General features: G+C 50.6%; 4 protein-coding genes across 5 annotated transcripts; 2 read left to right on the top strand and 2 right to left on the bottom strand.

Annotated features, from left to right (window-relative positions):
* Positions 1 to 23,096: 23,096 nt before the first annotated feature.
* On the top strand, positions 23,097 to 44,382 carry VASH1 (vasohibin 1). Its single transcript, XM_079911664.1, has 8 exons — positions 23,097 to 23,169; positions 24,553 to 24,939; positions 31,454 to 31,542; positions 32,761 to 32,817; positions 34,381 to 34,455; positions 37,153 to 37,534; positions 39,305 to 39,417; positions 40,342 to 44,382. Exons 2-8 carry the CDS (start codon positions 24,637 to 24,639, stop codon positions 40,412 to 40,414), a joined length of 1,092 nt encoding a protein of 363 aa, XP_079767790.1. The 5' UTR covers positions 23,097 to 23,169; positions 24,553 to 24,636; the 3' UTR covers positions 40,415 to 44,382.
* Positions 44,383 to 48,007: 3,625 nt separating this feature from the next.
* On the bottom strand, positions 48,008 to 71,923 carry ANGEL1 (angel homolog 1). Of its 2 annotated transcripts, XM_079912862.1 has the most exons (10): positions 71,728 to 71,923; positions 68,351 to 68,926; positions 67,208 to 67,434; positions 66,681 to 66,750; positions 65,645 to 66,078; positions 63,203 to 63,329; positions 62,784 to 62,894; positions 51,693 to 51,762; positions 51,004 to 51,167; positions 48,008 to 50,047 (listed from the first exon to the last, which is right to left on the bottom strand). In XM_079912862.1, exons 1-10 carry the CDS (start codon positions 71,789 to 71,791, stop codon positions 49,887 to 49,889), a joined length of 2,004 nt encoding a protein of 667 aa, XP_079768988.1. In that variant the 5' UTR covers positions 71,792 to 71,923; the 3' UTR covers positions 48,008 to 49,886. The 2 variants fall into 2 exon arrangements, with proteins under 2 accessions (XP_079768988.1, XP_079768989.1); XM_079912863.1 differs by lacking the exon at positions 62,784 to 62,894.
* LRRC74A (leucine rich repeat containing 74A) lies at positions 71,790 to 162,539 on the top strand (the record flags this gene model as incomplete). The annotated part of the gene is given in 16 exon segments (XM_079913559.1): positions 71,790 to 71,936; positions 87,246 to 87,293; positions 87,297 to 87,348; positions 89,059 to 89,187; positions 91,959 to 92,131; positions 94,398 to 94,505; positions 95,519 to 95,615; positions 100,150 to 100,199; positions 100,550 to 100,631; positions 104,372 to 104,457; positions 104,825 to 105,019; positions 108,898 to 108,993; positions 109,367 to 109,513; positions 113,872 to 113,979; positions 114,898 to 114,980; positions 162,428 to 162,539. Coding segments are annotated over 16 exon segments (1,713 nt in total).
* A 74,137-nt stretch (positions 162,540 to 236,676) lies between these two features.
* On the bottom strand, positions 236,677 to 239,720 carry IRF2BPL (interferon regulatory factor 2 binding protein like). The gene has a single exon (XM_079914688.1). The coding sequence runs from the start codon at positions 239,575 to 239,577 to the stop codon at positions 237,244 to 237,246; it is 2,334 nt and encodes a 777-aa protein (XP_079770814.1). The 5' UTR covers positions 239,578 to 239,720; the 3' UTR covers positions 236,677 to 237,243.
* Between the last annotated feature and the right edge of the window lie 4,073 nt (positions 239,721 to 243,793).

Here is a 243,793-nt window from a genome sequence, read left to right as displayed (position 1 = left end):
TATTTTGAAAATTTTCTAATGTTATATCACAATTCTTACCAATCCTGATCAAATGTGTAACCTCCACATTGAAAGAGCCACCCAAAGCCAGTCTTCAAAGTCTCAGTAAATCCTCCAACTTGGCCCTCCCTCTATGGCTGTGGTTGTCCCCATCACCGTGAGCAATAAACTCAGCCTTTCCCTATCAACAGCTTGTTTCGGTGATTTTGGGGAGATGGCATTTGAGAGAAGGGAAAATATATGTGGAGGCAATTGTGTACTAGGCCTAAATCCCTCAGGAGGGCTTCTGCCCGGGCCAAGTTCAGTGGGATGGTGGCATTTGTTTTCCCATGTGGATACAAAATCTAGAGTTTAGGGGGCTGGAAGGAATCCAGGGGATGAGCTCATCCCTTCCTTCCTTCCTTTATGGATGAGGTCACTGGGACCCACAGAAATAGGTCAGCTAGGGGCTGGGATATGAATTCGACCCTGCAACTCCAGGCCAGGTGCCCTGCATTCATTTATTCTCTCACTCGTTCGTTTTTTCAACAACCATTTCCTGAAGGCTGGGCACTGTGCCATCTGATGAACGCTCGGAAGTGGGGTCCCATTTCTGAGATATCTGCCCCCGTGGCCCTCTGTCCCTTTTAGGCAAATCTTGGACTCCATGTTCTTTTTCTCAAGAAAGTAGTGAGAGGGGAGGAAGCTGAGAACTGCCTCTGTGAGAACATTCAGCTTCCAATCCCCGAAGTCTAAACACTTGGGAAGAACAGAGAAGCCTATAGGTAACGACTGAAAAGTCCAGTAAAGGTTTTCCCTGAGCTAGTATCAGAGGGGAGAAGAAAGGAGTGGCTGTGCCCTGGTCTGGGGCAAAGCCCCAGGGATGCCCACAGCAGAGCCGCAGGAGGGAGTGCCTGTGTGGACAGGGCCCCAAGGAGGGCTCCGAGTCTCTGCGACACAAAGCGGTGGAGAGCCCCACCCTCCCCAAGGCCATGCGGACAAGACTGAGGGACAGCTCAGGAGTGACCTGGGGAACCAATACCAGGACTGGATGACCTGGCACCATTAGGGTCTTGGCTCCATTAAGACTCTGAAATTTAAAAAAAAGGGGGGGAAGGGGGAGTTGGTGTTGCAGACAGAGGGATGGGCGCTCAGAGCCAAGGAGGCTCCAGGATTTCTCCCCAGATCCGGGTCAAGCGGACAGTGTTTCCTCACTCTCCGCCCAGACTAATCAAACTCCCAACCAGCACTGGGGGTGGCCACTCCCGAAGTGGGGGCCACCCACCCTCCAACCCACTCTGGTCATAGGAGAAAGAAAAAAATTCTTCCTGAGTTGAGGTTGTAAGGAACTCCTCAACAAAGAGAAATCCTGGGCAGAACGATGCTGGGATGGTGGACACTGTCAGTGCTTTTATGTCAGTGTTTGCTGACTGTTGCCACAGCCAGGAATTGGGACCAGAGGGGATCAGGGGGGAGGTGCAAGGAAGCACACACAGCCTCACTTCCTCTCTTCCCACGCAGCAGCGGATGGGACCCCGGTGTGACCCCCCCGGTGCTCCCCTCTCCCCTGCTGGCCTCCAGCCAGATCCCAGATTCCAGTCCTTTCCAGTGCCCAAGAGGACCCAACTTTCAAAAGGGGGAAGGAAGGAAGGAAAGAAGGGGAGGGGAAGAAGGGCTCATAAGAGAATGGAGGGTTTAGGCGAGGAGGAAAGCAGGCATTGGTGGGGAAGGGGAAATCAGACAGGAGGAAACAAAATGAGTAACTAATTGTGAAATGGTGGCACCTGAGGCCTTGGGCCCTTTTGGTCAACTCTCGCCCAGGGTCCTATCACAGGGAGCTCAGGAGGGCTGTTTCCGGTGTCGCTCATTCATGTAGTAGCTCAAATTTAGATTTACAAAGACCTCCAAATGAAATACTGAGAAGCACAGACCTGCGTTTTAAGAAGATGCTGCTCAACCTTCAGCTTGAAGCTTGTCTTCATCCTGGTCACCCCAGATGCCGTGTGCCATGAGTCAGTACTGCTAACCGATACAATGGTCCTCCTGTCCAGTTTCACTGCAATGTTTTCTTTGTATTTAATGGACTAATCTGTTGAAGGCAAACATTTAAAATAAATCGCAAATTTTATAATGCTGTTAGGGTTCTGCTCTTTGTTTTTTAATTTACAGGGAGCCTTTAAAACCAGAAGTGATCCAAGTCTCCCTCAGTCCCTGAGAGGCTGTGGTACCACCTCTCACAGCCTTAAGCCTCTATGGGGCCTGAGTTTCCCCTGGAGGTCGCCCACGAGAACAAGGACAGCCCCTCCAAATGCTCAGGAAGGAAGCAGTCAGGGCACCATAACTGTTGAAGAAAAAATTATTCTGACACCTGTTAAATGGGAAGGAGTGTTTTATTTAGGACTATCATAGTAGGTGTCAAGACTATTGCAAGAGGGAAGAGCGATTGGGCTCAACTCCTAATACAACAAGAACAAGTGGGGATTTATAGCCAAGGAGCCGGGAGGGGGAGGGGGTATCAGTGGATGGAGAATTACTAAGAGGAGACATGGGGTGCTGATCAGGAATTCTTGCTAAACCAACTTAAACAGGATTCTTGCTCAAGGCAGCCAGGGTGATAGGCCCTCAAGGGTGGCGGTATTCTCCCTAAACTGACTTAGCAGGATCCTTGCTACTGCAACTGGGCTCTGCAGGCCCAGCAAGGACAGGCTGAGGTCGAGGCATAGTTGTGAAGTGGGCTCAGAGGAGCCTGACTCAAGTTTGGTCAAGGAGTCTTTGTCAGTCACAGCCTCTTTATCCCAGAGGGTCCCACAGCTATTGTGACACCACGTGAATTAGTTCTTCATGAGAGACTAAGAGGAGGGGAGAAAAGACATTCTCTGGGATGCCAACTCAGAGAAGATTTGAGCCCTGACAAAGTGCCCCCATTTGTTGGTGACCCACACAACAGCCTTTCCCTGACTCCCTCCTCTCATAGGAGGAGTTGCAAACACCAAAGACTCACTTTCCCAGCCTCCTTGGTAGCTAGAAGGAGCCTTGCAACCCAGTTCTGGGCAAAAAGGGAGAAGGGAAATTCTCCTGAGTGGCTTTTAGGAAATATTTTCCTCTCTGAATGAGGGAGTGGGAAGATAACACGCCTGGTGCTGGGGCAAGCATCCCCCATGGCGAGATGCAAGCCCAAGGATGTAGTGTCCTTGGAGCGTGCTGAAGATGGAGGGAAAAAGGAGCCTGGGTCCTTGGTGACATTGCTGAGCTGTTGCACCAACCCCTACTTGTCTATGCCCAGACTTCTAATTATGGGAGATTTAACTAAGCAGCTTTTTGATTTAAGCTACTCTTATGCTGGTGTTCTATAACTTGCAGCCAAAAGTACTGCCAACCCCCAGGGCTGTGCTAGGATTTGTAAAGGTCACAGAGACATCCAAGCATCAGTCTCTTCCTTCTATTCTAGAAGTTTACGGTCAAGGTGGGGAAACTAGACATATGTACACATGTACCATGTCCTTAAAAATTAAACAATTTGAATATAATCAAGTTTTAAACTGAAGGCACAGCAATTCCACCCCCAGGAATTTTTCCCCCAAAGTATATTAAAAGATATCCACTGAACTTTAACATATAATAGAGAAAATATGGACATACCCTAAATGTTCAACAATAGAGGTTGAAATTACAGCCCATACATAATACATTAAAGATGATGATGTTGATCTATACTTAATGATAGGCATTCTCCAAACAAAAATTGGGTAAAAAAAAAACCAGGTTATTAACTGTGCATTAAATAAATCCACTCTTGTGCAGAAAAACATCTCTGAGTCTAGGTTAAATGTGAAGCTGTCAGCAGTGCTTATTGTTATATAGTGCAATTATGATTGAGCTTTATTTTCTTTATGCCTTTCTGTACCTTTTGCGTTCGTTGCAATAAACACATATTTATTTTATAATAAGTCCACTCAGAATGTTTAGAAATGCAACTGATTAGTAAGTCTCTATATACTAATAGAACACCATGGAGAGCTTTACAAAATCTACCAACTATTTGCAGAACAATATGGTATATGAGGAGGGAGGTTTAGAATAACAAAGATGATTCACAGACACAGTTCATGGCTTTAAAGAACCAGGTTCCAACTTGGGGGCACTAAGGACCCAACCTTGGGTTCACTCACCCATATGCAGTAAAGACAACCTACTGACACCAGGTGGTGGTAAAGAACAGTAGAGTATTTACTGCAGGGCTCCAAACAAGGAGAATGGGCAGCTCATGCTCAAAAGAGCAGAACTCCCCAATGGCTTTCAGGAAAAGGATTTGAAAGGCAGTGTGAGGGAGGGGTTGCAGGGTGTGGGATCAGCTCATGAACAATTCTCCGACTGGTTGGCATCAATGTGGTTCCAAGTATCATCAACCTTCTGGCTTCAGCTGGTCTAGGGTCTATGTGCTTGCAGTCAGCAGTTTTCATATGGTAGGGGTTGGCTTCCTGTAAAAACAACTTAGGAGTGTGGGTCAGGCCTGTACATCTATATCCTTCAGGGAACTGGGAGTTCAGTGATTCTGCTGTGTGGCAGATTTATTGTCTAAATACCAGTTTCCCAGCCCAGGAGCTATTCTTTGTTTCTACATCTTTACATTTCCTAATTATTAACCCTTGAGTCGCCCTTTTGAGACTCATGGGAGGCCTGGGAGACTAAAGCCTTTTACTTCAAAAGACAGGGACATGGGATTGTATATGGTTTCAGACAGTTTCTGAAATGGTTCTGTCCAGTTCTATGAGCTGTAGAATATTCATCACACATCTCACCCTCCCCAATGATAGGATATATACTGAAGCAAAACACTGAGTGGTAACTATTTGACATTGTGGAAAATAACTCTAAACAAAACTTTTTGTATTGTACGTGGTATAGACAGAGTATGTAATTCAGGCATTGTGAATAACTTCTAGGAAATGCTTTCAGGCTCTTTTCCAGGCTTTTGCCTGGGAATTGTTTGAAAAGTCTGATTTAACATTCCGTCTATAATATAGAAACCTAGTTCCCACCAAAACACTTTGTATTTCTCAGAGGCACAAATACATCAAAGGCTCTCTCGATATCTAAAATACTTTCAAATCATAGAAAGTGTTATCAGTTGAAACTCTGTGATATTCTGATTGGCTTATCGCTCACTTGGTGTGACTCTGATGCTGCCCGCGGCACAACTTAATTCCGGAGGTTGACCTTCTTTCCCTGTTTCCCAGTATATTCTAGCAACATAGGTAGCATTCCATCACTCCTTAGACAGCGTTAAAATAATTGTGATTGCATTTAACATTTGAGTACAGAAAAAGATGGTGAAAGGTGGCAGAATGTGTCACCTCAAAATACGCCACATTGTGGCACAGTGGTTGAGAGTCTGCCTGCCGATGCAGGAGACGTGGGTTCGTGCCCTGGTCCAGGAGGATCCCACATGCCGCGAAACGGCTGGGCCCGTGAGCCGTGGCCGCTGAGCCTGCGTGTCCGGAGCCTGTGCTCTGCAACGGGAGAGGCCACAACAGTGAGAGGCCTGCGTACCGCAAAAAAAAAAAAAAAAAAAAAAATGCCACCTTGGCATAAGGGCTATTTTGAGCTAAAGAACAGCAGATGCAAGAATGTCATTCTGACCTCCCTTTTTTCCCTGAAGGCAGGCGTTAATACTCCCATGTGAAAGATGCCCTCCTGTAACAGAGAAGAATAAACCTGCCTCCATATTGGATCTATTCCTTTAGCTCTAACCTTTGTGCTCTGTTGCCTATGCTTAGTCATGCTGGCTCTGCAGCTTTTGTAAAAGAATGTTGCCTATAGACGGAAATACACAGGATATACACAGGACAGCCCATTCTCAAGGCTCTGACCTTTAAATGTATAACACTCTTCCATTCACAGAGAGAGAAAAAGTTGCAGAACAGGGAATAATATTTGTCTTATTGGAGGTTTATAGGAACATTGTGACCAGACCTACATAGACAACTGCAAGAAAGAAGGATTCAGCACCAAGAAGTTTGCAACAGTCGGCCACACTCCTGCCCCTTTTAGTGTAAAAGAAGTCTGAATTCTAACTTGGGTAAGATAAATTGTTGGGACACTAGTCCACCATCTTCTCAGTCTGCTGGCTTTCTGAATAAAGTCACTATTCCTCACTCCACCAACTCATCTCTCAATTTATTGGCCTGTCTTGCAGCAAGCAGTATGAGTTTGGACTTGGTAACACTCTCTATACCAGGAGGAAAGAAATATTATCATCACCAGAGATGGGGAGTCAAAGCAGAGAGAAATCCATACAAACAGCCCTTGTTAGGATTACTCTTATCTCCTTTTAGTATCCTCATATATTGTAGTAAACTTTTCCACAATTGCTACTCTTTGTTCAACCTAGTATATGAGCACTTGGGCCTATCAGCTTTTTTGGGTCTTCCTTTTCCTCTGGCGGCTCCCATGTACGTGCAAAAATCTATATGCTTGTCTCCTCTTATTCTGTCTTATGTCAATTTAATTCTCAGGACCAGCAGAGACCCTAGAAGGGTAGAGATAAAGTTATGCCTCCCCTACAATGATCTACGTTTATTTACCAAACCGAGCCACCCAAGATTTGGGTGACATTCATCCATCCCACGTTCTTGTGGTCACTCGCCTCTGGGATGCTTCAGCTGCGTTACTTGACTTTTGGAATAATCTGGCTGTCCTGTTCATATTGCCATTGCCCTGCATACCACTGACCCAGGCACTGGACTTGCTGGGACTCATAACAGGCTGCCCCAAGACATGCCACATTGATTATTTTGAGTTAAAGTTACTTAAGAAACAGCCCGTGAGAAAAATGATATAAAAACACACAATGACACCCCCTCTTTCCCCTTGAAAGTAGGAAATAAATCTCCCATGTAAAAGTAACCTCCCTACATCAGGAGGGTAGAAAGTATCCTCACCACTCGAGTTAGGGAATTCAAGGCTGAGAAAACTGTATAAACAAACGTTGTTACTTCTTCATTAGTCTGCTATCCCAAGCACAAGGCCCTTTGTTAAATCTTCACACAAAAAATTGTTTCCTTGTCGAAAAATGATATAGAAACAGCCTGCTTTGGTCGCTTCAAGGGTCCTATTTCTATGAGACCTCCATGCATACAAATTAAATTGGTTTTGTTCTCCTGTTAATCTGTCTTATGTCCATTTAATTATATGACCAGGCCAAAGAACTGCAAGAGGGGTAAGGGAGAAATTTCCCCCTCCCACATACTCAAACTACTTTCCCAGTTTGGGGTGTGTGTGCGTGTGTTGAAGGCTCTACTAAAAATCAGTGCATGTGTCACATATATAATTCCTTTTTCATTTTGATTTGTAGAATAGCTTTACAGTAGAAACACCAGCAAACAACTTTTAGACTATTAAAAGGCTTTCTTCCCTTGCTAAATGTTTTAATTGTGCCAAGAAGCTTTTTATGGACCTTGCAACTTTGTTGCTAGCTTCAGGTTGATTATTGTGATTGTATTGTTCACTGTGCGTAGAAATAGTATGAATACGATTTACATAGATTGTTCAGTTTTTAATATTAGCCATAGAACTGGTTAGTATCTCAGTAGTTCAATGAAACGTTTCCTGTATTCTCATCTATTTTGAGAAATTCTGTGGGTTTTTTTTAAATTGTGTCTTATGGTTCAAGTTTGTAGATTTTAATAAGCAAAAATGTTTAAAGATGTGGTAATCTTCCAACTAATACTTATCTGTCTTTCATGACCGCACAAACTGCATCTTTAAATCCATAAATAAGTTTCCTTAAGTATCATACTTTTCTGGTCTTTCATGCTCAGTGATAAGGGGGAAGCACAAGAAAAATTTCAGTAGAATACAGTTTTTATTTTGTAAACATTAATGTATTAAACTTGCTATACATTGAAGCAAATAATATCTATTTTTATTTGAATCATATATATGAATTGGATGTTATAACTAGTTGATTTTTTTCATTGTGTTAGAGGTATTTTCACTGAGCAAGGTCAATTGGTTACCTCAGTATTACAACCAATATAGTCCAAGGGACCATTTCAAAATAAATAAATAAATAAATAAATAAATGAAAATAAATCAGTGCATGGCCTCTTGCTTCCTCTTTCCTCCCACCCCCCAGATACAGGAAGTGGTTTGTCTCTCTTTTGTTGCTTACTGGCCAGGGCCTTCAGCATCTCACCTTCTTTATTCAGTCAGTCAATAAATATTTATTGAAGGCCTGCTACGTGCCAGGCACTGTGCTAGGTGCTGGGGGAGAGGCAGTCACGTAGCTTAACTTCAGAGAGCTTACTGCCTCATGTCAAAGACAAACCTTATTCAAAGAATCACACAATCAAATATAGTTCCCTAAGTGCTTTTTTCTTAACTTCTTATTCTGAAATAATTTTAGATTCACCTAGAAATACTATAGAATTCCTGTGGACCCTTTGCTCAGCTTGCTTCAATGACAGTACCCTATGTAATCACAGTACAATGATCAAAACCAAGAAATTAACATGGATACAGTACTAAGCTACGGCCCTTATTGGATTTCTCTAAGGGCTTTTTATTACATTAATTCTTTAGTAATTATAACAATCTTGGGAAGTAAATATTGGGTTGGCCAAAAGGTTCATTTGGATTTTTCCCTAAGATGTTATGGAAAATCCCGAACTAACTTTTTGGCCAACCCAATACTACCATCACCCTCCATTTTATAGATGCAGAAACTGAGTTTCAGAACAATTACATAACTTGGGCAAGACTCCAGCTTGAAAGTGGCACAGTGAGGACTGCAGACCCAGGCAGCCTGGCTGTGAGGGGTCTGCTCCCCACCACTGAACTACACCTCCTCTTAACATCAGCCAAGCAAGTTTCCTTGTTCAAACTCAAAGAACCTTACTGTCACAGCACTACAATAAACGGCTGGGGAGGTATTAGAACGAGTTGTAACTGTTGGATGCCATCTTTAAAGTCAAAATATTTGCTTCCAAAATCAAAGTTTGTTTCAATGGCAAAGGCTTCCCAAAGGAAATTACTATTTCAATCACTATGGATGAAACAATGTTCTTTGGGCTAACAAAGGCTGAGCTCTCAAACATTTCCCTCTGGTTGAAAATAACTTTAGTTGAAACATTTTGACTCTCAAAAGGAAGTTTCTTTGTAAGAAACTGCAAGAAATCCAGGTGCAGTTAAGGCTCACCCCAAACTGAAGCCTTCGGAAAAGCCAGCTTCCTCTCAAAATCATACCGTTTCCAACTGTCTCACCCCTGCATGACTCAAAGCCAGAGGAAATCTGCAAGAATAGAGGTATGTTGATCTGCTTTGCATAGGAGGATATCAATCCCAAAATGGGAGCGAGGGGGAGATCAAAAAAAAACTGAACAAGGAAAAATACCTTTCTTGCTTAACTATGCATCTGTGGAATTTGTACTTGTTACCGAAATGCAGAAGTTACTTAAATGACCGCAGGGTTCCACTTCTCCCTTCTCCAGCGCTGAGATGCAGTACTACTGAGCATGTCCCAAAGGCAGTTCAGTTACTATAAAGAGGAGTCTCTTTTTTAAGATATCGCTGTTAACAGTAACATCTCGTGATTCCGTCTATAACAGATTATAGCTCAGGTTTGCTCTCCGCTATTTTGTCCTTCCTCTGATTTCGAGCCCGTCACCAGGCCCTTTGGAATGGCTTACTTTCTGGATTTTGCCGAGCAGAAAGCAAGGAAGCTGCAAATCAATGACTCCTTTACATTTTTGGGAGGTGGGGGGTTGGGGAGGGGAGAGACAAGAGCTACGGAAATGTAGTGAAGAGGTGTGTCCTCAGAGTGGAGTAAGAGTAGCAAGAGAGAATCTTCCAGCCTGCACTGGGGAGCCATGCATTGCTTTCCAGCAAGATCTGAAGGGATAGCCAGCTATCTGGTGCACCTAGGGGTGCTGAGCCCCAGACACCAAGGCTTCAAGTCTTCTCAAGAGTCCCTTGCCCCAAATGTGGCACAGACACAGCAAGGGCCTAAAGGAACATGCAACAGGGACATAGGGGTCCCAGAGTAGCCAGTGGGACTCAGGACAAGCAGAGTATTTCAGACGAGGCTTTAGAGCTTAAGGTTTCAAGGTCTTCGTGTAACCTGGAGAAGGTGGGACACTGTGGGGAAGACCCAGTTATCACTGAAACTTAACTTCCCACCAGTTCAACACGTGGGATAAACCCAAGATGACTTAATACAAAGAAGTTTAATATTTTTGAACATCTGAGTTTGTGAGCTGACATTCACACCAACTATACATTCATTTATACATCTATACATACATTCAACTATACATTTGTTCATCTGGAAAACACATCATACACTGAGATGGGACCTGAGGACATGGTGGTTCCCCAGGCTCCCGTGATCAACAGTCAGATGTGTCCATCCTAAAGCAAGGAGAGGCTGCTACACGGTCACTAACGGTAAGATAAAGTCCTGGGGTGACTTACAGGCGTCATTATAACCTTCCAGGGACTTGAAAGCATCCCCATTGGACACAGCCTGGCATCCACAGCACTGCTGGTCTAGCCCAGCAGGATGGCTTCCTGCTATAACCAACCAACAAGACAGAACCTCTGGTTTTCAGAAAACGTCACTCTCCTGCTTACCAAAGAGAATGGGTCCACGCCCTGTCCTTCACCCACAAAGATGACACCACCAATGCACACTGGCTTTATTTCTCCAGGGGTGGAGATAGTTAGCCATGTTCTAGCCACACTCTCTGACCCGGTCTGACAAGCATATAGGCAAAGAGGGCAGGCTTTGGTAACTCTGGAATGGCACTAACCAGCACTTTTAGAGTTTCACTCGTGGCACCAACGTGTCATAAACCGGTGATGTTTGCCCAACTGTGAAGTTTGTCAAGAGGTTCGATTTTACAAAGACAGCCTTTCGAGTATGGATTTAATTTATACGTTCACATATTTATTTTTGTGTTTGATATATATGGACTAAGCATCTCCTCAGTGCCAGGCACTGTTTTAGGAGCAGGAGACATGGTGGTGAACAAGACAGACACTGGCCCTGTTCTCATGTTGCTGGAAGGAGAGACACTGAACAAGGGTTCAGAGGGCTTTGAAGAGGGAGAAGTAATGGGTGCATTGTGTGTGTGACAAGGAGGCTGCACCCAGTCTAAGGAGGCAAGGATCCATGCTCCCCAAAGAGTCAGAGTTTAAACCCAAACATGGAAGGTAAGTAGGAGTGGGCCAAAAAGGGCGGGGGGTGGGGGGCGGATCAGGAGGAAGAAGAATGCGTCAGGCAGAAGGATGTGCTAATGGCCAGAACCTAGGACTGCAGTCTGTGCGTAGCTAAGGAACTGAAGGCGTCCGAAAGGGTTGGTGAGTATGGACGAAAGTCAAGCTGGAAAGGCAGGCAGGGGCCAGAATGTGAAGGGTTATTTTAAGTCCAGTTAAGAAACTGAGGCTGTCCTTACTCCAATGGGAAAGCATCACAGAGTTTTAAGCAAAGGGGTGCTTTGCTCCCAAGTGGAGAATGGATTGCCTGAATCTCCAGTAGTGGCCCTGAGTCATGAGTGATGGTGGTTGTGTAGCATAAACCCTATGGAAAGGCTTACTGCAGCCTGGTTTAGACAACTGAAAGGAAGCAGAGATGCCCACCGGGACTTCTATGCTTCCCACACTCCCCATCACAGCTTTCAGAACCATACAAACACGGACATCTTAAAACAAAATGGAGTAGAGGCAGGAATGCCACACTGTCCTAAGCACTACAGACTTATCATACCTCTGATCCTGCTGGCATACATCTTCCAGCTTTCTTTTTTTTTTGCTCCAGACACGCAGGCTCAGCGGCCACAGCTCACGGGCCCAGCCGCTCCACATGTGGGATCTTCCCGGACCGGGGCACGAACCCGTGTCCCCTGCATCGGCAGGCGGACTCTCAACCACTGCGCCACCAGGGAAGCCCTCCAGCTTTCTTTTTCTTCTTCAAGATTATCTTTACTCTTCTTGGCCATTTGAATTTCCATAAGAATTTTAGAATCAGCGTGTCTATTTCCACAATGTAAAACCTGCTAGTATATCGATTGGGATTGCATTGAATCTAAAGATGAATTTGGAAAGAACTGACGTCTTTGAAGTATTAAGCCTTCCAATCTATGAACATGGTCTAGCCCTCCATTTATTTAGGTTTTCTGTAATTTCTTTCAATAATGATATGATGTGTCCAGTGACGAGGTCTTGCATATGTTTTGTTAGATCTATTCCTAGATAGGCGACGTTTTAGGTGATTGTAATGGGCAAATATTAGAGATGCTAATTAAAGGAAGTAATGTCTGGGGAAAGTACTTTGCAAAATGTAAAACTTTATACAAATCCAAGATATTCTTTCTCACCAACACTACTGAGCACATCACTTTGGAAAGCCAGTCTACACACCCATAAGGCATCTTTCCCAGTAGCTATGGATTAACCAAGACGCTAAGGCTCTAGAACCAGGAACTGCCAAAAAGTGACATCAGAGGCCAAAGAAGAGAATTACTGGCCCGGAATAAACTCTTAGAAAAAAACAACTTCTCAGTCTGAGTCTGAATTTTACCCAACAGCCATCAGATGGCCTCAGGGGGGGAAAGAGCTCAAAAAGCACATCCTTCATTCAAAACTCAGGGACTTGATACAAGATCTTATTCAGTCTATGAGCTCCTGACACTGTTGCTGAAAATTAGCATAGACCAGCCCTCAGTGGGAGCTGAGGTCCTGCTTCAGCGTCTCATCTTCACAGGAATTCTGCGCAGAACCAACGAAGGGCAGATCTAGCTTCTTCCTGGGCACAGTCCCTGGCAATGCTGACGCTCTCACTTTCAGCTGCCTCTGAGTCTGAACTAGTGACTCACAGCCGCTTCTCTGAGCCCAGCCTCACAGGCACCCTCCCCCTCCTGCCAAGCGCTGCCTGCCACAGACACAGCTCGGGTTCTCACCTCCTTCCTCCTTCCCCCAGTCTGGAGGAGACAGTGGCCAAGCATGAAATCTTCAGGATATTAAGAGTACTTATAAAATACAAAAAGGAGACAGACTTTGCCGTTATTTACCCCCAAATCATTCCATTCCAGTTTCTCGGACTCCTCTCTCCATTCATCAGTGTAGCAATAATCATTATTCACTGAATCAACAAATATTTTTTGAGCATGTGCCACATGCCAGGCAGTATTTTAAGCACCCGAGATACAGTAGTGAACAGCACAACTAAAGTCCCTTCCTTCGTGCAGATTATACCACTGCGGGAAGGGGTGACCGCGTCCCCAGGGAAGGAGGAGAGGGGCAGGGAACAGGGCCATCAGTTGCAAATCGAAAGGATTTTAGAAGCCCGAGGTCTTAGTTTGGGTTCCCCCCAAAGCAGACGCTAAGATAAGGATTTGAGAGCAGGTTGCTTATTGAGGGAGTGATCCCAGGAAGTATAGGTGAGCAAATGGGGAAGTGACAGGAAAGAAGGAAAGCCATAGTTTGTTAATGAGGGGGGTAAAGCTGTGGGCGACTGAGGCCCAGTCCTGGGTGTCCCTCATAGAGATGATATAAAATGTGCCTCAAAAGTATCCCTCTGCAGGACAAGGAAGCTCAGGGGTTTATGCACCAACTCCCACCCTTGATTAGTCGAGGGTCACTCCTAGGATCTCAACTCCCTGGCATCTCAGGCAGAGAGAGGCTGGAGGCCACGAGCATGTACAGGAGCTGTCTGCAGGTCACCTCTGAGATGCGCTCCGGGGATGTGGGTGGCACCGTTGGCATCCGCTACTCCCAGTCATCTTGTTCCATGACATGCCCAGCACCTAGTGTGATTTCAGGTGCACGGCAGGCACTCAATAAACATATGTGGAGTAACTGGGTGTTTTATCACCTGAAGATGCCTTTAAAGCTGTCCCAGAGTCAGCAGGAGAAAGGGCCCTGAACGTGAACTTGTCAACAGTGGGCTCCAAGCACATTAAGCTAATGATCTTGGGCAAGTCCCTCACCCTTTCCAATCTCAATCTTCACAGCCATAAAAAGGAGACTCTAGCAACTTCCTTGCCTGCCTCATTGGACTGTGATGAGATGCCAATAAAAGAAATGCAGTGAAAGTGCTTTGGAACACCAGAACATGCTAGAACTATCTTTCTTGTGGAAAAAGCCTGGAATATGGAATGTGTTCTGAAAAAGTAGATTCTTGGTCAAGTCAATTGTGTGTGTGTTTCCTCAATTATAAAACAGGCACAATGATAATCAGGCCACGACACGTCTCAGAGTGCTGTGATGGGGCTCACGAGGCAAGATAATGGATGTAGCGTGCGCCACTTCCTTCTGAAACTCTACAAAAATGACAAAAAGGGATGTGGATTTTTAAAGGGGGGGGCATCATAAACCCATGATGACATGGCAACAGGAGAGGAAACGATAGCAACAAAACTCTGGAAGCCGGAAAGTAAATGGCCAATTAGCAAATGGCTTAGCCAGCAGAGCAAATTAAATACTAAAATAGTGCTAGGGAATGAAGGAACGTAGCTCGCCCCAAACTTTAGGCACAGACACCTCTGGCAGTGAGGGTGAAGGTGGGGCAAAGAACAGGAAGATTGGCTGAAAGTCTTTTTAAGAAGTCAGAGCTTCAAACCCCTCCTCAACCCTGGCAGAAACTCTGGGGGCGGCCCCCAGCCAGCTGTTTCTACAAGCCCTGCAAATGATCGAGGGGCTCGCTGGAGATTATCTAATCCCACAAGGGTGCACATTGCATTTACAGCTGTCTTTCTATGGCCTTGGCTAGTTTACAACCCTGTAAGGATAAAAGTTTACTTGTAGAAAAACTGAGAGCAATGCAAATGCTTCTTGGCCATAGAAATGCAAATTAATTTTTTCCAGTAGAGATACATTGGTTTTTAGAAAAAAATAACCCCATTCCAGTTCATTGCCCTATAGCATATTAACTAGATTTACATCCACTGGCAAATTCGTTTCAGTATTACTGATTATATAGTTCTGTTCAAATTTTCCCCTTAACTGGTTTTAACAACTTCCTAGTTCTCTCATTAATTAAATAAATAAATCTTTAACACAAATTCATTTTACACATGTATGAGAGCTACTTTCAGCTTTTTGAAAAGTATACTTTAGCACAGGGATTCTCAGAGTGAAGTCCTGGACCACCGGGGCGTCACCTGGGAACTCGATGCAGATTCTCAGACCTCACCCAGACCTGCTGAATCAGAAACTCTGGGGGTGGGGGCCAGCCACTTGTGCTGTTAGGAGCCCTCAGATTCTAATGCACACTCAAGTGTGAGAAGCACTGCTTTAGCACTTCCATCAAACGCTACCAAGATGCTACCTTAGTCCTGACTCAGTTGAAACCTTGGAACTTGACAGTCTACGTGGTCTCTAACATAGCTCTGCCCGTGACAGATGAGAACAGGCCAGGCCCTCCTTCTCTCTCATCTCCAGGGATGCCTCAGCTGTCCCGTCACTCACTCCCTGTCTCCTTGCAGCACCAAGAGATGGAACAAGGGTCCTTCGTGAGCTGGACAGAACATAAAATTCAAGATTCCTTGAGAGGATTCGTTTAGGGCCCGTTGGCACCTGCTGGTCTGACTCTGTGGGACTAAAACCCTCAAGCTTCGGAACTAATGGTCCCAAAGGGACCATTACCCCAAAGAGAAGGGATGAGCATGAAGGAAAAAACTACCTCAGAACCCAGCCCCAAATGTTGTGTTTATGTATTCTCTGCCTCCTGCAATAATAATAGAGTGTTATTTCATTGCTGACAGATGCAAAATAACAAGCCCGTTGTGTGCTGATCTGGAGCACATATGCCACCCATTTGTCTTGCAGCCTGACCGGGCGCTCTGCCCTGTTCACAGGCAGCCCTCCCTGACAGCCAAATGCCATACAAGCCCGATAATTGCCCTTCACTGGGGGGAGGATCCCCTTCATCTGCACAACTGATGCTAACGTGTAGCTGGGCTTGAGAACCATGGTTGTAATCTGGTCAGACCAGTGAAGTGAGCTGCTTGAGATAACCTGAAAACCTGAATCAGCATGGGTCTGACCTCCATTCTGGGCTTGTATGGGGAAGGGCATTCTAGCCACTCCTCACTACCACAGCCCCAACTCTGCCACTTAGCAGAGGGGTCAACTTGGACACGTTTTTTTCCCCTCTTCTAGCCTCTGTTCCCCTGGTAGAATGCAAATAATAGAAACATCTTCCTCTAGGGGTGCTGTGAGGACTAAATGAACTGAGGATTAGGATTATAACGCCCTTAACACAGAGCCACTCCCCAAATAAGTGTGGGTGTTTGTACTTGGTGCTGGGGTGTGATGATGAAATAGATTCCCTGACAGCCCCTTGGAAGGGGAGTAGGGGCCATAGGAAGAAAAGCAGGCTGAACTAACTGAGGCCAGGAAGGAGCTGGTTCTAGAGGACCCGCTCCATCAATGAGAAGCCCCCAGCCTGCACTGAGGTCCCTGCACTGACAGTCCCGTGACTGTCCTTTGCTTTGCATACGACAAGAGTGAGCCACAGGGCCAGTGGGAAGAGGGAAATCTGAGTGGACGCTCTTTGTCAAGCAGGAAAACACTAATTAAATGATTTTTTTCCTCCTTTCTTCATTGCCAAAATACTTGTCTTAACAAGATCCTCCTAGGTCCAGGTGGAAGGCCACTGCTTACCTAAAACCAGTGGTTCCCAACTGGCAGTGATTGTCACCAGTGGGAACTTGCTACTAGCTTCTAGCGGGTAGGGGCCTTGGATGTTGGTAAACATCCTACAGTGCACAGGACAGCTCTTCACAATAAAGAATGGTCTGGCCCCAAGCGCCAACAGTACCTAAACAAACATGGTTGCCCATATTAAGCGAATCTCTCCCTCCTCTATGCTCTTCAGACACCTCGTTTGAGCCTGTGCTGGGGCACTGGCCTGACTCTGCCAAGTGTGGTGGTTAGCTGGTGGCCTCCTGGAACAGCAGAAAGGGCAGAGGCTCTGAAACCTGGCTCAGCCACCCACTGGCTAGGACCCAGAAACAGTCATTTAGCTTCTCTGAGGCCATTTTCTCATCTGAAAATGGAACTTAGAATCCTAATTTGCAAGGTTATGGTCAAGATTAGATAAAATACTCTGTGTAGAGCACCTGGCACATGGTAAGTACTCAGTAAGTTATAGGGTCACATCTTCCTGGATACAACCCAGAGGGCCACAGTGATGTCTTGCGTATCTTTACATCGCCTACAGCATCTCAGGCTATGCCATGCACACAGTAGGTGCTCAGAAACTGTTGAACTAAAGTGAAGTCTTGCCTGGAAGCCAAGGCTCAAGAAATAAACCTAGCCCACCTCATGGACCTATAGTCCTGCCACTTGTAAATGGTTTTAATTCAGTCCTCAGGATGCACCCGTACCTCAGAACAGGATCTGTTTCTCCCTGTCACCAAGTCCTGGGTCCTTCCAGTGAGCAGGGACGCTGAGCTTGGCCTTTGATTCTTTCAGGGACAGCCAGAGCCTTGGCCACTGGGGAGCAACTACCACAGTCCAGCCATTCCCAGCTGACCAACTCGATAACCTGCCAGTAGCCAAATACCTGCCACAGTACCTGGAGAAATAAGTCCAAGGAAATGCCAGTTTCCTAGCAAAGGAGGGACGCAAGTCTGGATGAGTATGATTTGCTTGGAAAATGAGAGGGGCCATCACCCAGTCCTCCAGATTGAACAGAGCCTTCCTAAATACACACCCTGCCCACACCCACCCGCTGACACACACAGCTCGGCCAGAGCGGGAAGCAAATGTGAGAAGACCATCTCTATCCCTTTCCACTGAAAAGCTTTCAAGGGTTCATCTACCACCAGCTTCTCCCCTGCTAGAGAAGACATCAGGGAAGGCATATTGGACCAGGGGGGAGACCTGAATGCAGGTGTGATCCCTGCCAATAGCATGTTGTGTCATTTTGAACAAGTCCTGTCACCTCTCTGAGCCTCAGTTTCCCAACTATGAAATGAAACCTGGCCAAGAAGGGCCCTTCCGGCTGTGATATCCTATGCTCTTTCTACGGCCAGTCGTGGCTTCGCTCCCACATAGACCTGCTGAATGCCACGCAGACAAACGCTGATCCATTCCGAGTCCAGCCCTTGCTGCTCTCCAAGGCCTGGATCTCCTATTACTTTACCAGGTGGCCCCCAGCGAACGGCAGGGGAGCCCTATCTCCCCCTCTGTTAGAGTTCTTTGGAATGGACACAATAGTCCTGCCCCTCCTCAGCACCCCACCCCCACCCCGGAGGCCAGGCCAGGCTGCCCAGGAAGTATCAGGCAGGGACTCAGATTGCAAAGATACACGGTGACACAGACACTCTGCCAACCTCCAGGAATCCTGGCCAAGAACAGGTAATGCTGACACCAAGCAGGCACCGTAATTGCTAGGTGTCTAAGAGCTAACTGCTCCAGGTGTAACATCGCTCTAGGCTGCTTTCTCCAAATCCCTGGATAAAAGGACTCTAGGCACAACCATCAACAAAAATGAGAACTCCACTCCAAATCCCCTCTCCTGTGCTATTCCTGAATCTTCTTCCCTCCAGGCTTAGTACCCTCTCTGAGTACAGTGCCTAGGTCCCATTAGCTCAGGGGCTTCCCCTGACACACAAAGGACTGCATCTCACCTGCACAAAGCTTTCTTTCCTATGGGGATGCAGAGCAGTACACAACTGTCTGCCAGCTGCCCTGCACACTTGGTTACGGGGTAGGCTCAGGGTGGGGAAGCGGAAAGGACACCAACTCCGGAGTGGGAATCCCAGCTGTGCCAAGTAGGACAATTTATAATCCTCAGTCTTTTTGCATCTTAGTTTGCAGATCTGTAAACTGATATTAGCAAAACCTACCTTACAAGAGTGTCCTGGGGATTAAATGAACTGACCTACCCTAGGTGCTCGGGAAAGGGCGCTATTTTTATAAGGGGTTTCACCAACTTGGCTGAGCGATACAGTTCCAGGCACAAAACACTCAAAACAATTTGTAAAAGAAGCATTTGAAAACCAGAGTTCTATTGGCACTTTATTGGAAGTGAATCGGATTCCCTTTAGACTAAGGAAGAGCAGACTTCTTCTTCTCTAAGAATTGTTCATTCAATTCAGACAGATGCCAAATGCATGGAGAACTTTGATTCTGTTGTAAGAAGCCCAGAATGGAGGTCATGGGACCCATGCTGATTCAGGTTTTCAGGTTATCTCAAGCAGCTCACTTCACTGGTCTGACCAGATTACAATGGTTCTCAAGCCCAGCTACACGTTAGCATCAGCCCAGGAGCTGTTCCAACCTATGGGTGTGCAAGCCCCATCCCAAAGCAATTTCACCAGAATCTCTGCCAGGTAGGGTGAGGTATCAGTACTTTAAAGAGCTCCCTGGATGCTTCTCATGTGAGATCCACTGGACCAAGAGATCTCCATGATCCCTCCCAGGCATCCTGGTGTGTACAATAACGTATGATTCAGAGTAGACATTTAGTATACGTTTATTGAATAAATGGATGAAGATTCTGACTCATCTTTTTTGCTATTTCCATATTCACCAAAAAAAAAAGAAGAAAATAAAAAGAGCTGAATTCCAAGTAAGAATCCTAGAGCAGTACTGTCTAGTAGAAATTTCAGCAATGATGGAAATGTTCTATAATCTGTGCTGCTCAGTACAGTAGCCACAAACGGTCTGTGGCTACTGAGTACTTGAAATGTGGCTAGTGTGACTGAGGAACTGAACTTTAAATTTTATTTAATGCTGATTAAATTTAAATAGCCACATGACTTCTGGCTACCACACTGGACAGTGCAAACGAAGAGTATGTACCTTTCATGAACACATCTACAGCTGTGTGCTTCCACGTCCCTCTTTTACCAACAGCACCCCATTTTCATTTAGGGCAGCCCCCTGTCACCACCACCTGCAGTCTTTTGGGGACAGCTAATGAAGTTGCCCTGCCCTTCTCCAGCCAAGGGGTGAGCCCAGGACACAAGCTACATCAACCTCTCCAGAAATTTTACTCTAGCTTCAGTGTCACAAGAATAGTAAATGATGGGCTTCCCTGGTGGCGCAGTGGTTGAGAGTCCGCCTGCCGATGCAGGGGATACGGGTTCGTGCCCCGGTCTGGGAAGATCCCACATGCCGCAGAGCGGCTGGGCCCGTGAGCCATGGCCGCTGAGTCTGCGCGTCCGGAGCCTGTGCTCCACAATAGGAGAGGCCACAACAATGAGAGGCCCGCGTGCCGGAAAAAAAAAAAAAGAATAGAAAATGAGTTAGAGTAGATAAATACCAATGTTAGTAGTGGCATTAAGACACTGTGTATCGGTTTCCAGAACATTAGTCCAGAGTTTGACGATCACAACAGTGACATATGAGATGGGCTAGGCATTATCATCAGCATCCTTGTCATCATCAAAGTCCCTGGTACCTAGAAGATCTGATGTGCCAGCTTCTGAACTAAGTACTTAAGTTGCCTAGCTTCCCTGTGCATCATTTCTTCATCTGTAAATTGGGAATTAACTCCTCCTAACCTCTTCCAGCGTTTTTGTGAAGACAGATCAGGTCCATAAGAGCTTTGAGCCAAATAAGGAGTTACCCAAGGTTTCCCTCTCTGGGCATTAGTGTGGGGGAATCATGAGAGGATTTGATGCAGGACACAGTACCTAGGCCCAGTTTACAAGCTGTGTGACACCAGGCAAGACACTTGTCCTTTCTGGGCTTTCAGTTAAAATGAGATTGAGTTAGACAACTCCCTTTCCAGTTTCTCCATTTTCTAACTTATTTGCATGCCCCTCCCACCTGGACTGACACCTATCCCTTCCCACTTCTAAGAACACCCCCCAGAAAACTCTCTAGCCAAGACCATGCTGGCCTTTTGGCCAACTCATTTCTTCTTTCCCCGACACCCACCTGACCAGAAAGTTGCCCGGGGTAAGCACTCCCGTACCTTCCTGTACTAAGCGTCTGGCAAAGCACTTTACTGGAAACATGTTTAAACATCTCCTCTACTAGTAGACCATAGCCCTACTAGGGCAAAGACCATGTCCCTCTTATTCACCACTGTATCCCCAGTGCCTAGTACAGGGTCAGGCACATAAAAGGTGCTCAGTAAGTACTTACTTGAATGAATACCCCAAATCTATCTATTTCATTATTTATCATTGCAGGAAACCCACAGTATTCATTATCTAATGCTGTGTAACAAAGTATCTCAAAACCTACCGGCTTAAAAACAACAACGATCACTTCTTATCTCCCAATTTCTGTGGGAGAGAGATTCAGACAGGATACGGTGGGGTTGGCTTGTCTCTGCTCCTTATCTGGAACGTTGGCTGAAAGACTCAAAGGCTGGGGGCCGGAATTGTCTCAGTTCACCACCTAGCTGGTGGTTAAGGCAGGCTGTTGCCTGAGAGCCCAGCTGGAGATATCGGCCAGACCACTTCATGTCACCTCTCCCATGTGGCTTGGGCTTCCTCACAACATGGTGGCTGCGTTCCAAGGGTGGGTGTCCTGAGACAGTAAGAAAGAGACAGGAGGAATGTCTCCTTTTTATGATCTAGGTTTGAGAGGTACATCCTATCGCTTCCACCACCTTCTATTCATTAGAAGCCAGACACTAAATCCAGCCCACATTAAAAAGGAAGGGGAGGGCTTCCCTGGTGGCGCAGTGGTTGAGAGTCCGCCTGCCAATGCAGGGGACGCGGGTTTGTGCCCCGGTCCGGGAGGATCCCACATGCCGCGGAGCGGCTGGGCTCGTGAGCCATGGCCGCTGAGCCTGCGCGTCTGGAGCCTGTGCTCCGCAACGCGAGAGGCCACAGCGGTGAGAGGCCCGCGTACCGCAAAAAAAAAAAAAAAAAAAAAAAAAGGAAGGGGATTAGACTCCATCTTTTGAGAGAAGTGGTAAAGAACTTGCAAACATATTTTAAAACCATTACAACCATTTAGCTAGCACAAGAGGCAAAATGCATGGTGAAAGCTAAGTGTCTGAAGAAGCAGGAATTCAGGTCAAGTTATTAGCTGTGTGAACGTGAGGAAATGACTCTCTGAGACTGGGTTTCCCTATCTAAACAATCAGTAGGTTGCAGTTATTGGTCCCTGGTGGTATTTACATGCTTGGAGTCTTCTTGCCTCAGTCATCTTAAAAGGATTCCCTCGTAACTTTCTTGACATCCACTGACCCTTCCCATCATTGATCACCCTTGGTTTCTGACAGTGGAGGCAGCAAGAGTTTGCTACTGGAGCTAGGGGACCTAGGATTCAGACACCAGGGGCAACTTTAAGGAACAGATGTTGAACCATTGAGGACCTCGGGATTCCCCAAGGTCTTCTCAGTCCCAGCCCAGGAGAGGTGAGAAACGCAGCAGTCACAGACCTGAGGAATCTGAATCTGCCTGCCGGGGCCCAGGGATCTGCATTTACTTTTTCACACTAACTGCTGCTGGGGGGAGGGGAGGAGTCTTAAAGCACGTACGCCGGCTGTCTCACTTTAGTCAAGTTCCTTGCTTTTGCTCCCAGTTCGAGGCTTTTCCGCTCCACCACTCTGTGAAAGGGGGAAGGGGAGGGTGCCTTGAGTCTCCGCAGTCCTGGGCCCCGCATACAACAGTGAGCCGTACTTTCGCCTTTTTCTGGGCCGGCTGACCCTCCCCAGCCATCGCCTCGCGTGGGTCATGGTCCTAAGACTCGGGCGCAGCATCCCCCTGCCGTGTGCGCCCGGCGCCCAGAGCCGGGTCCTGGGCGGCCCACAGGGGCGAAGTCAGCACACCCCGCTATCACTGGTGCAGGTTATGGGGTGGAAATGGGTGACTTTTAACTCTTTCATTTTCAAGGGGTAGTGACCCTGACCCCTTGATAGCCTCCTTTAAGGAACACGCGCGCCGGGAGATCTCTGTGCTCACCCAGTGTGAAGACCTCGGCTGACAGATGGGGAAACCGAGGCCCATAGAAGGCAGTGATCTGTTGCATGTCCCACACGATCTAGAACCCTGGATTTTCAAACCATAGTCTGGTTTCTACACCCTGAGGGAAATTCAGTCAGGCAGTCCCCTTAGGAAATTCCCGACCGCGGGCCTTCCGAGCCCGGAATCTCCGTGGAGTTTGAGCTCAGTTTGGCACGTTGCGAACTTCGCCTGCAGCTCTGCACCGGCTTCGCGGCGTCCTGAGAGAGGGGTGAGAGGGGAGCGCAAGCCCACCGGCATCCTAGAGGTAACTGGGGGCAGAGGAATGGCTGAGGGAGACGGAGGCCCCGGCGGGAACGCACTGGCCCTTTAAGGGGGGGACGGAGCGCATGCGCGGCGCGGGCCGGAGTCGCGCCGGGTGGGCGGCGGGCCGGCAGTGGACCCCGCCGGCAGCTGCTGGGTCCTGAGGAGGCGGGGGTGGCGGTGGCCTGATCTTCGCCGAGCCGCGGAGAAGCGACCTGCGCGTGGACCCCGCGCTCGGCGGGCTGCTCTCCGGGGACTAGCGCAGCCCGCGCTCGCCGAGGCTTTGTCACTCGCCTCTAGCTTCATCCGCGGCCGTGGCTGCGCGAGCCTCCGGGCTTGCTCTCCCCGCCCAGCTGTCCTGCCTCCAGCCCTTAGCTGGGGGCGTGGGGTACGCAGCTGGAGCCCGAGCTAACAGCCGCGGAGCATCCTTCGCCCGTCCCGGCCGCGCCACCGCCCATGCTGCAGCCAGTCCAGGGCGGCGACCCTGTGGCCGCAGCCCGCCGCTCGGTGACCCTGCGCCCCGCCCGAGCCTTCCCCGCTGAGCCCCGGGCCCGGGAGCGGGACCCGCGCCCCGTGATGGCTCGGCTGGCGCAGGTTGGCGCCGGGTGCCCGCCATCCGCCCGCTGAGACGCGCCCGGCTGGGTACCGACGGGGCCTTGGCGCTCCCCGCTTCTCTTCCCCGCCGCGCCCTTCCCCCTTCTGGGGGCTCCGCCGCTCCTTCCCGGGGGCGAGGGCACAGGGGGCCGAGACAAAGCCCACTTTGTGCGGGGAGTTGGCTGCGGGCGTGGAATGTGCGCGTCGGCGCGCGCCCCCTCCCCGCGCCCCGCCAGCTGCGAGTCTTGGCTCCCAGACTCCTCTCGTCGGAGAAATCGCGCCCCCTCACCGCCCTCCGGTCCGGGGGTCCCGGCTCGGAGCTGACGCGGCCTGGAGTCGGGTCGGTCCCCCACCCCGGAGCGCGCGCAGGTGTGAGAGTGCGATATTTTGTAGTGGAATTTGCTTGCCTTCAAAACTGGGAGCTGGGGCGCCCAGTCGGCGTGGGCACCCGTGCCTTGACCCTTTCGTGGCCGCAGATCTGAGCTGCCGGGCCTCAGTTTCCGTCTGACTTTCCTCTGCCAGCCCAGACTGCTGTCCGTTATTGTTCTCGCCGTCAAATGGGGGTGCTTTGTGAAAGCTGCCAAGTTGGGAAGTATTCTCTAGATCCCGTTTTTCATAAAGAACAAGGCCTCTAAGGCTCATCCGGGACAACCAACCCCCTCTGCCCCGCACTTCATGTTGAGGCACTGATTTTTTTTTCCCCCCCATCAAGTAGTATTTTATTGTACGGGAGCCACGCCCTGGTTTCTTAAAGGCGCCTTGCACTCTGTTTGGCCATGTGTTATCTCTGCAGCTGGTGTGTGGGAGGCCTCCTGTGAACCACCTTTCTTACCCCTGTCCGCTGAGACCTCCTCCCACCCCCGTCAAGGATTTGGGGATGCCAGGGGGGAAGAAGGTGGTCGGGGGCGGCAGCAGCGGTGCTGCCCCCACTGCTGCTGCTGTCCCCTCTGGGGCCAGGCGTTTGGAGACCAGCGAAGGAGCCTCAGCCCAGAGAGATGATGAGCCAGAAGAAGAAGGGGAAGAGGACCTGCGAGATGGAGGCATCCCCTTCTTTATCAACCGGGGTGGGCTGCCTGTGGACGAGGCCACCTGGGAGAGGATGTGGAAGCACGTGGCTAAGATCCACCCCGATGGAGAGAAGGTGGCTCAGCGGATCCGTGGGGCCATGGACCTGCCCAAGGTGAGGGGTTTGTGTGTGGGAGGGGAGCGGAGAGCTAAGATCTTAGTGACCTTGGGGCTTCCAGAGCAAAGGGACACTTTCTGTGTTGGGGTGGGGAACTACTGGCATGGTAATATGTTAAAAATATAGGTAGGTTGAACCTGTCCAGAAGAATTTTCTCTCAGTTGCCATTGAGGTTGTTCTGTGAGGTCCACATGCCCTGTTTCCAGGAGGCCCTCCTCTGTCTCTTCTAAAAAGCCCATGTTTTGTGGGCAGAGCAGCAAATTAACTAACGAGTACACTAAAGTGGCCTGACATCTTATTTGCTAAGTCAGAGAACTGTGGGCAGAGAGAGAATGAATGACTAAGGAGGCTCCAGGGCTTAAGATGTTGAGAAAATATTTTCATGTGTTGTTTTGCTGAATTCTCCAACAGCCTTGTGCATTAAGTGCAGTTTGGGGACCCATTTTACAGACAAGAATGCTGAAAACTCAAGTAGGAACTAGGGGTCCCACAGCCAGTAAGTGGCAGAGCTTGGGTCTCACCCCCAGGTCTTCCGGTTCCAGGGCCTTTGCTTGGGGGGACACGAGGTTCAAGGGCAGTTAGAAGAGGGCCTGTGGAGAGGGGCAAAGTTCAGTCATTTATCTGTGTACGCCTGGAACTTCTCCATGACAGCTCTCCTTCAGTTGTGTCACCGTGGAGGCTGAGGCTGTCTCATTCATCTTTGTCTTTCCAAGACCTCCTGTGTGCTTGGTACAGAACAGGCACTTGTAAGTGTTTGCTGAATGAAAGGGTTCTTGAGACTTTCTGTGCCCTATAGTGCTAGGTGGAAAAACGTGCCTGATTTTTTTTTTTTCCCCAACGTTATGGTTAAGACTAAGAAAGCACTCTCCCAAATGCAGAGTCCTGAAATCCCCCAAGAAAAGCCAATTGGACAGAGGTCAGAGCCCCAGGCTCAGGTCCTGCCTGCTCAGGTGAGAAGGAGGGGGCCAGGGAGAGCAACAGTTAATGTGGATTAGACATGGAGACAGGTGGCCTATTTTGTTTTCTTTTTACCAAGTTATTGGTAGAACCATCAGAGACTATCTTCTGGGACAGGCTGAATTCAGAGGTTGAAGGCTGAGGACCTGCCATATATTTCCAGGGGAAATCAAATGTGGTTTGATTTTGAAGGCTACCTCATCGCCTTCTGTACTAATTTAGAATTTAGCTAATTCCCTGTGTCTGGACATTGTTTCCGATAATTTACTCTTAAAGTGAACACTGTGTTGCACATTCTAAAACATGAGTTTGGGTGTCCATCTCTGATTATTTCCTTGGGATAAATGCCTGGAAAAGGAAGTGTGACGTCAAAGGATATGGACATCTGTTCTGATCACCCACCTAGCTATGAACTCAAGCAGACCCCTTCAACCTGTTTGAGCCACAGTTTTCTCATCTGTAGAATGGGGTTGATTGTAGTGAAGCTTAAATGAGAGAATATGTTTTAAAGCATTTAAGAAACTGTAAAGCCTCAAACCAGTACTGGTTACTGGATGTTCATTACCTCTGTTCACATCCTTCATCAGGAGAGGAGGCTAGATCTCACTCAGCATTTGTTCCAGTGAAGCTAGAGCCACATGCTTCTCCCACGTGAGCAAGTTGGGGATTAGCAGATGGCTATCCAGCCATCCTGCTGATGTCTAAATCAGGCTACGAGAGAGTGTGAATGGACCCCTGCAGAACTGTCACAACTCCTGGGGGCTGAAAAAAAAAACTGACAACCTCATTAGCAACTGGTTTGGTAATGTCATCTTGTCATCTTCAAGCTTCGTGCATAGGAAAGATAATGATGAAGGAATGAAGCTATTGTCTGTCGGGGGGTGTCATGACTGACAGGCGTGTGCAGGTCCTGAAGGAATTTTGTGAGAGGATTGGGAAAATGGAAACTTCTCCTCCTCAAACCACAGGGAAAGTGTTCCTCCTCCAAAGGAGGGTTCCTCCTCCACCTCGGCCCAGAGTAGGAAGGAGCCCCAGAGTCTGGGCAGGGTGGAGGAGGCCGGGAGGCAGCAGGGTCAGGTCCCAGAGTGCCAGCAGTATGCACCCGGTGCTGGGCTGGCCCCTCCCTGAGTGGTCATGCCCTTGGAGTTGACACAGAGGCATTCACAGAAGAGATTACACTGTGGTGAGACTAAGAGTTTGGGGATGGCATAATGGTTTTTTTTTTTTTGGTTATTTTGTGTTGTTGGTTTTTTTTTTTGGCTGCGTTGGGTCTTCATTGCTGCGCACTGGCTTTCTCTAGTTGCGGCGAGCAGGAGCTACTCTTTGTTGCGGTGTGCGGGCTTCTCATCGCAGTGGCTTCTCTTGTTGCAGAGCATGGGCTCTAGGAGCGCGGGCTTCAGTAGTTGTGGCACGCAGGCTCAGTAGTTGTGGCTCGCAGGCTCTAAAGTGCAGGCTCAGTAGTTGTGGTGCACGGGCTTAGTTGCTCCGCGGCATGTGGGATCTTCCCGGACCAGGGATCAAACCCGTGTTCCCTGCATTGGCAGGCGGATTCTCAACCACTGTGCCACCAGGGAAGCCCTGGCATAATGTTTTAAAAGGCCACTTGAGCCAAAATTTAAAATAGGGAGATTTCACATTCAAGGTCCAGATTTTTGGCATCTTTTCAGAAAATGAGAAGATCTGGAAACAGAGAATCTGTGACCCCACATGGCAGCAGGCAGCTGGAGGTGAGGGCTGGTTCCACTCCCCCAGGTGGCCACGGTCCCCACCACTCACTCTCAGCCTGCTTTCCCTGTGGTTACCTGTACGGCCCCTGCAGGTGGTTGAGTCTGGGGCCCCTGCAGTGTAGTGTGATAAAACATCACATCCACCATGTTCAAATCCTGGTTCTTCCGTAACTACTTGTAGGTGGAAGGTATGCAAACTCCTTGTGCCTCAGTTTCCTCAGCTGTGAAATATAAAATGGGCATAATAGCAATACCCACTTTTGGGGGGTTATTGGGAGGAACTGATGAAGTAAAGCATGTGAAATGGGTGAGCATGTAATACGTACCCAGCAAATGGAGCAAGGAGGTGAGGGTGCAGCAGACCACCCCACAGGCGCTTTGGGGAAACGTCCTTTAAAAGGATGATGCCAGTATGTTAAAGGGCAGCAGTTTCTAAAAGGATCGCAGATCCAGGAGCAGTTTGTGCCCCTTTGTATGAATGTCTCCTTGATGTTTCAAGCTGCCACTGCCTTTTTTTTTTTAATAAATTTATTTATTTCATTTATTTATCTTTGGCTGCGTTGGGTCTTCATTGCCGCGTGTGGGCTTTCTGTGGTTGCAGTGAGCAGGGGCTACTCTTCATTGCGGTGCGCGGGCTTCTCATTGCCGTGGCTTCTCTTGTTGCGGATCACGGGCTCTAGGCACACGGGCTTCAGGAGTCGTGGCTCACGGGCTCTAGAGCGCAGGCTCAGTAGTTGTGGCGCACGGGCTTAGTTGCTCCGCGGCATGTGGGACCTTCCCGGACCAGGACTCAAACCCGTGTCCCCTGCGTTGGCAGGCTGATTCTTAACCACTGAGCCACCAGGGAAGCCCCTGCCACCACCTTTGTGAAAACTCAGTGGCCACTGGCGGGGCTCTGGACACCGAGCTCCTGCAAAATGCGAATTTGGACATCTCCCCCAAAAAAGCCAGCATTGCCAGGGTCCTCATGGGCTGGCACGCACAGGAATAACAGTGACCTTGGGCAGGACCCGAGCCTCTGCTGTGTACAGAGGACTGTGTGCAGGGCCTTAGGCCCTGTCCTGAGGCCTGGACATGCAGTGTCTCATCTAGGCTCTGAGGCTGGTTCTGTTATGGAACCCACTAGGATCCTGCTGCCAGGCAGTGAACGGCAGGCTTGGGATTTAGACAGAGATGGACCGGTTCCAGATCCAGCTCCATCAGCCTTTAGGCCATCGTACATCTTGTCCACACACTCAGCTGCAGGCTGCCCCACCTCCCCCAAGCCTCCTTTCTGTTCTAGTCTGAGATGGACTCCGCCGGGGGAGAAATGTCTTAACAGAACTCAGGACTTTAGGGGGTTCCTAGAGCAAAGGTAACCCTTGGCCTTGGTAGTGGAGGAGGAGTCATCCCTGAATTGATCTGGGCCAATATCACTTACCTCCACTGTGACCCCACTTAACCCCACAGCTCAACAGCGAGGGCGCATTTCCTGGCTTCTGGTTTGGGGTTGGGGGCTGTGGGCAAACCCAGGCTGCCAGCCCTCCACTAGGCCCGATCATTTGGATGTACAGAATCTTGCCTGTTTGCTTTGAATGAATGAGTGTATGCTTGTGTGAACATTCAGAAGAAAGGTGCCGGCCTGTTGGCAATGGTTAATGTGAGTTAATGTGTCACTGAGCCGCTGGACAGCTCCCTCCAGCTAAGCCTCAGTGATGGTGGCCTTTAAGCCCCTGCTCATGGATCCCAGGTCTTTTTTAACTTTTTCGGAGCCGTTTAGTTTTTGCAGAGCCGCCAGTTCCTGGGTCCTCTGTCTGGGTGGCAGGGGATGCCCTCGTGGGTACCGCCCGGCCCTGGCCCAGGGCTGGCTCCTGTGAGCTTAGTCTAAGGACTCTTGGACCACAGTGCCCTCCTTGTTTGGAGTGTCTCCCGGGAGGGTGTACTTACAGTCCCTACCCAGGCTCCTCGAAGTCACTGGATGCCCTCACGGGAAGTGGGAACGACGTGCCTGGGATCGATCTTCCACCTGAAGAAGCCACGTGCCATGCTGTTTATAGTAGATTGTGCAGTAATTCCTCTCCCACCCCATATCCTTGACACGGGGAGGCCAGCCAGGCCCTCGGAGAGTTCTGGAGCCCGTCTGGCACAGGGTGGTCAGGCAGGCAGGGGGAGAACCCACCGTCCGGGGCTTTTATCCCCCTGCTGATTGTAAGTGGTGGCGACAGTTTGGGCAGCAGGGGGTGGTGTGAAAGGGAAAGTAGCTTCCTCCAGATGAGGTGTCAGTGGCTTGGGACTGCCCAGACCGGAAGGAGGGGACTGCCCAGGCCGGAAGGAGCGGACGGGCACAGACCGGAAGGAGGGGACGGGCAGGGAAGGGGAGGAAGTTCACGCAGAGCTGCCTCCTGGACCTGGCCTTCCTTCTGTGCCTCGGCCCCTTGGGGCAAGTAGGTGTCTGTTAGAGGCTGTGCTGTGTCCCCCTGCCATCTGTGATCACTGGTGTCACTTCCCTTCATATCAGAGCCCCAGCCGCTGTAGCCACGTTATTTAAAAGGCTGTGCCTTCACCGCACCACGGGGAGCACCTCCCCCAGCCCAGCCCTACCTGTGGGCTCCTGCTTTGCCCTTTCCCTTCGCTACCTGTGCACACTGACACTCTCAGCAGCCCCTGCCTGCTGGGGGGCTGGGCAGAGGCCTGGGGGGAAGAGTGTGGGACCTTTTCGTGTGAGGAGCCTGAGGCTACCTCACAGCTGGCAGTGCTGGTAACCAAGGGGGACCCCAGAGGGGTGGGCCTTGGCCCTGGAAATCTGGTTCTTCTACCCAGTGAAGGCCGTTCTGTAACCCCGAGGACCCGGTTGATGCTTCCCTTGGCTTCTGAGGCCTCACTGACTTGTGGCAGCCAAACCGCCAGCCATCGGGCTCCCCTGGCCAGAGAGGGTGGCCTGGGGGTGCACACCTGGTGGTGGCCTCTTTCCTGGCAACGGCTTGGTTGCCGAGGGACAGCCCTGGGGGTCCACAGCTCCTAACCTGACTCCCAGCATCCAGGCAGCCCAGGCTGGCGGTTCCCAGCCCTCAGGAGGCCCCTGCCCGACACCCCACCTCTCCCCTTCCTGGGTCTGGCTCTGGAAAGTCTCTTCTGGTGAGGAGGACTGTACAGTTCCCTGGTTACCTGTGCTGGTTACAGGTGTGGAGCTGGTAGGACAGGGGGCTATTGAAGGGGAACCGGAGTTCCTGTGCTGCCGTGGAACCCCTTCAAAGTGGCTACTCCATGGCAAGACCTGTCCCAGACCACGTGCCCCCTGCACTTACTCCTGGACAGCTTAGCTTGGAGCTGGAAGGCCTGGTCGCTGTGCCGTAATATGGGGGGGGGGGGGGGTGCGTGACACCACCTGCCGAGGGTGTGTCCGCCTCCACGGAGCGCTCCCCCAGCCCAGGACAGGGACACCCGATAAACCGATTTTGATCCGGCCCTTGAACCAGAGTGAACACCACCCCAATACTGACATGCCTGTTAGGCCTTGAAGTTAATGAAATTTAAAATTCAAACACCTGTGAGTCAGGTGAGTCAACCTGTGTTTTTCTGAAATCATTAAAGAAGCATAAAATTGGCACATGGACGTAAGCTCCAAATTAGAAATGCTGTCCAGTGCCAGGAGGGAGAGGAAGGGCTGTGGTGGGGGCCTGACGGGAGCCTCTGGAAGGGGCTGCCGAGGAGAGAGGCTCGGCCGAGGAGAGAACCGGGGTGGCCCTCCGTGGGATGTGGCTTCTCTGGGGGCTAATCTGAGTGTTGGGTGGGCTGGAAGCTCCACGGTGAGCGTCCCTCTGTGACCAGAGCTCTTTCTCCGTCCCCAGATTCCCATACCGAGTGTGCCTACGTTCCAGCCCTCTACTCCTGTCCCTGAGCGCCTGGAAGCCGTGCAGCGCTACATCAGGGAGCTGCAGTATCCTCCCTGGTCAGGGTCATGGCCACCGTCCGGCTGGTCCAAAGGCCAAGTGGGGCTTGTTTTCGGACAGGGCCAGAGAGGGCCCGGCAGAGCAGCCTCACTCCACAACTCCAGGGGCGCCGTTCCCATGGCATCTCTGTGCCCCGGAGTCGTGTAAGCACAGCCTGTGTCCAGCCGGGTGTTGGAGGTAGTTTGATGAATGCCAGACGCACTCCAGCCTCTCTGCCACCTGCTTCCTCCTCTGTGTGATGGGGTAAATGTCTCCTGAGCGACCTGCTGGTGGAAGCCTAGTCCAGGTCCGCCAGGCCAGACCTCCTCTGCTGACCATGCAGCGCCAGCAGAGGGAGAGAGGGGAGTTTCCCTTGGGGGCTGTTTAAAAACTGGTCTAAAATGGGGATGTGGTGGGAGGGCGGCAGGTAGATGGAGAAAAAGGATTTTATGCTTCGGGAGGTAACTTCCCCATCTTGGAAGTTTCTCCCATTTCTTCACCTTTTTCTTCCCTGGCAGGAGGCCAGTTGCCCAGCATGGGAAGAGCCTCCCCTGAGCCCAGGATTCCCCAGTGTCCCTGAGTTGGGCCCCTCCACCCCTGTGCCCTGCCTGGAGCTATGCGACCTAGGCTCTCCCCCGCCCTCCTAGCTGCAGATTCGGTCAGAGATGGCAGGACCAGGCACCAGGCGCGGGTCCTGAGCAGAAGAAAAGCCAGGCTGGTGACTGAAAACTGGGTCCAGCCCTTCCTTTGCCGTGGGGGGTGGGGGGGGGGGGCGTTGGGGCCCAGAGAGGGAGGCGGTTGGCTTGGGAGCGGCACTCAGCAACGCAGTCGTGCAGGAATCCCACCCCAGCCTTCTCCCAGTTCGCGCTGCTTCTCCCTGGTTGGACTATGAAGTACTGCAGAGAGCTGTCCAGGGCTCAGCCTCTTTCCCAGCCCTGGCTGCCTGTCCCATGGCTCCCTCCCTAGGAGAGCAAGGGTGGCAGCAGAGGATGAGAGGGAAGGATGCAGAGGGGCCCTGTGGGGCAAGGAGAAGCAGCGTGCTGCGTCCCCTTCTCCCTTCCGACAGTCAGGTCTTGAGCATCCTCCCAGGTGCCTTACAGAAGCATTTTGTGGGGTCCTTACCCAGCCTGCACCCCTGGGAGTCCTGGACCCCCAGGTTCTGGATGAGGGCAGAGGGACACACCTCTTCCAGGTCAAGCCAGGAAGCCCTTAACCGGCACCCACAGGTACAATCACACAGGGACGCAGTTCTTTGAAATTAAGAAGAGCAGACCTCTGACAGGGTAAGTGTGGGGAGTGCCTCGTCCCCCTGCACCAAGGTAACAGCGCCTGGTCCAGTTGGAGCCCCTCGGGCACCTGTGGGTGGAAGCTTATGAGGCAGGCAGGGACTCTTCCCAGGGGAGCCCGCCAGCAGGACAAGTACCACCGTGGGGCCCTCCTTAGGACATCCTAAAGAGGGGACTCTGGCCAAGACGGGCAGCTGGGGCTCCCTTGAGGATAAGGAACCCTGACATCCACGCTGAGCCAGGAAGGTGATGGCAGCCCCCCAGCTTGGTGATGACAGAGGGCAGTCCCAGGTAGATGTCTGGGTGTGAGCCTCGCTTCTTTTTAAGAGAGGTGGGCCTCGTAGGAGAGAGCCCTCCGCCTCTCTCCATTCCCTGGAGCTGCCTGTGCACTCCCCACGGCAGGGACCTGCATGTCACCCCAGTGGCCTTACTGGACTCTCTTCTGGTCATTTAATACAAGGCCCAGTTTCTGAGCAACAGGGACCCCACTGGAGAGAACACTGCATCTCTCACTTCCCATTCTACACTCCAAGTGTTGACCCCTGACTGGATCCACCCCGAAGAAACCCTTAGGGCAGATCAGAATGGAGACTGAATGCCACAGCTGGGTCTGGGGGCCCAGCCCAACGCTGTCCAGGCGTCTAAAACCCTATGCTTTTAAAATTAATGTGAATTTTATGTCTTGCTCCACATATAATCTGTCCATGTTCACTGCCGTGTAAAAAATGCTTTAAATGGCCTATTAGCTAATTACTTAATTACCCCCTTTCCAAGCCCCCGGGTGGAATGCAGCCTTGCTCACCCCAAAGCTTTGCTCTTGTTGTCCTGTGGCCGCTGTGTGTGTGGGCCCAGCTCCAGCCTCATGGGATGGAGGAATCCAGCACCCTCCCCAGCAAAGCCAGTGGCCAGGCTGCATTCCGAGGCCCAGAGGGCAGCATTCGGTGATGAGGGAGGAACCAGGCTTCAGGGATAGTCTGTGTTAAAGTGGCCTGAATTCCAAGTTCAAGAAGCAGGCAGGGGAGTCACTGGGCAGCTAACTTCCTGAGATCCCATGTCCAGGCCCCAGGCAGCTGGCCAGCTGCGGGGCAGCAGTTACAATCAATTACAAACTCTTCAGAGAAGTCAGAGTTGGGTCAGGGGTGTCCACTGTGCTGTGAAGAGACAAGATCAAGATCAAGGCCAATGTCTCCAGCACCCTTGGCATGCTTTCCCATGGGCCCCCCAAACACCACCTTCACAGAGGGCCCCTAGCCCAGTGGCTGTCAAAGATCTGCCTACCACTGCATGCCCCCCATTCACCCTCCCCGCCAGAGGTCTTGGAGCAGAGCCTGAGGGGAGGGGGAAGAGGCCTCTTTCCTTAACTTCAGTGGTTGCCTCTTCTCCCATCCCCTTAGGCTCAGGAAGGATGTGAGGGGAAGGAGAGGGAGGTGCTGGGCCTGAGCTGAGGCAGCTTGGAAGGGAGGGGAGCCTCTGTCCATCTAGCATCTCTAGTCCACCTCGTGATACTCCTTCACTGGAAGGAGCCTCTGTCCTTATGACTCTTGCCTCCCTTCCCCCCAGGCTGATGGACCTGGCCAAGGAAATGACCAAAGAGGCTCTGCCAATCAAATGCCTGGAAGCCGTGATCCTGGGAATGTATCCTTCCTCTGAGAGGCCTGGGTGGGGGTAGGCACGTGCTCAGCACCTCTGGGCCAGCTTCGTCCTCTGGAAGAGGAGGGCTGAGTGAGCTCCAGGGCCCTCCCAGCTCCCTCTCCCAGCAGTCATGAACTTGGCCCAATGTGAACGAGCTTGACGGGGACTCAGTCCCTTGCATCTGTTGCTAACTTCCGAGGCTTACTGGGCAGCTTTTTTTGAGTCGTGGACGCGGTGACCCTGTTCTCAGAACCACAGATCAGGGCACATTGTTTCATAAGGCTGTTGTGCTATTTCCCAGAACCAGAGTCTGGAAGAAGCAGGTTGGATGCCCAGATGTTGGCATTTCCAGGACATGTTAATTTGTGGAGATAATGGATGGGATCTTTGATATAAAACTGCCTATTAAAAAAAAAGCAAACAGGGTTTCTCAGTCTCCCCCACCCAAAGGGTAGAACTGGGACCTATGGCTGGGTTACAAGAGTAGCTAAGTGGGACATATAAGCCCCCCAATATCCCCAGTTAGAGCAAAGTAAGGAGACAGGTGTTTATGGCCAGTCCTCTGTCATAAGTGGACCCTGCCTGAGCCCTACCCTGTTTTGTTTTTTTGCAGAAAATCTTAACCTTGTAGAAGCATAGATTAATATAATGGAACCCATGTGCCCATCACTCAGTTGTACCAATTGAAGGCCAATCTCGATCCATCTCTGCCCACCACCCCTCACATCACCCTCTTTCCTGCACCTACCAAGGCTTTTAAATATTCTGTTTGCCACCCCTGGTGCAGGCACCTGGCTCTGTGCTGAGCAGGGCAAGGTGGCAGGTGCCTAATGGGACGGAGGAGTCCACTCGCTAGGGCAGGTCCCGGAGGAGAAGACAACGGTCAAAGGCCAGGAGCACAGCTTCTTTGAGGAGGACTGTGATCTGAGGGGGACACTCCCCACCCCCGTAGGCATACCTGCCTTAAACTATGTGAAGACACTGAAGGGGTGCCCCCCGGTCCCCCTCCCTGAGGGGTCCTCAGAGCTAAGCCTACTGTGGCAGTCCTCTATGGACCAAAGAGCCCCACGAGCATGGCCCTGTCCAAAGGGTTCTTTGCTGGGACGAGTGTGAGGCCAGCCCAAGAACTCCAGGCTGCTGCCAGCAACCCCTTCAGAGCCACACACCAAAGTGGAGGTTCCCACCCCATCGTAAGAGGGAGACTCAGTTCCCCTTCCCCTGAGCACACAGAGAAGCTGGTCCAGACGGGATCACGTGGTCCTGCAGGCTTTTCAGGGGTTACCTGCTGGCTCGTATGTAGGCGGGAAGAAAACAGGAGCAGCCCTCATCTGGGGGGACCCCTCCCCACTGTCCCCACAGGACCACCACGGGTCCCTCCTACACACGTGGTGAGCACTGTATTGGGTTTGTCCCTGGGCCTCATCCTCGCTGCACACTGAGCCTGCGCCTTGCTCATCTGTGTCCCCAGTCACTCGCTTGCAAGGAGTCGGGCTCCGTAAGCATCGTGGTGACTGAGAGAACAGACTTCGGGGTCAGGCCAACCTGGACCTGAATCCTAGCTCTGCCGCGTCCTCACTGTGTGACGCCGAACAAGTTCCTTAACATCTCTGAGCCTCGGAGTCCTCCTCTGCAGAAGGGGACGATGGCAATCCCACCCTGCAAGTTTGTTAGGACAGTTGAATGAGCGGGTGCGTGTAGGACGCTGGATTCAGTGTCTCCGTGGTCTCTCCTCCAAGCTTTTATCCTGTTTATCTCATTCTACCCGTTTGTTCAAGAAGAGTTTTGAGTGACCATTATGTGCCCACCTCTGTGCTGGGCCCCAGAGATACAGCAAAGAACGTGACAGACAAGGTCCCCATTCTCAGAAGATTACATTCTAGTCGGGGAGACAAAAAATAAGCAAGTAAACCAAGAAGTAAGAAAAATAATTACAGATTGTGGTGATGTGCTGTGGGGAAAATACATAGCGCAGACTTGCTTTAGAAAGGGAGGTCAGCGGTGCTGGCCAAGCCTGAGGCCTGAGGACGAGCTGGCAGCTGCAGCGGGGGGTGGAGGGGCAGCTAGAGGAAAGAGCTGGCACAGAAGGTCCCCCGTGGAGGTTGCAGTGGGCCGCTGGACCAGGCTCTCGGCCTCCCAGGCCACGGGGGCAAGCTTGGTTTTATTTGAAGAGCAACAGGCAGTATGTCTGTGCGTAGGGGGTGGAGAGAGAGAGAGAGAACAGGATTGTCAGTGCATCTGTGAGGAAGTGTGTGTGAGAGAAAGACGGTGTGAGAGGCAAGGTAGAGGTGAGGAGGGCTGTGTGACTGACAGGAGGAGAGAGGGAGACGGGGTGGTGGGCAGAGGGCCCTCTTACCCTTCCTTCAGCCCAGGACTCTGGAGGGCCCTGTGGTTTGGAGTGCCGGCCTCACTCTTAAGGTGTTATTTGGTGAGCCCTGCTTGAGGTCATAGCAGCAGCTGGTAATCACTGAGTGCCCTGACCCATAGAGATTGAGTTTATTGAGCACCTACTTATGCCAGGCCCAACCCTGACGACAGGAAGTGGAGGTGAGCAAGACCTGCTGCCAGCACTCAGGAGCTGGGGTGCAGGGCCGCTCACTTAGCCTCTCCCAGGTTGGGGTGGAGGCCGTCCCCGTCCCGCCCCTGCGCGCTGGCCCTCGGGCCTCTCCCTGGCTGTTTCCTTAGCTGGGGCGGCGCGGCCAGTTACCTCACCAACAGCATGCCTACCCTGGAACGCTTCCCCATCAGCTTCAAGACCTACTTCTCAGGGAACTACTTCCGCCACATCGTGCTGGGGGTGAACTTCGGCGGCCGCTACGGGGCGCTGGGCATGAGCCGGCGCGAGGACCTGATGTACAAGCCGCCGGCCTTCCGCACCCTCAGCGAGCTCGTGCTGGACTACGAGGCCGCCTACAGCCGCTGCTGGCACGTGTTAAAGAAGGTGAAGCTGGGCCAGTGCGTGTCCCACGACCCGCACAGCGTGGAGCAGATCGAGTGGAAGCACTCGGTCCTGGACGTGGAGAGGCTGGGCCGCGAGGACTTCCGCAAGGAGCTGGAGCGGCACGCCCGCGACATGCGGCTCAAGGTCCGTGTGAGCGGCCGCCCTGCCCGCGAGCGTCCAGGGGTGTGAGCATCCAGGGGCCGACAGGGGTGGAGACGGAAGGGCTTCCGCTTCCTAGGGGGTCGCTCTTCCAGGGAAGCCCCCTCCCTCCTCCCCTGTCCCCCGCCCCCGCCCCAGCAGAGGTGGTGCCAGGATTAAGGGAGATGAGGGGGAGAAGTTTCCGGGCTTCGCTCAAAGGTCGTCATCCATGAGACAGTCCCCTCCGGTGAGCAGGCCAGGGGAGGCTCTGGAGGGGGCAGCAGACGAGCCGGGTCTGAGCACGTAGAGGAGGGCAGGGGTGCCACAGGCCAGGTGGAGGGGGCTGTGCGTAAGGACTGGAGGGAAATCATAGCCTGTCTGGAGGGAATGGTCGTGTGGGGTGGGCAGCAGCGGCCATGACCCCCCGTGTATCCTGACTCTTGACCCCTAGCCCCAGTGAAGGGCTAGGAGGAAGTCAGAAAAAGGAGGAGGTTCAGACTGTGGGGACACAGGCGGGGTGGTCCCTTCTCCCGCTTTCCCACACCCACTGAGCAGGGGTCTTGGAGGAGGGGGAGGGGCTGCTGGACCCAGAAGTAGTCGGGCTGAGCTGCTGAGGAGTTGGTCCCCAGAGCCTTACAGGTGAGCAAAATCTTGGCCTCTCCCTGGTTTCCCGTGGATGGGGGTGCCTCCTCTGGGGCCTGCCAGCCCCTCCCCATTGCCCAGTCATGCAGCCCTGTGCGCTGCCCCTCCGGGTAGCCTGGGGCCGCAGCCATGACTGTGGCACTTTTGCATCCACTGCTGCTCCCCAAAACGCCGGGAGGGCAGCGGGCAGCGGTGGGTGCTCCCTTTTCAGGGTAAGGAAGTGAGGTGCGGGCAGCCCAGAGACTTGCTCGCGGGCTGTGGGAGGCAGATGGGACTGGGGCTCAGTGTCCGGATGGCGAACCCAGGCACATCACAGGTGCTTTCAGGTGTCCCAGCGGGGATGCGGCAGAGCTAAGGCAGCCCTGCCCCGCCAGCCAGCCCCTAGGCCAAGACTGTGGGGCAACAGTGCCTTCCCCAGGGCAGAAGCGGGCTGTAGTTGACCCTGCCGCTTTCAGGGGCTGCCCTCTTCCCCTGCAGAGTTCTGGGTGCCCAGCTGCTGGAGTGTTACTGCGTCTTCAGGGGAGCAGGTTGGATCTAGAGTTGGAGGCACTATTACCTAGTTTTTCGTGCTGTGTTTCCCAATCTGTTTGGTGCTGTGCATTTCCCATGTTATTTGCCCCCTTCCAGTACCACTCCCGTATACCCCAAGTTTTGAAGATTCAGGTCAAACGGACAGTGCTGCATAAATTCACTTGCTTTTCTCATTTTTTTCCTTAATCAGAGATATAGCTGCTAGTCTGAACTTCTGATTGACTCGAGATAACCAGTGTCACCCTTGGGTCTGGTAGGATCCCAGCCCATAGCTCAGACATGGGCTGTTTCCCCAGCCGGCCCATCTACCTGGCATGGGTAAATGGCCCTTTTCTCAAGGGCCACCATGAACCCTCAGTAACTTCCACCCACATCCTTGCTATTTCAGGGGCCAACAGAGATTAGGCAGCCCTGCTGTGGAACCACTGCCCTGGCAGTTGTAGTGCCTGGGAAACAGGTTTGGGAAGACCCTGGGACGGCAGAGCATGGCTCGAGGCTTCCTGGGCCCTGCCCAGGGCAGCTTTGGGGCTTGTGGCTCCTGCCGGGCAGGACGGGCTCTGGGGCAGTCCTGGAATGAGTGTTTGTTTCTTCCTCCCCACCAAGATTGGCAAAGGGACCGGCCCTCCCTCCCCCACCAAGGACCGCAAGAAGGATGTGTCCTCCCCACAGCGGGGCCAGTCTAGCCCCCACCGCAGGAACAGCCGCAGTGAAAGGCGGTGAGAAAAGGGTTTCGCCTTGGGTGGGGGGCTGGGGAGACAGCAAAAGGCGTTTTCCTTCCCTCTCATCTTCCAGATCCCTCTGTTCTTCCCCCCACCTCTTCTCTTTCTCACCTTTCTCTTTTTTGCCTCTGCTGGAGGGAACTTAGGATGGTGTGTTTGTTTGTGTGTTGATATGGAGGCAATGCGATCCCATTTCTCGAGAGCAGACATTGCTGGCCCACTGGTCATCCTATGCGGGGCCCAGATGCCAAGCCGGAGACCCACAGGGAAGGCTGGAGGCCAGCTGCAGAATGGGCTCTGTGGGAGGGAGGGTAGAAGGGGCGGGGCCCTGCCTACAGTGAATCCTTCCAGGAATATCACTGGAGAAGGTTTGACGTCAGATGGCAGCTGGTGGCTGGCTTTGAAGGAAACTTTTGCTCCTGTGAGTCTGTGGTTTCTGCAGAAACATCCCGTTAAGACACCAGGCTTCCTTATCAGATTTGTCTCCTACACGTCGGCCTGGCTCTTGCTTTAAATGTCGTTGTCATTCTGGAAGCACCTCTCTGGTGTAAGGGCCGCCAAGCTGGCCTCCAATATCCAGCATCCTTCACTTTGACCTAGGAGGGTTTCAGAGAGAACAGATCCCCCTCACAGAGACGGACGCATTACACTATTACTTTCTTACTTAACTGCAGCCGGAATTGCTGACCTCCGTGAAAAGCAGTACCCTGCAAGGGAGTGCAGGGACCACACTCAGGACAGCAAGGCGTGTGGGCGCTCCAGGAGCACACTTCCACAGGGGCTCTACCGATTCCTTTGGGACACCTTGGAGACTGGGGAGGTGGGGAGCCAGCAGGGGCAGCCACCCCTTGCTCCCTGCTCCCGCACCTCCCTGACGGGCCACTCACCCCTTCCCCCTCCTCTGCTCTCTCCTCCCTGCAGGCCTTCTGGTGAGAAGAAGCCTTCGGAGCCCAAAGCCATGCCAGACCTCAATGGGTACCAGATCCGGGTGTGAGGCAGGCGGCAGTGCCCCAGCCGCACCCACTTCTGGGGGCCGGCATCTACCTGCCAGAACCGGCCTCGCTCCTGGGGAAGTTGGGGCTGATGGTGGGGCAGGGTGAGGGGCAGCGGGAAGAGCGTGTCCCAGCTCAGCCACCCAAGATGCTGCCCCTCCCGCTGGGCCAAGCCCCCTCACTTTGGACCACGAGGCAGTGAAGAGTTTAATTTTGAGTTTTTAACTCAACAACTGAAATTTAAGGTATTTGGGAAAAAACTTAAAACTAATGGATCTGCCAGTGGCTGGAAGGCCAGTGCTTAGAGGATCTAAGCGCCACAGGGCTGGGTGAGGAGGGGTTGCTGGCTCTGCTGGTACCCCTGCCCCAAGGTCTCTCTGGGATTTGGGTCCATTCCATCTATGGGAAACCTCCCAGCTCTGCTAGGCCTGTGGCAGGATGGAGGGAGGGGTGTTTCTCCAGTCCTGTCTGCCCTGGCAGATCTTCACCCAGGGAAAGGAACGCAGGGTAGGAACCACCCTGAGAAAGGGCTGTATGGCCCGTATCAGGAGCTCAGCACAGGCCACATCTGCCCCGAGAGCCAGAGCCTGTGGCTCAGAGGGTCCTCGGGCCCTTGCAGCCCCATGGACAGTGTTTTGTGGGCTGACATTGCCTCGTGGCAGGGCCCGTGCTGGGATGGGCTGGACGAGAGCCCAGGAGAGAACCACTGGGGGAAGGGTTCCCGGACCCCTACCTGGCCTCCTTGCTCAGCCCAGCTCTGCCTGTTGCTGAAGCCGGGGCCTCCCTGCACTGCAGAGGGGCTGGGCTGTGCCAAGGGCCCAGATATGCACTGGGCTCAGCATGACTGTGGGGACTGAATAGACCTGGTGGGTCCAGGAACCGTGGCTGGGGATGGGGTGGGCCACTCAGGCCTAGGTCTGTCCCCCTGGTAGGTAGTCCCCAGGGACTGCTCCCCCTTCCTGTTACCTTAGCCCTTGCTGGGGAAATGAAGACCAGATCAGGCTGCCTGTGTCCCAGCCCTACCTCCCCTCATTCAGCAGCCTGGGTAGGTGTGGAGGGCCCAGTGATGATCAGGCCTGTTGTGTGAGGCAGCTCATCAGGGAAGAAGCTGAGCTGCTGGCGTCTGCACAGCCTGCCTGGCAGGTGTGAGATACCTGGCGGGCAGGTGAGAGGTTGTGGAGAGAGGTTGGAGGGCCTGCGGGAAGGTTCTGGAGGCCCAAGTAACAAAGAGGTGTAGGTCAAGGGGGCAGTGCGGCCACTGAGGAGAGGCAGGGCCCGAGAACTGGGGAATGTAAGTGAGAAAAGAATGTGGGGGAGAGTTTAGAATCAGGCGGCTTTGGGGAGTAGTGAGTTCCCTATTGCTGGAGGTATTCAAGCAAAGACTAGATGGCTGCTTGTCATCTTGAAAGCTATAGAAAGGATTTAGGTTACGGAAGGATAACTGGATGAGATGACCATTAAGGTTTCTTAATACTGAGAGGCTAGGATTCAGCCAGGGGCAGCTGGCAGTAAGGCTGCAGCGGGGCTGGGGGCCTGGAAGAGGGAGGACCAGAGCCAGAGTTGTAAACTCAAATGCCTGCGGGGCCAGGCAGATGACTAAAAGGAGGGCTGCAGGGCTGGGTGGGGATTGTGGCCAATTAATGAAGACATATCCCATTAAAGCAGCCGCTGTTGCTCAGCCATTCTGAGCGCAGGCCCTGCAGTATCAGATTGCCTGATTTTTTTTGTTGTTGAGAGGCCAGAACTCTGAATTTTTATGTGAAATATGCTGATTTTTAAATGTTGGCAGTCAGTTCAGAAAATTGTAAAGCCCAACGTGAAAAAGAATGCTGGTTTGTGATCTCTGAAGTAGAGAGGGCTTGGGCTGGGGAGAGGTCCACCAAGGTACTTTGAGGTGGAAAGCGTGAAAAGTTGTAGGCCTCTCAGAGCAGGCCGGGCCAGGGCAGCGTCCTCGCTGCTGACGCTGCTCAGAGTGGGCAGCTACCCCACGTTCATGTTCGCTCTCCCTGCAGACCAGAGACATACCAGGAACTCCCTGTGGTTGCTGAGACACCAGAGGGGGTGGAGTGGAATTGAAATAGTGCAATTCTCAGCCTGCCAGGGAGATGGATTGTGCCTGAGAAGCAAAGAAAGGGAGAGGGGGAGACAGGATGTGTTTGCTGACGCAAGTGCCCGCCAGGGAAGGCACCAGGCTGGCAGCTCTTAACACCAGCAGCTCTTGGCCCAGAGCCAGGCCCAACAGGGAAGCCGGCTGCTCAGTCCCCTGGGTTTCTCATGGGTCACTGGGCCCTGGGGAGGTGCCTAACCTGTCCCCCGGACTACACCCCAGCCAGACCAATCCGAGGGCCACTGTGAGCTCTAACTCACCATCCCATCCCATCCCAGTTTTCAGGGAGAGGGGTGGTGGGTCCCCACGGTCACACATTCGCCTGAGGCAGAGATGGATCCGTTTGGGAGGCGTGAGGCTGAAAGTGAGGACTTTTGTGGGTCTGGATGTGGGTGCCTCGTGCAGGCTGCTCATCGGCAGACACCCCAGATGCCCCTGTGGACCACAGGGCTTGAGGGTGAGATGTGAGGGAGCCGCTCCTGGTAAGGGAGCCCAGCAGGGTGCTCTGACCCTCTGGCTCCTTCCTGAGCCCTTTGGGGAGAAGGAAGCAGGACGAAGCCCCAACCCCTACTGCTGTCTTCCAGGGAGGGAGCCGACCACCCACAGCTGATAACCCCCTAGCACTCCCCCTTCCTCGCTCAGACCTCGGGCCTGTGGACACCCACAGGATACAGCGGTGCTTTTTAATTTAACTGTTTCACAGATGTAGCAACCCCTCCTCCCCTCCTGGGCGTGTTTACACAGGCTCTGCTCCCCAGGGCTGGCCTGGCTGCAGAGTTTCTGGGGAGGCAGAGGCAGGGACTTCAGGGCCTTAGTCACCATCCTCAGTATCACCTCATCTCAATTCCTGTGAGGGACCAGGCCTCGCTCCTCCCGACTCAGGACTGCCTTCCAGCTCTCAGCGTGGGTTCCTCAGGGGTAGGGGCTGCTGGCTGGGGAGGGGTCAAGGGAAGGGCAGAGAAAGCTGCTTGATGAAGGGGGCTCGGCAAGGGCGGGCAGTGATTGCTCCCCAAGGCCTGGCTGCTCGTGCTCTGTGCTGGGTGCCGGGTCAGAACACTGGGACACTGGGTTTCAAGCCTTCCCACCCACCTACCTGCCAGTCCTCTCCCTCCCGTGGCCTCAGTACGGTCATGGTCCCCTCGCCCATCTCGCCAGCCAACCCATCCTTCCTGGGCGTGGCCAAGTGGGGAGAGCGGCGCCCCCGGCCCCCAGGTGCCATGATGAAGCCTAGGGCCAAGGTTCTGAGCAGCAGAAAGAGCCTGGAGGTTGGCCGTATCTGGTTTCTGGCCCACTCTGTCATCTTATGCCCCCCGCTTATGCCCCCATCTTATGCCAACGCTTCCAGCTCGGACTGGACTTCCCGGCCCAGGGACGGGGTCTAATTCTGGCTGGTGGCACCCAGAGGCCTGTGTGCCTGTGCGTGCCTCGGTCTCCTGCCTGGGTGGTTTCCAGCTTAGCTACAGTGGCTTCCCCAGGCACCGCCCCCCGGCCTCTGAGTATAGGGAGGTGTGAGCTGGGCCCAGCATATCGACCACGTTCTGTGTGCCAGAAGTGGGCTGTGTTGAAATCCCCACTTCCCTTGCTCCACTGAGAAACCAGTGGGAAGGGCAGGGAGATCCTCTGGGGGAGCGTGGGGTGGGAGGTGAGGTCTGCCCCCGGCCAGGCAGGGCTGCTGCGGTGCTAGCTCCAAGTCCATCAGTATTGACCCGCTCGCCCCATCTTGGTGCTCCAGAGTCCCAAGTTCCCCTTTTTCTTCAAGTCTGATGAGAGAAGAAATCGGGTGCGCTTGGCCTGGGGCCTAGTGATGGTGCACGGCCCCTCCCTCGAGCTCTGTGTTGGCTGCCATGTTGTACTGGACTTTGTTCCCCCTCTTCTCGTATCAGTGTTGGCCGTCCCCCTTTGACTTTTACACTTCGTCTCATTCCTGTTCTCACTTTTTCCTTGAAATGAATAAAGTCTCCCCAGCTCAGCTCTGTGGGCTGGGAGGAAGCCCCAGTTTGTAAACCTTGTCTTCTTCTCTCTGGGAGCTGAGGCTGGAGCTGCCCCACCCACCAGTGTCAGCCTCGGCAGCTCCGGAGAGAACCTTCCCCAGAGGTGAGGAGAGCCCCAAACAAGCCAACAGGACACCTCACAGCCCCTGCAGTCATGATAAAACTTCTGGGGTCCCAGGCTGTCACCCTCCGCCTGCTGAAGCCGCTCAGCTCTTGCTAATCCTAATCTGGGAGATCTTTCCTGCTGGCTGTAAATGAATGCATTCTCCCTCACACAGCCAGTTCAGCCCCCAGAGGCGCAGGATGCATTCCAGAGCCCTGCTCTTCCTGTCCTAGTCCCCAGCAGTCCATCAGGAACAGGAGAGGAAGGCTGTCCATCAGGAACAGCAGTCCATCAGGAACAGCAGTCCATCAGGAACAGGAGAGGAAGCCTCATCTCCTGGGACATGAGGCTATTTCAGGAAACCATAGCAACAGGGATCTGCAGTCCCTTCTCATCACAGTTGCCAGTGCAGAATCTATGGTGGTTAAAGCCACAGCTTTGGAAAACACCGCTGGTTCCACCCTTCTTCCTCTACACTGTCCCTCCAGCTCTGGACCTCTTCCCAATGCTTTAAGGCAAGTCCAAACAATTACAACCAGACCTGCACAGAAATATCTTTGAGACCCCACAGCATTTTTCACCTTTAACCCTTCCTCCCTGTTTCTCTGGTCTCCTTTCATTCAGCTTGGGAGTAAAACCTAGACTTACAAGAGGAGGGAGTATATTTCCTACTTCTTATCGCAGCCAATCCCCATGAGGTCCTAACTAGAAGTGTTGTTTAGCACAGCAAGAGTCCCTCACTTTCAGTAGCGTGGTGGTGAGGCATGGCCACTGGGAAGAGGAGGGGTGGGCCGGTGGAATCCATGAACATCTTAGACTGTACGCCATTAAAAAGAGGCAGTTATGTTAATTACAGGTTCATTTAAATCCAGCTTAAACGATAACGAAAAAGAGCCTTTCAATAAACCAGAGTTTGTGAATAACTCGGATTATACACCTTTACACAAAGGCAGTCTTGAAATTTACACATTCAAGTCCAGCTAAAGTACCAAGTAAAGGGCCTTGTGGGTGGACTGCAATGAGATGGGCTGATACACAGTAGGCCCCTGGAGTGCTCTCGTGGAAGGAGGGCTGGGTTAAGTGCGGTGAGTCTGTATGAGTCAACCAGGCTCACCGTGGACACTGCCTGGCCACTTTCTTAGAATTGACGCAGAGGTAAGTGCCAATTGTGGACTCCCAAGAGGACCAGAACGCAGCTTGCTGGGGGCATTACCGCACTTCCTTCTGCTCCCTTTCTTTCAAGCTCACGGCATGTGCCTGCCTAGTTTAGGCACATGACTAGAGTGGGTCGGGCCTTTAAACGCAGGTGGCACTTCTCAGAGCCCTGGACGCGAAGAGATTGAAGCTCTGCACCCACATCTGCCAGGATCTGACATCTTGACCACGACTGTGGAGGGCAGTGGTGACAGGAAGTGCTGGTCATACGAAAGACCAAGCCGACTGGGCCACGTGCAGGCTGCCTGGTAACCCTTACAGTGTTTGCCAAGGGGGTGAGGGGCCCGCTGAGGCCTGGCAGGTGGTTGGAGATGGGCCACCTCAGGTGGGCTGAGGGACAGCGCTCTGAGCAGCCCACGTGGGAATGTGCACTCCCTCCAACCCCCAGCCAGAAAGGACCTGGTCACGGGAAAGACAGAACCTCCAAGAATGTTAAATGTGGAGACTCCACTCTTCTTTCCGCAGCTGTGTGAGGCCTCTGGCCTTATGGGCACAGGAACTGACTAGGGATGGGGCAGAAGGCAGAGTTCCCAATTAAGGTCACGTTCTCCTAACCTGGGAGAGATCACCCTACCAGGTTCTCATCTGGCTGGCTGGCCCTTGCCTGGGATAGTTCTGTTTTGCTCTCTCTCCCCGGGGGGAAACTAGAGGAGGTGGGCCCCTGCTGCTCCCAGAAGACGGGAAGCCATGCTGTGCCTTATGTAACCAATCAGAAAACAATCCTCTAGTCCAGCAGCTACACCAGGGCAAGAACTGGGGAGAAAAACCAGGGTTTAAAAACAAGCCAGCAGAGGACTGGTTGGTCATTTCCCTTCTCCCAGCCCCAGCCCCACGTATCTGCCTTAGAAGACAACCTGTCTCCTCTACTCCCAAGAAAGGCTGTGTTCTGAGGAGTTGGGTGGCAAGAAATAAAGGAGGTTCTCAGTTTACCTCTTTGGGATCTCTGTTTCCTTGGATATAAAGGTAAGATATGCACACCTGAACTGCCACCTTGTAGTGCAACTGTCTACTGATCATGGAAGTGGAAGCACTCGAAACTGAATCAAAGTGCCGTGCAGATGCTACATGACTCACCTCAACCAGGGGGAAGCCCTCCAGGCCAGGAAAGGGGTCTCTGGGAACATACCTCAAAGCTTAGGAGCTATAAAATAATTCCAAGCCCCCAGGGCCAACTGTCCAGGCTGACTAGGGAGAATTACCCACCCTCAATTCCTATTGTAACCAGTAATTACCAATTATTGTAATTACCAATAATACTCTGGGATTTTTAGCATCCCTTCAAATAACGTAATTTCAGATCTGAAAATTCCTCACACGTGGAAAAGAATATTACTTTTAATTTCTCTTTCACCAAGATATGTGCAACATAGGGAGGGGTTAACTTACCCACAATCACCAAGTGACCAGGCCAAGACGACAAGTGGTGTTCCTAATCCCTGGCTAAATCCCAGCCCAGGCGGTTCAACTGGTACCCAGGTAGCTTTAAATAACCCAGCTTCTCAGGTACTGATTCAGAGGTGTGGGGTCTGGGATTCTGCTCAGGTAAGGCAGAAAACCACACCTGTCTCAGGGCTTCTTCCCACGGGCACAGGGGCTGGTGGACCTGCTGCACAGGAAGGCCGGAGGAAGAAGTCCCAGCACAGTGAGGCCCAGGAAAGATGAGAAACCTTGCCAGCAACAGGTGGCTCACAGCTCAGCCCTGGCTCCTGAACACAGAAGAGATGATCAAAAATAGAAGCGCGGCAAGAGGCATCTGCCACGTGCATCGTGCCTCACGCAGCTGCCATAGCTTTGACCAGGAAAACACTTCTCATCCTGCTTTCGCCACAGATCCTCCTCTGCTGGGACTAGGCGGAGGTATGGCAGGTACAGGGGCAGCAGATGGAATAAGAATGAGAGCAGCTGAAAGCAGTATTCTCCTCTAGCTTGGCGAGGATGGAGAAGAGAGCTGCACCCCACGAAAGTCCGGGCAGGAGGCTGCGCTCAAGCCGTTCCTCCCAGGAGAGTAGTGGGCATCTGCTCAGTTACCAGAGGGAGATGATAACCCTTTTCTCTGGTCTAGATCTCAGGTTTGAGGCCCCACCCCAGGATCAGTCTCTTCTTCTCTGCCCACCTCATTCCCCAGGCCTTCCCTCCCCCATGCCTTTCAGGATCCTAATAAAATAACCAACAGTAGGGGGGAAAGGTAAACCTTTATTTGGAAAAGAGAGTTCAAATGACCATTTAAAACCCCCTTTCATTTCCAAAACAGAAAATAAGAAAACAAGGAAAAGATCATCTATCAAGCTCCTGCCCTCTGCCATCTTTAGCCATTTTTAAACTACGTTTCCTGGCAGAAAAAAACAGTGATGGGCCCTAGTCCTACAAACCAATAGGGCACTGTCTTGAGACCATCTCAGGAGATGCCCAGGGAGAGACAAACAGAGTGGATGGTGGAGTGTGGACAGATAGGCCTGGGGCTCAGACAGGCACATGCCCAGTACCCAGGAAACAATGTTTAAAAATATACATGAATAGATAAATTCCCCAGAACCCAGGCATGGAAAGCTTATAACCATGAACGCAGCAGCAGAATTATTCAAGCTGGGTCTTCGGCTCTCAAAAAAAAGAAAGGAGAAAACATTAACCTCTAGCTAACTGTCCCGAACTCCAGCCTCTCAGCTATATCCTCCAGTCCCATTCTGGAGGCCAAGTGGGCCAACAGCAAGTCAAGTCTGCAGGGCCAGCAGCTACACCCAGCGATGCAGGATTCAGGCATGCAGGTGACTCATGTGGGCAAGGGAGCACCCCCTGGAGGCCCCAGGGTGCTCCTGCACCAGGAGAGGGAAAGCAGAGGCCATGAGCCGCCTTGCCGGAGGTGGGGCACCGCCACCTCCAGTTTGCCCAGGGCCACCTTTCTGCTGAGAAGGTCTGGCCTGAGCTAAATACCAGGCTTTTCTAGTGGAAAAAAGGAAGGGGATGGGGGAGGCAGCAAAGAGTAAAAAGCAGTGGGAGGAGAGGACCAGAGAGCTGCAGCTTAGCTGTGCAGAGGGAAGGGAACAAGTCCCTGAGGTCTTGCGTCCCAGCTGAGGCAGCTGCAGAACCTGCCGGCTCTCTCCCCGCTGGGACTCCCGCCCTCGCTGCAGTCCTCCAGTGAGATAGGAGCTCCCTGACAGTTCTTCCTCCTCATGCTTAAAGAGTTTGGCACCTCAGTCCACTACCCCTGCCCACCGACCCCACACAAGGGTTCAAACTTTGGCCTCCCACAGGGCAGCCTGGGGAAAGGGATGAGCCCTGGAGGAAGCATGCCAGGCCTGTGGGGAGCTCTGGGTCAAGGGCATCCCTGAATCCACTGCTCCAGCTCGTGGGGCCCACTTGTTACCAGAGCCCGGACGATGAGGATGCTCTGGTTGGCAGGATGGACACCTAACGAAACACAGATGATGAAAGGAGAGACGGGCCCACGCTCCTGCCGCTGGCAGCCAGGTGCCCATGTGCCTGGCAGCACACAGCTACCCGGTCACGCCCTCCACCTGCCCCTAGGCTGACAGCCCCAGTGTGGAAAGTGGGCTAGTCAGAGACAGGCATGACTACGCAGAGCAGTCCCACCCCGAGAGGATGCACACACAACACACATCTCACGCGTGTGTGTCTGGCAAGAGGGCTGGGCCCAGGGGTCTCAGGCAGGGAGAAGGTCAGGTCAGAAGGCACCCCACCAAGAAACGGCCTGAATACAAATAACCAATGAGATCAATAGCTCCCGCAACCCTGGTAATTAAAAATCAAGGGGGAGCGCTGGATACATGGAAGGAAGGGGAACCCCCCCTTCTGCCTCTCCCAGGGCCACCCAGTATGTGGCACAGGTTTAGGAAGAGGCTGGGGCGGGGCAGGGACCACAGGCAGAGAATGTGGACAGGCCTGGAGGAAATCTAGCCATGGGAGAAAGGGAACGAGGAGGGGAGGGGAGGGGAGGGGACGTAAGTTTCTTGGAGCTAAGTTTCCAGAAGCATGGGATATTTCCACAGTCTCTGATCCAGGTGGCTCTTCTGGAAGAGAAGCTCTCTTCCCCTGGGAGACCGTCATAGGGCGGTGACTTCCATCTCGAAGCTGGCCAGTAGGCAGAGGTGGTCTGAAGAGCAGAAGGGGTTGGGTAAGCCATTGGCAGCCCAGAGGATCTCTTCAGAGAGGAGCGAGAGCCGGCCCAGGAGCTTGAGAGTTCCATCGTGACCAAGCCTGCGATCTGGAGCACAAAGCGGAGGCCGGTGGGTAAGGCAGCCTCAGCCAAGCTGCATGGGGTGGGGGGCCCCGTGGGAGCCACACCTCAGGAGGCTGCGTCTCCTAGGCGGCCCTATCCTCCCTCACCTCCTGCCGCCTCTGGCGGAGGGCTCATTTTCTCAGATATGCCATGATATGTCAATGAAAGAAGCCAGGTGGCTTCGGTGGGACTGCAGCAAACTAGAGTGCACGTCCAAGCCCAGCATTACAAGATCTTCTGATTTTCCAAGAGAAGGCGAAGTCCAGATTTGCTATGTAAAATTTGATTTCTCAACAGAAAATCCAAACATTTTAAAAGACATGCTTTAAACAAAACAGGCATGGGGCTGATAGACTGCTATACTGTGACTATTGTGAGAGGTGAGAAGACAGGAAATAGGGTTTCTAACCTAACCAAGTCCCTTACTAACCAGCTGCCACTGAACAAATCCAATAGAGCACTTCCTGGTGCTCTATTTTCATCTTTAAAACGGAGGGACGGGGCTTCCCTGGTGGCGCAGTGGTTGAGAGTCCGCCTGCCGATGCAGGGGACATGGGTTCGTGCCCCGGTCCGGGAAGATCCCACATGCCGCGGAGCGGCTAGGCCCATGAGCCATGGCCGCTGAGCCTGCGCTCCGCAACGGGAGAGGCCACAACAGTGAGAGGCCCGTGTACCGCAAAAAACAAAAAACAAAAAACAAAAAACGGAGGGATGGCTTGTTCTGCCCACATCTCTCTAATGCTACAAGGATAAAAGAGAAGGCGGGCAAATGGCCTAAGGGAAGTATGATGAGGATGACCAGTGTCAGGTGGGTATGAGATCTGCTCCTTTGCTGGTCAGGTCCCAGCAGCCCAAGCCATGTGATCAAATGCCTGACCTACCATCAGTTCCCAGGGACTCTTGGGGGTGGCTTCTAGGAATCCAGGATCCACCAAGCTTACCAGTTCTGTTCCCATTCTTGCAGGACTCAGCTGAGAAGAAGATGTAATCTACTGTCATTCCAAGACCCAAGGGCATTGTGGTGACCTCTGGGCGGCCATGCTGGGGCAGGAAATGAGTATATACCGAGGTCAGGTGGAGGCAGTGCTGGATGGTGCCTACAGTCCTTCGGGGATGGAGGGGAAGATGTCAGTCAACAAACATTACTGAACTTTTCCCAAGGTCACTTCTCTGTGGGTTTTATCAAGTTTTTTAAGGGATGATCCCAAATAACTCAACCTCAGCAAATGCCTTCCCATGCTAATTAAGAAGCTGAGAGTCTTAGCTAAAATTAGCCTAGAAACAGACACATTTATATACAGTCCTGCTGACATTTCTCACCCCCCACTCTCCTCTTGCTAGCTGGTGAAGTATACCTAATGTACCCTTGTCCATGGGTCAGCAAGCTCTTCTGTGAGGCCTTACTCCCAAAGGAAAAGGGCAGGGGCTTTGCATCTGCAAGAACCTAGGTGGGTCACCTCTGGCCTCTGCACACCAGTATGTTCCTCCATAAACTTAGCACACACAAGGGGGAGAGAGAGCTCAGCAAAATGTGTTCGCCCAAATCAGCCCCAGGAAAGCCAACAGGAATCTCTCTAATACACCTCGATGGGGCTGGAATGCAAGCAGAAGGGAACTGGAAGAAGATTACCTGGGGAAGTCAGGCTCAGGCTCAGGTATGTCTTCCTCAATGACAGGCTCGGCCCAGCCAGCAGGTCGCTCTGTAGAAGACCGGAGACAAAGGGTTTTATCAATCACAGACAGTGAAGCAGGGTTAGAACCTTGCACCCTGAAATCCCACTCAGATCCTTGACTGGATTGTTCCAGAAGGGAAAAGGGAAAGACAAAAGTTGAGGAGAGGAAGAAAACAATGGACCAAAGTCAAGAACCTCAGGAAGCAGACAGACAGAGGTCTCTAACACAGACATCTCTTCCCTGGCTCAGCAACTTCTTAAAAAATTTAAATTCATTCTTTAGGTAACACAGTCACATGGTACAAAAATCAAAATGTAGAGAAAAATATCAGTGAAAAGGCTCCCTCCCACTCTGGGACCTTGCCACTCAATTCCTCTCTCCGGAGGCAACCAATGTTAACAAATTCCTGGTGTATTCCTCCAGAGGTTTTCTATCACCCACCATCCATTGTGTGCATATATGTATCTGTGTATGTATGCGTATACATATGTATGCACACACACGTATCCATACTTATACACACCTATACATGTACACACACAGACAAAGAAAAAAGACACACATTACCAATATCAGGAGAGAAAGAAGGAATATTATTACAGATCTTACTGACATTAATAGGTATTATGAACTGAATGTTTGTCTCTCCCCAAAAAATGTTGAAATCTTAACCCCCAGTGTGATGGCATTAGGAGGTGAGGCCTTTAGGAGGTAATTTGGCCTTGAGGGTGAAGCCCTCATGAACAGGATTAATGCCCTTATAAAAGGGATCCCAGAGAGCTGTCCTTTCTGCCATGTATGGATGCAACAGTAAGCTGGCAATCAGCAACCCAGAGGAGGGTCCTCACTGAAAATGCACCATGCTGGCACCCTGACCTTGAACTTCCAGCCTCCAGAACTGTGAGAAATAAATTTCTGTTGTTTATAAACTACTCAGGCTGTAGTGTTTTGGTATAACAATCCAAACTAAGAAAAGGATAACAAGGATCAACAAAATTGACAAACCCTTAGCTAGACTGACCAAGAAAAAAAGAAAAAACTCAAATTACTAAAACCAGGAGTGAAAGAGGGGGCCATCACAACCAACCTTAAGAAATAAAAAAATTATAGGGATACAATAAACAATTGTATACCAACAAATTAGATGACTTAGGTAAAATGGACAAATTCCTAAAAAGACAAAAACTACACAAACTGACTCAAGAAAAAGAAGAAAATCTGAATAGTTCTATAACAATTAAAGAGACTGAATTAGCAATTTAAAAATTCTCACAAAAAGCCCAGGCTCAGATAGCTTTACTAGTGAATTCTGCTAAGCATTAAAAAAGTAATATGAATCCTTCACAAATACTTCCAAAATATAAAAGAGGGAACACTTCCCAACTCATGCTATGAGGTATTATTCTGATATCAAAACTAGACAAAAACATCACAAAGAATGAAAACTATAGACTAATATCGCCTATGAATGTAGATGCAAAATGCCTCAACAATTACAGTTCTGTGATTTATAAGAAATGTATATTTGGTCATTCAGATGACCAAATATATATTTCTCATATATAGTCAGTCTTCATAAACAGTCTTAGTCCACAGTTGCTGGTTCAAAGCTCCCCAAACCCTTAGAATTTCCTGAGTGTTGAGAGTGAGCAAGGTGCCTTTTGTTATGTTCATGAGGCAATTTTGGAAAATAGCTAAGGTTGGGGGCTGGTTGCCAATGGAACCAACCATGTGATCAGAGGAACTTTCAGTCCCACCCTATGACCTCTAGGGAGCGGAGAGAGGTTGGAGGTGGAATCAATCACCAATGACTAAGGATTTAATAAATCATGCCCATGTAATGAAGCCTTCATAAAACCCAAAAAGGACAGGGTTTGGAAAGCTTCCAGGTTGGTGAACTTATGGAGATTCGAGGGAGAATGGTGCACCCAGAGAGGGCGTGGAAGCTCCACATCCCTTCCTACATACCTTGCCCTATGCATCTCTTCTGTACAGCTGTTCCTGAGTTATATCCTTTTATAATAAACCGATGATCTAGCAAGTGAAATGTTTCTCTAAGTTCTGTGAACCACTCTAGCAAATTAATCTAACCCAAGGAAGGAGGGGATAGTGGGAACCTCTGATTTATAGCCAGTCGGTCAGAAGAAGCACAGGGAACAACCTGGTCTTTTGACAGGCACCTGAAGTGTTGGAGGGGTGGGTCTTGTAGAACTGAGCCCTTAAGCTGTGGAATCGGATGCTATCGCTGGGGAGACAGTGTCAGAATTGAGTTGAATTATTTGTTGGCGTTGGGGGAAACTCCTCCTCTCCCATGTTGGAAAACGAGTCTCAGAACAATATACTGGCAAACTAAATCCAGCAAAATAGAAAAATGACTATATACTATGACCAAATACGAGTTATCCTAAAAATGTAAGGTTGGTTTAACATCTGAAAATCAATTAATATAATACATCATATTAACAGAATACTGAAGAACAAAAACCACGTGATTATCTGAATAGTCACAGAAAAAATATCTGACAAAATCCACTCCTTTATGACCAAAAAACAAACCCACAACACTTAAAAAACTAGGAATAAAAGAGAACTTCCTCAATCTGGTGAAGGGAATCCACAAAACACAAACAAATAAAAAGCAAACAAAAAAACCTCATGGCTAACATCATACTCAATGCTGAAAGACTGAAAACTTTACCCCTAAGATCAGAAATAAGACAAGAATATTTGCTGTCACCACTCAACACTGTAATGAGAGTTCTAGCCAGGACAATTATGGAAGAAATAAAATGCATCCAAATTGGAATGGAAAAAAGTAATACTATTTCTATTTGCAAGGTGACATGATCTTATATATAGAAAATCCTAAGAAATGCACTAAAAAAACTATTAGAACTAATAAATGAGTTTGAGGGACTTCCCTGGTGGTGCAGTGGTTAAGAATCTGCCTGCCAATGCAGGGGACACGGGTTCGAGCCCTGGTCGGGGAAGATCCCACATGCTGCGAAGCAACTAAGCCCATGTGCCACAACTACTGAGCCTGCGCTCTACAGCCCGAGAGCTGCAACTACGGAGCCCACGTGCCGCAACTACTGAGCCCACGTGCCACAGGTACTGAGCCCACGAGCCACAACTACTAAAGCCCGTGCGCCTAGAGCCCCTGCTCCACACAAGAGAAGCCACCGCAATGAGAAGCCTGTGCACCACAACGAAGAGTAATCCCTGCTCATCACAACTAGAGAAAGCCCACGTGCAGCAATGGAGACCCAACGCAGCCAAAAATAAATAAATTTATTCATTTAAAAAAAATTGAGTTTGAAAGATTGCAAGATACAAGACTGATATACAAAAATTGCATCTCTATACACTAGCAATGAACAATCCAAAAATGAAATTCAGAAAATATTTCCATTTATAAAAGTAACAAAAGGAATTTTAAGTAGTTACAAATAAATTTTACAAAAGAAGTATAAGACACACTGAAAGCTATAAAACATGGAAAGAAATTAAAGATCTAAATAAATGGGAAAACTTCCATGTTCACTGATCGTAAGATAATACTGTTAAAATGGCAACACTTCCCAAACTGATCTACAGATCTGTAAATCCCTACCAAAATCCCAACTAACTTTTTTGCACAAATTGACGTGGTGATCCTAAAATCCACATAGAAATGTATAAGAGACCCAGAATAGCCAAAATAATCTTGAAAAACAACAATGAAGTTACAAGATTTACACTTCTCTATTTCAAACTTATACAAAGCTAAAATAATCAAGGCAGAGTGGTACCGGCATAAGGCTAGGCATATAGATGAATGGAGTAGAACTGAGAGTCCAGAAACCCATAGGTCCACTGTTGATTTTTTACAAGGGGAGGGGTAAAGGGAAAATAACTGCTAATGAATATGGGATTCCTTTTGGGGGTGATGAAAATGTTGTAAAATTATATTGTGATGATGGTTCCACAACTCTGAATATACTAAAAGCCACTGATTTGCACACTTTAAATGGGTGAATTTTATGGTATGTGAATTCCACCTCAATAAAGTTATTTTTAAAAAAAGGTAAGAGAATGTTACGGACAACTTCATGCCAATAAATTTGTTAATTTATATGAAATGAAATATTCCTACATTTTCCCTGTTAAATTGTTTTCTTTTTGTTGCTATTATAAATAGGGTCTTCTTAAAATTACATCTTATAACAAATATATCATTATTTTATTATATGAATACTATTGATTTCTGTACATTAATATTCTGCCCAGATACTTTCCAGAATTAATGCTAATAATAGTTGTTAGGTGATTCTCTTGGATAACCAGTTATATAACCATATTAACAGCAAGTAATAGTTTACCCTCTCCTTTCCATTGTTTACTTCTATTTTCTTGTCTATATTTCTATGTTCTATTTCTAATTCTGTGGCTGGTGTCTCTCACAGTTGAATGACAGTAGTCATCCCTATCTTGTTCCCCACTTTGACAGGAATGCTACTAGACTGTCTTCTTTAAGCAAGATGCTCATTTTTGGATTGAGATGAATGCTTTTGTTTTTTTTTCTTTTTCAGGCATCTGGCGGCTCCACGCCCCTTCCTCCATGGTGCACCAAAGCGCTGACTGACCAAGATAAATGTATTTTAAGGGTATAAGGAATTATCTATTTTTTCCTTAAGAAGGTTCTTTTTAAAAGAATCCGGAATAGATGTTGAATTTTAACAAACGTCTCTGACATCTACAGGATGACATGCATTTCTATTTTTTAATAGATTTCATATATTTATTAGCATGATAAATACATTAATAGATTTCCCAATACTGAACTACCTTCATATTTCTGATAAACTCTATTTGGGCGTAGTATATTGCTCTTGAAATGTGATGTTAGATTCTGTTTCCTGATCTTCTATGTACATTTTTTGCATCAATATTCATAAGTGGAGAATATAAGGTCTGTAGTTTTCTTTTCCTGTGTAACTGTTGTCAGGTGTTGGTGTCAAATACTTCTTTTGTAAAAATAACTTGGCCCCCTTCTGCTGTGCTCTTTAACAATTTAAACAGTAATGGAATTACAAGTTCTTTAAAGGTTTGATGATGTTCTCCTATCAACATGAACATGGTGTTTTTGTGGGACTGTATCTCTGAGAACTTTCACTATTTTTTCACCCTGTGGTAATCTATTTATGTTATGTCTCTCTTTCACAATCAGTTTTAGTAAATTACATTTTCTAAAATTAACATAGGCCATCTAAGTTTCCAATTTCTTTTGCACTCAGTTGAGAAAAGAACCCCCTTATAATCCTCTAAATTCTTCTGCATCTGAATACTTTTACTTGCTCCTCCCCTGCCCCCTTAAATAGGTTAGCTAATCTGACAGCTGTTTTTCACCCAAAAAACCGATTTTTAGAGCTTATTAGTCCTACTGTTTTTCTGTTCTCTAAATTATTTTCATTTTCATCTTCTGCTTTCTTTCAGCTTGTTCTCTTTTCTAACTTGGGGGATACTTAATTTACTTACTTTAATCTTTTCTTACCAATATAATTCTCTGATTCAAGATATTCTATATAATTCTATGAATTTTTCACTGAACGCTATTTTAGCTATATACCACAAATATATGGTATTTTCATTATTGTTATTTTCTACACACTGTGCAGTTTGTTTAAATTTCATCTTTGACCCAAAAGTTGTTTGAAATTTTTTAAATGTCCAGATGATAGCATTCTTTTAACTTCTATTTTTAATGCATGTGTGATCACGGAAAGTTGGCTATACTATTTCTACTGTTTGAAATTTACTGATTTTTTTTGTGGTAGTCTAATATATGGCCAATTCTCAGGAATTTCCTGTGGATATTTTAAAAGATGTCTTTGCTCTGCTTTCAGTGCTCAGAGTTTGATATGTATCCATCAGATTTACCATACAACATGTTATTTAAGTCTTCTATAGTCTCAGTTATTTTTTATCTACTTGAACTATTGTGAACTGAGAAAGATGAATTAAAATCTTCAACCATTAGTTATTTACTGACTATTATTCCTGTTAAATACTGCAGTTTCACTTTGTGATGACTGATGTGATGTTATTTGGAACATAAATGTTCCTAACACTAATATCTTCATTTTGAATCAGAAAAATCACAGTGACCAGCAGGATATTGAAAATGGTTTTCTCTTCAGCAAGAGGCAAGCTAATTTAGGCTTCTGAATCATGTAAGAGGTCAGGAATCAGAGGTACCATTACTCCAGAAAAGAGGTGGGAGGTGAAAATCAAAACTGGCACAATGAACTCACCAGTCAATTAGAACCATCCCTTACACAGAGCCATTATGTTTTCATGTCTCATTCCTAAATGTGAATGGACACCTGATGGAATCTTTGGGAACAAACAGTGGGGTAGGAAGAAACTAACTCTTAATTAAAAGAACCTTGGGGAAAAAAAAAAAAAAAAAAGAACCTTGGAAGGAACAGATGGAATATTAAAAATTATCATCCTCAGTAGTAGAAAGGCAATATTGCATTCATTAAAAAAAAAAAAACAAAAAACAATGGTATAAAAAAAGAAGGAACTTTTAAAAGGAGATTTGGAAATTAAAAATATAATGGCAGGGCTTCCCTGGTGGCACAGTGGTTGAGAATCTGCCTGCCAATGCAGGGGACACGGGTTCGAGCCCTGGTCTGGGAAGGTCCCACATGCCACGGAGCAACTAGGCCCCTGAGCCACACTACTGAGCCTGCGCGTCTGGAGCTTGTGCTCTGCAACGAGAGGCCGCAACAGTGAGAGGCCCGCGCACCGCAACTAGAGAAAGCCCTCGCACAGAAATGAAGACCCAACACAGCCAAAAATAAATATATATATATATAAAATGGCAGAAATTTAAAATCACTAGAAAGAATGAACAAGCTGAGAGCATCTCACAGATGGTAGATTCTAATATCCAATTAACAGTAATTCCAAAAAGAGAAAGCAGAAGATAGGAAATTATTGAAGAAATATTACCAGCAAAATTATGTGATTCGAAATAATTAGTTTCCATTTGAAAGGGCCGTGGAGTATACAAAATAATGAATGAAACCAACACCCTGAGTAGGGTAAACCATCATGAGATTTCAGAAATCAAGGGATTAGAGATAAGAACCAGAAAGTCTCAGAGAGGCAACATACGTGATATACAAAGAAAGGATCAAGAATCAAAATGGCAGCAGACTTCTCATTAGCAATGCTGGAACCTGCAAGACAATGGACTGATTTCCAAACTAGACATTTACACTTGGCAAATTTTCATATTAGTGTGAGGATAAAAAAAATCAAGTCTTTTTTTAGTACATGAAAAGAAAAACAAAAAAGAAAGAAAGAAAACTGCTTCTCTCAACACCAGGTTCTACCCATGCAGCACTATGTACAAACGGCACTGCTCCAGCAGTTCCATGGGACTCAAGGCCTCTGCCTGTCCCACCAGGCCACATGAGCACATGGGCCACAACTGCCTCTACCTGAGCTGCAACATCTTCCTGGACCATTCAGCACTGGCAGCAGCCAAGCAAGTAAGTTCTTCTGCAAGTGTACTTGGGAAGAGGATAATAAGTTGTGCAGGGATGGGCCAGTGGAGGAGCTGGATTCAGAACTTTCCTGGTTCAAAAACTGATCAGACAGCCTTTCCTCTGTGGCCATCTGGTCAGTTTGTTAATAATAGTTTATGGAAGTCATTTATTAGCAACTGTTTTTTCCTAGAATGCACTTAATTGGGCACATGGTTTATTTTTACATGTTAAAAGACCTGAAGCTCTGGAGATAAATGGAAATGTGCAAGTGCTCATGAAAAAGAAAACAGAGTAACCCCTTTCAGTGTCTTTAAGAACCATACTGGAAAGAATAAACCACTAATAATTAAAAATATTTACAAGAGGGGGACTTAAAATTTAGATTCCCATCTTATGAATTATTCCTTCACAAAGGGAGTTGGGGAGAGTGAGAATCACAATTTTTTTTTATTATACAACTTGTGTGATGTAGAACACTCCAGCACAATGCAACGTCAACTTGTTGGAAAGTTAGACCATCACTCCCCAGCACTGTAGCTACTTTGGCAATTCAGATGCTTCCCATTAAAGTCAGTGTCACAGTCAACTTGGCAAGTTTGAATGTCTACAGTTGAGTTGGATGACTCTGGTATTGGACTGGAAATATTATTTGTTAGCACATCTAAACAAATCCTCTAGAAAAAAAGATCACACACTATGATCTCCTTGTACTGCACCTGAAGTCTTTCTACTCATGGTCTAAAACTGGTGGTAGGTTTTTAGATTTGGAGTCCTTAAAAGAGATTCATCAGGACCCTATTCGGCCCTGGGTGGGGATACTAAACAAACGGAAGGGTACGTTCACAGTATGTGGAGGATGGGTGTGTTTACCCAAATTTAATCTCAATTTTGAAAATACTGCTATTATTGGGTACTGTTAGTGAACTGGATATTTTCCCCCATATAATGATTCTACTTACAAAGTGATTGTCAGTGTATTTTAAAGGTTCTTATTTTGTTATTAAATTGAAATGCTTATTTTATGTTTCAAGTACAGTACTGATTTTTTTTAAATAACCTATTCTTAACATGGAATTACCTATGTGGGATCCTACTACCGTTTAACTTTAGGATTTTGTATTCTTTTTTTTTTTTTGGCGGTACGTGGGCCTGTCACTGTTGTGGCCTCTCCTGTTGCGGGACGCGCAGGCTCAGCGGCCATGGCTCACGGGCCCAGCCGCTCCGCAGCATGTGAGATCTTCCCAGACCAGGGCACGAACCCCTGTCCCCTGCATCAGCAGGCGGACTCTCAACCACTGTGCCACCAGGGAAGCCCAGGATTTTGTATTCTTAAAACATTGAGCTACTGCTTCCCTGCCTGAGCCCAAGTGATCCAAGCACTTATCCCAGTTCCTAGCACACGCCAGTCGCTCTATGCATGGTGGCCACCACTATTATTATTGCTATCACCACAGCTGTAATAATACACTAGCTTTGCAATTAAAAAAAAACAACAAAAATAAACCAAGCCATTGAAATGTTCACTGCTCTTTGCAAAATGCCAATTCAAGTTAAATTCCTTCAAGAAAAAAATGAATTCATTGCTTACCACCAGTCCTTTTACTATAGTTTTTTCAGTCATTGCTTGGTTGTCTTAAGTTTCTTGGTTGTCTAGCAGTTTCTTCATGAAAGGCTTTGGGTTGAGTATAAAATTTTTGACCATACCGTCTTTCTTTGAAACCTTGCTCTCCTGTGTTCCAGAGTCGAACGTTAATGTTAAGAAATCTGAAGCCTACCTGATTATTTTTACCTTTAAAAATAGCCCAATTTTTTTGGTTCTGCCCAAACGATTCTTTTATCTTTGACTTCTGTTAACTTCACTAAGATGTCTTACTGTTGACTCTCCTATGTCATTTTTTACTGAGACATGGTATATCCTTCTCAATGTGGAGTCAGATCTCTTGATTTTGGGAAAATCTTCCCTGAACCATACCTTTAAATATTCCCTTTGTGCTATTATACTGGATTTCTTCTTTGTGAACTCGAACTATGTGTATGTTGAATCTCTTTAACTTCCACTACTGTTATTTTCTTTCTAGTGCTTTTTATCCTTCCTGGCCTCTGCCTCTTGCCTTGTTTTCAGCAGTGCCTATTCTCTCTTGGACTGCTTCTAATTTTGTATTCATTATGTGATTCTTAAATTTTTTATTCCACTTTTTTCCTGAGCTCTGCAGTTTACATTTCATCTACTGATGTCTTGCCATGTGCTTGAACTTATTTTATAAAAGCAATTATTTTATTTTTGCACTCTTATGTTATAAAGACAATTGCTTAATTTTTTTTTATTCATGGGAAAATAATCATAATGTTTATATGCTCCATGGCAACAATTTTTATCTTCGAAGTATTCTTTATCTGCCTTTTACTTTTCCTGCTCTTCCACCTCTTTTTCTTATAGTATTTTAGTACAGATCTCACGCTGGCTCCTTTTGGGCAGCCCAGCTTGGAATTAGTTGAGGTTTTTATGTACAAGCTATTGGTACAAAGCTTATACAAGCGAAGACCTGGGTACGCATTCCAAGTAACAGGCATCTTTCCTTATGACGCAGGGTTGTGTGTGAGTCCTGTTCACCTTTACTTCCCCCTAGCCAAAAGAAATATGCAGTTTAAGTGTTACACCTCCCCCCACCACTTAAACAGACTGCTTCGTGCAAATTTGGCTTGATTCCTTGATCTGTCTTTCCTCTACTGCCTCTTTGGACCAAAAGAGGTTCAGACAATATCCTTTCACAACCTGTGCATCTTATTCTTGTTGATGAAACAAGGGATTTTGACTTCGTGCCTCGGGGTACGCTCCTCACCTTGGAGAAAGGCACACTGCTGGTTCTTCTGGAGATCCATATGGCCCCACAGACCAGTCTCTCCATACCTGCTCCAGCACCCCTGCATGACCTCCAGTGCTTCTTGCAACCATTCCACCTGTGCTGTGGTTCATGATTTCAAATATCTTCAGGTCTCCTAGCTTTCTCAAAGATGGAGTTTGCATTTCTCCTTTTCATTCTCCTTGTTGCTTTGGAGTGTTTTCAGAGACAAGCAGGGGAGAACATCAAGCATACTCTGCTACTTACAATCGGGAAGTTCTCAGTAGGAGTAACTTGTTGTCACACCCAGGAGTACTGTCACCTTATGATTTTCAAAGCCATCAAGTGTATTTTCTCTCTTAAACATGCTGTATACATGCTAGTTATTAGAAACTTAATACTAAAAAGCTTGTGGCTTACTCAAGGTCTCAGAGCTAGTTAGAACCCAGGTCTCTTGATTCCTGGTCCATGTTCTGAACACATTGCACATGGCCGGTGAACTCCACTGACCTTCCTCCTAAGCATACTTATTACCAGAAGCTGATCTCTAAGAATTATACCTAGAAAAGACTAAGAAACCACATAACTGACAAATATCAGAGGTGCAGAGGAAAGAGGGCCAAGCTTAGTTGGAACAAGTTAGGGAACAAGCTTAGTTCCCATTACCTGGCTTAGTATCTGTCACTCCTTCCATAAGAACCAGTCCTACAGGTCGCTGACAGGCGATGCTGCAGAAGCGGAAACGTAGCAGGAAGTCTCGGCTATACTTACGTTTCTCTGTAAACCAGGAAAAGCCATACAGTGAAAGACAGGAAGAGGAGCCACATGCTGAGACTTCCTTAATACCAAGAAGTTTACAAGTAGGGACACAGAGGAAGTCTGGCTCTGAAGACAAGGAGATTTTCCAATGGCTATGATTTAAAGTTGTCCATTTCACTGGGTGACCATGAGGAGGACAATGAAAAAAACAAAGGAACGTGCTAAGAGAATTGAGGGAATTACACTTTCTCTTGTCACTGAGGTGCCAGCTTTCTCCCAAAATGGGCATGGAGGGACAACCAACCAAGAATGTGGCATGTGCTCACCTGATCTCTTGGGGTGACAGGAGGTGACATACTGACAGCAATCAGTGATGCCCAGGGAGCTGGGCCATAGTGGGGCCTGCAGCTTCCTCTGATAAAGCTGATGGGAGAAGTCTTCCTGTCCAGATACCTACAAGGAAAGAGCAGATGGGAATAAGGAATCTGAGATGGAAAAAGGAAATAGCCCATGTTTTGGGACATGCAGACAAACATACACACACACACACACACACACACACACACACACACACACACACAGTCACATACTAGGTACGTAACACAAGCAAAACACATAAGTCTCAGGGGAAAGTTAAAAATAAGGAGCTATTTAAAACCATTATTTTATTTTTTTTACTAGAAACACTGAAATATCTATGAGACAGGAATAAGGGGTTAAGAGAGTGAGGTATGTGAGTCAAAGAGAACAGAACTATATGAACATATGGTCCCCTAAATTTCAGCTCAGAAAAATCTACACTACTCTGCCCAGGGAATGTCAACTTTCAGGGGCTTTAATTTGCAGTGGGAAAAGGTTTATCCTGATCTTTGGATCTTCTGGATCAAAGTCTAGCATCTTAAGCCTATTAGTGGGAAACCACGGGGTCAAACCAAATGGGAAATTCACCAAAGCACTTTACCGTATCTACGTCACCATCCTCGGTCAAAGCCAATGAGCAGCCTGGGAACGGACAGAACGTAGTAGGGGAAACATTCGGCAACATCAGTCATCTGCGTATCTCCAACGTGTGTAGCAAAACCCCCTTTATTTCATTTAACAACAACAAATATTTGAATGCCAACTATGTGCAAAACACTAGCTAAGTGCTGGGGAGAGAGCAGTGACAGACACAATCTCTCTGCCCCTCGAGGACACACATTTTCAGAATGCCATCAGAAGTAAAACACACCTTCAATTTAATGGCCATTTACTAACTGTGTGACTTTGGGCAAGTTAGTTAACTCTCTTGGGTTCAACATGCTCTACTATTGAATGGGATAATAATACCACATACAATTAAGAATCCTGGTAACCATAACTACTACCAGTTACGACTGCTTCCTTTGAAGCAGAAACTGGAAAACACTGTGTGCATTATTTTATGTAATCCACCAAAGAAAACCCTCTGAAGTAGGTCCCATTATATCCCCAGTGTATGACGAGGCAAATGGGGCTTACGGAAGTGAAGTAACTTGCCCAAGGTGGCAGAGCAGGCATCTGAACGCAGGACTATCTGGCTTCAAGATGGTGCTCTTAATCACTATGCTTAACGGCAGCTGTCACGTGGTAGGCACTTAGTAAATTCTTCTTCCCATGCCCTGAGCCCCTTGATAACAGCAGCTTCCTGGCAGGATAATGCCTTTCTCTGCGCATGTAGCAACCAGGACATCGCTGGCACTTGAGTAACCTCATTAAAATAAAAGCCCAAAGTGCTCAACAATAATTCAGTCATTTTATGTCTTTTCTCTCCTGTGCCTTGCCAAAAGTTAAGCAACAAATTGGATCAGCAGGGGCAAAAGAGAGGAACAAGGAGATTAAGTGACATGTAAAGAAATCAGCACAAGCTGAGTGCTCCTCAGTAGGGCTAAATAAACTACAATAAAACTATAAGATACTTAGGTTATAAACATTCAGCAGTTAAAAGGAATGAGACAGACACATATGTACATTGTTGAGTGAAAAAAAAACAAGCTACAAAATGAAATATACATAATATAGCCCATTTATAAACACACACAGTACATTATATACCAGCTGTTAGAAGCAATCACAGCATAGTATCGGAGGGCAAGAGCTCTGGGGCCAGACTACCTGGTTACAAATCCTGGCTCCACCACTCACTACCTGCAAAAACTAGAGTAAGCAAATTGCCTAACTTCTCTACACCTTAGCTTTTTCATTTATAAAATGGAAGGAATGACAGAAATTGTGAAAATTAATGAGTTAACACATGTAAAGTGCTTAAAATAGCACCTGGCACACAGTAAGTGCTTAATAAATGTAGATTATAATTACATCATCACAACAGCTTAGATACTACTGCAAATGCATAGAAAATGACCTGGAGGAACACCACCAAACACTGAACAGTTATTACTTGACTCTAAGTGGAGACGTGGGAAATGTAGGTAATAAAAGGGGCTTTGGTCTTATTTTAAAATGTCTGAATCCTTAAAGGGATGCACTTGTGTACTTACATGCACTTACATATATACTTATGTACTTGTAAATTAAACATAATGATAAAAACTGAAAGGATTCCAATATACCAAAGGCACTCACGAGCTCCTAACTTCCAGGCTTGGGTACCAGATATCAATAGAACAAGAAAAAGCCAGAGGAAGCCAGAACAGGTGTAACTGAGGTCCCTGCCACAGAAGCAACACCAGATGCCAACACCAAAATCTCTCCCTAAGCCAACCCCACAGCGGCCTCTCCCATTTCACCTTCCAGGCCGGCATCCCATGGTACTGGAGTTCTCCATCCCTGATGAAGTTGTAAAGAGGTGAATCAGGGACAGAATTCAGGTCCCCACACAAGATGATGGGGCAGTGGCTGCCATCTGACAACCTGGCCACCTTGTCCACTTCAGCCAAGAAAATGGCCATCTGGGCTAGCTTGACATCGCCCCGACGTGGGTTGTACAGGACGTGAGTATTTGCCACACATAAGGGGGCCACTGAGACTTGCCCCAGGCCTTCTGGGACTAGTGGCTGCAGCAGCAACACTAAGCCCACATTGTCCCGATTGAGGAGCTCCAAGCCAGGCCGAAAGTACTCCACAGGGCTGGCGCAGAGCAGACGGAATCGCGTGGGCTTGTAGCAGACAGCACAGCCATCTGTCTTACACCCGGTCCTCCTCTTGTAGAAACAGGTAAAGCCTGCAAGGAACACCCCACCAAGGAGATGGGTCAGAGTCCTTGAAGATGGGTTAGGGTCCCTCTACCCAGTGGCAGTAGCCCAGGCATGGGTGCCTAATGCACTGCTCCTGCAGTTCAATAAGGGGAGTCCTTGCCCTTGCCAATTCCTTGGTTCTGCAGAGGCTCCCTTACAGTTGTAACCACATGACTGAGTGGCTAGAAGGGGAAGAAGGGACAGAAGGGTATGAAGCAATAACCTGACAGGAAAAGCATGGACTCTAGGGTCAGACAAGCTGGAGTCCAGGCTCCACAACCTATGAGCTTCATATTTATAGCTTTGTGACCTTGAGCTAGTCACACAAATTTTCTGAACCTCAGTTTCCGCACTGTAAAATGGGGATAATGATATTCAGCCTCTCAGGGTTGGTTACTTCAAGGATTAAATGGAAATATATGTCAGAATTGCTTTAAAACTTCAGGACTCTCCTCACCCACACAAAGAAGCTAGCTCACAGATGAGACTGAGGGTTTACTGAGATGAAAGAAAGATACAGTGCATTCAGGAGAGAGCAGACAGGGCTGCAGGAAGAAAGACTGGCAAACGTGCCAGGGAGCGGCATTACCCATCATTCTCAGAGAGGGCTCCAGCTGCTGCCAGTAATGGTCTTCCTGGACTTCCTGGAGACACAAGATCTGGGAAATGACAAGGAATCCAATCACTCCAGAGTAATGGAGGGCCCTGGAGTACGACTCCCACCCCAGGAGCAGGCACTGAAGCCACATGGGAAGCTGCTGTGGGTCTCAGGCTGGGTCACACTGAAACTTCCCCTGGTGCTGACTCTTCCCTGATAGCCACTACCAGCAACAACAGGCCCAGAGTTAAGCTGAGATCAGATACATGCGCTGGATCTTCCTGCTCCTTGAATCCCTCACGTCTCCCTGCCTGCACAAAGGTGCTAGAAAGTGTGCACCCACGGACAGTCTTCTTAGCATCTGCCCCAAACTCATTACACCAGGCAGGCAAGCGCCAGTCCTAGGCAGGAGGCCAATCATATGAACAGCTGTGGGGTTCAATTCATTTTCTAAGAGCATTGGGACAGCCAGGGTCCAGGGCAAATGCAGGATGGCACATCTCCCCATCTTCACTCACATCGGGGTCCCAGTGCTGGAATTCCTGCATGAGGTTCGCAAAGCGGTAGTTCCAGCTGAGGATGTCTGGATGGCAATGCAGATAGAGCTCTGAGCTCTGCTGCATCAGGTCCTGAGCCAGGATGTTATAGGACATCAGAGTGAACTGGAACTGAGGGCCATCCCCCGCCTCCAGGCCCTGAGCATCTGGCTGAGTGGAGAAATCCTCCCATTCTCGCCACAAGATTTCTGCAAAGGTGTCGGGAAGAAGAGGTCCATGGTAAGTCCATGTTATTCACAGGGCCCACCATCTCCACTCCTGACTCCATGATACTGCGACGAGTTCCTTTTTTCATTTTCCCTGTCATTCATCCCTTTCTGTGGTGATTTGAACAACACTCTAAGGACATTCTCAGACGAGACAATAAACTCCACAAAGCCTAAGATAATCTTGGCCTGTTCATCACTGTATCCCTAGTACCTAGCATAATACCTGGCACCTAGTACAAGTTCACTAAATATGGCCAACAATTTCTCACTTCTGATAAATCCATGGGTCTCTGGGGAATCACTCAGATGAATGTGCTTAACAGTCATCTGAGATTAAAGACATTTCTAGAGTAATCTCAGCCTTGGGTGTTTTCTGACCTCTAAACCTGAAAATGCCTACAGAGCCAGAAACCATAATGTGTCTCCCATGTGCCCTCGAGCAGGGAGCTGCAGAGTGGAGTTCAAACCTATGTGAGCCACAGCACTCGCTCTCCAAAGTCTAATGGAAGCCTGACATATAACACAGATAAAAATGGAGTCATCCTGGTCGAGGCAGAGAGTGGAGCCCTGAGCGCTCTCCACCGCTACCCCAGGTCACCTCCAGAGAACCAATAATGTAGAGAATCAGAGCTATGGTCTGCTTTCAGTTCTGCCACTACCTAGCTATGTGACTTTAGGCATGTCCTGCTACCTCTCTGTGCCGTGATCACTTCATCTGAAAGGCCACGGGGCTGGATGAAATGCTCTCTAAGGCCCCTCTGGATCTGCCACTGCAGGAGTCTCAGAAAAACACAATGCAGCAGCAGAGCTCCACACAAGAGAACTTTAGCAGTGACTGTGTGCACATCCGAGACAACCTGCTGCCCCGGCTCACCCAGCCGGTTGTCAGACTCACCATGATATGGGATTTCCACTGGGGGAGGCTGCAACTGCCCCAGGCCCTCAAAGGACCAGATGGGAGCCTCTTCCTGGGGCACAGGCTCCGGTGCTATGCTCCAGGCCACAACTGCGGGGTCCTCCTCCCACTGCTCTGCAGCCAGGGCACCCACTGGGAGGACAGCACAGTCTGCATACTGGGGGCCAGTCTGCACCGGGACTTCTGCCCACATTGGGTCCTCGACCTCTGGCAGTGGCTCCTCTCCTAGCACCTCAGGGAAAGACTCCTCCAGGTTCTCTGCTGCCCACAGGTCACTCAGCTGCCTGCTGGACCACTTGTCTTCTGAAGCAGCATCCTGTTCTCCAGGATTATCCATCAGGTGCGCCAGGCTGCTCTCGGCTACTCCCTTATCTACAAGCAGACCCTCGCTCACAGTTGAGAGTGCCTGGCTTGACCCTTCTTCTTGCCACTGCTGCAGCAGGCCCTCACACTCCTCCTGGTCGGGGCCCCGAGGGGCCATGGCAAAGTCGCCGTCTACCTGGGGGGACGAGCTCTTCGCCAGGAAGGCATTTTTTCGACATGTGAAGAAAGCATCTAAGAAGAAAGCCAAGATACCATGTTATAAGATGACAGCATCACCCAACCCATGCTCTTCTCCCAACTTCTAGTAAGTCTCATACAAGCAAGAATCATGTTCACCTTGCTCATCACTGTACCATCACTGAGCCTGCCCATTTTAGTGCCTGGAACATCCTCATCATCAGAGCAAAGTGCTTACTATGTGCCAGGCACTGTTTTAAATGCTCTACAAGTATCAACTAATTCATATAGTAGGGATCTGATAAATATTCATGTGTGAATGAAAGAATGGCTATCCCGCATAATCTAGGACAGAGATGGTCACATACAACCACACTCCTTTTATCTGGAGGTTAAGATTCCTATTAACGTCAACTCTCTGGTTCTAAGAGCCGCATTACACTGGAACCAGCACTTGACCATGAGTCAGAACTGTGGGTTATGGCCTAGCACTGAAATTAACAAAGCTATGTGACCTTGGACAATGGCCCTAGTGAGATGGACTCACTCTTGACTGTAAAATGAGGACAAGGGAAGTTTGAACTAGATAATTCCCAAGAGCTTTTCTAGTTCTATAAATCCACTAATCTATGAATGCATTCTAAAAGAAAAAGGCCTAAAGTAGACAAAAAGGGTGTCTCAAAATCTGTACAATCTCTCTCTTAGCAAAGGCCCTGGGTCCTCTTCTCAAATCTATTTATTCTACTCATAAATCTTCACAGACTTCATTATCATCTTTCCCATTCCATAGTACTCTAGCGGCTGTAAATCGGAAGGTGCCAACAACTGACAGCAAGAGACAGCTGCCACCTCTCTGCTACGGCAGCCACCGTGACAGCCAACAGGCAAAAAGCAGGTGGGAAAAACTATAAAACTGGAGCCCCCAAAATCCAAGCACAGTATTTTGGTGCAAACAAAACCTCCGCCCACCAACACACACTAAGTCACTTATTTTTAGCATAGGACAAGTGACATGTATGATGATGACCCTCAATCACCAGAGATTTATTTTATCAGCTCTTTTTTTAAAAGGCAAGAAAAACTTCAAAATGGTTCAAACGTTGAAAGACACTATCTTATTTAGGGTCTATGTGGATTTACGTCCCTCAAACTCGTGGTTTTTCAACCAGGGGTGATTTTGCCCTCAGGGAACATTTCTGCATTGTCTGGAGACAGTGGTCGTCACAACTGTGGGGATGCTACACTGGCATCTAGTGGTTATAGGATGAAGATACTGCTGAATATCCTAACAGTGCAAGAGACACCTCCACAACGAACTACCCAGGCCCAGACGTCAACAGTACTGAGATTGGGAAACCCTGCTCTAAACCCATGGGCTGGGTTGCTGGCCTTAGACTCAGGAACTTATTAATTCCCTGCCCTTTGAAACATCCTCTATGTGTATCGCATGGCAGAAGTTCTTTGATTTATATGTGTGAGGTTATTAGTTTTCAAACTCAGCAGGTTTTGGTTGGTGGTGGTGGTTTGTTTTTCAGCAGCAGAATTCTTTTATTAAAAGAAAATCTGTAGAAACCAAATGTACAAATACAAATGGGACTACTTTAATAGCTGTGTGCAAGTGGGTGGGGGGAGGCGGCCCTTCCTCTGACATACCTAAAACTCTGACTACTGGTCTAGAAACCTCTGGACTAGTATATGTCACTATGGCTGCCATTATGGACACTGGCAGAGCTCCAGAAATGACAGCAACATGGTTAGAAGAATATGCCTTAGTTCTCTGAAAACAATGACTTCTGTGGAGTTCCTCATTTCTGAGAAGTATGTACACACAAGACATTCCCAAACTGAGTGCCTACTGCATTCTGGGCAGTATGCTAGCACTAGATACAGTGAGCAAAACAGACATGGCCCTGCCCTCCTGGAGCCCGCATTCTAGTGGCAGATACAAACATACACATACATACATTAAATGTTTTATATGAAATATATAGGAACAGAAATTACAAACACACACACACATATTGTGTAAAGTTCCAGAAAGGAAAAGCACAGAATGCACACAGTTGGACATCTTATTTCTAAAAGTCCTTCTTGGTCTGTCCTGCCCCCTAAAATGCCAGAGAAAAGTCTGGGGGTTCTGTGGGATCTCCCAGAGTAACTGATGGTCTCATAAGAGCCCAGGAGTGGGGAGCGCAGGCAGATCATGGCAAAGTTAAACAATAACTCTTCTCTAAGTACCCGCTGGGCACTGCCTCCACCCCACCACATCTCTAAACGCACGGGACATTGCTTCAAAGTCGAAGTTTCAATGTGCCTCTGGATTCTGAGCATCCGTTTTTTCAACCAGACTCCGCTGAGAGGCGGCTGGGAAACGTGAGTGTGGAGTTGACCCAGGGGAAAAACAGGTACGTCTAGGTCTTCAGTCCACAGATCCGCCCCCAGGGCCGACTGGCCCCTGTCCACAGAGAATTCGGACATTAGCCTAGGCCCCGAGCGGCCAACCCTCCCCGACCCCCAGGGCAGTGACTCAGCGGGACCGGAACCTCTCCGCAACCCCGGGGCCAGAGAAGGGCAGCTCTGGCCCCTCCCCAAGCCGCCTCACGTTAACTGTGGCCCGACACCTCCAGGTCACAGGGGTGAGGAGGGGCCCGCCCACGACGCTCGCCGGCCAGGCCCGGGCCTCGTTTAGTCCAGGACAGGCACGGCGGGGCCGAGGGCCGCCTCCCCACACCTTGGCACTGCCGGGGGAAAGTGGTCGTGAGGCCGCCCGCGACGCACGCCGCCCCAGGCCCCGCGGGGCCCCGCCGAGGCACGCCCGGGCCTGGCACCCGCCCGTCAGGACACAGGGCCGGTACCTGAGAGGGCGCGGAAAAGGCGCGCGGCCGGCAGCAGCAGGTAACACAGGCACGACGCGATCATGGCCGGCCGCCTGCGCCCGCTCCCGCGCCCGCTCCAGTGCCCGCCTCCCTTCCTCGCCGCCGCCCGCCAGGTCGCCCTCCGTTCGGCCCCGCCCCCGCCCCCGGCTCGCCCCACCCCCGGCTCCGCCCCCGGGACGGCTCACATGGTACCACTGAGCTTCAACAACAACTTTATTAGGAGCTCAGGGCCAAGCGGGCGCCCGCTGGGCGGGGAAGCCAGTTCCCAAGGCAACGGAGCATATGGGCCGGGCCTGGCTCTCAGCTGCGGCAGAAGCGCCGGGATTTGAAATTAAACCCCTCCTGGAGGCACCATAGTATTATTTAAAGTCCACCGTTTTATTCCCGCTTCTGCCGCCTCACTACGGCTCCACCTTGGGTCCACCACATAACGTCTCCGCCCCTCAGTTCCCTCATCTGTAAAATGAGGTGCTGGACCTTGTCTAAGGCCTCACCCAGCTCTGACTTCTATGATCTTGACCGGCTTAGCCCAGACTGGAGAGAGCCAGCTCTTTCCCATTTTTCTCCTTTTCCTAACTCTCTTCCCCAGCTCAGATTTAGGTCAAACATTGAGTCCACACCTTGCTTCAGCACATAAGATTTTATCTCCTCATCCTGTTCCAAATGGGCCCTTTTTCCCCTAATCTGGAAAAAAGGGGTGTCCCATTGATAAGGGGGCCAAGAAGGGGAGGGGGTGAACCCTCCACAAGGGCAACGGGACCAAGTCTGGTTGGTTGGTTGGCTTTCCTTGAGGTATCTCTTCTCTCCAGTGTCTATGACAGTGTCAGGCACATAGTAGAGACCAAATAAACCTTTGTTGACTGAACAAAATATATGTCACTAAAAGAAGGCCAGTTCTTCCATCAGCTCTGTGCTACCCAGACCTCTTTAATTCTCTCCTTCCCTTTCCCACTCTCAATCTTCTGCCGCTGTAAAGAAGGAGGGACCACTTAATACTCCCAGTTTCAGTACCCAGTGTATGAGCTGTGTGATTTCCAATTTGTGGCTGGAGCCTCGGTTGTTCGGGGAAGCCCTCTGTGGAGTCACCAGATCTGGGACCATCTGGATACATCATAACACTGAAAGGCGGAAAGGAGGAAGAAGGAGAGAGTCAGTATTGTGGCCTTCCCACTCTGTCCCCTTAGCTCTAGAGGCAGTGTATGCCTTCAGGCAACAGCGCTCTTGCCCTTGCCAGAGATGAGGCAGAGGCTCCAGGGGCAATCTGAAGGTTGGGAAGCCTCTTAGAAACTAGCACACAAATGTTAACTCTACCTAAGGAGGCTCCAAAGTCAGATCACTTCCTTGATATGGCTTAAATAAACCTTCCTTGTATGCCCTTCCATGTTGTCCCAATAAGTACCCAGAAGTCCAAGTTCCAAATCAGATCCTAAATCAAGGCACTTATCTAGAGACTAGGTTTTGTAAAATGATGGTTCCCTTAACACTTGCAAATGTTTTTACTTATTTTTTTAATTTATTTTTTTATACAGCAGGTTCTTATTAGTCATTCATTTTATACACATCAGTGTATACATGTCAATCCCAATTGCCCAATTCATCACACCACCACCACCACCCACCGCCGCTTTCCCCACTCGGTGTCCATACGTTTGTTCTCTACATCTGTGTCTCACTTTCTGCCCTGCAAACCGGTTCATCTGTACCATTTTTCTATGTTCCACATATATGTGTTAATATACGATATTTTTCTCTTTCTGACTTACTTCACTCTGTACGACAGTCTATAGATCCATCCACGTCTCCACAAATGACCCAATTTTGTTCCTTCTTGTGGCTGAGTAATACTCCATTGTATATATGTACCACATCTTCTTTATCTATTCATCTGTCGATGGGCATTTAGGTTGCTTCCGTCACCTGGCTATTGTAAATAGTGCTGCAATGAACATTGGGGTGCATGTGTCTTTTTGAATTATGGTTTTCTCTGGGTATATGCCCAGTAGTGGGATTGCTGGATCATATGGTAATTCTATTTTTAGTTTTTTAAGGAACCTCCATACTGTTCTCCATAGTGGCTGTATCAATTTACATTCCCACCAACAGTGCAAGAGGGTTCCCTTTTCTCCACACCCTCTCCAGCATTTGTTGTTTGTAGATTTTCTGATGATGCCCATTCTAACTGGTGTGAGGTGATACCTAATTGTAGTTTTGATTTGCATTTCTCTAATAATTAGTGATGTTGAGCAGCTTTTCATGTGCTTCTTGGCCATCTGTATGTCTTCTTCGGAGAAATGTCTATTTAGGTCTTCTGCCCATATTTGGATTGGGTTGTTTGTTTTTTTGATATTGAGTTGCATGAACTGTTTATATATTTTGGAGATTAATCCTTTGTCCGTTGATTCATTTGCAAATATTTTCTCCCATTCTGAGGGTTGTCTTTTCATCTTGTTTATGGTTTCCTTTGCTGTGCAAAAGCTTTTAAGTTTCATTAGGTCCCATTTGTTTATTTTTGTTTTTATTTCCATTATTCTAGGAGATGGATCAAAAAAGATCTTGCTGTGATTTATGTCAAAGAGTGTTCTTCCTATGTTTTCCCCTAACAGTTTTATAGTGTCCGGTCTTACATTTAGGTCTCTAATCCATTTTGAGATTTATTTTTGTGTATGTTGTTAGGGACTGTTCTAATTTCATTCTTTTACATGTAGCTGTCCAGTTTTCCCAGCACCACCTATTGAAGAGACTGTCTTTTCTCCATTGTATATCCTTGCCTCCTTTGTCATAGGTTAGTTGACCATAGGTGCATGGGTTTATCTCTGGGCTTTCTATCTTGTTCCATTGATCTTTATTTCTGTTTTTGTGCCAGTACCATATTGTCTTGATTACTGGAGCTTTGTAGTATAGTCTGAAGTCAGGGAGTCTGATTCCTCCAGCTCTGTATTTTTCCCTCAAGACTGCTTTGGCTATTCGGGGTCTTTTGTGTCTCCATACAAATTTTAAGATTTTTTGTTCTAGTTCTGTAAAAAATGCCATTGGTAATTTGATAGGGATTGCATTGGATCTGTAAATTGCTTTGGGTAGTATAGTCATATTCACAATATTGATTCTTCCAATCCAAGAACATGGTATATCTCTCCATCTGTTGGTATCATCTTTAATTTCTTTCATCAGTGTCTTATAGTTTTCTGCATACAGGTCTTTTGTCTCCCTAGGTAGGTTTATTCCTAGGTGTTTTATTATTTTTGTTGCAGTGGTAAATGGGAGTGTTTCTTTAATTTCTCTTTCAGATTTTTCATCATTAGGGTATAGGAATGCAAGAGATTTCTGTGCATTAATTTTGTATCCTGCAACTTTACCAAATTCATTGATTAGCTCTAGTAGTTTTCTGGTGGCATCTTTAGGATTCTCTATGTATAGTATCATGTCATCTGCAAACAGTGACAGTTTTACTTCTTCTTTTCCAATTTGTATTCCTTTTATTTCTTTTTCTTCTCTGATTGCTGTGGCTAGGACTTCCAAAACTGTGTTGAATAATAGTGGTGAGAGTGGACATCCTTGTCTTGTTCCTGATATTAGAGGAAATGCTTTCAGTTTTTCACCATTGAGAATGATGTTTGCTGTGGGTTTGTCGTATATGGCCCTTATTATGTTGAGATAGGTTCCTTCTGTGCCCACTTTCTGGAGAGTTTTTATCATAAATGGGTGTTGAATTTTGGCAAAAGTTTTTTCTGCATCTATTGAGATGATCATATGGTTTTTATTCTTCAGTTTGTTAATATGGTGTATCATATTGATTTGTGTATATTGAAGAATACTTGCATCCCTGGCATAAATCCCACTTGATCATGGTGTGTGATCCTTTTAATGTGTTGTTGGATTCTGTCTGCTAGTATTTTGTTGAGGATTTTTGCATCTATATTCATTGGTGATACTGGTCTGCAATTTTCTTTTTTTTGTAGTATCTTTGTCTGGTTTGGGTATCAAGGTGATGGTTGCCTCATAGAATGAGTTTGGGAGCATTCCTTCGTCTGCAATTTTTTGGAAGAGTTTGAGGAGGATGGGTGTTAGCTCTGCTCTAAATGTTTGATAGAATTCGCCTGTGAAGCCATCTGTCCTGGGTTTTTGTTTGTTGGAAGATTTTTTTTTTTTTTTTAAAGAAGATGTTAGGGGTAGGAGTTTATTAATTAATTAATTTATTTTTGCTGTGTTGGGTCTTCGTTTCTGTGTGAGGGCTTTCTCTAGTTGTGGCAAGTGGGGGCCACTCTTCATCGCGGTGCGCGGGCCTCTCACTATCGCGGCCTCTCTTGTTGTGTAGCACAGGCTCCAGACGCGCAGGCTCAGTAGTTGTGGCTCACGGGCCTAGTTGTTCCACGGCATGTGGGATCCTCCTAGACCAGGGCTCAAACCTGTGTCCCCTGCATTAGCAGGCAGATTCTCAACCACTGCGCCACCAGGGAAGCCCTGTTGGAAGATTTTTAATCACAGTTTCAATTTCATTACTTGTGACTGGTCTGTTCATATTTTCTATTTCTTCCTGGTTCAGTCTTGGAAGGTTATACCTTTCTAAGAATTTGTCCATTTCTTCCATGTTGTCCATTTTATTGGCATAGAGTTGCTTGTAGTAGTCTCTTAGGATGCTATGCATTTCTGTGGTGTCTGTTGTAACTTTTCATTTCTAATTTTATTGATTTGAATCCTCTCCCTCTTTTTCTTGATGAGTCTGGCTAATGGTTTATCAATTTTGTTTATCTTCTCAAAGAACCAGCTTTTAGTTTTATTGATCTTTGCTATTGTTTTCTTTGTTTCTATTTCATTTATTTCTGCTCTGATCTTTATGATTTCTTTCCTTCTGCTAACTTTGGGTTTTGTTTGTTCTTCTTTGTCTAGTTTCTTTAGGTGTAAGTTTAGATTGTTTATTTGAGATTTTTCTTGTTTCTTGAGGTAGGCTTGTATAGCTATAAACTTCCCTCTTAGACCTGCTTTTGCTGCATCCCATAGGTTTTGGATCATCGTGTTTTCATTGTCATTTGTCTCTAGGTATGTTTTGATTTCCTCTTTGATTTATTCAGTGATCTCTTGGTTATTTAGTATCATATTGTTTAGCCACCATGTGTTTGTGTTTTTTCCTTTTTTTTCCCCTGTAATTGATTTCTAATCTCATAGTGTTGTGGTCAGAAAAGATGCTTGATATGATTTCAATTTTCTTAAATTTACTGAGGCTTGATTTATGACCCAAGATGTGATCTATCCTGGAGAATGTTCCGTGCACACTTGAGAAGCAAGTGTAATCTGCTGGTTTTGGATGGAATGTCCTATAAATATCAATTAAATCTATCTGGTCTATTGTGTCATTTAAAGCTTGTGCTTCCTTATTAATTTTCTGTTTGGATGATCTGTCCATTGGTGTAAATGTGGTGTTAAATTCCCCCACTATTATTGTGTTACTGTCGATTTCCTCTTTTATAGCTGTTAGCAGTTGCCTTATGTATTGAGGTGGTCCTGTGTTGGGTGCATATATATTTATAATTGTTATATCTTCTTCTTGGATTGATCCCTTGATCATTATGTAGTGTCCTTCTTTGTCTCTTGTAATAGTCTTTGTTTTAAAGTTTATTTTGTCTGATATGAGAATTGCTACTCCAGCTTTCTTTTGATTTCCATTTGCATGGAACATCTTTTTCCATCCCCTCACTTTCAGTCTGTATGCGTCCCTAGGTCTGAAGTGGGTCTCTTGTAGACAGCATATATATGGGTCTTGTTTTTGTATCCATTCAGCCAATCTATGTCTTTTGGTTGGAGCATTTAATCCATTTACATTTAAGGTAATTATCGATATGTATGTTCCTATTACCATTTTGTTAATTGTTCTGGGTTTGTTTTTGTAGGTCCTTTTCTTCTCTTGTGTTTCCCACTTAGAGAAGTTCCTTTAGCATTTGTTGTAGAGCTGGTTTGGTGGTGCTGAATTCTCTTAGCTTTTGCTTGTCTGTAAAGTTTTTGATTTCTCTATCGAATCTGAATGAGATCCTTGCCGGGTACAGTAATCTTGGTTGTATGTTCTTCCCTTTCATCACTTTAAGTATATCATGCCACTCTCTTCTGGCTTGTAGAGTTTCTGCTGAGAAATCAGCTGTTAACCTTATGGGAGTTTCCTTGTATGTTATTTGTCGTTTTTCCCTTGCTGCTTTCAATAATTTTTCTTTGTCTTTAATTTTTGCCAATTTGATTACTATGTGTCTCAGCGTGTTTCTCCTTGGGTTCATCCTGTATGGGACTCTCTGCACTTCCTGGACTTGGGTGGCTATTTCCTTTCCCATGTTAGGGAAGTTTTCGACTATAATCTCTTCAAATATTTTCTTGGGTCCTTTCTCTCTCTCTTCTCCTTCTGGCACCCCTATAATGCAAATGTTATTGCATTTAATGTTGTCCCAGAGGTCTCTTAGGCTGTCTTCATTTCTTTTCATTCTTTTTTCTTTATTCTGTTCTGCAGCAGTGAATTCCACCATTCTGTCTTCCAGGTCACTTACCTGTTCTTCTGCCTCAGTTATTCTGCTATTGATTCCTCCTAGTGTATTTTTCATTTCAGTTATTGTATTGTTCATCTCTGTTTGTTTGTTCTTTAATTATTCTAGGTCTTTGTTAAACATTTCTTGCATCTTCTCAATCTTTGCCTCCATTCTTTTTCTGAGGTCCTGGATCACCTTCACTATCATTATTCTGAATTCTTTTTCTGGAAGTTTGCCTATCTCCACTTCATTTAGTTGTTTTTCTGTTTTGTTTTTGTTTGTTTGTTTGTTTGGCTATATTAGGTCTTCGTTGCTGTGTGTGGGCTTTCTCTAGTTGTGGCGAGCAGGGGCTACTCTTCATTACAGTGTACGGGCTTCTCACTGTGGGGGCTTCTCTTGTTGCGGAGCATGGGCTCTAGGAGCATGGGTTTCAGTAGTTGTAGCATGCAGGTTCAGGAGTTGTGGCTCGTGAGCTCTAGAGCGCAGGCTCAGTAGTTGGGGCACATGGGCTTAGTTGCTCCGCGGCATGTGGGATCTTCCCGGACCAGGGCCCAGACCCATGTCCCCTGCATTGGCAGGTGGATTCTTAACCACTGTGCCACCAGGGAAGCCCATTTTTCTGGGGTTTTATCTTGTTCCTTCATCTGGTTCATAGCCCTCTGCCTTTTCATCTTGTCTATCTTTCTGTGAATGTGGTTTTTGTTCCACAGGCTGCAGGACTGTAGTTCTTCTTGCTTCTGCTGTCTGCCCTCTGCTGCCAATGTTTTTAAAATACAACTTCCTAGGCATTGTCCCAGGGTTCTGATTTAACAGGTCAGGGATGGGGCCCTTAAACACTCACCAAGTTATCCTGATATACAGTCCTCTACTAAAGGACCTACCCTCAGCTGGGCTGTTCAATGAACATGTGGGCAAAATGTGTCAGGCCAACTGATGCCATGTTCTTTCAGAGCCTTTTCCTGAGGCCAATTAAGCAAGGCTGGCTTCTTTTTGTTTTCTGATCCATTATCAGCTATGCTGGAAAGGATCACAAGCTTTGGAGTTAGACCACCTGGGTTCAGGTCCTGACGCTGCCACTTCCTAGCTTAGGAATTACCTAACCTCTTGGAGCTTCCTCACCTTGCCCAACACAGGGTAAGCTCTCAGTGTTTACTATGACATTTTTTTAATTTAGGCCCAAAACAACACTGGCTACTGCTAATGTAGGGTCATCTTCCACAATTCTGGGCAGAAATAAGGGCCTTCCAAACTGTAATGTGGCACTGCTAAGCAAGCCATAACAGCAGATCCAAGGAAACTTGTTCAGGAGAAGTGCAGCCTCATGAATCCCCAGTCAAAGGAAAATTACGAGTATAATCTGCACCATCTGCAGCCTCATCATGTCAGAAATATTCCGAGAAGAGGGACCACATGAGCCCCTCAATTCATCCCAACGGTGACCACAGCGCAGGCAATGATAAACATCTGCCTCCACCACTGAGCGTTTTCAAGGAGCCAGAACCTACCTAATGGGGCAGGTGGGAGGTTTTTCAATACTTTCAGGGGTTTAAAATGATCTTTTAGAGGGAAATTTCCTGTATATAGGATAAGCCCTCAACTATTCATATTTTGCTTATGCTAACAGATATGTATGGAAGTTCAACATGGTGGCTGCTTTTATTAATTTATTGGTTGAACTGTGCAATATACAGGATGGCATGACGCTTCCTTCAGGATTGCAGAGGCTACTGACCAAAGCCTAGAGCAGTGCTGCCCAAGACAATTATCATGTCACCCACATATGTGCTTTAACATTTTCCAATAGCCTCATATAAAAGGTTGGAAAAAAAGCAGGTGAAATTAATTTTAATAACGTTTTATTTAATCACACTTAAAACATTTAGCATTTTCACGTCATCAATATTTTAAAATGAGATATTTTGTGGGTTTTTTCCTTTTTTTTCTACCAAGTCGTTGAAGTCCAGTGTGTGTTTCATGTGGACAGCCCATCTCAATTCATACTAGACACATTTCAAGGGCTCAGTAGCTATAAGATGGTAGTGGCTACTGTACTGAATCCATGCAGGTGTAAAGGCCTCAAACAGCCTGTCAGATAGGATAGGCTGAAAAGAATTGCCTATGCTCAACTATTATGATAATCTGAGACCCATTCACTCCTAGTAATTGGTTACTAGTAACCATACACTCCTAGTAACATTCTTCTGGGAAGAATGTGACAGATTGGTATGAGTTGATGCATTCATTCTTTCACTCTTTCCGATTCATGCATTCATGTATTCATTAGAGATTTATCAACCACTCATCAGTATTTACCCCAGCTTCACCCTGGTCTTATCTTGACCTCAGGTCCGCTCCTCCCCTTTCCCTGAAGACTCTAGCCCTGGACTCCCAGTCTTCCCTACCTCAAGTCCTCGCATCATGATTGCGGATAAGCCATCCCAAATCCTAGAAGCTCATTGTCACCACCTCCTCATAACCTAATTCCCACTGTACTTCAGACACCCTTGATGTGTCATTACAGGGTACTGCTCCACCTCTAGAATCATAAAGTCACACCCCCACTCTAATGGATCCCCTCATGGCTTTCTGCCTCTCTCACTTTCACTCCTGCATCATCTGTTCTTTAACTCCATTGAACCCATGAGCCATTTTTTAAATCACTCTCTTCCTAATATCGACTCTCTTGCCCACTGTTCTTTGACGACACCTGCCTAGGTTAGTAAAAGCCATTCTCCTCCTTGGCTCTTACATCTGGGCTGCTGAGCACCAGTGAAACAATTACTAACCGCACAGATTGGAGCTATTAGTGTGCTGGTCTGCAACCCCACCTTAGCCCTCAACCTTCCCCAGCCATACTGTCTTCTTAGCTCTCTCTCCTATTTCCACAATGGCCATTCTTTTCAAACTTGCTGCTCTGTTGCCTCCCTTCCTGCTCTGAAGATCAACTTTAGAGAAAAAATAGAACCACCCAGTGCAAACTCTCTGCTCCCCGTTGCCACACCAACACGATGGCCAGCATCAGTAACCACCTTTTCCTCTTTTCCTCCCAACACAGTGGCTGACTGCTCCGCCAGGCTTGGGATCTCCCACTCTTTCCTCCTCAGGGACTGTGCCCCTTCTGCTCACCCCTCTCCTTTTCTTCCCTGACTTCTTCCCATCAACATTTAATCATGCTCAAATCACTCCTATACTATGAGAGTCAGGCGACGTCTCCCTCCAGCCATTCCTCCGTCTCCCCAAATCTTCAGAGCCAAGCTTCTTGAAAGACTTGTCTGCTCCTCTGTCTCCTTCCTCACCCCTCATTCATCTTCATTCCACTGAGGTACAGCTTCCACCCTCATCACTCCACTGACTCCCCACCAAAGTTCCCAATGCCTTCCTTGTGGATAAATTCAATAGACACTCTCCAAGGTTTATTATTTCTTGAATATTCTGTAAATTTGCATAACTCTCCCTTCTTAGAAGATTCTCTTCCCTCAAGTTCTGTGACATTCTCGTTTTCCTTCCAACTCTGTGGACATTTTGTCCTAGTACCTTTTATTTCTGTTCCATCCTTTCAATGATGGTATTTCTAGGATTTCGTCCTTGGCCTCTCTCCTCTTCTTTAAAGTGCCTCTTTGTGAAACTTTCACCACTCCAATGGCTTCAAATAGCACCCATATACAGATAACTCACACATCTACATTTTTAACCCTTTTCTTGGGCCATAGACTCATAAATCCTTCTGCCTATAGATTTCTCCAGCAGATGTCTCAGAAGCACCTCAAAGACCCAACACACAAAGTTGCACTCATTTCCTTCCCCCACTATCCACTAAAAATCCACTATCCCAGCTTCTCAGTCCTCTTCTTTGTGAGTGGCACAATCATCTATCAAGTTATCCTGGCTTCCTGCTTTTTCCCCATCTTTTACTTTCATATCTGATCTATCCCCAAGCCCAGGTGGTTTGGCCTTCTTTATATTTAGTCAGTCCACTTCCTCCCCGCAGCCACTTCTAACTGGTGTTGATCGTCCTCCTACCGTCCATCCACTTTCCACACCGCGGCCGGAACAATCTTTCTACCATGCAAATCACGTCGGGTCATACTGCTGGTTAAAAACCTCTTTGCAAACCCTCACTATCTTCAAAATTCAGTCAAACTCCATAGCATAGCATTGAAGGCCCTTCATTATTGCCCTCTGCTCACCTCCCATCTCATCTGTTAGCTCTTCCTTCCTATCACAACTCTCCCTGGAGGCGAGAATCACACTGGAGGCGAGAATCACACTGCTAAACTGCCTGAGACTCCAACATGCTGTCGGGACTTTTATATGCTTTCTTCTCAGCCTCAAATACCTCTCCTTCCCCACCAGGTCTACCCCATCCCTCTGCCTTCACCCAATTACTGTCTAACAGGCTTTCAAGTCTCAGCCTAGACATTCCTTCCTCAAGGAAGCTTTCCCAGATCTCCTACACCCACCCACCCACAGACACACCACTGCCCACACCCCCGGTCTGGGCCAGAAGCCTCCTCCTATTTGCTTCTGAAACATCCTCGCTTACTTTGGGCTCAACACTGTCACTGTCTGTTTACTCATCAGTATCTCAGGAAGTTGTATACTTCATGAGGTTCACCACTCTAATGCCGTCACCCAGCCCAGTGCCCGGGCATTCAACACATTCATTCATTCATTAGTAATTAATTAATGAAAAATCCTTCTTTCTGAAGAGCTTTGGTTTCATAAGGAAACCAAGCATAATAACATCCAGACTTGCAAAGGCGGACACACAATGGGAACTTCTCTGTATTTTCCAAAAATTTTTTTGCTTTACAGAATAATTCTGAAAGTGCTTTTCTTTCAAAGTCCCCCGCATATTTGAAATCTGACTTGATTTACAGTTATCATTTAAAGAAAAACAGCCCTTGCATAAAACTGGATATTATTACACCTAATAATGAGGCATCTGTTTCCTTCTGTGGCTGTGCTCCCTCACCCTGCCTCCTCACATGGCTCCTGCCAGCCTTCTTTCTTTGATTCTTTTCTCTCCATTCCTTCCCTTGGAGTACTAGGGCCTTGCGTAATTATCCCATGCTAATGGCCGTCAAATACAACAGCAAATTTTCTCCCAAAGGACCAGATAGAAAATGTTTTTGGCTTTGCAGGCCATGGGTCTCTGGAGCGACTGCTTGACTTTGCCATTGTAGCACGAAAGCAGCCACAGAAATACCTAAATGAGTGATCCTGGCTGTGTTTCAACAAAACTTTATTACAGAAACAAGCAATGGACCCGACTTGGTCCTCAGGCTGTAGTTTGCCAACTGCCGAAATACATAACCTGAGCACAGACCCTTTTGAACCATGAACAACAGTTGCCCTGAGTGGGGAGCAACCTTGTCATGTTCAAGGAATAGCAAGGGGGTCAATGTAGAAAAGCTGCAGACAGACCGACTTCACTAATATCGCAGATCTACCACTTTCTCACTGTTTGACCTTGGGCCAGTAACTTAACCTCTCTGTGCTCAGTTTTCTCCTCTATAAAATGGGAATAAAAATAGCGTCTCATAATAGTTGTTAGACAATTTAAATGTGTTAATACATGTAATGACCATCGAACAACGCCTGCACTTATAAGCGCTCTATAAAAGGTTATAGGATAGTAAAGGGTCCCTCTGCCATGATCCCCACTAAAAGATAGATTGTAACAAGAATATTGGCAATAAAGAAGAACACGGTCATTCTCATAGTATTTGGGACACCTTGCTCTGGGTGACATTCTCTTGGACTCATTTCCAGTCAAAATCACAGCTCCCTCCTCCCCTGAGACTGTCTCTTTTGCCCTGCTCTGTGGATAGCCTGTAGTCAGTCCACCTCCCACCTCTAAATGCCTTAGGCCCACCTCCCAGCACCACGGGGGCTTATCTCACAAACTAGTGGTTTAAAGTACGTTTTGATTAGGTGGTCCATCGCATGCTGGTTATGTGGTTTTGGAAATACTAGTCCTGCAAAAAGATGCCTATTTTTGACAGTGGTGAAAAGATAATACATGGAGAAAGGACAGTCTTTTCAACAAATGGTGCTGGGTCGTGTGAACATCCACGTGCATATATAGGTATATTGTATACTTCACACCTTATCCAAAAATTAACTCCAAATGGATCGTAGAAAAAGTTCTGGAAATGGATAGTGGTGATGGTTGTGCAACATTGTGAATATAACTAATGCCATTGGATTGCACACTTAAAAGGGTTAAAATGATAAATTTTATGTTAGCATATTTTATTATGACAAAAAAGATAATGCATCATAGACCTAAATATAAAAGCTAAAATGGTAAAACTTCTAGCATAAAACAGGAGAAAAGCTACATGACCTTGGGTTAGGCAGAGAGTTTAGATATGACACAAAAACATGATCCAGAAAAGAAAAAAATTGATAAAATTTGACTTCATCAAAATTAAAAGTTGTACTCTGTGAAAGACATTGTTAAGAGTAAGAAGCTAAGCCATAGACTGAGAGAACATATTTGCAAATCACATTTCTAACAAAGGACTTATATCCAGAACACGTTAAGAACTCTCAAAACTCAGCAGGAAAATAAACAATCCAATTTTTAAATGGGCAGAAGATCTGAACAAACAACAAAGAAGATATAGGAATGGCCAATAAACATATGAAAGGATGCTCAACATCATTAGTCATTAGGGAAATTCAAATTAAAACCACCACGAAATACCACTACACACTTATTAGACTGGCAAAACCAAACCAAAACTGTCAATATCAAGGATTGGTGAGAATGTGAAGCACTGATGCTCTCATATATTCCTAGTGGGAATTCAGAATGGTACAGCTGCTTTGAATAACAACTTGGCACATTCCCAGAAATGCCTCTTCCCCACACCTTACTTGTCCAGAGCCCACGAATAACAGGGACTCCTAGATGTCTATTTTATTCTTTGGGTTACAGTACGATACCACTGTTTATTTTGCTGTTCAAGTTCCAACCCTGGCTGTGGGAGCTCATTCAGGTTGGCTCCTGGGCCTTTTCAACAGGCCCCCTCTTTTTTATTTTTGTTCTTGATCCCTTCCTTCTTTTCTGGCACCACAGGAATTAACCACCTTTCCAAGGAAAATGGAAACCTAGACCTGGGCACTGGCATGCTCATCACCACTGGGTTGTCACTGCTTCTGGTCCCTTTCAGTGGATAAAGCTAGGAAATATATGTATGTATAACAACCCATGCATAGCCCATATATAACCCATAACTCATATATATTTATTTCTATACCCATCTATCTGTGTATATATATTAAGCAAAACCCAAACCCATGCATCTACACGGAAAGCTCTGACTCCAATCCAGCGTCACTCTTTCTGAGCCCATGAATGCTCCCCAGCATGACCCTTATCAATTTCTGGTACTGCCCTTAGACCCAGGCAAGCAGTGTCGCTGCCCAGTGGCTACTTGGAGTGCCTTCCTCCAAATTTTCTAATTTGCCCTTGGTACCTGAGACCACAGAGCACCAGGCAGAGCACCCCAAACTTAGACCAGGGTCTACATACTCTCCGGTCACCATTTTTCTCCTTTAAGTACACTTTCTTATCCTCTGCACCAGCATGGGGTTGACCAGATATCCCAAGGGTCTCCAGGACTTGGGCCTACTGAGTCATCCTAGGAGTTGATCACTCTCTCTGGCTTGTTCAGTATTTCTTTCACAGAACCACATGAGATTGGACCACTAGAATGATGCTGTCATGCTGATTTAGGATGACTCAAATTGTTTATTTGAACAGGAGCTCTGCCAAAAGTATTTATTTGCCCAGGACCCTCACAACCTAGGAGTGGCCCTGTCAATTTCTATCTTGTTTTATACATGTGTTGAAAGGTCCAAGTCTTAACCATATCTGCATTCCCCTCCCCACGATGGTGCCTATCTTAGTGCCTTGAAGGTAATAGATGTTCCATAAATATTTTTCAGAATGAATGCCTGCAGGAATGAGTAATATCTCAGATTTACATATTTCTTTTGATCCAAGGTTCTAACTATGTTTTTCCTACACAAATTCCCAGATCTTCATCATTCTTCTGAGTGGCAAAGAGGGATTTTCATGTCCCCAAGCCCTCCAGTCACTGACCTGCCCGTTGATGTGCTGATAGTTTATCAAGAAGGAACAAACACGCCTCCAGGTTCTCTTGACAGTAAACTGCAAGTGAACTTCAACTCCAAGACACATGAAAACAGCCAAGGGTGGGAATGATGGTTGAGTGGCTTCAAGTTAGGCAGCCTGGTAGTTTGAACAATGCTTTGGCTGTAACAAATTGTAGTGATAGGACATATGTTTGTCGTGCTTTGCTTTTGATCTTCTGCTCCAGGGTTGAGGATACTCTCCCAAGGGGTAAAGAAAAAAGCAAGATGAACTGGGAAGAAGAAAACTGACCTCACCCATCACTGAAATATTTCGTACCTGAAGCACCTTGAGAGAAGAACATGGTGGCAGCTCAAAGCAGTCACCTGATTAAGGGGCTTGGGTTTGGTCCTGACTCAGAGGGAAATACAACTCCACCTAGAGGCCCCCGCACAGCACCTGCACACTCACAGCCAAGCCTGGGCTTGGCCCCAGCAGATATAAGAGAAAAGATGACTACCAGAGCCACCAGGAGGCTGGGAGGCTTGCTGTTGCCAGGTCCACCCACATGGATCACAATGACCGCATGAGGTCATGGAATGTTGAAGATGAAATTAAAGTGGGTCCTAAGTCATAAAGTTGCAGGTGGGTGGGCATCCTTTCAACAGGGCTCCCAGGAATAGAGCTGTACCCCTCTCCTTGATGATCCCGGGAAGTAGCTACCTCTCCCAGACAGAGTTGGGGTCAAATCCAGACATGTCCCACCAAAACCCACTCTCCCCAGGGCTTGCTGGGATGGAAGGTTAACTATAGCCCCCAGCCCCCAGGATCTGTCTAGGTGAGGGCAGGGTACGCAAAGTTTGAGACAGAGGTGAACCGACAGGTAGCTTCTTAGGGAAGCAGCAGAAAGGTGGCAAGAAGCTGGCAGCAGCCCCTGAGAGGGCCCCAGCACCATGGACAATGGCGACCCTCTTGAGCCTGAGACAAAAGGTGACAATGCATCCCATTTCTCACCACTCAGGCCCTTCTGGCTGCCTCAGTGTAATGCCTGGTGACCACATAGACCTGGAAGCGCCCTTCCCTCCTCTCCCGGGACCCTCTAGAATTGGGGTGATGTGTGACATTGACGACTTCGGGGTTTGCCAAACAGGGAGTGAGAGAGTTGGTTGCAACGCTGTGCTGGAACTGGCTCACACCAGCTCTGGCTGACTTTAACTTTCATTCTGTGAGCTGGCCCATGTCATGTTGGTAGTTGGAAATCAGCCATGTTAGGAATATTTACACCACCTGAATTGGCTAACATTACAAAGCAGGATTTTTTTTTTTTTCTGGAGAGCCAGTTAAACAGTTACCAACATTCCACTGGTTGGATGGAATTCTAAAATTGTTTATCTAATGAGGAAATTAAGAAATCATCCCTTTTTGAGGGCTACGTCTGATGGCTAAGCTGCTGTATGTCTTCTAAATGTCTGACCACTGCTACTTCCACCCCTTGTCACACAGACCTTGTCTTATAGGCTGGGAGATAAATGTTGGCGCTTGGGTCTATGGACAAGGGCTGAGAAGGACACAAACCTGCATGGAATCATTAGGAGCTCCACTATCTTAGAAACTGGGTGGTCAAAACTTGCGACCCATGCCGTGAACGCTCAGCCCACCCGAAGAGAGAAGGTCGGTTGAGTTTTGACAGGCCATCCAGGGGTGCAGCCTGGCTTCCTGAAACCACTGCATCCTGCTGACGTGGGAGGACTAGCCCTGGACTTTGTGTGGCTTTCAGGAGCCCAGGGCTGTTTCCAGATCAGTGGCCCAATGGCAGAAAAATCACATCTAGCAAGTGCAGGGGACTAGTGTGAGGGAAGCCCAGGACACTTGTATTTAATCATAGCAATTAGTTTCAATCCCAGGGAGATTTGCAAGCCCTTCCTTCTGCGTGGTCATAAATTTGGACTGGAAGGAAGAGAAGCTAGGTCAGGTCCTTAGGAATCAAGTTATCCCTCTCACTCTCTGGAACTGCTTCTGTTCCGCTTTATTTTACACTTGACCCAAGTCACCTGCCCTTCCCCTTGCCCTCCCAGCATCCTCTGTGCCTGCCAATGAGGAATTCTAGGCATTAGCACACGTCCTTCCCCTGAAAGAGTAAAGCAGACCCTGAACACCACCCGAGCTAATAAGAAGGAAAAGAAGGAGCAAGCAGGGCTTCCCTGGTGGCGCAGTGGTTGAGAGTCCGCCTGCCGATGCAGGGGACACGGGTTCGTGCCCCGGTCCGGGAAGATCCCACATGCCGCGGAGCGGCTGGGCCCGTGAGCCATGGCCGCCGAGCCTGCGCGTCCGGAGCCTGTGCTCCGCAACGGGAGAGGCTGCAACAGTGAGCGGCCCGCATCCAAGGCTGGCCCAACACAGGGGGTGGGACAGGAGCGAGGCCTCCAGAGAACACGAAGGGCGTTTAGCACAGACGATTCAGCCAGGAGGCAGCTCTGTGTCAGGGAAACAGGGCTCATAGAGGGAGACCCCCTGGCAGGGCTGAAGGAAGGCTGTAGCCCCTTGGCACCTTGAGCCACACGAGGCTGAGGGACAAAGGCTGCGGCCAGGACTCGGGTTGCAGATGAGAGAAACAGAGGCCCAGGGCAGCCAGTGGTGGGCTCCACCTGAAAGGCCAGCGGGTTTCGTTTCCAGAATCAAGGAGATGAGTTTTTCTTCCAGATGAGAGTGACACCGTGTTGGCACGGCAGAGCAGTGACGAAACACTCTACTGTGAGGCAGAAGCCCCCATGGCTGTCGAAAAAGAGAAACCAGCCCGGGAGAGCTCAGAAACAGACCTTGAGATCGAAGGTGAGCGAGCGGGGGCCTTTGGCGGGTGAGGGATGGCTTGCCTCCTTCCTCAGAAGCTGGAGAAATCGGTTTCCCAGTTGGCCAAGGCTCTGCCCGGTGGGATGTGCTGCAGAGGGAACAGGGCAGAAACACCTGTGCTCAGTTTTATGCCACGACCTCCCCGAGGCTGGCCCGGGGGCAGCAGTCTCTGCTGCCCCATGCTCGTGGCTGGACTCATGAGCAGAGGGGTCCCATCAGCTTGCTGAAAGCTGGAGCAATAAGTGAACAGGGGCTTCTGGTTTTCTGAACGTTTCCACATGGCATCTTACGTCACCTTTGCAATAGTCCCGGGAGGTAGGCATTATTACCTGCCCTTTACAGAGGGGGGAAACTGAGGTTTAGAAGGATTGTGTGAGTTGCCCAAGGCCACCGAGAGTTTGCCGATGTCTGCCGACCCCATGTTCCCCCCACCTTGTCGATCTACCTTCCCTATTCCATATTCCAGGGGCCCCTGGAGGATTTACGGCCCATCTTGCATCCTGGCGACGTTCCTCTACTCACATTAGAGCTCTTGTTTCCCCAGCTTGAGAGCCCCGTGTTTTCCTTCCCTGTGTTTGTTCCCTCCAACAAATCCAAGCGTGTCTGGGTATGGGGAGGGGTGCAAGCTGAGTTGGAGCAAAGACTCTGTTATTGCAAACAACACCTCCACCCTCTTCTCCTTTCCAGTTTCCCCAAGGAAGGAAGTGCCAAAAAGGGCACTTGGGAAGCAGGGCCAGAACAGTACTGGCTCCACCGATGGGCCGGCCCCCAACTTCCCGGACTGAGGCCAGCCGGCCCAGTGGCCCTTTCCCTCCTGTGTCCCGGCGCTAGGTGGTAGGCTGTGATCAGTGGCAGCAGAGATGCAGGGCAAGCTGCTCTGCTCGTCTCCATGGTCACCGCCCCCCCCCCCAGGGTCCACATACAACTTCATCCTCAACACAGAACTCCTCCCTGCCACCGCCCGGGGAGCCTGTTGTTGCCCTCCTAACTTCTTTTCCGCTTCGAGGCTGCTGGTGATATTGCTTGCGACACTGAATTTTACCTGGTTGGCAGGGTGGCAGATGGAAACACTGGATGTTTTGTCCCAGACTCCAGCTTCTAGCTCATTGCCCCTCCCCACTGCCCCTCCCGGCAAGTGATAACATTGTTGCAAGCTGCCTCTAAAACGTAACCTAGGGAATACAGCTAGAAGGCGTCCGCAGAATCAACCGGAGCAGAGTGAGTGCCAAGGACAAAGCTGGGGGTTACCTACTCTGCTTTAGCAAACAGGAGCCTCTAACGACTGAATCTGGCACCAACTATTCTGTGTCGGACGGACACCCAGGGCTCAGCTCCTCCAGCTTCTGGTGCCTCTATAGCTGGTGCTGAGATGCTGGGAATGGGGCAGGAAGGGCTTCCTGGGATGAACTGAGACATGAGCCAGGCAGGAATAGCAAGCTGGTGGTGAGGCTACGAAAGAGGGGAAGTTGCTCGGCCACCACGTGCTGCTCTTCCTATACAACAGGCGATTTTGCACCCCAGGGGACACTTGGCAAACTGGGGGTGGGGTGAGGGGTGGGGGGATGTTACTAGAATCTCATGGGCAGAGGCTAAGAATCCTGCCAAATATCTTACACTGCACGGAACAGCCCCTCACAGCAGAGAATCATCCAACTCAAAATGTCCTTAGTGCCGAGGCTGAAAAATCCTGGTCTGCAACCACCGGGAAAAGAAGCCCAGTTTGTAGCTGCGCCTGCAAAATCAACTTCCTTGCAAAGACCTTGTCCTTTCACCAACAAAGCTTCCATTGTCCGTCTTAGAAATGTCTGGGGTGGGTTGGCCAAAGACTCTGAGATCTGAAGGAAAAAAACAGATGCCGGCTTAGATCCCCGCTGACCATGGAAAGCCCTGTGTCAACAGAGCTTGCTTCATGAGGACAGGGCTGTGGGGCATCCAGAACCCAGGGAGGCCCTCTGCCCACCGACCACGAGTCAGGATGGTCTAAAGCCCAAGGAACAAAAGCCCCCAAGAGGTTAGAATGGAGAAGAGCAGCCCCCATTCTGTTCGCTGGTTCAAGTACTTATCAGCTGTGTGTGATTTGGGGCTAGCTCTGTTCATCGGTAAAGTAGGAATGACAGTCCTTTTTGCGAGGAAAAATGACATGCAAGTCTTTGAAAGAAGCAAACCCACTCAAATGCAAGTTTGTTTCTGACGGATTTGGGGGTCTCTCCATCTTGCACTGCTCTGCCACCTTCAGAAGCCCACTGTGTCCTACTTGGGCTTTTTCTAGTTGGTACTTCTCTTCATCTTTAGTGAAACTGTTTGTGGCTCACATTTTTACAGTGGTAGTGAAACTAAAACTGCAATGGAGACTCCCTCAGCCATCACCAATCACCAGCTTTTTGTCTGGTTGGCCTTTCAAAGCTGTCCTGAGGTGGGCAAGGATGCGCTCACACACCCTTGTGCTCAGTCACTAGATGCAGTCAACCTGGGAAGGTGGGGACGGAGCATATTGTTTCTCCTAGATAGCGTGGAGCCTAAAACCAGGGGCCTTCTCTCTTACCCAAAGGGAGATGTCCACATGGGGCTTTCTGGATTTAGGGTCTCCCACCACTGGCTGACTTTCCAGTTGGAGCTGGAACATACACCCATAGGGACAGAGCCTCAGACAAGAGGGGACACCAGTCAGAATCGAATGTGGTCTGGGTTAACAGGGAGATAAGGCAAAGGTAGAAGAGAAACTCTGCTTCATCCACTTGCATCTTTTTCTGCAGATACGGAGAAATTTTTCACCACCAGACAAAAGGAGCTGTACCTGGAGGCCTGCAGACTTGTGGGCGTAGTGCCCGTCTCCTACTTCATCCGGAACATGGAGGAGTCCTATGTGAACCTCAACCACCGTGGGCTGGGCCCCAGGGGTACCAAGGCTATTGCTATAGCCCTGGTGGTGAGCATACCAGTGCGGGCACGTGAAGGCTGGCAGAAGTGGGGACTTGACAGGGTGGTAGGCCCAGGAGTCAGAGAGCCCCACCTTGGGACCCTGCATTGCAACCTCTATGCCCACCTTGCCCTAGACTCTGCATGACTACCAGTTGCTTTCCCCAACAGGCATGGATGCCCATTAGCTCCTGGGAAGGAGGCTGCTAGAGACCTGGGCCTTGGAAGTCTATGCTGTTTCCTATCCAGAAAGCAAAGGCACCAGCCTGTGGGCCCTGGAGAAGCAACTGGTCCGGGCTTGGGCCCAAACGCTAATGTGAGAACACAATGCAAAATGTCAACCAGATCTCAATTCCAAAGCTCACCTTTGCCATAAATGAGTTCACGACTGAGCCATTCCATTTGATGTCTGCCTTTTGCAGTATGTTAGGTAAATCTTCAAGACCACACTGTAGAGTGGATCATGTTTTCCCACAGGAAGAATGTTCTCTCCGGCTTGGCTTGAATGATAAGACTTGTCCTTGAACTCATCATAGCTTTCTATAATTATAATTGATTATATACAAAACTGACTCCATCCCAGGAAAACAGAAAATGTAACAGGTGTATGTCAGCACAACACTGTTCACTTAGGACAGTAAAGAAAAATTTCGATTTTTAAAAAAAGCACCCATTTTTGGAACCATAACTGCATTTGCACTTAGCGCAGGCCCATTAAGAAGTCACATGACGTGAGATTGTGCTGCTCTCTGGGGAGGGGGAGGGAAGGGAGGGAAGGGCAGAGAAAGAACAAAGCCATCTTGAAATTTATGGAGCGTTGAAAGACTGATTAATGAAGTGTTAGGAATTCACCATTACCTCATGAGCTTCATGGAAATAATAATAAAATCCACTCAGAACTTGGGCCACTTGTCTCTCAGTAACAGCAGTTTCTGTTTAAGGGGAGTTTTTCTTCTCTGATTCTTTGTATCATCCATTTGACAATCATTGTGGCATTCCAATGGACTGAACTTTTATTTATCTTTGGTACTGTTTAACTTCTCACATGTTGTGTTTCCCTGGCTTAGAGGAAGAGTATTCCGATAGGAGGGATCATTTTCATACTTCTTTGGGTCTGTCCCTCCTCCACCTATCTCCATGCCGTTGGACTTGGTGGGCTATGAGCCCCTCGAGAGGAGGAATGGTCTCTGTTCATCCCTGTTTCCTCGGCAGTTAGCACAGAGGGTGACAGATACTCACTCGTGTGAAATGAATGTGAATGGATTTGGTGATCAGGCCACCTGCTACACCACATACTGTGCTGGTCCCCGGGATGACTCTGAAAGTGGTCCTTCAGCCCCCATTTCTGCTAAATGACACCTAGACTGGGGGCCCCCCTGAGCCATCTCGCTTGCCTTTGAGCACGACTGAATTTTCCCACCCCTGCAAGAGAGCGGAGGCCCGAAGACACTTCATGAAGGCCCTGGGGGGCCATTCTGCCTTGCAGTAATTCACACTATCACACTTTCCCTTTGCCTGAAACGAGAGCTACTTCTCTCACTGCTTTGTGTGCTCTGAAAACCGCTCAAATTCAAAGACATGTCTGTTCTCTGTGCCTTTCTGCACGGGGAACGGTGGGGAAGGGAAGGACAAAAGTTCTGGTTAGAGCTAACCCCAGTCCCTCATGCTGCAATGCCAGTCATTTCCACCTGTCTTGCTCCCTGTGGGAATGCAGACTAACTTGGATGTAGATATTTATTTAAGATTTAAGTTCCAGCTCCTTCTAAACAGCCTTGAGGCAACATCCTGACTATCAGAGAGTACCAGACAACCCTTAAGCCTGAACTAGAAGAAAGGCCTCTGAAGGAATCAGGCACAGTAAAGGCGTTATGCTTAAATACGCTTCTTAAATAGCACATTCTCCTTAAACCTAGAGTAGGTCACAGGCCTCTCTCCTTAAAGCTAAACAGTTAAAATCTGTTCAGCTCACCCTTGTGCCTCATCTTTTTCAGGACTTTATTTTAATGTCCCTTTTCTAAATCCCCCTTGGTACCCCTTTTGGGGAGGGAGGTGCCCAGAATAAGCATGTCATCCTAGCAAAACTCACTGGGATGGCTTGTCCCCTGCGCTATTCTCCTGTTCCTAGCCACTCCTCCAGAATCGCTAGCCTGCCTCTCTGTACCCTCTGACGTGGCTGGGATATTCGAGAGGGGTGATGGGCTCTGGGCAAGGGCAGGGAACTGACTAGGTCACCAACCACCTCTGTCTCTCTCCCCCTCCCCTTGTGGTGGCTGAAGTCCAACACGTCTGTTCTCACGCTGGAGCTGGCAGACAATAGTATCACGGAGGAGGGCATCTTGAGCCTGGTGGAGATGCTACAGGAGAACTACTACCTGCAGGAGATGGTACTGTGCCCTGTTCTACCAGTTCCTACAACCATGCTTAGAGTCTCAGAACCCACTTCAGAGAAGCCAGCGTCCCCTGCCCGAGGCCAGGCCAGCCTCCAGGCTTTCTGCAATCAGTCTGGGGCCTCCCCTCCCCTGGAAGCAACTTCTCAGAGGAGGTTCCACACATAAGAGCCTGGCCAGGGGCACTGTGTTCCCTGTGGCCGTAGGAAACCCTGAGAAACCATTTCCATCTGGATCTCATAAGCCCCTAAATGAACAAACTTACTTTAGAGTTGCCTTAATGTAAACTTTCTTAAAGAAAATAAAGCCATGAAATAATTCCATAAAATACAGTGTTGCCTGGAGACAGATGTTGATGATGGCTGCACAGCAATGTGAACGTACTTCAGCCCATTGAATTGTACACTTAAAAATTGTTAGGATGGTAAATGTTGCGTTACGTCTATTTTACCACAATTTTAAAAATTAAAAAAAGAAGGGGAAAGACAATTAAGATGCTAATGGCTGGCTTATGTAAAGTCCCTCCCACTCACCTGAAAGGACCATGTCCGTTTATACCCCTACGACTTCTGAGCACAGTGATTCATGCTCGTGAACCAATGAAGGGAATTACAATGATTGCTTACTCTAAATTCATTTTTCAATTGTTTCATGCCAAACCCTCCAAATAAAGTTGTCTTAGGTTTCAAAAAAAATAATAATACAATGTGCTTATCTGAAATACCAGGGCTAAATTGGGGAGGTGGGGAGTCACTGAGGTCAACGTCAGAGAACTGAGATCAGCCTGAGAGCTTCACGGTGAAGCATCAGAAAAGCCAGGGGTTCCTCTCCTCCTCCTCTTCCCCTTTGCACCACTCTAACCCTTCCCATCCTTTCACCCCAGCCCTGCTCTCCCCACCCCACCCCTACTCCCTCAGGGTAGGCCTCAAGTAAGCCCCCACCCCCATCATTTGTTAATGAGGGCCCTTTGGTGGGATTGTCACATACTTAAGTGTTCTCTTGCCTTTTAGAATATTTCCGACAATGATCTTGGTTTGGAGGGGGCCAGAATCCTCTGTGAGTTCCTCCAGAATAACACCTCTTCGCTCTTTAGTCTTCAGCTTTCAGGTGAGCCTATGAAGGAGGGTGGGGAGGACACTGGGAATGTAACGGAGAGAAGGGTCAGAGCAGAGAGATCCAGGGTCTAACTGAGCCAGACCAGGTCCTGCTGATGTCAGAGACCAGAACACAGTGTCTACACCCTGCTAGATTCTTCCAACCATTCTCGTCCCCTCTCCACAACCACACTGGCTTCACGGCTGTCCTGGACAAGAGACTTCTGATTCACTTTGCAATATTCCCACCTCTGCTGGAAAGTCTCTACCCCAGATACCTGCATAGCTCCCACTCCCCCTTCATTCCTGCCTCCGCTCACAGGTCATCTCCTTAAGGGGACTTCTCTGACCTATCAAAGCAGCACCTCCCCGTCACCATCACTCTCTAACCTGTTTCTCTTCCTGGTTTTCCTAACAGCACTTATTACTACCTGACCCTCTGTAGTATAACTAATTTTTAATTAGTTTATTATCAGTCTCGCTCACAGAAAAAAAAGTCACTTGAGAACTCTATTACCCACAGACCTGCCCTCACTCAGGTTTATGGTTTGCATTTGTACTATCTTCAGGGTGCTGGAATCCCTATGGCAGGAAATGAACATGCAAAGTGGTCCTATGTTGTTAATACCTTGGGGCACCCAACAGAAACAAACATAAACCTCTGACAGGCTCCAGGCTGTTGGGGATTCCCACAGATAAAGCTCCGCTAAAGATGGGCTCACAGTCCAAAACTGCAAAACAAGGAAACACCATGAGAGCTGTCAGACCCACCAAGTAATAGCATGGGACCCTCGAGAACTTCAGGAAATAACGTTATCCTATATAGACTGTAAATTGAGTGACCATAAAATTTATCCATCAAACTGCACAAGAGCACTATCAATTAACTGAAACTTCTAATAAATAGATATCTTGCACCCAACTCTAAATCAAGTTTGATATGATTAAGAACATAAAACATACAAGAACAAATCACTATTTTTTAATAGATCCCCCCAAAATAAAACTTCTACAAATGAAAAATATATAATTATTGAAATTAGAGACTCAATGGATAAATTCAACAGCAAATTAGATACAGTGAATAAAATTAGTGACCTGGAAAATAGATAAAAGGATACTTTATCTATCTTTGCAGTATAGAAAGTTAAAGATATAGAGAATATAAAAGATAAAAATATAAAGGAATGAATAGACTCAATATAGCTAATAGGCGGTCCAGAAGAAGCGGACAACAATATATGAGCAAATAATAGCTGACGTGTTTCCTGAACTGATGAATTCTCAGATACAGGAATCCTGGTGAGTCCTAAGTACAGTAAAGGAAAAAGAAATCCACACCTGAGTATATCATAGTAAAAGCACCTAAGATAAAAAGATCTTAAAAGTATCCAGAGAGAAAATACAGAAACAGAGGTTATGTATTTTTTAATATGAATTTTACTACATATTATTCTCCAATTTTCCTTTTTTTCCCCTCTAAATATATCTTGGATTTCTTTCTATGGCAGAAATGATAGATTTATCTCATTGTTTTGAACTCCTGGGTAGTTTTTCATGGTATGATTATAGCATAATTTATCTAATATCCCCCTTTTTGAAGGGGAGTGCATTTAGGTCATTTCTAGTTTTTCAATCTTCCAGATAATTTTTAAAGTATTTTCTTATCCATGCATCTTTTGAGCACATGTTCTAGTATTTCTACAGACACCCCAGAGCAGAATTATTCAATATAAGGTACACCCGTTTTAGTGAAGTTAAAAATTAATTTCCAAATTTCCCTTAAGAAGACTATACCAGGTTGTAATTCCACCAATGGAATGTCTGTTTCCCCTATATCTCCACCAGAAGGGTTATTACCAAGCTGTTTGTGAACCAGAAGGTTAAGTGTGTTGAAGTCACAGTACTTGGGTTCAGATCCCAGCTTTGACACTAGGCAATTTATTTAACCCTTCTGTGACTCACTTTTCTCATTTATAAACTAGGGACAATTATATTACCTATCTCAGGCGGTGATTGTGAGGATGACGTTAATTAAAATCTGAATCACCTAGAACAGTACATAGGATGCAAGTATTCAATAACTGTTCACCACTATTATTATCTTTATTACAGTCTCACATTACTATTGAAATAGAACATCTTTTCAGATGCTTATTTTCATTTTAATTTCTTCTTCTAAGAAATGGCCAATTGTTATATGGGGTTGTTTGTATTCTTAAGTGTTAGGCACTCTTTATATACTACAGATACTCATACTTGAATGTTACATATGGCTTTCTTCATGGTGTTTTCTTACATGAAAGTTTGTATACTTACTGTTGTCAAGTTCATAAGTCTTTTCTTTTATGGATTTAATTTCTGTAGTCTTGCTTAAAAAACGGTTTCCTACTTCAGATTTAAAAATATTTTTCTTTACTTTCTTCAAATATTTTTGTAATTTTGTTTTTTTCCACGTAGACCTTCAATATACCTAGAACTTATTTTTGTTCATGGCATTAGGTAGGAGTCAAACATTCTATTTCCAAAACTCACAGCCAGGTGCCCCAGCATCATTAGTTGAATAATCTACCATTAACTAATTTGAATGTCATCATCTATTAAATTCCCATATAAATATAAGTTCCTTTCTAGAGTCTCTATCCCACCTCATTAATCTATTTCTATGCCAACACTGTACTATTTTAGTATGCTTAGAATGTTAAAATTATAATATGCTATATAATATAATAATTAGTTGTAATTAAAATGATATATCAAGTATGTAATATTCAATATATTAGTTTTATAATTATATGATACACTATAATATATTTTATGTTTGAGTGGACAAAGTCTGACCTTTTTCAAAGTAATCTTGGCTATTCTTGTGTGGTTTCTCCTCCAGTTGAATTTTAGAATCATTTTGTCAAGTTCCATTAAAAAGAAAACTTACTGGGATTTTGGTTGGGGTTATATTTAATATTCTAGGTAAATTCAGGAAAGAATTGACATATTTAAAGTATTGGATATCTTCATTTAAGAACATGCTTTCTTCAGGTCTTTTTTATGTTCTTCAATAAATTTTATAGTTTTACTTCATTATAAGTCATGCATATTTCATATTAGCTTTATGTTTAGGTCTTTTATCATTTTATTCTTATGAGAATAGAATGTTTTTCTATCACGTTTTCTAATTATCAATACTTATTATTGGTATGTTTGAGAGCTATTAATTTTTGTACACTGAGCCTATTACCAGTCACTTGATTGAATTATCTTACTAGTTCTAAGATTTTGTTAATTTTCTTGGATTATTTAGGTAGGTGACCGTGTCTGCAAACGATGGAAGTTTTTGTCTCTTCTTTCCAATATTTATAGCTCCTAGAGAGGTTTCTGATTGTATTGGCTAAGACCTCTAATATAATATTAATACAGAAAGCTCTTTGCAAAACTACAAATTTCCCAGCCCTATCCCAGGCTGCTGAATCAGAACCTTTAGGGAGAGGGATCTAAGAATCTGTGTTTTATCCAGCTTCCCAAATGATTTCTTACAGCCAATGCACTGTTGGTAACCAATGGTATAAACACAACAATGTGAATAATAGATTGCCTAATTTTATACATTGACTAGATTATTATCTCATTTTATTGCACTGGTACCAGAAACAGCCAAAGAAGTACTTGTGTTTCAGTGGGTTCATTCATTTTTTCATTCATTCAGTAAGGATTTACTGAGCACCTGTTATGTGCCAAGCACTTTTTAGGTGCTAGAGGCATAGAGCTTATTAAGGTTTCAAAGGAGAAATTTGGGTGTAAGGGTTTGTGTCATTTATTCTCTGGAAATCACCAATGTTTTAGATCGCTTAGCAATCTAGGGCTGGGGTAAGATAAGGGAGGCACTCACCTCAGCCGCAAAACTTAAGGGGCAACAAAAAAACTCAGTAACCAAGTAAATCATAATGCAACATTTTTGAAAGTGAAGATTAATGCAAAAACAAATCCATAATGAAAAAAAAATCAGCACTTTAAATAAAAAACAGGATCCAACAGGGACAGATCGGGGTGAGGCGAGTGAGGCCTGGCCATGCAAGCACAGGGTCAGATCCTGCTTTTATTTAAAATTTGGTTCATCATAGATGTTTTTGCATTGATTTGGATTTTAAAATATTAAGATATTACCCATCGTGATTACTGAGATTTTCAAGTGCCTCATTCATCCCTCTAGTCCCAATCCTGCTGCTCAGACTTGGATTAGCGTTTTTATAATGTTACACATTTTAGGCGTTAGGCTAGGGGTGGATGCTGTCAATGCACAGGGTATGGTGTACCAACCCCTGGAACTCCCTGGACAGTCATGGCAGAGAGAGAAGGGGAGGACTGTTAAAGAGATGGTAACTGGTTGCCTTTTTTCCCCTGTGTTCGCCTATGCCCAAACATTTGCTTTAAGTACTTGCCACCTTTTCTACGTCTGATTGTTCCAAAGGCAAGAGACTAGCAGGGCTAGGATACGGAGAGTAAGGGAGCCTTAGTCTGGAGAACATTGCTAATGCCCCCCTTCACTACAGGAAATAACTTCAAGGAAGAAGCCGCAGAGCTGTTTTGCCAAGCCCTATCGGTAAGAAGCAAGAGACGGGTGCAGCCAGCCATGTGAGAGATGCCCCGGGAGATGGGTGGCTCTGAGCACAGGGAGGTGAGGCTACTTGCCTGATTTAGGGAGCTGGAGAGTGTTTAGACTCCGTCAATCCTATCAAAAACCTCAGCAAGTGGTAGGACTGTTTGGATGGTGCTAAATTCTCGCAGCAGTCATCAACAGTTCAGCAGGAAATGAACAAGAAATTGTCCTCAGTCTAAGAACACTAGTCTTCTTAATTTTTGGCATATGGGGGCCCACACTGTTCTAAGAGAGGTATTTGCAGTCACAAAGAAGACAAAAATTACCTCTCTCTGCACTGTTTCTTTCTCTAGACCAATTACAGAATTAAGTCGCTGGATCTCAGTCACAACCAGTTCTCTGATAAGGCAGGAGAGTACCTGGGGCAGATGCTGGGTGAGTCTTCCGTGGAGGGAGGAACCAGCAAAGGAGAGGGACATGGGGTATGATAGCTTGTCAGAGCTGCAGCTCCGGTTTCTTATTGTTATTGAACGTTCTGATTAGAAAAAGTGATGTAAACCACACCCGAAGTACACTTTGAATGGAGCAGACACCTGAATGTGGGAAGTAAACTTTAAAATGATTAGAAGAACGTAGAGAGAAGTAACTTGCTGACTTCAGGGAGACTACGGATTATTAAACAGAAATGGGCAGAAACTGTAACAGAATAGTGGCAGAAACTGTAACAGAAACGATTCATATATTTGACAACGGTAAGTTTAAAACCTGCTTGTGATAAAAGACATTGTGGGGCAATGATAGAAAACAAGCAATAGTTAAGGAGTAGAAATGTGCAGAATTTGTATCATATAGAAGATTACTCTCCAGAATATTGATAAAAGCTCCTATAGCTCCATTAGGCAGTGATAAAGACTCCCAATGAAACAATGGTCAAAGCATATGGACGGTGACAATAGAAAGCCAAGTGCCCATGTTTAGAAACACGGAAAATAAAACAACAAAAAGATCTCCCTTGTCATCTAGCAGAGCTGTAAAAATTTCCCGTCAGAGAACATCAAGGGCTAATACAAGCAAGAAATAGGAACACTCACAGGTCTGCTAGGTAAAGGCGCTTTGGAGAACAATTTGACAGTGTTTACTAACGTCAAAAATGTGTATATTTTCTATGACACAGTTTCCCCTCTATACGTGTCTCAGAGATGCTCTCACACATACACAGCGAGAGATGTCTGGGGAGGTTTCACTGCAAAAGTGTTATAAAAGAAAGAAACCTAAATGCTCATTCCTGGGGGGAATGAGTAGAAAAGGAAAGGACTCCTAGCAGTAGGGATGGGACGCTAATCTAGATGGAGTGGTGAGGGAAGCCCCACAGGGAGGGTGGCTCTTTGTTGAAACCTGAATATCAAAGAAGAAAGAGCCGTGCTAGGGTCTGGACACACAGGGCTCCAGGCAGAAAGAATGGAGCACGTCCTATTTGAGGAACTGGGGGGCCAGTGTGGCTGGAGCAGAGGGGACAGGGGAGGAGGATGGAAGGAGAAGAGGTTGTTGCCTGCAGCCCCTGACGTCGGGCCGCGGGAGCCATGGAACACAAGGAGCCTGGGATCCACGCGGCGCACGACGAGGAGTCGTGGAGGATGTGAGCGTGGGGCGAAACGGTACGGCGTGCAGGGGCAGATGTGCTGTGTGAAGCCCGCAGCTGACGAGGACAGGAATGGAAGAGGGAGGCTGGTCAGGAGGCTGGTGTGGGGGTCCAGGCTAAACAGGACAACAGCGTGAGCTCAGGGAGGAGGTAGTGCCTGGGCAGTGGATGGATTCAGAATATACTTTGCAAGTAAAGCCGAAAGGACTTGCTGATGTGAAGAAGGAGGGAAGGGAGAGATAGCCTCACGACTCTTGTTTCAGTCACTGGTTAGAGGCAGGTGTCATTTACTTAGAGGGAAAACTCAGGGAGTAACAGTATGGGGGCGGGGGGCAGGAGTTAGGAGTCGAGTTTTGGCCTTTTTGGCCTTTTTGGCCGTGGAGGGCTTTTTTTTTTTTTTTTTTTTTTTTTTTTTTTGCGGTACGCGGACCTCTCACTGTTGTGGCCTCTCCTGTTGCGGAGCACAGCCTCCGGACACGGAGGCTCAGCGGCCATGGCTCACAGGCCCAGCCGCTCCACGGCATGTGGGATCTTCCCGGACCGGGGCGCGAACCCATGTCCCCTGCATCGGCAGGCGGACTCTCAACCACTGCGCCACCAGGGAAGCCCTATATGCAGTTTTTAAAAGAATCTTTATTATTATTAAAGCTACCAAATATAAGATGATTACCATGTGACAGGCATCATACTAGGCTTTTTACATCAATCCTCACAAAAAAAAACCTTGTACAGGTTAACATCTCTATTTTATAAATAAGAAAACAGAAGTATGGAAGGATAAGTAACCTGTTTAAGGTCACAAAGCTAGTAAGTGTTGAGAACAGAATTAAAATTTTAATTTTGTAGCCATTTAAGAGAGGCAGGCTTGCAAGGTTTAACTTAAGGGACTTTCCTGATGGTCCCGTGGTTAAGACTTTGCCTTCCAATGCAAGGGGGGCAGGTTCGATCCCTGGTCGGGGAGCTAGGATCCCGCATGCCTCGTGGCCAAAAAAGCAAAACACAAAACAGAAGCAATATTGTAACAAATTCAATAAAGACTTTAAAAATGGTCCACATCAAAAAAAAATCTTTAAAAAAAAAGGTTTAACTTCAGTGAGGGACTTGGCACAGAAGAGGAGAGAAAAATAAGAATAGGATGAGGGAGACAGGCAGGGAGAGAGAATGAAGGCAGGACAAAAGTTTGTTCTCAATATAATAGAAGGTATTATGCACTTTCCTGAAAGTCTGTCCTGGTGGTTGACACGAGAAAGACATGATCAGTACAGAGTGTTCTGTCCATAAAAAATAAAACAGGGGCTTCCCTGGTGGCGCAGTGGTTAAGAATCCGCCTGCCAATGCAGGGGACACAGGTTCGAGCCCTGGTCCAGGAAGATCCCACATGCCGCGGAGTAACTAAGCCCGTGCGCCACAGCTACTGAGCCTGCGCTCTAGAGCCCGCGAGCCACAACTACTGAAGCCCGTGTGCCTAGAGCCCGTGCTCTGCAACAAGAGAAGCCACTGCAATGAGAAGCCCGCACACGGCAACGAAGAGTAGCCCCCGCTCGCTGCAACTAGAGAAAAGCCCGCTTTCAACAACGAAAACCCAATGCAGCCAAAGATTTTTTTAAAAAAATAATAAAATAAATAAATAAAACAGAATAACACATTTTTCCTGGGCCTGAAGGCGATTCCTCCCACTCAGTAATCCTTCAAGAGCACTTTAGTCTCTCCTTCCAATGGTGTCCTCGGCACATCCACCCTCCCCAGATAAAAATAACAATGATGAAGTGTTTAAATAGGATGCTTTCCCAGCCCTATGTAGCACGTGAGCAAAAGCATCTTTAAGTTAAAAAAATGTGCAATTTCTGTGCAAACCCAACTTCTAGACAAGCCTGATGCCTCCACACTTCCACCTGGTTGTATCCCTAAAGCCCTCCCGGATGGAAATTCTGAGGCCTCCACTGCTCCCATAGGTCTCCATGAAAAAGACATCGCGCAGTACCACACACCATGCCCACCATAGTGTTCCTATGTAAATACAAGGTTTGCCGTGCTCTCTCCATCTGTTTTAATGGTTGTTTAATCTTCCACCAGATGGATAGTTATGTTATGCTTTACCCTTCCCCTGTGAGTCACAAACCTTACTTTTATAAGTGATGCCAGGGAAAACATCTACAAGCATGTCGCTTTTCTTAAATCCTGTACTGTCTCCTTAGGAAGAGTCTCAGGGGTGACATTGCTGTGAGATAGAGTAAACAGATTTTAACAGGAAAATGTCTGTGACCAGATAGTTTTTGCCAAATAGAGTATGCCATTTGCTTGCCACCTGCAATGTATGAGTATTTTACTATGTTGTTGCCAGCCTTGGGAATCATCTTAGAATTCTGTGTTTAAATGAATAACTGATGAATTATTACCTACGTGTTTTGCTTTGCATGAGGATTGAGCGATCCTTATCCCCAATGTGATGGACCTCTGCCAACCCTGAGAGCCCGCTTGGTAGGGCTGGGTTCTCTGGGGTGTGGTGGACGCTGAGATGACTCCTTCCCTCCCACAGCCCTCAACGTGGGGCTCCAGTCGCTGGACCTGAGCTGGAACCACCTCTACATCCAGGGAGTGGTGGCCTTGTGCAGCGGTCTCCGGGTAAGCCCTCCGGGAGTGGTGTGTTGAGCCCTGGTGAGGACGGCCAAGCCCTTGAGTCAGCCACCTTGAACCCTTCCCCATGGGTAAATTCACCCTGCTGAAACCTAGTTGGCATCTTTGGGGGTACTTCAAGGCGACAGTTTAACTAGGGGGTAGGGAATGACCTCAGCCCAAAGGGAATGAGCCTCAAGAGTACTGGAGACTCTGAGCCCAGCTGGGAGGGATCTGGGAAGATCTGGCTGATCTCCCTCCTGGGGACCACTGAGCACCCTGTCTGGATGAGAGCAGGGGACAAAAATTGGGGCCCGTTGGCTGGATGAGTTGCATGCAGCCTTCATGCCGCTGCCGTTCTCCCTTCTCCCTGCAGGCTAACGTGTCCCTGAAGAAACTGGATCTCTCCATGAACAGCTTTGGGAACGAGGGGGCTGCAGCCTTAGGGGAGGTCCTCAGACTCAACAACTCCCTGGCCTACCTAGACCTCAGCAGCAACAACATCAACAATGAAGGGCTGTCCAAAATCAGCAAAGGATTGGAGTTGAATGAAAGCCTCAAAGTTCTGAAGGTAGTCTTCACCCGAGCTGGGAACGGGACATCTTGTGCCTGCATTTGTGTGTGTGTGTGTGTGTGTGTGTCCGTGCATTCACGTGTGTGTCCATGCTTCCATGTGTGTGCATCTGTGTATGTGTCCGTGTGTCCATGTGTGTGCATGCACGTGTGTGTCTGTGTGTATTGGCGTGGGGGCAGCAGGACGATGGGGCTGGATGTTGCTGGAGAGAAAATCTACCTTGTGCTTCATATGTGCGTACGTTCTTGGCTGTCTCTCTGCTGTAAACCCAGTGTCACCCTCTGCTCTCACCTGGCACAGGGTAGGGTCTTCCTTGCTCCCATCTGGGTCTCCTCCAGTTTCTTTGCTTTTCTTTGCTGAGAGGCCTACGGGATCTTAGTTCCCAGACCAGGGATTGAACCCCGGCCCTGGCAGTGAAAGTGCCGAGTCCTAACCACTGGACCACCAGGGAACTCCCTCCTCCAGGTTTTCTCCACACTGCGGCCAGAGTGCGGATTCTGAGCGTAAATCTGACTCCCATCCCCACCCACACCTACTCTCCTCCCACTTAGGCACCCCCCCACCATGGCCTCTGTTGCTCAAAACCCGTTCTCTCACCCTGTGTGCTTCTCCAGCCTCAGTTTACCCCCACACTCTCCCCCGCACTCCAGCCATGGCCTCAGGGTCTTTTTTCATCTCCGTTCCCGCAGGGCCTGCAGTGCTCCCTCCACTGGCCTCAATTGCTGGTCTGCCTCAGAGCACAGCTGGAGCAGCAATTCCCCAGGGACCCTGCAGGAACACTCACATCCTGTTTGCCCCTTCACACAGAACTCACCGGAGTTTTTCCTTATACTCTCATTTGAGTGACTATTTGACTGTCTGTCACCACTAGTTCGAAAGTTTCCTGAAGACAAAGACGTGTTTGGCTTTGCCCATTACTATATCCCCCGTACCTAGCAGAGTCCTGGGCATAGAGCAGATGCCCATTGAATATTTATTAAGTGAAAGAATGAATACATATTTCATTTTAAATCAATTTGCTCATAGACACTAATTTATAACATAGAAGTTCATGGGAAGTTGGGAACTGATGTAAGATGAGGACTTCTATTAATAGGTCCCCTTTCTGGGACTCCTACCACAAGCCAGGTTCCATATCAAGTGATTTGCCTCCTTCTTCATGGCCCAGCCCTACCAGGAGGGCTCCAGTAGCCCCACTTGTCAGATGAGAAGACTGAGGCTGTGTGACTTGTCAGGCCGTGCAGCTAGCAAGAGGCAGAGGGATGTCAGCTCTACCTGGCTTTCCACTGCAGCTCCAACTCCCGCAAGATGTGGAGATGACTCGGGGGGACCAAGGACATGGGAGTGCTGGTAGAAGAAGAATGGGAGTTAGGAATCAGTGAAGGTGAGCCACCATCCGAGAGGACAGCCACCTTAGAGCTGCTGAGGTGACGACAGGGAGTCAGATTCCAACCTGTGGAGGGAGCGTGCTGACTGCAGACCAGACCAGGTGGCCGTCTAGTGACTGGGGGAGCTCAGAGGCCGGCCTGGCTGGAAGGGCACCAAGTGTGACTCAGAGAAGAGAGACTGACCCAGCCTGCAAAGGACTGAGCCTCAGTCGGTGGCCAATGAAGCCAAGGAAAGTTCAGAGAATCTGAATTTTAAGACTAAAATGCTGCCTCAGCAAAATGGCAAAGGATTTTCTCTGGTTAGTGGGATATAAGCAATGCTAACATTTTTTTCTACTGCTTTTTAAATTTTTTCTACGAAGACCAAATATTTTATTTTAATTTTTTAAATTGTTTTAAAAGTGAAAGAAAAAAAATCTTAAAATATACCTTTTAGTTTGGTCGTATGTGGAGGCCACATCAGTTTTGCCACAGGAATTACCTGTTGCTCTCCACAGCCAGCCCCAGCCCTCCTTTTCTTAATCTTGGAAAAATAAGGAATTCCCCCCGCACGTGAGTCAAACCAAAGATTCTAGATGCTAAGCCCTATGAGGGCAGGGCTCCAGGCTGTCTTTTCTCACTGGAGTACTGAAAGAGCCTGGGAACCCCCTGACATAGAGTTTTGGTCAGCCTCATCAGGAAACCATCAGCTGAAAGCCTTCAATAATAATAAGTGACATTCATTGGCTGCTTACTATGTACCGTGCACTCTTTTGAATGCTTTACCTGAAGTTATGTATTGACCCCTCTGTGCAGCCCTAGGTGATAGGTACACAGTAGTCAGGGAACTGACACAAGACCAGAAAACTAGTAAGCAGAGCCAATGGGCTCCGTGCTCCCTGCTGTTAACCTCCATACCACGCTGCAGTGGCTCACAGTACCATTGAGATAAAGCCCTGAGTACTTAGCTAAGCCCCCAAGTCCTGTGCAATCTGACCCATCACAGCTCTGTAGCCTCACGCTCTCTGCTCCTGCTCATGAAACGTTTACTTTTCCCCACACACCTCTGCACCTTTGCACTTGCCTTCCCTTGTCTTCTTTTTTTTTTCTTCTGCGGTACGCAGACCTCTCACTTGTTGTGGCTTCTCCTGTTCTGGAGCACAGGCTCCAGATGCGCGGGCTCAGCGGCCATGGCTCATGGGCCCAGCCGCTCCGCGGCATGTGGGATCTTCCAGGACCAGGGCACGAACCCACGTCCCCTGCATCAGCAGGCGGACTCTCAACCACTGCGCCACCAGGGAAGCCCCCCTTGTCTTCTTTGTTGCACCTTATTCCCTCCTCTGGGACTGTCTGCCTTCTTCATCCCTAGCTAATCCCCATTAGTCCTGCAAGGCTTAGCTCAAATGTCCCCTCCACCATACTGGATGTCCCTTCCCTCGTTTTCTACGGTACCAGTGGGTACCTCTGTCATTGCCATCATCGCACTTCAGATGTCATTTGCTTGTTTGCCTGTGTAAGCTACCTGAGGGCAGAGATCTTGTCATGTTTGCCTGTGCATCCCTCGGTGCTCAACCCAGTGACTGGCACGTGGATGATTGTTGGATGGATATTTGGATGGATGGATGGATGGATGGATGGATGGATGGATGGATGATGGATGGATGATGGATGGATGGATGGATGGATGGATGATGGATGGATGATGGATGGATGGATGGACAGATGGATGATGGATGGATGGATGGATGATGGATGGATGGATGGATGATGGATGGATGGATGATGGATGGATGGATGGATGGATGGATGATGGATGGATGGATGGATGGATGATGGATGGATGGATGGATGGATGGATGGATGATGGATGGATGATGGATGGATGGATGGATGAATGGATGATGGATGGATGGATGGATGGATGGGTGATGGATGGATGATGGATGGATGGATGGATGGATGGATGGTGGATGGATGGATGGATGGATGATGGATGGATGGATGGATGGATGATGGATGGATGGATGGATGGATGGATGGGTGATGGATGGATGGACGGATGGATGATGGATGGATGTATGGATGGGTGATGGATGGATGGATGGATGGATGGATGATGGATGGATGGATGGATGGGTGATGGATGGATGGATGGACGGATGGATGGATGGATGGGTGATGGATGGATGGATGGACGGATGGATGATGGATGGATGGATGGATGATGGATGGATGGATGGATGGATGGGTGATGGATGGATGGATGGATGCATGGGTGATGGATGGATGGATGGACGGATGGATGATGGATGGATGGATGGATGGATGGGTGAGCAGTGAGATGGACAAGTGAATGGATGACAAATAGACAGGGAGATGCGTGCTTACAGAGAAGTCTGGGAGGAAGACAGAGATTGAGATTTGATGGGAGGAAATGGAAACCATGCTCTGAGCCAGGCTCTCCTGTCCTCATCTCTGCCTCCTTCTGCCTCGCCCTTCCTCCCACAGCTTTACCTGAACCCTCTAAGTATGGATGGGGCTGTGTTACTTATCCTGTCCATCAAGAGGAACCCCAAATCCAAGATGGAGGACATTGACATTTCCGTAAGTGATCAAATTGTTTGCTTGTACTTGGGAGCAAGCCAGTTACCATGGCCACTGTGCCAGCTCTAGTCCTCAGGGCCCTCACAGAACTGCTCCATGAAAAGGCTACTCCTTTTAGAGTACGACTCTGCCCCTTCCAGAGGTCCTTTCCGTAGGAGTAGCCATTCGGTCAAAAACATCATGGTGTGAAATTATTTACCAGATCCTGGGAACCCAGGACCTGCACCCCCAGTGGGCCTGAGGGCAGAGAGGAGGAACACCAGAAGCAAAGACAGGGGGACCCCCAGACTTTGCTTGGGAGAGTCCGCTGGTCTGGGAGATGGCACGATGGCAGTACCCTCCCGCTGACGGGTCCTCTCTCTCCCTGCTTCAGAATGTGCTGGTGTCAGAGCAATTTGTGAAAATATTGGATGGGGTGTGTGCCGTCCACCCCCAGCTGGACGTGATGTACAAAGCAGTGCAAGGCCTCTCTAACAAGAAAAACCTCTTCATGTGGACGAACCCTGTGAAACTGATCCAGGTGAGCCCTGCTTTCCTCCAAGAGCCCCCAGGGACCCCTGGAAAGTGCTGACCTTTGGCTCAGCTTCCTAGAGTTTCTCCTCCCCCAGAGAGTCTGCACAGTCCTCGCTGACAAGGAACATCTCGGCTGTGGAATATTCCTTTTGGCTCCCAGAGGAAGGACTGAGAACTGGCTGAAGTGGGAGGGCCTTGGAATAGGATGGTTTCTACCAGCCAGGCTCCTCCATTGCAACGAAAGACGAGTGACTGAAGTGCTCTGTACTTCAGTCTCGTCACCTGTAAAATGGGCATGATAATAGCACCCACCCCACAGGGTGCTGTGAAGATTAAATTCTATACTACACACGACTTAGAGCAATGCTTGGCAGGCAAGAAGCACACAGTTCATGCAGGCTCTTTCCAATAGCTGGTAAGGATGCCACGACGTCCTGACCCTGTGGTCGGGATGGCTATCTGGTGGCTTCAGCTAACAAGGAGCCCTCAAGTGTTTTATACCTCATAGTCACCTTGCCCCTGGCTCAAGTCTTAGATTGTGTCTGGCAGTCACAGGAGGCAGATGAAACAGTGGAAATAAAAACTCAGAGAATGTTAGAGCTGGAAGAGATGTTATAGCTCCTCTGGTCGGACAGCCTCACACAGCAGTGACTGCCCAGGCCTGGTGTTTCTACCACCAGCTCTCACCTGCTGCTGGGTGCAGGACCATTGCCACCTGAGGCAGCAGGAGCTGGGAAGGTGCCGTGTAAACACGGTTCTTCATGGTGTTTGCCACTGGGGCTGCTTCCTGCCCCTGGTTGGTCTGCTCTATGCCTTAGTTTCCAGAACCAAAGAGGAGAGCTCTGGCATGAAAACTATCATTGTATGAAAAGTTCTAGAAGGCAAAGCGGTATGAAGTATCTTTATATCTTTTCAAGTAAGATGATGTCAGGTGGAACTGAGGGGAAACCTGTTTTGCAAGAAGAGTGGGAATGGGGTTATCCGATGCAAAGTGGGAACTTGCTCCTTGTTTTAAAACAGTGTAGAAAAGGGATCCCAGAGGAGAGCCTCAACGATACATACAGTGTAAACCACAGTCCTTCCCCTCGGGGGCCCGACAATCGGGTTGGGAAGATGGGACAGACACAGTCATTTCTAATAGAAAGTGTCATATGATAAATAATAAACAAGTGACAAAGGCAGCAAATACAATCCAAACTAGAGGTCACTGCAGGCAACCAGAGAAGGATGCTTCCTGGCAGAGGTGGGGCTGGGCAAGGGCCTTGACAAGCGGAAAAGATGCAGGTGAGCAACAGAGAGAGGGAGGGAAGAGAATGCCAACCAGCGAAGGAGCAGAGCGGGAGTGGCTCGCAGTGTGTCTGGGGCGTGGGAACCGGACCGTGTGGCGCTGGTCTCAAGGGAAGCCTGGGAGTCAAGGCTGCAAAGAGAGGCTGGAGCTGGATGCAGCAGTCCTCAGATTTTAGGCTCAGAGTGAGGTTTGAGTCCACAGGGAGCAGGGAGCCAGTGCGAGTTGTTGAGCAGAGGCTGTGATGGAAATCCAGCAGGACTGAGGGGTAATTTTTCTGGCAACTGGGAGGGAAATGAACTGAGGGGGTAGATATGAGACTGGGAACACCAATGAGGACACTATTGTAGTATTCCAGACCTAGAACGGTAACTTGGCTGAAAAGGACAGTGAGAGTGGAGGTACAGATGTAGGAGATATCTTTATGGAGCACCTCCAGGACTTGGTGAGTGGCTGTGTGTGTGTGTGTGTGTGTGTGTGTGTGTGTGTGTGTGTGTTGGGAGAAGGGAGGTGTGTGGGGAGAGGAGAGAGCCAAAGATAACCCCCAACTTTTAAGCCCAGTGGACCAAAAGAACGATGGAAACATTGCCAGCAGTAGGGAAGTCCTGTGGGGAAAAGGGACCGCCCCCTGGCCCCGCCTCCCGCTCTGGCCTCATCCCTCCCATCCTCCCCCCCTCCTCTACATTTCAGCCCCACTGGATTTCTCCCCATTCCTTTTTTTTTTTTAATTTATTTATTTGCTTATTTATTTTTGGCTGTGTTGGGTCTTCGTTGCTGCGCACGGGCTTTCTCTAGTTGCGGCGAGCAGGGGCTAGTCTCCCTTGCGGTGCGCGGAGCACTGTTGTGGAGTGCTGGAGTTGTTGTGGAGCACTGGCTCTAGGCGCGCGGGCTTCAGTAGTTGCGGCTCGTGGATTCCAGAGTGCAGGCTCAGTAGTTGTGGCTCACGGGCTCTAGAGCGCAGGCTCAGTAGTTGTGGCGCACCAGCTTAGTTGCTCCGCGGCATGTGGGATCTTCCCGGACCAGGGCTCAAACCCGTGTCTTCTGCATCGGCAGGCGGATTCTTAACCACTGCGCCACCAGGGAAGTCCCTCCCCATTCCTTTTTGCATCAGTTCTCTCTTAACATTAACTCTGAGTCCCTCTGCCTAAATACCCTTCCTCTGTGTCTCACTCACTCCTCCTCGCTCTCTAGGTCTGCACCCAGAGTGTCACGTCCTCGGGCAACCCTTCTCAGGTTTCCTGGTCAAGGGTATATGCCCTTGCCACACGCTCCTGCAGCCCTCTCCTTCACCCTTTCACCGCAAGACTCTGAACTCCTCCGGGGCAGGAGCTACGTTGGGTCTTATCAAAAGCACCTACCAAAGTAACAGGCCCTTATGCCCATCAAGGCTCTCAGTTGCTGACCACAGAATCCACTCCGCTAGGTTAAGCAAAGAGGGATCTATTACGAGCGATAGACCCCAGAGACATTAGGAGGGCTGAAGAAAGACTCTATGTTTAGATTCCAGAAATGGCTCCCCAGACACCCCAACTGGCTAGCCAGGACGACTGCTGCTTCTGCCTAGGTCAGGAAGCCGCCCAATCAGGAATCGCCCGCTGAATTGGGAAGCCACCCCCATGGCTGCCAGCAGCCTGCTCTCTCCAGATCACACGGGTCACACATATGCGTCACCCAAGGGCTTGGCGAAACCCATCCCATTCTGACCCGTAGCTTCAAGGGGGCTTGGGGAATTCTGGTTTTTAGTTTTCCAGCCTCTGTTATAGAGAGGCGGGCTGTGAAGGAAGCGGAGGGGGTGTTGAGAGCCCGCCCATGGTATCTGCCGCAGCACGCAGTAACAGATTGCAGAATTCAGCTGACGGAGGTTTGCTTTAGACGTGTAGGATTGAGGTGTCGGTGGGGTTCAGCATGGACATGCGAGCAGCTGCTGGGGATGCAGAACTGGACGCGTAGGTGGGATTCACCCCGGGGTGGGCTGGTGTAGGCAACGCACACCAGAGAGGGAAGTGTGGGGAGAGGAGAGCAGGGACCAGGGACTGATCCCCAAGGAATTCCTCTGTGAGCAGGGTGTCTGCAGAAATATCTATCGAGAAAGCTGGGCCTTGCCTATGGCCTTTCGAGAGTCAGAAGGGAAAAGAAACAAAAAGATACTAAAAAAGGACCCAAAAGAATATTTTAATAGTATTGGAAAATTCACAATATATTAATACAGTGCACTTTATAAAACAGTATGTTTAATAGATAGATAGGTAGGTAGATAGATAGACAGGTAGATAGATAGACAGGTAGATAGATAGACAGGTAGATAGATAGAGAGATAGATAGATAGACAGGTAGATAGATAGATAGACAGGTAGATAGATAGATAGATAGATAGATAGACAGGTAGATAGATAGATAGACAGGTAGATAGATAGATAGATAGATAGATAGATAGACAGACAGGTAGATAGATAGACAGGTAGATGAAAAAATATACATCAGGGTGCTACCTCTGGATGGTGGGACTGGATTTATGGGTTATTTTTAATTTTCTTCTTTCTATTAATCTATACGTTCCTTAAAATGTGAGTAGGGAATATCTTTGAATTGAAAACAGTGAAATATTATTTTTAAATACTCTAACACAGTATGTCTCCATATAAGTATTTGTATAAAATGATGAGAATTCTGTCAACACCGGGAGCCTGTCCTGCCTGTCCCACTACCTGGCTGCGGTTCGGTCTTTTGGTTTCTGAGTTAACAACAGCCCACCCACGTACATAGAGCACCATCTTTGCTAGTCTTAGCAGGACAACTTCAAAACTAAATAATACATGTAAACATGATCACCGCCCTATTCCCTCCAAACTGTTCCCACAGTTCGCTCAGCAGGGTCGACTCCAGTCCTTCCACCTGTGGAACGTGGAATGGCAGGAGAGCTCAGTGTAGGTGGGGCAGACACAGAAGCATCGTGGCGTGTGGCTGTGCCTGAGCTCAGACCTCGGTCTGGGTGGGCAGGGGTGGGAAGCTGGGGTTGGGGGGGTGTTGGGGGGAGTTGGTATAGATATTACAAGGCTCCTGGTGTCTCCTGCTTCTCTCAGAGCTATGCAGACCAGCACAAAATCTCAGTCCTGGACTTCTTCAGGAGCTTGAACCCTCGTGGAGGGACGACAATGCCTGTGGGCGAGTTCCGGAAAGCTATGATACAGGTGTGTGGATTCCTGTGGACACAGGTACTATGTGTGCACGCGCAGGGGTGTGTGTGAGAGAGAGAGACAGACGGGCCACAGCGTGAGCACCTCAAAGAGCTCCTTGGGATTGGCTGTGAGAAGCCAACTTATCCACTGCTTTATCTAGACCCAGAGGGACACCTAAGGCCTCCTTCCACTGCCTGCTGAAGTCATTCTCTGTACTGCACGTCTGGGTGCCGCTTGTGACCCAAGATGCTGTCTGAAGACACACATTCTTCATCTCCTAGGTCTTTCTCCCATTGCATGTGGCCACTGGGCAGATTTTAAAAGGGAGTGGGAGAAGAGACCACATCCCAAAACCCCAGTATTTCGCCTTTGGCCCTATCATCTTGCCTGAAATCCCACACCTTCACACGTGGGGTATGATGGAGGTGCTGAGGGCCCCCTGAAATGCAAGCATGAAGAGGTCTGTCACCAGGGCAGCCCTAGGAAGGACAGGCCCTGCAAGAATAGGACTTCATGGGCGCCCAGGTGGGGGGATAAGACCCTCGGTGCCAGGCCCGTGGTAAAGAGGGCCGGCCAGACTCGGTAGCAGGGAGGTAAGGATGAACTTCCCATGCTGCAAAGTTGCCGCCTACTCCAGCTGGGTCCCCATCTCCTTCACCCCTATTGCTCCCCAGAGAAAAGAGGGGCTCTGGAGTCTGGGCAGTGGCCCACAGACATGGGCGGGGACGCTTATTCCTGCCCTGCATGGTGTGGGTTCAGTTTCTTCTGAACTGAGGAAACTGTTGCCAGCCATGGTCCCAAGGGCAGTGAGGCATTGTGGAGTGTGTGTGTGTGTGTGTGTGTGTGTGTGTGTGTGTGTGTGGGAGACGGGAGAGGTCTGGGGGGAGCAGAGAGCTCCATTGACCTTGCATGTTCTATCTGCTTCCTCAGCAGAACAAGGTCCCCATAAACCGGTACCAAGTCAGGGAGCTGATAAAGAAGCTGGGTGAGAAGACAGATATGGTGGACTTCAGGTCAGCCCAGCCCCGCCGTCCGGCCCTGTCTGGGCTACCCTTCTGCCCTGGGCAGGCCCCCGGTTCCCTCTAGGGCACCCTGGCTCCTGGGGCCGCCCTGTAGCAGATAGGAGGTGACACAAACAGCAAATGGTTAGGCCCTGGTGTGGCGAGAGGGGCAGTTGGGGGCGTGTACAGGTATCACAGTGGCCCAAAGAAGAGGTATCACCGGGGGGAAGGGGGTGTCACACAGACAGACAGGAGGACAGAGGACGGGAAGTACCAAGCCCAAACTGTGGGCCAGCACGGTGCACTGAGGAACTGCAGGTCTTTCAACACTGCTGGAGTTTAGGCAACCAGGCAGGTTGTGACTTAGGCTGAACTCCTTGAAGAGCTCGGAAAGGACCATGATAACGGTCATAACAGCAACCAACATCCATGAGCCCTTACCACGTGCCAGGTGCTCCGCCAGTCACCAGACGGGTGCCTGAATTCTCACAGCGCCCAACGGGCACTAGTACACGCCCATGCTGTGAATAATGATCGGAGCTTTAGAGAAGGAAAGCACAGAGCCAAGTGTTTGTGGCCAGAGAGGGGCAGCTGTGGCCTCAGCACCCCGGTCTGCATGGTGCCAGGACCCACTCCTCCTCGCCGAGGCTGCAGAACCCTGCTGGTCTGCAGGCTGGTCCATAAGGCCCTGCGGCTTGTTGTCTCATGGAATCCCTAAGGAGTCTGTCAGAGGAGGCCCCCATCTGGTCCTGCCCCACAGCCTTCTCCCAACACCTCCGTCCTTGCCCCCATCAGCATCTCTCATGCGTGGAGAAGCCACCGCACAGACTGACCCAGCTGCAACCCTGCTCTAGCTAGTAAGGGTGCGGCCGTGCGCAGAGCTCTCAGTCTCCAAGTCTTTAGAATGGGGTGATAACCACAGCACCTGAGAGACTCTCATAAGAATCAAGTGGAGACAATGCACAGAAAGGGCTGGCACGTGATGCTGTCATTCAGGAGTGACACCATCATCCGGCAAGCACCCCGACACCCGCAGGGTGGCTCAGGCTTGCACACCGCCCCAGGCCCCCCTACTCTGTGCCTGTGTCCTGGACCTCCCCGCCTGCCCTCCCTGAAGTACGGCCTCCTGTTCCTTGGGATGCTGGTGGGAAAGAGCACAGGGCAGAGGTCAGGAGACTGGGTCCAGGTCCAGCAACCCTCCAGCTTTGCAGATGAGGTCACGTGGCCATGGAGAGGCAGAACTGAGGTCTCAGGACCCAAGTGGCGAGCTCTTGTGTGCACCTCAAGTTCCCCTCAGGTCACACACTGCAGCTCTGTTGGTTCCCATTGAAGAGCAGGGGCGTCATTTTTACTGTTGCATGATTTTTTCATTGTCATTTTTTGATACAAATAATATCTGCTTGTAAAAATTCTAAATCCACAGAAATCTACTAGGGAGAAAGTGAAGGGCCTCTTTTACCTGCCCCCACAGCCCCTGCTGCCTCCAGAGGGCGCTAGTGAACAATCCCAGGTGCACGTTGCCATAGCTTTTCCCACGTGCTTGCGATCAGGTGCGTCTGCTACCAAAGCCCTACCGACAGCGGCAGCGTAAACCCATGCCCATCCCTGTGCTGACGCCGAACCTCACCACGTTCAGCACTCTGCCGAGATGACAGATGGGTTTACAAGTGGTCTCGCTTGGACTCGAGCCTGTCCCAACACTCTTGTCCATCAGCCACGGGGCTACGTTGGTGGTCAGCCTTATCTCCTTACCTTTCAACCCAGTTCCTTGAAAATGACGAAGCCATAGCAACACGTCTGGTCTGGAAAGAAGCCTCAGTGACAGAGAACTCTTGGCACATTGGCTCGTGGCTGGAACGAGGTGGAGAGCTGGCTGAAACCTCGGCGGAAAGACACCAAGGCTGTGAGCGAGGCAATAAAGTCTAGCTTGGGTCTCCGGGCTGCTGGTGGCATGCCCTTCCCCCAGGGAGCACCCTCCTGTTTTAGGGGGCACGTCCTTGGTGGCCTCGTTAAGAGCCAAAAGAACAAATTGGGAGAGCGTGGGGTTGCTAGGTGGTGGAAGAGAGCGGTGGGGAGAAGGTCAGTGCACAAAAGCATTCATCACAGTGCTTGTAAACTGTGTCAAGGGGAGATTGCTGAGATTCAGGAGGCAGTGGCAGAGGGAACAGATGCTCAGGAAATGAGGACAGGGGCCTTTAGAAGCAAATGCCAGGGGGTCACGTGGAGAGAGCTCAGGGAACTGGCATCTAGCCGTGGCCCAGCAGGAGCTGGCCACCTGAACTTGGAGGCTCATGGTTCCACCTGAAAAGTGGGACAGCTGAAAAAAGGTATCCCCATCTGTTCTAGGGATCTGCCATTCTGCATTTCTTTGTAAAATTCCTTGGAAAACTGGGGAGGCATGAGGAGCTTAGCAAAAGATGGGAAGGTTTAACCAAGAACAGCATATACTGAGCAGGTGGGGGAAATGGGTACCTTCAAGGATTTTGATTAACCTCGCCAGTCACCCTTGGGATGGACAAGGGCAGGAAGTGTCTTGTGCGCCTCCTTTGCACCTGCACAGTGCCTGCTCATAGTAAGTGCTCAATAAAAAATACCTGTGAAATGAAAAACCTCATTCACTTGGCAATTGTTTTGGGCAAGTGGTGGAAAGTTTGGGGGGTGCCCAGGAACCCACACTTTGGAACACCAGTGAAGTGCTGAAATGGCATCTGGGAATCAAGGCACCAGCCCTCAGATTTCACTTTGTTTCTTCATCGAGGATGGAGGTGATGCAAAAACTTCTCACTCCTGGCAGAATCATTATTTGAAATAATCTGTGTCCCCTCCCCACAGCATATTTCCCCTCCCTTCCCTTATTCAAAGTCTTAACTTGAAGTTGAATTTTCATTGGACGGTTGTATGGACTCAGTCAAAATTAGGATGATGAAAAGAAAATAAAGAAACGCAATAAAGAGTTTGTGAGCTGAAACTCACGTCCACCCTACTCATCAGGGTATGTAGATGTCTTTGCTCTGACTCCCGAAATAAATCAAATCCCCTTGAAGCCAGGGAGCCTGTCTTTTAAGTTTATTATAATCTATAAAATTCTCCATCAAGTCCATGCCCGTAACTGAGCATTCATTAATTACTGGTGTCTGGGTGGAACCCTGAAGATTATTAGGCTGTGAAGTATCAAAATTTGTTATGGACTATAGATTAGGGATCAATAAAAACAGCAAGTTTTCTCAAGATGCTTTTCTTCATCTTTACTAGAAAAAGCAGCACATTTTCTCATCAAATGTTATTTTTTGTTTGGGTAGCTTTGGGGGAATGATGGAGATATGGGGAAGCCAACATCCCCGACCCTCCAGGCCACCCCTCGACACTTGCCACCCCCCATCACGTAAGCCCAGCCAGAACCCTGCCTGTCTGCGGGTTGCCCTGGAACCTGCCCTACTGTGGAGTAGTTTCTACTTGTGGCCACTAGGTGTCACGTCAGCTCCAAAATCCACCTGAAGGTTGTGCTCCCATCAGACTGCTTTGCAGTCCTTCCTATGCCCTTTCCCTGATCTCCTAAACTTCTGCCCCCACGGAGCCTGACATGAAATCAGAGCCCCAAAGGGTCTAGCAGCCTGACACCTGGGCAGACCTGTCCAAGGCTTGGTGTCCTCATTATGAATCAAAGTTACTCACAGCTACCTCGCACTCTTGTTGTGAGGAAGACAGTCCGGTGCTTAGCACGAGCTCCATAAACATTCAGTCCCCTCCCTCAGCCAGCCCACCCTGGGGCTGGGCAAGACTACAGAGGAGGCCTGCTCCATCGAGTGAGGGTACGGCACAAGGAGCACGCCCACTGACAATGGGCTGAGTCGTACTTTATCAGCTTGCCATGTCAGGAGGCTGCAGGCAGGACCCCAGCAGGAGCTGAAGACCAAAGCGGAGGGAGAGAGGCCTTGCAGGAGTAGGAGAGGCTGTCAGGTCAAAGACGGCCCAGAGGTGCTGGCCCGTGAGCCCAGCACCAAAGGGGGTCAGCTGCAGTGCAGGGGAATGGTACCCTGGCCATGCCCTCCTTCCATGCCCAGCTCAGTTTGGCTTTGTGCACTAACTCTGTTTTGTTTTAATTTTTACTGGAGTTTAGTTGATTTACAGTGTTGTGTTAGTTTCAGGTGTACAGCAAAGTGACTCTGTTACATATATACGTATACATATTCACATATACATATATCCACTCTTTTTTAGATTCTTTTCCCATACAGGTCATTACAGAGTACTGAGTAGAGTTCCCTGTGCTATACAGTAGGTCCTTATGAGTTACCTATTTTATATATAGTAGTGTGTGTATGTCAATCCCAATCTCCCAATTTATCCCTCTCCCCTCCCTTTCTCCCCTGGTTTTCTACATCTGTGAGTCTATTTCTGTTTTGTAAATAAGTTCATTTGTACCATTTTTTTAAGATTCCACACACAGGTGATATCATATGTTATTTGTTTTTCTTTGTCTGACTTACTTCACTTAGTATGACAATCTCTAGATCCATCCAAGTTGCTGCAAATGGCAATATTTTATTCTTTTTTATGGCTGAGTAATATTCCATTGTGTATATATACCACATCTTCTTTATCCACTCCTCTGTCAATGGACATTTAGGTTGCTTCCATGTCTTGGCTGTTGTAAATAGTGCTGCAATGAACACTGGGGTGCATGTATCTTTTCGAATCATGGTTTTCTTCTGATATATGTGCACTAACTCTATGCATCCTCACAGGGACCCTATGCAGTGAGGTCTGTAATCATCCCCATTTTACAGCTGGGGAAATGCAGGCATGGAGAAGTTAAGCATCTCGCCCAAAGTCCTCTGCTAGTAAGCAGCAAGGCTGAGATGCAGACCCAGGCAATATGACCCTGGCTCCCTGAGGTCTTAACCACTGTGCTCCCCTGCCCCTCTGTGGCTTCTGCGCAGCTTTGTATCTACAGGAGAAGTTTAAATGCACTTTCTCTGTTTACATCGTTTCTGTAAGAAACAGAAAAATAACTCAATTGATCAGCAAGCATGAGCTCCAGGCCAGGCTGGACGGGCCAGTGGAGGGGGAAGCAAAGGCAGAGTTGATGATGCTCTATGTGACTGAATTCTCAAGGTCAGGTTGGTGTGCCCTCTCTGCCCACTATGTTGCTCAGAAATTGAGCCAGGGGAGGTGAGATGGGAGATGAGAAGGAAGAGTGTGGAATATCTGTGTGCCAGAACCGTAAAGTGGTTACGCATGCAAATTCTGTCATTCGACAGTTCTCGGTTTGAATTCTGTGTGGCTTCACCAATGATCAGCTCTGTGACCTTGAGCTAGTCACTCAACCTTCCTGAATCTCAATTTCCTTATCTGTATATATTGATGATAATGGTACCCCTGCCCCCGCAGAGTTGCATGTGAAACACTGAGCCCCAGGCCTGGCACACAGTAAGTGCTTAATGTAAGCATGACCTCATGACAGCGGAGTTCCTCTCCTATGAGGGAGAAGTGCGGGGAGATTGAGGTCCAGGAGGGCGTTAGGGGCCAAACTGAGCAGCCATCTTTGAAACACTCAACTACTGGGTCTTTGAAACACCGTGGGAGGCATTCCAACCTTGGGCTTTGGCTTAAAACTTGCATGAAATCGAAAGAATTTGCCCAGAATCTTAAAAGTCGGAGGGAGGTGGGAGGGCCAGGGGCCAGCAGCACTGTGTGGGCAATGCCGGGGTGCAGTGGACATCTGGCCTTTTGCTTGGCTGCTGAGGTCTGAATCCCCTTCCTGGGCTGGGAGTGCGCCAGTTTACAGGTCCTGAGAGGGGCAGCTGGGACTCGCAGCTGGGACGTAGGCTCATGCCTACACCAGACACGCAGTCTCCGGGCTCGGTTCAGGAGCCAGCCTCCGAAGAAGCAAGGACCACGGAGAACTTCCTCCAGCAGCTGTGGCTTTGCAGCTGGATGGAGTCCCTGAGCAGTGGCAGCGGTGACGCTGGTGGGCGTGGTTCTGGGTGCCAGGCCTGCAGGTCAGCAGTGCGCGCTGCAGCCTCTGGTATGTGGCTGCAGTGGCAGCTGCAGTGTCTGTCCTCGGGGGACCAGGCTGCCTTGCCAAGCATGGGCTTGGGATTGGTTTTGCTTGGTTTGGTTCTAAACAAAAGAAAACAATGATTGGCAAGGCAAGCCTGTGTCCTAAACACTGGCTGCAACCAGTGGCCTTGAACTAGAGGAAAGGAATGGCTCTCCTCCAGGAAGCAGACATCCTGGAGGGGAAGGGAAACCGAGGGTGGTGTGGGGTGGAGGGGGCTTCTCTGGGGCTCAGCGGGTCCTTTTAAGAAGGGACAGTGGTGTGACCCCTGGGGCGGGGGGCTGCTGTGTTGTTCTGCCACCTCTTAGTGGGTCTGTGGATGAGCTGGGGTAGGGCTGACTTGTTTCTGTGTGCCCAGGCTGAATGAGACTAGCCCTTGTGCATGTGTCCACATGCTACCGTATAATCAAGAGCATAACAGGTCTTTTTCCCAGTTCCTGGCATATGCCTCAAAACCCTCGGGATTTCCTGAGTGACAGGAGTGTCTTCGTGATGCTAACGAGGTGACCCAGGGTGGGCCCCTACCTAGACAGCTTCCTGGAAACACCAACCGTGTAAGCAGTTGTTGGGACTTTCAGCCAATAGAAGGACAGGGAGCTGGAGACTGAGCTCACTCACTAGCCAGCGTTCAATCAGTCATGCCTGCGTAATGAAAAGTAACGAAACCCCGGTGAAAACGCTGGACGCCAGGGTCCAGGGGAGCTTCCTGGGAGTTGACTTGCCTCGACTCCACAGGGAGAGGGCACAGAAGCTCTGCCTCCCTCCCAGATCTTGCCCTGCACGTCTCTTCATGCAGCTGCTCCTGAGTCATAACCTTTATAATAAAGCTGCCAGCATCGGTATAGCACGTTCAGTGAGTTCTGTGAGTCACTGCAGTGAATTACCAAACCTGAGGAGTTTGATGGGAACCCCCTACTGTGTAGCTGGCTAGTCAGAAGTGCAGGTGTCCTGGGGGAACCCCACTTGTAGCTGGCAGCAAAGTGGGAGCAGTCTGTGGGGGACCAAGCCCTTAACCTGTGGAGTCTGATGCTGCCTCCGGGAGGTTAGGGTCAGAATAGCACTGCAGCCGATCCCAGGCGGTGTTACCCCAGGTGCAGTGGGAATGGAACACGTGTACACAAAAGCATGCTCACATTTGACTTACAGGACACGGTGTGTGTACTTGAATGTGTCCATGCCCGACAGGAGGGGCTTGCCTGCGTACTAACCCCCAGACCCGCCTGCTTTCTTGCCAGAATCCTAACAGTGGGGTTTCAGTGCAGCCACTCCTGGCGTGTACCGCTCTCCCGGCTGTACCTCAATTTTTCCAGTAGAGGGCGCTCCAATCCCACGAGTCCTCTGACTCCGCACAGCGGCTTCAGCTCTAAGAAAACAGGACTCCAAACTGGCTCAGGGAAATCGAATTCTTTTTAGGTACCTGAAAAAGGCAGCAATGCAGCTGGCTTCAGCGACACCAGCGGAGCCCGGGCCAGAACCCTCAATCTGCCCCCTCAGGGGAAGATGCAGGTTCTTGGAGCCTGAGATTATACAATCTGGGGACCTTCTTTAAATATATATATATATATATATATATATACAAGTTTACAAATATAATGTTAGGTATAGAAAGTAGATGTATATTTAGAATGACGAAAAAATCACAATAAATGACACATTTTAAAAAGCTGACAATGGCATAAACGTCAAATCCACCCCGTGGCCTTGCAAGGGGGCCCCGCTGAGTAGCTTCTGCAGGTCGTCCCGCAGAGAACAGACACCTTGCTGACGCAGAGTCCAGTTTGCTTCCTGAGCCCATCTTGCCATGAAAACGGGCTGGAGGACTCAACCCCGAGGATTTGCCCTTGTCGGTCCTCTGCACCTCCCTCCTCACCGCTGTCCTTGGAGCAATCACTTGTAGTCACACCATGAACATGCGTGAGGCGCTGTCGCTTTTCTCTCTGTCACACCCAAGAGGCTGCCACCTCCACACCCTGCCTTTTGGGAGGCAGCAGGCAGCTCTCCCGGCTTCTCCTTCATGAGTCCTGGTTGCACCGTGGGTCCTCCATCCACTCAGTGTTATTTCAAGACTATAAAACTCACAGCCCCCCCACCCCTGACAAATACTTTTCCCAAGAGCACTGTGATGCAGGGGAAAAACCCTTCTTGAATTAGTGGGGAAAAACTTGCAATGTAAGGGGGAGGGAAAACATGTACATTTATTTACATTAAAGTGTAAGTGACTTCAATTAAATTCAATAAACATTTATTAAGGGCTTACTAGGTGTCTGGTGCTGTTGTGGGTATGTTTGGGATACATCTATGAATAAAAATGATAAAACCCATCTTTTACACAGCGTTTCCATTCTAGCAGGAAGAGACTGACCACAAGTAATAAACATAATAACTAAGTGAATCACATACAGTGTTAGAAGATAATAAGTTCTATGGGTGAAAAACTAGAGCGGCGTACGGTGGCTCAGGAAGGTCATTGCTAGGGGTGGGGAAGTTATGATTTTAAACGGGTGGGGGGCGGTATCTGAGCAACCGCTTGAAGGCAGTGAGGGAGAGCCATGTGGATCTGGGGGAAGAGCTCTTCAGGCTGAGCACGGGCCCCAGGACAGGAGCCAGCCTGGGGCCTCTAAGGGTCAGTAAGGCAGCCCAAGGCTGGAGCAGACAGGGAAGGAGAGCATGGCGGGAGGTGAGGTTGGAGCAGGGCCCGATCAAGTGGGGCCTTGAGGCCTGTGGGCAACGTGGGTGTGAGTGAGATGGGCCCTTGCAGGGTTTGGGGCGGAGGAGGGCCAGACTCCTACGTCTTTGAAAAGGGTGTTCCGGCTGCTGTGTTAAGAATAGGCTTTAGGGATTTAAAGGCGGGACCAGGAAAATCCACGGAGAGACTATTGCAATGACGGAGGCAAGAGCTGAAGGAGGAAGCGCTGGGGTGATGGGTGTGGGCGGACCCTGGATGTGTCTAAAGGCGGCACCAACCTTGCTCCCCATCAGGGGGGGCACTGGCTGTGCGAGAAAGAGAGGCATCACGTGGCCCCCAGGCTCAGGCCCCCCGCATCTGGAGGAATGAAGGCTCATCACTGAGCTGGCTGAGGGGACCTCTGCTGGAGTAGATTTGGGTGTCGGGGGTGGAGAGAGAGAAAACTGGGAATTGGTTTAGGGATGTCTATTAGACATTGCAGAGGGGGGTGGAGCAGGTGTTGGAGTCCAAGCCTGGGCTTGGAGGAGGGGCCTGGAAGGGGGAGTGTTTGCAAGTCCTGGACGTTATATAGATAATATTGAACGTCACAAGACCAGATGAGGTCCCTGAGGGTCTCAGTGCAGAGGGAAGTGAAGGGACAAAGGCCTGAGTCCTGGGGGGCTCCAGAATCCTTAGCAAGGTCTGTGAGAAGAAGAACCAGCAGAGGGGACCAAGGGGGAGAGACTGGGGAGGAAGAGGGGGCCCCAGAATGGGGGTTTCTGGAAGGCAGTTGAGGAAAGTGGCCAAGCCAAAAAGACTCACCCCCAAGCCTTTCCCAAGAACAGTGTGTGGAGGTGGGCGGGACGAGGGGAGCACAGGTGGGCTGAGGGCAAAGGTGACAGAAGAAAGGGATGGGGGCGTGGCCACTAAATATCCAACTTCTCAGCAGGGCTCCACCCTCTGAGGTACGAGCAGCCCAAAGCCTCCTGGGAGGTACCGGCCACCCTCCCAGGGTTCCCTGCGCTCACCATCACTCTGCACGTCCACTGGTGACACATGGCCCTCCCCAGCTGGACTGTCAGCCCCTGGAGTCTGGGCTGAGCTGTCCACGCGTGGCTCTCATGCTTAGCACCGTGACTGGGGCAGAGTTGGGGGGGACCTCAGAGATATTGAGTGGATCCAGTCAAAGGATGGGAGAAGAGTGAACAGATCCTTGCTCTCAGCGGCCCAGCCATGGGGTTTCCAGAGAACGGTTCCAGCAGACACACCGCCCAGCAGCCTGGCGGCACCCGCTGCAAACACGTCTAGGGTGAACACCCACAGATGCTCCAGACGGCGGGAGTACTGGCCCCGAGGCTGCAGCTCCAGCCAAACTCTGGAATCAGAAAGAACCCTATGGTGTTCCAAGGTCACTGGGAAAGCTGAGGACTGGATTGCTCACTGGGAGATCATCACAGGTGTTTCTTCCAGAAGAGGCCTCCCTGGTGACACACTCCCTGCCACCCAGCCTCACAGGGCTGGGGAGGCAATAAATACGTCAGGAACCAGCTGGCCCAGTGGGGTGTCCCATGAAGGAGAGCCTCCCCAGAGCCTCAGTAGTAAGGACCCCTGATGGGGCGTGGACAGGGTGACTCCTACTTCCCAGCCTGGGTGGATGCAGGGCCCCATCCGGCCCTACTCTGGCCCAGCAGAAGTATGTCAAGGGAGAGCGGGCTAGATGGAGGCAGTGCAGCCAGGTGGTAGGGGTGTGGGCGGGACGTCAGGCCAACCTGTGTTGCAATCCTGACTCAACCCCCTCCTTCCCTCCTTCCCCTGTTCTTTATGGGGGTCTTACTATGTGCCAGGCCCTGTGTGTGTCATGGGCCACGTGTGAATTCAAAGGGCAGCGCTACTCAGTGATGTGGAGCTTAAGCCCGATCAGGGAGGCGCACGTTGAACAGACAGCCACACAAACATTGCCACCACGATGACTTCCGCAAAGGAAGGGCAGCGCGGGGGAAAACGTGGCAGCCCTGTGGCCTGGAACCCGCTTCTCAGCTAATCTGACTCTCACTTACAATAATAGGACCTACCTCCTATGGCTTTTGTGAGAATGCATGGGACCCTGCACACCGACGGCTTGGGCCCTTCGCCAAGCCCTAAGTGCACCCTAACTGGAGGGTGGTGGGCTTTCTCATCCCTGAGACTGGTGGGAGCCTGGGGACGAAGCTGCAGGCAGGGGTGTCTCGCCCAGGCTGTGGGCTGAGGGGCTGCCAGGACAGAGCCATGGTCCCTCTGGACCTGGCCTTTCCCCGCCACTGGAGGTGAGGTTTCCTGCCTCTTCTCCCTGACCTCCGCCTACCTGCTGCTAGCAGTTCCCAAGCAGGACACTCCTGGACCCAGGCCCCACTGTCCCCCAAGGCAGTCACCCTGCCAGGTAATGGCTGAGCCAGCCGCTGTGCGGTGGAGACAAAGGACAAGCAACGGGGCTTGGCTGTGCGGATGCCTGGTCTGGAGCCGGCAAAGCAGCCCTGAACGTCCCTGCTCCCGCCCGCCCCTCGGGGGGGGATGGCACTGCTGGGAACAGAAGGCCAGGGGGGGATCTTCTCGAGCCCCACCCAGGGCCCTGGGGTTGGCACACCATGGGGGGCTGAGGGGAGCCCCGGACTCAGCCGCCACCACCGTCCCTCCCCAGTCGTCTGGGTTGGGTGGTAGGACACAGGATGGTGAGTTCCCAGGCCTTCCTGCTGTCTCAGTTTCCCTGGGAGGAAGGTCAGGGTGGGGCATCAGACAGTGCCCCTGAGGACAGTGTCAGACGTGAAGAAGCAGAACTGGGGGATGTCTGCTCAGACCTGCCTCCCGGCCAAGTTCTCAAAGACGTGGTCCAGGAGAGAGATGGGGTGGGGCTGAGGAGGGCCAAGGATTTTCTGGGAGCAGGGCTGGTGTTATGGGTGCAGCCTGTGCCGTCACACAGGGCCGGACTTAGAAGGGCCTGGGGCTTGGTTTCATGCTCTGCTGTCACTCTCTTAAAATTCTTAACAAAAACCCCACAGACTATGTGGCCCGTCCTGTCTGAGGGAGAGGACATTGACACACAAAGGGCCTTCCTGTCTGGGGGGCAGAACTGGGGAGAGCTGTAGCAGCCAACCCATCACCTCCCCGCAACAGCTCCAGTGGAGATGAGACTAGAGGCCTCCTCTTGACTTTGGCCAGATGGAAGCTGTGATTCTGGAAGAAAGGAGAGATGAAGAACAGCCCTGACCTCAAAAGCTTGCAGGTGAGGGCAGGGGTCAGGGAAGGACACGTCCCTCCCCCTTAGGCCCTGGTTGTCTCCCCAGGAGAGGGGAGGGGGGAGCACTGACCACCCCCTTTGGGTTGGAGTTCTCACGCCGCGGTTCAGAGGCAGGCGGGCAGAGACTCCGGCGGTAGGCGGTGAGGCCTCAGAGCCAGGAAGAAGGCTCTTCAGGGGCCTCGGCCAGCTGGGCCGGCCCAGGCCCGCTCTGGCCTCTGGGCTCCAGCCAGTAGGTAATTCAGAAATTCCTCCAGAATGCTGCCCCGCCTGCCTGCCTCGCTGTCCCAGCCTGAGCCAGCCTGTGGGGGCCGCCGACGCCTGGTTTCCACCTCCTAGAGGCTGGCCAGCCGCTCCTGCGCGCGCGCGCACACACACACACACACACACACACACACACACACACAGCGCCCTCGCTCCCAGCTGGTCCAGGGGCAGATGGTGCCGGGAAATGAACTAGCAGAAGAGGAGCTGGTCGTGGGTCCCCAGCCAGGGCCAGGCTCCACGGAAGAGGGTGGAGAGGAGGCCCAGCCCTCTGTGTGTCATGGGGGAAGCGGCGAGGCTTGAGCCTTGGGGATCTGCTGAGGCCCAGCCTGGAGCCTGGCCCAGTTCTCAGAAGCCAGCCCAGCAGAGTCTGCCCTTCCTGGCAGAGTTGGCCAGGCGTGAGCCAGGAGCCCCGGGCAGGGCCTGCCCCAGCACCCCATCTTCTGTCCCCGAGGCTGAGAACTGGGCCACCAGAGACTCCTTCCCCGGCATCTCCCAGGATCCCAGGCCGCTAATCCCCTCTCCATTAAGATGCAAATTTTCTCAGAGGCCGGGAGAGGCTGGGACTCATGGCAGCCTTTCATTTTTCACATCTGTGGGAAGCTGTGGCCAGCTGACCTCAAGTAAAACCCAGAGAAAAGGGCGAGGGAGGGAATTCGGTCAAACTGCTGGCAGCAAGACTTGCTTCTGCAGGGGAGGAAGGAAGGGGGCAAAAAGGGTAGATGAACTCTGCTCACAGGACAGTTTCAAAACCGTGTCCCGGGCGGGCTTTGCTACCGGGGCCTCCAGCTTTGCGAGGCCCATCCCGGACAGGGCGCCAACGGCACGAAGCGGGTCAGGAGTCAGAGCCCAGCTTTGCCACTGACTGGCCGCAGGACCCTGGTCAGAGCATGACACGTAAACGAGGAGCTGGTCGCCCCCTCCCAGGGTTGCTGCGAACGCGGTCGTCACCAGGGACTCGGAGGGGCTCAGCGCCATGCCCGGCTGCGAGGATGCGCTCCCGACGCCAACCCTGCCCTTTTCCACGGCGGTAACTGCCCACCCCTGGCCCAAGCTGCATTCCCCCACGTTCCCACGGCCCAGCAGCAGTCCCAGGCCTGGTTCTCAGACTCAGGGTGTTAGCAAGCTGGATGTGGACGTGTCCTGGGAAGAGCTCCCCAGGCCCCCAGCACGGTGGAGGCAGCCTTCTTCCCTCGCCTTTCTCGGTACCACGTCTTCACCACATTCCCAGAGGCCAGGTGAACCTTCGCTGAAGGACCCTGATTCCAGGTGCCTAACGTTGTCAAAAGAATCCAGGAATACCCTGACTCACCTCCAGGTTTACCAAGTCTACAAACCTGCGGAACACCAATCTTCAGTCCTCATCTCCTTGAAGAATAAGAGGGTCCCCCAGAAGGGCCTCTACATCCACAGGGCCTTTAAAGTCGGAAAGCCAAGCACAGTCCTCTCTGCCTTCCCTGGAGGGCGACTCTGCCAGCCACTCCTACCTGACCAGACGACACTTTGCCCTCCACTGCCCCCCCCATTGCCTGCTTCTCAGAAACCCCTGACTCAGTTTTTCCTGAGCACAGCTTCCCCGCAACTGTACTCCCCTCCCATCTTGACCTCTGTTCCTGCCTGAGGCCTGACTCTTGGCCCCAGACCTTCAGCCACGAGCTCTGCACCTTTCACCGCTGATCACTCCCACCTGTCACCTGGTCTCCCTGACACCAGCCAGTGCTAGTCTCCTTGTGTGTTAAGCTTAGAAACAGCTGATAAAAATGGGTGTTGCCGGGACTGCCCTAGTGGTCCGGTGGTAAAGAATCCACCTCCCAATGCAGGGGACCCGGGTTCGATCCCTGGTTGGGGAACTAAGATCCCATATGCCGCAGGGCAACTAAGCCTGTGCGTCACAACTACTGAGTTCGCACCTCAACTAGAGAGCCCGCGTGCCGTAACTACAGAGCCCACGCGCTCTGGAACCCACGTACCGCAACTAGAGAGAAGCCCACACGCTTCAACGAAGACCCCGCGTACCGCAACTAAGACCCGATGCAGACCAAAAAATAAAGAAAATAAATAAAGAATATTTAAGATTTAATTTAATATTTAAGCTAAATTCACATTTAGCTGCTGGAGGGTACAGAGTGACCCTGTGCTGGTTCCTCGCTTCCCTGGCTCTGCAGGGTCTCCCGGAGGCTGGGGGGAGGGGGGACCAGCTCAGCCTCCGAGCTCCGGGGTCCCTCCTGGCTCTGTGATTAGCTGAGTGCAGGCACCTCGGAGTGGGGTGAGTCTACGGCCCTAAGGATGAGAGCACAGGGGGACTGACTGGGTGGGGAACTCTGACCCTGAATGAGAGCTGAGGAAAGAGAGGGCAGGGTGTTTGGTGTCAGACCAACACGGGTAAATCTTAACTCAGCTGGTCCGTGACCTTGACCTCACTGGCATTCGTTTCTTCCTCTGTAAACTGGGAACAATCACACCTCACAGGCTGTGGTAAGGAGTGCCGTGGGTAGTCCTTGAGCGACAGTGGGTTCGAGCATGGTCAGCTGTCAATTACGCTTCATCACTTTTATGTGCACGTGCTCTCTATTCTTCATGCGGAATTGAGCTGACGTGTGCGTGTCTAACAAGGCTCGGAAACATAGCAGATGTTCAATGTGTGTTAGGTTTCCCTGCACTGGGTACCATGAGGACATACATCCCCCATGGGCTTGTCTCTCTCTCCATCCCCCGGAAGGAGCCAGAAAGAACACCCTGCACTTGGCAGGGAAGAACCATGAAGGTGAATCTTAGGTTGTCACCCGGTAAGGTCCCTTTGCTTCAGGAGATCCGTGAAGATCCCAGGGTGGTCATCTCGGGATGGGCAGGAAGGCTGAGCCTCCCGGGATCCTTAGTGCAGAAATTCCAGGGGAAGGCTAGACTCAGTTTTCCAGGAACATAATTCCACATTCCTTATACTCTGACACACAAACACATGTAAGTTTTCTTTTTCCTATTACTAAGCTTAATTTTTATCATGTCACATTCACCCCTCTATCATCTCAGATAACATAGAATTTAATTCAATAACTTCCAGATAAACTTCCAGTCACTGCAGTGATTTCTAAATTGTTTCATGCTTAAACTCCATTAAATCAGGAAATCCCTCTGCATCCTCATCCCCTCCAGGGCTGGTTCTAACGCTGGGGGTCCAGGCAGTTTCCCAGGATGGGTGTGTTGGGGTCCATGGCTCAATTTTGATCTACCCCGTGCGGTCCACACTCTGTCCTTTGGCCTGCCTCCCGTGTCAGGCCCCGCCAGCCCTTAGCCTCACCTCTGCATCATCCTTGCTCCTGCAGAAAGACCTAGGGGTGCATCCCATGGAGGGGTCTGGGGACTCCCAGTGGGGCTGCACAGGACCCCATGGAACCATCGCTAGATTTCTGGCACTGTCTGCCTTCCCAGAGCTACAGCCAGAAAGCAGGGTGCTGGTCCCTCCACTCTTAGTTGTTCAAACATAACTGGGGCTCCTAGTGTCTGGCCCCCCATGATTCAGCCCAGCCAATGGGGAGGTGAGAAGATCCACACCAAGTTCCCCACCTCGTGCCCCACCTTCTTCCTCCCTGACCCAGTGACCTCCTGGGGGTGATGGGAAAAGGGGGCACAGGAAGGCGGTCATTAGTCTCGCCTGATCGTATGTCCCATCTTTAACCTTTAAAACAATGTAAAAGCTTCAAGCCTGCGTCGATGTTCATCATCTTGCAGCTCAGATGCTGAGGAGTGTCCTAGGGCTCATTGGTCAGCTAGTGCTCGACTGTTGTCTCACGGCCCCAGGGAAAGAGTGGAGTCTAAAACCCTCCCCCAGGAGCCAGTGCTGAGGTCAGAACCTTCAGTGTCCTCTGCTGCGAGCTGGGGCCCAGAGCTGAGGATGGGAGAGCCTGAGAGACGCCCCCTTCCTCTTCCAAGGAAACAGAGCAGATGGTGGTTGCTCTCAGCCCCAGCTTCTCCCCATAGACCAGAAAGAGCTGCCCAGCTGCGCAGCAGCCTGGCTTTCTTCACTGTCCCTGGCCCAGCCCCTTTCAGAGAAGCTCACCTGCAGCCTCTGCACTGGCTCTTCCTCATCCCTGCTCACTCCAGGCCTCCACACCCTGGTCCAGAGGGGAGCTTAGAGTCGGGTAGAACTGGCTTTACCTGCCTCTACCGCGGACCACCTGTGTGACTTCAGCAGGCCACTTAAAACTTTGGGCCTCAGCTTGCTTGTCTGTACAATGGGAATAAGACACTTCCTTCCAAGGGTTATGAGAATTAGATAAGAGGATGCGTGTCGAGTGCTGAGCTCAGTGCCTGGTTCAGAGTCAAGAGAGGGTAGTTGTTTTTATTCTTACTGTCATTGTCCCCATCATAGCAGGGAAACAAGTTAATAAATTGTTCCCTAACAGAGCCAGTTAAGGGAGGCCTGCTGGGCAGCTGTCCAGGTACTAACCCAGGAGGAGGCTCAAATGCTGGGTGTTATAACATCACTGGTCCTATAACTGGACTGGATAGCTGTGCTCTCCAGCACTTCCCAGTAAGAGGACCCACTTTGACAAGCTGCTTGGGGGCTGGAGAGAGACCCTCGCCAAGGAATATGCTCAATACAAGAGCTGTTTACTAAAGCACCTTCCAAAGAGGACGGGCTGGTGACTGGCAGAATGTTTGTTGGTGGAGAGGGGTCAGCAACTCGGGGCAGGGCTAAGTTTCCCCGGAGAGTAAAGGAGAAACAGGCTGCCGCCAGCTTCCCCTCCTCTACCCTGCACCCGCCACTCAGGGCTCTGCCTCTCCTTCAGACTAATGTCAAAAAATATTTAAATAACACAGTGTGAAGGCACTCTGAATTATTAACAGGCCGGGATGCCACACAGCCCTGCCTGGGCCTCCTGTCTCCCCAGGGGCTGCTCTGAGCAGAAGTGTAGTCAGATAAAATGTTGGGGAAGAAGCCCGGAAGTGGGAGGGGCAGGATGGGGGCTGGGAAGCCACGTCTTCAAGGTCCCACACTGGCCATCTTCTCTGAAGGTTTCCCCCTCTTGCCCTGTGAGACCCTCTCTGGAGCAGGGCTGCTCAAAGTGCCATTGGGGGCCCTTCTGCAAACCGCTTGCTCAGATCCAGGGACAAGTACAGAAAGTGTCTGCAAGCATTTAGATACTTACCTAGGAATTCGACTGTCAATTTATGTCAGTTGAATCCAATAAAAAAAAAAATTGTATTTCTTGTTCGTTTCATTTTTTTTCAGCAATTCTTTCGTGTTATATTTTACAAAAGAAGACAGCCGTCATTTTTTAAAAATTTTATTGAAGTATAGTTGATTTACAATGTTGTGTTAATTTCTGCTGTACAGCAAAATGACACAGTTATACACGTATATATTCTTTTTCATATTTTTTCCATTATGGTTTATCACAGGATACTGAACATAATTCTCTGAGCTATACAGTAGGACCTTGTTGTTTATCCATCCTATATATACTAGTTTGCGTCTGCTAATCCCACACTCCCAGTCCTTCCCTCCCCCACCCCCTCCCCCTTGGCAACCACTAGTCTGTTCTCTATATCGGTAAGTCTGTTTTTGTTTCGTAGATATGTTCATTTGTGTCATATTTTAGATTCCACATATAAGTGATATCACATGATATTTGTCCTTCTCTTTCTTACTTCATTTAGCATGATAATCTCCAGGTCCATCCAGGTTTCTGCAAATGGCGTAATTTCATTCTTTTATGGCTAAGTAGCATTCCATTGTGTATATATACCACATCTTTATGCATTCATCTGTCGATGAACATTTAGGTTGTTTCCATGTCTTGGCTATTATAAATAGTGCTGCTGTGGACATAGGGGTGCCTGTATCTTTTTGAATTATAGTTTTGTCTGGGTATACGCACAGGAGTACAATTGCTGGATCATATGGGAACTCTAGTTTTTTGAGGAACCTCCATACAGTTTTCCACAGTGGCTGCACCAATTTACATTCCCACCAGCAGTGTAGGAGGGTTCCCTTTTCTCCACACCTTCTCCAGCATTTATTATATGTAGACTTTTAAATGATGGCCATTCTGATAGGGGCCCGTTGTTGATTAGAAATTACAAAGAAAACAATTTGCTCTTGACCACAAAAAGCTGGAGAAGCTCTGCTCCAGATGTCTCTTCATCTTGGTCTTAGCAACCATCACATCAACATATCACATTAAAATGTGCCACTTAGAAAGACCGTGCACAGGAGGCACCAAACGCCCCCTTCCCTGGTCGGCTCCCTGACCTTAGCTGTCCAGCTTGGAACCTCCCTCCTCCATCAAGCCCTCCCTGCCATCCAGTTCACAGCTCTCTCTCCTCTCCTGGAATCCATAGGACTTTCTATCTCCACCACTCATTTGGCACTTTAGCTAATAAAAATAATAATAATTGAGTGCAAGGCTTTGTGCTGTCACATTAAACGTGCACCTCCATTGTGTTGTCTCTTGGGGCTACTTTTCAGCCTCTGCTGCAGACACTTGACCGCTGTGTGTGGAATCTTCCACTCCTAGCTTTGAGGATCCCGGGCAGCAAGCCCACCCTCCTGGGACCACCCCCCCGCCCCCCCCCCGCGCTCGGCACAGTGCACCGAAGGCAACAGACAAATAGACACACAAATAGACCCAGTGGCAGAACTGCTGCCGGGGGGCTGGCAGTGAGTGGGGGAAGGGAGGAGCAAAGGAACGCCTTTCTCTTTCTTCAACATTTATTTCCAAGCACCAGGGTTTTTTTCTTTTTGTTTTAAAACATACTGATTCTTTTTTTTTTTTTTTTTTTTTTTTTGCGGTACACGGGCCTCTCACTGTTGTGGCCTCTCCCGTTGCGGAGCACAGGCTCCGGACGCGCAGGCTCAGCGGCCACGGCTCACGGGGCCCAGCCGCTCTGCGGCATGTGGGATCTTCCTGGACCGGGGCACCTACCCGTGTCCCCTCCATCGGCAGGCAGACTCTCAACCACTGCGCCACCAGGGAAGCCCTGATTCTTTTTTAAGTCATACGTTCACAAGGTTAAACAAATGTGAAACCTACAGACAATAGACATCAGATAGGGTGTGTGCCGCCCACCAAACCCCTAGGACCCCCCAGCCCCCGCCCCCCGCTTTGGAGACAACCACTCCTCCCCTCCCTTCGAAGATGTCTGTGCATCTGCGGGTATTTTGTGTCCGTCTCTGCCATCGTTTTCACGTCTGTGAGAACACACCACAAACCCCTTCGGCATTTAGCCTCTTCTGTTTCAACAGCAGATCTGCAGGCAGCTACCCACCCTCATGGACTTCTCTCAGAATCTTCTTTCGCATAGATCCAGAGCTGGAAGGTTCCGCAGAAACCTGCTCTTCCAGGGATGCCCAAATGGGGACGCAGGTGCGGGCACCTGCCTGCTGGGTCAGAGTTACCTGACACGTGATCACACCTTGGCAGGGGTCAGTGGGAGGGCACCTGGGAATCCGTATTTCTTTAAATAAATTGAATAAATTCAGCTTGGTAATCTCAGGTGAGCCTTGTGCAGGTTGTTGACTCCTCTCTAGTTACAAGTGAGGAAACTGAGGCTCAGGGAGGGAAAACAATTGCCAAGGTCACACAAGAAGTGAGTGTCAGGGAAACTCCTAGCCTGGGGTTGGCAGGGTGGTGCATTCCCCGCTGCACCAGACTTTAGTTAGTTTCCAAGGACTACCCTAACTAATTACCACAAACTGGGTGGCTTCGGACAACAGAAATTTATTCTCCCCAGGTGCAGGAAGCCAGAAGTCTGTAATCAAGGTGCCCACAGGGCCCCACTCCTTCCGAAGCCTCCAGGGGAGAATCTTCCCTCGCCTCTTCCAGCTGCTGCAGGTTCCTGGTGTTCCTTGCCTTGTAGACACATCCCTCCTATCTCTGCCTCTGTCAACACGTGGCCTTCTGCCCTGTGTGTCTCTGTGTCCTCTCCTCTTCTTATAAGGACACTAGTCATTGGATTTAGGGCCCACCCTAAATCTAGGATAATTATACCTTGAGATCCTCAACTTACTGCATCTGCAAAGACCTTATTTCCAAATAAGGTCACATTCTCAGGTTCCAGATGGACATGAGTGGGGCAGGTGGTTACTCAACCCACTACAAACCTTCCCTAATAAACAGCTCCGTAGGCAGACTGGAGGCCTGCTTTGGCCTCCCAAGCCCCAGCCTCAGAGGTTTCAGGCAGCCTTAAACCTTGGGGCCAGTGGACCCAGAGGGGCAGCTTCAGGCCAGGAGCTGCACATCCAAGTTGCTGGGCACAGTGCCCCGGCTTCCCTGTGCCAGGTACCCACCCCCAGCTGCTGTTAGTGTGAGTTGCTCTCAGCTGACTCCTTCTTCTGAGAATTGCCCCAGCCTACTGGAGATGCCTGGCTGGAAATGCTGGTTGTTTCCAGACAGAAGCAACAATCAAATGATACTGGGGTACAATAAGCCAATCTCCATGTTTCAGGAAGGGGCAAACTTTGCAGTACCATTCATATTCCAGAGCTCCTCATGGGACCAGCTGAAGCGAGACCTCTGCTGAACCCACCTGTTTGCCAAGCATCCTCCCTGCCCCCTCCTGCTTCTCTCATTCCCTTACAATTTCACCTGACAGCCCTCCTTCGAAACCTCACTTGCACAGGAATCCCTGTCTCAGGCTCTGCTTCTAGGCAATCTGACCTAAAACAGTGAGGGAGCAAGGCCGTGTGTAACAGGTGGGGGAATAGACACAAGGGCTCTCCTGCCTGAGCCAGCAAACCACCCAGCCCTCCCGCTCACTCAGCCCTCCCTGGCATTCATTGGGTGAGCATACCATGGGCACCAGGCACCCTCAGGGAGGAGGGGGTGGAGTGGGCATGCGGAGGAGGAAGAGATAAAATAAATAGGTATCTCCATGGAGCTTGTATTATGGAAATAAGATGCACAGTCATGAGCTGACTTGAGAGCAACTGCAGAGGGATGTGTCAGCATGCCAAAACCAGCCAGCAGCTCTTGGTTATCTGGGGAACAAGTCATAAACGGTTTCTGAGCAGGAATTCATTTCTAGGTACCCTCCACCCCCGACTTGGCCATATTCTCTTGGCTAAAATACCGGGAGGTGAAGGTCAACAGGGTCAACTAGAGTCCACCTGCCATAGGCCCCAAGGGCAGGCAGGACTCAGGATCCACAAGTACCTAAGCCATTCTTGCTAGTTAATTGGTTGGTTGGTTAGTTAGTTAGCTAGATAAAGAAAGAGAAAAATTGGGGGCAACCCAGGCAGAGAGAACAGCATGGACTAGGGCTAAAGAGAGCGTGGCCTGGTTAAGTACTATATGAGGAGGAGTGCTATATGTAGGAGGGTGAGGAAGATTGTTGGCAATGAAGCCCGGGAGCTGGGCAGGGAGACCACAGTGATGTGGAGGGCCTTGAGCGCTAAGCACAGGGGTTAGGGCTTCACCTTGAAAGTTGTGGGTAGCCACAGAAGGATTTCAAAAGGAAAATTATTTGATCAGATTTTCATTTTTGAAAGATTACTTTGACAGTGGTTTAGAGGGTAATTTGGGAAGTGGTGTATTAGTTATTTACTGCCACATAATATGTTACTGTAAAACTTAGCAGCTTAAAACAAAGAACATTTATTATCTGACATGGTTTCTGAGGGTCAGGAATCTGGGAGCAGGCTAAGTGGTGGTTCTTGGATCAGGGTCTCTCCTGAGGTTATAGTCAAGCTGTCTGAAGGCTTGACTGGGGCTGGAAGATTTGCTTCAAGATGGCTCACTCACATGCTTTTGGCGGAAGGCCTCAGTTCCTCCCCACGTGGGCCTCTCCTTGGGGCTACTCACAACGTGGCAGCCAACATCAGAGCCAGACACCCAAGAGAGGATGAAAAGGAAGCCACAGGGACTTAATCACATGAGTCACTTCCGCCATATTCTATTTGTTGGAAGTGAGTCAGTAGGGCCAGCCTACACTCAAGGGGTGGGGTTGGGGGTGGGGCAATTAGCCTCCACCTTTTGGAAGGAGGAATGTCAAAGATGGGTGGACATGTTTTAAAACTGCCATGCGTGGTTGGTTAGCCTGTAGGGAGAGAGACACGTTAGAAGACTACAGGAGTATTCCAGGAGAGACGCCAAGGTCTGAACCGAGGCAGGAGCAGCGGGCATGGAGAGGAGGGGGCAACTTACAGGGGTAGCCTGTGTAGTGCGGGGAACCGTGATGGGTCAGGAGCCAGCCTGTGGAGCACACCCCCTTGAACACCAGAGCCCTGGCACACAGGGACAGCTTAAATAGCCTCCACCTGCAAATAGGAAGAGTGGTGGGAACTAACAACCTCCAAGGGTGTTTGGATGGTAGTAGTTTTCTGTAGCAGCTTGAGGGACGGAACCAGCACTAACCAGGCTGATAGCTTCCTGGAGCCCAGTGGTGAGAGTCTTTTGAATCTATCCCTCCAGAATAAGATTAGGACGAGAGCACCCTCACCCCTTATAGAAGATAGAAACCATAGGTGGACAATGATAATGGCAGAGCAACATGCTCTGAGTCAGTATGTCAAGTACTACAACTTTACCAACCATCCTGGATGTGACAAGCATGTGTTCATTCAACAAAGTTTGCTGAATGTCACCATGTCCCAGGCATTCTGCTAGGCCCTGCAGAGAAAAAGGAGGAACTTAAATGGCATCAGACTTCTCAACAGTGACACAGTGTCTTCTGGAAGCTAGAAGACAAAGAAGCAATGCTTTCAAAGTTCTGAAAGAAAATTATGTCCAACTGAATTCTCTATCCAGCCAAACTATCAATCAGTATGCAGAGAGAATGCATATGTTTCAGACAAGCAAGCCCTCAAAAATCTTTATTTCTAATGCACACTTTCTCAGGAAATTTGGAAGGTTTGTGCCACCAAAAAGAGAGAGAGAAAGAAAGAAAGAATTCCCAGGATAGTGGAGGGAAGGAAGACTCCAAGATGACACTGGAGACACAAATTCAGTTTGAAGCAGAAGCAGGACAGGGCTCCAGGAGAGAGGCAAGAAAGGAAAGGAAAGAAGAAAGAGAGAAAGAGGGAAAGAGAGAAAGAGGGAAAGAGGGAAAGAGAGAAAGAGAGAGAGAGAGAAAGAAAGAAAGAAAGAAAGAAAGAAAGAAAGAAAGAAAGAAAGAAAGAAAGAAAGAAAGAAAAAGAAAGAAAGAAAGAAAGAAAGACTACCACTGGCATTTTTCACAGAACTAGAACAAAAAATTTCACTATTTGTATGGAAACACAAAAGACCCCAAATAGCCAAAGCAATCTTGAGAAAGAAAAACGGAGCTGGAGGAATCAGGCTCCCTGACTTCAGACTATACTACAAAGCTACAGTAATCAAGACAGTATGGTACTGGCACAAAAACAGAAATATAGATCAATGGAACAGGATAGAAAGCCCAGAGATAAACCCACACACATATGGTCACCTTATCTTTGATAAAGGAGGCAAGAATATACAGTGGAGAAAAGACAGCCTCTTCAATATGTGGTGCTGGGAAAACTGGACAGCTCCATGTAAAAGAATGAAATTAGAACACTCCCTAACACCATATACAAAAATAAACTCAAAATGGATTAAAGAACTGAATGTAAGGCCAGACACCATCAAACTCTTAGAGGAAAACATAGGCAGAACACTCTATGACATAAATCACAGCAAGATCCTTTTTGACCCACCTCCTAGAGAAAATGGAAATAAAAACAAAAATAAACAAACGGGACCTAATGAAAGTTAAAAGCTTTTGCACAGCAAAGGAAGCCATAAACAAGACCAAAAGACAGCCTTCAGAATGGGAGAAAATATTTGCAAATGAAACAACTGACAAAGGATTAATCTCTAAAACATACAAGCAACTCATGCAGCTCAATATCAAAAAAAACAAACAACCCAATCCAAAAATGGGCAGAAGACCTAAATAGACATTTCTCCAAAGAAGATATACAGACTGCCAACAAACACATGAAAGAATGCTCAACATCATTAATCATTAGAGAAATGCAAATCAAAACCACAAAGAGGTATCACCTCACACTGGTCAGAATGGCCAACATCAAAAAATCTACAAACAATAAATGCTGGAGAGGGTGTGGAGAAAAGGGAACCCTCTTGCACTGTTGGTGGGAATGTGGATTGATACAGCCACTATGGCGAACAGTATGGAGGTTCCTTAGAAAATTAAAAATAGAACTACCATATGACCCAGCAATACCACTACTGGGCATATACCCTGAGAAAACCATAATTCAAAAAGAGACATGTACCAAAATGTTCATTGCAGCTCTATTTACAATAGCCAGGACATGGAAGCGACCGAAGTGTCCATCAACAAATGAGTGGATAAAGAAGATGTGGCACATATATACAATGGAACATTACTCAGCCACAAAAAGGAATGAAACTGAATTATTTGTAGTGAGGTGGATGGACCTAGAGACTGTCATACAGACTGAAGTAAGTCAGAAAGAGAAAAACAAATACCGTGTGCTAACAAATATATATGGAATCTAAAAAAAAAAAAAAAAGAAAGAAAAAGAAAATGGTCAGAAGAACCTAGGGGCAAGACAGGAATAAAGATGCAGACCTACTAGAGAATGGACTTGAGGATATGGGGAGGGGGAAGGGTAAGTTGGGACAAAGTGAGAGAGTGGCATGGACATATATACACTACCAAACGTAAAATAGATAGCTAGTGGGAAACAGCCACATAACACAGGGAGATCAGCTCGGTGCTTTGTGACCACCTAGAGGGGTGGGATAGGGAGGGTGGGAGGGAGGGAGATGCAAGAGGGAAGAGATATGGGAACATATGTATATGTATAGCTGATTCACTTTGTTATAAAGCAGAAACTGATGCACCATTGTAAAGCAATTATACTCTAATAAAGATGTTAAAAAAAAAAGAAAGAGAGAAAGAAACAAAGAAAGAAAGAAAGGAAGGAAGGAAGGAAAGAGAGAGAGAGGGAGAAAGAAGAAGGGAGGGAGGAAAGGAAGAGGGAGGGAGAGAGGGAAAATTAGTAACTCCAAGTAGTATAAGAGAGGAAATGTAACCATAGTACACTATAGGGCTCATCTATGAACAAGTTTTACATACACATAATAATCTAAACACTAAATAATGGTTTAACCAAAAATGGACAGGTGTATAGGAAATGTGTTTGGATGAGGAATAGGGGATATGGTTAGAGAGCTAAATCCTAAGATTCCACTAATAGGAAACCACTTGATAATATCTAAAATTATATACATATGATAAAATTTCTAATACTTAGAAATCTGGAGGTAATTAGCTTAAAAAGTTAAATGCAGTTGCCTCTGGGGAGAAGAAATTGGGGTAGGGAAGTTACATTATAAGGCTTCTAGTACATTTGATTTTTTAAAACACATACACTGGGCTTCCCTGGTGGCACAGTGGTTGAGAGTCCACCTGCCGATGCAGGGGACACAGGTTCGTGCCCTGGTCCAGGAGGATCCCACATGCCGCGGAGCGGCTGGGCCCGTGAGCCATGGCCACTGAGCCTGCGTGTCCGGAGCCTGTGCTCCGCAACGGGAGAGGCCACAACAGTGAGAGGCCCGCGTACCGCAAAAAAAAAAAAAACAACACATACACCTATTACTTTGATTAAAACAATAAAAGTAAGTAAATAAAAACAGAATGGCTAGTTGGTGAGGGAAGTCGAGCTAGCATATATAGACAACTCTGTCCTTCTCCATGAAGGGAATAGAGAGGTAGTGGTCTCGAGAACCTGGTGAGTGGGCTTGAAGTGGATGGCAGTGTCAGAAGCCTTCTTGGCTGGGTCACAACAAATCCAGATGGCAGAAGTTGTAGCCCCTTTATTTTGGATCAGTGCCCTCTAGGTAGCAGCAGGTGAAGAATAAGAGCAAAGGAAGCCGGGTAAGGATCTTGCAAAGCAGTAGCCAATCCCAGTTGAATTGAATACTGAAGTCAGAAGCTTTTAGTCGGTAAGCCAAACTGAGTTTATGCTTCCTAAAGAGTCCTAAAAAGGTCCCCCTTTTCTCCCTTAGACATAGAACAGTCTTGGAAAGACTTAGATGGTTTTGACCACTGTAAATGGGCACTCTCTTCAGCCAGAGAGTGAAACGGGGAGCAGCACCCCTAAAGTAGAGAGTGTCTGTTGTTTTAGCCAGTCCAGCATCTAATTCTTCTTCCTGGTGGAGCTGCACCCCCTCTCTCAGTTCACGAAAGACTGAGTGGTCAGCCAGGCTCCATAGGGGAGCACATGACTCAGGGCTAACCAATGAGGGCACTGAGTGTCCTTGACCACCATGATTGGTCAGAAGTGGGCATGTGACCTAAGCTGGGCCAATGACAGGCCTCCTCAGCATTTTTGCTGACTGGGGAAATAGTACGATCTCACTGCATGGGTTGCTATGATATGTCTGATGTTGCTGATAACTGTCTGGCCACCACCAGGCAGAAACTGCTTGAGAATGAAGCCTGCTCAGGGATAAGCAGCAGGGAGAGAAGGAAGGAACAGGCTCCTGATATCATCATCTGTGCACCTGATCCAGTCACACCTGAAAACAGCAACCCCGAAGACTTTTAGTTAAGTGAGTCAAGAAATTCCCTTTTGGGGACTTTATGCCACTTACAACTGAGAAACTTTTGAGTGATACACCTCTCCGGAGACAACATGGTATGAAGTGGGAGACCTGGAGGGAAAGGTGAAACACAACGTCAGCATAACCAGATTATCTAATCCAGCCATCTAATCACAGCCAACCTCTGTAATTCTCCTTCCAAGGTTAACCCAGTGCTGGGAGTTGTTCTATCAAGGGAGGCTTATTCCCTTACCTGTGCATGTGCAAAGACTCATAATTAGGAGGGTCATGTGATGGTACAGCTGAGCCCCTCACATGCTCAGATATGGAGACCTCGTCTAGTTCAGCCCTTATCTGATCCAAACATTGTTCCTTCAGTCGGCCCAGCTTAGGGCCATCCAGTTTCTTTGGAAACTCCCAAGGGTGAGGACTGCCCCGACTCCCTGCCGACTTTTCCACTGAGGCCAAGAACAAACAGCATAGCTCGAAGATTCTTTCTCCATCTTACTGAGCCAGTTTCTGTTTCTCTGAACCTTCCACAGTCCCTAGCAACACAGGAAAAGTCCAAACCCACTTCCAAAGACAGTCCTTCAGGCATGTAAGGAGAGCTGCAGTGTCCGTTTTACTAACAGGGATTGAGTTCAACTGCATGAAACAGAAACCAGACTACAGCGGCTTAACTGAATGCAGAGGTAGATATTTCTTCACATTACAATAGGGCTGGGCAGCCCAGAGCTGGTGTAACAACTCTGTGAGGTTCCCAGTGTCTCCATTCTATCCCTCTACTCCACCACCCTTAATAAGTAGCTTTCATCCTCGCGGTTGCCTCAGAGTTGCAAGATGCCTGCTCTATCTCCAGACCCCAATCCACATTCCAAGCAGGAAGGAAAAAAAAGGAAAGCAACAGGAAAACAAAACTTTCCCAGAAATACCCAGCAGACTGCTGCTTTCGTCACATCGGCCAAAATTGTGTTGCATGGACTACACTATGTTGTGAAGAAGTATAGGATATCTTTTGTTTATCTGTTGAAATCTGCTGCTGCCTCCGGTAAAATGATGGTGCTATTGGTAAAAAAAAGAAAAAGAAAAAAAAGCGAGAATGGGCATTGGGTAGGCAACTAGCTGTTGTTTCAAAAGCTTTCTCCAGACAAAATTCTTCTATAGAGAAGCAACATTGGAGCAAGGCTGACCCCTTGACTTGAGGGAGGGGGAGTCAGATAGACCCCCAGCTCCAAGTCCAACCCCACCCCTTCCTTTCCTGTGTGACTCTGGGGATATTCTTAAGTAATCTAAGTTCCTGTTTGCTTGTTTCTTAAAGGGGATAAATGTGTTTTCTCAAGGGTTTCTGGAGTGATTAGAGCATCTCCATGCAAAATATCTTAACAATGAGACACTCAACAAATGGTAATTCTCCTACTTCCTATAATTGCTCATCACGTGACATGTTTCTAATCCTTTCCTTCTGGACATGCTCCCAGGATCTGCTCTAATGTCTTTTTCGAAATGCAGCCCCAATATGGAACGCAAAACCCCACTGTGTCTCCATATTGTGGAGGACGATGGGGACGTTTACCCTCCTTGCTCTGGGCATCGTACTTCTTTCTCACACCACCCAGCGTCTTTGGGGTTCTCATTAGCACATGATAACAGCAGGCCTGGGGAGCTCTACATTCACTTCTCCTCCCCTTGGGCTCTTGGCCCATCAAGAACAGACTGGAAGGAGCTAAGCAGGGACCTGCACTCAGCATTATTAAAGCACAGCTGGATGCAGAATCGGCAGGACCTCCAACTCCCCTCCTCAAATCTAGACCCTACACAACCCTGATGAAACCTCCAGTCACAACCAGAGAAACTGGAACCCAGGGAGCAAGGGCCTGGCTGGGCCCGGCCACGGAAGAAGGCCTGCTCAGTCTGCTTAATCCAGCGCAGCCCAGACTGGAGCTGCTCCCGCACCGCAGCTGACCTCTGCCCATCCCAGCAGTGTCATGCCCTCCCCAGACCACCCAATCACATTGGAGGAGAGTGAGAAGGGTGGGGAAGGAAGCTGTGGTAGGCCAAATAATGGCCTCCCCAAAGGTGTCCACATCCTAACCCTTGGAACCTGTGAATAGGTTACCTTATGTAGCACAAGGGATTCTGCTGGTGTGATTAAGGATCTTGAGATGAGAAGATTATCCTGGATGATTTAGGCGGGCCCTATGTAATCACAAGGGTCCTTCTAAGAGGAAGTCAAGAAGGTCAAAGGCTGAAGACAGAGATGGGATGATGGAAGCAGAGGTTGTAGGGATGGGTGAGAACGGGACCCTTTGCTGCAGTGCTAGCACCTGGTCATACCCCTCCTCTCCTCGAGCTACAAAATACAAAGAAAATGTATGGGACTAAAAATAACCGTGTGCCTGCACACAGTTGGGGCAAATTCTGGACCCAAAAGATACAAAGAGACCAAAAAAGCCAACTGCCACTTTTGAAGAGCCTGGAGCAAAAACTGGGTGTCAGGAGCAAAAGCAGGGTACTGGGTATGCCCCCTGCACTCAACACCAACAGAGGGGTGGGCAAAACCCCTAAGCCACCCCTCCGGCCTGACCCCCTAGACACACCCCTACCCCCACCCCATATAAGGAACAAGCTTGCCCCCCTCAGCGAGCGAGCAAGGGAAACTGTTGTTTGTTCTCGTTCCCCCCTGCTTCAGGAGGGGCCCCAATAAAGCCTTGCCTGAATTTCTTGTCTGGCCTCTGATCAATTTCTATTGATTGGGGAAGGCCAAGACCCCTGGTCGGTAACACGGGGACTGAAAGAGAGAGGACTGTACGAAAAGGAGCATTTGGAATCACCCAGGACTCCACGGCTTTCCACAAGCTCAGTCGTGGGTTTCTTCACTGTGTCTGCCAACCAGATGCTTCCTTTATCCTTCAAGGCTCGGTTCAAAGGTCGTTCCCTTGTCGAGCTTTTCCTGGCTAACCTGACCTGGAGGGGTTGGAGTGATGTGATCTGAAGATGGAGGAAGGGGCCACAGCCAAGGAATGCAGGTGGTCTCTAGCACGCACAGGGCACTCTGTCTACACCGCTGCTCTGGACATCGCAACTCGGTATGTAGTTTTCTGTCTGTGTGTCTGTCTGACTTTCTCATCAGAGGGGGAGCTTCTTGGGGACTGAAGCTGTAGTAATTTCTCCTAAAAGCATATTGGATTGAGTAGAATTAAGCCAGGCCCTCCCCAACCCAGACTTGCGGTACTGAGTGTCTCTGCTTTCATTTCGACCCAACCCAGCCATTCACAGCTCATCACCGCAAACGGGAGCACTCCCTCTGCATCTTTGACAAGCTCTCTCTCAGTGTCCTGTCTTGGCATCAATATAAACGTTACCATGGATACCTAGTGTTTTATTTGCATACCTCCAATCCAAGTCCTTCCCCAGGAGTTTTGAATCAGAACCAAGAGGTTCCAGCCCAGACCGGTTGCTCCTTTGAATAGAGGACTTGTTAACCCAGCTGCCATTGTTTTCATTGGAAATTTTCTCCTCCCAAGTTCTGTACAGATGGGGAGGGAGAAGCAGGAAGCAGCGGGCAGAGAGGAGAGGAAAGACTTTCTGTGCTTCCACACTGCCCCGTCCCTGGTTTCAGCGCATCCCTGAGGCCTAACAGCAGGCCTACCCTGGAATTCTTGAGATACTTTGGGGTCTTTCCAGTAGATTTCCTGTTTTGCTTAGCTCAGCTAGAGTTCATTTCCATCCCTCACGACAAAAGCAGTCCTAAAAAATTCGGAATGGAGTGAACAGAGTGTTGGCGCATTATATATAGGGTACATTCCCAAACCAAATATGGTAAAGCCTCACTTACCCAGAGGTCATGAGTGTGTCCCCTTGCCCACACAGAATGCTATGGAAAACCCAGAAGGAAGAAAGAGTGCCTCTTGTTCTATCTGCCTGACTGCAGGGCGAGGCCAGGAGGGGACAAATCATAGAGCAGAGTGAAGATTAGGAGATGAACATGGATTGGAACTTTGGGAGCAGAAGCCAAAGATGCCAGGATCTACTGGTCAAACAGAGTAGGCAGAAACCAAAGAGGAGCGGGCCAGGGTCCAAGCAGGTGGGAGGAAGCCACCCTTTGTGCACCAGAGAGCCCTGATGAATGTTGTCTGTGAATGGACACCCCTCTTGAAGGCCAGGACCATTGTCACTGGCACCTTCCATCTTTGCTAGAGCCACTGAGTCCTGAGGCCAGTTCCTGAGGCCCGGTCAGGCTTAAGGGAGGCTCACAGAGCTATGCACTGGTTCCATGAGTAGTCCACGGGGCTGGACTCCACACTTCTTCACTCTTCTTTGGGAAGCAGTCTTAGCAAGCTTGATTAACCAACTACCCAGCCCACGATGGATGGGAAATCCCACATTAGAATCGGGGAGAGATGCTATTAGAGGAATCCCAGTGACAGTGGCGGGAACCGATAGGCCAAGACAGGGCTTTCCACCTCAGCACAAACGACATCTGGGCTCAGTTGATTCTTTGTTGCAGGGAGCTGTCCTGTGCATTGCACAATGTTTACCAACATCCTTCTGCCCACTAGATGCCAGTAGCACTCCCTCTATTCGTTGTCAAACAAAAATGTCCGCAACATTGCCACAAGTCCCTGGAGGACAAAACCATGCCAGGTAGAGAACGACTGTGCTATAAGAAGAGAGTGACAAACAGTTTTAAAATATTCACAAGAACAACAACGAAACTGCAACAGCCCAGGCCAGTTAAAGGGGCAGAGCTCAGCATCAGTCCCTGGCCCTCAAGGGTGAGTCGTTTATAGCAGAGTCACACCATGCTTTCCACTGACCCAGAGCTTCCCTGGCTGGCTCTCCTGCCCATCTATCACGCTGACGGAAATCCCCCCAGAGTGACAGAGCTGTGCTGGCCATCACATTTAAGAAGGCCCCTTCTCAGAAAGAAAGTGGGGAGAAATGTGCCCCCACAGGGCGGCAGCACTTCCCTGGGGAGGACGGAACCATGGGATTTTTTTTTTTCCTCTCTTTAGCATCCTTTGACAGTGACTGGCACATAGCAGACCCTCACTAAGTGGAGTTAAATGCAATTTTAAAGGTTCCTACACTGACTCCATATTGTTTTGGGACTCATTGGAGGTCGAGATCCTCTCAATACAGAATTGCGGGCCATCCGCAATTCTGCCTCCCTGCCCTGGGGCCTCTCTCCCATGACCCTTCCCACCTCTCCCAGAACCTTGACCTCCCCCCCACACCCCCACCCCCGCCCCACCTCCACCCTGCCCCATGCTTATCATGTAAGTCAAGAGGAGGTAAGAGGCTCTTAGCCCAGTCACAGCCCTGCTGTGGTGCAGAGTCAGATATATGGGGTGTTCGAGGTGGCCAGCGCCCACGGAGTCTTGACTTGTAAACAGGTACTGCGGTCGACATCTGGGGTCTCTCAAATCCTAGTCTCCTCTTTTTCTTCAGAACGTCAAAAACCAGACCTGAGTCGGATTAACTGCTCTCTGGCCTCTGAACAGGATGGTTGTGTGTGCACACATGTGTGTGAAAATGTGTGGGTGACTGTGGGCGTGCTTGGGAGAGGGAGGGAGGATGTGGGATAATGTTCACGTGTGCGCATGCGCCGGCAGGGCCCGAACGCAAGGTTTCAGCTTCAGGTTATTCAGGGCCTGGATTCGGTTGCTGGAAGCAGGTATTGGGTTGGCCAAAAGGTTCGTCCAGTTTTTGGGTTTTTTTTTTTAGGTTTTATTTTTTGTCGTACGCGGGCCTCTCACCGCTGCGGCCTCTCCCGTTGTGGAGCACAGGCTCCAGACGAGCAGGCCCAATGGCCATGGCCCACGGGCCCAGCCGCTCTGCGGCATGTGGGATCTTCCCGGACCGGGGCACGAACCCGCGCCCCCTGCATCGGCGGACTCCCAACCACCGCGCCACCAGGGAAGCCCGGTTTGTCCAGTTTTTTCGGTAAGATGACTCTAGTGGCACTTAGTTGTCTTTAACTTCATTCAAAACAGTTTCGTTAGTTTGTATGTGAGAGCTGTCATATCAGTCTGCATTTAAAAAAAGACTCATCAAAATTGGTGAATTTTTGTGTAGCCATTTTAATATGGAAGGAAAAAAAGCAACATTTTCGACATATTATGCTTTATTGTTTCAAGAAAGGTAAAAACACAACCAAAATGCCAAAAAAGATTTGTGCAGTGTATGGAGAGGTGCTGTGACTGATCGAACGTGTCAAAAGGGGTTTGCGAAGTTTCGTGCTGGACATTTCTCACTGGACGATGCTCCACAGTCGAGCAGACCAGTTGAAGTTGATAGCGATCAAATCGAGACATTAATTGAGAACAATCAACGTTACACCACGTGGGAGATACGCCGACATACTCAACATATCCAAATCAAGCATTGAAAATCATTTGCACCAGCTTGGATACGTCAATCGCTTTGATGTTTGGGTTCCACATAAGCGGAAAAAGCCTTCTTGACCGTATTTCCGCATGCGATTCTCTAATTAAACATAATGAAAACGTTCCGTTTTTAAAACAAATTGTTACGAGAGATGAAAAGTGGATACTGTACAATAATATGGAATGGAAGAGATGGTGGGGCAAGCGAAATGAACCACCACCAACCACACCAAAGCCCGGTCTTCATCCAAAGAAGGTGATGCTGTGTATATGGTGGGATTGGAAGGGAGTCCTCCATTATGAGCTCCTTCCAGAAAACCAAACGATTAATTCCAACAAGTACTGCTCCCAGTTAGACCAACTGAAAGCAGCACTCGACGAAAATCGTCCAGAATTAGTCAACAGAAAACGCATAATCTTCCATCAGGATACTGCAAGACCGCATATCTCTTTGATGACCAGGCAAAAGCTGTTACAGCTTGGCTGGGAAGTTCTGATTCATCCGCCGTATTCACCAGACATTGCACCTTCGGATTTCCATTTATTTCGGTCTTTACAAAATTCTCTTAATGGAAAAAATTTCAATTCCCTGGAAGACTGTAAAAGGCACCTGGAACAGCTCTTTGCTCAAAAAGAAAAGTTTTGGGAAGATGGAATTATGAAGTTGCCTGAAAAATGGCAGAAGATAGTGGAACAAAAGGCTGAATACGTTGTTCGATAAAGTTCTTGGTGAAAATGAAAAATGTGTCTTTTATTTTTACTTAAAAACCGAAGGTACTTTTTGGCCAACCCCATACCTCAGCTAGAGGCCTCTTTCATCCCAGCGGCGTGGGCCTGGGCATTTCCTTTTGCACTAGAAACGGGTGCTGCCATTAGTCATGCCAGTGGCTGGACAGTGGGGAGGCCGGGCTGGAGAGCCAAGGCTCCCTCCGAGCTGGGACAGGGCCACACAGTCAGACTTTCGTCAGGGACAGAAAAGAATGGCCCATGGCAGGCATACAAGGCTCCTGGACCATAGCCACTGGACAGGAGGGTCACATTGCTGGACGTCAAGGTTGACGCACACAGCCTGGCATGGGCCCCAGGACCTGAGTAGACCTTTACGATCACCTTGGAAGAGGTCGAGGGGCAGGGAAATTTGCATCATGGGAGTTCCCAAAGGCTCTGTCCTAAGAGATCTGATCTGAAATCCGGGACTAGCCATGGAAGACGTTGGGTTGGTCAGGAGTCCAGTCCCCACTGGGTGCTAGTTTCCAGTGCAGGGTCCATGACAAACTCTTGTTCCTGCAGCCAGGAACCAGAGACACTGAGAATGCCAGTTGCAGGAAGACCCTGGGACAATCCTTCAGGGTGGCCAAGATGAACTGGGAGTTCCAGAATAAGCAGCAGAAGGTACAGCAGAGAAAAGGATGAGGATTCACACTGAGAACACACTTTGGGGGACGTGTCCCAGGCACCTTGCCAAGTGCTGCATCATATACCAGCTCGGGGATCTTCAAAGCAAAGCCCAAGGGCACTGGGGCACTAGACGATTCAATGGACAGATGAGCAAACCGAGGCTCAGAAAGAGGAGATGATTTTCCTGACATCACACAGCCATTAAGAGCAGAGCCAGCATTCAAGCAAGGTCAAGAATGAGGTACAGAATGTCCAGCCATCAATAGACTCGTTAAATAAATAATGGTTTATTTATGGAATACTAAGCAGCCATTGACATTTCTTGGTAGAAGAAATTTAATGACCCGGAAAGATGTTCAAGATATACAGTTGAGTGGAAAAAAAAAAACAGGTTACAAAACAGCATGTGCAAATGGGTTGTTAAAAAATAAAATACAGAGGTGCGATTTCCAAGAAAAAAAATCAAAATATTAGCAGACACTATCTCTGGATAACAGGAGTAGGTGTGATTTCTATTCTATGTCTTCATCCATTGTTTCTTACAAGGATCATTTTGTAACAAGGACAAACCTGACAGAAGGAGCCCAGGTTGTGTTTGGGGGCGGGGTGGGGGGGGAGGGAGGGGCTGGATTCCAGGGCTGAACGGACCGGAGGGTGTGGTAGGAAGCAACACCCCCCTCAGAACACTTGGACTTCTTCTGGATCAGGCAGCAGGCAGAGTTGGGTGCCTGCCTCTGCTAGGGGAAGCCCGGCCTGGCTCTGTGTGCACCCGTGATTGAGTTCCACCCCTTTGGGCCTGTACTCGCAGGGCAGGTGGGCGTGGGGAGAGGGCAGCGTTGGACTGGGTTTATCCTGAGTGTGCGTCGTGGGGAGAGCCGGGGAGAGTTGCTTAAATGCATGCCTTTTTGCCAAGTCTTCAGTTTAGGGGCGACAGGGGGCTCGCTCAAAAGTCACGAGTGGCCGTGTGAGCTCAGTCCTCTGGAACCGTGGCTCTCAAACTTCTGAGACCCAACAAGCAGCCTGAAAACATTTACAAATATTTTATAATACTTTAATAACCTGAAAGTAAATTTGTTGATAATATAACCTACCTACAGGCATAATAGATATTGTCAGTCAATCTGATGCCCTAACTGTATTAGAAAGGAAAGAAATCGTTTCTAATAAAACAACAAGTATTTCAATATGTAAATGCTCAGGCAAGACTATACAGTACTAGACAGCATCCCCTCACCTCCACCACCGCCACCAAAGGCACACACAGATTTCCAAAACTCTCCTTAGGGGAGATTCAAGCCAGAGGACCACTGGTTAGAGTAATCATCCCTGGTGTATAGTGAATGCTTTCTCAGAGCCAGGCTCTCTCTCTCTCTTTCTCTCTTTCTCTCTCTCTCTCTCTCTCTCTCTCTCTCTCTCTCTATATATAGTCATCTAATCTTCACAACACTATGAGGTAGATGCTCTTATAAGCCCCATTTTACAGATGAGAAACAGAGGCCCAGAGAGGTTGAGTTACTTGCCCAAGGTTGCACAGCAAGTGAGCCGGGGAGCTGGGATTTGAACCCAGGCAAACTGGCTTTCCTGGGGGAGGAGGCTCAGCCTGAGGGAACTGGGTCAAATCTGAGGAGCATGGCCCCAGGCCCTCTGAGCTGCAGTGTTTCTCAACCTCAGCACAATTCATATTATGGGCTAGATAACTCTTTGTTGCGGGGGCTGTCCTGGGCAGAGTGAGAAGTTTAGCGGCATCCCTGGCTTCCACCTATCAGATGCCATTACACCCCATGCATCGGCAACGACCAAAATGTCGCCAGACATAGTTAGAGAGCTACTGGCTTAGAGAATCAAGGTAGAATCTAGAGAAGGCACAACCTGAGCCAGGTCTGCAGATACGGGAGAATTTCTGGAGCTAGAGAAAAGCGGGGCAATGCCCTAGGGGAGGGATGGGAATGACATGGGTATGGCAGGAGTGGGTGGTTCTATGGAGGACATGGGAAAGGGGGTCTGGGTGGCCATGTGCACAGAGATAAAGAGAAAAATTGAGGGACTTCCCTGGTGGCGCAGTGGTTGGGAGTCCACCTGCAGATGCAGGGGATGCGGGTTCGTGCCCTGGTCCAGGAAGATCCCACATGCCGCGGAGCATCTGGGCCCGTGAGCCAGGGCCGCTGAGCTTGCGTCCGGAGCCTGTGCTCCGCGGCGGGAGGGGCCACAGCGGTGAGAGGCCCGCGTACCACAAAAAAAAAAAAATTTTTTTAAAAAGAGAAAAATTGAGATCATGTGGCCAGAAGGAGGGGCAGCTGCCTTCCTTCCTGGTTCCTCTCCTGACCTCACATCCTGCCCTGAGAGAGGACCCCTGATGAAGACAGCACCGGTTGGTTGAGATTTTGGTTGAGAATCCCACATTGATCAGAATTTACTTGGCTTTTCCAAGCCCACTGCACCCCCCTCTAAAGGTTTGCATGACTTTCCGACCCTCAGATGAATCACTCCCACACGTGGAGATCCATCTCCCTGTTTTGTAACCTCCCCTCATTCTTAGCCAGTATCCCAGCCACACCTTCTTGGGCCCTGAGAGCCATTTGCAGTCTCCTCGGCAGGCAGGCGGAGAAGGGGTGGGGGACTCCTGGCCTGTAACCCTGAGAAGGGCGAGGAGCAGGGGAGACAAATGCCCTGGGCTGATCAGTGAGGAGCCCCCTGCAAAACCTCCTTCACCTCTTGGCTCTCAGCTGAGTCCCTCTGCGGGGAGAATCGATTCTCAGACAACCCTTTGGCCACTACACTTGGCTCTGGACTGGAATAATTAGACCTGGAGCCAGGAATGATGTCATGCCTCTGCGGGAGACTAGAGGACGACTTTGAGCAAGGCACTCACTGTGGCCTCAGCTCTCTTCTTTGTCTAGTGAACTAGGGTGGACTTGGTAATTTTTAACACTCTTGCACTGACATTCTGATTTGAAGATGAAAGCCTAGGCAAGTCCCCCTTGGAAGGGTGTGGCAGCCATGGCTTTGCATACCCAACTCACTTCCCCTCCTTCTTCCTCTAGTTTCCCTGAGAGCCTCTCTCCTTCCCCAGGTGGTACTGATGCGGCTGTCAATATGATGCCCTACCTTATTCCAAGAGTGTAAGGGTGGGCGAGCGTCCCAGGCAGAGGACACTCCCTATGTTGACTGGTTCATTAATGGACATGCTCCTGTGTGAGCCAGTTAAGACTCTTCCCTGCGATATGGCAGACAGAAATGACGTTTAAAGGGACTTATTAGGCTAGAAAGGAGTGAGTCTAAGGCTACCAGCTGTCATCTTCCTGACACAAGAAGAAAGCCAATCTATAGAATAAAGCCAGGATACAGAGCACAACAAAGCTGAGAGCCCAAGAGACAGATAAAGCCTTGATGATATTGTTTGAATCCCTGGATCAAACTGTGCCTGACAGTGATGCCCAGTTGTGAGTTAATTCTCTTTTTGCTTAAGCTGGTTTAATGTGGGTTTCTGTAACTTACAACTGAACCAGTCCTAACTAATACAGCCCTTCAGCAGTAGGGCTATGCGAGGGGGTATTGAGTATATGGAGAGGTAGAATCTGCCAGCTTATACCTCCAGCCCAAGGCAACAAACCTCAGAACCGCCCCACATTTATCTCTCCTGCCATGTGCTTTGACGGTCCCTTAGCCTCAGCCTTACGGAGGGGCACTCTTCTAACCTAACTTATGACCCAGTGCCATCGTGCATGTTTTTCAAGCCCAAAGCTTGGTAGCAGCTTTGAAAAAGGATGTCCTTGCCCCAAGTCACATAGCACCAGGAAGACAGGCAAGTGGAATCTGTAATGCACAGCTTTGCTATGGACTGAACTGTTTCCTCTCAAAATTCGTATGCTGAAGCCCTAACCCCCAATATGACTATATGTGGAGACAAGGCTTTTAGGAAGCAATTAAGATTAAATGAGATGATACGGGTGGGGTTCTGACCAATAGACTTGGTGTCCTTTTAAGAAGAGGAAAAGATGAATCTCTCTGCAAGCACGGGCTCCAAGGAAAGGCCACATGAGCACAAAGCTAGCAGGCAGCCGTCTGCTCACAAGGAAGAGGGCCCTCACCAGAACCTGACCGTGCTGGAGCCCTAATCTCAGACTTGCAGCCTCCAGAACAGTGAGAAGATAAATGTCTACTGTTTAAGCCACTCAGTCTATGGTATTTTGTTATGACAGCCAGAGCTGACTGAGGCACACTCCTCTCCACCCCCACCAGAAGGCCCCATGTGGTGGTGAAGACATAATTCTTAGCCAAGAGCTCTCAGCAGTTACCACATGCCAGGCTGTTCTAAGCGCTTTCCATACTTTAACTCACTGAGTCCTCATAACAATACTGTGAAATAGGCAACATTACAGGTTTCCCCTGATATCTGAAAGCAGAGAGTTCCTATGAAAGCTTTTGTAAGCTGAAATGGCATAAGCAAAGGATTTACCTTAGGAGATGAAGCACAGATGCTCAGACACAGTTCAAAGCTATGGTAACTTGATGCTGAGATGCTGACTGTAATTCCTGGGAAGGAGCCTGGTGCGCCACCCTCACTGCTTGGGGCGCACGCTGCCTCTATAATGCTTGCTGCAAAACTAACGCTGAACTCTATCTTCACTTTACGCCTTTTTTCATAAAAGCAAAAATCCTCTTTGGATTTCAGTTAGCGAAAACAGGTACTAATGTAGGTCTTTTGTAAAAGCGAGGTGGCGTAGAGCAAACTTTCAAAAAGTGGGAGATACCCGTATGACCATTATACAGATGAGGCAGCTGAGGCACAGAGAGGTTTGGGAAACAAGGTCACACGGTAATACTGTAAAACTGGCTTCTAACCCGGCAATCTAAATCCAGCACTCCTCAACCCTGAGAAACTAAGGAAGGAGAGAAAGGCAAGACTGCCCACGACCACCTGAGAGAATCGGCAGAAATGGAAGGCCCTGCATTCAGACACGGGACAGTGCTGTGTGGGAGAACAAACTTGGTTCCCAGCTCGGCATAGTCCGCGGGACGTGCCCTGCCGCTGCGTGCCCTCCAGGAAGGCGCCATAAGGGCCATTCTCCATTCCGTAGCCCTGTGACCTAGCCTAAGTCATGTGAAGAATAGGAGGTAGACAACAGGATGCTCAAAGCCCTTCCCATTCATTCTGTGGCTCTAAAAGTACACAGGCACAGCCCCTCTGCATGGGGGCTGCTGCCAGAGAAACTGTATGGAATCAGATCACCCAGCATGTCCCCACTGGGGTCTGTTCATTCTGGCTCAGGGCCTGGCACGGATTCCAACTCACCCCTGAGGGGAGCAGAATCTGCTTTGCCCCCAAACATCCCCAAGCACTAGAGCTGAGGGCTTACCCCAGGCCCACTCCCTCTGAGACCTTTCTGGAAGCCTCATCCAACCCTAGTGGACAAGTGCCACGACATAATGACCTGGCCAGGCCCCCCAAAATCCTTGTGTGATGGGGCATTGAATACTTCCAAGAGTCATCTCCTTGTCTCCAGTGGTCCCCAGTGCCTGGGACCCTGGGCTGGTGTAAAATGGTGGGTTGCAACCCCTTGTAGGAATGGACTCAGACCCCACCCCCGTGTTCAGATGCCCTGTGGGATGCTGGAACCAGGGACTCGGCCCATAAAGGGTCTCTGGGGTCTCCTTGTAATGGCGCCCAAGACCCACCAGGTGTCACTGTGTAACCAGCGCGATGAAGGGTGATGGCGGGAGGATTTTCTCCACCACCGACCCTAGGGATTGAGGAAGCAAAGGCAGGAGGCCCGGGTGGAGCAGAGTGGTGGCCCTGTCCTCCGGCCTGCAGGCCAGCGGAAGCACCCCCTTCGAAGACACATGTCGTGATCCGTGAGCCTGGGGACAGCAGAGGTCTCCGTGCAAGGCCTGAAATGAGATAAGGCGGAGGTGGGAGAGCAATTTCCGATCTGTCTGCCAGGCCACGTTTCCCCATCCCAGCAAGCCCGCCCTGGGACTGGGTGCCCTCCCACCCGCTCCAGGAGCTCCCCTCAGCTTCCTGGGGCCCTGCCTGGGGCTAGTTCAGCCCCCACCCACAGGGGCCAGTGAGCCATGTAGACTGCGTGCACCTCTTCAGGGCCAGAGAGCAGAGCCCCTGATCTCACCCCCAAGCAAAGCTGGTTCAAAGTCAGGCAGGGCTGGGAAGACTCAGACTGGTCACTTCCAGCCTAACCAGAGCCCCAAAGGCTTGTCACCCAGAAGCCAGCAGGCCCCGACACTGGCTTCCGTCCCATCCTCTTCCGGCCATGGAGGGAGGCGGGAGGAAATATGTTTTCTTGTCCTCACCTATTCCAGCCTCTAAATCCTGAGGCTCCGCACACTGGAGGCCCTGGGTATTGCAGTGGAAGGACTTGGAGCATTTTAATTTCCTCAGGCTCCACCCACCTGAGGACAGCTGTGGGCTCACTCGGCAGCTCCCAGAGGTCGAGTTACACTTCTGGCACTTCTGGTTCTCCAGGTGGGCCTCAAGGGAGGGAATGTCAAAATGAAGAGGGGCGGGCGTCCCCCGCAGGCCTGGGGCTCAGCCCCTCCAGCTCCAAGCCCTTCTGTCTCTGACAGCCACGCAGAGACCACCACCTAGCTCTTCCCTGGAAAGGAAAATCAAAGCGGTTGAGGGGGGGAAGAGAGCAGTAGCTCTGTGAGTGACTCAAAGCCCCATGGGTGAGATGGAAAAGGAAGGCAGGGGACGGGAAGAGGCCCAGGAAAAGCAGGGGATGCAGGGGTGGAAGTGAGGAGCCGGCTGAGATAGGGGGTTGAGGGGTTTGGTCTGGGTAATGGCTACTGAAGGTATCACAGGTGTGGTGGGTGCATCGAACTAAAAAATTCTGTTAGCATAAATCACCCACTGTCCTTCCTTTATGCATCAAAGCACAAATACAAACTGATCACCCACTGGAAGCTGCACTGTGCCAGGCAATATAAGGGAGACACCAGATGCATCCTGCTCCCAAAGGCGTTACGGTCTAGGTCTAGGCAGGAAGACAAGACTTAAGAACGAGAACACTTGTGTGTGTGTGCATAGCACGCAACACTGGCTGAGCGAGCTTGTGATAACTGTACAGGTGTGTGAGACCCCAGCTATTAAATATTTGCTCACGGCTGCTCCCTGATCATTCCTAGCATAAAAAATACAACAAACATACAAGACTCCCAGAAGCCCTGCCTTATTTCCAGTGTCTGCTCAAGATTTTGCACCTATATGTGTCTGCGCGTGTGTGTGTATGTGTGTTTGCGTGTGTGAGACCAGGCATATCAGTAGCATCTGTAGCTTTGTGCTTGGGAGTCCTAGATGAAGGAGTTTCTAAGAGTTGTTGCATGTCAGAGCAGCAAAGGAACGCGGCGGTCCCATAGGCCTCTCGCTATACAGAAGGGGAGGAGAAAAGTCCAAGGGGCTAAATCATATGCCTCGGGCCACTCAGCAGTGAACAAGGTAATAAAATTGGCCATGAAGCTTATCTCATGTAAGGCTGACACGTGGGCTCACTGGAGGGCAGAGGTGGAAGCGGTGTTGGAAGTGGACTACGGGAACGCTTATTTCCTCTACGGCCTATGACAACAGAGGGGAAGGTGGGGACACGTGGTGTCGCTGTGCCAACCTGGGACATGACAGTCACGGGGAGACGATGAAGGAAAGTGGTTAAGGGCCGGGCTCTGGAGACAAACTTCTGTGGCTGGAATCCTGGCCCTATTACTTACTAGATGCTTCTTAACATCTCTGCACCTCCATTTCCTTATCTGGAAAATAGCCCGCCCATGCCCCCGATTCCAGCCGTGGGACAAAGCCGGCACCCCTCAACCTGCCTTATTTTCACCAGGAGGAGGCTAGAGCTTCTATCTGTTTTGTCAGGTTTGGGAATTACAGGGTAAATCAATGAAAAAGGAAGCTCATGAGCTGGGAAGCCCAGAGGGTAAACTCTGGGTCCCAGCAGCGGTCTCCGGCCGAGGTGGGCTTGCTGGAATCCCGCTGGCCAGGAGCGTTAGGCAGCAGACTGATGCAGCTCCTTTTAACTTTTATCATTTGCTTTACTCTCTTCATTTCCACCCCTGCCCTGCATCATCATATGTCAAAATCAGCAGGAACCATGGAGCCGGCCTTGTCTTCATTTTAGGACAGAGGACCCTGCGCTCAGACGAGAATATTTTTCCTGTGGCTGGTGGGAGCCTCGCCAAGCCTGCCGAATCCAGGCTGGCCACAGCTCAACCCTCTAGGCCGGGTACCAGGCCTTCCTTAGCAACCGCCTCTGAATCACGGCAGACAGCACTCGCTCGTGGGATCTGGCCCCCAGGGTGGGTCCCTGTCAAGAAGCCACACTTGAGCCTGAGCCGGGCAGAGCTGGCGAGAGGAAGCGCGTGGGCTCCGCGCTGGCACGGGGCCGCCTGCCCCTCCACCCCTGCAAGAACCCGTGACAAACAACCTTGCCTGGTGCCCGAGCGCCTGCCAAGCCCTGTCGCAGTAAAACCCTGGCAGACTCCGCAAGGAGTCCAATTTCAGCCCAGCGGGTGGGGGGAACCGAGGCAGCGGGAGCCCAATGTGACCAAGCTCACACACGGTGCTGGCAACCAGAGGCGGGGCATCCAGGGCTTCAGGCTGACCCCCGAGCCATCGGGCCACTCCAGGCAAGGCTCTGGGCCTAGCACAGAGCAGGAAAGAACATCGCCTGGATTCCTGCCGGCAGCGGAGCCCAGAGAAAGACCCAGCGCGTTCCATCCAGGGGTCCTCACTGCAGTCCCCTCTCTCCTGGGGTAAAAGAGCCACTGGGGACCCCCAGGAGCTCCCTGGGGCATCAGGTCCAGGCCAGGAATCCAGCTCTAGAGCCTTCCAGCTCCCAGCTGAGTGCCTGGAACAGCAGACATCAAAACCCTGGCAGGCAGAGGGAGAAGGGAAGATTAGATCATTACAGCAGAATGAAGGCAACCAAGAAACCCAGGGAGGGGAGGAGGGACAGGGGCCAAGAATGTGTTCAGGGCAACCTGAAAACGCCTTCAGATTAAAGCTGGCCCAGACACTGGCGGCTTCCCCACTGCCCGAGTTACTGGCCGAGGAAGACCTGCTGCGTCTCCGCCCTTCTGGGGGCCCAGAGCTGGTCCACACACGTGTGTGGCATCGGCACCTAAGTGTCACAAGGGCATTGGGAACAGTAAGCAAGTTCGGTGCTCTGTGTGCAGACGCACATTTGGGCATAAAACACACATGTGCAGGTATACACGGTAGTGGGCGCGTGTGTTTGTGTGCAGTCTACAAACATGTTTTCACCAAGCTCAACGAGAAGCAATCAGTCATCTTCGTGGAATCTTAGCAACCGCCATCCCCAGAAAAGGCTCCTGCCAGCTGGAGCCGAGATGAGTCAGCAGAGGCGGCTGGGGTGGGGGAAAGAGGCGAGCTCTCGCCCTGGAGCCGGCCTCTCCCTTCTCCCGGCCTGGCTGCCTCGCCTGGGTCACTGCTTTGGCACCGACGTCCGAGAACACATTCCTGGAACTGGCCAGCACAGGCCGCTCAAGGGTTTTTCCCTCCTCCTCCCTTTCCTCTCTCCTCCCCACACCCGCCCTTCAATTTTTCCTTCTTGCTGCAAAACCAAAACACTGCACTCACGAGTTCAGGAGCTGGGGCCAGATGGCAGGAGCCAGCGGTGGAGGGGTTGGGACATAGGAGCTGCCCAGGCCCAAGGAGGCCAGGGGCTGAGGACACCTCCCCAGGGCCCTGCTGGGGACTGCTGAATTCGGCTTAAGTCCTACTGGTGCTAAAGTGTCATTGCCTGGGGCTCCAGGGAACAGGATTTCAAGGTGGCTCCCAGGGAAACGGACTGTGTGTGCCTCTGCCCCATAGCAGAGCCTGAGGTGGTTACCACGGATGACGGGCGGGCTGGAGGCTGAGCAGAGGAAGAGAAAGGCACCATGATTAATCAGGGCTCTGTTGCCTGAGCGCAGGTTCATTTTATCTTCACCGCAACCCTGGGGGTGGTAGAATTATCTCCTTTTACAGGTGGGGAGATGGCGGTGTAGACAGATAAAGGGATTTGGCCCAAGGTCACGCAGCTATTAGCAATGGAGCTGGATGGAATTAAACCAGGCTGGAGCCGCCTTGAGGGTTTTTACCGATGGACCACACATCCTTTCTTCCTGGGCTGCACCTACCCTGCGCGTGCCAGGATCACTCCACCTACATAAAATAAATACAATAAAACCCAAAATGGCTAGTGCTGTCCCTTATCCCTCTCCCCTCCCCAGCGAACAGATCTGGGTGAAAAGCCATCTGCAACCTCAGCAACAGTGGCGTCGGAGGCAGGGGCGGGAACAGCCTGGCCCAGCCTGAATCCCTGGCCTCTTTACTGGAGGCAGGAAATGAATAAAAGCTAAATGAGTCTGAAAATGCCAGGAGGCAGTGTTTATCCCCGTCTCCCTCCCCCTCCCCCTGGCAAGGACCGTGTATAGTTACAGTTTAATCTTGGAAATGCCAGACAGCTGTTCCCCGTTGCTAAGAGACTGGCCCACATTATGCAGATGTCAGGGACCTCAAATGTCTGCCGGAAATTAGAGATCATGTTGGAGGAGCAGAGGGGCCTTCTCTCTGCTGGGGAAGCGCAGCAGGAGACACCCACGCCCCCAGGGTGGGGGTGGTTTGTAGACGGCAGAAATAAGGGGCCCACCCCTTCCCGGGTCTTCCCCTCTGAGGATCTGGATCCTTCGCTGTGCCCACTCTGCTGCCCTGGCTCCCTCCTTCCTGCATATCCCACTCCACATCCATCCAGCCCCTCCACCTTGGACAACTGTACAGATGCCCATCTCCACCCTTCCCCTCCAGCTTTCCTCCTGGATCATCCTTCTTCCCTCCAGTGTCCTCTGTCTGTTGTGCAATCTTCCCTGCCACCGGGATGCAGCTGAGCTGGCTGGGACTGAGCTGGGAGGAGAGACGGGCCCCACTCAAGGAGGAGGGGATCCCAATCCCTGAGCCCCCCTCACCTGGAGCTGAAAATGGGTGCACATGCGCGCGCGCACGCACCCTCCGTGACATCCTCCCTCACCGCCCCCACGGAAACCTAAGCGAAGGCCATTGCCATGGTAACCACAGGCTACAAGAGCTGCTGCATCCCTGGTCCCTGGGGAAGGGGAGCTGCCATCTGGGCAGAGGGCGGGGGAGGAGGAGGGGAAGCCCTTTTCCAAACCCGCACTGTAACATGGACCCTGACTGAAAGTGACAGGGGAATCTATCAGGGCCCTGGAGTGGGAGGGGGCAGGCACAGATCCTCACTCAGGTTGGAGAGGGCCTCAGAGAGGCTGCTGGGTGGTGCCAAGGGAGCAATGGCACCCGCAGGGTCTGAGGGATGACCGTCGGGCATTGTGGAGGTGGGAGATGGGATGGGGCCTGGGTGCAGAGTGGGCGCTGAGTGCCTGCTGTTCCCCTGAGAGTCCACTGGGTACCTTGAGGGCAGAAACTTTATCGCACTGCCCTTGCATCCAGGCGGTATCTGCTCTCCCTGCTGCCAGTTGAGTGACCTTGGCTTCCTCCAGTCTCATAAAATAAAGCCAGGCATACTTTATGTGTCATGGAAGGTGGCTGTGAAGATAAGAATGGCGCGCACGTGCGTGTGTGTGTGTGTGTGTGTGTGTGTGTGCGCCCATAGATCAAAGCCCTTTAGAGAAAGGTTCCTAGAAGCCCCATGAAAGCAGGGCTATATTACCACCCAACCAGCCTTCCCTGGAGATGCTGGTGACGCTGGTGGGAAGGCGATGTTATTTACACAGCTTTCCTTCCACATGGCCAGATCTTCCTCCCTGCAAGTGGACACTACCCTCAAAGAGTGCCTCACTGACTTTGTGCCCTGGCTCCTCTAGCCAGCTCCTCCCCTTGCATGTTCCTACAGCAATGGTGATGTGAGATGGGGAAACTGAGGAACAGAGACTTCCAAGACCTGCCCGAATCATCACAGACCATTAGCTCCTCCATGGCCCCTCAGAGCTGCCCACCCTGTACCCGTGTCCTCCAGCCTCAGCCCCTGCCCTGGATTTAAACCCCAGGAGGACCATGACCTCTGTCCCCACCAGTCAGATGTCCCAGGTCCCTCCCCAGCGTGAGCTGGGCAAGTAACCAGACCTCCTTAGCTCTCCTTTCCCCTTCTGGAAAATATAATAGTATGGACGTCTTAGGGTTGCTGTGAGGATTGGATGAGATAAAACATGTAACCTGGGCTTCCCTGGTGGCGCAGCTGTTAAGAATCCGCCTGCCAGTGCAGGGGACACAGGTTCGTACCCTCGTCCGGGAAGATCCCACATGCCACGAAGCAACTACGCCCGTGCGCCACAGCTACTGAGCCTGCGCTCTAGAGCCCGTGAGGCTCAACTACTGAAGCCTCTATGTCTAGAGCCCGTGCTCCACAACAAGAGAAGCCCACGCACCGCAGGGAAGAGTAGCCCCTGCTCGCCGCAACTAGAGAAGGCCCACACGCAGCAACAAAGACCCAACTCAGCCAAAGATTAATTAATTTTTTTTTAAGTATATAAAAAAACACGTAACCTGCTGAGTTCCGGCTAAGATGGCGGTACATTTCCGTTCTTTTATTAAAGTGGACCCAGTCGCTGGGCGCTGCCTCCTAAGGTGTCAGGTTTCAGCAGTGAGAGAAGGGGGAACTCCTTGGGCTGCATGCACACCTGCTCTCCCCTCAGCACAGCAACCGATTTCTGCCTCTTTGGAAGGTTCTAGACGGGTTGTCCAGGACAGAGCACCTGGGAGAACTCTGGGGACAGGCACCAGCCATAGAGACCTGGGAGGTTCTTTGGGACCTCAGAGAAGATGCTGCCCCAGAAAAAGAGTGGATGGTGGAGGATGGTGTGCCGTCGCCCCGCCCTCCCCCCCTTTCAGGCCGTGGAAACTGCTGAAACTGCTGAGCCAGGAAGGATTTGGTGCCGAGCAGGAGCCACCGAGACCGAGCATGGCTGGCTCCCAGTTCATTCAGCCACTCGCGGCGCTCTGAGGCCTTCACTTGGCAGGAGGGAGGACGGAGCAGCTGCTCAATCTCATCTTTGTTCATCTCTCTCCCCTCGGCCTCTCCCCATCCTTTCATTTCCTTCCCCCCAGCTTTCTCTCTCCCTCATTCACTTTCTCGCCCTTTCTCTGTTCCCTCCCCCTTTCATCCTTCCCTTGAAGCCGATTTCTTGCTTTCTCATCCTTTCTTCTTCCTCCGAGCTCAGAATCACACTTGGCAGGCAGTCCTCCCTCCCACCTCCCTCCCTCCCCTGTGTCCTTCCCTCCACCCTCTCCTCCAGCAGCTTCTCTTCCCTCCCCCTCTCCATTTCCTCCCTCCTCCTCCTTCCCTCCTGCTTCTCCTTTCTCTCCCCTCTTATCCTCCACCTTCTCTTCTCTATCTCTTCTTCACTTAAAGGAGACACTCTGAGTCCCCAGACAGACAAAGCCAGGTCAAGGTCATCCATCATGCCCTCCCCAGCCCTGATCTGGGGGATTGGGGTCCAGAGACCAAGGTCAGAGCTGAGCAGAAAATCAGAGTAGGCTGGAGAGAGTCTGTCTCGGCGTCCCGACAACCCCTAGGGCACCTGGAACCCTCTCCCTACCTGGGGTTCCTATGCCAGGCCACCTGCTTCTTCCAAACGCCCCACCTGGCTCCCAGCTCCCTGCTGCGTATGCTGCCAGTGGAGCAGGGAATGTCTGAATCCTGACCTTCCCTGGCTCTGCTTACCTCCTTACTCTCTGCCCTGGTGAGTACAGGTGAGAAGGCAAGAAAGAAATCAGAAGGGGTAATAACCTGCTTCGAGCTGGAAGGAAACTGGGGGAGGGTTGTTCCGTGTATGAGGGGCACGTTGCACTAGGAAAAGCGTGAGGCTTTGAGACCAGACAGGCTGAGCGTGAATGTTGACCCTACTTCTTAGTAGCCAATCACTCTGCACCTCAGTGTCCACGTCTGTACAATGGGGATAGTAAAAGGGCACCTCCCTCCCAGGGCAGTGGTGAGAACCAGGGAGAGAACGCAGAGGAAGCGCTTGGCACTCGATGGCTGCTCCTACCTAAGCGCCAGTTTTCTCTCCTTAGAGAAAGAAGGCTGCGTGCAGGAGATGGGTTTGTTCTGGGTGTTGATGGATGGATAATAATAGTAATCATACTTCTATTTTGGTTGACACCAGGTGCTATGCTAAGCACTTTGAATGCATTGTCTCCTTTCAATCCCCAGCAACCTTATGAGGCGGTTCTTTTTTTTTTTTTAATCTCTGTGGCTGGAAGTTGAGGCTCAGCAAGGCTAGGCAATTTGCCCCAAGTCACACAGCAAGGTGGAGAAGCAAAATTCTTAACTCCTCTGCTATCATTTGGGGTGGGGGGTGTGGCATAGCAGAGTGACAGCTGGTAAGACCAAGCCAACCTGCAAACCAGGCACGAGCAGGGAATAGAGAGGGCCTGGGTGTGCTTAGGGGGAAATTCTGAGGCCACCGCAAGCCCACTGCTCCCCCTTGGGTCCGACTCCGAGCCTTCCTGGTTCCTGGGTCAGTGCTCGGCCAGCGCCAGAATTCTTGCTGTTGAACCAGGTGGGGAAGGGAGGGGTGGGTTCGGGTTCCCATCTCTGGAGCACCACGTCCCGGACACTCCCCCTCCTTCCCACGCACACCCCCTGCAATGTTGATAATCCCTGAGGTTCCGTCCAGCCCCTTGTATGGCAAAAATGATCTCTCTTGTGTTTTTGCCACCCTGTGTTGTATAACGGGGATAATCGGCTCCTTCTCTGGGGAATCAGGGCAGGCCCTGTGGGGCTACTGCCTGAGATTACAAATGGGCGTGGGGAAAGAGGGCAGTGGCCGCGGGACCGCGGGCGGCAGGTGATTTACGGGAAAGAGCCGGTGGTGAAACCTTAAAACAGTTCCTGGTGATAAGAGGGGAGCCTGGAGGACATCAGCCAAACAGGTGTAGTTGCCCCACCTCGGTACCCAGCCCCCCCACCCTTCCCCCCCACCCTTCCCCCCCACCCCAGCTCAGATTACACCACGCCTGGCTTTCGAATAGAACTCCGCAGTTTCCATGGCAACTCACCCACGTGGTCTCCGCCTTAGAGGCTGACGGCGGGGGGGGGGGGGGGGGGAGCTGTGAAGGGCAGCTGACAGGAGGCAAGAGGCTCTCCTGGAGGGTGAGGGCAGAGTCCCCGCCTCCCAGGCCCTGCTGCCCCTCCGACCTTCACCCTTCGTTATGGGGCCCCCGGCTGAGGTCCCACAAAGACCCCAAGGAGAGAGGAGAGGGAGCTCCAGGACAAAGAGGCGGCAAGATCACTTCCCCCAAATGTGTCCTTGACCTGAGCCTTCCTGTGCCACTGCCACGGGCCCTGGGACAGCATCTCGTCATCGTCTGGCCTCTGTTCTCCTTAAGGAGCGGTCAGGAGAGAGCCTGAGTAGGAACGTGCCTTCTGTTGTGTCTCATCGTCCCTTCCTGTGAAACGGGGTTGGCGTCCTGTTCTGGCGCTGGGCTTTGAATTCTTGCTCCGCTTCTCTGAGCTGCGTGACCTTGGGAGAGGGGCTTGACCTCTCTGAGCCTGTGTCCTCTTTACAGTGGGGATGGGCACATCCACTTCTCCGTGTTGTCAGAGGGGAGCACATGAGACAACATTTGGGAAAGTACTATGTGAAAAAAGAAACATGTAAAAGAGAGAGCAGCAGAGAAGCTCCAGGTGAAATAGGAGGGCACTCAGAGCCCACCCTTTGCCTCTCTCTGTGGCCAGGGGCCCAGCTGTACTACAAAGAACCTGCAGTTCAGAAACCCTTGTATTAAAGCCCTGATTTTTTTTAAGCCCTCACCTTCCTGTACTGACTGTGTCTTGATTGATCTTCCCAGGACTTGACCCTTTACCAAGAGCATCTCCTTCTGGCCAAAAATCTAGCGTAGAACCAAGTGCCCCGCGAACGTGCCTCGCTGCCCTGCCTCCGTCATTCTGATGCATTGGGCCGGTGAGGCTTTCCCTGGAGAGGACAGCAGCACATCCTTCTCTGGGTGTTTCCGCCCTTTCTCCCGTCCTGTCTTTAGACTAAGAGGCTCCCTTGTGGTCTCTGGCTGGCAATTTCTCTCCAGCCCTGCTTGTGGGGACTCACCGGGGCCTGGTCCCCTGAGAGACAGCCAAAACCCTGGGAAGCCGAGCTTGGCAGGGAATGCCAAGGACAGGGCGAGGAAGAAAGAGGCCAGAACGCCTGCCACACTCCCTACCCCAGCAAAAGGGGCTTGAACTTGGCCATTTGTGTCTCTCTTCCCCCCAGTCTCCAGGCACTGGCTCAAGAGGAGCCCCACAGGCTACGTGCAGTCCGCCACCCCTGGAGCCAGCATGTCCCTTCCCTTCTCCCAAGAGGCCCTGGGTTTCCCTGAGCTGCTTCCTCGTGCCCTGGGACCCTGAGTGGGCTGCCTGCCTCCCTCCCTGGGCCTCTCTCCCTCATCCATCAAGTGGGGGGTGATCTCCGAGGGCCCCCTTGGCTCTAAAACACTGACTCGGCAACTCTCTGCAGCTGGCAGAAGCGCCTGGCCTGCAGCCTCCCGCCCCACAGCCCAGCCCCCTCCTTTCCTTTGTCACCTCATTCGGCAGTGCCCCCGAATCCCGGAGAGGGTGGCTTTCATTGTTTTTTCTTTATTTTTATCAAAGGGTATTTTTTGTCAAAAATTGTGTCTCCCCTGAGACAGCGCAGCCTCTGAGCAGGCTCCCCTTGTTTCCATGGTGACAGCAGCTGGCTCACATGTGTGGTTGCTGTAGCAACAAGGCTGGTGGTTCTTCTCCCCTCCTCCCCTCCCGGCTCCCTTTCCCTGCCTTCCTCGTCACCTCCTTCTCCTTCACACCACAAATATTAGCGAGAGAAAATTGAAAACTTCACACCACCTGGGAGGCAAGAAAGAGCAATGGAAGTTCCCCACCCCTGCCCGGCACCTTGGGAGCCGACTGGGTCCTGGCCGCTGGCTGGGCCATCGCCATGGCTGGGCCCACGGGGCGCATCTGCAGGGGCCCTTCCTTCCCCATGCTGCGATGTAGCTGCTCTGATCCCCAGCGGCGTGGGGTACGAGCAGCCTTGAGCGCTCTAGACAAGGAGCCAGGCGAATCCTGCCTCGGACGGGGTAGGGGCCTGTGTTCTCCCCGCCCAGGACAGACCCTACCCCAGACGTGTGTCCGGCACCTCACGTTACATACAAAGCCTCTTCCTGCCACAGAGTAGACGTGTGAAAGAAAAGGAAGGCTTCTGGGGAGGAAATCAATGGCAGGAGAGATGCAGGCAGAGGAGAGAGGGAGCATACAGGAGAATTCTGCCTTGCTTGTCAGTAGATGTTATATAGGTTATGTGTAATTTTTCCCACTGACATGTAAGCCTTTAAAGGGTGGGAGCCCTACCTGACTTGTCACTGATGAATCCTCAGTGTCTGGGGGGAGAGAGAAAAAATAATATACACCAAAATGTTCATAGTGACTTTTCTAGGTGGTGATCTTATTAGAGCCTTTTTGCTTCTTTTCTTCAGCCGTGTATTAAATGTATAAAAAGAATAAACAACAGGTTTATTTGTTTGATCTTGGAGAAAAAAAGGAAGGGAACTTGAAAGAGGCCAGAGACTGGAGCAAGTCGGAGGCTCTTCTCCCTAAAGGCTGGAGCAGGTGGTGGCATGACTACCTGACCCGGCCTCTCGCGTCACGCGCTGGGGCCAAGAGAGGTGAGGCGATGCTCCACTGTGGCCTAAAAGAGGCGCCAGGGATCTTAAGTTAGAGCAGGAGAGAAAGGCTGTCAGCCCAGGGAAGGGCAGGCGGGGTGAGACTCTGACATCTGCGTGTATCGAGGTGACAGCAGTGGGGCTCTGAGGCCCAGGACACAGTAGCAGCCCAGGCAGGCCTCACCCCGCTGTCTGTACTTCAGCCCAAGGTGGGCTCTGGCACGCCCTCCCCATGCCCCCGTCCCGGCCCTGTCTCTCAGGCCTCAGGCAGGGAATTTGGCTCCACTGTGCTAGAGCACGTGTGAAAGCTGCCTGCGGGCTGACGGCGCCAAAGGGGCAAGGCCCAGATCTCCGTCTCCAGTCTCCTGAGAGGTAGGGCGGGGAAGGCCTTCTCAAGGTCAAAGAAAGTGTCACGCAGATTCTCGTCCTCAGCCACGGGCACCTGTCTCTGTCTCCTTCCCCCCACCTGCAGTCAACACACTGGGAGCGGACCCAGGCGTGCCTCAGAAATCCGAGCACCCTGGAGGGCGGGCGGTGGAGGGATACAGGGGCCTGAGAGATCATGCGAATGTTCTCACCGTCCCCCCATTCGATGGACAGACAGACGACAGGGGAGGCGAGGGCTGGCCTCGGCTCATCCCTGTCAGCTAATCCTGCCAGGCTTAAAGGCAGAGAGAGGGACAGGAGGAGAACAAAGAGGGGAGGCAGAGGAGGGAGGGAAAGCAGGAGAAAGAGGACACCCGCTCTCCCTGCCACCCCGCCAGCCACCGGGGAGAGAGCCCTGCCTTGCTCCGCTGTGCTCCTCGGTGAGGCCACCAAGAACAGACTGGGAGGCGCTGAAGGTCAGGGATGGGTGGGGGGCCACGACATGCGGGAGGGTCAGGATTTTTTGTGATGGGGGGGGGGTTGCATTCCGTGCTTGGTAATTTAAAAAGCTGAAAATTCAGGTTTGTACTTTTCAGGTCACAGAACCTTCATAGCAAGAAAACCACCACATCACAAGGCTCTGATTTGCCTGGTACTACCCAGTCTGAGCCAAGGCTCTGAAGCAATGCTATCTTTCTGCTGTCTCTTCACCAAAGCCAAGTAAAAGTGCCTCTAGGGTACCGTCCAGCTTCCCTTCTCTATGGTGTGGGAGGACCAAGGGTCAGAAGGCCTGGCAGTGAGTCGTGTCCACTATAAAGTCTCAGAGAAATTGCCTCTACAACACCCCGGATGAGAGCTTCCTCCACCCTCTGCTTGAATGCCTCCTGTGACGGGGATCTCATCTTCTTATAGATACGTCCTCTCCCTAATCCTGGGTTTCAGTTTTCTCTCGCTAATATTTATGCTACCCTTTTCATTTAAAAAGAAAAAACAAAATAAAAAGCCGTGCTTTCTATTCCGTTATCTTTACAGAGACGATCAATGACAAATAGCATCTGGGTCTATCTGTCATCCATGAAGGCTAAACTAGCCCTCACCCCAAGCAGGTTTTCCTGATTCTAGCCAAACTTTTAAAACTCCCTACTTTCCCTTCACCCCACCCTCTGAAACACTGTTTTGCCCTTGGCCCTTTCTGCAAGCCTGAGCCCCATGCGGAGGGCAGCAGGCTGGGTTCTATTCTTGCCATCTCAGACGCTCCTTTATTCTTGCCCTTGGTTCTGCGTCCTTCCTCCAGCTTTGAATGTGTCCTTCTCCGGCCTGAGGTCATCTGCCAGCTCTGTGATGATGCACTTCATCTCTTAGGCTCCTCCCCTTCTCCTTCTCATCAGGCCCTTTCACGGTTACACAGTCAGAATTTTGTTTTCAAGGGCCTCCCAGACCAGCTCAACATTCTTCTTTTAAGGCTCACCTAGAGGATCATGCCTGTCTTTTCCTTCTGTGTTTGGGATGTTACCTGACCAAGTTAGGTATGCTAGTGTCCTCCTCTCAGTTTCTTTGAAGTGGGAGATTGTATTTGTTTCCCAAGGCTGCAGTAACAAATTACCACAGACTGGGCGCCTTAAAACCACAGACATTTATTCTCTCAAGGTCTGGGGGCTAGAAGTCTGACATCAAGGTGCCGGCAGGACCGTGCTTCCTCTGAAGGAGCTAGGGGAGGATCCTTCCTTGCCTCTTCCAGCTTCTGATGTTAGCCAGCAATCCCTGGCGTTCCTTGGCTTGTAGGCTGACTACTCCGACTGCTGCATCCATCACCACATAGCTTTCCCTGGAGGTCTCTCTGTGCCCGTGTCCGTATTTCCTTCTTCTTATAAGGATACTAGTCTTTGTTTTGTTTTTTGTTTTTTTGCGGTACGCAGGCCTCTCACTGTTGTGGCCTCTCCCGTTGTGGAGCACAGGCTCCGGACGCGCAGGCTCAGCGGCCATGGATCACGGGCCCAGCCGCTCTGCGGCATGTGGGATCCTCCCGGACCGGGGCACAAACCCGTGTCCCCTGCATCGGCAGGCGGACTCTCAACCACTGCGCCACCAGGGAAGCCCAAGGATACTAGTCTTTGGACTTAGGGTCCACACTACTACTCCAGTATGGCCTCACCTTGATTATACCTGCAAAGACCCTATTTCTAAATAAGGTCACATTTGCAGGCTCCTGGTACATGTGACTCTTGGGCGGGGGACACTGTTTGACCCAGTGGGCGCCCTCACCCTCATCTTTCACTTCTCTCTCTCCCGTACGCCCACCACCCTCAAAAGCTTTCCAGTCAGCCCGGCTCTTCCTTCTTCACATCCTGCCAGTCTGCCCCATTTCACCATCCTGACAGATGGGCCCTTTCCATTCAGCGCCGACTCCGGGGCCAGTCTGAGTCCTGGCTTCCCTGTTTCAATATGGGAACTTGAGAATGTTACTTCACCCCTCCGGGCCTCACTTGCCTGGCCTGCAAAGTGGGGATAATAGAACCTACTTTATAGGATTGTTGCGGTGATCAAGTGCATTCCTCTTTGCAAAGAGGAGAGCGATGCCTGGCACGGACAAGGCCGCAGAGTGCGAGGTACCATTTCAGGCCTTCGTCATTTCAAACATGGATCACTGCGGCGGCTCCCGAGCCAACTGCTTTCCAGCTCCAGCCTGTCCTCGAAACACAAATCCTACCACGTCACTCTGTGTCATCTACATGTGTTCCCCTGCCTTCAAGTCAGGTCCAAAAATTTGCAGTGAACACAGGACCTTTGCCAAAGTGGCTCTGACCTACTTGTGCCCCCCCCATCTCATCGCTCGCAGTCCTGTGCGTGTACACACGTGTACACACACACACACACACACACACACACACACACACACACAAAGCCACACTGTGACCTAAACGTAGCTCTTGGGAAGCCCCAGGCGCTTTCCTGCCTCTCGGCCTTTGTACCACTGCTCCTCCCCCCAGACGTCTGCTCCGTGTCCCTCGAGATAGATTAAGCTGGGTCCACCGTCTCCAGGACGCTGCCCCCTGCCCCCAGAGCCTGCGTCTGGGCTCTGTCATCTGGGGCCCTGCCCTTGTGTCTGCCCCTCACAGCTGTGAGCTGCTCCAGGACCAGGACTGTGTCCTTTCTCTGCATCTTTGGAACATTCCCTGGGACACAGCCGGTGTGGATGTGAACGAAGCGCACGTAAGGAAACGATACCTTATCGTCCAGACCCTGCAGGACTCCTCTGATCTGCCTTCCTCGGGCTCCCATTTGACCTGACATCCGCCGGTCTTCACCAGGTCCCTGGGACCCTCTGTCTCCTGCCAGCCCCCAGGCTTCCTCCTCCCCAACTTCCTGCCGTTCTGCGGCCTTTCCTGGCATTCTGGGCCTCTCCAAACAGCCTGCTAGAGACTCCGCCCCTCCGGTTTCAGCTGAACTCCGTTCCTTTCTTCCCTCACTTGGGCCACTCGTGGGGTATCTGTCCTTCTCTCCAGGCTGCTGTTTGCCCCTGTAATCGGACTGTTTGCATGCACGTGCTGTCTGGGGACTCGTTCGTGGGAAAGACTTTCCTAGCGCAGTTGTGCGGGGTCGGGTGCCGGCAGGAGAAGGCCCAGGAGCCCCTGGTTGGGGGAGGGCGGCGCTGGGAGGCAACAGAGGGTGTAAACACTCACCCCCCGGGGTGTGTGTGGGGGCTCGCACTCAACACCCGCCACCCCAGGGCACCACCCCAGGGCACCTGGGCCCCCCGGGGCGCCTTGCTGGCAAAGGAGGAGGTGGTGGAGGAGGAAGCGTTTCTCCTGGGGTGTTGCCCATGGGAAAGAGCCTCATGGGGCTGCTGCGGGGCCGGACTGCAGGCAGAGGGAAGAAGGGCCGCGGGTTGCCCTGGGCTGCGGAGGAGCAAAGGTCCCCTTCTGGAAGGGAGGCTGCTCTGCGTGACAGAATTGCCCCTAGCCCCAGGCCCCAGTCAACAGAGCCTCGCCTGACCCCTTTCTTCCTTTGGGTGTGGGGCGGCCTGGGGGGCGCACAGGAGCAGGGCTGCCTGCGTGCAGTCAGCTGGTGGTCTCACAGGGATCTTAAACTCACTGTCTTCCCCCTACCTCCCAGCCCCAGAGCCTCAGGGCTTCTCTTCTGGATACAAGGCAGCCCCATGCCCGCAGCACCTAACTGCCCGAGCCAGAGGCCGGGAATTTCTCTGGAGGCCTCTCTCCCCACCATGCACGTTGAGCCAGTCACCAAGAATGGTCATTTGTACCCCAGAGCACTGCCCCGCGGCGGCCCCCAGGCCCTCGGCCACACCAGACTGTGACACTGGACGGCTCTGATGGTCCCTTCACTCGCCCCTGCGTTCCCTCTCTCCCAAATCACAGTGGGACCACCCAGGCTGGAGGCCAAGGTGAATATACAATAAATGGCTTGTTGATCTCGCAAGACAGCATAGGACACAATCATATGACCCATGTCTCCAGGTTTCCTGACCACCCTACCCTCTCCACTAGCAGCCCGAGTGGATTTGCTCATTCACATCTGATCTTGTCTCTGTTCTGTTCAAATCTTCCACAGATTTCCTCTGATCTCAGAAAAAAAAAAAGGTCCAGACGTGTAACTTGAAGGTCTCCTGGGGCAAGATGGCGCTGCAGGGGAGGACAGCTGGGGGCCTTTTCCACCCAGACCTACTCCAGACCCTTCCTGATGGGATTCACTTTCTTCTCTTGACTCTTAAGCAACACCCCTCCCTTAGAATTTCCCCAATTCCCAAGCTGCTGGAAGTGAGCCCCCATCTCTGGAAGTTTCCCTGAGTAAGTTTATCTCTAAGCCTTCCTTCTACCCTGCTTGGGAAGGTATTGACGGGTGGGCACTGCCTCCTTCTGCCCTAACCAGCTGGAAGGCCGACCGTGCAAAACACCTGGGCCCAACTGAGGGACCGCAAGTCTCTCAGCCCAGAGCCCCAAGGGCAGCACCGAGCTCTCCCTTCTCGCTCCAGCCCCCAGTCTCCCCTCCATTTTGTATCCGAGGCCCATTTCTGCTTTGATGGACTGGTAACCGTTTCCTAGCTGCCCCAAGCTCTTCTCTGCATTATTGATGGGCTCCAGTCCCTTTACTACTGACACAGGCTGATCTCCTGCTCCATTCAGAGGGTGAGAAAGCCAAGGCCCTGGTGAAAAAGTGCCCCTTCTTTGCCCCTCCCACCATCTCTTTTCTTCTCTGCCCTTTTCTTAAGTCAAGAGGGTCAAGAAGAGGGTCTGTGATGGCCACACACACCTCCAGGGTCACTGGGGCCCTTCAGCCGTTTGCCGCTTCTCATCCAGACCTGCTGCCCGCTCTGTGGGCCTGGCTCTACGGAAGGTTTTGGGAGAGCTAAGGGGTGAGCTAGGAAAATCCTTCCTGCACAGTGGATTTGGGTTTCTCCCATCCTGTTCACAGCCCTGGGCTCTGCCTTTCAAGTGAAGCAGGTCCCTTGGGGACCACTGGACCTAAGGAGACAGGAGAACAGGTCTTCTTGGTCATGTTCCTGCCCCCATGGCTTTGCTCTCCTCCACCCTCACCCCCAGGGCTGGTGACAGGCCACCTTGGGCCGCTCCCACCACTGGGCTGTGTTCACCCCACTCCCAGTAGCTCTTCTCTTGTCCAGTCTTCCCTATTCCATCCCCAGGCCCGCCTCCCCAGCCCCAGCTGCGCACTGGGGGCACCAGGCAGGTGTGGTGGGGAGAGAGGCCCTCCCCCTGAAGCAAGGAGGCAGGAGCTGGGCCACCTCCTCCAAGGCTCCACAGCTGCCTTCCCTGGTGACCCCACATGGCTTCCCTGGAGGACGCAGACAGACGACAGGGTCTAGAGGGGCCCTACCGTGGCAGGTGGGGGCAACGGGTTAAAACCACCCGATCACCGTGCTCTGAGCCCTCACCTAGTCATCATATTTACTCTTTAAACAACTCTTTGAAGCAGGGAAACAAGCTGAGAGATGTTAATGTGACCAAAGTCACCCAGCCAGCAAGGCCCAGATTCTCTGACTCTAAATCACCGCTTCGAGCCAACTCCTGGCAAAGGAGGTCTTTTTCTAAGCATCCTCCATGCCCGCCCAAATCCGCCCTCGCCACCTTTCCAAGGGCCGGTTCAGCAGAGCCTGGGGAGGCCACGCCCAGCTGACGGGGGATGCGGCAGTTCCGCCTGCCCCAGAAGGACCCAACTGCTAATCAGAAGCACTGGTATCCAGGCAACCAACCTCCCCGGCTTCAGATAAGCAGAAACAGCTGGGAGCTGCCCAGGCTGGGAAGCTGTCAGTGGGGAGGGAGATGGGGGAGCCAGCCAGCCAGGCGGCCTTATTTTGAGCCTGCTATTCTCACCTTCCCTCCCAGGCCACGGTTTGAGAGAGGGCCTTTCCCCCAAGCTTGCCCTTGCCACTGCTGCGGGGGAGGGGTCTCCTGGGGCTCTACCCAGCCCTGAGCCCAGCACAATTTGGGGGAAGGGGGTGGGGGGTGGGGGGGACTGCTGACCCTCCCTCTTTCTGTGAGGAAGGGAGGGAAGAAAAGTTAGTCACAGGCGGCCAAAGTACAGGGGCTCTGGGGTCACCTAATGCACAGCACTGGTTGAGGTTCACTTTTCAGGGCCTCTAGGCCTCATTGAGAGGACTTCCTCTTCCCCCACATCAGGCCAGCAGGAAGCATCAGTTCAGCTGTATCCTCACCCCACCTGTGATGGCAGCAGTAATTGGCAGTGGGTGGCACGCCTACGGGCAATGTGGACTACCAGGCCATCTGGGCTTGGCTCAGTCTCAACTCTGCTGGTTACCAGCCTGGCCACACCCCTCTGAGCCTCAGTTTTCTCCTCTGTGAAATGGGGATGAACACACACACACACACACACACACACACACACACACACACACACACACACACACACACACACACACACACACACACACACACACACACACACACACACACACACACACACACACACACACACACACACACACACACACACACACACACACACACACACACACACACACACACACACACACACACACACACACACCCCCCCCGCAGGCTGGAGGTGGGAAATAAGTGAAAGTACATGAAATGCCCAGCACAGCGTATGGAGCTGTCGGTGCCAGTAGGGCTTTCTTCCCATCCTCGTGTTTGGGCCTGCCCCGCCCAGCCTGGGCCAGCTCTCCCGCACAGGTTCTGTCCTCTCCCCAGCTATTTCTGTCTCCTGTTCTAAAGGTCAGGGCCCTTCCCGGGATTTGGCTGCTGCCGCCTCTTCTCTTCCTCTAAGCGGTGTCAGTCCCATGCTCCAGGGACAGTGGTCACCCCAGGTGGTTCCCCCTCCCTCACCTTTACCCAGGACTGGCCTGGGCATGCCTAACCCACTTTACACACAGTTTTCCAAGGCTGCCGCTCAGCCTGGAGCATAGCCACTTTTGACTGACTCACTGACCGCAGCCAATGCTCTTGTCGCTCCTTCAGCTCCGGGACTACCAGGGCTCACTGCTGACCACAGGGACTCTTCCCCTGAGTTCCGCCTCCAGGTGATGCCAGGCCCTCCCCAAGGGCTGATGGGCTTTCCCTATGAGGCGGCTTAGGAAAGGACAGGAAGAGACGGCACGCCCACCCCAGTCAGAAATCATCACGGTAAACTGCAGGATCACACGCCGCTCCCCTTCCCACGCTGCCCTCTCTCCTCTGCTGGCGGGAGGCGTGTCATCTGGAAGCCCCCCTCCACCCCGCCCCCGCCTCAGGCAGCCAACAGGTGCTTCTCATCCCCAGCATCTTGCAGACCAGCACCCCTGCGCTGGGGGAGGCGAGAGAGGAGCCGGTGGTTGAGTGATCCGCCCTTGTAACCAGAGCTTCAGCAGCCGGGCGGTGACTAAGGAAGGCTGCGGGGAGGGATGTGGCTTCCTGCCAAGTGCTGCTAAAAAGCCTCCGGGAGACTCATGCTCGCCAGTCCCCGCAAGCACCCCATGGGATGTGACCGACCCCCCAACCGTAGGCTCGCAGCTTCCCCGTGTCAGTAGTGCTTCACATCGCCATTTCATGCAGCCCTGACGACAGGCCCCCCTCAGAGAGAGGACCGGTTGTCATTCCCATTTTACAGAGAATGCGACTGAGGTCCGAGTTCCCCCAGTGTCCAGTCCCACTGCGCCTGTTCTTCATTTTCACAGACGAGGTCCTTCAAGGGATCACAGTGCGTCCTGACCGAGAGGCAGGGGTCCGGGGCTGACGCTCCCCACCCCCACCCTAGGTATGACCTCACCTGAGGGCCCAGGAGGAAAGGTGAGAGGATGGGGCTGCCCAAGGCCTGCACTGGGACAGGGATGCTGACAAGCACAAAGGGGAGCTTATCAGGGGTGGTGGAGAAGGAGAAGGGGTTGCCTGGTGGCCCAAACCCAAGAAATGCAGAAAAGAGAAAGAGGCAGCCTCTGGGCCTGGGGGAGGGGGTTGCGGGGGTGGAGCAGCGGCCACCTCTTCCTCCAGCCTGGCCCCAGCCCATTTCTCCTATTCTTTCTGGCCCCTCGAATCTCCTCCCCCTCCCCTCCATTTATCCCACTCCGGCTGCAGAGTTTCCTGGAGAGGAACAGAGAGAGACACAAAACCAAGATAAATAGAACTGAAGGGGGCTCGGGGAGGAGCATTCCAGAGCTAAAAATAACAGGGTCAGCTGGCTAGAAGTGCTAGGAGGCCTCTGGGCTGACCCACCCCTGCAGGGCGGCCCCTGCCAGCCCCCTACCCATCCCTTAGCTCTCAACTGGGTCTCCAAATCTGAGAAGTCAGGAATGCTAATCTGCTGTCTCCACACTGGCCCCCAGGTGTAGGGCTACAGCCAAGGCAGGCGGGGAGCTCATGGCAGCTAGGCCCTCCCCCTCCATGGTGGCCACTGGAAAGTCTGGGCAGCTCCAGTGGGGCCACAGCTCAGCAGCTGACCCTCCGTCCTGCCTTTTCTATTGTCGTCGTCATCATCATCATTTTGATAACAGAGGAGTTTGCAGTCCTATCAGCAAAGGACAGCTCCTTCAGACCAGGACGGACCTTGTTCTTCCTATAAGCACAACACCCCGGCCCCCTAGAGTGGCACCAGATGCCAACTCTCTCCCCTCCAGCAGCTCAGAGGGATCCACTGCAGCAGCTGAGACCAGTCCTGGAGCAATCACACCTGCCAGAGTTCAGAGCCTTCTGGAAGTGTCAGCCCGCTCCGCCGAGGCTGGGACCAGGCAGCCTGTCTTAGCCTGTGTGGGTCCGGGTCCCTGAGGACTCCCCGGGTACAGTTCTGTCCGTCTAGGGGCAGCTGCGTCTCTGCTGAGAAGAGGTTGGGGAGCTGGGGTTGGCCTGATAGCTTAGGCAGGAGAGCCCTTTCCTCATATCCATGATGCCCCTGGAGTGTCCCTGCAGGAGTCTGGACGGTGAGTGGGCGAGTTTCAGGCAACCATGCCTGGCTGCAGTAGCCCCACAGACGTGAGGACGCCCTTTCCTGAAAAGCGGGGAGGGCTTGGACCGGGCTGCACAGCATCAGCCCAGCCCACTGCTCCACCCACGCTGGGGTTTGCTCTTCTCCTGGCCATGGGCAGAGAGGAAACAGAGACTCTTAAATCCAGAGCAAGCAGGGCCGGCTTAGCTGTGACTTAGCCCCGTGGTCTTTAGCCAGCCGGCAGAGGGGTTTTTGAGCGGCTGTGGGAGGTGGCTGCTGTCCTCCTGAGATGCAGGGAGGCTACAGAAAAAAAGGAGTGTTCACAATCGCAGAAACTCAGTCTCCTTTCTGACTGGCTCCTGGGTTGGGGATACCCCAGCATCCTGTCAGCCTCTGCTTGAATACATCCAGTGATGGGAGGCTCATCCCTGTGAAAAAGCTCCGGTTATTAGCAATCTCTTCCTTGTCTTGTTGAGCTAGACTCTCCATCCCTGTGCCTCTCACCATCGGGTTCTGTCCTCCGGAGCCACAAAGCTGCTTCCCTTAAGCAGGAAGGCCCTTCAGAGGTAGAGCACTGTCTCTCCAACAACTGGGTCGAGGCACGCTTTCAAATGCGAGAACTGGGGAAAGAATTAGATGATTCAAAATCATGCTGCAGTGTTGATAATAACACTTCCCAACTCTGCTCGTGACCCCGTGTCTCGCGCCATGCACACGGGGGCTCTTTAGGTAGCGGGTGGAACCGTTTACTGCCCAGCCTGGCTAGACTCTGGAGGAAAGAGTCTCACGTGTCCAATAAATATTGGGTCTTTCTCTGACAGCAGCTGGACACGGCATTGTTTACCAGATTGATTGGATTCCTCAGGCCAGAGACCTGGGTGTCCTGGAGACTCATCTCATTCCCTCCCCACCCCCACCCTGAACACGTCCTCTCAGTTCCCCACCCCACCCTGTACCCCCTCTCCCCGCAGGTCTCATCTCTACCCACTTTTCTCCATCCTCATGGCCAGCACCCTAACCTAAGTTGCCTTTACCTCTCACCTCCTCACTCTCCACTTCCAGATCCACCCCCACCCCCCCCAGTTCATTCTCTACCTAGAAGCCAAAGCATGGGTCAGAGCCCATCATTCACCTGGGTAAACCTAACAGTGGTTGTCAATGTGCCTCGATAAAAAACCGAACTCCTCACCATGGGCTATAAGGCCTTCAACACCAGGTTCTGCCCCACCGCCTTGACCATTGGCCTTCCATTGGAGCATGCCAAGTCTTTTCCTGCCACAGGGCCTTTGCACTTGCCAGTCCCTCTCCCTGGAACATCATTCCATTAGCTCTTCACAGGCCTGGCTCGTTTTAACCTTCAGAACTCAGCTCGACTGTTACCTTCTTGGAAAGACCTCCTGTGACTACCCTACTTTAATTACAGCCTCTGTTATAGGGCTTTTTTCATTTAATCTCTGTCACTTACAATGTATTTATTTGCATACTCATTCGTTTATATTATCGTTTGTCTACCACACAAGCATATAAGCTCCATGAGAACAGGAGCCCTGTTTGTCTTGCCCCCTGCTGGACCTGCTGCATCCCACATTGGGCCTGACACACATGGGCACAGAGGGAATATGTGTTGGATGATAAATAACACCCTTGCCCTTGCCCAGTCTACAGGGATATTTGGAATCCAGCCCTCCTTGGAAACAGAGAGATGGACATGGAAACCACCCAAGGGCCTCCTGAACTCCATCAGAGGAGGATTGGCATTGAAGAAAAATTAGCCAGTTCTCCTGGGTATATCTGTTCACTCATTCACTTAGTAATTCCTTCAGCAAAAACTGAGCACTTCCTGGTAGCCAGAAACCATTCTAGGGACTGAAACTTTAGTGGTGAACCATACTGGCAAAGTCCCTGCTTCAAGGACCGTACACTCACACAATAAACCTTGGGTAATAACCAAGTAAACAACAAAACGATTACAGATGGTGGTAAGGGTACAGCAAAACCGGAAACTAGGTCTTGGGAGTAGAGTTTGAGGGAGGTAGTATGTTAGAGAAGGTGGTCAGGGGAGGTCTGAGGGCTGTGAACACAGGACAGGTCTGTTATGCACGAACTCCCCCTCACACACCCCCATTTTCTCACCAAATATCAAGATGCTATGGGTAGAAAGACAAGACTAGGCGGGAGGGAGCCAATGAAGTGTACCCTTGGCTGGCTGGGTCCCCATAAAAATGACACAGCTAGGTAGCTGTGTCCCTGGGAAGCTCTGTGTCCACTGAGCCCTTTAGAACCTCCCGGCAGCCTCAGACTCATGGGGCCTGTTGCATAAAGGAAAGTGGCAGAGATTCCTCCTGTAGAGCCCAAGGTCAGCACTGCCGGGTCCTCTGTGTTCCATACCCACCTGCCCGATCTGCTTACTTAAAACGAGGGGTGGCTGCAAACCGATGCCCTCATAGGTAGACCTGTCTTATGGTTCAGGAAACGGGGCTCCACCCTGACGCGGTTAGCAAAAGGAACTCTGCAGGGAGTAAAAACAGAACTGTAATTAAGTGTGTGATACCTGATTCGGACACTAACACGACCGAAACAAGACAAAGCAAAATGCTGCCCATCCAGGTGACGAAGTTCAACCAGTTGCGGGGCCAGCACACTCTGTCTGGGCACCGGCTCCTTCAGGTTGCGTGCAACTAGGGGGCAGTGTGTATGTGAGTGGAGCCCCCTTGTATTTCTTGTTTCCCGTACTTTCTTATCTCTTCCCCTTTCGGCAAATGTGATCTAGTCCTCCGTGGGCTCTGGGGCGGGGGTAGAAGCTACACAAGAATGGTAGGAAGGAGTTCTCTTCCAGAACAGTTCATGTCCCTATTTTCTGTCTTGGGGAGCACAGTCCCGCCTACCTGCTGCCCTGGGAGATGTCCTGGACGCTTCCACTTCATCATCCTTTCACTCAAGCACCAGATACAGTCACTTCTTAAAGAGCTCTGATCTCCTCCCCACCTCCTGCTGGTGCCCTAGGTCAGGCCATTGTCCCTCTGCTGGATTGCTGTATAAACCTCCCCTTAACCTTGCATCCACCTAACCTAACCATCCCCTCACCTCCACCACCTCAACCCTCCTCCACGGGCCCTCCACAGGCACAGCCATCTTTCGAACACACATCTGGCCTCGCCCTTTCTCACCGAGGGCCCACAGGCCTCCGAGCGCCTGGCTTGTCCCCCTCCCCATTCCTGACCCCGCCTGTCTGGCTCCCGTGGCAGCCCCTCCTTCCACGCTGGATTAGATGAAGCATGAGCTTCCAGAGGTTCGCACAGCACCTCCCTGGACCCCATCTCCCCCGAGGAGGGCAGCACGGTGCCCAGAACATGGTGGCGACGCACCGGGCCAAGGCGACCTGTCAGATCTTTCCTCCTCAGCGAGCCGGGTAACCACGTGGAGGCAGCCGAGGCCCCGCGGAAGGAGCCAGCAAGCCAGGCCAGGCAGCAGCTGGCGTCGCCATGGAAACCGTGCGCAGCGCCACCCGGGGCCTGGCCTTTTCACTCTGCCTCTTTGGCCGGCTTCCTCAGCCACCCTGAAACCCATTCACCCAGGCGAGCCGGGGCCTCGCCCCTGCCCCCCACCGGCCCGCCCTTCTGTCCGCTCCGGCCGGCTCTTCCTCCCCCACCCCTTCCTCCCCCTCCTCTTCCTCCCCGCCACCCTCCCTTCGGCAGCCTTTGCCAAAGCGCTGGGAGGGGAGAGCTGGGCCAACGCAGGACTCAGATTTTCAATTCTAAGCAGATTTCCCCTGCACAGGCAGAGAGCCCTTTCATGCATTTTTTTTCCCTATTATCATAAACGCAGGAACTTGCATTAGGATGAATGAGCAGAAACTCCTGTCTTTGTCAGAGCCTTGGCAGAACGCCAGGCGTAGAATGACCTAAAACATTCAGAACTAAATGGAGCTGGAGAGGGGGTGGGGATCCCTCGCCAGTGAGCAATGCAATAGTGGGGGGCGGGGGGGCCCTTGTTTCTAATTATAATGATAGTATTCGCTGTGTGCCCAGACACCCGGCTCGGCCTTTTGCACAGCTTCTTGTTTAATCTCCCCAAATTCCTATGTCCTATATATGCACGCCCCACCCTCACCCCCACCCATTTTTATAGATGTTGAAACAGAATCAAGGCCCTAGATCACACAGCAAATGACTGATGGAGTGGGATTTGAACCCTTCAGACTCTGGAGCCTGGACCACAGCTTCAAGGTCACCTTCCTGTGGGCTGATTCAGGGCACTGCCACCGGTTCCCATCACCCAGGCCCCCTAACCTCCCACCCCACCCCACCGCCCGCCCTCATTTCCATTTGTCAGTGTGATTTTGCAAAGCAGACGGATTCATCTGCTTGATGCCCCCAAATCAGATAAAGACGGGAGACCCCTGGGCGGGGGTGGGGTGTCTTCCAGACCCAGTCCAGGCACTTTTGTGCTGCCTGCAGGGCAGAGCCCTGGCTCTACCAACATTCACATCACATTGTCTCCAGAGCGCAGACTCTGAGACGGGGCAAGTGCTCAGTGAATGTTTATTGCGCGGGCATTGAAGGCCCCCATATCCCGCCCCCCCCCCCCCCCCCGGCAGATCCAGGTCCACCTTTCCCCACCCTCTTTGTGCCCTGGAGCCTGACCTCTAAGGACTGTGTCAGGGAACTCTTGCTCTCTGGCTTCTGCTTGGATTCAGCCAACGGGATGCTGCAGCCAGAGGGGAGAAGCAGGAGGAGAAAGAGGTGGGGGTCTTTATTCTCCGCTCACTTCCCTGCCGGGCCAGGGGTTGGCGGTGGCCGCTTTCCTCTGCTACAGGCCTCAGCTCCCGTCCTATCGTCCCCTCCTACAGCTCAGCTCGGTCACACTCCCTCGGGCCCACCCTGTTGTGAGCCCTGGCATGCTTTTTAGTTCTCCTTCCCTTGTCTACAATGTCAGAAATAGTGCTCTCAAGGAGCTGCCCTCCAGCATCCCGTTGGAGCCTGCAATCTTCAGTTTCCTGCCACGGCTCAGTCAAATACAAGCTCCTGCTCTGTGTCATGCCCTCTTGCAGGTGGCAGGAATGCAGCAGTGAACAAAGCAAACAAAAACCCCTTCCCTCCTAGAGCTGGCATAGAGTAAGACAGACAATAAGCAAACGAAATATACCCTATCGGGAAGCAATAAGTGCTATGAATGAATGAACAAACGGGTAAAAACTCGACGCGTGCTATCACTTAGACATCACAACTAGACTTTAGAGATGATCTAGTCTAAACCCGTCACTTTGCAAATGAAGGAAAGGAGGCCCAGAGAGGATGCCCAAGGTCACACAATGAATTGTTGGTAAAAGCCGGCCTAGATTCCAGCTGTCCTTGACCCTGTCATGGCTGTGGCCAGAGGGGTGCAGTTCAGCCCATGGAAATGGGGGGTGATGCAAAAGGCTTTTCCCTTCTTGTTCTTTCCCTTCTTTAAGGACAATCTTCCAGAAGCAATAGTGGGGCAGCAGTGAGTTTCCTGGGAGGCTCGGGCAGCAGGGCAGCAAGGAAAGCGTCACCAGCAGGAGTAGTCGGGCGTGCCCCTGTTCCACGTTGGAGGCACCTTGCCACCCACCCGAGCAGAGGGCACTGTGGGCCCTGGAGCCCCCAGGATGCTGGAGCAGGGGTGAGTGCGTGGAGAGGCCTGTGGACCAGGGCACTGGGGGTGCAGAGTGGTGGGAGCTGGAGGAAGGGCTCGCCCTGTGGGCCTGGCTGTTTGGGAAGGGCATGTTCTTCTGTTGCTGACTAAACCCCAGCCCATGTGCAGGGCTTGGCTGGGAACCTGTAACTGCCCTGTCGACTGGGCCGTCCATTTCCCAAGCCCCACAATTCTTCCTGTTCCACCCACTCACCACCTTGGCATGCCCCCAGTGCCCCACTGGGTGGAGGGAAACAGAGGGAACCAAGTCTGAAGTCTGCAATATGCTGTGTACAACTCATGCATTACCTCAAAACGTGATCATCTTTGCAACTATCTACGAGGTGAGTTATTATCCCCATTTCACAGATGGAGAAACAAGCTCATCAGAGTTGTGTGACTTGCCCAGGGCCAGAGAGGGGGAGGATTCAAACCCAGACTTGCCTAACAGGAAAGTCTGGTTTCTTGCCCCACATGCCTCTCAGGCTCCTGCCAGCCCACCCTTCCAATTGGCCCAGAGCATGGGCTGCGGGCCAGGCCCCTCCCCCCTTTCCGCTGTCTCCTCGGCGTTGGCCGCCCCTGGGCCTGCAGCGTCTCGGGTCCATGCCCAGTGTAGCTTCTCTGCCATGTGGGCCTGCACCAGGATCTTGGCCCCAAGGCCAAGCTGGGGTTGCCATGGCAGTGCCCTACCCCTGGACTGCCTTGTGGGCCCCACAAGCCACTGGAATGTCTCAGAAATCCCACCATTCAGGCCAGCATCCAAACCAGCTCTCCCAGACAGCCACTCTCATTATGAGCAACAGGAAAATCTTTTCAGATCGTGTCCTGGTTTTCAGTTTGGAAAACAGATGGCCACCATTGCGAGGCCCCCATACGGCCTTTATTTCCCTTTTCCCTTCCATTCTGTCCTCTCTTTGTCTCTCTGCCCAAGAGCATGTGGTGGTTACAGACACAGACAGAGCCTGAGCTCAAATTTTAGCTTTCCCAGACATTTGACTTTGGACTCGTCCTTGGGTTTGATTTCCTTGTCCTTCACAGGGATGATAACGATCATATCTGCATCCTTGACTTTTACGTGAAATAAAGTGACTTACTGGATCAGAATCTGTCCCCTTCTCAGCAAGGCCTTCCCAACCCTCTCCTCTTAAAATTACAAGCCTGTCCCCACCCCATCACCCCTTCCCTCTTTCCCAGCACACATCACCGTCTTACACACTATTTCAGCTGTTTCCTTTGGTTGTCGACTGTTTTCCCTCCACTAGAATGTAAGCTCCATGAAGGCAGGGATTTTTTTAAAACTCTGTTTCCACGACTTGTCCCCTGTGATTAGAACAGTGTCTGGGGCACAAACACTCAAAAAATTTTTCTTGATCAAATGGATGAATGGGGAAGCGCCAGTGGCCCAGGTATACTGCTAGGCTGTGATTGTGAGGCACCTGGCATGGGGCCTGGCCCCTGGGTGGCTGGAGGTTGGCCGAAGCTATTGTCTGGTTCCTTTCACTTTGCTCTGCCCGCACCCACACCTCAGGCCTCCCAGTGTCACCCTTCAGAAGCTCTGCTGGGAGCCCGCAGAGGGAAGCCTTGGCTGGGACAGACAGCATCGTGACCCAGGAGCCGGCCACTCCAGCTTCTGACCCATCCCACAGGACAGCCCCCAGCTGCCAGGCCCTCCCTCCCCTCCTTTCACCCACGCGGGAGGTTGAGTCAGGACAGAAGACTGGAACAGTGGCCTCAGGCCACCCTCTCACTGCTCAGTCACCCAGCTCTGCCCGGGGCTGCCGCAAGAAGGAGCCCCAGGCACAGGGCAGGCTGAGAGCTGTGCAGGCAGTTCCAGGCAGGGGACCTGGGGACAAGGAGCTGCCCTTCCTGACTGGGGTCCCTCTGCAGGCAGCTGGCGGGCTGTGCGCTCCCCGGGGCCGCCTCCTCCACAGGGCCACTTTCACTTTCTATTCTCTCCACCAAAGCAGGAGCGGGCAGGCCCGGGGCAGCAGCATCAGCTCGTGGAGATGGAGCGAGGGCTGGGGGGGTCAGAAAGACTGGCCCCGGGGGAGAAAGGGGGCTCAGCCGCTTCCTGTGCCCGTACCCCTGAGAGTAAATCCCAACTAAGGATTCCTCCTCCGTCAGGGATACTTTTCAGAGCACCATCGAGATCATGATCTTACTGGATCCACACTCTGGGGCAGGGGGGATGGAGAAGACAGGAGTGAAAAATCAAAAGCAGGGAATGTCCTCCAGGCTCAGAGGTGACCGAAGCCACAGAACCAGGACACGAAGAACACCTTGTACCGTTTCCATTTTGCCACATTTCCTCACTTTAACCGGAGGTCCACCTTTGAACTCGTTTCCCTGCTCGATCCCTGTCCACCTAGGAGGAAACTGAGGCATGTTGGCCTGGCAGGACCTGGAGTGGAAACGGGGCTGGCGCCTCCCAGATGCGCCTGAGGGAAAGGAATTCTCCACTTCTGGATTCCCCAGCAGAGCCAAATGTGTCTCAAGAGAGAAAGTGACCTCTGGAAGCGGGGGCCACCCAGAGCATCAGTAACTCTAGAAGAGAAATTGTGTTCATTCTCATTTTCTAGACAGTAAATAACTGGCCTAAAGGTGCACAGCTAGCAACCGAGGGAGGGGGAATTCTCAGCCAGGTCTGGACTACTCCAAAGCCTTCCTGCTGGTCTCGGGGCGGTAGCTACCCCTGTAGCCCGCATCCGTAGGCCCTGCTCAGGGACACTCCCGCAGGCCCTGTCCCTTTACCTGACGGAGTCTCTCCAAGCCTGCCCTTTGAGGTCTTGTGTTCCCTTTCGGGCCTGCCCCTCATCTGCGCACTCATGGATTAAACGTTACTAAGTACCACTTGTCCCAGACACTGTTCTAGGGACTGGGGACACAGCGGGGTCACGCAAAACAGAAACAGCCTTTGCTGTCAGGAAGCTTTTATGGGGACTTCCCTGGTGGCTTAGTGGTTAGGATTCCGGGTTGTCATTGTGGTGGCCCCCGTTCAGTCCCTGGTTGGGGAGGATCCCGCAAACCACGCAGTGCAGACAAAAGAGAAAAACAAAAAAATCTATAGAAGAAGGCTTTATGGAGGGAGGAGTAGACAGACAAAAAAATATGTAAACAGACAGAAAGATAAATGCAGGTAGCAGTAAATGCCATGAAGGCAATAAAGCAGAGGAAGTCATGGAGAACGAGGGGCAGTAGGACGGTCAGGGTCAGTCTCTCTGAGGAGGTGAGGGACATTTACGCAGAGATTAGGGGAGCCAGGCAAAGATGGGGGTGGGGACGAAAGCTCTAAGCCCAAAGTAGGGCTGCCTGCCCAGGACAGCCCCTGTTCACACATGTTGTCCTGGTGTCATTTTTAATAGTGAAATTTAATTTCATTGTCAAGAGTGACACGTTTGGAAGATGTTCCTCATGAGGGGTTGAATTTAGTCTCAGTGCGGCGGGAAGCCATTGGAGGAAATCATGTGATTGATGTCTTGAAAAGATCTCACTGGGGCAAATTAGGGGGGCAATAGGGCAGAAGAGCCAGGCCAGGGGCGGCTGCGGCCACCCAGGCGTACGGTCATGTGCCCTCGCGCTAGATTCCAGTGGGGGGTCTTAGGGAGCAGAGAAGGAGCCCAGGGATCACCCCCGCTTCCCCCAGCCAGCCCTGGCCATTTCTGAGACGACCCTCTGCGCCAGGGACCTCTCCTCACCTTTCCATCATCTGTGCCGGCGGAGCCCAGCCAGCCCCTGCCTCCCTCCCACCTGCATCCAGCCCCGCCCAGGCCCGGCAAGGCTAGCCCCCCACCAGCCAGGCCCACCCCACCTCCCTGCAGGAAGCCGGCTGGCAGCCCTGCTGCTTGACCTTGAGTTGTAGGTCTGGCATTTCCAAAGTCAAAGTGAGTCACTTCCTCCCTGGGGCCTCCCCCTGAGCGGGCAGCTGGCGGCCGCTCCCTGCCCCCTCGCTGGCCAGGGCTGGCGCTGGCACAATGCGCTCTGCATGCTAGATGCTCCCACCCGAACCTCCGCCCCAGGCTCATTTGTCACCCGCTGCTGACTCAGCACTTCTGGGGAAGGCTTTCCTTTTGCCTTAGAGAAGGAGGCCCTGAAATAAGGCGGCTCTGGCTCTCCCTTCCCTTCCCTCTAGGACATGTGTGCGCGGGGGTGTCTGTGCCTCTGTGTGCCCGTGTATGTGAGTCTGAGTGTCACTGGGTCTGTGTGTGTCTCTGATGTGTGCCAACATGAGTGTGCATTTCTGGGTCTGTGTGTGTCTTCTAGGTGTGTGTTTGTGTGTATGTGTGTGTCTCCTATAGGTCCTTGTATATGTCTGTGGGTGTGTGTCGGACTCGTGTGTGTGTGTGTGTGTGTGTGTGTGTGTGTGTCCGTCTGTCTGTCTGTCTGGGTGAGTGTGGGGAGGGGGCTTCCCCATCACATTGCGGGCCTTTCCCCTCCTCTCTCCTTCAGGCCCAGCATCCTCCCCTCAGACCTCACCCTGACTCCTGAAATGACCCTCACCTTACCTCCCCTGGTCCCCTCAGCCCCATCTGTTGCCTGCACCCTCTAGCTTCTGTCCTCTAAACACAGGAACTCAGGGATTACAAGCATGAGCTCTGGAATCAGACAGATCTAGGTTTCAGCCTTGGCTCTGCACTTGTCGGCTGCGTGACCTTGACTGAGATTCTTACCTTTTCTGAGCCTCAGTTTCCTCACTTATAAAGTAGAAGTGATCATATCTCCCTAAAAGAGATAAATAGTCTCGTGATGGAGCCTGGCATACGGCATGCTGCAAAGGGTACCTGCTATTTCTTCCTAAAGCAACTGGCCCAGTGTCAGGCACACAGCCAGGGTCTAATGAACAGTAGTCAAGAACAAAAGCACAGAGAGGCAGTCTCCTTGGCCACTGGGGAAGGGAAGGGTGTGGGAGACGGTGACCTGGATTGGGAGCTGGGCAGGAGCTGTGTGCATGACAGCTAAAGCAAGGAAAGACAAGTGGTGACCTGATTTAGTGCTGCCTGGGGCAGCCAAGGAAGCAAGGGAGGAAATCGCAGGCCAGGGCCTTGGAGCTGCCCTGCCCTGATCTTCCCCAAACTGAGTGCTACTTGACACCCAGCGCCAGCAAGCCTCCAAGGGGAGCAGCAGAACCCCTCCCCACACCCCACCCCCAGAGCAGCCCTCCTCTTGTGTCCCTGGGAGACCGCTCACATGCATTTGTTTAGATCTTCTTAACAACCCTGTGAAGGAGATTCTTGCATCCCCATTTTGCAGCTGGGAAAACTGAGACTCTAGGAGGTTAAGTTCCAAGATCACAGTGCTGACCTGTGGCAGAGAGAACCCTGGCATTCCAATTCCCAGTCCAGTACTCCCTGGATGTCTACACCATCTGCCCTCTTCCCGCACACACAGATATACACCAGCTCACACTTCGAGGGCCCTCCCTCCCCACCCTCAAGCACCCAGCTACGCTGGTACCACGCTCTCCCTAGCACTAGCTCCTGCAGCAAATTCCTCCCAGGGCCAGCCAGTTCCTGCTCCCCTTTGTTAAAGGTAGACTTTCTTCAGAAAGGTGAGTATTTATTGTCTCAAGGCCTGCAGTGTGGATCCTCTCTCCATCTTATTGCTATGTCCAGCAGGAAAAAGGAAAACCAGTTTGGGATCGGGACACTGGGCCTGCTTCCGGTGGCAGGGGAGCCCGGGGCAGGCAGCCCCACACTTCAGAGTTGCTGCCTAGGCTTGGTCCTGGAATCAGAGGGTAAGAGGTGGAACCAGCTGGTGGGCAACCCAGGGATCCAGGCAGTGAGAGTAGTGAAAGAGTGGGGGCTTGGAGGGCAAGGGACCCCAGTTCATGCCTCTGGGGTCATGAACTCACAGTTAACTAGCTGCGTGGTCTCGAGCAAGTCACTACCCCTCTCTGGGCCTGAGTGCTCACAGCTGTGAAATGAGGGAGGTTGCTCTCAGGTTCCTTCCAGCTCACACACAGCCCCAGAGGCTACTAGACCTCCGTCATGGCTAGGTCAATGCTATCAGATGCTACCAAAGACGTAGATACCAGGAGACACGACCACCACCACACTCTGCCCCCGCACTGCCTCCTACTTTCCCTGGGAAAGCAGCAGACAACGGGCCATGTGGGCAGAAGGAGACAGCATTAGGGGTCTGGGTACCTGGAGATGGGACTTACAAAAAGCCCAAAGGAGAAACGAGCACCAGAGAGCTTCTTTTGCTCCTGACTGGCCCTTCCTGCTCCAGGGAATCCAGCACCAAGATGGAGACGGGACGCCAGTTCTCTGCTCAGCTCAGGCCTGCATCTGTAGGTGAGGCCAGGAGTCATTTCCGCTTTGGGGGCCTGTGACTCGTGGGGAGAAAAGGGATGATAAGCATCTCCAGCCTTCCTGATTCACAGGGTTATCCGAGCATGAGGCAGGTCCCCTTGCAAAGCAGACATGCCCATTTCTGTCCAGACACAGTTCGGGCGGGCAGTGGGCGGCTGCAGCCTGTCCTTACATGGGGCTGAAGGGGCCCAGCCACCCAGTGACTCACTCACTTACCCAGCCAGCTAAAACCCAGGCCCCACCCTTCCCTTCTTCTGCTATCCACAAAAGCCCCTTAACATAGCAGTCTCGTCACATGGAGACTAAGGTAGGGAAAGGTTGGCAGATGACAACCAAAGGCAAAATAACCAAGAAGTCATGTGATCACTTACCCAACTCAGGATCCACCTACCTCTGAGCTTCCTGGTGTGTGATTTTATTAACCAACCCCTTACTATTTAAGTTGTTTGAGTTAAGTATTTTATTTTTGCCATATTCTTGCAGCCCAGAGCAGCCCACTCACCACTGCCCCCGCCCAGTACGAACCTGGTGGGCCTCCTGGGAGTGTTATCCTTATCTCAGACACTCTGCTAGTAACAGGGCTCCTTGCCTATCCTAGAGGTGCCTGAGATTCCGGGGGGGATCAGAGGAACAGATGTGGTAGCCTGATGAAGGTGGTGACTTTTAGGACTGCAGGTCTGGCCGAGGGTGTATTAGGAAGTAGAACATGGAGAGAGGACCTCAGCAGGAAAATTGACACATTCCAGCTGTCAGGGGTTGAAGACCCTGCAGAGTGAAGAACTGACATCCCCAGAGCAATTGTGGCTTGAGACCCACTAGTGGATCATGAAATCAGTTTCGTGGATTGCACCCAGAATTTTTTTAAAAAAGAATAGAAAGGAAAAACATAAGCGTGGGTTACATATGGGAAAAAGGAAAGTATAGTTTCCGTACAGCTTGTTTCAGTGTATATAAACACTCATCTGAGTAACGGGTTGAGATGCGAAATGCATTTCTCACCGAGGGTGTTGGTTTTGAAAGTTTGGAAGCCACTGCTCTGGAAACAAAGGCGTGGAGCCCATAGGGCGCCCTTTGTGTGTATGAGGGGCAGGGGTCTCTTTGTCCTGACGTTTGGGTCCAGCCTCCCCAGGTGTCTGGGGGGGGAGCAGTTGACCCCCACTTTCCTGAGCATAGAAGGAGCCATCCCCTTTACACCACCCTGTGCTCTTTTTGCTGCTTTCCTTAGCAGGAGGGGAGGGGTAGGGCTTTTACTCAGATTCTCCATCTCCAGAATGTTTTCATGTTTCCCAAGGAACTCCACTGGGCAAGTTGGTCAAGATCTTTGGATACAAGGTCATTTCAGAGCCTTCTCAGCGGCAAGCGCCAGCCTATCCCCTTCCTTGTCCTGAGAACCCGTTGAGAGGCAGAGGCCAGCCACCGAGGAGGTCAGGAGGTCTGGCCCCTCGGGAAGTCTTTCCTCAGATGCCCTCCCCTCCCATGTCCATAATTTGGCAGAATCTTGAACGTAGTGGGGCGGGACAGAGAAAAAACTAGAAAGCTCAACTTCTGCCACCAGGGCCGGAAGCCCCACTGTGGCCCCAGCTGGTGGTTAGCCCCTGTTTGTCATTTTGCAAATCTGGTCTACCCACCTCCAGTGAAAACTCCCAGCCTCACCCCAGGAAGCCATGACTAATTACAAAACACATTTTCTCTCTTTCTCGTTCTGCTCACTTCCCTGCCCACAGTGCCTCCCCGCACTAGCCCCAGCTCCCTCGCTAGAGGAGGGTTGAATGAACTCTTGGCCTGGCCCCTCCTCGCCAGACTGCACCCTCTGGGGTTCTTTCCTCCCACTCGGCTCTCCTTTCACTTTCTAGTCACTCTCACTCTCCCTTGGCTTCTTCCCCTGGAGCCCTGGCCCTTTCTATACGCGGGGGTCACTGCTGCAGCCCTGAGCTGCACCCAATTAGTCAGGTTTTGATTCCACGCCAGTCAACAAATATTTGTCCAACGCATTCTGTTCCAGTCTTCAAGTAAGCAATGATGGCGACCTGGGCAAGGTTCCTGCACACACAGCTTCTAGAAGCCTGGTGATACGGAGACACAATCAAATGATTAGAAACAGTGCACTGCAGCTTGATCCATGGCGCTAGTGAGGCCATGGAGAGGGACAGCTAAGCCATCCTGGGGCAGCCCGGGAGGGCTCCCTGGAGGGGAAGACGTCTGCACTGAGGCCTGAAGGGCTTGGAGTTGGCCGTTAGCCAGAGGAAGAAAGGGAGGAGTCGTTCCAGGCCAAGGGAACAGCCTGTGAACGGTGGCCTGTTGGTGAGGCTGGCTGGAGTCCACCGAGTAGGGGGTAGTGAGAGGAGCTGGGGTCCCCAAAGGCAGGAAGGAGGCAGATCTAAAAGGACCTTGAGGGCTTCCCTGGTGGCGCAGTGGTTGAGAGTCCGCCTGCCGATGCAGGGGACACGGGTTCGTGCCCCGGTCCGGGAAGATCCCACATGCCACGGAGCGGCTGGGCCCGTGAGCCATGGCCGCTGAGCCTGCGCGTCTGGAGCCTGTGCTCCACAACGGGAGAGGCCACAACAGTGAGAGGCCTGCGTACCGCAAAATAAATAAATGAATAAATAAGTATAAATAAAAGGACCTTGAAAGCTTGCTAAGCTATCTGGATTCGGTCCTGAGGGTGATGGGGAGTCACTGAAGGGTCTTAAGCCAGAGTGACATAATTGCACAGACAGCGTTAGAGGGCAAGACTGGACACGGAGAGGTGGGTCAGGATCGGGTAGCTGCAATGAGAGGAAGCAGATGGACGTGAGCCATACTGAGGACGCAGGGTTGATTGGGTACTGGAGGTTGGGGAAAAGAAGCAGGCAGGGGTGACCCACAGTTCCTGCATAAATGGCGGTCCTCTCTGTTCCCTACAGGAGGAAGAGGTTGATGGCGGGGAGGGTATGGGGGGCTGGATGACAAGGTTCTGGACAGTTTGAATTCCACGTGCCTGCGGGACACTAAGCCATTGGCTACAGTGCTCTGTGCCCCCGAACGGGGGCCTGGGGCAGAGTTCTAGACTGGCCGCCACCTATGTGCAGTGGTAATGGAAGGCAAGGTGAGGTGCAGTGTGAGAAGACGTGAAGGTGTGAGGGCCTACAGTAGAGAAGCCACTGGCAGAGGATGACATGACACCAGCAAAGCACAGGAGAAGGAGAGGCAGGAGGACAGCTCAGGGTGGGTCGGGGCAAACCCGATGCTTCAGGAGTGGGATGCGGTCCGGGTGTGGCGCGCTGCTGAGAGGGCGGGAAGAGGAGACCAGCAAAGCTCCCGTGAGATGGAGGGCCATTTTCGTAGTGAGAGCAGTTTCGGTGATGGTGGCAGAGGAGAGGGACAGAGAGCAGTTTGGTTTTGAGGTTGGGGAATGGCAGGTAGGGAAGGGAGCGTCCTGAGGCTAGGCCAGCTCAACAAGGCCTGACAGGCCCCCAATATCCTCTTAACCTTCCAGTAAAGCGTCATTAAAATGTCTTTACGTTTCTTAAGAGATTATTTCTTATTTTGTGCCCAAACCTGCGACCCCTGGAGGCCACATGGAACTTGACAGGTCCTTGTCCCCCCTCCCCCCATTTCCAGAGCCGGTCCAGAAAGGATTTACGAGTATCACTCAGTCTCTCCTGTTCCCCAGGTTAAACACTCCCATTTCTCTGCATTCTTCTTTCTCTATTCTCAGGCCTGTTTCTGCCACGGGTTGCTCTCTTCTCGCCACAGTCCAGCTTGTTTGCTCTTAGAATCGTGCCCAGATCCGAACACCGCCCACCTGGGTATGTTCTGTCAGCATGCAGGGTGGGACCGTCACCTCCCTCTCTCTAGATGCCATTTTCCGCAAAGCTGCCTCTCCCAGCGTGCACTACCCTTCATCACAGATCTAACTCTAAGACTGGAAAAGAAGCGGAGATTCTTTGAGACCTAGACTAGAGTTCAATGTCTTAATTTGATAGGTACAGAAACTGAGTACCGCTAAGGCCACAGAGGTAGGAATTGGTGGGTGAACAATCAGAACCACCGGCCCATGCGGTGGGCACGGCCAGCCATGGCCCAGGGTAAGAATGTAGCCTTGGTTGTGGTGGCGGCAGCAGCAGCGACTGCGTGTGGCCCGGCAGCCCTCAGGAGCTGTCAGTGGCAGCATATACTGGTAGAAACATTTTGGGGGGGTATCAAAAATAATTCAATCCAAAAAAAATACAGGGCTGTTTATAGATAAATTTTTAAGGTTGTTGTACCAATGATGGCTAATTATTCCATAATATATTTTCTCCTCTTCTTCTTTTAGCAATAGAACCCCCCAACTTTTAGTGGGGCACATCCTACTCAGTATAAAGGTTACATTTCCAGCGAGGTGTGGCCACGTGATCAAGTTCTGGCCAGTGGGTGTGGGCAAAAGTGATGTGCAGTTTGTGGGTTATGTGCTTGGAGGGAAGGGATCTTCCATTTTCCCTCTCCTCCACTTCCGACGGCTGGCATCTGGACCCGGAAGGTATGGTGTTGAGTCTTCTATCAGCCACATAGACAAGGGCTTCAAGATAAAGGGAATTTGCCTCCCTGACAAAGCAGAGCCACCCTGTCCGCCACAAACTGCTTAAACACCTACTGAAACTGGAGAGATAACTTCTGGCTCGTTTAAGCACCTGTTACTGTGCATCTTTGTGAAAGAACTGCATCCTAACTAATACAGATGTTCATTTCAACATTGTTTATAAGTTTTTTTTTAATGGAAATGCCTGAATGTCCATCAGAGAGAAAGTAAGTAAGGGAGCCATGGTAACTCCACACAATTAAGTACATGAAGTCATTAAACAAAGAATGAAATAGATGTATGTATAGGAACTGTGTTCCTGGTAAAATATTAAAATGAAAAATGCAAGTGACAGGACAATGTAGAAGATGCTATGGCTTGCTGGGTTTCCGGGGCAAGTCACTTCCTCCCTCTCCTGTAGAAGCTACAGGGGACACATTCTGCCTTGCCTTGGGTGGTGTGGTTTGAGGATGGATGTGCTGTGGCAGCCTTTTTGTTCCACGAGGGAAGATCCTAGAGTTGGTGAAGGGGGGAGGGGAGCAAATACTGAGTGGAGCCTAAAGAGAAAGTCCACCTATCAAAGGACAAAAAAGAGTCAGAGAACCAGGTCTCTGAGGATACTGAGTGGCTGGATCAAGCCTGAATGGAAGTCAGCTTTGGATCTGGAATTGTGCGGTTACTGAGACTTCAAACTCCATTTGTTTATTGGTTTAAGTCAATTTTAGCTAGGTTTTCTTTTGCTTTATAAAGGTGACTCATAGGATATTTATTATAGTTTATTAGTAAACGAAATATTTTTAAATCTCAGTTTCCTTAAAAACAGATTAAAGAGGTGATGGTACTTCTAACCATGAAATTCTACGCAGCCAAAATTTAAAAAAAAAACAACAAAACAACTCTGTATGTGTTGATATAAAAAGATATACCCAAGATATTTCATTAAGTGAAAAAAAGTGAAGATTATGTAAAGTGTGCTACCATTTGTGTGAGAAAAAAATAACGTGTAAATGAATATGGTTCTAAAGATGCCTGAAATATCTCTTGGAGGATCCTCAAGAAATTGGTAACAACAAGAACCTAAACAGCTAGGAAACTGAGAAGAGAAGGATGTTTATTTTTCACTGTCTATCCTCCTTTACTCTTTGAATTTTATACCGTGTGTATGTAATACCTGTTCAGAAAATAAAGTTTTAAAAAATTTAAAAAGAAGAAGACTCCTAAGTGATAGAGTGAGCACACGGGAATTTTATAATTGTCACATGTACCTGCAAGTGCGTGCAAGTGTCTAGATGTTCCTAAAAGTCTGGAATGATGTGCACCAAACTGTTAATAGCGGTTACCCCGAGGAAGAGGAGTTGGAACGTGTGTGTGGAGGGGCAGGGGTGTGCAGGCAGCAGGGGATAGCTTATCAACTGGACACTCACCCCGCACTAACATTTCTTGCCAGGCGCTGTTCTACACTTTACACGCATCCATTCACTTAATCCCCATCCCAAGAGCTGATGAAGAGCACCTCCAACACCTCTACCTAATAGATGGGGAAAGAGGCGGAAAGGAGCAGCTAGAGAGGGCAGAGCTGGGATTTGAGCGGAGACAGTTTGGCCTCGGGTGGCCTGTCCTTACACATGGCATTATCCCACCTTTCTGACCCCCTGGGCGGGGCTGCTGGGTCCCAGCCATGCACTGGCACGGGAAAACCCCTTTGTCACGGAACCCTTCACAAAACCACCTGGAGGGCTCCAGGGAATACCACCTGAGTCTCCCACTTTCCCCAGCGCTTAGCTGACAGACGCCACTCCCCTCGCCTTCCCCACCTGGAAAACAGGAAACTGGAAGTTGACAAGCCCCGTGGGACTGCATTTTGTTTCAGCTTTGTTTGCATTCCCCATTTGTCCATACATTGGGAAATGTATAAAGAATTGACAATACCCAGTGCAGATGAGGTTATGAGGAAGAAGGTGCTTTGGTGGGACTGCAAGTGCTTTGAGGGAGACAACTGGATAAAATCCATCCCATTTAGGAAAGGACGTACCCTTAGAACTAGCCATTCCACTTTTAGGAAGGTATCCTACAGAAACATTGAACAAGTATGCTGACTGCAGCATTCCCATAAATTGTAACAGGCTGTGGAATTCTAGGCAGCTGTCAAAAGGAATCAAGTAACTCTGACTTAAGAACAGGCACAGAAAATGTCTGTGGTAGAGTGTTTTATTTTATTTTTTTTTAAAGAAGCCAATTTTTTTTAATTTTAAAGATTTATTTATTTATTTATTGGCTGTGTTGGGTCTTCGTTGCTGCTCGTGGGCTTTCTCTAGTTGAGGCGAGCGGGGTCTACTCTTTGTTGCGGTGCACGGGCTTCTCATTGCAGTGGCTTCTCTTGTTGCGGAGCACGGGCTCTAGGGCGTGCGGGCTTCAGTAGTTGTGGCTCATGGACTTAGTTGCACCACGGCATGTGGAATCTTCCCGGACCAGGGCTCGAACCCGTGTCCCCTGCACTGGCAGGCAGATTCTTAACCACTGCGCCACCAGGGAAGTCCTGTGGTATAGTGTTTTAAAAATGAGTTGCAAAATAGTATGTAGACAATAATCCAAGTTTTAAAAAAGCAATAAAACAATGTGTATAGAAAACATGTATATCTATAGAAAATGGTCTGAAAGCGTATACGCCAAAATGATGACAGTAGGAAGCAGAATTCGGGAGGAAATGGGAGGTGAAATAGAACTTTTCATTTTTCATCTGTGTGCTTCAATATCGTCCACATTTTTATAAGAATATCTTAGCTTTGTAATTAAACTTTTAAAAAATTTGTAGTTAATAGATGAACTTTTCATGGCCCAAGCATCAGTTTACCAACTGTCCCCTCTCCCTCATTGCCCCCTCCCTTCCACATGCTGTCTCATCTCCTTCTCCCATTTACTATCTTTGGACCTGAGACTCCTGAGCTGGCTGCAAGGCTCCAGAGCCCCTCCAAACCACACACACTAATCCCTGCCTAATCCCGGCTCCCCAGCAGCTCAGACCGGCTGCTGTCTGCTCCTGTGGGAAGTGGGCAGGAGTCCCCTTGCTTTATGCCCATCATGAAAAAGGAAGCAGCTGTGGCCCTTTGGATGCTCAGAACTCCAGGACATGTCAGCCTCTAGAGAGGGGACCCGGCCTCTCCCCGGAGAGCATATTCCTTCCTCTCCTTCCTGAGCTCATCCATTGCAGTCAAAGCATTTTCTAAGAATTGGGCGAGACTCCAGAGATGGTCTTGTCCAAAGGTCTTACTTTGCAGGTGAGAACACTGCATCCAGGCCAAGCCTTTACCATCTGCTTCTTTCCAGATGCCATCCCTTAATTTCAGAGTCTGAACGCTCACTCTTGTTAACTGTTCAGTAAAGGATTTCCATCAGACATAGTGCCGTCTGTATCAGTGCTTCTTAGCCATGATAGCACAGAGGGATCACCTGGGGAGATTTGCAAACTACTCACACCTGGGCCCTACCCCTTGTGGTTCTGATTTGTTTTAACTGGAGGGCGGCCTGAGCACTGGGATTTTGTTACTCCCTAGGTGTTCCCAGCAGGCAGCCACGGTTGAGAACCACTAGTCAATACGGTATGTTGTGATGTGTGCGTGTGTACATGGGCTGTGTGCATATATAACCCATGCATGGAAACCTATACACACACACAACATGCAAAGATGGATTTCCCAACACACAAAGCAACACATACTGCTGAGGTCACCAGCAAAGCAAGACACCCAAAAAAGTGAGAAAAAAATTTTTAGAATGTGATATTTAAAAATGAGAAGGTCAGCATGGGGAAAATCAGAATCTTCACTGGGTTTCTTTACTTGTTTTCAGATGGGGTTTTTCTTGTACTACACGCGGGGGAAGAAGGCCCACAACCCTTTCCAGACGGGGCCCCAGTCTGGCTCCACACATCCACAAAGAGGGCTGGTTGCCCACAGTCATGCAGCAGGTTTACTGGTTGAAGTGTCCAGTCCCTCTGTATGCAGCAAACCCTCACCTGGTTACTCCAGGCCAAAGTCCTCAAAGGCAGAGTCCTGGCATGGGGCTGGGGGCCAGAGGGGCCTAAGAAAGCCATGTTCCCAGTCCTCCAGGAGCTCCAGGCCCTGCCCCCACCCCACAGGAATGATGTGACCAAAGGAACTGAGCCCCTATACCTGCAGGTGGCCCCAAGGATTGAGGGCTGTGACCTCAGGGTGAGGGGTACACACGTATGAGACGTAAGCACGTAGGCCTGCCTGAAGTAGAGGAGAACTGGCCGACTTCAAGGTCGTTTCCAAATCTCAGTTTGATGAGTCAAGCATACAGAGTGAATCCAAAGGAAGTCCTATGGGGAAGTGATTGGTTGGTTTTCATCTGGGCAATAAGGGAAGGATTCCCGGAGGAGGTAAAAATTTGAACTGTGCCTTGAAGGATGAGCAGGATTTAACAGGGAAAGGAGAGAAAGAAGACAGAGCGGCCCCCACTCCTTCACTCCTCCCGCTTCCCCTCCTTGACCTCAGAGAACCAGGCTCTGCCCCAGGAGCCCTCTGCAGCCTTGAGGACAGAGAGCTCTCAGGGTGGCCTGGGAAGGAGGCAGAGGGTGCCCCCTCACTCCCCTCTTGGAGCATATATCAGCCCCACAAGTGAGCATCCCTCTCTGGACCTGCTGGGCTCAGTCCTGACTCCTCTGACCTGGCTTTGAGGTGCCTAGCCTTCTTCAAACCCCTGCCTCCATCCCTCAATGCATCACAGCTCCAAGTCAAAGCTGGGGGGAAACGCCCTGAGGCCTTCCCTGTAGGCCCTTGGCGCCAAGATCTCAACCTAGAATTGCCTCAGAAGGACCTGGAGAGCTTACAGATATCAGAAGCCAGGACCCCACCCTCACACCTGCAGAGTCTGACCATCTCAGGTGGGTCCTATGTTTTGTGAAGGTTCTTCCAAGGATGCAGATGGCCAGCCAGGATTGAGAAGCAGGGTCAGTGCCCCAAGGTAGGGGAGAGAGGAAGGCAGGCAAGACAGAAGGAGGGGGCGGGGAGGGACAGCTGCCCAGGGGAAAAGTGCAGAGGCGCTGGGACAGGTGGAGGACAAGGCCCAGCAGAGAGGGGATTCTACAGAAAACAAGCGTTCAGTGAGTGGCACTGAATCCTGCCTCTGTTCCCTGGACTCTCGAGGTGGGGGAGGGGGGCTAGGGACAGCTGTTCACCACCAACCGGGACAGAAAGACACAAAGGCTCCCAAAGAGGGCCTCCTGTTGTCTATGGTCAGTGCTTCCCTGAGAGCAAAGACTTTATCTCATCTGTTCACTGCTGTCTCACCAGCACCTGGCACATAGTAGATGCTGCTGAACGTGATGACTGAATGAACTTTAAATGCCAGCCCGTTTCCTCTACCAGGACTGTCAGGTTTTCTCAGTCTGTGAGTTTCTCATATGGAACAGGGGTTAAGATAGTGCTGCTTGGGAAGAAGGCCTAAATAGACATTTTTTAAAGAAAAGATGCAGATGGCCAACTGGCACATGAAAAGATGCTCAACATCTCTAATTATTAGAGAAACGCAAATCAAAACCACAATGAGGTATCACCTCACACCAGTCAGAAAGGCTATCTTCAAAAAGTCTACAAATAATAAATGCTGATGAGGATGTGGAGAAAAGGGAACCCTCTTGCACTGTTGGTGGGAATGTAAATTGCTGCAGCCACTATGGAGAGCAGTATGGAGGTCACTTAAAAAACTAAAAATAGACTTACTATATGATCCAGCAATCCCACTCCTGGGCATATACCCAGAAAAGACAAAAACTCTAATTCAAAAAGATAAATGCACCCCAATAGTCATAGCAGCACTATTTACAACAGCCAAGATATGGAAACAACCCAAGTGCCCATCAACAGATGATTGGCTTAAGAAGATGTGGTATGTATACAGTGAAATATTACTCTGCCATAAAAAAGAATGAAATATTGCCATTTGCAGCAACATGGATGGACCTAGAGAATATAATGCTTAGTAAAATAAGTCAGACGGAGAAAGACAAATATGTGATATCACTCATATATGGAATCTAAAAAATAGTACAAATGAATCTATATACAAAATAGAAACAGACTCACAGACAGAGAAAACAAATTCATGGTTACCAAAGGGGAGAGGGAGGGGGAGGGACAAATTAGGAGTATGGGATTAACAGATATAAATTGCTATATATAAAATAGATAAGCAACAGGATTTACTGTGTAGCACAGGGAATTATACCCAATATCTTGTAAAAACCTATAATGGCATACAATCTGCAAAAAAATCACTATGCTGTACACCTGAAACTAACACAATATTGTAAATCAACTGTACTTCAGTATTTTCTTTAAAAAGAATCTACTTAAGATACACACGCACACAAAATAGTGGTGCTGGGGAGAACTTTGGGAAGGTGGGGCAGAGAAGGATACTTGGCTTGGGCTCCTTTCCGTCCTCTCACCAACCCCACTTCCTTGGGGTTTTGGAATCTGGATGTAAGGGAGCGGGCTGCAGGTGGCTGCCCACAGCTGCCCTTCCAAACCAGAAGGTTGGAGGAGGAGGAGGGAATGGGGCGGGGGGAAGAGTGAGCAGAGAAGAGGAGTGAGCTAGGAGCTTGAGGTAGCTGCCTGCAGACTGAAAGGTGCCTGATCTGTCCACAGAAAGGCGTGAGGCCAGGGAAGGCACCACGTGGTCTCTGCGCTCCCGGCATCTTACTCCAGAGCCTTAGTAGAGAGGACCCAAAGCCTGTCACTCTGTATCTCACCCCAGGAACATCCGCTCAGGCCTGGAAACACTTTTCCCACAGGTGGCGGGAGCACAGGGCAGCCTGGTCCCAGCCTTAGCGAGTCTGATTTCCCACACATCCTGACCTCCAGAACTCAGCCTCCAACCAGGGCCCATGCATCCCTAACACACACACACACACACACACACACACACACACACACACACACACACCCCAACAACCATCCCAGTCAAACTCTCATCCTGCCCATTGGGTCCCGGCTGTCTCGAGGGATGAGGACAACGCAGGGTTAGTGAGTGGCTTTGTCAGGTGCATTCCTCAAGGCCCACGAGGAAGCTGTCGTGGAGGAGGCACTGGAACAGATAGCCTCTGGCCCCAGCTCCTCTCTGGGGTTGGGGCAGGGTGCTGGTGAGGAGAGCTGGCTGCATGCTGGGCTGCGTGATGCCCTGACACGTGGCCAAGGCCACTGTTACCTGGTCACAGAAGCTGGAGTTGTGAAGTCCCCTCATTTCACAAGCAGAAAACCAGGCCCCACAGTTCTGAGCACAGAACTGGGACTTAAGACCAGCTGCCCACCTTCTGGAGAAGGGCTCCTGTACCAGCCCACCTCAGGGCCTTTCACTGAGCCCTGGGGAGTACCAGTTACCTGACCTGGCACATGTGTTTCTAGAACAGTCTTCTGGAACACCGTATGAATCCATCAACAGGCCTCCCTGTGCCCCTACCTAGCCTAATAACTTAGGACTGGGTCATAGCTCTCCCTTCCCTCCCCAAGGTCTTTGCATCAATATCACTGAGCTGCTTGATTAAAATGCAGATTCCTGAACCCCATCTCGACTTTTCAAATCAGGATGTCTGAGGCTGGAGCCCAGGAATCTGCTTTCTTATCTAGTACCCCTTCCCCAGACCCTCTACAGCTACCTACAACCAGCCCACAAATCTGTCTGATGTGCCTCTAAAATGCAGGTCCAGACCCGTCCTCCAGAGATTTTACTTAAGTTTGGGGGAGGTTGGGCCTGGGAATCTGTATTCTTTGCAAGCATTCCCCGCTGACTCTTGGAAAACACTGCTTCACCATTTGGGGTGAGGTTCCTAATGAACCCCTTGGAGGGGTCGTCAGATTGGCCTGGGCAGTAGTAGCTAATGACCGTGTGTAGGAAGACCTTCCTGGCATGGGGTCTAGAGGTTTTACAAATCCCTCCAAGAGGTCCCTGACCCCTAATAAGTTAAGGTCAAGGAGTCTTGGTTCTAGAATGATGGATGAAGAAGAGGGAGCCCAGAGGGGCTGTCCCTTTGGGTCACCTATGGCTAGAGGCCTGGGTTTGAATCACCCCCTTAACCAATGGATACCCCAGTCCTGCCTGAAGGCTGCGTCCCATGGTCATGGCATCCAACCGAGCCACCCTGCCTGTCTCCCTCTCTCCACACCTCCTCCTTCTCCTCCTGCCGTCCCCTTCCCAGCCCCACTCCTCCCCCCCCACCATCCATCTCCTTAGGATGTAGCCATGTGAGGGATGCAGATTTCAGAGGCAAACCATGATCCTGCTGCCGCCGCTCTGAGCTCTGGGTTTGGGCGCGCTGGCCCTCTTTCCAGGTTGGGAGCTGTATGTGAGTCTGTATGGGGGTGGGGTGGGAGGGAGGCGCGGCTGTCATACTGGAGACTCTGACCCCATTAGGCTAGCCCTTTCCTGCTGAGAGCCAGGCTCTGTATCTCCCAGCACACTCTCACCTCTCCAGCTGCCACACTCCCTACAGGAGTGGCTCCCAGAGCAGGGTGAGGGATGTGTGGAGAGGAAGTGGGGAAGGAAAGGAGAGCATCACTCTCCATTTGAGTAGCACCAGGCAATTTTTCCCCCGGGGGTCTCTATCCCACTAAGAGTTGATAAAGGTATGACGCTCTTTCTATCACCTGTGGGTGCCTGCTTTGGAAAGCTGGGTGTGCTTGGGGGCTCAACTACAAGTGTGTGTGTGTGTGTGTGTGTGTGTGTGTGTGTGTGTGTACAAATGCAGGTGTGAATGTGGCTTGGGTGTGCTCACAGGAGCCCATGGTACAGCCTCTGGAGAATGCAGTACCTGTGTGCACAGGAAGTAGATTGAGTCTGTGACAGGTGAGTTTGTATTTAAAGTCTATTTAAGCTGTATTTGTGCTCCTAAGTAGGGCACATAATGTAGCAGTCCCTCTGGCCAGGAGTTCTTTTTATTTTTAAGAAGATGTTGGGGTTAGGAGTTTATTAATTTATTTTTGCTGTGTTGGGTCTTCGTTTCTGTGCGAGGGCTTTCTCCAGTTGTGGCAAGCGGGGGCCACTCTTCATCACGGTGCGCGGGCCTCTCACCATCGCGGCCTCTCTTGTTGCGGAGCACAGGCTCCAGACGCGCAGGCTCAGTAGTTGTGGCTCACGGGCCTAGTTGCTCCGCGGCATGTGGGATCTTCCCAGACCAGGGCTCGAACCCGTGTCCCCTGCATTAGCAGGCAGACTCTCAACCACTACGCCACCCGCGAAGCCCCCAGGAGTTCATTTTAAAGCCATCTTTAATGAGCGCTATGGCCTCTCATTCCGGGGTACCTGAGCCCACTCCTCACCACATCTGAAGCAAGGGTCTTTGTCCCTCAGGAAGAACAGGCTGGGACCCTGCCCTTCACATTTCATGACACCAGGAACCCCAGGCCTGTTTGAACACTGGGAGGTGATTTCTAGTCACCTGCAGCCCCTCTCACCTGTGTTGCACGCCTGGGTGTGTGTCTGGTCTGTCGCTGAGCTCAAGGCTGGCCCTGGGGCAGTGAGGAGGGGAGGGGGCAGGCCGGAGGTAGAGCTGACCAGAAGTTGCCCAGGGCCTGAAGTCCCTAAAGCATCCGGTGGGCAGTGGTCTGCAGCCCAGCTGGCCCATCTAACTTGTCACTGAGATGCTGGTGTTCCAAGGCTATCTTCCATGGTGTTCACATTCCAAATGAGAGGCAAGACAGCCGAGAGTGGAATTTCAGGTAGTGGAGTGCAGTGGTTATGAACCTGCACTCACGAAGTTCAAATTCTCCACCTTGACCTTGGGCAAGTCGTTTAACCTCCTTGTGCCTCTGTGTCCTCATATGTAAAATGGGGAAAGAGTAGCACCCGCCTCGCAGGGTTATGGTAAAGGATTAAATGAGTACCTGCCACCTGATGCATACGAGCGCAAGCATGAGTAGCATTATAATTTGCGGTATTTCTAGGAGAGATCTGTTTAGAAGTGGAAATGTCCTTCAGTGCCTCTCAAACCATCTCCACAGGTGCTTTCCACATCTCATGAAAGGCCAACCCAGCTGCCTGGCCAGGAGGAACTTTCAGAGACCAGGTGGCTGGTGTGTCTAATCTGGATTAGGCCATCGGGGCCTTTGAAATGTGAATGAGGATTGTGTTTTGACTCTGGTCAGTTCCAGGGGAAGCAATTGGAAGCACTGTTTCCCCTGGGAGGAGGGCAGAAAAGCCCTGAGGTTTGGGGGTCTGACGAGGAAAGCTGGGGGAGGGGCCCCTGGTCATCAAACCACTACAAGGAGAACTGGAGAAACCTGTGATATCACCAAGTCCAATCCTCCCATTGTACAGATGGAGAAATTTACTCTCTGGTATTTATATCCTCTGGGACTGCGTTTCCCTATCTCCCGAGCAGAGGTGTAACTCCATTCTGCCCAACTGCTGGGCATGTGTAGGAGGCAGAGAAGATGAGATGGTGGAGCCCCTGGGAGCAGTGCGTTCTGCCGTAGGCGTCACCCTGGCTGGGCCCAGGGCTAGTCAGGCGGAGCTGGGGGGTGGGGCTCGCGGTTGGGGTCAAGTCCCTGGCCCCTACCTCCGCCTGACCCTTCCCTAATGGGACCTGGCAGTCCAGGCCGGTCCAGTAGGAGTATGGCAAAGATGAGATGAGTGGCAATGGCCCCTCAGAGGGCCCCTCGCGGCAGGTTTGCAGCACCAGCCCCTGTTCTGTGCCCTCTTTTGGATCATTTTTGTGCTGCCCTAATTTCTAAGAACTTAGAAACTCCTTCAGCAACCAAACTCATCATGGGAATGAAAACTCAATTCAATCCTCCACTAAAAGCATGTCCTCCATTGAAACACTTTGCACAGATATTGGATTCCAACAAGTCCAGTTTTGAATCCCCATCCCACCACTTACGGGTGGAACAACATTGAACAAACCTTGTCCCTTAGAGCTTCAGTTTCCCCATCTGTAAAGCAGGGAGAGTCATCTCTGCTTTGCAGATTATTGAGAAGATAAAATTAATTCAGTCATTCATTCAACAAATTTTTACTGAGCACCTACAATGTGCCAGGCATTGATGATACAGCTCTGAATATAAGAGAGACAGGCAGGGCACGTGCTCATGGGGCCTTCAGACAGGTATGAACCAACAGTGACCCCAGAATCTATGTTAGATTGTGTTGAGTGCTGTGGAGGAAAAGTACTCATGAGGAAGTACTGGGAGCTCCGTTCTGAAGGATAACTAGGTGTGATCTAGTTCACTGAATCTAAAACACTATTATTTTAGATAACACCAAGAAAGAAAAACTCTAGTAATTAACTATGACTCAGAGCATTCTTACCCTTAGAAATGTTATTTTGTGCTTACTGAAAGAACTCTTTTAGGCTTTCCTTCAGCCCCAGAGGAGTTTCCTATCTCCCACCCAATTTAAAACAAAGAAGGTCTGTAATGGCAGGGATCAGAATAGGGTAAAATCCAAGAGAAATCCACCTTGCCCTGCAGCAAGCTCGCCTGGTATAAAATCTCCAGGCAGATAGGCTCCCAGACGGTGGTTCAGTGGAAAGGGGAGACAGGACAAAAGGGCGTGTGAACCAGGCAGAGAGAACGGTGGGAAGGTTGGGGAAGGGGTCCTGGCAGAGGGCTCACTGCTGGGCTAAGCTTCAGGTCAAGTAGAAAAGTGGCCAGAGGGAAAAGAGCCAAATGCTAGACCAGTTGATCTTTACACACCGTAGACTGTAAAATGCATACTGTTGTCAGAGATTGAAAAGATGTATCTTCCGCAGAAGCACAGAGCACCCCAGTTCCCAGATCTTGGTTTCTAAATGCCTTTCTCCACTGAAAGAAACCAGCACTTTGGGGAAACACCCAATTCCAGGGCTGACTCAGGCAAAGAATAAAATGACCCTGGAACATTTTGTTGTGCCAGGAATTGATGATGTGCTTAAAGAAAAAATAATACTGAGGACATGTCAGTAAGAATGGAGCCTTAAAGGGGTTTCTCCTGGACAAATCCGGCATAATTTGAGCACTGAAATAAATAATGAGTTATAGAATATAACCCAAAGATCAAAATAGGAATCCATGAGTCCATCCCAAAATAAATAAATTAATGAACATACAAATGATTAGGGAAGAAAAGAACATTCTTCCTTAACAAAGAATGCTAAGGAAGAAATGTAGAAGAAATGATGGAATTAGAAAATCACCATTTACCAATCATTACTCATCATAATATCAATTGTTTTAGGCAAGAATCATAAATGGATACTACAACCAGCAGGGGATACGACAGAAGATATTTACACAGTACACAGAGCAGAATTTTTTTTTTTTTTTTGCTATAAACGACTTTAGTAGGACATTTGGAGACGCTTGAATAAGGTCAGAAAATAGAGTTGGATAGAGTTGTATAAATACTAATTTTCTGATTTTGATAAATGTACTGTGGTTATTGTATGAGAATGTCCTTCTTTTTAAGAAATCTGCACCAAAGTATTTAGGGATAAAGGGACATGTCTGTCACCGATTCTCAAACCCCTCAGAAAAAAAAAGGACTGTAAGTGTACATACACATAAAGAGCGATGCACACACACACAACAAAGAGAGAGAAAGAAAAGAGATTGATACAAGGGTAGTACGGTGGTAAATGTTTAACAGCATTTCCTGCGGAAAAGGCCCTGATTACCAGTTTCTATGCTGTAGATGCTCTGCCTCCACAGCCATTTTCAAGCCACCAACGTGAGGTCACTGCACGGGGAGTTGGGAAGAGACACACAGAAATGGCTCTAGCATCTAACACACTAGTACAAATGTAAACATGCCGAAAAGCCAACATTTGGGGAAACTGAGTGAAGGGAATACGGGAATTATTTATCCTGTTTTTTGCAACTTTTATGTAGCCCCAAATTATTTCAGAGTAAAAAGCTGGTCTTTTTTCGTGTGTCTCTTACAGTTGATAAAACTGGGGAAAGATAATAGATGAGCATCCAGGTAGAGGCACCTGCTTGTGCAAAAGCCCTGAGGCTGGAGAAACACAGTTCATTTGAAAACAGGAACAAAAACCAAAGAAAACCTGGTGACCGGGGGCAAAGTGAGCTGAGAGGTGGGCAGGGTTCAGGACACGGGGATCTTGTAGGCCATACTGAGGGTTTGGGTCCTGGTGACAACAGCAGGGAGGAGCCATCTAAGGGCTTGTAGCAGGGGTGGGGGGAACGTGGCCTTATTTGCGTTTATCACTCTGGCCCCTGGCTGACCCTCAATAAACGGTGGCCATTAATACTGCCTGGTCTGTTGGACTCTTTGCTGTCACTTCCCTTAGGGACCTGTTTGCTCAATTGGAGTTGACAGCAGGCGGCCCCAAACTCACTTCTGCCAAGTTGACTTCCAAAGGTCCAGGCCCAGCCCCGCCTTCTCCCCTCGCCCCACTCAGCCCCGGTCTCTGTGCGCACAGACCTGCCCTCTTCTCCATCAGTTTCCTTCTGGGAGTCCCAGAGCCTACTGGGGCCTGGAGAGGTTTGAGTTCAAGGTGGAATGAATGGACTGTTTGATGGGGATCTCCCAGGGCAACCTCCAGGCTTCATACAGTTTGAGTGGCTGTGGGCTTCCTTTTTTCCAGATGAATCACTGCTCTGTGTGTCTGACTGCGTGTGCCCCCCCCACCCCGCGACGTGCCCTGCAGTAACGGGAGTGGACTGGATCTGTACACAGAGGAGCTCCTCCTGTGACTTGCCTTAACTGTGCCAAGTATCCTGCTAGGCATTCCTGTGCACTCCTCATCCAACCCTTACAGCAACCCATGAGGGCACGCACCATGAGGTGCATTAAACTGAGGCTTTAAAGGTTTACTGGAGTGCTCAAGTTCACACAGTTGACCCAAAAATTCAACCAGGCCCTCTGGCCCCCGAAGCCTCCACTTCTGCCCACAGCACCACCCTGCCTCTTCTGGTGGCTCTTGGGCAACAGTGTCATGGGTGTTCGGGCCACGTAGACGGGGGACCTGACGTAGCTGAGGGCCCTGCTGTGCCAGGAAGGGGTTAACTGGGATGCCCTCAGCAAGCTCTGGTTTGGTGAGGCCGGTTGCCACAGCAACAACAAGGCTGGGGGGAGGGGGAGGCCAGCACAGCAGGCTCTTCTGAATCACTGGGTGTATAGCCCATATGTTTATTCTGTGGTGAACCCCTTCCAGGGTCCTCTGAGACTGCACGTGGCCACCAGGAGCGGCTGTGCAGGGCAAGGGTGAGGGCAGGGGTTCCCTGAATCGGCAAAGCCAGGACGCCCTGGCCCTGCTGCAGCCCCTCACCCAGGGTGCTCTCACCAGCACACCCTGGGAGCCTTTCCCACCAGGAAGACCCAGGGCTTGTGCTTTCAGCTTCCAGATCCCCAGACTAGGTGGAAACCAGGAAGAACACAGATTTGGGACCAGAAGGAGTTAATCGATCATTCATTTATTCATTCTTTTACCAGATACTTAGTTCTTGCCCATAACAGACCAGTCACCGTGCTAGATGCCGTGACCTGAGTTTCAGCTGGAAGCCAGATGGGCTCCGCAGATGCACTCATGGGCCGGAAGGCCCCACCACATGCTCTCTGTGTCACTTCAGGCAAGTCTCTTTCTTTTTCTGAGCTTGTCTGCAAAATAGGGTCCATTTTGCGAAATGGTGTTGTGTGGATGCGACGATATATTTGAAGCATTTACCAGCACATAGTAGGACTAAATACGCAGTTATGACATAAAGGCCTGCAGGCCGATCCCCTTTCCCTCCAGCCTCAGGAGGAGCCAGGTGATGATAAGATTCACCAGTGAGGAGCCCCAGACTCTGGACCCTGAGGGTCACCATGAGGCAAAATCTCCACACTGACCCAGGTAGAAAGCCAGGTTCTTCCCTCACTGGGCGTGTGACCTGGGCTTCAGTTTGCCCATGTGCGATGCAGAAAGGATCCTCCAACACTTACAGGAGGGAATATACCTGAGCTGACGGGCAGCATCACAGTGAGCGCCTGACCATTCCGTTCTACCATCTGAGCCACACCCAGGTCAGAGGAGCCCAAGGCTGCTACCCCCAGGCATGATAAGACCTCACTCCTATAAGCGATATCATGAGATATTTGTCTTTCTCTGTCTGACTTACTTCACTCAGTATGACCATCTCTAGGTCCATCCATGTTGCTGCAAATGCATTATTTCATTCTTTTTTAGTGGCTGAGTAATATTCCATTGTATATATGTACCACATCTTCTTTATCCATTCCTCTGTTGATGGACACTTAGGTTGCGTCCATGTCCTGGCTATTGTAAATAGTGCTGCAGTGAACACTGGGGTGTATGATATGTGAATTCTAAAAAAAAGCTACATACAAATGAACTTATCTACAAAACAGAAAGAGTTATAGATGTAGGAAATAAACTTATGGTTACCAGGGGGTAAGGGGGGGAGGAATAAATTGGAAGATTGGGATTGACATATACACCCTACTATATATAAAATATATAACTAATAAGGACCTACTGTATAGCACAGGGAACTCTCCTCAATACTCTGTAATGGCCTATATAGGAAAGAAATCTAAAAGAGTGGATATATGTGCATGTATAACAGATTCACTTTGCTGTACACCTGAAACTAACACAACATTGTAAATCAACTATTCCCCAATAAAAATTAAAAAAAAAAGACCCCACTCCTGGTCTCACACTCCAACCTGGATCTTTGCCTACAACGGACCTCAGCAGCTATCTGTTGATTTGATTCAAGCTTGATTTTCTAAGCCGAGCTACCCTAGCCAAGGAGAAACACCCCTCCCAATGCCAGTCCAAGACTCTTCCCTCCCTGTTCCCTAATTAATTTGTTCCCCGTCAGCCCTGAGCTTGACTACGTGACCTCCCCACCCCACCCCACCCCAGGCCTGTTTTCATGGAAGGACCCCTGAAGTCCTCAAGGTCAACCCTGGAGCCACCCTCTGCAGCCTCAGCAAGAGCAGGCCTGGTGGGGGACAGGAAGCTCAGCTGGGCTGATTACAGATAAGCCCCAAACCAAACCCATACTTAGGGAATCAGCAAAGAAGAAAAACATTTCAGAATTTTGCATTTTATATTTCAAAACATACAAAACTTCAAAATAGTCATCATGGGAGAATTGAAAACGTTAAAGGGCTTCCTCACACTTATTTTGTGGCTTAGTATTGATTTCTTTTGTACTGCTCAGGGAGGTGGAGATGGCCTAATCTTCTCGGAGCTTGGTGCCTCTGGAAGTTTTAATCACGGCCCGGGAAATGGAAATGCAGCACACAGTCTGTGGACTCCCCTCAAGTCCATCCCTGGAGACAGAGAGGGAAGACGTCTTTCTCTTGCTTCACTCTGACACCAAAGGAGGTGAGATTAAGCTTGGTAGGAGGTGCTGCTGAGACATCAGGATTTGCTTCTCTCTCCACTCTTGAATTTTCTTCTCCTCGGCTGGGTGTCAGGGGACATATTTACAACAGGACAGGGCTTACAGAGCGGATCATAGCTGTCATTTGTTGGTGAATTCTTCCTAGAAGTTCGATGGGTTGGGAGGAAGCTGGAATGGGGGTCTGCAAGGTTGGCAGAGGAACTGCAGAGATGAAAAATCTCCAGGTCAGCCTGGCCCCTGAGCGGGAAAATCTTGAACAAAGGCTCAAGGCAAAACGTAAAAGAGAAGGACAGACAGACAGACATGCCTAGCAAACATGTCCTCCTGTGAGGAAGTCGGAAAACACTTGCACAGCAGAAGGAAAGGATGAGGGTGGGGAGAGAGGAGAAGGGAGCCCAGGGAAAGTCTGAGGATTTTTTTTTCTTTCCTTCTTCCTTACTTCCTTTCTTTTTTAACAGATTTTTTTTAAAGAGCATTTTTAGGTTCACAGCAAAATTGAGCAGAAAGTACACAGGGTTCTTATATGCTCCTGTGCCCACTCACACACAGCCTCCTCCCAACCATCAACATCCCGACCAGAATGGTACACTTGTTACAATCAATGAACCTACACTGACAGATCATTATCACCCAAAGTCCACAGTTCACACTAGGGTTCACTCTTATGTTGTACATTCTATGTATTTGGACAAGTATGCACCACTGTAGTATCACACAGGAGAGATTCACTGCTCTGAAAATCCCCTGTGCCCCACCTATCCCTCTCTCCCTCCCAACTAACCCTTGGCAACCACTGATCTTTTTACCATCTCCATAGTTTTGCCTTTTCCAAAATGTCATAGAGCTAAAATCATACAGTAGCCTTTCCAGATTGGCTTCTTTCACTTAGTAATATGCATTTAAGATTCCTCCAGGGCTTCCCTGGTGGTGCAGTGGTTGAGAATCTGCCTGCCAATGCAGGAGATACGGGTTCGAGCCCTGGTCCAGGAAGATCCCACATACCGCGGAGCCACTAAGCCCGTGCGCCACAACTACTGAGCCTGCACTCTACAGCCCATGAGCCACAACTACTGGGCCCACCTGCCACAACTAATGAAGCCCATGAGCTTAGAGCCCGTGCTCTGGAACGAGAAGCCTCTGCAGTAAGAAGCCCGCACACCGCAACAAAGAGTAGCCCCCACTCGCCACAACTAGAGAAAAGCCTGCGTGCAGCAACGAAGACCCAACGTGGCCAAAAATTATGTAAATAAATCTATTAAAAAGAAAAAAAAAAGGTGAATGCAAGAAATCCTACCTTAAAAAAAAAAAAAGATTCCTCTGGGTCTTTTCAGGGCTTGAAAGCTCATTTCTTTTTTTAGTGCTGAATGATATTCCATTGTCTGGACGTCCGACAGTTTATTTATCCATTCACCTATTGAAAGACATCTTGGTTGCTTCCAAGTTTTGGCAGTTATGAATAAAGCTGCTATAAGCATCTGTGTGCAGGTTTTTGTGTAGACATAAGTTTCAACTCCTTTGGGTAAATACTAAGGAGCGTGATGGCTGAATCGTGTGGGAAGAGTATGTTTAGTTTTATTAAAAAAACACCAAAGTGGCTGTACCATTTTGATTCCCAACAGCAATGAATGAGAGTTCCTGTTGCTCCACATTCTCACCAGCATTTGGTGGTGTCAGCGTTCTGGATTTGCCAACTGTATGTTTTCTTTAGCGAGGTGTCTGTTTAGGTCTTTGGCCCATTTTTTATAAATCAACTTATTATTGAGTTTTAAGAGTTCTTTGTATATTTTGGAGGCCAGTCCTTCCTGAGATCTGTCTTTTGCAAGTGTTTTCTCATCTGTGGTTTGTCTTCTCATTCTCTTGAACCTTGGCTTTTGAGTTGATGGTTCCGGCCCTTGACTGAGCCGGCTATGGTATAAGGTTAGCCATTTCCACCTAATTCAGGACTCCTCTAGTGGACAGTCTTTGCTCCGTGCACATAGGAGGCTGCTGGCAGAGACCTTATCAGATCTGTACTGTGGTCTGCTGGCCTCTCCCTGACCTGCCCAATCTGGAGTTCTCTCTACTCCTTCCCAGGGGCTGCTCCACACAAACTCCTGGGCACAACTAACTCTGTCTCAGCACCCGCTTCAGACCTAACTGACCTAGCCCTGGGGAGGAAAGAAGTCGGAGTGATGGGACAGATGAGTACTGAGGGGAGTCAGGGAAGGCCCCACTGATAATGTCAGGCTGAAATCTGGAGCCGAGACAGTGCCCAGCAGCCAAGGGGTCCGGAGAAGGGGGCAGCAGGTATAAAGGCTCTTGCCTATGTGACTGAGGCAGGGGTGCCTGCCTGAGGAGTGGGAGGAGATGAGGACAAAGGTTCAAAGATTGGGATGGGAGCACATCCTCCAGGCCACAGTCAAAGGTTGGATTTATTCCAGATGCAGTGAGTAGCCATCAGAGGGTTTTCAGCCTAGAAGTGACACGATCTGATTTGCATTTTTTAAATCTCACACTGGCTGCTGGGTGGAGAATGGATTACAAGAGGAGAAGCAGGGAGAGGAGTTGGGCATTTTATTGCTTTGGTTCATGTAAGTATCCCAGCGCAACAACTTCTCCCCTGCAAAGACAATCATGCCGGTCATTTGCACAGAATCCCATGCACACTCACTGCAAACACTCACACACCTCACAGTCACTCACACTCATAAAGACCCACTGACTCTCCTGGACACATGTGAACATGCATGCATCCGTGTTCCCCCATGTGCACAGAGGCACACAGTCTCATGCACACAGGCTCTCCCATACACGGCACCAGCAGGTATTTTCATGCAGGTACAAGCACATGCACTCCCATTTATACACACACGTCCTCACACGTGAGATACTTTCATGCACACACACACACACACACACACATAGGGCTACACAGACACACCATTCCCCATTTTCCAAGGAGAAGCAGGTCTGAGCAGGGGAGGTAGCTGGGGAAAGGTGTTAGGGTTTTTACAAGAGAGGTGTTAATTGCGAATAGTCACTGGAGAAACAAAATGCCCAAAGGAATGCCTGCTTCACCCTAAATTGCACCTGACTGTTGGGTCAGCCAGTTACTAGCCAGACTGCATTAAAGCCTTCATTCATCAGGTTGCCTCAGTCCCCAGTTCTATAGTTCCTCCTCATTCAGGCACTGCCACCCCCCTGCGCACCCACGCCCAGCATCCATCAGCTCTCACGACACTCTTGAGGACTCACAGTGAGGCAGGCCTGGGACCTGAGACCCTTTGCTGCAGGGCCGCGAAGCTTGCACCTGGACACACCTCCCCTCGAGCTACAAAACACAAAGAAACTATATGGGACTAAAAATAACTGCGGGCCTGCGCAGTTGGGGCAAATTCTGGACCCAAAAGATACAAAAAGACCAAAAAAAAACACCAACTGCCATTTCTGAAGAGCCAGGAGCAAAAACGGGGTGTCCGGAGCAAAAGCAGGGTACTGAGCATGCCCCGTGCACTTAACACCACCTGAGGGGTGAGAAAAACACCTAAGCCACCCCTCCGGCCTGACCCCTGGATACACCCCTACCACTACCCCGTATAAGGAAAAAGCTTGCCCCCCTCAGCTAGGGAGCAAACAAGGGAACCTGCTGTTTGTTCTCGTTCCCCGCTGCTGCAGCAGGGCCCACCCCCCCCCCCTCCCAAAGCCTTGCCTGAATTTCTCTTCTGGCCTCTGGTTAATTTCTATTGATTGGGGAAGGCCAAGACCCCGGGTCGGTATCAACAGGCCATGGGGGGAGGGCGTCTGCCCCTAAATCCCTGGGAAGTGCTACAGCTAGTGGGAGGAGGAGAAATGGGAGATTTCCTTTAGAGCCTCACCTGCTAAGGCGGGTGGAGGGCAGAGGACAGGCTAGGAGGAGGTGGGACGGTAGCAGGGGCAAGGACTACTTTGGGAAAACCTGGACTCCTCAGAAAGGCCTTTTCAAGGCCCTGGAGGACCTGCCCCACCCCTCCCTTACCGCTGGCTTCTCCCATCACTTCTTCCCTTCTGGCTTGGAGCCCCAGCTCCAGTGACCTGGCAGCAACCAGGAGCTCCTCAAACACACACCTTCAGATCTTTGCACATGCTGCCCCTGCTGCCGCCTGGACCAGCTTCCTTATCCCTCCAGACTTGCCTTAGGAGCCACTTTCTCAGGAAAGTCATCTCTGAGTGTGCCACCGTGTCGCTCCGATCAGATGTTCCCCCTGCCCCCGTGCTCAGCTCCATCTCAGGGCTCCCTGTGCTGCCCAGCACCCACTGGGTTCTACTTGTCCATCTCCCCTTCAGGGCAGAGAGCATACATGTGCCCAGCACATGAGGTGCTCAATAAATTTTTTTTTTTTTTTTTTTTTTTTGGCGGTACGTGGGCCTGTCACTGTTGTGGCCGCTCCCGTTGCGGAGCACAGGCTCCGGACGCGCAGGCTCAGCGGCCATGGCTCACGGGCCCAGCTGCTCCACGGCATGTGGGATCTTCCTGGACCGGGGCACGAATCCGCGTCCCCTGCATCGGCAGGCGGACTCTCAACCACTGCGCTACCAGGGAAGGCCTCAATAAATATTTTTTAACTAAATGAGTACATGAAGGTTACTCCCAGGTGCCACTGAAACTAGAAAGAAAGTGATTTCTGAAAAGGATTCCTTGTTCCCTTTTGTTTCTTTGTTACTCCAGGGGCCACTTGGCAACCATTAAGGCTCCAGTTCACCCCATAGGGTGCCTGAGGCCGTGATTTATCTTCTACTTATTCTGTCTTCAACCAACTCTGGTATGTGTTGCTGGAATAATGTCAGGTCCCCTGAGTTGGGGCAGGAGATAATGGGGGAGATTTGGAAAGGTGGGTGACACGTGGTAGAGAAATTCAAGTTAATAATTCCCTATAACTTACTATGGGGAGGAGGTGGTGCACCTGTGAGAGAGAGAGAGAGTGTGTGTGTGTGTGTGTGTGTGTGTGTGGCATCTGTGGGCAGGAGGATAAGGTTGGCATTTGAGGATTGAAAAGAGCAAGAGAAAGTCCCAGGAGGAAGAAGACCTTAAACAATCTAGATAGGGCTGCAGCAGTTTGCTGATAAAGGAAAGGGCTGGCTGGGCCATCCTCGCCGCCGTGAAGTCTGTGCTGAGCCAGGACAGCGGGCTCAGTGACTCAGGACCTGTGCGGTGCTGGCGGGAATGGATCCTGCTGGTCAAGCAGGATCCTGGTCTTTCTGACCCCAGCAGAATCCTACTTCTCTTCCCAAAGAGCAGAGAAATAGGAAAACTGATAGCTCTCATTTAGTGAGTGTCTACTACAGAGAAGGCAAGTCCATTCTACTGCCACTTCCTGGTCCACAACGTGACAGCCATCACGAATCAATTATGAGCGCACCCATCACCTCTGGGCCAGGACGGGGAGTCAGACTTCTGCACACAGTGCTGCAAGGAGCCATTTCTGATCAGTTGGAACTGGCACGTAAGGTGGACCCTTTTGCCATCACCAGTCTCCTAAGTGCCAAGTGCTTAATAAATCTCTCATGCAGTTCTCCTGACAGATCCAGGAGATGAAAATTAATTTTTATTTCCCAGATGAAGAAAAAAGACGGGCCAGCCTGGTTGAGGAACTTGACCAGGTTCACACAGATAGTAAAAGTTGGGCTGAAAATTCAGACCCTAGTAGGTCTGTCTCCAAGTTCATGCTCTTGCCACTTTACCAGGCTGCCTGCCTCCCCTGGGCATCGGTGCCACCATGTTGTGGGCATTGGTGGGGGCTCTGTTGCCTCTCAGTCTCCAAAGTTCCTGTATCATTTGAGATTCCACCAGGAAAGAGGTGTTAGCCTCCAACAGGGCAGTTGAGGAGTCTTTCACCCTCTTACCAAGGGTGGGCAGTGCCAAGGGCAACCACAAAGAACAGTGAAGACCCTGATGGGACAGGGAGGGAGCTGACCGGAAGCTGGAGAGAGCCATAGCTGCAAAGGGAAGTAGAAAGGGGAGCAAATACCCCAGCCTCTGTCCTCTCACCCTCCAAACAGTCCCACTGGACAAATCCCATCGCAAGCAGAAGGCGTGAGACTTCAGCTGATGTGGCCCCCACACCGGTCAGCCTCCTGGACTTCAGAGTCGGAGCGGGAGTCTGGGGGGAGGATAGAAGGATGGAGCTCTAGATGAGCAAACTGAGAAAATCACCCATGTTCTTGCGCCGTTTGGGGGTCGAGGGTGGGAATTTCCCTTGCTGGGAAGTTTTTATGGGCTAATAGTGTTAAGTCCCAGTCCAAGGGCAGGAGAAGACCGATGTCTCCACTCAGGTGGTCAGGCAGAGAGAGAAAATTCTCCCTTCCTCCACCTTTTGGTTCTATTTGGGCCCTCAACTGATTGGATGAAGCCCACCCACATTGGGAAGGACAGTCTGCTTTATTCAGTCTACAGATTCGGATGCTAAGCTTATCCAGAAACAGCCTCACAGAAATACAACTATCGGGGCATCGTGTGGCCCGGTCAGGTTGACACATAAAATTAACCATCATCACACCGTGGATGGCAGAGGGGTGACGCCAGCAAAGGCATCCTAAGCAGATTGCCCTGCGGTGTGACCCTGGCAATGATGCTGACTACCTAGCAGCCCTTAGATCTGCCTGAGCTGGATCTCCAGCCTTCCTGCTGATGCTGTGAGCATCCCCAAATCCTTCCAACAAATCTTTCCTCTGCTTAAAAGTGTCAGAGTCCACTTCAGTTTGTTCCCAATAAGAACCCTGATTGGCACAAGGGCCAGGGCAGAGTGATGATGTATATAGTGGTGAGTGGTCCCCTGGCAGGTGCACCAGGAATGCATCAGACAAAGATGCATCTAAGGACGTCATCTAAGGACGTCACGGAGGCTCCCAGGTCCTCAGAGGCTCCCAGTTCCATCTAAGGACGTCAGGGAGGTCCTCAGAGGCTCCCAGTTCCCCTTGTGAACCTGGTGGCTCCGCCATTCGTAAAATTAGGCAAGCTTGCTCTGAGGTCATTCCTGTTTTCAGCTGAGCTGCCTCCGGGACACCCCAGGGGAGTGAATCCTACTGTGTGTGTCCCATTCCCAGACATGGTTTGCTCTTGGAGGCTGAAGACGGACAGACTGCCCCGGCCCCAAGACAAGACCCTGCCACAACCCACGTGTGGCTGCCCTGAAGTTGACGGTCCTGCAACAGACACCTCTCCCCGGAGGAATCCTCGAAGGGAAGGGCCCCACCTGCCCGCTGGGCAGGCACCCAGTCCCTCAGCAGCCACCCTCTGCCAGAGGCCTGCAGTGAGGTGTGTTTATCTTGACTGAACTGCCTTGGGAAGTAGTCAGCTGCGTGACCGCCTCCATCCCCACCCAGGATTCGAGTGTCTCTCCGGATGTTCCATATTTGCTCAGGGAATTAGAAGAAAAGCAAAGTGGAAACCACACCTGAGGTAACTGGGCCACAGAGCGGGCAGGAGGGCCAGGGGCAGGGCAGCCTGAGGACTGGCCAGAGGGACCAAGTGGGGTCCGGAGACCCAGGGGGCTCTGGCCTCTCCCTCTGCACCCGGGGCTCCGGCCCGCAGGGCTTGCACACACGTCAGCACCAGGGTCTGACCGGCCAGCAGGACTGATGCCCTGCGCTCAGGGCCCAGGGTCCGTGGGGTCAGCAGGCTGCAATGAGAGCAGTGCGGGCATATTCCCTGCCCTCAGGAGGCCTCGCCTCAGGCTTGTGGGGGACACAGCGGGCTAAGTGCTCTGGTGGGAAACTGCAAGGGAGGCACCAGCATGTCGCAGCGGCGCCTTGAACCAGCTCCTCTCCCCGAGACCCCAACCCTCCTCCTCTTCCTCCAGCCCCGTGGGTCCTGAGGACAAGCTGGGCTCCCCAATGCCTCCCCTCACCTTCTCCATCTGCCCTCACCACTGGAGGCAGATCCCAGGAGGTGGTCTGGGGAGACCGAGATGCCTCCTCCCTGCCCTCTCACTGCCCCAGACACACTGTTTGCCTCTGCCCGGCGGTGTCACCGTCCAACCCAGCAGCCCCCAAGCTCGTGGGGAATGGCCCCTTCCCAGGTCAACAGGGAAGCCCCCTCTCCCGGGACAGAGAGAAGCCCAGCCCCCATGGAGTCCTGCACCAAGCACAGTCTTTGCTGAGGAAGCAGAGAACAAGGGCCCCGCCCACATAGGAGAGCAAGGATTGGGGGCCACCGCCCCAGGGACCTCATCAGGCCTGAGCCCGTCTGTGTCTGGGCCACCTGTCGGCACCACCAGCCTGTGCCTTGTCTGAGGCAGCTGACAAAGTGGGAGCCTAGGGCAGGGCATGCACCTCTGCCCACCCTGCTCCCCTCACTCTCTCCCCAACCTCTGCAAGCTGCCCACTCGGAACTCGGCTCCTGTCATGCCCCAGGCTGCCCAGGACAAAGGGGGGTCTAAGCATTTTTGAGCTTCTCTCTCCCCTGGCTCCATAGGTCAGGAGGGAGGGATTGAGTAGGTGGGGGCAGGATCGGGGGGTGGGGGGACGAGTGCTGGAAAATCAGCCTTTCATCTTGGCTTCGTAAAGCAAACCCCCCTCAGCCCCAAGCTGGCTGGCATTGGCACGCGCCATAAATCTCCTGGATGCTGCAGCTGTGATTGGGTTATTTATAGCCCCAGTGTTACATTTCTAACACGAAAATATCACACAAAGGGAAAGGTAATGAAATCTCACCTCTCCCGCATGTCCCTCTCTCCAAACCGCAGGGCTTTCCAGAAGCCCCTGTGGCTGAAGGAGGGGTGAGAGAGGCCCCCCACCCTGCCTGCCTCCCTCCCTCCTCCTGTCAATCACACACACATCTCTTCTCACCCCTGCGTTCCCTCTCACACACACTCTCTCCCGTTTCTTTCCCTCTCACACATACATTTCCTCACAGATGCACAGACAATCCTGTTCTCTCTCTCCCCCTCTCAGCTTCCCCTGCCCGAGCCCTTCCTACCCCCCAGAAACACACACACATCCTTGCCCTTTTCCTTCCACCATTGCCGTCTCCCTGCGTGACTCACCTCCTTCGCTCGCGTGTTTGCTGTTTTGCTTTGTCAGTGAAGACACCGGCACATTAATTACCAGGCCTGTCCTCTGCAAGGCACCTCAGCTCCTTGTCAATAGCGGGTGGAAGTGTCAGCTTCCATTCATCTCGCTCTGCCTTTAAAACCCCTGTGGGCCTTGCCTCCCCAGGGGGACCCATGCTGTGGCACACGGCAGTGCGGACACGCACCCCTGGGCTTGACACCTACAAGCACATTGAAAACAGGGGCCACAGAACATACCTGTCACCCTGCGGGAGGGAATATCAAAGGATGTGCTCTGGGAATCGGATGCCGGCCCAGGTGCAGAGGCCGGGAGATCCTCCTGGTGCTCCTGTGTGACTGTCTTGGTGGTGTTATGGAGGCTCAGCCTTACGCTGCCCCACAGGCACAAATTGGAATCTCTGAGCCCTGTGCAGGCTCCCGTGGAGAGCCAAGACCCAGCGCCTTCCCTGCCTGGCCCCCTCGGCCTCAGTGGCCCGGGCCCACAGAAGAATAATCAGAAAGAGGGACCGCAGCCCAGCCTGACATGGCCCGTGATCCCTTCCATCCAGACAGCCACAGTGGCTGGGGATTCTGTGTGTGTGCGTGTGCGTGTGCATGTGCGTGTGTGTGTGTGTGTGTGTGTGTGTGGTGTGTACTCGCATACTTCTTGTGCTGGGATGAGGGGAAATCACAGACAAGTACAGTTCACCCTGGGCTAGGGGCCAAGGGAAGGGTCTGGGGACAGAAACCCTGCAACTCACCATCAGGGTGGCATTTCCTGGAAAGCTCTGTCCTTTTTTATATTAAAAATACTCCTGGCAAAAAAAAAAAAAAAAAAAAAAACCTCCTGGATTTTGCCGTTATATCTGTCATCATCACAGTATAAAAATGTATTAATTATAATTAAATACTTAATTTTTTTCTGAAATCTTTGCTTAAATATTACCTTCTTGGAAGTTAAGTCTCAAAAACCCTCTGGCTCATCCCAGAGCCTCTGAGGACACACACACCCCAGTTAAAGATCTAGGGAACCAGTCTATGGGATAAGGATATGGGGTATGAAACTATAGTGTAAGCATAAGAACGGGGACTCTTGGACTTACTTACATTCTGGCTCTGCCAATTATTAGCTGTGTGACCTCAGTTAAATCACTTAACCCCTCTGTGCTTTAGAACCTTGACCTGTAAAATAGGAACGATAATAGCACTTATCACACTGGGCTTTTATGAGGATTAAATGCATTAATGCATATAAAGTGCTCAGAACAGTGGCTAGCACAATATAGATGTTTGCAGTTGTTTTTCTGTAGCAGACCAACATGAAGCCACTGGATCAACTGCAGGGACTGAAATTAGAGTCTGATTTCAGACTGAAATCACTCCTGCCTCTCTCCTAGGATGTGCTTCTGGCCCCAGGCCCATGCCTCACCTCCAGCTGCAGGCTTCTAATCGCGCATTCTATCTGCAACGCAGTCAGTCAGAAACATTCTCCTCTATTCCAGGCACTGTTCCTGGACTGGGCATTCAGTATCACACGAGCCCTTCTGGAGGTGGAGGTGGAAACATGCCAATACCATCTGAACCGCCATCAGAACCGAAGACCCAAAGATGAGTAGTTGTCATCCTTTTTTTCAAAGAGTCCCTGCCTCGCTGCAGGGAGCCAGCGGTAGAGAGAGAAAAGATTGAGGGCACTCAGTGTGGTTATGACATTGTCACACGGCCTGGAACACCCTAGCCTCACATTTATATCAGATCTCTTCTTTGACGTCACCTCCTCTGCAGGGCCTTCCAGAACCAACTGTGTGAAACAACAACATTCTCCCCATCCTGTCAATCACTCTCCCCCTCCCTACTTTATCCATCTGAATAGCATATGACATATGCTGACATATTTTGACGTATTTATTTGTTGTTGGTGTTCCCCACTAGAACGCAAGCTTCCTGGGGACAGGCCCTTTGGTTTGCTTTCTCCTGAACGCCCTGTGCTTGCAGAGACTGCGGCAGAGAGCACGTGCTCCATGCATGTCTGCTAAATAAAGGAACTGTGGGCAAATCACTCTTTAATGTCTTGACTTTCCCTTCAGTGAAACAGGTGAGGAAGCCCCAGTCTCACTTGCCACGTGGGGAAACTCTAAATTGAAAAGAGAGAATACAGGGCTTCCCTGGTGGCGCAGTGGTTGAGAGTCCGCCTGCCGATGCAGGGGATGCGGGTTCGTGCCCCGGTCCGGGAAGATCCCACATCCCACATGCCGCAGAGCGGCTGAGCCCGTGAGCCATGGACGCTGAGTCTGTGCGTCCGGAGCCTGTGCTCCGAAACGGGAGAGGCCACAACAGTGAGAGGCCTGTGTCCCAGAAAAAAAAAAAAAAGATATTACATGATAATCAGACATGCTTTTGACTCATCCAAAGGGAGATGCAAATAAATTCAGCTGAGACCAAATCCATGCATGGCTTTGCATTCCCTGCTGTTTAAGCGATGAGGGGCTACTGTCACAAACAGCCCAGGTGTGCCCACTCCACAAGTTCTGCCCTACAGTTGATCTATCTGGTCCTGGAAATTGTGAGCATGGGCTCACATATTCAAGTGGGTGACAGCCTGGGGGCACATAGCTAGCGTGGGATTGTGTGCTTTTGCTATTCAAGAGGTCTTACCTGTGAGTGCTTATGGGGCTGCAGACTCAATCAGGCTGTGTGTGCAAGGTCTGGACCTAAGGAATAACTGGAGATGGCCATATAGGAGTCTGGGTCCTGAACCACTGAGCCAAGTGAGAGGTCTAGGAGGTGGCAGGTCAAGGACTGAGCCAAGCTATTTCAGGGCCAAGCAAGAACAGGTTAAAAGAGATGAGGGTGCCTGGTGGTCGTGGCCAGGGCAGGCGGGGAAGAGGGCAGGGGGCAGGGAGATGGGGAAGGCCTCCCATCCATGTATTTTGACTCTCTGCAGCACCAATAAAATGTCCTCCCTTGACCTCTGTGCTCCCAGTTATCAAGGCACTGGATGGCACACTCAGAGAGAGAAATTTGCTTTGGGCCAAGTTTTCTTCCAACAGAGCCCAGAGAAGGGCTGGAGGCCTGGCCAAAATTACAGTATCAGGGAACTCTACTGTCAGACCCAGAATGGTCTCATTCCTAAGTCATGCTTTCCTGCCACCTTAGAGCACCTCCTAGCACTCATGTATTCTGCACAGGGTTGTTTTTTCATCTTAAACCAGTGGACAAATAAGACCTGGGATTTTCCCTTCCCTGATCAGTGAACTCCTATTCACTCATCAAAACCCAAGCCAAATTGCCCAAGCTAAAGCAGTTGCCCCTCTGTTACCAAGTTTTGTGTTTCTGGAACCCTTCCCCGATAGCTTGTAAGCACACCAACAAGGACTTTGGCTTATTTATGACCACATTCTGAATGCTGAATAAGTGATAATTGACCAGATGACCCAACAAAGCAAGGACAATCCATGCTTCCTGACTCTGAGAGCCTGATTACATCTCTCATTCCTCCCCCCATAAGCCAGGCATCTGCTCAGCTGAGGGGACAGGACGTTCCTGTTTGGCAGGGACAGTTCCAGGTTTTGATGACCTGCCTCAACCAGACTGGTATCTATTCCAAGTTATTGTTTGTGCATACTCGGGGGGGGGGGTGCTGAGGGAAATGGTTACATAAGCCAGCGAGACCGCATCCGCCTGCAGCAGCCCTTCCTCCTGGTGCCACGGACCCCTGGCTCGCTTTAGGCGAAGGTTCCTCATGTTTTCCCCCAGCCTCCAATCTCCCTGCAACCACCTGGGCAGAATGGAAATGAGAACTCCTGAAAATGGCCAGGAGCTCCTCCCCTTTGGGGGAACCTGGGGTGGAATCAACTGGGAGAATGTCACTGCTCTTGTCTGACGGTGTGAGCCCAGGGGCCTTGCACTCTGGAAGGGCAGTGGGTGTGTTCCACCCTGGGCGATGCAAGCTTCTGCTGCTTCCTCAGCAGCCCAGGCAAAGCCAGTTTCTTGATCCCCCCCCCCGCAAGGCACCAGTAAAGCATCTTGACCCATCTGCAGCTTCTCCCCTGTAGCTTAGAGGTCTCAGGGCTCTGGGACAAAATTCACTTTACCAGCATCCTAACTGCCCAGCTTGTCACTCCCACAGCCACCTTCACTGCTCCTCAATTAGGAAGGTAATAGCATCAATGCGTCAGAATTGACAACTATAGACGACTTCACAGTTTACAATAATCAATCGTCTCATTTGACCCCCTTTATAACTCTTCAAAGGAGGCACTATTCTTACTTGACAGAAAGAAATTCAAGGCTCAGAGTGACTTTTCCAAGATCACTAGTACAGAAGAAACATGAAACCCTTCTGTCTAATCCCAAAGCCTGAATGAACTCTTTCCAAATACCGTCCCCCCATCTGTATATTTCATGGGCTTTTCTGGGGGAAGCCCCGGCTGAGGAAAGAAACATACAACCTTAATCCCCTAGAGCTGCAGGGACAAAGGGAAAACTCTAAAAAAGGGCAAGACACAAATCTCAAACTCCACTCTCAGCCCATATCTTTCCTTCCTCCTTCCCTGAGCCTTTAACCAGAGTGGCTGCAGAATGAGAACCCACAGCCCCTGACCTCCCAAGGAGACTCTAGGAGGCTGGCCTGAAACCCACATCCCCGAGGCCGAGGTGACAAGGGGCTGGAAGTATCGGGGAGGACTCAGATTGTGCCTGATTAAGAGCACGGGCCTGCAGCAGAGTCCCTGCATTCAAGTTTCACCTCCACTTCTGTCTAGTGGGGGGGTCATATTCCCTTAACCTCCCCGTACCTCCGTTTCCAACACTGTAAAAAGAGGAGACAATAGTAGCTCTCTCGTGGGTGCTGTGAGGATAAAGTGAGATCATGCCCAGAGAGCACTCGCTGCAGGCCAGCCGCATCCCTAGCGCTGCAGATGCGGGGCCCAGAGATGCAAGGAGTGGATGGGAGACGGGTTTCCGCTGAGCACTGCTGCTCCGCGACCTTCAGCCAGCGCCTTAAAGCTCTCTGGCTCAAAGGCTCATCTCTCGGATGGAAGATGCTTTGCAGCACTGCCTTAAGGCTTGCAAGTCAAGTAAGGAAAATGCCTTGCACATGTAAAGTGCTCAGAATCCACCAATCCTTTCTTTCTCTCTCCTGGAATGTGAAATTTCCTCCAGAAAACATATAACCTCAGGCTTTGGTTTATCATCAAGAGGGATATATAGCTTCGTATGTGCCACACCAGACGCAGTAATAAATGTCCCTTTCCTTGAGGAGGTGAAAGGGGGATAAGCTGGATGGGTGCTGGGTAGTGTGGGGAGAAAAAGAGCTGAGCAGGAAAATGGGCAGTGGTGGGCAGGCAGGGGATGCAGAGGTGCCTTCTGGCTTGATCAGGGGGTGCTCAGGGGAGGCGCACCCAGGAGGTTGGGGGCCAGTCCTCATGCCTCACTCAGGGAAAAGGGAGGAGCCAGAGCAAGGCCCACAGGGCTCTGATCCACCAGCCTCTTGTTTGCTGCTGACATTAGGGAAATGACCTGCCCGCTTTCTGGGCCTGTTAGCTCTCAGCAAAATGAAGTGCTCCGAAAGGTCCTCCCACCTGGAATTTTCTGGGATGTCCGGTATCAGCCCCTTTCTTTGGGACATTCACTGGGGGTGCTAAGGAGGCCTGGTCTTCCTGCTTGTCCGAGGCCTTCTGCCTGCCTCCCCTGTCTCCCAACATCTCACCCTCCTACCCTCTCCTGCTCAGACACACAGGATTTATTTTTGTCCAGGGATTATAAGCAAGGATCTGGAAGAGCCAGTGTGCAGAAGTTCCAGCACTTGCTCGCTCCTCCCCCACAGCGGGAAGGGGAGGAGCTTGGGGCAGGGAGACCAGCCGCAGGTGTGGAGTGAAGGGCAGCAGGCCTGGGCACTAACGCAGCCCAGCCGTCCTTGGCCAGCTGGAGGACTGGACGAGGGCCCGTGCTGGCCCTGGCTGCTCTGGTCGGGAGGACAGGGTGAGCCTGTGGCAGGGGTGGAGTGGAACCTTCTGGGCTTTCCTGACATCACCTCTCCAGGAGGGGCTGATTGGCCCAGGGCTTCCCTCTCCCCTGGGGAAGGCTCTGAGCAGAGTGGCCCAATGCCCTGTATTGCAGGTCAGGCCTCTGTCCCGCTCTGGCACAGGGGAGGGGGCAGGCAAGGCCAGGTTACCGAACAGGCGGAGTAAGCGTGTGCTTAGGGCACTGGCAGTAAAAGGGCATCAACAACAACAAAAAAAAAAAAAAAAAAAAAAGAAAAGGGCATCAACAAAGCGTTTTGGTGTGGTTTGCTTTTTTTAAGAGCTAATTCTTAGTATTTCAAAAATAGCAAGGAAGTAGTCGTCCTGGGAAAAATCAGAACTTTGTTGGACTTCGTCACACCGATTTAAGGTTTAGGGTGGTTTTTATTTTGAATTTGTATGTGAGTGGGTGGGGGGAGGTGCATCTTAACCTCTCAGCTCTGAGGGAGGCTAAAGGTCTTAATCCAGCTCAGGGTAAATCAAGGATCAGAAGGGGGGTGGGGACAGGACAATGGGGTGTTGAGGAGGAGGGAACACGTGACCTCAGCCCACAGCTATATCCCCTGGACAGGGAGGCCTTCCGGAGGGAAGGGGCACTGCCCTATTACACAGGGAAAGCTGCTCTCCCTGGAGAGGATCTGGGGAAACTAGGGTGTGAGACAGTTGCGGAGCGAGGGGTAGGATTGCTCAGGGCCCCAGAACAAGGCCCGACAGCCTGGAATTCCCAGCTCTGGGCCAGGGCTTGGATTTGTTCTACCTTTGCTCACTCTGGAGATGAAGTGGCCAAAGATGGTGGCCCGTTTGGAGGGGGAGCTGGCAGCCCATTTCCTGGAAGACGGTTCCAAGGATGGCACTCAGCCCTCTACATCCCCTACAGGGTAGTGCACGGACATGGTGCCTTTTCTCCCATCGTCTCCTGGAGTAGGACCATGTTATTCCCAGCCCAACTGCCTTCTGGGCCCAAGCAGGCACCCACCAGCAAACATCTGCTAAGCACCTACTACGTACCAGGCACTCTCTGCCCATTACCTCATTTAACCCTCCTGTCATGTGGTCACCCTATCCGCAGTCTGCAGACGGGGAAACAGGCTCAGAGATGTCCAGAGCCTGCTGGAGAGCACACAGCTGGCTAGTAGCAGGGTGAGGACACAAATCCAGTGGTCTGACTCTGTCGGGCATGCTCCACTTAATACCACAGGTCTCACCCCAGCTCCAGGCCTCCGAAGGGACAGAGCCCCATGCAGCCTCCCTCATCCCTCTCTGGGCCCATCACATCCAGGGCCAGGTGCCAACGTGGGCCCTGCCACGTTCATTATGGGCTAGGAGACAAACACCTCAGGCCCTAGAACCTGAACAGGCTACATAACTTGCAGGGCTCAAGCCAAAATGAAAATGTAGGGCTCCTTGTTCAAAATTATGAAGAATTTCAAGATGACAAAAGCAAAGCATTAAACTATCCCTTTCGAACAAGGTGCTCAGTGTTACTGCACAGGTCCACACCCATAAGCCCGTCCTGCCCAGAACCCACATGATCCGCCAAACAAACTTCTTCCTTTACCGGGAGATCCCATCTCCAAGTCAGGTGGGTTGGATTTCACAGTCCCCAAGAGGACAGACCTTGGGAAGTAAATTGCCCACCAGGGGCTTCCCTGGTGGCGCAGTGGTTAAGAATCCGCCTGCCAATGCAGGGGACACGGGTTCAAGCCCTGGTCCGGGAAAATCCCACATGCTGCAGAGCAACTAAGCCCGTGCGCCACAGCTACTGAGCCTGCGCTCTATAGCCCACGAGCCACAACTACTGAGCCCACCTGCCACAACAAATGAAGCCCACGAGCCTAGAGCCCGTGCTCCACAACAAGAGAAGCCACTGCAATGAGAAGCCCACGCACCTCAAGGAAGAGTAGCCCCTGCTCGTTGCAACTAGAGAAAGTCCACACGCAGCAACGAAGACCCAATGCAGCCAAAAATAATAAATAAATAAATAACAAAATGTCCCACCAGCCTGGATGCCCTGCCACCAGTCCTCAGGTGCTCAGGATACTACACTCTCATCTTCCAAGTCACATCTGCATGTAACTTGGGATCTGCCAAACTCAGCCCATAGCGTGCTGTCTTAGGTGGGGTGCAGCTTGTGGGCCCGCGGATATCTAACAGTGCAGGTTACGCGCAAACTCTCCACTTTCCTTTTCTGACTAATTCATCCTAGCACCTCCTCCTTCACTCCGTCCTTAATCCCTGCTGGAGACGCCCTCTGCCCAACAGTTAGTAACCATCTAGGTACTCTGATGAGGCTCTAGGGATAATAATAATTTCATTCTAGAACAGTACCTGGCCCCTGCTCCATCAATGTCTGTAGAAGTGGCGGAGGTAGCTTCTGTATAACAAGTGTCACCCAGGTGCCTGGCATTGCTATGGGCATGCCCACTCACGCACATGATCTCATTTCATCCTCCCCACGGCCCAGCAGGTGGGCATCACTGCCCCTTTGGCCTGGGAAGAGACGAAGGCTCTGAGAGGAACGTGCAGAAGGTCCCATGGCGATGCAGTGGAGTGAAGAGACTGGGATCTGGTCCCAAGGGCTGCTTCAACTCCAGCACAAGCTGCTCTTACACCTGCCTGCAAGGTGCCGTCTGACCCAGGAGAGGGCCCATAAATAGATAAACACTGTCCAAAGGGGCCAAGGACTCCGCAGATCCCTCCATCAGCCTGTGCTCGCTTCCTCCCTCCGCTCCTCCCTCCATCAGCCTGTGCTAGCTTCCTCCCTCCACTCCCAGCATGAGAAGCACCCAAATCTGTCCCAGGCAAGTCCCTCCACCTGTGCTTTCTGTTCGCCAAGCCCTGCTCAAGTGTTTTATGGGCATTTACACATTTGATCCACCCAGTAGCACTAAGAAATGGGTACAATTCTCATGCCCTTTTTTTGGCAGGGAAACTAAGGGACGGGAGGACAAAGCAAATGAGTGGAGGCGCTGGGATTTAAACCCAGGAGGTCTGCTCTTAGGTCTGGTCTTGACGACTACACACCCCTGGGGGCACCCTGCCTGGACTCAAGTCCTGGCACATGGGCAGCACCCCATGTTAGCTGTGCAACGTTGGGCAAGCTACTTACCGTTTCTGTGTCAGGGCCGTTCATCTGTAAAATGAGGATAATAAGAGCACCTACTGCATAGGCTGTTGTGTGGACCAGGTGGGGTAGCAAATGCAAAGCGCTGAGAACGGTGCCCCGCACACAGCAGGCACTTAAATGACAGCTATCATTAATCCGACTTTCCAGTGCCCTGTGCTGCCTCTCCTGCTGTCTCCTCCCCTCCTGGAGCCTGTCATTCATTCATACCGATCCCCCTCCTGGTATATTCAACCTCTCCTTCTAGTTCTTTCCCTATAAACATGCTTATGTCTCCCTCAACTTGGATCAGAGAGACTCCCGCCCCCCCGCCCCCTCGCTGCCAGGTTCACTCCTTCCCTTCGGAGCCAAGACCCTGGGACAAGCTGGGCCTTTTGCTGTCCGCTTAGTACACTGCATCCTAGCCTCTGTCCCCTCCACTCTCTACACACCTCTCTGGCCAGGGTCTCCAGGCACCTCCCTGCTGCTAAATTCAACGGACACCTTTTGGGCCTTATCTTCCTCCGTCTCAGCCCAGCGCCTGACGCTACTGACGACCCCATCCGGCGGCATCTGCTTTGGCAGGCAGGATGCCACTTGCTGTGATTGTCCTCCCTTCTCTGCTGCTGCCCTTCTCCTCCCGGGCTCCTCCTCTCCAGCCCTGGAAGGTGAGTGCTCCCAGCATTCCATCCTCTTCTCATTTTCTGCCCACTTTCCCTCAGGGACCTCACCTAAACTCACACCTCTGACTACCACCCACAAGGCAGACAGCACCTCTCAGTTCCTGCCCAGACCTGTCTGCACAGCCCGGGCCTGCAGGTCCACCCTGAGCTGGCCCGTGGCACCTCAGACCAGCGCCCCAAACTGACCAGACCTCTTCCCCTACCCCTGCGCCCCGTGCTGCATTCCCTGGGCACCTGAGCTGAGGATGAGCCTGCCTCCTTCCTTCCTCTGCCTCACCCTCAGGCACCTGCCAGCTCTCCTCCTTACAGCTCTCGGATGCCCCCACCCACTCCCCGCCAGCCATCACAGGCCCTCCTGAACTGGCTTCATCACCTCTTGCCTGGATCACTGCAGCCGCCTCCTAGCTGGTTTCCCATGCTTGCTTCTCCTGCCGGATCATCTAGTCCTCGCGCTGCGGCCAGAAAGACATTTCCAAAAGGCACATCGGACGGTGTCCCTCTGCTCACACATCCTTCAGTGGCCCTGCGTGATTAATGCCAAGACCCTCAGCTTCGCTCACGAGGTCCTGCTTGCTGGCCCTGCCTCACCTCTCCCCACATTCCAGACCAACCAAGCTAAGTCTTCGTCCTTCTCTGGCAGAAACTTACTCTCCTGCCCCCTAGCCCCTTTCTCCCCTCTCTCTCCTTCCCTCACAGGCCCCACTTTCAGGAAGGGGTCTTCCCCAGTGATCCAGATCTGTGCTCCTGGGGCCCCGTGGTCACAGCACCTAGCCATCCCCTCCCCCTCCCAGCACTGAGCGTGTGTATGTGTGTGTGTTGGGGGGCGGGTGTCAGTGATGGGCGGGGCCTGAGCCAAGCACGAACAAGGGTAGGAACAAGTAACCAACGTGCACTGGGAGCCGACCAGACTGGGTTGTGCTGACACTGACACGAACTATCTGTTTTAATTCTTCCAACAACCTGGTGAGGGGTGTTCCCATCGACAGGGAGGGCACTGAGGCCCTGAGACATCAAGCAACTTGCCCAAAGCTAACAGCAGAGCCAGGAGTGGAACCCAGATGTCAACGGATCAATGGTTGTGGGGTGAACCCAAGTCTTCAGTGAAGCATGGACCTTTGATAAGTGTAGAAGGAGAAGCAGGGGGCGAGAGGAGGACGAAGGCGAGGGGAGCAAGACGGTAGAGCAGAAGCGGCAGCCTGGCTGTGTGCCCTCCCATGGCCTGGGCTCCAGGCCCCTCTGGCAACCTCTGCCGTCGGGAGGGAACAGGAACCCTGCTGCAGTCACTTCGCCTCCGTGGGGAGGAGAGAGATCCCTGGGAAGAAACCACTGGCAGGTGCGACAGGAGATGAAGGGATAAGGAGGCCGCAGGCTCTGACTCAGCTGGTTCCCAGGGAAAAGGGCTTGACCTGGCCCATGCGGGATTAAGAAAAGGAGGCACAGGCTCTCGGAGGCCCTCCCCACCCTGGCCCCTGCCCCCGCCACCTGCTGACCCCTTCTGCCCCTATTGGGGAAGGGTGGGTTGAGGACGGTAGGAGCGGGTTAAGGCATCCTACCTCCCCCTGCCCCAGTTGTGGTACTCAGTCACCGAGGAGACATGAAGGCCCTTCTGGGGCAGGAAGCAGCCTGGAGCCTGAGAAGGCACCTCAGGGCAGATGGATTGGTCAGTATTTTAAGCCCAGGTGAGATGGAGGACCTCACAGCAGCTCCTCCTCTGGCCCCCCTGCTCCCTGGGAAGCTCAGCCGCCATTCTCTCCCCCTCCCCTAAAATGATCCTAATTCCAGAAGCCTCCCTCTCCAAGTCCCTGGGTCCCCCTGCCCCACTGGAGTGGGCCTGTGGGCAACTTCCCGAGTCAAGAATCAGTCGCCTACAGCTCCAGGCAAACGGGGGTGGGGGTGGGGATTTGTAGGAGGTGGTCACGTGACCGTCTGGGCGGAGACCCAGGGGCTCAGAGTTAATTCCTCAGTGTTCACATGGCCCAGCATTCCAGAGCTGCCTGTCCCCGGGTGCTGGCCGCCAGCGTTGCCCCCGGCACCCTCAGCAACCCAAACCTGTTCTCAGAGGCAGCTGGACCTCCTCGAGCTGTGGTTTCTGAACCACTGCCCATGGCTCTGGATTTCACATGCTGGCTCCTCCTTGCAACAAAACCCAGGCCTCCCTGGAAGGGTTTGCACTGGTGGAGAGTGAAGTGTTGGGGCGTGGGCCTGGGGAGCGTGTGAACGATCTTCCCCTGTGAGAGAGGGAGTGAGGCCAAGCTGGGGGGGGGGGGAAGTTACTCACTGCTCTGTGACTTGGTTGCCTTGTCTGTAAAATGGGAGTAATGACAGTACCTACTATGGGTATTTTCCTGTCAAAGGAGAATAATGGCAACGAGCAGCCTCCAAACCTTGCCATAATAAAGGAACAACAGTATATGACCATGCCTAGCCCAGAGGGTCCAGAGGTTACGTTCAATAACATTTCTCCCTCGCTCTTTTCTTTTAGCCACAGTTTCCCAGTCTGTCACCTAAGAGACCTGAGGAAGCAGTTCTGCCAGCTTCACCAAGCTGCTGTGGGGGATGGGAAAGGGAGAAGAATGTGGCAGTAGGGGAAAGCGCTGGACACTGCAGGGAATACCTGGTGTCCATGGCCACTGCCCCATCCCCATCCCTTCCAGAGAACACCCCCCAGCCACAACGGGGCTGGCTTAGGAAGCCCAACGCTAGCACCACAGCGATGTAGGTAGGTATAAGTGCACCGGCGTGGGCCAAGGGCACACACACACACACACCTTGTCCAGGAGCCAAAGAAAAGTAATAGCTAATCCCTGGCTGTGGAGGTAGAGGACACCCCAGACCCAGACTGGGGCTCTGACCAAGTCTAGTTCCTTGCCCTGGACCTTCCTTCCTGTCTGGCTTATTCTAAGATCTACGCCCAGGAGATATATATTATAAATCTAAGCTTCTTTGTGCATCTAATGCTGCTGAAAATATACACAAAATAACTACCAGCAGTGCTTCCCTCAGCGGAGGGGAACTGAAGACCTGGAAGGAAGGAGACTGACTGACTTTTCACCGAGTATCTTTTCATGCTGTTTGATTTTCTTTTTTGCCATGTATATGTAATACCTTTTTAAAAATTAAGATACTCTACCCCTGGGATGGAGAAATAGTGGAAGGCTTTGCTTGCCATGCTGAGGAATTTGGACTTTATCCTGTAGGCAACAGAGAGCCAAGGGAGGTTTCTAAGCAAGGAGATGACATGTTCAGATGTGTAAAAGAATTGCCTGCTACAGAGCCCTGGCCTGGAATGCGTGGAGACTGGAGCCCACGAGAGACCAGTTGGGAGGTTGCGACACTGCTCTCGAGTCTAGCCTGAAGTGCGGACCCACCAATCATGGGTCCACAATGTGGTACCCACAGGAGGTAAGCTTTTGTGGCTCATTCTTAAGTTTAGGGGTAGGAGGCAGCTTGAGGGAGACTCCAGAACAGTCTTGCTCCAGAATCCCTGATTGGAAATATGGCTTGGACAGCGCCATGGTGTGTTCCGAGCACACCAAGCCTAGAAAATGCCCTCTCCCAGGGGCTTCCCAACAGCGCCCCCCCCCCACCCCCCGGGGACAGCCTCACTCACTGGCACTGGCCAGCCTCACATGGAGACTCTGGGAGATGGGGAGGGCTGAGGGACAGGCTCAAGCTCTGAGCCTGGGTTTCCTGGGCCCTGTGGGTCAGAAATTAGAGGCCCCCTGCGTGGAGCAATATAGGAGTCCTGGCTCTAGGCTGCCCTGGGCTTGAATGGAATACCAACGATGGCTTTGGGCATTTAACCTCTCTGAGCACAGTTGGCACATCTGTAGAACGAGGGTCATCACACCTTCCTCGTAGGCTGGCCTGAAGTGTGCATCCACCCGGCACCTCACACAGCACCGGGCATGCCACTTGTCTCCTAGATGGCCAGGCAGAGGTGGGTGACAGGGAGAGAAGAGAGAAGCCCCAAGTTCAAGGGAAGGTGGCAGGAGTCCTGGTCTCCCTAACTCTGACCTCTGTGTCCAAATGGTTACTTATCTGACGGTCTTTAAACCTTCAGAAGTTTCCAATCATCAAAGGGGGAGGGGTGTGAGGGCCCGCAGCTCAAAGGTTAAGAAAGGACTCCACTAATTAAGGACCACCTGATATTTACAGTCAGAAACCTAGACACTGCTCTCCACATCCCCTTCCCCCAAAGGTATGGCTGCAAAAGAGACCAAGGGACAAGTGCTTGTTCACTGTCCTCCAAGAGCTACTAAAAACACTGAGCCCCACCCCACCAGGTACTCACTCTCCTTTTGCCCACTTCGTCAGCACCTGCTCTCATATAAAACTCTAGGTAAGTTCAATGTCCTTAATTTTTTTAAATGTGCATTAGAGTTGTTCTTAACAGGAATCTAGCCTGGGCTCTGCCCCTGTGTGACTTTAGGCAAGTTCCTTCACCTCTCTGTGCCATGGGGCCCTCATTTTTACTAGGTGGATGAACTAGACCTAGGTTCTAACCTCAAGTTCCATGGATGGATTTTAGATATGCATGAACCCCTTTAAAAATTGGGTAACGCTGGTTGCATCCCTGAAGGGAGGTAGGTGGCTGAGGGCCACTTGTAGAAAGGAAACCTTACGGTTGTACTGTATTCCCCTTGCATCTTTTGAATTTTGAACCAAAGGAATATATTACCTCTTCAATATAAGTACATAAAATTAAAAAGGAAAGAAAATGTATGCAAGTCCATGTGTGTGGGGGGCACCTGTACTTTCTGAGGAAGTATCCATCATCTTCACCAAATTTTTCTAAGGTCAGAGGACCCCAGAAAGGTTTAAAAAGCATTTCACCAGATGCCCTTAAGGGTCATTCCCTGTCCCAATTTCCTGGATTTGACAAAGTATGAGAAAACAAAAGTGAATTTCAGTCCTCGTTACATCAATAGCCTGGGCTGGATGAATGTGAGAATGAACCATCAAAGCACATTTAAAAACGTGTTCACGCCCATGTGAGCAGAGCGAGTTCAGATGTGAATGCTAGACTTGACATGGTGAGCTGTCCTCACTGGTGGATCTCCCATTTTGCAACCTTCAGAGATCAAGGTCAAAAAATGTTGACTGTTGAATTGTCCTCTTTGCCCCACCCCTGTGCCCACTCAGAGAAGCATCAGGCTTAGGTTAGCTGCACAAACGATGCCTATAAATAAAAGCAATATGGATTTTTCAATGTTGGCCACTTTGGCTCGGAGTGGGAAGAGAATGAGAAGGAGGAAATAGAGGTGGGGAGATCCAGGGTGAACTGCAGATGAAGGAAGACTAGCTCATCAGAGATCTCCATCTGAATCTCTGAAACCCACAAGAATCTTCCTGTCCTGGAGAGGAAATTGCTTCCTGGGTGTGCAATGTGGGAAGTGTCAGGGTAGGGGAAATCTAGCTGAGGGATCAAAGCAAGACTGGTTAAGGCAACCGAACTAGCAGCGGAATGGGTCAGCGCAAAGAGAAAGGTCACACAGTTCCAAAAACAAAGAAGGGGGAGCCGCCATTTAACAACGGCTCCTGGTACTGGTAAACTTTAATTAACTGCACCATTATAATTCACTTCCACTCAGCCCGTGCTCTCCCTCTTACCCCCTCCCTCCTTCCTTTCCCCCAGGTCTCATCAAGGCAGGTTTCCTTAGTGAAACCTAACTGGCCGCCTGTGCTGGATGCTTCATCATTACAGCTCTGCCTCTCCTGCACCCAGCAACAAGAGGGAGCAAACTACAGTTCTCAGCTCTTCATGACAGGCCCCTTTCCTACCTATGTGCACTAAATCGAGGATCCCATAATCCTAAAAGTTCCTGAAAGTAATACAAGAGCGATGAAGAGGCAGCGGAAGGCCAGCAGGAGCGGATGCGCATGCAGAGGCAGGTGACGGGGCCAACTCCCACTTGGCTCCACCGGACGGTACTCAGCGGGTTCGCACCTGGACCGGTCATCCACACGTCCAAGTCGGCGTGTGCAGCTCAGTGCTGTGGCTGCACCCGCCATGCCTTCATTCACTGGTGGTTAAGTTACACCCGTGACGCTCTATCCCTGTATTCTCAGCCTGCTGAGCTTCACCCATTTTATGGGTGTGTGCGGTGGGCGTGGGGGTTGGGAGCACCTCAGAGGATCTTCCAGGCGAAACATGCTTGGTTTTTATTAATGAGCTGATGAGAAAAGCCAACCCGGACGTTGAAGTGAAATGTGTGATTGGTGGCCAGGCGAGAATAGGTTTTAGGATTAACTCTTCCTACAGTCTGCTGTGCATTGTCACCCCCAAGTTAATTACCCCTGAGGATGAAAATAGGTTCCATGACTCATAAGCACCAATACAACACTTGGCAGCAGATGAAAATGCAAGGACACATTTGCAGGAAGCTGACACGCACATCTATTTATATGTGGGGAGATTCTTGATGAGGTGAGACAGGTACCTCCCGGGTACCAGGATTAAGAGGCTGCAGCAGATACGCCAACTGCCATTTATTCACACCTCCAAACACACACACACACACACACACACACACGCACACGCACACAAACACAGAGTCATGGTTTCCACTACTTCAGTGATGGTGGCGGCAAAGCAGGAACAGAAACTGAAAGCATGTTGTTAACAGCAAGTCTGAACACCAACCCAACCTCCACCTCGGTGTTCTGGGCTAACCAGTGACTTGTTTTTCCCCAAACTCACCTGCTCCCTTATTCGCTATTCCTCTGGCCTTGTGCGGACAGTCCTGGCCCAGTTTGCCTCCACCAGGAATGGGGTGTGGCCAGGAATGGATTTCTGATAGGATCTGGGGTTGTGTTTTGCTTCCTCCCTCCCCATTTCCTACTCCCCTTCCATTTGCCTCCCAGGAAAGTACAAGGTTCAAACCAGGTTTGTTTGCCTTCCCTCAGAGCTCTGGGAGGGCTCCAGAGCCCTAAAGGACATTCCAGTCCCATCCCCATCCCTCTGTACCTCACAAATGCCACCAAAAAGTCAACTAGATGAGTAATCGCATTTCTTCACCAGTGGGGACGGGTTCTATTTGGTGTCATAAGCGATTGTTCCCCCACGGTTTGGGACTCTCTCTTCCCCACTCTCCACAACCAGCTAAGTGTCCTGCCTTTTGAAATGATTATCAAAAAGGAAGGGAAAGAGAGAAACGTCATGAATGAGGTGAAACTTCTCCTCCGATGCATGAACTGGAAGCTGCTGGGAACTCAGTCCTGAGAACATGGATTTGTTTCCCACTTCCCACACCCCTCCTGCCTCCACTGCTGGCTCCCAGCTCTGTGACATGTTTGCTTTAAATGTGCAATAACAGTGATTTTTGCCACATCTAGCAGGCAAAGCACCCCGGTTTTGTTCTGTTTCCCCCACCCCACTTGCATTAAGTCACAGCTGCACTGGGTATCAGCATATACTCAGGGCCACAGGGAAAGGCACCAAAAAAGCATTTCTGACGATGCTATTTGCAGCTGGGGTGCGCGTCAGGGGAAAAGAGAGATGCTGAAGAGTAAACAGAAATCGCTTAGTCAGCAACTGTCCTGCCCCAGAGAGGTGAGTGTAAATAGTCTGGTACTGAAGGGGAGGGGCAGTCAGCCAGCACAGGGCCTTCTACAGATGCCACCTCTGAGGGCTTTCAAAGGCACCAGCATTTGTGTTCTGTGGTGGAAGTAGGGAGGGTGTCCCCCATGTTGGATCTGTGCGGTCTTAGCCCTAGAAAAACACACTTGCTGACTCGGGGCAGAATTAATATCAATTGAATTTATTACAAGTTACTAAGCTCCAAGGCACATTACAGTGTTCTGTTAACTACAGAAATGTATAAAGGACAAACAGAGCAGATTCTCCATGTCTAGCATTTCGCTCTACTGTTCAAAAGCATCCGTGCATCAATAAAGCAAAAACAAAACAACACGTGAAGATCCAACACATTCAGGTCAGTAGAAACAAACCAAAACATTTTCCCTCACAAACTTGCAACAAAAAACACCCACCCCCCCAACACCCCCCTTACCATTTTGCAAAGGAAACAAAAACAAAACAAAATAAAGTGAAGACTTCAACACTTGGGGCTGTTCAGAAATGAAGCTCTCACCATCTTATAGCATCATTTTTTTCTTTAGGCAGCAACACTGGCCTTGGCAAAAAAAAAGTCATTTTCTTTTGTGTTTTTCTTCCTTTCAGTGAGTGCATAACAATTACAAAAATACACACCAGCAGCAGTCGTTGCTAAAGGCTATTAATTCTGTACCTAGGCAAACACTCTGCCACCAATAAATGCTAACGAATATGATGCAAATGACCGAACCAATATTATACTGCTTAACACAAACCAGCTTATCCTTCAAATGAAGAAGTTACATACCTTTGTTTCAAAATATAGAAACATACGACGAAAATAATGTCTATACATAAGACTAACTTTTTGCAGTTTGTTATATTCACAATTCTACATCTTGGGAGTGAGGGAAGAGAGGGTCGATGTGGGTGGGGGAGGGGCCCTCTGGACGGGAGAGGAGCTGGTCTGGGGCTAAGGAAGTGGCTGTCTTGTGGTTCAAGGGTCTCTCTCCTTTTTCACTTTAACATCCCCAGCTAAGATCGTCGCGATTTCGCCCTGCATGAAGGCCCAAGGTACATTCGACCCAACCAGGGGGCATTTCTCTCCGCTGGGGCAGTACACCTCGCCGGTCGCCCCCTGGGCCTTGATACTCTCTCTAGAGCAAGGGAAGCAGAATTTGTGGCTGGGAACAGAGGGGCACTGAACGAAATGCGTGTCCTCCAAACGTTCGTGGCAAATGGTACAGCAGAGGGGCCCGCTGTTGGCCATAGGGGAATCCGGAATGTTTTGGGGGTGCACTTGGTCCATGCCCGGGTGGGTGCTAGGCGGCGGGGGCGCCACCTGTAAATTCAGGTCCCCGTTCCGTGATGCCAAGCGGCGCTGCCCGGGTACGGAGGCCGGCGACACTGGGCTACTGCTGTTGCGCCGTGCGGACGCAGTGGTGGAGTGCACAGAACTGCCATCCTTAGGCGAGTGCGCCGTGCCCAGTGTGTCTGCCACCGACATGAGGGCGGCCATGGGCGACGGGCCGTTCTGAGGGGCTGACTCGGGCGGGGTGGTCCGATTGGAATGGGGTCCCAGGGGTGGGGGCGGCGGAGGCGGACCCCCTGCCGCATGCCCCGGCGCCGCAAAGCCCCCGGCCGACATGGTGAGCTTTAGTGCCTCGCTCTGGTTCGCCATCCACTGCTGCCTCTGCTGCTCCTCGCCCAGCTTCAGCGCGCCCTCGGCGGAGTCCGGGGGCTCGGGGGACGCCTTCCTCTTGCGCAGGCTGGCAGCTGCGCCCCGGCCCGAGGGGGCGGCGGGCGGCAGGGCCCCGGTCCCCGGGGGCGCGCTAGGGGCGCGGCTTAGACTCACCAGAGCCGTGGGCAGCATGGGGCAGCTGGCGTCCAGGTAGGGCTGGGGCAGCATGTCGGCGCCGGGCACGCCCTCCTTGAAGAAGCGCACGGCCTCGGGCAGCAGGTCTCCAAGTAGGCGCCAGTCCCCGGAGCCGTGTTTCTTCTCATACTCCAGATACTTGAAGCCGGAGGAGAGACCCCGACCGAAGTCCTTCATACAGTCCTGGTACATCTGCTTGGCCACACCAGATGCGCTGGAATACACGTTGCCCGAGCCCGTGGGGTACTCAATAAACAGCTTCAACTCGTAGTCCATACCAGGCTTGGAGACGGCGTCGAAGGCGAAGACACGGCCCAGCAGCGAGTGGTCCTTCTTAAAACGCACCTCGTAAGGCGTGCAGCCGGCCAGCGTGAGCAGCGTGTCGCGGACCATCTTGGGCTTGTTGGCCCACTCCTCCGCGCGGTTGCGTAGGCTCTCACTCAGCTCAGCCAGGGCCTCGGCGTTACGCTGCTTCTCCTTCAGCTCGCGCTCCTGGTCAGTGCTCGACACGGAGCCGGGCCTTTTGCCACCAGCACCCCCGCCCACCTCGGCCACCGACGACGAGGTCGAAGATGACGCGGAGGACGACGCGGCCGATACGCCTGGGCCGCCCCCGAGACAAGCTGGGCCCCCGGGGGCCCCGGGGGGCGCGGGCGTCGGGGGCCCACGGCTGCCCAGACCATGAGGCGGCGGTGGGGGCAGCACGGGGGCGCTGGCCGGGCCGTTAAGCAGCGTCTGCGGCAGCAGGTTAGGGGGCACGGTAAGCTGGGGGCCTCCGCCACCCCCCGGGTTGGGCAGCCCTGTCACTAGTCCACCATGCGTCCCGCGCCGAGACGCCACCGACGCCGCCGCTGAAGACGAGTTGGGGCTCTGGCGGTTCAGCTCCGGGGGTCCCTCCTCCGGTGTGGGCTTGGGGAAGCCGTTGGGGCCCCCCAGACCGTTGGGCAGCCGCGCGGAGTGGCTGCTGCTTCCCAGGCTCACCGGCGGTGGAGGATATTCGAAGCGGCTGCGCTGTTCCACCGCGGCGGCGGCGGCGGCGGCGGCAGCAGCGGCTGCGCTCAGACCATAGCGCTCCAGGCCGGACGGGGCCGCCAGCACCGCAGGCTTGGTGGAACCATCGACGTGGTTGAGCTGTTGTTGCTGCTGTTGCTGCTGCTGTGCGGCGGCCGCCGCTGCCGCCGCCGCCGCCGCCGCCTCCTTAGCCGACAGGGCCACCGTCTTGACCCCGACGGGCGGCGGCGGCCCGGGGGAGCGGCCGTCCTGGAAGCAGCCGTGCGCCCGCTTCAGCTGACGTGCGGTCTCGATCACAAACTCGATGCGATCCGCGCCCTCGTAGTTGACGCAACCGCGGCATACGGGTTCCGAGAAGTCCCAGATCATGGCCCAGGGCATGCGGGGCAGGTCGCACAGGTAGCAAGATTGTCTCCGGGACGAGGACACCTGCGCCGCCGACATGATGCCGGCCCTCGGTAAGGTAGGCCCCCGCCCCGGCTGTCTCCGCGGCGCTTTCTCCTCCCGGAGGGCTGGCCGGCTGGGGAGGGAGTACGGCTGCGGGGGAAGGAGGGGGGGCGAGAAAGTTCTGCCCCAGGGGCTAGAGGAAGCGCGAGTCTCCACCGCCCGCGCAGCGCCTCGCTGCGGGGGCTCCACCGCCCGGGCAGCGGACGAGTTCAGCCCGCTCCTCGCCCCCACCTCCTACTGCGGCTGTTTCGTCGGGAGGGGAGCTCAGGCGCCTTCTTCCTGGTGTCGCAGACCCGGGCTGGAAGCTCCGGGCCCGGGGGGAGGGGGCGAGGGTGCCGGGTGCTGGCCGCCGTTGGTTCTTGGCCCCCTCCCCGGAGTGGCTGGTGCCTGGAAGCTCGAAAGGGGTTGTCTCTTCCTCTCCCCTGGGGGGGACCCCCTACGACCTGCGTCCTCTCCCCGCCAGGCTCTCTGGGACGAAGGGTAGAGGGTTCAGTGCCACCCGGTGCCCGAGTCCAATCTTGCTGAAGTCGCTGCTTCCCCGGAGGACCGGGAGAGGGGTTGGCAGCCGAGAGAGGAGCTTCTCCCCTCTCAGCGTCGGCCGTTCCGCTGGCGTTAGCTGGGTTTGCACGGCCGGAGGGAGCCGCCGCGGCCACTGCTTCCAGGACGCACGAGAGCAGAGGAGAGGAGCGCACGCACGCAGGCTCCCGCCGCCCCCAGGCCTGGCGGGCGCCCGGGCCCCCGCGGCTGGCGGCGCTCACGTTGGCTGTAGGGCGCTCGCGCGGCGCCTCGACCCGGGTCGCATCCCTTCCCGCTCGCACTCGCCCGGAATGTGGGGTTGTGATTGTTACTCTACGTTCCGGAGGCGCGGCTCGGCGCTCCCGCTCGCGCTGCGGCTCGCGCTGTCCCGGGCTCGGCCGCGCGGGATGCCGCCCAGGCGGAGCGCTGACGTCACCGCCATGCTCTGCACCAGTTCTCCCCCCTCCCCTTTACACTTCCTCTGTGGAGCCCACTTGTTGCTCGGGAAAAGCGCATGCGCGGCAGGGCGCCCAGATTCCTCCCAGTCGGCCCCTCCTCCGCGCCTCCGCCCTCCCCTCCCCCTTCGCTGTGTGTGTACAACAGCTGAGGCCCAGCGAGCTAATGCTGGAAGACCAGGGTTGGGGGTGGAAATTAAACAGACTATGACCTTTCCTTTCTCCGCCCGGCTTTCCCAAGTTAAAACGCGTTTGAAAACCACAAGCGTCGTTTCCGATCCCGCTCCCCACCCCACTCCGAGCAGTGAATTTAAATGTCCTGTTTCAAGATTTTCGCTGTGAATTTCTTAAGGGTATTACCCATTACATCTGCAATCAAACCTCCGCCCCCCCCCCCCGGTATGAACGTCACATTCATTGCTACCACTGATGCCGAAGCACCTGCAAAATTAGCTGTTTTCCAGTCTTTCAGAAACTGCCTTTTCGCTTTGTTTTTGTGCCCTGGTCTCGGAACCTGAGCTTCAGCGACGGAGCTAAATGAATTCAGGGTGAGATACCCCTCCCCCAAGCCGTACTCTAAAAATTTTGGCTGAATGTCTAAAGAAGCTATGAGCACCCGGAGGCCTTTAAGGAAAACAGTCTACTGGCTGCGCACAGCTGCATTTGGGGGCAGGGAGGGGGAGGTGCTGGAGAGACCAAACAGGTGAGTGGTTTCTTCGGGATTGATAAAAGAAAGTGGGGGCAGCATTTAATAATGTTGATATATCTTTGTAAAGCACAGCCACAGTTTTCAAAGTTCTTTCTTGTGTGCTGTGATTTCATCCCATAGTGCCCCAGATGGCTGAGCAAGGCCCTGCTTTCTTTTCCGTTACAAGATCACCTCTCGTCATTAGTGTTTATTGCAGAACAGATATGTTGGTCAAAGGGCTAGTTGGGGCATTTCAACTGATTCTTCCAAATATTGGGCCTACTTTTTTTTTTTTTTTTTCCATGAAGATTGAGCTAATCCTGGGCGAGGCTGGAGAGGGGTGGCAGTATAATGGAATTTCAGGTTCTGAAGCCTGGCACACTAGGTTGGAATTTCCTCTCTGTCACTTACTGGCTTTGTGACCTCGAGCTAGTTACTTACCCTAACATGACCTCTGTTTTCCACCTGTAAAATGGGATCAGAGCTCCCAACTTATTAGGACTGTTTGAGATTCCATTTTGTTTCTCGTTGTAACCGGAGGCAACTCACTGAGACTTGCTGTGGGCCAGGCACTGCTAGGTGGTTTACTTGCATCATCATTAAACTCAGTATTATCTGCAAGGTAGATTCTATTATTAACTCTGATTTACAAGCTCAGAAAACAAGGAGGTTAAATAACTTGCCCAGGGTCACACAGCCATTAGAGACAGAACTGGGATCTGAATCTAGTAAGTCTGCTTTGAATGGTGCCTTGACAAGCTTAAGTTCTCAGAGGTGGTTTGGGGTGCTCAAATTTTCCATCAGCGCCCCCCCATTTGTTACAATACATACAATCTCACGTAAAGTGCTATACAATTACATCTTCATAACCAGCCCCGATGCTCCCCTTCCAAACAGATTGTGCCATTAGATTTTTCCATATACAGAAGTTGTGGATCTGCCACTGCCACAGACTGTAGCATAAATGCGCCGTACAGTGTGTAGAACACAGTGTCAGGTTCACAGGAAGCCATCGGTAAGGGTTGGTTATTATGAGTGTTGATATTAATGTTGATACTATTGCTGGTTAACGTGTGGAAGTACTTTGCAAGTTGCATAGAATGTAAGGATCCCTACTCATCACTACTATTACTACTAACTGTAATAAAGTTCAGTTGAAGCAACAAGAAGTGTTTGTTTTATTTATTTAGTTGCACCGGTTCTATATTTGCAGCATGCGGGCTACATAGTTGTGGCATGCGAACTCCCAGTTGCAGCATGCATGTGGGATCTAGGTCCCAGACCGGGGATCGAACCCAGGCCCCCTGCATTAGGAGTGTGGAGTCTTCTCCACTGCACCACCAGGGAGGTAAGTCCCAAGAAGTATTTATTTTTATTTTGACACTTGACCTTCAGAACCTGTTTTCCGCATCCAGCCCTCCCCAGCACCCCTATTTCCCACTCATTCTGGGGCCCTAGGTGCAAAAGAAGGTGAGTTTTTAAGGATAGGGAGAAAGGGGGAAGGAAGAGCCCTAGGGAGCCCCTCTTTCATCTCAAAGCAGCCAGATTTCAGTTTTTGCAAAACAGTGAGCTCACTGTGCACTCCCCAACAATAATAAACTTTATCTGGCCGGCTGGCTCCCGGCAGTGATTCCTCTGTAAAGAGCTGCTGGGAGCATTGCCTCACCCTCCCAGACGTCAACCCTCCCCACACCACAGCTACCCTGGAGTGAGTCAAAACATAGGGCTAGGAAATGGAGTGACATTCCCACCAGCCTGGGGCTTGAGGCTGCTCAGCTCTGGCTTGGCTGGTTAATGTTCCTTTATATTAATATTTATTCAGTCTGTCCCTTTATTAAACCAGAAATACTGAAGAAAGCAACTTAGCCCCAACCCTCTAGCCAGGCTGCTAGAGAAAGCAAGTCGGATTCTGTGTCATAGTGTTATATTTGGTATGCACACACATATGTCTCCATCTCCTTGTCTGTCTCTTGTCTTTGCTGTTACTAAAGGAGATATATATATATATATATATATATATATATACACACACACACACATACATGCTGGGTGTCTTCAGACACACAGTTAGAAATAAACATGCATTTAAACAAACTTCCATTACAGTCTCATAATGCTTTAATTTAAAAGGCATAGCTCTCTGGATATCCTTCCCCCTCAAAGAATCACCATCACTTGTGGTGATAAATTTCTTCTTAACTGCTTGTCTGAGATGGCTCCGTTTGGGGACGTGTCAGGGATTATGAGAGGCAAGAACACCAATATTTAGGAGATAAATTTCCCTTGGTGAATTCCATGTGACAATACTGCGTCCACAAAGGGAAGTAACTGAGCAAGGTGGGGGGGGAGGGGGGCTTCAACCTAAGACACCAGGTGGAGAGACCCACAGATGGGACTGAACGCTGGCGGTGGGGTCTGGGGACTGGCAGAGTCAGGGATCAATCTGGCGCAGGGGGAATGCCTGCAATCTTCCCGAAGTTCCTTCCAACAGTTGCTCTCTCCACCCCCACCTCAGCTTGCCATCTGAGCTGGCATTCTCGGAGGACCCAGCTTT

Source organism: Stenella coeruleoalba (genome assembly GCF_951394435.1).
Source record: "Stenella coeruleoalba genome assembly, chromosome: 2".
NCBI classification, from domain to species: Eukaryota; Metazoa; Chordata; class Mammalia; order Artiodactyla; family Delphinidae; genus Stenella; species Stenella coeruleoalba.
The sequence above is the reverse complement of the archived record's forward strand: the minus strand, read 5'-3'. Positions and strand labels throughout refer to the sequence as shown.

Coding starts and splice junctions, on each gene's coding strand:
- VASH1 (XM_079911664.1), top strand. CDS start 24,637: ATGCCAGGGGGGAAGAAGGTGGTCGGGGGCGGCAGCAGCGGTGCTGCC. Junction 24,940..31,453: donor GGGCCATGGACCTGCCCAAG/GTGAGGGGTTTG, acceptor CTCCGTCCCCAG/ATTCCCATACCGAGTGTGCC. Junction 37,535..39,304: donor CCCGCGACATGCGGCTCAAG/GTCCGTGTGAGC, acceptor CTCCCCACCAAG/ATTGGCAAAGGGACCGGCCC.
- ANGEL1 (XM_079912862.1), bottom strand. CDS start 71,791: ATGATCGCGTCGTGCCTGTGTTACCTGCTGCTGCCGGCCGCGCGCCTT. Junction 66,079..66,680: donor GCCCTCTCTGAGAATGATGG/GTAATGCCGCTC, acceptor TGTTCCTTGCAG/GCTTTACCTGTTTCTACAAG. Junction 51,763..62,783: donor AGTGACAGATACTAAGCCAG/GTAATGGGAACT, acceptor GGTCTTCTACAG/AGCGACCTGCTGGCTGGGCC.
- IRF2BPL (XM_079914688.1), bottom strand. CDS start 239,577: ATGTCGGCGGCGCAGGTGTCCTCGTCCCGGAGACAATCTTGCTACCTG.